Source organism: Dermacentor silvarum, chromosome 9 (genome assembly GCF_013339745.2).
Source record: "Dermacentor silvarum isolate Dsil-2018 chromosome 9, BIME_Dsil_1.4, whole genome shotgun sequence".
NCBI classification, from domain to species: Eukaryota; Metazoa; Arthropoda; class Arachnida; order Ixodida; family Ixodidae; genus Dermacentor; species Dermacentor silvarum.
Window position 1 is genome coordinate 136,589,457 of NC_051162.1, and position 283,038 is coordinate 136,872,494.

At 47.7% G+C, this 283,038-nt stretch overlaps 4 protein-coding genes across 5 annotated transcripts in view; 2 read left to right on the plus strand and 2 right to left on the minus strand.

Annotated features, from left to right (window-relative positions):
• The window catches only part of LOC119464424 (aldehyde dehydrogenase, mitochondrial-like), a 126,656-nt gene extending 121,565 nt beyond the window's left edge, over positions 1–5,091 (plus strand). For both annotated transcript variants that reach the window (XM_049656425.1, XM_049656426.1), the window contains exon 13: positions 4,859–5,091. In XM_049656425.1, the coding sequence (XP_049512382.1) occupies positions 4,859–4,891 (33 nt within the window). In that variant the 3' untranslated portion in view covers positions 4,892–5,091. The remainder of the gene's footprint in view (positions 1–4,858) is intronic.
• Positions 5,092–17,169: 12,078 nt separating this feature from the next.
• LOC119464427 (translation factor GUF1 homolog, mitochondrial) lies at positions 17,170–19,372 on the minus strand. The gene has a single exon (XM_037725387.2). It carries the CDS (start codon positions 19,250–19,252, stop codon positions 17,264–17,266), a length of 1,989 nt encoding a protein of 662 aa, XP_037581315.1. The 5' UTR covers positions 19,253–19,372; the 3' UTR covers positions 17,170–17,263.
• A 718-nt stretch (positions 19,373–20,090) lies between these two features.
• On the plus strand, positions 20,091–243,099 carry LOC119464428 (exocyst complex component 5-like). The gene is made up of 16 exons (XM_037725388.2): positions 20,091–20,249; positions 30,298–30,534; positions 32,132–32,332; positions 58,966–59,030; positions 81,526–81,664; positions 110,216–110,260; positions 110,945–111,085; positions 111,302–111,378; positions 136,450–136,656; positions 145,712–145,874; positions 157,879–157,987; positions 169,104–169,227; positions 180,158–180,347; positions 202,305–202,461; positions 215,677–215,837; positions 242,878–243,099. The coding sequence occupies exons 1-16, from the start codon at positions 20,220–20,222 to the stop codon at positions 242,962–242,964; spliced, it is 2,133 nt and encodes a 710-aa protein (XP_037581316.1). The 5' UTR covers positions 20,091–20,219; the 3' UTR covers positions 242,965–243,099.
• A 31,471-nt stretch (positions 243,100–274,570) lies between these two features.
• Positions 274,571–282,834, minus strand: LOC119464429 (protein inscuteable homolog). Its single transcript, XM_037725390.2, has 7 exons — positions 282,378–282,834; positions 280,163–280,962; positions 279,928–280,076; positions 279,381–279,727; positions 277,639–278,232; positions 276,043–276,268; positions 274,571–275,544 (listed from the first exon to the last, which is right to left on the minus strand). The coding sequence occupies exons 1-7, from the start codon at positions 282,402–282,404 to the stop codon at positions 275,336–275,338; spliced, it is 2,352 nt and encodes a 783-aa protein (XP_037581318.1). The 5' UTR covers positions 282,405–282,834; the 3' UTR covers positions 274,571–275,335.
• Positions 282,835–283,038: the final 204 nt, after the last annotated feature.

The window sequence follows — 283,038 nt, forward strand, 5'->3', positions numbered from 1 at the left end:
TACATCTCTTCACCGGAGCGGTCTCATCCCCCTTCCGATTCCCGCACGGGGCTTTTATAGCGTCCACAGGCGTTCTCGAACCTTCCTATTGGAGTGGTGATCTCGTAGCATGGCCAAAGCCTGGGAGTCTTCTAGTCAATTCTCGCACCTTCGACCACCGCCGTCGGAGCGTCGTCGAGAGGAGGGGGGTGAGTGATCCTGTTGGCGCACGCTCACGCTGTAGTAATCTCTCTCTCGACTCGCCGGGTAAGAGGGTGCCTCGGCGCCCGCTCTCTCTCTCTCTGGTTACCGTCGCCTCGTCTATGCTTCTAGACGTCTAGACTCCGTTGGTCGCGTCGGATGTTTGATGCGTATGCGCTCTCCCCCTCTGTTGAAGCTGTCGTGGGGCGGGCGTGCTTCTTTCGCTGGCTTGCACGACACGCGGCGCGCGCTTTGATTACGCGCTCTTTTGTGACAGATGAAAACATGTGCATGGCTTACCTGCTTCCCACAATCAGCGCCCTGCAGCTACGCCTCGATCACCTGAACATGGCAAGCTTCCAGATTTGCATACTTCTCTTGGAAGTCCGACATCCGAGTTTTCCTTTCATAATAAATTTCTATCCCTCTCAGCTAAAAGCGCTTATAGGTTGTCTTCATGGGTGACAAGAGCTACTGCTCAATTCTCCTTCGCTTAGTGCAGTCTAGGATTTCTCTGATAGACAAGCTTTTGGACCTTAAATACTTATGCTTCTATCTGTTTGATATTGTTACGTTGCGGAAGTCACATATAAAGATGTATTTACAATATTTACAAGAAAGGCAACGATGTACAAACAATATGGCTGTCCAGACCGATTGCACCTAAAGCCCCTAATTTACATGGAAATGTAAATTAGGGGCACCTCAACACGTCAAATCGCCTTCTTCTGACTTTGGCGCCACTCTTGGTTGCGCCGTAAGATAACCTCCGCCTGTAAAGGCGCCGTCTCGGCGCTAGCTATAATGGAGGTGAACTGGTGGCAAAGTAAGGCTTCAGCCGAGACACATGCACAACGTCAGTGGGGACATGTGAGTCAAGTCCAGCGGAGCGATCTCGTAGTTAACATCGCCAAGCTGTCGCAATATCGTGTAGGGAGGGCCCTGTGTAGCGTGTCAGCAGCCTTTAAGACAAGCCGATGCGGCGACGTGGAGTCTATAGGAGGACAATGAAGCCAGGGTGTCACAGCTGTCCCCGATTCGTCGTCAGCGCGAAGTCGATCGACGGGGTAGACAAGCTGGTTGGTCGTTCCGTACGCAAGCGAGCACAGTGAAAAGAGTCGGAGTCGGGAGTAAACAAAAAAAAACAAGATATTTATCGACTGATAAATATACACAAGTTAATAAAATAACATAATAAGAAAAACACAAGACAGACTAACACACCCGAACTTAATATCACACAACGATGAAGACCAATAAATACGAGTAATTAACAGAACATATACATATGAAACAGTGCGAGGATCAAATACACAAGAATGCACTTAACAGCATTTCACTAAAACAAAGATCAAAATAAATCAAAGTTCAAAAGAAAACAAATGGTGTCATACGCATGGCCGGGCAGCAGCAGCAAGTCCATAAACCGTGGAAGTCGGTGCACAAAGCTTTCCCGAAGAATGCTGGCGGTCCGATCTTGTCGAGGTGGATGCGAATTGCTGGGCTGGGGTTCCCGGGAGTCTAGATCTGACGACTTCTCTCAAGCAGGTTGAGCTAACTTGAGGTGAACTACCGTGAGCTTCGTTGCAGACGCTGGTTTGACGTCTCGTACGTCAACAAGTTCCTCGGAGTTCCGACGTGGCCAGGCGGCCCAGGCGATACTGGACGGCACTAGCCCCCCAACGGCTTCTCAGCAGCGCATAGGTTCAGCTTCTAGACTAATCAGCAGGGCCCAAAACATGCGCTTAAATAGCCTGTCCTTTCCCTAGTTCCCTAGGTAGGGAAACTGCCGCTATGTAGCGTTCTCCGAATTCAGCGCTCTTAGCTCTCAACAATCTTGGCCGCACTCCCACTATGGACGAAGCACCGCAGATCAGCCTCTCTCCCACTGTCAAGGGCCAAGGTTGATCCCGGCACTACCACGTGGCCGTACGCGCACACTTCGGGGTCCGTAATCGGCGTGACGCGTCTGGAATCGAGATGGCAGCCCGAGCGGCCACGACGCTTTTGACGCCCGTAATTCGGCGTGTCGATGTCGAATGCATTGTACGCTGCACAGTCAGGAGCCCACGTGTTTGCCGCTCGTAATTCGGCGTGTCGATGTCGAATGCATTGTACGCTGCACAGTCAGGAGCCCACGTGTTTGACGCTCGTAATTCGGCGTGTCGATGTCGAATGCATTATACGCTGCACAGTCAGGAGCCCACGTGTTTGACGCTCGTACTTCGGCGTGTCGTTAATCAGCGTCCAAACCATTCGAAAATATGCCGCTCCGTGACACAGGGGAAAACTGAACGCCCCGATGTCGGCTGTCGTACCGGATCTTCTGCGCGGCCTGAGACTCGGTGAGCCTAAAGCCCCTTGAAAATTTGAAAGTAGCGACACTCTCCTCCCCATCGCGCTTTCCTCCTCGATTCTCCTCGCCCGCCGGCGGCGCGCGCTGCTCACGGCACGCTATTCCGCCTCGGCTCCCGCGGACGGGCCGCAGAATTCGATGGAGGCGCAAGATTTTGGGCCAGTTGCGCGCCCCAGTGGCGTAGAAAATTTTGAAAAATGGTGATAACAGCATGGAGAATGCTGAAGACAACGTTTTTGAGGAGGTTCGTTTCATCTTAAAGCCGTATGAATGACACACACTGATGTAAAAGGAGCTTTGAGGCGGGTTCTGTACTCCAGATATTTTTTCTGCCACATGATACGCTGCGTTACTTTGTGCATCTGATCTAGTATTGCTTGTGGCACATCGCTGTGTTTGGCAGTTTTTTCTTGCATGTGCGCGCATGGGCACCGCAGGTATTATATTCAGCGTGCCTACTTATAATGAATTACTGCCGAGTGCATCGTCCGTCCATGCATGTGTTCGTCTCAACGTCAAAGTAGCTTTTGCGATATGGTTTCTGCATTTAATGGGACGGTTGCGCAATTTCAGTGCGATGAAGCGGTGCCGCCAACCACTCATCGCCCACAATAACAGAAGCTGAGGAAAGGTATTTACAGATTATTCTTTAGGCGTCGGTGTCAATGAAGCTTTAAAAAATACTCGGTATGCCTATGGGAGAAGGCATTCTATATTTTTAGGCAAAAGAAACACCTCTGGATAAAATATTTTGATAGTTCACACCGACATACCCTTAAATTATGTAGTAGGTTAGCTAAAATTGTGATTTTGATTAGACATCAGAAAAACATTTATCGCACAAAAATCAAAAAGAATGGTCAACAAGATTCTTTATTTTTATGCACGCGCAAAAACGTTATTTGACATGATACAGATACCGTAGAAGAATATCATATAATATTCAGAATGAGAAACAATGCTAGTGTAGAAATATGCCATGCATTACGGATGGCAGCTGAGAAAAATACATGCTCAAGAAAACGTCCTTAAATTAATACACCTTAATAGACCTTAATCCACCCTAATCCATCTTAAACCTTCTAGCACATTAATCGACGTTAATCCACCCTAATCCTCCTTATTACATCTTGATCCACCCTAATCCAATTTAATCCGCCTTAATCGGCCCTAGCCCTCCTTACTTAACCTTAATCGACCTTAAGCCACCTTAATCGAACATTAATCAGTCTTGACTTTACTTTGCTAATCATTAATAATCTATTATACACGGCTGGACATGATTTGGCTCGCTTCTGGACTTCATTAGGTCACGTTACTTTCTGTACCTCAAATGCTCACCTTGACACATGTCCAACTAAGGGTCTCGCCTTAATAAAATGTGGACTAGCTGGCGCTCATCTCCTGCAATACCACGGGTATACTTGCCACTAATTTTTTAGGCCCTGCATTCATTGTATTTAAGTGACTGACAAACACATCGAAGTAACCTGTAAATAGCTCCTCTACAAGCTGCTATTTCAATTTTCAGTAAAACAAGCAACGGATCCTAACAATCACGAAAAGTGCGATCGAGAGGCTGCATCTTCGGGTATATTTGTTCAGTGGAAAGCAGAATCTATAGCTCTGCATTTCCGATTGAATAACAGCTGACGACGTGCGAGGTTATGGAGTCCCAGCATAATATTCAGCATTCTGAGGAGAACCCCATTTTTATGCAACGTACAAATTGCCGCAGCAAAAACGCTAATGAGCAGGCCGGAGGAATTGAAAAAAAAACGCAGCATTAGGGGATGCTTCGATACGAGCAATAAGAAATACGCCTTACCTCGAAAACAACACTGTTCTTTGTCGGAACAAGGTTCTTTCGGCCAATGTTATACAGCCACTGCTTCTTGCGCAAGCCATCACGCTTTCCTTGCGGTATCGTAAAAACTGCATAACCATCATCACGCTTCTTGCTGCAGTTATATGCGCAGCAGCACGGCATAGCGCTAGCAGACAGTGCACGAAACAGCGTGCAATGTTAGCGTGCGACGTTCTCTATACGCCGAGCCAGCCGAGGACGCGGCAGGACGCACTTTTTTTTTTTTTATCCAGCGGCCGTGATTATACTCTCCCATCTCAGGCCCTGTTGCAAAGTTTGGCACTTCTGTCGAACTCACTATCATCAGCCGCGATGCCCTGCAAGTAAAACACATGGGTAATACAAGAACAATTGCGTCAAGCTCAAGCGAATTGTACGGTTTCGATTCGTCACTTGAAAATTATGTTTAGCTTTGTCTTCGTGTTTGTTTTGTGTAATTTTTTTTTCTTTTTCAGGTTGTGACAAGAATTCCCGTGAAGAATTCTTAAGCAAACGTTCTGGCCATGCACAGCTGCACAACGCAAAGCTGCAACTATGGGGAACTTTTGCACGAGGATATTGCATTCGACGATAAAAAAATCGCAGTCTTGCACATTTGCTATCCACAAATTTAGCACTGCTTTAGTATCTGTGGTGGAGTGACCCATGTCATGGTCTCTAAATAAAACATTACGAAGAACTCACGCAATGTCGGAATCTATGTCAATGTGGAGCATTCAGTCGCACAAAGCATGTTAATAAAGTATTTAATGATTTTGCAAGCACACATTCAAGTCAAGGCGTGATCTATCAGAATAATCAGGCGACACAAGAAAGGTCCGGTCAACGTCAAAGCCGAGCTGTGCGAGCACCAACAACACTCTTCGTCCATGTCTTTTGCTTGCGTCCGTGTTTGTCACAACTATCAACCCCCCCCCCCCCCCCCCCCCCCCCCGGTGAAAAGGAAGCCAGCCTGGCAACCTAAGAAAACGGCTATACTAGCGGGTCGTAGTGCGGTTTCAGTCGTTCAACCTTTTGCGGCCGCGGCGCCCTTGGTCTGTAGATGGCTGAAGGAGCTCAATGACTTAGTGGACAGGAGACGTACGTCTGACGTAGAACCCGTTAAGGACCGCCATACTTAAGCAGCAGCTTTGTGTAAAGACCGGGAGGGGAGAAGGGAACGCGGAGCCACGCCAATGTACCAGGCAAATTTCACGGCGAAGAGGAGCTACGGTCATGACAATCTTTCTGGTGGGCCTGGTCTTGCGAGGTAAGTGAGCGCGAGAGCTGGTGACATTCCTCGACATAGGTGGCGACTTCAGATAAAATCGTGGATTCAGAGGCATCGGGGCGATATGTGAGTATAGTGTCCATGAAGGAGGAAGGCTCACGACCGTAAAGAAGGAAGAACGGGGAGAATCCTGTGGTAGACTGAGTGGCGCTGTTGTAAGCATAGGTAACGGAGGCTAGTCATCATCATCATCAGTGTATATTTATTCCCACTGCAGGACGAAGGCCTCTCCCGGTGATCTACAATTATCCCTGTCTTCCGCTAGCTGATTCCAACTTGCGCCTGCAAATTTCCTAACTTCATTACCCCACCTAGTTTTCCACGGTCCTCGACTGCGCTTCCCTTCTCTTGGTATCCATTCTGTAACTCTAATGGTCCACCGGTTATCCATCTGTGATGGGAAAACAACGACAAACTCGCCGGTTTCGGTGCCCAGGATCCTTTTAATAATGACACGGCAGACGGGAGCTTGCTACACGAAACACAGACTTTAACAGACACGCTAGCACGATACAGATTATTTACATACATATGTACGTGGACTAGAGTCCGCGAATCGTTTGTCCTATATAACCATGTGCCTAGCACTCACGCGCCACCACTCGCCCGTGTGCCTCGTCGTTGCGGTGCCCGTGACGGTGGTTGTGACGGTGGAGCGTCGTTGTGGCTACGTCGCTGCTGTCGCGCCGCACCTTGTCGCGACGTGGAAGCAAGAGGAAAACAGCAGGCCGGTAGAATACCAGGCCACTGCTGTAGCTGGCCAGTAACGCCTGGCCTGTCACGCCTCGGCCACTATAACGTCGGGCTCGGTCGGCGGACAGGTAGCTCAGGCGCCCCGGTGGCCAGCAGGAAGCACTGCACCAGGCCGCTGTCACAGCAGGCCGCTGGTACACAAGAGAGCAGAGCCACGGGCGGGATCCACGACCAGGTCCGCACGGTAGCAGGACGCCCGGTCGCCAGTCCTCGGGCTCGCTCAGCAGGCTGGTAGCTGGTAGCTCAGACGTCCCGGTCCAAGCAGGAAGCACTGCACCAGGCCGCTATCACAGCAGGCCGCTGGCGCGCAGGAAGGCCCAGCCACGAACTGGATCCCCGACCAGGTCCGCACGGTAGCTGGACACCCGGTCGCCGGTACCCGAGCCTGGAGCCGCCGTTTTGCGAGCTTGCGTTCGAAGCTGCCGCTCGCTCTCACGCTCTGCGCGCTCTCGTCGCTTCTTTGTTCATGGCACGTGGTCATCATCCATTATCACCATCATCAATCCTCTTCTTGGTGCTGCCATACAATCATTCCAAGCTGGTCTTCTCTCCACCGCACACCACTATCCACATCATCACAAGGGCCTCCCACTTAAGATAGTTGCCCGCAACTATTCTAAACAACACAGGAGGAGGGGTGCATGAGTGCAGGCACGTGCGAATAGTTTAAGAAAAGTTCGTGGTCCACAGAAACAATTCATGTATACACACTGATCACAAACGCGTCGAGACTTTGGAACACAAGCCAAAGTTCCAACAAGTGCCGTCCCAAGAGGTGACACAGTTCAGATACGGCTTAAGTAATCTGCGCCTACATTGTTCGACCCTTTGATGTATTCCACAGTAAACGAATACTCCTGCATTAATAAGCTCCACCGTAAAACACGATTGTTTACGTGTTTGGCCGACTGCAAGTACTGCAATGGCTGATGGTCGCACTGAATAACGAAAGGTTTCCCGCAAAGGTAAATGTGGAATTTCTGCACAGCCCAGACAAGCGCTAAACACTCACGTTCAATGGTGGAATAACGGGTTTCTCTAGGCAGCAGGTTGCGACTAGCATAAGCAACAGGGTGTAACACACTGTCTTCGCTGGTCTGTAGGAGTACTGCGCCTAGACTCGTATTCGAGGCATCCGTGCGGAGCACGAAAGGCTTCGTGAGGTCCGGAGCTTGAAGTATTGGACTTGCGGTGAGCTTGTCCTTGAGGACGGCGAAGGCGTTTTCTTGTGTTGGTCCCCAAGATACAATATGGCTTTGACCTTTTTTTGTGAGGTCAGTCAGGGGCTTAGCGATCTCGGCGTAGTTGGGGATAAACTTTCTGTAGTAGCCGGTTAAGCCGAGAAATGACTGCACGGCTTTCTTCGTGGTTGGCCTCTTAGAGGCTAAGATCTTGTCCAGTGTTTTTAGCATTGGTTCCACTTTCGCATCTCCAATGCGGTGTCCGAGGAAGGTAATATTATTTTGCCCGATCTCACACTTGCTAGGTTTGATCGTGAGGTTCGCATTGCGTATCCTTTGGAAAACACGTCGCAGGGCATCGACGTGTTCTTGCCAGGTAGTGGTGGCGATTACCACGTCGTCAAAGTAGTGATAGACGTTGGGTAGGTCTCCTAAAACTGTCCTCATTAGGCGCGCAAAGACAGCTGAGGCAGTCTTGATCCCAAAAGGCATATATTTGAAGTGGTAGAGCCCCGACATGCTTGAAAAGGCCGTTTTTTCGCGGCTCTCTGCAGCCATGGGTACTTGCCAGTAGCCCTTTGTAAAGTCAAATTTCGAAAAATACTTTTGTTTCCCTGCCAGCGCAAGGACAATGTCAATCCTTGGAATCGGTTCACTGTCGAAAACCAACTTTTTGTTCAGTTCGCGGAAATCGATGCACAAACGAATAGTGTTGTCGGGTTTCTTAACGACAACGATCGGTGCGTGATATGGGGACATGGACTTCTCAATTATGCCCAATCGCAGCATCTCTTGTACCTCGCTCTCCACCTTCTCACGCAGAGCCAGGGGAATAGAGTACCGGGGTACGTGAACAGGTTGCTCGGATATCATCTCCAGCGAACATTCAACGAGTTTTGTTTTGCCAGGGAGATCAGAAAATATATCTGCGAACTCATTGCACAATTCTTGAACTTGTTCGTGTTGTTCGAGATGTAAGCTTGGTGATACCTTGACGTCCGCGGTGGTCTGAGTTTGGCGTAGGTTTAGAGAAGGGATACTGTCTTCCGAATCATTGTCGTCAGTAACTTCTGACTCCGTGTTTTTGTCGTTGACAACGGTGGCTGTTGACACTTGGGTGTTTGGTACTTCCCGCTCTTCGTACTTCTTTAGCATGTTAACATGGAAGACCTTTGTCTTTCCACCTATGTCAATGGCATAGTCGACGTCATTCCTGACTTCAGAGACCGTAAATGGGCCTTTCCATTTCATGAGTAGCTTGTTCGAATCAGTCGGTAATAGGATCAAGACCTTGTCCCCGGGTCGTAGTCTGCGTTGTCTGCTCTTGCGATCATAATAAAACTTATTTTTTTTTATGGGCCTTACTAAGCTCTTCGTGGGCAAGGTGACATGTCTCCTCGAGTCGGTTCTTGAGGTCCACAAGATAGGTGTAGGTTGTGCGCACCTCATCGTCGATGTCATCTTTTGTCCACAGCTCTTTCAAAACGCTTAAAGGTCCGCGTACGTGCCTGCCGTATATTAATTCAAACGGCGAAAAGCCCAAACTGGCTTGCGACACCTCTCGATACGCGAAAAGAAGAGGAGATAGGTATCGATCCCAAGAACGTGGCTTTTCTTGGCACATTCTTTTGAGCATGGCCTTCAGAGTGCCGTTGAACTTTTCAACCAAACCGTTGGCCATGGCGTGGTACGGAGTGGTCCGGAAAAACTTGACCGAAAGCAGTCGACCGACTTCCTGCATGAGCTCAGAAGTGAAACTTGTACCTTGATCGGTGACTACCTCTCGTGGCAAGCCCACTCTGGAAAACATTTCAAGTAGTGCTTCGGCGACACTAACAGAATCGATATTAGCGAGCGCTATGGCATCAGGATAGCGTGTCGCAAAGTCAATAAGGGTCAGGACATAGCGATTTCCTTTATCTGACCTTGGTGATAGTGGACCGATCAGATCAACCGCGACTCTTTGAAATGGTGTCCGTATAAGAGGCATGTTGCCCAAAGGGGCGACACCAACTTTTCCTTTCGGCGTTGTCCTCTGGCACACATCGCAAGATCGGACAAAACGCTTGATGTCTTCATGCATCCCAGGCCAGTAGAAATCTCCGAGGATACGGTCGGTAGTACGTCGAACACCCTGGTGACCAGCCATGATGCTTTCATGAGCAACTTTCAGAATATGAAGCCGAAACCTTGTTGGGACTATTTGTTTAAAAGTTCTTCCCGTAGATATACGGTATAGTGATGGTACAAAAGACCTGCCTCTTCAGAAAAATAATACTCCGTGTCTTTCTTGGAATAAAATCGCTTGCCAATCTTACGGAAGCTACTCTTAAGACTTGGGTCCTTTTTCTGTTCCTCGGCAAGTTTTGCTGGAGTAACTTCTAACGAATCTGTGATTGGCGCATTGATCACGGAGTTCGTTTTCTTCTGCGTCCATGCGACGGCAGAAGTCATGTCCGACATTCCTCCAGATGCCGGTGGTTGACTTGAATCATTTGCTTCGGGAGGAACGTGTCCACATTCCCAATCAGGATCTGGCTCGTGTGGTTCCTTGACTCCCGGAATATTGCCAAGCACGAGATCATATAGAGGATTACTCATGCATAGTGCATTTACGTCCCCAGTGAAGTATGGTGTATGAATTCGAATGTGTGCCTCGGGCAAGTCCTTGCCATTGCCATCCAACAGTACAACTTTCCTGGTTTTACCAGTTAGGCACTCATCCGGAACCAAATCCCGTCGGACAATGGTTGTGTTGCTGCCCGTATCTCGCAGAACGTGTGCTGCTTGTCCTAGTACTCGTCCCTCTACAACTGGCATATTATCCACTACGAACATGGACGGCTTCTCGATCGTTTCGCGGCAGTGAATTGTCGCGCATGTTTTTTTCGTGGATTCAGCTAGCGGACCAGAATCTAGATTTTCCGCATTGTCTGCTATGACGCAAGATGCGTGCTTCTCCTTAGGCTTAGACTTGCAGTCAGCTGTTTTGTGCCCAAGCCGCCCGCATGAGTTGCATTTATCAGCCTCTCTTGAAGCGCTTCGACAATCAGGCGCCATATGTCCTTTGCGGTTGCAAAGAAAACAAGTTTGCTGTTGCTTGTTCTGGGGTACAACACTGGGTTGATTGACCCTCTTGGCGTCGTCTGCTACTCTCCCAATATTGTTGATGCCCTGGGCTTCGAGGAAACAGTCTGTTGTGTCCGCAAGAGATGTAAGGGCTTTGCATTCCCTTTCCTTGAGGAAGATGGCAAGCTTGGGGTGGCAGCAACGCAAGAACTGCTCAGCGAATAACGTGATCCCGGAGGCCTTCAAACGTTTTAGAAACCTCAGACATCGCGATCCAGTTATCAATATCAAAGTAGCTTGAGATCCGTGCGGCAAACTGTTTTCCTGTTTCGCCATCTTCTGGTCGAACTTTACGAAATTTCTCTTTGTACCCTTGGGCTGTGAATCTGAAGCGTTGAAGAAGCGCCCTCTTCACCTTCTCGTAATCCAGGGAGTCAGCAGCAGTCATACGCCCAATCACAGTTAATGCCTCACCAGTCAGGCACATGCTTATGGCGACAGCCCATTTATCACTGGGCCAGTCCTGTCCAGTGGCTACGCGTTCAAACCTCTGCAGATACGCGTGGAGGTCGTCGCGTCGTTCGTCGAACAGCGGCAGTAGATTCTGGGGATTGAAGTAGGGTAGGTTTGGTGACGTTACAGGCGCGGTTGGGGCAGATGTCTGGCTCTGCGCTCCTTCTTGCAGCTTGAGCTTCAGCTGCAAGATTTGTAGCTGTCTTTCGTCGGCTAACCGCTGACTTTCTGCTGCTTCTTTTGCTGCTTCGCGCTCAGCTGCTCGTTCGTCCCGCTGCCTAGCCTGTTCTCTTTCCATCTATTCGCGCAGTTCAGCGCCAGACAAGCCTAACTGTGCTGCAGTGGCGGCTAACTTGTCTAAATCCATATCGCTCTAGTGCTGCGTGTATACACCCGAATGCCGGTCTCCGCGTTTGGGATGTTACTGGCGGATCCTGGCAGGCTCGCCAGATTGTGATGGGAAAACACAACGACAAACTCGCCGGTTTCCAGTTGGGCCCAGGATTCCTTTTAATAATGACACGGCAGACGGGAGCTTGCTACACGAAACACAGACTAACAGACACGCTAGCACGATACAGATTATTTACATACATATGTACGTGGACTAGAGTCCGCGAATCGTTTGTCCTATATAACCATGTGCCTAGCACTCACGCGCCACCACTCGCCCGTGTGCCTCGTCGTTGCGGTGCCCGTGACGGTGGTTGTGACGGTGGAGCGTCGTTGTGGCTACGTCGCTGCTGTCGCGCCGCACCTTGTCGCGACGTGGAAGCAAGAGGAAAACAGCAGGCCGGTAGAATACCAGGCCACTGCTGTAGCTGGCCAGTAACGCCTGGCCTGTCACGCCTCGGCCACTATAACGTCGGGCTCGGTCGGCGGACAGGTAGCTCAGGCGCCCCGGTGGCCAGCAGGAAGCACTGCACCAGGCCGCTGTCACAGCAGGCCGCTGGTACACAAGAGAGCAGAGCCACGGGCGGGATCCACGACCAGGTCCGCACGGTAGCAGGACGCCCGGTCGCCAGTCCTCGGGCTCGCTCAGCAGGCTGGTAGCTGGTAGCTCAGACGTCCCGGTCCAAGCAGGAAGCACTGCACCAGGCCGCTATCACAGCAGGCCGCTGGCGCGCAGGAAGGCCCAGCCACGAACTGGATCCCCGACCAGGTCCGCACGGTAGCTGGACACCCGGTCGCCGGTACCCGAGCCTGGAGCCGCCGTTTTGCGAGCTTGCGTTCGAAGCTGCCGCTCGCTCTCACGCTCTGCGCGCTCTCGTCGCTTCTTTGTTCATGGCACGTGGTCATCATCCATTATCACCATCATCAATTCTCTTCTTGGTGCTGCCATACAATCATCATTCCAAGCTGGTCTTCTCTCCACCGCACGCCACTGTCCACATCATCACACCATCCTACGGATTACATGGCTTGCCCCATCTCCATTTTTTTTATCTTAGTAATTTCAACTAGAATATTGGCTATCCCCGTTTTCTCTCTGATCCACATCGCTCTCTTCCTGTCTCTCTGTACGGTTCTTAACCTGTTCTCGAGATTCTTTGTTAACCTGCAAGTTCCTGCCCCTTATGTTAGCAGTCAGGATTTGGCAATGCCTGCCATATGTACTCCGACCCAATTTTGTTCTTCTGTAAATTTCTTTCTCATGATCAGGGTTCCCTGTGAGTAATTGACCTAGATAAATGTACTCCTTTACAAACTCTAGAGGCTGACTGGCGATCCTGAATTATTGTTCCCTTGCCAGGCTATTGAACATTATGTTTGTCTTCTGCGTATTGTACATTCCCTTGCCAGGCTATTGAACACTATGTTTGTCTACTGCATTATGTTTGTCTGCTGCACACCGCGACAGCCAGTGCCGCGACCCGTGCACATGCACTCAGAGCTGTGGTCCTGCTCCCATGTGTTTGTGCGGCATGACGCAGTGCAGCGACCTCTTCAACCACCGTATCACGGTCCTTTCAAAGTCCTTCATCGTACAAACACGAAATTTACTGTGGACATTCGTGGTCGACGTGAGGTAGTCTCTACTGACCGCGTGAAACCGGCTCATATGGAGAACGCTGAAGGTGCCGCGGTTGTCGCGACTCTTGTCAGAGCAACGAAAGAATCAACTGCGACTTCCTCCCAAACAACAGTGCAGCGCACACGCAGTGGGACGCGAACTACTACTCCCGTTGTATTGAACCTTACACTAACACCAACATCCGAGTTTCTGAAGCAACACGTGTTTCACAGGATACATCCAATATCTTAGATCTAATACTAACCAACAACCCCGAAAGCCTATCATACATTCATTATCTCAACGAGCTCAGCGATCATAAAGTAATTCATGCCGGTTTTTCTTTTCGACCAACAAAGCGCGAGATGTACAATAAAACGATACAGCTCTACGACAAAGGTGATTATGAAGCAATAAATGTAGGCCTTAGCACATTTTATCCCACATTTCAGACAACTTTTCACCACCATAATGTTGATACCAATTGGACACGCTTTAAGAAAAAGCTAAATGAATTAACAGCTAAGTTTGTACCTAAAGTTAGTTTCAGAGCCAGTCGTCACAAACCATGGTTTACGAAAACATTAAAACAGCTTGAAAATAAAAAGAAACGCCTATTCCGGATTGCAAAGCTTAGAGGTCGTCCAAATGCATGGGAGAAATATTACGAAGCAGATAAAAACTACCTTTCTGCTCTGCATCAAGCAAAGCACTCATTTTACCACTTAGAATTGCTCAAGCTACTAAAAACTAATCCCAAACAGTTTTGGAAAACACTAAAAGCCGACGAACCGCGAGAAATCGTACTCACCAGTGATGTGAATGAAGCGATTAGTGACGTGGATTGTGCCAACTTGTTCAACACCACGTTCGCTACAGTATTTTCCGATGAACTGACCGCACCCTCCCGTTTACCTTTACTTAACTTTGATTACGGCATGTCAGTGATCACTTTCTGTGAAAATAGAATTTCATCCATAATAGAAAATATTAAATTGTCATCCTCAGCTGGAATGGACGAAATTAATTCCAAAATCTTGAAAAACACCAAACACAATGTCTCACTTTATCTCACCCTAATTTTTTCACAGTCACTTTCTTCAGGAGTCATTCCAGATGACTGGAGGACAGGGAAGGTCGTTCCGGTCTTCAAGTCAGGTAGCAGAAATTGCCCACTTAATTACCGCCCTATATCTCTAACAAGCGTCCCCTGTAAAATCATGGAGCATGTGATCTACTCCCACATAATTAATTTCCTTGACAGCAATCACTTTTTTCATCCTTCACAACATGGCTTCCGCAGGGGGTTGTCATGTGAAACACAGCTTGCCGTTTTTCTACATGACATCCACACTAACCTGGATGGTAACGTACAGACTGATGTGATCTTTCTTGATTATGCGAAAGCGTTTGATAAAGTTCCTCACCAACGATTGCTTGCGAAGCTCTCGATCCCAGCTAAATTTACATCCTACTGTCTTAACATGGATTACAGAATTTCTTACTAATCAATCGTAATATGTTGTTATAAATAACCACCTCTCCACTCCGGTTTCAGTCCCCCAGGGATTGGTTCTTGGCCCGCTCCTATTCCTAATCTATATGAACGACTTACCTTTGCATGTATCCTGTAATATACGCATGTTCGCCGATGACTGTGTTATCTACCGCGCCGTAATAAACACTCCGGATCAGCTAACCCTACAAAGTGACCTTGCTAACATTTCAGAATGGTGTACCACTTGGTTAATGACATTAAACGTTAACAAATGCAAAAGCATGTCGTTCACCCGCAGCCATAGCCCTCGGAGGTTTGCGTACACAATTAATAATTTGGTTCTAGAATCAACTAACACTTATAAATACCTCGGTGTCACTGTGTCAAACGATCTGATTTGGCGTACGCATGTGCATAACATCATTTCAGCTTCTAACAAAACTTTAGGTTTTTTAAAACGTCATTTGTGGAACGCTCCAAATCACGTAAGATTACTTGCTTATACATCACTTGTGCGACCGAAACTTGATTATGCCTCCGCAGTCTGGAATCCGCATCAAGCATATCTCATCGATGCTCTTGAAGCTGTACAAAACCACGCCGCTCGATTCATCCATTCTTCATATTCATATGACATCAGCGTCACGTCACTGAAATTACTATCTGGGCTTCCAGACCTCGCTTTACGTCGGCGCATCGCTTCCCTCTGTCTTTACCACAAATTCTTTTACAGTCCTACCCTTCACCAAGCACCTTATATCACGTCCGCATCATGCATATCATACCAAACCAGCCACTCGAAACAGGTTTCACGACCACGTTCACGAACATCAACATTTTTAGCCTCGTTTTTTCTCCGCATGGCGGCAGACTGGAACGGCCTCCCTCCTGCCATTGTCGAAATAATCTGCCCATCCGTATTTTTACAAGAGGTCACCGACCATCTGCAACTACGTTGTACTTGAATTTTCATTTTATATGTTGTATGTATTTACATGCGTGTATGTATATGTACATATATAAGCGTTAATATGTGTATACATGTGTGCATGTACTTGAATATGTATATGTGTACACATTTGTGTGTGCATATGTTACTTGAACAAGTGTAAAGTCAAATGTTGTACCCACCCCTTATGTAATACCTCTGAAGTCAGGGGTCTTTAAGGTAAATAAACTGAACTGAACTGAACTAAGCATGCAGTGAATAGCGTCGGAGAGATTGCGTCTCCTTGCCTGACCCCTTTCAGTGGTTTGCCTTTTGGGCATTCCTCGTGGTTATGTGGTTAAATGTATACACGCAGCTTCGGCAGTGGTCAAAACATCGTAGGAGCTCCATTTGTAGTCATACCTCTCAGTCGATAAATTATACTGAAACGAAGGTTGTTGTTTTTTTCATGTTTTTTTTTCTGCACACAGCGTGGATGGCCCCAAAATACATGCGCCCGCTAATCATCGCATCTCATTCATTCTCACCTGTTCAATAATTACGCGTCCTCACTATGACAGGTTTTATTATACGCAACACGTGTCCACCGCCTCGTAAGCGAGATGTAGTGCTGACAGCGTAGCACGCCACGCACACATAATGTGGCCCACTTCCCTATGCAAAGATAAGCCGGCAACGTGGGTGTTTTCGCCGCACACTTTACTGCAATAAACGTGGCACACTTCCATGGAAAAGCCGATATTCTTCATTGCACAATCCATCACAGACCACCACCACGTGGTTCCCGTTCGCAAGTAAAAAAGGCCCAGCGTCGCCACATTTTCCTCACGCAGTTCACCACACGCCGATGTTCTCTGACACACATTACTGCTAATCTGGCTGGCAAGAGAATTGTGGAGGTTCACGTAAAAAAAAAAAAAAAATAACCCACGCGTCAACATGGCGCCCACCTGCACCAGCTAGTGCGCGACTGCACCATGCAGAAAGCCGGCGGCGGCGGCTGTGTTTTGCCATCCAGGGTCACCACACGTGTGCTGGTGACGTCTCCAAGGGAGGTCTATTATTGTTATTGTGTTTTCACCTGAAAATGGCTAATACGACTGCAGAAGTGGGCCTTTTACTGGTATTTCTAAAAACACCAATTGGTGGTGTGCCGCTGCTCAACTGAGTGAGGAAACGGTGGCTTTATTTTTTAACTTCCAGAACTTTTTTGCAGACATTGAAAAGAAAGTTCAGCACAAACTGACAAGCTGTTTCAATGCTGCTTAATAAAAGTGTGTTGGCTGTGGCTCGTGTAGCGTTGAGTGATGCTGCTCCACATTACGTGTTATGGGGACCAATATCACTTGATGCCACACGAACCTTTGCTACTGAGTTTGTCACCGAGTACACCCATTTTCATATTGTTTGGAGCTTGCTTTAAATAATACGGATGTTTGAATGATACATTTTATTTTTTGGTTTCAATGAAGATCGTATCAACGAAATTCCACTGTAAATGACATTATGTTAAGCCCAGCAAGGAGTGCATAATAAACTTTAATGTTCCAAATACATTTATAACATTATAACAAAGAACACAGTCAGTCATACTTTTCTCTTCGAAAAACAAATCATGTCCGCTTCAAAACATTAATAAAGGCATCACGAGGAACCTGGATGTTCCCGATGGTCCTAAGTTTTTTTTGTTTCTCAGAATGTTTCTTCAGGAGTTTTAACTTCCGTGTAATATCACCTCCGTAACACTTTGCAAGGACATTCTTTTTAAGGGCTTTGATATCTTCACGAGCCAAAATTTTGCCACCAACTGCTGCCTGAAGTGCTACAGCGTAAATTTGCTGAGGAATGCTTTCCTTTAATCTTAGAAGCATCGAACGGCCTACCTGTCGAGCGCGGGTGGCATGCACGATCGTTGTTAGCTCTTCAACAACTTTTCCATTCAGAATGATATTCAACTTCACTAAGTCGGTGAGCTCATAGCCAACTTCCTCATAGTCGAAGCTGGCATACCCTGAGGTAATGGACTTGAGTGCATCATAAAAGTCAACAATAATCTCACTTAGAGGAAGCTTGTACTGGAGAAGGATGGTGGTGTTATCTACATTTTGTGTAGTCTTGGCAACACCTCGATTATCAGCACACAGGCCCATCACTTCACTGAGGTATGTGTCCGGAGTGATGATTGTAGCCATGACCATGGGTTCATAATATTCTTTGATGATTGCTGGGTCAGGCATGTTGAGTGGATTGTTGATGGTGACGATTTCACCTCCATAATGCTTAATCTGTTTTGCTCCATGCACCTTGATTTGGTAACTCACGCTGGGAGCTGTTACAACTACTTGTGCATCAAACTCTTGGTCTAGCCTCTGACAGAAAACATCCATGTGCAGAAGCCCGAGAAATCCCAAGCGCCATCCCTGGCCCAGTGCAGGGCTAGATTCAATAGAAACTTGTACGCTTGGATCATTAAGCAGAAGGCGGTCAATTGCACTTCGCATTTCATTGTTTTTAGACTGGTCTTCAGGATAAACACCTGCAAACACCATGGGCTTTGACTCTTGAAACTTTGGAAGTGGCTTAACATAATCGCACTTGTGCGATAATGTGTCACCAGTATGGGCTTCCTTTGGAGACCTCATGTTTGCAACCACATATCCAGTTTGACCGGCACACAAGAGTGCCGTAGAAGTTTCAAGAGGCTTCATAAAACCCAAGTCTCGTACAGTGTATGTTGTTCCAGTCGCATGAGATATTATTTCATCCCCTGGTCGCAGCGTGCCATCAATTGCTATAACGAGTGCAATAACGCCGCGGTATCGGTCATACCACGAATCAAGCAATATGCCGCGAAATGGTGCGTCAGGGTTTCCACTGGGTGGTGGTATTTTTTCTATAATGGCATTCACAAGTTTTTCAATGCCAATGCCTTCTTTAGCTGACACCTTGAGCACATCTTTCTTGTCAATACCAAAGAGATTTTCCATTTGTGTCGTCACGCCATCGACATCAGCGTTCTTTAGGTCTATCTTGTTCAGGACAGGTATAATCACAAGATCAGAACAGAAGGCGATGTTGAAGTTGGCCACTGTTTGGGCCTGAATTCCTTGATTGGCGTCGACTAAGAGAATGACACCTTGGCACACTGACACGGACCGAAGTACCTCGTAGCTGAAATCGACATGGCCAGGAGTATCGATAAGGTTCAGAAGATACGGCTCAGGGTGACCAGGTTTCTCGAAGACCATCGATGCTGTCTGCGCCTTGACTGTGATGCCCCGCTCTCGTTCAACAGGGAGCCGATCCAGCACTTGCTTGTTATCCCGAGAAGGCTTTATCGTCCCCGTGAACTCTAGGAGGCGGTCAGAAAGCGTGCTCTTTCCGTGGTCTACGTGGGCTACGATGCAGAAGTTCCGCACAACCTTCTGGGGAAACTGGCTCGGGTCAATGTCATACTTGCGTTCTTTGATGTTGGTCGCAACCGAATTCGTAGAACAGAACCCCTGCAGCGCACGCTGCCGACACGTCCACTTGTGGACACAATCGTTCCAGACTGTCCTTCGGTTGCACCAACGGGAGGAAACCAACAGAGAAGACCGCATTGCACAAACAATGCATCGAGCACCCACAGAAGGCAACGAGTTCCGATGGCGTGGTCAGCAAACGCCTACGCAGAAGAGAAACTGTACCTTCGACAGTGCACCGGAAATACAAATAGCGGCGGTGGCGTTGTGAACTAAACTATGCGACCGAAGAGTGGGACGAGCGGCGGCACCCCGTACATTCGAGCATACGGGTGCGGGTGTTGCGCTGTACCTCGGGCTTTCGAAGCCCTAGGTGCAGTGCACCGTTAATATATGCAGAGAAACTTGGCTGAATCGAATAAATCTTATAACTGGCACCACCTGCACCTTTTCGTTTGTGGTGCCGTACACCTTTTCTGAATCGAACAAGTGGAAACCTCCGCCTCCACTCTCATGAGCAGATCTTGAAGGCTTCGCTTTCACTACTATCACTAGCTGCAGGAGCTGAAAGCCATAGAGTTTCCTACAATAATGTATGAAATCATGGAAGAAGGAAAAAAAATACACGCTTTTTTCTTCCTCCATGCATTAAACTTTATGCCAAAACCACCTGCAGCAGCATTAAAAAAAAAAAAAAATGCTTTAGGTTGGCGTCGCTAGGGGGTTACTCATCGGTTACTATATTACTCCATCGTACAGTGTACTAGAACAACTCTTCTAGTACACTGTACTCCATCGTTACGTACGTTGGTTCTTTATTCATAGCCTCCTATATAATATATATAATTATATATATAATAATAATATATATAATATATATATAATATATATAATACATATAATTATATAGGAGGCTATGCTTTATTCTATGATCATTATACTATGGATAACTTGTTTTACCCCATGTTGTGCCCTGTCGAGCCTTGGCAATGCCTCCTTTTTTACTGGCCTTGGCATAGCCTTGGGGTGTGTCGTTTTCTCGTGTGTGAAGTTTACGCCGCATAGCTCGTTTTTGGATGTCAGGGACATCAATACGCCGGAAAACATGTCGCACTTCTTGCCGGAACTCGAACAGGTCGGTACACTTCGGAGACGAGGGCGCATCTGCTGTGGCGGGCATGCAGGCTCCCAGCAGTGATGTCATTTGGCACGCAGTTCTTCCTCGCTGTGCAGGTTATGTTTATGCGAATGGTTTCGATCGTTTTAGATATTTCACTCCAAAATGGTAGTCGTTGTTGTCTTTAACACTGCAGCCGGCTGTAATCTATCTGCAACAGTAGAGGCATCTATTTTAGTTATGCGCAGTAATGTAGCTGGATAAGTTTGTCCAATAAATATACCCTAACGAAAAGTAAGTTCACTGCATTCGGTACTTCACTTACTGAAATCTTTGCGTTGCTGTCAGCGCTTTTAACGTCATGAAGATCATTTGAAGTCCTATATAATGCCTGAGCGGGTCGTGACGTATATTTTCACTGGGGCGCCTTGACGGTGCACGAAAACACGGGCTTGTACGTGACACATATTTCCCTCCGCGTAAACAATAGGGACTACACTTTTAAACACAGTGGCAGAGCAGAGTCAGTGCGTCTACTAGACAAAAATTCACAAACCTTGCATTGTAGTGCACGTTAAAGAGACCAAGGTGGTCAAAATTAATTCGGAGCCCACCACTACGGCGTGCCTCATAATCTGAACTGGTTTTGGCACGTAAAACCTCAGAATGAAGAAAATTCACATTTCAGGCTGCAGCACTTTTTGCTGAAACCACTTAAAGGTTTTTGGATGGTTTGGGTATGCGTGCTCTTAAAGCTGCAGTGTTAAAACTGCCTTCCGCATGAAAAGTTACACAACACAATGCTCACGTTAGTGGTGAGGAATGCTCTCCTATTCAATATTTTTTTTTCTTTTCAACCTGTTGTATTCTTGCTACCTGGGTTGTAATAAGAAACCAAGCAAGATACAATGACTTGTGTTTTTATTCTAACAAATTTAAAATATGTTACACTCGCAGCAGCTTTGTTATTACTCAGATTTTTCAACAAGATCAAATTTCTTGTTTGGCCTACGCTCTTCATTAAAGAGCTTGGCATCTTTCCTTGCCTGCTCTGTGTGAAAAAGATTAACTTGAAACCTTTGTCATGTTGGAGGCCATGAAGAGTTGTCTGCATTCAATTGGCAAGCATTTCACTTCGCACGTAGTATGCTTTCTACAGTGATGCAGTTGAAGTGAAACACTGGCAGGATCCATCATGACACAGGGAGCCGGAATGCACCTGCCAGCTCTGTGTGCACACAAGCCATCGGCTAAGGAGTGCTTGTAGGCTGATCAAGAGAGTAGTAAAGAAAAGTGGGTAGTGAGCTAATTGGACGGCCAATGGAAGACTTTTGTTAAGCTAGGAATAGGAAGTGAGTTGTGGGCACAGGCCTGTCCTTAATAAACAGCTTTGTTTCATTCACCCGTGTTGCTCAAGACTCCCAACTTGGGCCACTAGGCACTGCGCACCTGTGTGCAGTTCTTCAACGAATGTCTTTGCCCAGCTGCCGCATGACAGTGTTAGCAGAGTGTTCACAGGGTGGCACAAAATAGGGGCGCGATCTTGTACGCGTTCCAAAATGGAACGGAGGCGTTCCGTTCCATCGAGCCGCACACGATTGGTCAATTTCAACCGCGACGTTCAAATTGACCAATCGTGTGCGGCTCGATGGAACGAAACGCCTCCGTTCCATTTTGGAACGCGTACAAGATCGCGCCCTATGAGTCCTGCTGCACTACACGCCTTACAGGTTATGATGGTGGCAATACACTGTGTCGCTAGAGTTCTTCTAGGCTAAACGCATTGCGGTTGACAGTCGTAGTTGCTGAGAAAACTTATTTTTCAAGGTGATGCGGACATATGATTTGAACGTACAACCTGTGCGCACACAGCACAATTAAGACAAAAAATGCAATGTTGTTGCTAACTACGAGTGAGAACGACAGCAGACAGCAGTCTGTGTTCAATCTTTTAAGGTTGCTAGAATAAGAAATACGTGGATCCCACATACTCTTGGGATCAGCTTAAGTGATGCTTTTAGTGACGTTTGCGATGAATGCTGTTCCTTCTTAGCGACCGCATGACCCTGTTGGACACATTTTCACTGGGAACTGCCTTGCTCGTCATGAACTTGTGCTTGATCATGCATATACTACACATGATGACAAAGGAACGATGACGAGGGAATGACCATCACGGCAGGAAGATGACTGTATGGCGACAATTGCATGATGACATTGTAAACACTGCAGCAAAATGAAGACGATGAAATGATCATGACAACCATGCAGTAATGACGATGGCATGACGACGACTCTGGAGCAATGACTATGGTATGGTGACGACGGTGTGACAAAGGTTATTATGAAGCTGGAATGACGAAGATAAAATTATTACAGTGGTAGCAGCATGAGGATGCTGAAACGATGCAAAGGCATGGCGAAAATGGGAATCGCTGCAGCAAAGTGACGACAATGGAATGACCATTATGGCATGATGATGACTGCATGACAGTGATGCAGTGGTGACAATCGCATGACGACGGCATGGTGACAATAGGATGATGCTTAAATTATAACATTGGCATGATGACAACAGGATAACAAAGGTAGGGTGGCTACAATGATATGTCGACAGTGGAATCACTATGACAAAATTACGACCATGGAACGACCACGGCAGCACGCTGGTTTTGGAGCTCATGTCCGCACTGACGTGCATCAACAGCTGTCGCAGATATTCAGCAAGACATTAACAGCAACAGTGGTGGAGTTGGTGGAAGAGGGAAAGAAAGCTTTGCTTTAAAACATTTTGTGTGCAACTCTACTGTGTCCAACACATGCAGCGTAATAAAATTGTAATTTACCTGAGAGTAGCATGACACTACATAACATAATACTATAAAATACCCATATAAGTACAGCTATCGATGAAACCCTCTCTATCTATAAATTGTAAACAACAAAGTATAATTGAAAAGTCCCCAAAGAAGTCGCAGAAAAAAAAAGTCTCAATATTGCTACACGCGTGTGGTATTTGGTTGTTTGAACGAGGCGCGCGGGCGCCTAGACGAAGAAGACGAACTGCTCTGGGCTCTCGAGCTATCGGCTGATCTGGCCAGCGTTGCAGCTATCTTTTGTAAATATACTTGTAAATAGTCTCCTGTACTTAATTCTTCGTTCGCGTAACATTTTTGGTGGAGCGTGCCGTTCCCCGTCCTCACCACGGAGCTCCGCAGCATCCGCACCGTCCAGCTTTCCGCCATGGCTCCCGGTGACGACAACTCATCTGCTGCTACTACTGCAACTCCAACCACCACGTACGTCACGGTTGCCACTCCCCGCGATCCTGGCATATTCTCCGGCCACGATAATGTTGACGTTGATGACTGGCTACGCATGTATGAGCTTGTTAGCCGCAACAACCACTGGGACCCTACCATAATGCTAGCTAATGTCCTCTTCTACTTGGGCGGAACACCTCGTGTCTGGTTCCGGACACACGAGGAGGAGATCTCTAGCTGGGACGCTTTCAAGGAGAAGCTCCGCGACCTCTTTGGAAATCCGACCGGTCGGCAGCAGGCTGCAAGAAAAGAGCTTGCTACACGAGTACAGTCTTCCACTGAATCGTATGTCTCGTACATACAAGACGTGCTAGCTCTTTGCCGGAAAGTCGACGAGAACATGGTCGAAGTTGACAAGGTTGGCCACGTTCTCAAGGGGTTCGCGGACGACGCGTTCAACTTGTTGATCTTCAACAATGTGTCTACCATTGACGTCATTGTCAAGGAATGCCACCGCTTTGAGCTCGCCAAAAGCCGCCGCCTCATTCCACAGTTCTCCCGGCTCCCTAGCATGGCTGCGACGTCGTCCTGCGTCGTCCTTGCCGCTTCACCCCCCTCCATTGAGACCGTCACGCGTATTGTTCGCCGCGAGCTCGAGGCTGCCAGTCCTGCCACGTTCCTTCAGCGCCCACTTGACCCCACCATTGACCAACCAGCCCCAGCGATCTCCCTCATTCAGGAGGTTGTGCGGCAAGAGTTTGCCAACCTCAGTTTTCCTGCTGCCTGCTCCATCTCCGGAGCTGACGCCCGACTGGTGCCGACAGCTGCACCTCGCAGCGATCTGTATTCCCGTCCCAGATACCACAACCCTACAGAGTGGAGAACTCCGGACGACAAGCCCATTTGCTTTCGTTGCCACCGCATTGGCCACGTCGCTCGCCACTGCCGCACCTCCTGGACATCGCCGTATTCGAGCTACTTTTCCCCGTCTCCTCGCCCGTATGCCGACCCTCGCCCCTACTCGCCTCGCCGTATGCCTTCTAGCTCTCACGTATCCGTCGATGACAGTCGTCCCACTCGCTCGCCGTCACCTCAGCGCCGTCGGTCCCCGTCGCCCCAGCCACGCCGCTATTCGTCGCCGACCAATTATGGACCCTCCCGGACGGAAAACTTGGCCATGCAGCTCTTGGAGGTAGTGCTGCATCACGTTCGTCCTGTCCAAATCCTCCGTTGACGCTCCTCACGAACACGAACCTAATTTGAAGTAGATGTAGATGGTGTCCCGTTGACGGCATTGATTGATACTGGAGCCCAAGTGTCCATAATGAGCGCTAACCTATGTCGTCGCCTCAAAAAAGTTCTTACGCCTGCCGTCACTCGAGCCGTACGCATCGCCAATGGCGCCACTGTTTCCGTCTGTGGTATGTGCACTGCTCGCGTAGGAATTGCTGGCCGCCAAGTTCCTGTCCTGTTCTCCGTGCTGATCAGTTGCCCTCATGACCTAATCTTCGGGCTCGACTTTCTGACGACGCATTCTGGGCCCTCATCGACTGTTCCACCGGTACGCTGTGCCTCGAGCTTCCTCTTGTTTCCGACGTTCGCCCCGAACAACCGCACACCCTATGCACTACAGCGTTTGTTCGGTTACCTCCAAAAGCCCTAACCTTTGTCGAATTGGCTTCAACGGCAACCGTGCCTGATGGCGACTATGTCGTCGCCCCTATTCGTGATGTCCTCCTGGCGCGCGACATCTCTGTGCCACACTCCGTCGTTACCCTTGCCGCTAATAGGATGTGTCTCCCCGTTGTCAATTTTGGCTTGACGAAGCAAGTGTTACCTGAAGGCATAGCGGTGGCCACGCTCCGGTCAGTGACAGACGACCACGTCACTGCTTTTGCAGCCGACGCATCTCCAGATCCTCCTGATTACCCGCAGGATGCCTTGAACCTCGACGGCCCATTACGTCCCATGGTCGCTCCGAACCTCGCCCCTGGCCAAGCAACTGCCCTATATCGCCTTTTGCTTTCCTATCGCGACATATTTGACACTGACAATCGCCCACTTGGTCAGACGTCCCTTGTTAAGCATCGGATAAACACTGGTGATGCTGTTCCCATTCATCGCCGACCGTATCGCGTGTCCACGGCAGAGCGGCAAGTTATTCAGCAGGAAGTCAACAAAATGCTCGCCAAAGGCATTGTTGAGCCCTCGTCGAGCCCTTGGGCGTCGCCGGTGGTGCTCGTCAAAAAGAAAGATGGCACGTGGCGTTTCTGTGTTGATTACCGCCACCTAAACCGAATCACTAAAAAGGACGTTTACCCGTTACCACGAATTGACGACGCTCTTGATTGTCTTCATGGTGCCAAATACTTTTCGTCCATTGACCTTCGATCTGGTTATTGGCAGATTTCCGTCGATGAGCAAGACCAAGAAAAGACCGCTTTCGTCACTCCAGTTGGCCTCTACCAATTTAAGGTTATGCCGTTTGGTTTATGCAATGCCCCCGCCATGTTCGAACGGATGATGGACTCTCTGCTTCAAGGTTTCAAATGGTCAACTTGCCTTTGTTACCTCGACGACGTCCTTGTGTTTTCTCCTACGTTTGAGACGCACCTTGAGCGCGTCGCAGCTATCCTTGACGTCTTCCGCAAGGCTGGGCTCCAATTAAACTCATCGAAGTGCCACTTCGGGCGCCGACAGATTACAGTGCTCGGCCATCTCGTCGATGCTTCCGGAGTACAACCCGACCCAGAGAAGGTTCGAGCAGTAACAGCTTTTCCTGTACCTCAGTCTGTCAAAGACGTCCGGAGTTTTGTGGGGCTCTGCTCTTATTTCAGACGGTTTGTGAAAGATTTCGCAGCAATCGCTCGACCACGCACTGAACTTCTGAAGAAAGACGTGCCTTTTACGTGGGGTTCCCCTCAGGCTACCGCATTTTCATGCCTTATCACGACAGTATTTCTTACAGTATTGAAACTTAGAGCGCAGCAAAAGATGATAGACAAAAAAAGCGACACACAACACAAGTGCTTGTGTTGTGTGTATCTTTCTTTTCTTCATCTATCGTCTTTTGCTGCGCTCTGAGTTTTGATACTCTAATGCAATACCAACTACCCCCCTTTCCATCCTATTGCTGTCTTTTGCTGCGCTCTGAGTTTTGATACTCTAATGCAATACCAACTAGCCCACCTATCCATCCTATTGCTGTCTTTTCTTTTACAACTTCTTTGAGGCGTTTTGCATCGATTGGTGTACTCAAATCCGTGTGGTCTTGCTTCATTCACTACTTGATGTCATGGTGATTATTTTTTCTCCCTTCCTCTTGTTTGTTCCTCATTTAGCCCTTGCCACATTCATTCTACGTAGATGACATCCGTAGATGACATTCTACGTAGATGACACTTTGACCCGTCCGCACCTACAGAGGTCCGAACCGATGCCAGTGGTTATGGGATCAGCGCAGTCTTAGCGCAACGACAACATGGACACGATCGCGTTATAGCCTACGCTAGCCGGCTCCTGACCACTGCAGAGCGCAACTATTCGATTACTGAGCGCGAATGTCTTGCTCTCGTCTGGGCTGTTTCAAAGTTCCGCCCATATTTATATGGCAAGCCCTTCTCAGTAATCACAGACCATCATGCGCTGTGTTGGCTTTCGTCGCTCAAGGATCCGGCTCGGTCGTTGGGCTCTCCGATTACAAGAATATCCCTACGCAGGTGACGTGCAAGTCGGGACGCCAACACCAGGATGCAGATTGCCTCTCTCGCTACCCAGTCCAAGACCCGACCTCTACGTCTGATACTGACACCGACGCCTGCGTTCTCTCTGTTTTTCCACTAGTCCATGTCGCCGACGAGCAGCGCCGTGACCCGTCCTTGCGTGTCATCATTGACCGCCTGGAATCGTCACTTGCTGACAGCTCCCTTCGCTTATTCACACTTCAAGATGGCGTACTCTACCGCCACAACGTTCACCCCGACGGCCCAGCATTACTCCTTGTGATCCCTAAACACCTTCACTCGGCTGTTCTCCACGAACTTCACGACCTCCCCACTGCCGGTCACCTCGGTGTGTCACGTACCTACGACCGGACCCGCCGACGCTTCTTTTGGCCAGGGCTTGCTCGCTCCGTTCGAAGATACGTAGCTGCGTGTGAGAAGTGCCAGCGACGCAAGACACCGTCGACGCTCCCTGCTGGGTACCTTCAACCAATTGACATTCCCGCGGAACCATTCTTTCGGGTTGGTTTAGATTTACTTGGTCCTTTTCCTCTTTCTACCTCTGGGAACAGGTGGATCGCTGTGGCCACAGATTACGACACGCGCTACGCCATCACCCGAGCGCTCCCTACAAGCTGCGCCACAGATGTTGCCAATTTTCTTCTACGCGACGTGATTTTATTACATGGAGCTCCGCGACAACTTCTCACAGACCGTGGCCGGACATTCCCGTCAAAAGTTATCGCAGACATCCTGCAGTCCTGTGCCTCGTCTATCCACGTCATACTATCCGCAAACGAATGGCCTCATGGAGCGCCTTAATCGCACTCTCACAGACATGCTCGCGAAGTATGTGTCTTCCGACCACACTGACTGGGACCTCGCTCTGCCGTTTGTCACCTTTGCGTATAATTCCTCGCGCCACGACACAGCCGGTTATTCGCCATTTTTCCTTCTGTTCGGCCGAGAACCAGCACTGCCCCTCGACACAAGCCTCCCTGCTCACGCAGCACCCACCAGTGAATATGCACTGGACGCCGTCACCTGCGCTGCCCACACAAGGGAAATTGCCCGTGGCCGCCTTCTGCACTCCCAAGAGAGTCACCGGCGTTTGTACGACCAGTGACACCGCGACGTCCGTCGCGTCAGGTCGGCCTGTCAGAAAAACTGCTGTCTCGTTACACAGGCCCCTACCGAGTGATTCGTGCCGTGACTCCCGTCACCTACGAGCTCGCCCCTGACGCCCCATCTGCTTCCCAGTCCAGTGATATCGTGCACGTTACACAACTGAAGCAGTGTCACCCTCCCAGTGATGACATTTAGACGCTCCGGGACGTCGCTTCTGCCGCCGGGGAATTATGCTACACGCGTGTGGTATTTGGTTGTTTGAACGAGGCGCACGGGCGCCTAGACGAATAAGACAAACTGCTCTGGGCTCTCGAGCTATCGGCTGATCTGGCCAGCGCTGCAGCTATCTTTTGTAAATATACTTGTAAATAGTCTCCTGTACCTAATTCTTCGTTCGCGTAACAATATATTTACAAACAGTTCATCAAAGTCATAGTGTGGACTGGGTGCCACTGATTCTAACGTTGCATAACACGGCATGACGCTGTGATGAGAAAGATGGCATTGCTGTTGTGGTGTCAGTGTGGCCTGCCACAAAGGTGATGTCAGGCTTGCAAGGCTGGACAGCTTAGACCTGTCCACTGAGCCTACAGAGCGTAGCCGCGAAAGCTGGGGTGCGTCCTCATCGTGAAGCTGCCGTCAGATAGATAGTTGCCGCAGATGCTCTCGGTTGTGCCCGCTCAGCCCAAGGAGCATAGCTGCAGGAGATGGGGCATAGCTTCCAACAGACTGTTGCCGACTGCGTCTCCGAACTCTCACACTGTCCAAGTTCATAGCTTTATTCGTCCCTTCTGCTGTGTGTCCTTCTTTCTCTCCTTCTCCACGTGTTGTCTTTTCTTACAGTATTGAAACTTAGAGCGCAGCAAAAGATGATAGACAAAAAAAGCGACACACAACACAAGTGCTTGTGTTGTGTGTATCTTTCTTTTCTTCATCTATCGTCTTTTGCTGCGCTCTGAGTTTTGATACTCTAATGCAATACCAACTAGCCCACCTATCCATCCTATTGCTGTCTTTTCTTTTACAACTTCTTTGAGGCGTTTTGCATCGATTGGTGTACTCAAATCCGTGTGGTCTTGCTTCATTCACTACTTGATGTCACGGTGATTATTTTTTCTCCCTTCCTCTTGTTTGTTCCTCATTTAGCCCTTGCCACATTCATTCTACGTAGATGACATCCGTAAATGATAACTTTTTTCCCCTTTCAGGAAACTTCCTTCACCTATTCTACACAACTGATTTGCCATGTTTGGCGTCATTACTTTTTGACTGGTCGATTAATTTGGCCTCGCTCTGCAATCTGCTAGCCCCTTAGTTAGCTCAGATAGTAGCATTGGTGTAAGCAGGAGGGGGGGGGGGGATTGGGGGTCAAAACTCCTCCCCCTTTCTGTCGAGGGCTAGTGGCAGTTCAAAGGGAGGGGGGTTGACATGGGGGAGATCATCCCCTCTCCCATGCACATGCACAAAACGTCTTCGCCATCGCGCCAAGCGCAAATAAGCGAAACGTCTGTCCAAGTCAGCTTGCGTCTGACTGGAAAAAGCAACTACATTCGTGCTTGTTGAAAGAAAGAAAGAACTTTGCTGGCCACACTGGCGATGGTTGACACCCACACATTGGCCAGATAGGGGGATGGTGCAATAAAGCGGGAACTGAATGAGAAAACAGAGAGTGAGCTATTACATGCTATACACAAGCCAAAGGCTGAGCAGCCGAGTGTGGCCTGCTAAGGTCCTTTTCAGCTGAATAACTAAACAAAGACAGAACCACTCGTTTCACATGACACATACAAACTTGCTCAGTTTACCCAAGTTGCATTTCTGGCATAAACTAGTATGAGGAGTACAACGCATCTGGATGTAAACATGCACTAGTATATTCTTCACTTGAGCTTCACAGTCGAGTCTTTCAGAGATGACGGTTGCAAAGTAGCTGCCATTTGCCTTTGCACGCAGGAGTCATTCAGCCCTGAAGACTTCGTTGAGCGCCTCGCCTGGCGCAGCCTGGGAGGCAACATGGACCCTGAGACCTTTGACCCCAGTGTGCTGCAGGAGGCGTTCAAGCAGGGCATTCGGGACCTGCAGGTCCTCTTTGAGATGACCCAGAAGAAGTGCGAACGCCTCGAGATGATTTGCCGTGAAGAAGAAGCGCGTCATTGTCACAAGGTTTCCGAGCTGCAGGACAAGAACAAGGTGGGCCATCTCCATTTGGCCTTGAAGAGCAGTTTGCCCTAACTGGCTGTTCAGCCAGTAAAGTAATGCTGGTAGTGCATGCATTTGCCAATACTTCATCCTTGTGGCTTGAGAAAAAGGTTCTGATATTAACCTCCTCCAAGCTGGTTTTTCCACGAAAATTTATTATTCTCATTTGACTACTAGTTCCTACCATTGAATTATTTTCAGAATATAAGAAATTATAATGCTTGGTGAGTCTTACCGTACATTTGTATTCAGTAACATGCACACTTGAAAGTCTAGGGGTTTATTTGTGCACTGAAAATTTGGTAATAAAGTGAATTAATTAGCTGTGCATGTAAAACACTTAAGGGCTCTGATAAAACGTTGTGAGGCTGGCAAACAAGTAAGCTACAATGTGCTTGTTAACAAGTCAATGCCAAATTGTATGTCCAAAGAGTACCCATAATCCTTGCAGTAACTGCTGAACCTTTGCAGTGGCAGATTTCCCTCTAGTAATCTTTGTATGAAACTGTGTATGCTAGCTACATTGGGCCCTAAACAGGTGTAATTGCCTGTTGCACAAAGCTGCGCAACATGTCTTGAACACCAGTTGACAAGTGTATGAAGCTGTGTGCCAGTTGATCTCTGCTGCAATGTTGTTATCACCTAAAAGACAAAAACAGCACAGTAATGACAGGCACAAAGCTGCAGGCAGCTGTCACTTGATGCCAGGCACACGTTTTACTGGATACCATTAACAGGTTTCATTTGTGTCAAAAAAACTGTACGATTCTTACCTCTATATTCTCAAACGATCCTTTACTCGAAGCTCTTCCTCCACTTCATCGAGTTGACCACAGGGCCGCCCCTCGATTGCAGAAGACATTACGCGTTGCAAGGACTGCTATGGAGTGTCAGTGATGAGCAGTGATAATTTCTGTTGAGAGGCAGCGCGGCCATCGGCTTTCTTCAGTCGAGGGAGTTGAGTTGAATGGAGGGATGTTCAAGAACACGGAGTTAATGTCTCCTGCTTGAAAAAGCACTGATCAGCTGGCATTGTACTGAGAAACCAATCTATCAGCTTTGGTGCTGTAAGTAACACGAGCATATTTACACAATAGTACTTTTGATTTGTGCAGTGGCTTGTGCAATTAGCTTGCCTATAAAATCGGTTTATGGTGTATTGAAAGTGGTAAGTTTGTGTTTATTACCATATCTGTTCATGCTCCATGTTTGGGGAAAGTACCCGAAGAAAGGAGGAATAGGATGACGTTTTTCTTAATGTGCCATCATTTTGTTGAACGTGGATGTCATCAACCTGCAGCAGTTCAGTTATCTACCATGTAAAATCAAATCTGTGAAAATGTTCCCTTATGCATTATGTATGCTCTGAGTGGTCCCCAGTACAATAATACTGGTACCAGCACGTGCTTGCTACTGCACATTGTTAAGTGATGTGCCTAAAATATTGCATTAAACACTGAACAAGGCTGCATGTTCCTCAAAATTAATTGTAGCAATTACAAAAGTGTATAGGAGGAAATTGTGCTGTCTGTCCGTTGCTCTTCCAATTATTGGATTGGTGATGCAACCACTTTTTTTTTTATCACAGTCCTCATATGCCACATACAAGGAGCTGGATTCGCAGATTGGTTATGTGGCAATGAAGGTGGTGCACTTGGGAGACCTTCTGGAAAGTGTCAACACACCCCGTTCACGGGCTGTGGAGGCTCAGAAGCTGATGAAGCACTTTGCTGAGTTTCTTGGACCAGAACATGGGTCACACACTGGTATCTTCCATGACCCAGCCAAGGTAATACACTTGTTCTACTGTAAAATACCGAACAAGCGCCCCCCCCCCCCCCCTCGACGCGAGGATAATGCAGGGAATGTTGGGGAGGGGGCCCTTGTTCGGTACTGCCACAAAATTCAAGATGGCGGCCCAAAATGTACCCCCCCCCCCCCCCCCCCCGCCCTAGAAAAAGAAAATGCATAGTCGAAAAAAACGGAACCGAAAGAAAAGGAAGACACACACAAAGTGCACTAGAACTAAAGCTCTTTATTATTCATTCATTTAATCGCTTTCGAAGCCGTCAAATGAGTCTTCAGAGTCCGATCCGAAAATGAGGCCTAGGCACTCTGTCTGCAAGCCCTCGCGAAGTTCTGGGGCCACGGCGCCGATGTCACAAAGCTGGTCATGCAGCTGACCATCCTCGGCACCGTCGAGCACGTTAGCAATGCCGCACCCTTTGAAGGAGTGCGCGACTGTCTCTTCCGTGACAGCGGCCCATGCCTCTGACACAAAGTCAAGGGCATCCTGTCGCGACGGCTTCCTTAAATTGCCTTTCGGCGTTCTTTCCTCTTTTCTAATAAAGCTTTCCCACGTATGGCGAAGGTTGGCCTTAAATGGCCTATTCCAGAACACGTCAGCTGGCTGCAGTAGGCTTGTGCACCCTGCAGGCACGTACACGACGTCTGTGTCGCGCTGCTCTAAGGCGTCCTTTGTTGCCTGCGTTTTCTGGATGGGTGCCTGATCGAGCACAAGTAGTCGCCGCACGTCATCGCTGTTCGGCCCCCACACCCTGGTCAGCCACTCCTGCAGCTTGTCCATCCATCCATTTTTTGATGCGGTGATGGGGACTTTGCTACAAAAAGAAAAATAAATAAATTAGCGGAAATCACTGTGATCGAGCATCTCCGTTATCTCTCCGCTTTGAAAGCAAGCAGAAAAGAACTTGGTGCAGAACGGTCGTCACTCACCTGGTATGCGAAGACTCATGAATGCCTTGGGTGGAATTCTTCCTCTTGGTTCCTTAAGAATTACAAAAGCTGGGAGCTTGTCTCCACTTACGCATGCTGCCAATGCAACCGTGAAGCCCCTCTGTGCGCAACCAGTGTTTGCTATTCGCACAGTGCTCTCGCTGGAGAGTCCATTCTGACCATCGTCTGGTCCATATTTGAAATGTTGAAGAGGGTGTAGTCGTGGCGTATCCGGAGAGCGTTCACGGCAGATCGAAAAGCCTTTGCTGCCTCTGTGAAATCTTCTTCGGGTGTCTTTTGGCTTTCGTTGGTGGCATGGCGCATTGTAACGCCGAACCGCTGTTTCCATCTCTTGATTTATTGGCTGGATGCAACAAAATTTTCCAACTGCAAGCTCTGCGCTAATTTAACAGCTTCTTCAGAAAGAAGTCTGTTACTACACAGCACGCCCTGCACTTCTTTCTTGCTCGAGAAATTCAAAAAAAGCGTCATCCACTTCTTCCCTGAACACCGGCACTCCATTGCTCAACTTCCGCCGAAGCTTGGCCTTGCCAAAGTTCTGCTGCAGCAAAGTCTTATACTTCTTCTCCCACTCAAGGATCCTCTTTCTATCTAGACTGAAGTGGCAAGCTGTTGCGTGCACATTCTTTCCGTTGTGGCGATGCCATTCCACGACTTCGATTTTCTTTTTCACTGTGTATGAATGCATGTCGCGAAGTCACAGCCACATTTGGCACTGTAAAACAACAATGATAAAATGGCGAGCATCGCCAGTGTCAAGGTTGCCAGCGTCAGTGTAGGTAGCCCGTTCTTGGATTGGATTTTGGATTAGACAATAACGTAGCCAGAAGCACAGTTTTTGGCACGGTTTCGGTTTTGAAAGTTCCGGGGCGAGTCACCAGAGAATTGGGGGGGGGCGCTTGTTCAGTAGTACACGATAACTCGAAATTCTCAGATTATGGGAGGGGGGCGCTTGCACAGGTGGGGGCATTTGATCGGTATTTTATGGTAGTACCAAAATATTGTAGCTGGCTTAAAATCTTCATGTAGGTGAATGAGGACATGTGAAGAAAATGTTTCCTAATTAGTCGATTATAGTGTGACGATGGATAGCGTTTATTTACAAGATGAAGAATGCAAAGGTATTGCTCATGAAAGCAATTCACGGCGCCACATGCAAGCCAGTCCTGCTTCGTATTCCTCTTCATCTAAACTCTGCTCGCATGTTTCACTTCCTCATTTGCGGACGATGCCCACTGGGCGAATAATTCAGAAGATCGACTGTAGAATGGCTTAAGGCGCACGACATGTGTCAGCTGTGTCTTCCTAGAGCGGCGACCATTGCTTGTGACGCTGGAGATTACATACGTAACGTCACTGAGGCGGTCGACAATGACGAGTAGACCGGAGTAGCTGGCCAAGAACATCCGACATAGACCACGTTCACGGACCAGTGTCCACAACTACACAAGGCCACCTTTAATATAAGAGATGGAATGATGGCGGGCATCGTACCGAATCTTTGAATGCTGTTGAGATGCCCGAGTTTGGAGACATGCAATGCGACGGGCTTCTTCTGCTGGGTACAACATCTCGGTGAGCGACGTTTTCACGTCCAGTGTAAAAGAAATAGTGTCGAGACAGCTGCGAGGAGAGCAAGCATAGAGCAGATAAAATGGAGGGTACTCTGTGGTCTCATGCTTCCTGGTATGGTAAGCGTAGTGATATGAGGTAGTACTTCGTCCCAGTGTTTGTGCTTGGAATCGACTAAATGGATAGCATGTTTGCATGAGTCTTGTTTGTGGGCTCTATGAGGCCATTGATTTGCGGGTGATATGAAGTGGCATGGTGGAACTGGCAGGCAGACAGACGTAGGATCTCCTCAGCGACGTTGGCTATGAACTGATGCCCCCGGTCACTCATGATTACTCATGGAGGACCGTGGCTTAGAATTATAAAAGCAAAGCATAAACTGCGACACATGGAAGGCCGTTGCTGCAGGTATTGCCGCAGTTTCTGCGTAGCACGTCAGATGGTCAACACAGACGACTACCCATCGATTGGCATTGTCTGATCGTGGAAATGGGCCTATGAGATCGACACCAACAGTCTCGAAGGGAGAGTTAGGAGGCGGTACAGGATGAAGAAGTCTGGGCGGCATAGTCGTGGGATGCTTGTTACGTGGAATTGTTTGCAACCTGCGACATATATTCCCGTGTCGTGTTGCATCTTAGGCTAGTAGAACCTTAGCTGGATGTGGTGAAACGTTCTGGCAAAGCCAATATGGCCGCAGGTTGCATCGTCGTGTGCGATGTGAAGAACGTAGGAACGTAGAGTGCATGGAACGACGAGAAGCAGGCGGGCTCCTTGGCCTGAATAATTTTTCTTGTAGAGGAGTCGTCGTGGACCACAAAACAGCATGGGTTGGCGTGCTCATTCACAGAGGCAAACAGAGGATCTAAGCCACGGTCGTCATGTTGTGCTTTCCGGAATGTTGCGAGATCAGGGAACAGGGTGTTGATATACTGATTGAAGTTGCGAGCGTCGCACTCAATCGTAGGTAGAGGTAGGCGCGATAGGCAGTAAGCGTCTACGTGGCGGCTACCACTTTTGTAACATACTACAAAGTCATTCTTGTAAGCGCGGGGCCCATCGCGCAAGTCGCCCAGAGGGGTCACGTAGGCCTACCAACCAACGAAGGTAATGATGGTTGGTGATGACTAAGATATGGCGGCCATAGACGTATGGGCGAAACTTGTGAACGACAAAAATGACTGCCAGGCACTCCTGTTCTGTCGCTGTGTAGTTGCACTCTGCCTTGCTCAATGAATGGCTTGAATAGGCAACCACATGTTCAGCATTGTCATGGTGTAGGACAAGCACTGCGCCGAGGCTGATTCCACTGGCATCGGTATGAATTTCTGTAGGAGCAAAAGAATCAAAGTGGCGCAGCACCGGCCCCGATATCAGCATGAACTTTAGCTGCGTAAATGCAGTCACAATCCTGTGTCCAGTGGAAAGGCATATCTTTTTGCAACAAGTCAGTCGGTGGTTGTGCTCTATCAGAAAAATTTGGAATAAAATGGCGGAAGTTGTGGGGATCGAGGTGCCTTCCCGCGCCTCGTCCCCCAGCTCGCGCGTAGCGCTTAGCTCGATCCCCGGGAACCGCCGCCGTAACGGCAACATGGCGGACACGGCTAGCGCGCCGGACTTACTTTCCCGCGCAAACCGTGCTTCTCCCCCCCGGAATTGGACTTGCCCCGCGAGACACGTCACCGGGACGCGCCCTGATTGGCCTCCCGCGCGGCGACCCCCGGGCACCCTCTCCACCCGAGCTCTCGTCCGCTGAGCGCTTCCTCGCCGCGGGAGAGGCTCACAGGGCACGTCCCGGTGACGTGTCTCGCGGGGCAAGTCCAATTCCGGGGGGGGAGAAGCACGGTTTGCGCGGGAAAGTAAGTCCGGCACGCTAGCCGTGTCCGCCATGTTGCCGTTACGGCGGCGGTTCCCGGGGATCGAGCTAAGCGCCACGCGCGAAGCTGGGGGACGAGGCGCGGGAAGGCACCTCGATCCCCACAAAGTATGAGCACAGGCCTAGAGAATTTAGTAGGTCTCGGAGGGATTGAGGCTTCTTGAAGTTGCTCACAGCGGCGACTTTCTGTGGACTTTTGTCCACAAGGTGTCCCAGAACCAGTGTTTCGCGTTCTACAAAACGACATTTCTTGGAGTTCAGTGTCAGTGCAGCTTTCTCCAGACAGGTTAGAACAAGGTCAAGGCGATGGTTATGTTCTTCAATTGTTCCACCAAAGATCACCACATCGTCCAGGTAACATAAACAGATTTCCCATTAGAGGTCCCGCAAAACTGTGTCCATATGCAGTGTAGACCGCTTATAACGTAAGTCGCCGGAGTCACAAATATCCGCACTATAAGTGGTACTGCACTATAACCAAAGCAACAATTTTCAAGGCTTGCACATATGCAAAACATGTGCACCGAGCCGCCACGCGTATGCGACAGTTGAGGAATGCGGCTAGCACGTTTGCATTCAATGTACAGTCGAATCTCGTTAATTCTAAATAATTCACACGGCGGCGCCTCCGACCGACATTGCTCCGGCACCGTGCACCATAGAGTAAAAGCTTAGGAGAGACCCCTAAATGGCGTGCGCGAACAAAACAAAAAAAGAAAGAAAAAAACAACGCGGCGTAAATTTCACCCTCTCTCAATGGCAAGGTCACCGATTCTGCGTTGCGCCGGAAGATGCGTGTACGTGCCGACGTCTAAGCCATGCTACCGTAGCCACACGTAGAAAATGGCAGTGAACCCTTCTTTCTCCTTTATGCTTCCTCTACTTTCTAGTCACGTGTTGACCTTGCATGCTGCGGCTACGGCGTAGAGGGAAGCAGCAGCGCTCTCCCAGGCCGGCCAACGAAACTGCCCACGCCGGCAAATGCCCGCTTCCCGATAACGGCAGAAAATGAAACTTTGGGGAGCTGGTGCCGGGCCGGCTGGAGCGGCGGCGCCTGCACGACGGCGTGCGTGCACGGGGACAGTCAAAAGGGAGGGAGGGCGAGGGGAGCCACTGAAGCGGCGGAGTTGCCGAGGCGAAATCCGCTTCCCTGCCGCCCTCCTCCCTCACATTCCACGGTCTCCGCGTGCGCCCTTCACCGTGCCATGCCGGTGCCGCACGCTGCCTGAAGTTTTGTTTGCTGCCGTCATCGTGAAGCGAGCGTTGGCCGGCGTTGGCAGTATTGTGGCCCTCGTTCGCTATGCACGCCGTGATATTTCACGACTCGCACTCAAGATTCTGGTTTCAGCCTCACTGGCTGTTCGTTCGCACTATGTGCCCTTCTCCTCCACTTCGTCTCTTTCTTCCTCGAGCACTCCTTGGGGCGCCCGTTTGAGGGGAGCGTTCGCCGCCTCCGCTGACTTCCGTACTCCCAGGCAGCCGCACTGTGACCGGTATTTCATTTCCCGCAACTGCACTATAAGCGTTACGTGTATACATGGAGTGCTATGGGAAAATTAACGGGACTCTGAAAAGACCGCACTATATCCAGTCTTGCACTATAAGTAGTTACGTTATAAGTGGTCTATAATGTATCTTTCAAACCTTGCAGGGGCATTACACAAACCGGACGGCATAACATTAAATTCAAACAAACTGTCTGGCATTACAAAAGCAGTGTTTTCTTTGTCAGTCGGATCCATAGGAATTTGCCAATACCCGGATCGCAAGTCTACCGAGGAAAATTAAGATGCCGAATGCAGGCAATCGATAACGTCATCTATGTGAGGAAATTGGTAGACGTCCTTCTTGGTTATGGAGTTGAGACGTCGATAGTCAACACAGAACCTCCATGACCCATCCTTTTTCTTAGCCAAGATAACAGGCGCAGCCCGGGGACTCGACGATTCTTGAATAACACCGGTAGTGAGCATCTCACTCACTTGCTTTGAAATGACTTTGTGCTTTGACGCGGAAACTCAGTAAGGCTTCTGTCAGAGAGGATGTGCAGATCCGGTGTCAACCTTGTTGAGTTCTGTGCACCTTCTGTGCAAAATCAAATACTTTAGCATGTTTGGCCAACAATGTAACTAAGGCTCTTCACTTCTGCGAGGGAAGAAACTTGCTAATGATTTTTAAATACCCAGATTCTGTAACAGAGAAATCAGCAAGGCCAGACTTAGCGCAGTCGCTTAGCGCTGCAATGCAGATGGCACACTCCTTTTCAAACAGGGCAAGGCACATACTCTCCGGGAGAATAACTGACTCAGATGTACAGTTCACCACCCAGTTTCCGCCAGTAAGCGATACAAGGTGGCGTGGCACAAACATGTTTTTCTTCACACAGGGCAAGAGCAACGGCTCAATCACAATGGCAAATGAACCTGCACTCGGGTTGGTTGTCAAAGCATTAACTAGCATGCTGGACGTGGACCAAGCCGGAAGTACAGATTCTCTTACTACAACGAGATGGTCGCTTTGACAGGGAGGCAGCTGGATGAGAGTGGACAACAGAACCTAGCCTGCTCCACAGTCCACAGTCGCACGACACTCTTGGAAAAAGTCAATGCCAACTATAACGTCGTGCATGGAATGAGCAAGTACTGCAAATTTGGCCCTAAACGCCGTGCCAGTGACACAAACAGACACGGTGCATACACCAACTGGACACAAAGATGCGCCACTCACTGCCTGAAAGGTAGTAGGTTTGTCCCAATAAAACATAACTTTACGGCCAAGTCGTTTCTTGAAAACTAAACTCACTACAAAACAGTTGCTCCGGTGTCTATCAAAGCTATTGTGGGAACATTGTCAGCAAGCACATCAACCTTGTTTTGAAGCATCGAAACTGGTGGAGGCATACTTGTGTGCAATGCGGTACCGCATTGGCCACCGGGTAAACCTGTCGTTGGATGTGAGCAGGTACTGAAAGCCTTGGCATGGTGGTAATGGTCCTACGAAGTTGATGTGGTCAGTCTCTCGGATCCGTACTCAACAAAACCTGTAGTCACGTGTGGCATATGTAAACAAATGCCCGCACACATGTGTCCGCGGGTTAAGGATTTTGCGCGATGCGTGCTTTTGCTGAACCTTTACTTGAACTTGCTTTTTGCACCGGATATCGGTAAAAAAAAAATAGCAGGGCTGACGTTTTGGCATCGCGTCTGGCCGCAGCTTCAGCTTCTTCACGGGTATCCCAAACTCGGTGAGCAGGCTCAAATCGTTGTTGTAGCTGTCTGGCGTAAAGTGTTCCAAGAACAAAACAAAAGCGTCAGTTGAGTGCCATTCCTTCCTGCCAACATTCATCTTCCAAGCCTTATGCTTGACGGGCTCCATGGGGAACCTGAAAAAAGATACGGAGCCCTCCTTGCTCCGTTCGCTCTGGCACCCACAGCGCTACATAGGTGCTGCGGTGGCAGTGTTTCAGCCGCAGCAAGTTGAACAATTTCAATAGCAAGCTGAACAAAGCAGAAGTTTCCCACATACGCGCACAGCTGAAACACAGATTCTTCGTCAGAATATACATGCTTGCTCGGCAAGCATGCAGCTTGTTACGTCACGGCTCGTGAGCGGGTCAGTGTTGCTGGACTGTTATGGCGTTCAAGTGTAATATAAAAAATTCTATTACAAATTACGTGATGGCTCAAATGCGCTAAAATTTTGCCAACGTGTTCTTGAGCGCACAAGGATAACCTCACACAATACAGATTATGATCGAAAATTGGGTGTCATGCTTTAGGCAATTCACGTTTGAATGATAGACCGAAGGCATTTTCTTTAAAAATCTTCATCATGCCACTAAGATGGGAAGTACAAGGATTGCTAGAGAAGATGATGAGGAAATCAGCAATGTAACGAAAAATCGTTTTCACCACTCCTTGCACTTTACGTTCTATAGTGCAATCGATGGCAGACAGGAATATATCACTTAGGACAGCCGCCACCTTGAAACCAATGCAGATGCTCGACTTTTGAATATGTAGGGCACCATCCCATGTAACAAACATGGAATATAGAAGTTCCAAGAAAGCCTCCACTGTGACATCACACTTGTTCCTAAAAGCAAGTTCGTTACATTCGGTTATGCAATGTTTTACGGACGTTATAAGTTTGTCATCAGGTAGAGTAAAAGAGGTCCTCTACGTCAAAGCTTACCGTAGAACAAGAGCCAGAGTTCAGAAAAAACAGGTATAATCAATTACGTGGCTAGAACTAGGGATACGAAAGAGTTCTTCTATGCGTAGTGAGGAAAGATGCTTTTGGAGGTAACCGGAAACTACATGTTGCCAGGTGTGGCATTCAGTGACAATGGAGTGGAAAGTGATGTTCAATTTGTGCGTTTTCTCAGCAAAGAAAATGCCGAGTCAATCATCTTTGGCCTTTTCAGCGGACGAGGCGAGATGCTCAAGGCCAACCTCTAGCAGGAGAACTAAAGCCCGTTTTTTTAACACGAACAGGATTGAGTGAAACTGGATTCAAATTCTTTTTAAAAGCACTCGCAGCTTTTTCAGCAGTTTGCATGTAGGACAGGATGACAAAGAAACCTTTCTTGTCATACTGTAAGAGTCCAAGATCGTTCTGCGCAAAATCCAGTCTTTATCAACGAACACTTGACTGCCGACATTAAGCGCCTTTTTGCCCAGGCATTGGCTCTGAAGAGAGAAAAAAAATGGAAATTTCTTTGGACCGATGGTTGTTGCATCAAGGCGAGAGAAACGGAGGTTAGCCGGGTGTGTGTCATTGGAAGCGCAAGGGACCTGTCTAAAATTTGTTAATTGGGTCTAACCATGTTTCACTTGGCTTGAAAATGGGCTATGTTCCATCTGAAATAAAACCATTAGTGCCAGCTAAAAAGCCGGAATTGACGTTTTTTTCATCAAAATGTTCGATCACTTTCAAATAAAATAGACGACTTGACCTTGCTAATCGACACTTTCGGAGTACCGTTTACAGCAATAATGTTAACTGAAACTTGGTTGACGTCCACATCGCACATGTTTCAGCCTCCTGGCTATCAATCGTTTTTCCGAAGTCGTCAGGATAAGCGTGGGGGTGGTGTTGCGCTTTTGCTCAGGGACGATATTGTGGCTAAGCCCGTAGATGAATTCACTGATATAACTTCCGACTACAAGGTGTTAACAATGCAGAGTCATAATAATACGTTTTCCGTTGTGTACAGACCACCATCCGGTGACACAATCCGATTTCTTGTGTTTCTTGAAAAACTTTTCAGGTATACATTAGAAGAGAAAATAAATCTAATCTTAGGCGGTGACGTCAATATAAGCATGCTTTCGTCTTCCCCGCTACAAAAGGATTTACAGTCTCTCATCACAACTTATGGTTTTTCCAACTCAATATCTACTGCAACGCGCGTGACTATTGAAGGCGCATCCCTATTAGATGTACGTATTCATTTCAAACATTCATACTGATTCATTAGAGGCCGACGTGGTGTACACTGATATTAGTGACCATCTGGGTATTATATTATTAGTAAATAGAATTCACTGCCTGGCTACTAAAACTAAAAAGCCAGTCTTTATTCAGTCCATTACTTCATCAAATCTTGAAGCATTTCGCCAAGCTATTACTCGTGAAGCTTGGAACAGCGTTTACTGGGCAGAAGATAGTGACTTCTGCACATACTGCTTTTATAACCACTTTCAAAGCTCTTTACCACGAACACTTCCCTATGAAAAAAATGACACGGCCATCCAAAGCACGAAAACCTTGGCTAACACCTGAGCTTCTTGATATGGTTAAACACAAACATGCCTTGTATGCTCGATTTGTGAAATATAGAGATTCAGCCCTGGGCTCAAGGATTTTAAGAAATATAGAAATAGACTCACCATTCAGCTTAGGGCTGCTAAAGATGCTTATTCCATGGGAATTTTTAGTGACCCGGCCAATCAAAAAATTGATGTAATCTGGCACAAATTGAATGCTTTGTTAAAGCCTAATTCAATTTCAGCTATTCCAGATGTTTTGTGTCATAACGGGCAGAAACTTTCCGGAAATGCTATACCAGATGCGTTTAATGAAATCTTCTCATTAAAACCACTGTTAAATGACGTTGATGGTCTCAACAGCTATGCTCAGTCCCTGCCTGTAAGCGTGTTTAGTAACACTTTATTTCTTGCCCCAACTAGCCCCTCAGAAGTCTTTTCTTGCTTCAGTGATTTAAGTAACAGCCGGTCCCTGGATGCCGATGGTATCCAGATTCGCCCCATAAAGTATGTGCTTGATATTATATGCCCTGTTCTTACCCATATTTATAACTTAATATTATCTACAGGCATATTTCCTAAACAAATGCAGACTTCACGTGTTGTTCCAGTCTTCAAGCTCGGTGATAAGGGGGAACTAAACAACTATCGACCTATTTCAATAATTCCAGTGTTTTTGAAAGGTATTGAGATATTAATGCATATAAGATTGCTATCATTTTTTAATTACCACAATTTGTTTCAAGATTTTCAACATGGGTTTAGGAAGCATCGCTCTACCGAAACAGCCCTCTTGACTCAAAAAGAAATAATTATAGGTGCATTCAGTCGTAATCAAATGCTATATGGCGTATACGTCGATTTTTCCAAGGCATTTGACCTAATTGATCATACCATCCTTCTTCGCAAATTAGAAAACTATGGTGTGCGTGGAACAGCGCATGCGCTTCTAGAATCCTATCTTTCAAATAGGACACAATACGTAGATACAAACAATGAAACATCTGCGAGGAAGCCGGTAGTTGTTGGTGTGCCACAGGGAAGCTAGAATGGGCCACTCTTATTTTTGATTTACGTAAATGACATTGTACACTGCACAGACAACGCAACATTCGTTTTGTATGCTGATGACACGACAGTTTTTATTACAGGGAATTTGGAAACAGAGATAGAAGCGATGGCTAACAAAACGCTATCTGACTTAGCTGCCTGGGCCTCAGTAAATTCTTTAAAAATAAACCCTTCAAAAACACAAGTTATTTTGTACACGCCTAAAGGAAAAACGCTGACAAAGAAGCTGAATTTATTTCTGGGTTCTCAGCAGGTAGAGATGGTGGATTCTGTTAAAACCCTTGGAGTACATTTCTCAAAGCACCTTGCATGGAATATACATGTTGAAAACCTCCATTCAAAGATGTAATCTGCCATTGGTGTCCTTGCACGTACGCGATGTATTCTTCCTACAAAAGTGAAGATTATCATCTACAATGCATTAGTGTCCTCTCTGTTGCAGTACTGCAGCATAGTGCAGTGTACTATAGGTGTAACAAATTTGCGCAAGCTGTATTTGCTGCAGAAAAGAGCCATACGACATATTGCTGCTGTGCATTATGCTTCTTCTACAAAACTTCTTTTTGCAAAGTTCGAAATTCTTCCAGTGTTCGGTTTATATAATTATAGGCTGATGTTGTGTTATAAAGCTTTTGTTAAGTATGGTACCGATACCATAATTAATCTTGCTAAGTTAAAAGTAAACAAAAGTGCTCGTCTAACCAGGCACAAAGAAATGTGGACTGTACCCACCCCTAGAACTACTTATGATGAACAATCTTTGTCCTACAAGCTACCTTCCCTGTTAAACTTATTAAGCCATAAAGATTTTGATCCTTCGTGTAATCAAAATCGTTTCATTAAACACTTCGCCCAGTCCATTTGTTCGCAGGAATAGCACATCCTTTCGAATTTTTGTCCCTGTTCTTGTCGATCGCTGCTTTTTATGTTAATGCCATTTCAAGCCTATGAAAATGAGCTCTATTGTTTCGGGCTTTGTTATAAAATTTTTTGTTATGCAAAGTTATGTAATATTTGTCGATTTGTGTGAACTCTTCGTGCATGACTGACCATCATCCTGCTGTTTTGACAACTGTAACAGGGTCGAGACCTCGTCAAGCTGTTCAAGCTTTTAGTCCCGTACTCCTCCTATCCAAAGGAAATAAAAGTTGATTGATTGATTGATTGAATAGTCCACCAGAGGGCTCAAATGGCCAGACGACCACGGCCTACCTGGGCACTGGGTCAAGGCTGAAACAAGTGTCTTTTGGCATAATGGGCTCTGCTGGTTGGGGACTAGGTGCGAGATGCTGCGAGACAGGGCCAGCTTATCGAGCACAGAAAGCTGGGGCTCGAAACAGAATTTTGGTCCAAGTTCGAGGGCACCACAATGCCTGTCGGGTAGATCGTGGTCGCTAAGGGCCATCACGTCGTTCTTCTGGGCGAAGTGCTTCTTTTTGGGAGGCAAAGTCGGGCCGAACACTGTTCCATAGGAATTCCACAAAGGAATCTGTCGCCCTGCCCCACTCAGCGTGAACACAGCGGTGCCCACCCTGGAAGGACAGGCAAATGAAGTGAAGACCGTCATCGAAAAAGGTGGCCGTCCGAACAAAGCATGCACAAGTGCTTAGGATGCTCACTGTGATCATAATGCTGGTGCGATGAGTGCTAAGCAGCGGTGATTGCATGTGCATTTCCTAAAGTGCTACCGCTTCATTTACCATTTCACTGTATCGTGGCTCTGAAACTCAAATGACGTGATCTCCAGTACCTTCCAGCAGGTGCACGCACCATCGCACCATCGCACCTGCGACAGCACGGCAAGTGCGCCGGATGTGTGCGTAATTTCTATCTCAATAAAACAGCCTAACCACACATACTATGCTCTCTGTTTTGTAGGGGTATGCAAATAGTCATTTTTGAGACCAAATCAAATAATGCGAAACACAAATCAAATCGTATAGGACAGTTTAAATTGTTTTTTCCACTGTGCAGCATGCGAGGTAAAGGCAGTTGGTCTAGGTTCTGAATACCGCTTGCCACTTCTACAATTTTCCGCTTCTTTACCATGTTTCTTTAGCTAGGATGCACGACTGCATGAGTGTATTGTGTTCAGCAAACATGCAACAGCTTCTGTGAAGACGTTTCACTTTTGTGTTTTACAGATTCCTATGAAAGAGGGATCAAGCATAAGTATTTTTAAGTGTGAGGGTATCGCCTCGCATTGTATCTAAAGGGCCTTAACTCACGCTGTGTTTTATCAGAAGGACTACATACAAGTGCTCCTTTAAAAGCTTAAATTTTTTCGCCCAAGGCACGGAGAAAGAATACAGGAGGCGCAACTCGGCTCCTTCCCGCGTCGTCATAATGTCACACAGGAGCACAGGACGTACCACGGCGGCGGACGTCGTGACAGCGCCCCCTACAGAACGCCGGACGCATAACGTATGGTCACGTGATGGTTTGTCGAAGCGATGCAGCGGATCCGTGGCGCGGCGAGCGCGCTCTTGCAACGCGTCCGTTGGCTCTTGTCGTCTGCTCGCACGCGACGGCTTGATGCCAGTGCGCCGCCTTGGCTACTATCGCAGATCGTCTGATCTTTCAAGTTTCTTGGTCTTATTGCCACATAAATAGCATGTGATCCTAAATAATAATCTATAAAAAATATCCTACTAACACGGTCTACAGGTCTTCTATCCCCGGATTGCAAACCGCGCTGGAGCAAAACGTTTTGGGCGGTATCCGACAGTAGCAGATGACGCCGGGCGCCGTCGGAGACCGCGGCCACGCTCGCGCCGCTGCGACCGCGAGGGAAGTAGTTCCTTCCGTCGCCGCAAGGGGCGCTGCGCCGACGTTCACCACCAGCGCGTCTCCTCCTCTCCCAGCGTGACATTATCACGACCAGTGCTCGCGCTGGCACCGGCCCCGAGTTTCGCCTCCTGTTATTCTTTCTCCATGGCCCAAGGACATCTTCAATATTGTGGTTTCTTGGGAAATGTGTTAGAAAAAGGTAGTTCAGGGTGCAGATTGCTGTTAGCTGCTGCATATTGTATGCTGTTCGATTTCCGCTGAAAAGTTCGCGTCCTGCTTGGGAAATCTTTACGCTTATCATGCAGAGTGCTTTGTTTGTTTCACAGCGAAGTCCCTTTTTGCGCGTGCATTTTGTACTCAATTTAATTCTTTCTCTTTATCTTTCGCGGCGTAAAAGTGCAATGCCTACGCTGCATAGGACTAAACCCAGTCTTGCCACCAGCGCTCATCTTCCTTGGCCGGCCCTGCTCTGTCTTTAAACATATTGTGTGGCATCTCTGCTGTAACATAAAGAAAAAAAAAAGTACTGAGAAGTTGGTAAGACTTTAGCTTTGTATATTTCCAGGCAGGTCACTAAGAAAATTTCAAATTGCAAAAACAGCAGTAGGAAGGGCAGTTCGTCGACGTATTCAGCAATATTACATCAGTGGTGCAGCGCTAATTTGCACTTTTATTGACCCATGCATTTGGTAACTTCATTGATTAGAGTATGCATTTTCGTGAACCAATTTGCAATTAGTCTTCTTGAGGCGACTTTGACGGCACTTTTTCGGCGATGTCACATGTTTTCATTGGCAGAAAGCTCACTGCAATGTGTGCAGGCACTTCCCCGTGAGGAGTAAGCTTGAGATATGTCTCCACCAGTGACGTGTGCCTATTACTGAGGTACAGAAACAGTATTATGGCAAGAATAAATTAAAATAAAAAAGAAATGGTCGAGACACCGTATTAGTAAAAAAATAGACCAAGCAGCAACTTAACATGAGCTCCACTTCATATAACTGGGCTTCATTGCGCGGACTGGGTTGTCCCATACTCCGATTACATCGGGTACTTCTGCACTCTCATAGAGGCCCGCGCATTTCCTGCAGTTGTCACCGCAGAAGAATCAGTCTGGTACCCAAACAAAGGAGAAATCGCCGCCGCGAACTTCAGCCATCCTTGCTGCAAAGGGTTGTCGTGTGCTACTGCTCCCGAGTGTACTTTCAAATGTGCCCACTAGGTGGCCATCAGTGGTGCCTCTATAGGCGGTGCACTACGCGATACGTCCTGCAATGGCTTTATGGAGGCACGGCAACGCCATCTACATTTCGTAGAGCCAACTCCTCGGCCAAAAAAAAAAAAAAAATCAGCATTTGCCGTTCGAGGCTTGTTGTGCAAGTAGTATGCTGCGCCAGGTCACATAGCATCACTATGACATCACATATGCTGAGCACACAACGATACAAATGAAGCGTAGTGAGAACGTCACAATCTGACGTGAATCATCATCATCAGCCTATATTTATGTCTATTGCAGCATAAATGCCTCTCCCTGAAATCTCCAATTATCCCTGTCTTGCGCTAGCTCCCATCTGTATTTATAGACCTCATTCTATAACAGCACACATTACACTGGTGAGCGTTGAAAGTTTTGCATGAATTCAGAGCAATCTATTCACGCAGATTTTGAACGAAGTAGCAAATCCATGTGTAATTAGTACCAACACACATCTGTTATTTCGGTATTAAGATAAAATCAACATTACATTAAAATGATTCACAAAAACCACACTTTATTCTTCACTAACACAGCACACATGCCACCTGTAGTTTTTCTCTGGTACTGAAGACATAGCTAAAACGTAATATTTAGTGAAAAGGCTATTCAAAAATAAGTTTACTGATCAAATATTATAAGGTTCTAAACTAAAACTGTCTATCAGACAGTTTTAGTTTAATGCACGCATCGGCCTTACGTACATAAGACGCTAGTGAGAGCGAGACTGCGTGTGTACTGAACGTATTGGATATGCGTATGGCTTTGCACGCGAGCGATGCGCAATCAAGATCCCTGCACTTGCGTTGTGCGCACTGCAGCCATTGCGTGCCCAAGAAGGTTTAAATAAAACTGCTGGAGCGGAGATTGCCTATACCTTCCAATGGGCCATGAAGCCGCGCCGTGCGCGCAGCGGACATCTCGCCATAGGCAATAAACGGGAGCCGCAGCGTCCCCGCTGCGCTGACTGCGTCTCCCCGTCATAGTTTCACAGCGAAGCTGTAAATCGCTAGGCGAAACCAAAATCCATCCGTCCAATGTGCGCAGAAACTATCATTATCAGCAATGGCTCGAGTGTTGTCATCTTCTTCCACAGCTGGCTCCATTGCCGCTCATCATTCCAGCGTAGAATTTCACTTCTCTTCTGTCGTAATGGGGACGCTGCATTTACGGGGGTATGAGCCATTGCTTAAAAGGATCCTTACACGGTGAAATTGACCTGAAAATAAATATGCTTAAATCAAGACAACAAAATCACCAGCTGCCAGAGGCAAGGGGTGCTTATTTGGCGGCTCGAAACTACTGTGCCGAGGTGACCTCCATTCATTCACTAAGGAATTGGTTCATCTGTGCAACCACCACGGTTCACCTGCAGTAATATCATTTGGAACAGTCTGCACTTATATCATTCATTTTTCCTGTAGACTGCAATAACTGTTGCCATCGAGTATAATCAGACGGATTTGAATATTCAACCATTTCGAATAGTGAATTTTGGAATGGATAAGCAAAGGCTATTCTATTCATATTTTGTATTTTTAATGCAATCAAGCTTCAATATAATGAAGACGAAAACAACAATTTATCAAATTTAAAGTCTCTTTCATAGTTCAAAGTCTCTTTCAAGCTTTATTCTTTCAGCTCCATGCTTGAAAATGCCAGGAAAAATGAGAGTTCTTGATCATGTCAGTGTGGAGGATGCCATGTCTCAAGAAATGGATTGACTTAGCAAAGGTGTTTTTGAGGTGCCATGCTCACTTATGTAGGCATTAACTTTTGGCGGTGCCTGCGACATTGTTACGTTCATGACAGAGAAGAAAGCATTAATATCTTGCATTCACAGCACCTTATTAAGGCGAAAGCCTTAGATGGCTCATGGGTCGAAACATCCGACATCTGGCATTATGGCACCAAAATTCATAGTGCCACCAACAAAGGTTGTTGGTTCGAGTGCCCTAACTCTACCTTAATTAAGATATAGTTAATTAAGGCAACCGAACCTACAACCTTTGGTTGGAGTCGCACCCACGGCCTTTGGTGTTAATTAAGGTGAAGTTAATGAAGGCACAATTAAGAGGTAATTAAGGCACTTGAACCCACGACCTTTGGTGGGACTCACACCTACAACTTGTAGGGTTAATTAAGGTAGAGTTAATTAAGACACTCGAACACATTACCTTTAGTGGGAGTCGAACCCACGATCTTTGGTGCTAATTAGGGTGAAGTTAATTAAGGTACATTTAATTTAGACTTAATTAAGACACTCGAACCCACAACCTTAGGTATGAGTCGCATCCTTGACCTTTTGTGGGAGAAAAGAAGTAATAGGAAGTAACAACACATTCGAATGAGAATGTCAAGTAATTTAATTAATGTCTTGTGAGTGCTCAGGCTTTCACCTTCATCCTCTTTAGCATATGCTAAAGTGACTGTCAACTTTTTTGATATTGTCACATGCTAAGGTAAGATCAAGCAACAGTACCAGCAGCCAGACACGAAGGAACGGTTCTCCAGCTGGCGCAAGATCTTTGACTTCTTCGCCGTATTTGCTGGGCACGCAATGCTGACTGTTTGCTGGCTCAAAACACCAGGTTGCAGTATTCCCCCTCCCAATGAAGCATTGACCAGATGCTCAAACACAAGACGTACACGGAAAGTGCACAAATTGGGTAACACACACAAAAAAATAAACACGTTAGCACACATACGGACATGCACACTAGGCAAAAAAAATGTGTTCTGTGGTCGGTAACAAAAAAAAGAAAAAATCAGTTCGCAGTTCTTTTGAGTACGCCGAGACTAGAGCAAAAAAGTTTGTTTCACCAGTACACTAGCTGTTTTAACATCACCGGGTAAAATACGGCTTTAGGCGGACGACAAGTACAATCTCTGCGTGTGGTATTCAGCGCTTGGGCGATGGCACATCTACGTCTGGAATTACTTCATAGTTCACGTCGTTTACACGCCTTAGTACTGTGTATGGTCCGAAGTGCTTGCTCAGGAGTTTCTCGCTGAGGCCTTGCCGTCTAATGGGGGTCCAAACCCAAACTTGGTCACCAGGCTCATAGGTAACTTGTCGATGTCGGAGATTGTACCTTATTGCATCTGTACACAGCTGCTGTCTTATGTGCACACGGGCCAGTTGACGTGCTTGCTCGGCGCGTTGAATGTACTCCTCGACATCAGGAGCTAACTGGTCGAGCTGATCGATGTCTTCATACGGAATCATGGCGTCTAGCACAGTTTGAACATCTCGACCATAAACGAAGCGAAACGGCATGAATCGTGTAGTTTTCTGCGTGGCGATGTTGTACACAAACGTTACGTACGGCAGGATTTCATCCCACGTTTTATGCTGCACATCTACGTACATAGAGATCATGTCTGCCAGCGTTTTGTTTAGTCTTTCTGTCAAGCCGTTAGTCTGAGTGTAGTATGCAGTGGCCTTTCGCTGACACGTGTAACTAAACTTGAAGATGTCGTCCAGAAGCTTCGCCGTAAATGCCGTCCTCGGTCAGTGATGATGAATGACGGTGCGCCATGCCGAAGCACATTGTTATGCATAAAAAACTGGGCGACTTCAGATGCTGTCCCGCATGGTAGTGCCTTCGTCTCAGCGTAACGCGTCAAGTAATCTGTTGCGACAATGATCCACTTATTGCCGGAGGAAGACAAGGGAAATGGTCCAAGAAGGTTCATTCCAATTTGATCAGACGGCGTACGTGGAGGGTCGATGGGTTGTAGAATGCTTGCAGCCTTGAAGGGTTGTGACTTGCGGCGCTGGCATTCATGGAAACCTTTCACGTAGCGTTTGACGCAAGCAGCCAATCTAGGCCAGTAGTACAGTTGTCATACCCTGTCCAGAGTCCTTGAGTTGCCCAAGTGGCCAGATGTCGGCTCGTCGTGGCAGTCTAATAAGATGTCGTTGCGAAGGGCTTGAGGCACTACTAGAAGATGGGGTTTGTCACCGTCACCTGTGTTTTCTTTTGTATAAGATGCCCCCTCCTAAGTAAAATGACAACCGTCGCGAAATGGGGCGAGGAATGGATGCGATGCCAACTTCTAAGTGATCGATTACGGGCCTTACCTCAGATCCGATTGCTGTATAGCGAGCAGATCCGGCCCACTGAGGGCTCCCTGGAAGGCACTGTCGTTTTCCTCGTTAGGATGCTGAGATTCAACAGGTGCTCCTGATAGCGTGTCAGCATCTTCATGTTTTCTGCCTGACTTGTACACGATGGTTGTCATGGAGCGGCATATTTTCGAATGGTTTGGACGCTGATTAACGACACGCCGAATTACGAGCGTCAAAAACGTGGGCTCCTGACTGTGCAGCGTATAATTTATTCGACATCGACACGCCGAATTACGGGCGTCAAAAGCGTCGTGGCCGCTCGGGCTGCCATCTCGATTCCAGACGCGACACGCCGATTACGGACCCAGAAGTGTGCGTGTACGTCTGCGTGGTATGCCGGGTTCGACCTTGGCCCGTGACATTGGGAGAGAGGAGAATCTGCGGTTCTTTGTCCATGGTGAAAGGGACGCGGCCAAGATTGTTGAGAGCAAAGAGCCGTGAATTCGGAGAACTCTACATAGCGGCAGTTTCCATACATAGGGAACTAGGGAAAGTAGAGGCTATTTAAGCGCAGGTTTTGGACCCTGCTTATTAGTCTAGAAGCTGAACCTATGCGCTGCTGAGAAGCCGTTGGGGGGCTAGTGCCGTCCAGTATCGCCTGGGCCGCCTGGCCACGTCGGAACTCCGAGGAACTTGTTGACGTACGAGACGTCAAACCAGCGTCTGCAACGAAGCTCACGGTAGTTCGCCTCAAGTTAGCTCAACCTGCTTGAGAGAAGACGTCAAATCTAGACTCCCGGGAAACCCAGCTCAGCAATTCGCATCCACGTCGACAAGATCGGACCGCCAGCCTTCTTCGGGAAAGCTTTGTGCACCGACTTCACGGTTTATGGACTTGCTGCTGCTGCCCGGCCACGCGTATGACATCGTTTGTTTCTTTTGAACTTTGTTTTCATTGGAACTTTGCTTTAGTCAATTACTATTAAGTGTATTCTTGTATATTTGATCCGCGCCATGTTTCATTTGTATATCTACTGTTAATTGCTCGTAGTTATTTGCCGTCATGATTGTGTTATATTAAGTTCAGGTGTATTAGTCTGTATTGTGTTTTTTTTATTATTTGATTTTCTTAATTTGTGTATATTTATCAGCCGATAAATATCTTGTTTTTTTGTTTACTCCCGACTCTGACTCTTTTCACTGTGCTCGCTTGCGTACGGAACGACCAACCAGCTTGTCTACCCCGTCGATCGACTTCGCGCCGACGACGAATCAGGGACAGCTGCGACAATGGTGATATTAAATTCCTGGAGTCGCGGACTCCAATGTGCCAATTGTCCAGAAGGGTCTCGGAGGTTGGCAAACCAGCACAAAGCGTGATGATGAGTCTCAATTTTAAATGGCCGCCCGTAGAGATACGGCCTAAATTTTGTAGTTGCCCAAATGTGACCGCGAGGCACTCCTTCTCTGTGGTGAAATAATTGGACTCGGCGCGTGACAGAGTGCGGCTCGCGTAGGCTATAACTCGTTCAGTCCCGTCTTGCCTTTGCAACAGGATAGCTCCGAGACTGATATTGCTGGCGTCAGTGCGTACTTCTGTGTTAGCGTCCTCATCGAAATGACCGAGCATGGGAAGAGAAGACAATCGACGTTGTAGCTCTGCAAGTGCGGCCTGTTGTTCATCAGTTAAGAGGAATCGCGCGTCGTCACGCATAAGGCGAAATAGCGGCTCTGTAATCTTCGAAAAATTTTCAATAAAACATCAATAATATGCGCACAAGCCCAAAAATAGTCGGACACCTTTCTTGTCGGTTGGAGCTGGAAAAGCAGCTACGGCAGAAGTGTTGTCTGGATCGGGCCGAACACCTGCGGCGCTCATGACATGACCGAGGAACTTCAGTTTCTCGTAGCCGAAATGACATTTCTCTGGCTTGAGTGTAAGGTCAACCGATCGAATGGCTTCAAATACATTCCAAAGGCGACGAAGGTGCTCGCCAAAACTTTCCGAAAAGTTAACGACTTCATCGAGATAGACTTTTCCATTTGAGGTCAGCGAGAATGGTATCCATCATTCGCTGGAATGTGGCTGGCGCGGAACAAAGACCGAAAGGGAGTACTCTAAATTTGTAAAGGCCATCTGGAGTTACAAAAGCAGTTTTCTCACGGTCCCGCTCATCTACTTCAATTTGCAAGTAGCCACTTTTGAGATCGATAGAGAAGTACTTTGCACGTCTCAGCCTCTCCAGAGAATCGTCGACACGAGACAACAGGTACACGTCTTTCGTTGTGACATTGTTTAGCTTCTGGTAGTCAACACAAAACTTAAGCGTGCCATCTTTCTTTTTAACAAGAACAACTGGCGATGACCAGGGACTGCATGAAGGCTGTATTACGCTGTCTTGAAGCATTTCCTTCACCTGCGTTTGAATGGCATGGCGTTCAGGCGGGGAAGCACGATAAGGCTGTTGCCGTATAGGGTGCGCATCGTCATAGGTGATGATACGGTGTTTCGTAATTGATGTTTGACATATCTTCGACGACCGTGCAAAGCAGGAGTGGAACTCGAGCAACAGCTCACGCAGGGGTTGTTTGTTCTCTTCAGAAAGCGTTGACTGATGTTGACGTGGCGTAGTGGTGCTTCAGCAGTGCCGATTGCCTCGGAAACAAAACACTCAATGACATCGGCGATCAGGTCAGCCTAGGCGATGACAGTACTGGGGAAAAGGTGCCGGTGTTCGTAGCTGAAGTTCGTGACAAGAACCTCACAGTGGTCATCATGGAGGTCAATAGGGCTTCTTGCTACGCAAACACCTTGAGAAAGCAGGAGAGAGCGATTGCTTTCTGTGAGCGCTTCACCATGTAAGAGGCCGTCACTTGCACCCGGTGGTAACGTGACAGCGTCGTCGATGACACGAAGAGATGCTCGAGGGTGGATGGTGTTGGTCGTCGCTGCGGCGCTCTTTGTCGAGAAAGTGACGAGGCGTTGTCAAATGTCGATGATAGCTCCATGCTCCCTGAGAAAGCCCATGCCGATGATTAGGTCTCGAGAACACTGAGGGAGAATGCTCAAGCTGACAACAAACGTAGAGCCGCGAATCTGTATTCGTGCCGTGCACATGCCGAATGGTGTGACGATGTGCCCGCCAGCTGTACAAACTGGCGTTTGATTCCAAGGTGTCGTCACTTCCTTCAGAAGGATCGCCACTTTTTCGCTAATTATTGAATAATCCGCTCCAGTGTCCACTAAAGCAGTCACTTGGCGACCGTCGAGCAGTACAGGAATGTCCAACGAAATTCTTCTTCCGGAATTAGCAGGTACTGTCGTCGCCGGTGTATCGTCGGTCCACGTACGCGTTAGTAAGGGTCCTTGAGCTCGTCCAGATTGAGCGACCTCGCCCCCGAAGGCCGCTGTGGTTAGTTTTTCCGGCGAGGGCTGGGCGATCGACCCTGCACCACGCTCGAATACGTACGGCGAGTCGGAGCAAACTGCCGCGACGATGGGGAGCGTGACCGGTGTCGAGCTGATGAGGATCAGCACTGCTGGGCAGCGTATTCTTCAATTTCAGGAGGACGCTAGCCGAACCTAGGTCATAGCGAGTTTGCTGATAATCCACGTAGTCCGAGCTCTCGATATGAGCACTGTCGGTAAACATGCCCAGCTTCGCCACAGTGAAAGCAAAAGGGTCGGCGATGAGGCGCCTGCCACACATCTGATTTCCTTGGGGCCTGTCAGTGGTCGTAGTAATACGAGGCCGCTTGAACGGGCTGTAGCATGGCTGGGGACGCGGTGCGAGGCGGGGAGGAAGGTGGGGCAGGTTGCCTCAAAGCTTGCGAATACGATATACCGGGGCTGTCAGATCATAGCGGCTGAGCTTCTGTGTTGAAGGGTGGTTCTCTTAGCGCGTGCTGGACTTCATCACGGACAACACTGGACAAAGAGCTGAGCATCGGCTGTGAGGGTACCGACAGTTTCTGGAGTTCTTCGCGGATTACGGTACGGATGAGCTCTCGAAAGACATCTACGTGGCCCCCGTGAGCTCCGAAAAAGTCCATGGGTGAGGCAGCGTTCACTTGGCGTTCGTATGATGGTGCCCGCTGCCGAAGAGTGTTCCATGGTGATGGCCTCGGAAAGAAATTCTGACACAGTCTTTGGAGGACTGTGCACAAGACCGCCAAACAGCTGCTCTTTCACTCCGCGCATCAGATACCGCACCTTCTTCTCTTCCGTCATGCTGGGGTCAGTTCGTCGAAAGAGACGCGTCATGTCCTCGACATACATTTCGAGACCTTCATTCGGCATTTGTATACGGGACTGGAGATCACGCTCAGCTCGCTCTCGGCGGTAAGGGCTCGCATACGTTTCAAGAAGCCGGCGTTTGAATTCGTCCCATGAAGTTAGGGCATCTGCACGGTTCTCATACCAAACACGTGCGCCATCGTTAAGGCTGAAATATACGTTTTTCAGTTTGTCTGTGTCGTCCCACTTGTTGAACGCGGCAACATGTTCATAGTTCACCAGTCAATCTTCAACATCCTCATGTATTGTGCCGTGGAAGAGATTCGGCGTTTGCGGATTGAGTAGCGTACAATGAATCAGCGTAGTGCCTTCCATACCGGTTAGGGTGGTCGGAGCTGCCATTTTCTCTGGGAGGAGTCCAAACTCAGGGGCTTGTCCATGGATCCTTCTGCTGGCGCGGTGTACAGGCGTAACCACCGGTACGGGACTAGAGCTCCTGCTGCTCGGAGGGGTTTGGTGCATAGATTAGATTACCCAGCACCTCCACCAGTTTTTCATGTGCTAAGGTAAGAGCAAGCAACAGTACCAGAAGCCAGACACGAAGGAACGGTTCTCCAGCTGACGTGGGATCTTTGACTTCGTCGTCTTCTTCGCCGTTTTTGCTGGGCACGCAATGCTGACTGTTTGCTGGCTCAAAACACCAGGTTGCAATATATAAATGGCAAATTTTGCTTTGCATGTTTTGCTGCAAGAGAAACCTTTAAAAAAAATAAAAATTCTGCCTCCATTCTACCTTGTGAAAGTGAAGGTACAGCGAAGTTGCTGCCTACATTAGACTAGCACAACCAAAGTTAGACGACTTTACACAAGCACCACCAGCACAAATGACGTACACCACGCGTGCATGCATGTGGACAGAAGGGCCGCATACATCCTCATTCTTCTAGGCCCTCCACCAAGCGCAAGTGCCTTATTGAACTAAATAAATCTTTAAAAGTAAATTTCATCAGAAAAATGCGACTTACACACAAGCTGCAGACATGATTGATAGCTTCGGATTGTGATTTGAATATGCGAGAAAACATAAATCTGTTACGCGGAAACTGAAATACAAAGCCCTTTTCCAGCTGCCGTTTGAGGTCTGTCCGTATGCTCACAGCCGCTAGGTGGCAGTACGGTTGTAGCACATGCTGTGCGACAGATGCAACGGGCAGAGTGCCCATGCATCAAGGACAGATACATTGTCACGCATGTGCAAGTGCAGCATACATCCTCATTCTTGTAGGACCTCCGCCTAGCGCAAGTGCATTATTGAACCAATTGTATTTCTACAAGTAAAATGCGTCAGAAGATTCCTAAAGTACGACTTGCACACGAGCTGCAGACATGATAGTTTTGTATTGTTATTTGAATATGTGAGAATACATAATTTTGTTACGCAGAAACTCGATGACAAAGCCCTTTTCCATAAGCCGTTGTTTTGGTGACCACAGACCGAAAAATCCTGACCAACTTAGAGACTAACAGCTTCACTGTAAAACAAGAGGTGCTCACTGTATAGACAGACCATTGCACGATCCATTTTCCCACGATTTTTCAAAAACCATTTCGTTGAGCTTCATAAAAATTTGAGATACTCAAGGGCTTTTCTTAAAGCCCCCAAATGTGTTTTTGTGTTGCTTTTTATATCGGAGGCACCTGAAGGGTATATTTGTAATGAACACATTGGTTTTAACCTGATTTTTTTCTTTTCTTCGACCACCTACTACAAAACCAGAGGCAGGTGCTACAAATTGCCATTTTGCTTGCTGCAAGGTTTTCTTCAAAATGCTCTTGGCCATTCCCACCACATTCAGGTAGACAATGTATGGTGTACTGGAACTGGGCAGTGTGTCGTCCATACAGCAAAACAATGGGAGGAAAACTGGGGACACTTCTGCGATGGCACCGCCAGATGGGCACTGCGATCGACCGGTGTGCCTGGCGCGCAAAATTTAAATATGATGTGCAAAACTTTCTGGATTTATAAGCTAAAACACTCTCAAAACAAATTTGAAATTTTTATAATTTGCAAAAAAATAATACTAACTTTGGGATACATCAATAATGCCAGCTAAGCTTGCACGGTTCCAATCACATATCTTGTAGTGTTCCTGGTTGTCTGCTCAGCGCTTCGATTGCAGAAGATAAACACTCGCCTGCTCATTCCGTTTGGGAAACATGCATGTGTTTTAGTTATCAAAGTATTTCGAAACAAACGAGGATGAGAAACCCGGAAGGAGCACCTGCTCTGTGCCTGGTGGGTTGCACGCGATTCCTTTCATGCTACATCAGCCAGAAAAGCGGTTGCCAGGTTTCATTGAAGAAAAAAAAAATACTCTGTGATGAGTGCAGCCACCACCGTTTGGACAAACTTGATCCGCAGAAAAAGCCGAAGGGCAAGAATACAGCCTATGTTCCCAGTTTGCCCGATCTGAAGTAGCCCACAGTTCTGATCATTGTGCAGGAACCACACTGCACACACATAAAAATACTTTTACAAACCCAGCGCTTGCTGTGCACATAAAAAATTTGCAAACGCTGCAGGAAAAACTGCAGCAACAATGGGCAAGCTGCGCACAGACATGCATGACCTCTGCTACAACCATTACTGCTGATCCGAGAGGCCCTGTGTTGCACCATTATGGCCCTGCTTTCCAGCAATGACTTCAGGCTGTAGCGGCAGAGGACACTGCTGTAGACTGGAGGGCTCCAGCCCCCCAGGCCGTCATCACATGAAGAGCCACATTTTCGCCTCTGGACGACACACTGCCCTATTCCAGTACACCTTAGACAATGTCAGCTTTCAAGTGCAACTTGTTCTGTTCATCTGCAAGACATATTGGGTCACTTGTATCATAATGAATGGAAAATACATAGTTGTGTCTAAGCCATAGCAAAAGCTGGTACCTATGTTTACTTTTCACATAGTATGTGCTTATATGGACAACTTTTCTGTTTCTTTCTTTTTTGCAGCTTCATGAAGCAGCTGACATTATTCAAAAACTCCATCTGATAGCCCAAGAGTTGCCTTATGGAAAGTATGCCCCTTCCTAATTGGTGTGCTTTGTTTCGTGTCACTTACAGAGTATTCATTTGGCTCCCTGCAAGTTTGTTTTCATTTTTTATGTCAACAGCAGAGTAAAAGTACACTTAGAAAATCTTTGTGCAACATGCTATCTGTGGAGCTTCCGGAATATTATGTACTTTAATTAGTAGCTTTGAAGCAGCATTTGAACAGACGATTACAGAAGAAATACAAACTGAAACGTCCTTGCAAAAAGTTGTAGTCTCCCACCCTCCTGTTCGTGTCCGCCCAGAGTTCAAGAACCCCACCCTTGCGGTTGTTTTGTAAATTTGCAAGGCAGCATGAATGTTGCTATCAAGAGGCTGATATAGTGAAATCGCAATAATTTGAAATCTCTTCATTTAAATTGACATTAATTGGAACTGCTCTCCCAGCCAAGTCCTATGTATTTGAATAGAGAAAAACTCCCGCGAATTCGAACACCTAATAGCCATGCAACGGTTATTTGGAACAAAGTCTCTCACTCCCATGCACCAGTTTTTTTGCCAAACCCGAAGCAAAGGCAAAGGTTCAGTGTGTCACTAGCTACTGTCATGTCACGTGCTGTAAAAATGACGAGGAAAGACATGCGGAAAGCTTAAACCGACCTAGAGCAGTGCATCCCCTCCTTTACCATCCGACTTAAAGGGACTGACAACCAATTCTTTATGGTACTCGTTTTTTTAGTGCATTAGGAAGCTTACTGGTCTGAGTGTCCAATTATACATTGGTAACACAAAAAACACCATGGAACATTTTTGAGAATTTTCCAATCTGCATTAAGGATGTACTCGTGCTCAAGAAACATGCTGGTAACAGTGATAGGTGAGTGCGATATTGATTATGCGCTGGCATTGGTGGGAATCGGACAACAAGTGTGACTTTAGTTGTCAGAAAGTAATATTTCATTTATCAAGTTGATGTACTTGCGGTTCAAGTTTTATTAAGTGTTGAATTACATGTACAATAATAGATTGTCTGAATCTACGTCCCAGCGACGGCTCCCTCCAAGTAACACAAATTGATCTCGAAGACCATGCTTTTCCTGGCTGCATGTGCCAGGCTTTCTTTTTTTTTTTATCCAAGCGAAGCTAAGTGCAGGAGCACTGAATTTTGGGCGAGTTGGTTTTGCATAGCAGAAGACAGTCAAGCGCGCACAAAGCGCTTGTGTTGTCTACACCTCCCTCTGTCCTTGTTTGTGCACGCTTGACCGTCTTCTGCAAGCTAAGTGGTAGGATATGACAGTAGTGCTATTATGGCAGTGCTGGCACCCATTCACGGCACAAGTCGTTGATGGCATTTTGTATCTCACCGAGACCACAGAAATCGAGGCACTAACTCGCAAGCTTGCGCACGTACAATAGCCCTCATGTGCGCCTGCAATGCATTGAACAGCTCTGCCGCTCCACTCGTTACCGTGATGGCAGTGTACATCGCTCATTAGCATGCAGTTTTTTTACTTCGTAATACACATAGAATAAAGTGCAGAGGCCTAATAATATACTTCAGAAGGACCGCGTGTTGGGCTAGTTGGGTCTGGCATAGTTACTTTCAGATATAGTGCAAATAAGTACACATACACATGAAGACACGACAGACGCGGACGAGCACTTTTCTGCGCCTTCAGCGCTCATCCGCGTCTGTCGTGTCTTCTTTGTGTATATGGGTACTCATTTGCACTATATCTGAAAGTAACTTAAACTAATAATATACGAACTGCAGTTTTAAGCGCTAAGTATGCTGTGCTTAATAATAGCCGACTTAGGTACAGTAATCTCATGTACTACATCCAAAGTGCCACGACTTCTCTGCCAGGCCGCGCGGCTTACTGGTTTTTGAGACTTTCATTACCAATTTAAAATTATAATTCCTTCATAAATCGCGAGTAGCGTACTGGATTCTATCACTATAGCTCATGGTCATTTAATTTCCTTCAATGTCTCACAACACATTCTGGCCAGTTATCAGTCCCTTTAAACGCAACAGGAAGGAAACGCAACAGGAAGGAGCCCCCAGCACGTGCTTGATCGCATTACTGCACGCTCACCTAGGCCCCCCCTCCTAGCGCATGCTCGATCACGTCATCTCCAACATTGGACATGCGGGAGTACAGCAAGTGTCAAGCCACCATCCTTCTCGACTCACCTTAGCATGTTTTCCCTCGCAGGCAAAGCAAATGGCGCACGAGGCGCAGTCTTGTCACACTTGAACTTTATATGGAACCTAGGCTTCTTCCGACATGTCGTGCACTAATGGAAGAAAGATAAGACTTTTTAAAAATGAGAGCCCAGTGATGGTTTCTGTTTTGCACACTGAACTGCACAATTGATCAGACGCTATATTTAAAGGAGCTCTCCTTAGTTTGAACTCTGCGTTAATTGAATAAATTTCCGGTCCCCTTGGAGTTCGAAATAACGAGATTCTACTGTTCAAGTGTATTGAAAGCTCCAAAAAGACCCAGGACTGGTTCCTATTTAAAAATACAATAAAATCATGAATTGATTAATACATCCCCACCATCATCGTAAGGGGACGACCAGCATCGCCGCAGTTTTAACATCTTAAAGCGACTAAAAAAACAAACATAAGAGGCTACTTAGCTTGGCAAAACGATCTTGCACCCCTTCTGCATGGAGTACGCACTGGAGCATTGAAAAGAAGTTTTAATCTCTTGTAGCCAAAAATGAACATTTCTTCTTTTCATCCACCCTACGGGCTATTCTACATAGCCTAATTATGCAATTAAGCAGAATACAAAAACTACTGGGACCTGCTCCATAAAATAGCCAGCAACATGCATTTGATCGTGTCCTCCTAGAGTGCTTTGGCATAATTTTAATCTTTGGCTTATATTAACTCTGACATCTTGCATACAAACAGAACGGATGCACTGTATCCTGTCATCTTCATTGTTTTCCTTGCTGAATTAACACTCTGTAGCCCAGCTTTGAACTCCCACTCTGTGCCTAATTGCTGACAAGTTCGTTATAGAGGTGGCTATACATATACAGTATAGACCACTTATAACGTAACCGCTTATAGTGCAGGACCGGATATAGTGCGGTCTTTTCATACTCCCGTTAATTTTCCCATAGTACTCCATGTATACACGTATCACTTATAGTGCAGTTGCGGGAAACGAAATACCGGTTACAGTGCGGCTGCCTGGGAGTACGGAAGTCAGCGGAGGCGGCGAACGCTCCCCTCAAACGGGCGCCCCAAGGAGTGCTCGACGAAGAAACAGAGACGAAGTGGAGGAGAAGGGCACGTGGTGCGAACGAACAGCCAGTGAGGCTGAAACCAGAATCTTGAGTGCGAGTCGTGAAATATCGTGGTGCGCATGGCGAGCGAAGGCCACGAAACTGCCAACGCCGGCCAACGCTCGCTTCACGATAACGGTAGTAAACGAAACTTCAGGGATAGATAGATAGATAAACTTTAATGCAAAGATAGTTTTGTCTTGCCCCAATGGGGCATCGCTAATGAGAGCGAGCCCCATTAGCGAGCGAGCGGTGCCAGCACAGCACGGCGAAGGGCGCACGTGGAGACCGTGGAATGTGAGGGAGGAGGGCAGCAGGTAAGCGGATTTCGCCTCGGCAACACCGCCGCTTTGGTGGCTCCCCTCGCCCTCCCTTGTAGCTCCCTCACTTCCAACTGTCAACGTGCGCGCCCCCGCCGCTCCAGCCGGCCCGGCGCCAGCTCCCCGAAGTTACATTTTCTGCCGTTATTGGGAAGCGGGCGTTTGCCGGCGTGGGGCAGTTTCGTTGGCCTGCCTGGGACAGCGCCGCTGCTTCCCTCTGTGCCGTAGCCGCACTGTGCAAAGTCAACACGTGACTAGAAAGAGGAAGCATAAAGGAGAAAGAAGGGTTCACTGCTATTTTCTACGCGTGGCTTCGGTAGCGTGGCTGAGACATCGACGCGTACACGCATGTTCCGGCACAACGCAGAATCGGCGACCTTGCCATTTGAGAGAGGGTGAAATTTCTGCCACGTTTTTTTCTTTCTTTTTTTTTTTTTTTTTGTTCGCACGCGACATTGAGGGGTCTCTCCTAAGCTTTTACTTTATGGTGGTGCCGGAGCAATACTAAAGCCCCTTGATAATTCTAAAGTACCGCCACTCTTTGTACTCTGCCGCCCGCGCGCGACCTCCTCGCCCCTCGTGAGTCCCCTCCACGGCAGACGTTCTTGCGCCCGTTTTCCTGCACGATGATTGGTCTCCCTGCTCTTGCCCTTCGAAACAAGCGGAGCTTGCGTTTTGCTGGTGTTTTGCTTTTTCGTTTGCGCCATTTTGCGCCTTAGCTCGGTTGGCTTGGCGTATAGAGAATGGCGCACTAACATTGCACGCTGTTTCGTGCATTGTCTGCTAGCACTATGCCGTGCTGCTGCGCATATAACTGCAGCAAGAAGCGTGATGGCTTGCGCAAGAAGCAGTGGCTGCACAACATTGGCCGAAAGAACTTTGTTCCGACAAGGAACAGTATTGTTTGCGAGGTAAGGCACCTTTCTTATTGCTCATATCAAAGCATCCCCTAATGCTGCATTTTTTCAATTCTTCCGGCCTGCTCATTAGCGTTTTTGTTGTGGCAATTTGTACGTTGCATAAAAGTGGGGTTCTCCTCAGAATGCTGAATATTCTGCTGGAACTCCATCACCTCGCACGTCGTCAACTGTTATTCAATCGGAAATGCAGCATTATAGATTCTGCTTTCCACTTAACAAATATACCTGAAAATACAGCCTCTCGATCAGACTTTTCGCGATTGTTAGGATCTGTTGCCTGTTTTACTCAAAATCGGAATAGCAGCTTGTAGAGGAGCTATTTACAGCTTCGATGTGTGTGTCAGTCACTTAAAAACAATGAATGCAGGGCCTGAAAAAAATTAGTGGGAAGTATACCCGTGGTATCGCACGTGATGAGCACCAGCTAGTCCACATTTTAAGGCGAGACCCTTAGTTGGATATGTTTCAAGGTGAGCGTTTGAGGTATAGAAAGTAACGTGACCTAATGAAGGCCACAAGCGAGCCAAATCATGTCCAGCCGTGTATAATAGATTATAATGATTATCAAAGTAAATTCATGACTGATTAGTGATTGGATTAAGGTGGATTAAGGTCAAATAAGGAGAGCTAGGGTCGATTAAGGAGGATTCAGTTGGATTAGAGTGGTTTAGGATGGATCAAGATGTAATAAAGAGGATTAGGGTGGATTAACGTTGAATAAGATGCATGAAGGAGGATTAAGATGGATTAAGGTCTATTAAAGTGTATTAAGGAGGATTAAGGTCAATTAAGGAGGATTAGGGTGCATTGTGGTGGATTAAGATCTATTAAGATGTATTAAGGAGTATTAGAGTGGATCAAGGTTGAATAAGGTGCGTGAAAGTGGATTGAGGTGAATTACAGTAGATTTTACAAGACTCGCATTCGCGTCTGTTAGGCGATAGCTAAGGACACCTGGTAATCTTTTTCAGTTCTTGAATTTGCTTTGAACTGGTTTGCCATGCACGTGTGAGTGGGTGACGATTATTATTTGGTTTTCTCACGGATACGGGCAATGTGCAGGAGGCAATTGCGCACCCTTGTTGTTGACTTCTAGACTGAAGCCGGGAATCTTCGCTTTAATAGCGAATGCGTTACAATCGCCTTTCTTCCGTTTTGTTCTGTGGGTAAACCTTTTCTATCCATGTAACACGAGCCGATGTCATTGTATCAATGCGCTTTGATTACGAAGGTTGAGCAATAAATAATGATAATGGTTATGATGTAGCAATGCAGGGAATATTATGCACACAATAATGTTTAGCACTGCAGTGTATTAGCCACTTGTACTTGTATACAGGACGTTTTATTCAACCTGCCTGAGTGATTAACTCTTCGATAAATGTTCTAGCTACATTTCACTAAAGACCAATTTGAGCTGTGCATATCACAAGAACTTGGGAAAAAAAAGCTGACAGTTCTGACAATTTTCTCCCACCGACCTGTCGTGAAGTACAGGAAGCCCCTTCGACAGCGGCATGAACCTTGAACTGACAGTAGTAAGTGATTGCTGCTGCTTGCTCCTTGTCCCGCCTCTGATAATTTCAGCAATAATGATCTCGGTCACTTAACGACGCAGCGAACGACACTATGATCCTTTATGCAGAGCCTGTCGCCACCGCATGCTTGCCCGCAATCTACAGTGCGTCGGCAATAGGGCCCCCCACTAATCAAAATCACAATTTTATCTATCCTACTACATAATTTAACGGTATGTCGGTGTGAACTATCAAAATACCTTATCCAGAGGCGTTTCTTTTGCCTAAAAATATAGAATGCCTTCTCCCATAGGTATACCCAGTATATTTTTAAGCTTCATTGACATCGACGCCTAAAGAATAATCTGTAAATACCTTTCCTCAGCTTCTGTTATTGTGGGCGATGAGTGGTTGCCGGCACCGCTTCATCGTACTGAAATTGCGCAACCGTCCTATTCAATGCAGAAACCACAGCACAAAAGCTACTTTGACATTGAGACAAACACATGGACGGACGATGCACTCGCCAGTAATTCATTATAAAAAGGCACGCTGAATATAATAGCTGTTGTGCAGATGCGCGCACATGCAAGAGAAAACTGCCAAACACAGAGCGATTTGCCACAAGCAATACTAAATCAGATGCACAAAGTAAAGCAGCGTATCATGTGGCTGAAAAAAATAACTGGACTGTAGAACTCGCCTCAAAGCTCCTTTTACATCAATGTGTGTCATTCATACGGCTTTAAGATGAAACCAACCTCCTTATAAACGTTGCCTTCAGCATTCTCCGTGGTGTTATCATCATCATCATCATCATGATCATCATCATCAGCCTATATTTTATGTCCACTGCAGGACGAAGGCCTCTCCTTGCGATCTCCAATTACCCCTGTCTCGCGCTAGCGTATTCCAACTTGCGCCTGCAAATTTCCTAACTTCATCATCCCATCTGGTTTTCTGCCGACCTCGACTGCGCTTCCCTTCTCTTAGTATCCATTCTGTAACCCTAATGGTCCACCGGTTATCCATCCTACGCATTACATGGCCTGCCCAGCTCCATTTCTTCCGCTTAATGTCAACTAGAATATCGGCTATCCCCGTTTGTTCTCTGATCCACACCGCTCTCTTCCTGTCTCTTAACGTTAGTTCTAAGATTTTTCGTTCCATCGCTCTTTGTGCGGTCCTTAACTTGTTCTCGAGCTTCTTCGTTAACCTCCAAGTTTCTGCCCCATATGTTAGCACTGGTAGAATGCAATGATTGTACACTTTTCTTTTCAACGACAGTGGTAAGCTCCCAGTCAGAATTTGGTAATGCCTGCCGTATGCACTCCAACCCAATTTTATTCTTCTGTAAATTTCTTTCTCGTGATCAGGGTCCCCTGTGAGTAATTGACCTAGATAAACGTACTCCTTTACAGACTCTAGAGGCTGACTGGCGATCCTGAATTCTTGTTTTCTTGCCAGGCTATTGAACATTATCTTTGTCTTCTGCACATATTCATCTTCAACCCAATTCTTACACTTTCTCGATTAAGGTCCTCAATCATTTGTTGCAATTCGTCTCCATTGTTGCTGAATAGGACAATGTCATCTGCAAATCGAAGGTTGCTGAGATATTCGCCGTTGATCCTCACTCCTAAGCCTTCCCAGTCTAAGAGCTTGAATACTTCTTCTAAGCATGCAGTGAATAGCATTGGAGAGATTGTGTCTCCTTGCCTGACCCCTTTCTTGATAGGTAACTTTCTACTTTTCTTGTGGAGAACCAAGGTAGCTGTGGAATCCTTGTAGATGTTTGCTAAGATATTCACGTATGCCTCCTGTACTCCTTGATTACGCAATGCATCTATGACTGCTGGAATCTCCAGTGAATCAAATGCCTTTTCATAATCTATGAAAGCCTTATGGAGAGGTTTATTGTACTCCGCATATTTCTTGATTACCTGATTTATGACATGGATATGATCCATCGTAGAATATCCCTTCCTGAAGCCAGCCTGTTCTCTTGGTTGGATGAAGTCAAGTGTTGCCCTGATTCTATTGGAAATTATTTTGGTGAATATTTTATACAATACTGTAAGCAAGCTAATGGGTCTATAATTCTTCAGTTCTTTGCCTCCCTTGTTATGGATTAGTATAATGTTGGAGTTCTTCCAGCTCTCTGGTACACATGAAGTTGTGAGGCATTGCTTATAAAGGGCCGCAAGCTTTTCAAGCATGATATCTCCTCCATCTTTGATTAAATCTACTGTTATTCCATCTTCTCCAGCAGCTTTTCCCCTGGTCATGTCTTTCAAGGCCCTTCTAACTTCAGCGCTAGTTATAGAAGGAGCCTCTATATCCGGTTCATCACTATTTTGATGAAAGTAGCTTGGCTGTTTTGGGCACTGTACAGGTCAGTATAGAATTCTTCCGCTGCTTTTACTATGTCATCGAAATTGCTGATGATATTACCATGCTTATCTTTATTTATTTATTTTTTATTTACCAGAGTACCCACAGCGCCTTCAATATGCATTACAGTGGGGGGGATTTCAGTGCATACATCTTGCGTTGTCCTATGCCAAGCTTTCTTCTTACTGATTTAATGCTGCGTCCATATTTTACGGCTTCCTCAATCTTTCCCACGTTATAATTTCGAATATCCCTTACTTTTTTCTTGTTGATTAGTTTTGACAGTTCAGCGAATTCTATCTGATCTCTTTAGTTGGACCATTTGTTATCTTGAGTTGGACCTTGAGTTGTTATCACCATTTTTCAAAATTTTCTAGGCGCGCAACTGGCCTAAAATCATGGGCCTTTATTGAATTCTGCAGCCCTTCCGCAGGATCCCAGGCGCAATAGCGTGCCGTGCGCAGCGCGAGCAGCCGGCGGGCGAGGAGAATCGAGGAGGAAAGCGCGGCGGGGAGGAGAGTGTCGCTACTTTCAAATTATCAAGGGGCTTTAAGCAATACCGGTCGGAGGCGCCGCCACGTGATTTGGTTCGAATTAACGAAATTCGACTGTAAATTGAATACAAACGTTCTAGCCGCATTCCTCGACTGTTGCATACGCGTGGAGGCTCGGTGCATATGTTTTGCATATGTGCGGGCCTTGAAAATTGTTGCTTTAGTTATAGTGGCGGTACCGCTTATAGTGCGGATGTTCGCGACTCCGGTGACTTGCGTTATAAGCGGTCTACACTGTAGTACTTTTCAGAGCACTAGAGTTTTACTTATTTATTATATATAGATAACACCAGAGATAACTGGTGTAATTGAACAACAAAAGTACTAAAGGGCAGAACCTGCAAGAGATGAAATAGGAGATATGCAAGAGACCCACCATGCTCCTGTACAAATGCACATACACAGGTCATAAATGCAATATGGCACAAAGCGAGTGCTTTCTGACAAACGACCACCAAAAGAAGCCAATGGTTGCAACGCACACCTACGCGGTGGCAAATGGCGGACAGCATTTGGAAGTGACAAAACATATCCGATGAAAGAAGCAGTGTGATGATTGCGCACACAATCCACTATCTTTAATGAAAAGCAGGAAGGGATGGGGTAAGCTGGGTGGAACAATGCTCGCTCTTTGCGAAATTAAGGAAAGGCCTATGATGTGACAGTCTGAGATGGGTGGGCCAAGCAAGATGTGCACAGACTGAATAAATTCAGCACGGTAAAAAAGAAAAAGAAATCAAAGATGAAAGAATCAAACTGTGATTGCCCATCCATACAGCTGGTAACTGGCCACGTTGTCTTGATATGCCAAGCCCCTTTTAGCCAGTTGCGTGCATCGCTCATTTTGTTGTCTGCTAGCAGCCAGTCAGCTCTTGGTGAGTTGCCAGTCGCAAATTATCCTGGCTGCTCTAGCAGCCCATCAGTAGCCAGAGACCATCTAGACTGATAAACATGAATGTTTTTCTATGCTCTAGCATCCCGCAGGTAGCCAGAAGCGTAAGATAGAAGAGGACCAGGGATCATATGGTAAACAGTACAGGGAAATTTTGATAAGAGCTTTATTTTTTTTTTTAATCTGTAGTCGGCAGTCATATTTATGCAGCCCTACACTGGAAACAATCGCAAATGATGAGTGTGGTAGCAGTTGTATACCAGCATGTTAGAGAAGCCAACATGTGCAGGTCCGGCTGTAAAAATTTAATCTGTTGCTTATCAAGGCGATAGTCATGTGGTTCATGCTTTCAGAATTGATTATTTCTTAAGTAACATATACTTTTTTTTGCTATTTCTTGTCAGACTGTTTTTATGCTTTAGTAGCTCCAAGATCTGCCAGTAGTGTTTGTCTGGACAGCACTGACAGCCTGTACACACAGAGCCTTTACGACCCAATGAGTTGTTACGTGTCTGGAAACCACATATCACCACCAAGAATACTGGGAGACTCCCAAACTCACGCGCTTACAAAAGCACTTATTTATTTATTTATTTTGTTTATTTATTTATTTTTTTTTGCAATACCCTCAGGGCCCATGCGGCATTACAGAGGGGGTGGGTGCATTCAGATTATAGAAGCGCAATAATGTAAACAACAACAAAGCTATGTATGAAAAAACCAAAACAAAACAAGAAAAATAACAATGATTAACAGAGCAGGTTATTCTAACAGGTCAATACCAAACGCCTTGAATGACAATACCGTTAGCAACATTATTGTACATGTAAGATACAAAACTTATTGAATTAACAAATAGCTGCACAGGTTATTCTGTGAAGTGGTGAACAACTGCGGCCTTGAATGACTGTACTTCTGCAATGCTGGCGATGGCACTGGGAAGGTGGTTGGTTCCATTCTGAGCTAGTCTGGTATAAATGAATCATGAAACAGGTTAGTATGGCAAAAAGGTATAGCGACCTTAATGCTGGTGATCAATATGGGCTGATAAATACGATGGTTGTGATAAAAGTTTGCATTTCAGTGACTGGTTCAAGAAAAAAATTTTATGAAAGAGACAAAGATGTGAAATTTTTCTTCTTAAGTGCAAGTTCGGAAGGCCAAGATTAGATTTCATCAGCGAAACACTGGCAGTATGGGAGTAGTTTGATACGATAAAGCGAGCTGAGCGGCTGCCGCAGCGAGTGAAGGTTCGTGCGGTCAATCGCTTCAACGGAAACTGAGCGGCGTAAGCACATCGCTTACAAAGCTCAGAGCCGTGTGGAGATCGCTTTCAAGATACGGTGCGCGCGACAACACCGACAGCCGGCACAGGCGCGAACGCATTCGTTGGCAGAGTAGAAGCTGCCCTCCCTCCTGTGCTGCCTTCCCGCTTTGCTCCTTTCACATGGGAGATTGCGTCGCCAGTTCCACTTGCGCCCAGTTGCAAGATATGCATTTGGTGCCGCGGCACAGCGTTGTCTACCCTCCCTCCATCCCATACCCCCATGGCCTTCCGCGCGATGGAAGTCGCGTTTGCTCTCCGCTGTGCGTTCGCTCTCCGCTGTGCGTTCGCTCTCCGTGAAGGCCCGCGTCCCCCGCAGCCTTTCACTCGCACATACGGCACGCGACGACGATATTATCGCCCTTGGACTTGTGCTCCACGTCTCATGCTCCTCCTCCGTATCGCCCTCGTTGATCTCCCCCATTGGTTTGCGCACCTCGTTGAGAAGCGTGCTCGCTACCGCCCTTGTCAGCGCGATTTTCCCACGGAAGTCGCATTATAACCGGTATTTCGTCTCACGCGGCTACACTGTAAGCGGTATGCGTATACATGGAGTGCTATGGGAAAATTAACGGGAGTCTGAAAAAACCATGCTATATCCGGTCCTGCACTATAAGCGGTTACGTTATAAGTGGTCTATACTGTACTTACGAAAGCCGTGCTGAGATTCGCTGAAAAAAGGAGTTATATTTCAAAAATGACACAAGATGAGAATAGATGATGTGTTCCAGAGGTTTACAGGGAATGCTCGTTAAAGAAATAGGTCTGTAATTGGGAGGTGACTGAGGGTTACCAGAGTTGGAAACAGGAACCACCTTTCCCACTTTCCAATTGTCTGGAATTTCACAGCACTGTAGAGATTGTGTGAAAAGGTGCGACAGAAAGATAGCGGAATATGCTTTACTATTTTTGAGACTCTTTGAGTTGATGTTATCAATACCACAGCTAGATGAATGAATGAATTCTTTTAAGAAAAGGGAGGACTGAAGGTCGCTGGTGGGGGAGGAGGGACATACGAGGAGAGGCAGACACCCACTAAATCGCGCGAGCCAGGCCGCTAGCAACGCCGAAGTGGGCTAACTTTACTGGGTGATCGGGGTTTTCGAGAATGTCGTTTTGTAAAGCTTCAATGTGGAAATGCAGAAATATATTGTTGTCGTCCCGATAAATATTTCACGTGGGACAGTGTAAAATGAGATGCTGCAAGTTGGCTTCGCAGACGGAGTGGCAGAAAGTGCATTTTGTGGGGCAGAGGCGTCAATGCCCTTCTTTTGGTCAGCCAACGTCTGCCATTTGTGAATTCTGTCAAGAATAGTAGCCGTGTTGGCAAGTACTTTATTTATGAATATTTCCTGGGATCGGCTGAGGGCGAGGTCCTTAAACATGTGAGGAGGAGTGAGATGTTTGAGTCTCTCCCTCTTAGCGTACGTAAGGAAGCGACGTATTCGTGCCATTTCGAAATGAGAGTTCGGGGGCAAATCCGCATAGGGGTGGTCACCAAGGTTGGGAAACCCGCGTACGAGAGGTTGGAGACGAAAAGGTAAAACTCCAGATTGTGAGGTGGCAAGACCATGCGCCACCTCGTTACCTCCCCCCTGGGCCCCCACGTGTCCCGGCGTCCAGGCGACCCTAACGTCAATGTCATTCTTCTGCTTGTGCTGTAGAATATTGCGGGTGCATAGAGCAGTGATATCTTCCATCTTCCACACTGTGGTCCTCAATGTCTTTTAATGCTTCGAATGAGTCGGTGTAGATGGTGGATGGCACTGCATTGTCTTGTAAGGCGGTCCAGATGGCCAAAAGTTCTGCCTACGCAGGCGTCGCATAGTTTAGTGTATAAATATAGCGCCTGGCCTCACCGGTCGAGGGTTTGTACCAGGCCAAAGCCATGCGGCAGCCATCGAGTGCGGCGTCAGTAAATATCGCGTTGGCGTCGTACTGATTGTGCCGGTGAGAGAGGCGCTTGTCTGGCCGTAGTGGCCCCTGTTGCGAGTGGCGTAGACATCTTGGAGGGGTAAAGGGTAGGAAAAGCAAGGGTGGTTTCTTCGCCTGCAGTGTTCCGCGGTTCTACGCGGACGCGTCGGGTGTCCCACAGCAGTGTGTCCTGGCCCTGTGTCGTGAGATGCAGTCGATTATTCAGTGATGTCTCAGCATGTTTGATGATGTCGTCGATGGGTGACAGGGGCGTAAGTTAAGTCTTGCAGTTTGCATATATTCGTGAACTTCGGGAGACCTGTAATTGTCCGAAGGATTTGTCAGTAGAGTACTTGAATGTTTTTTTCGGCAGTTTTTGATGGTGTTACGACTGTGCTTCCATAGGTGATTTTACCAATTGAGGGTAGTGCAGGCTGCCTGCCGTTCCCCGCCGAACTTGTTGGAGACGTGCTTTATAGTGTGCAAGAGCCTGGGCCATTGCTTTTGCGAGCTCAGTCGTCCAAAATTGCCCCGTATTGCAACTGTGGATGGGAATCCCAAGAATTTTAATTTGACCGTGGGTGGCCCTGAGTTCATGCTGACCCAATGTCAACATTATTGCCTGTTGTGGTAGGAGGATGCTTCGTCTGCCATTGACACATAGAAGTTGCATTTTCTCAGGTGCTAACGTGAGTCCCAGTTTAGGAAGGGTGTCTTGACAATTTGAATCTGCAAATTAACTTGGCAACACCTGAAAAATCAATAATTACAGGATCCATTGGAAAAAAATTGCAACGGTGAAGTGGTGGTACAACAGTAGATCACTCTGAAAATGATTTAGCAAACACTTCATTTAATACATTGCAACAATCTTCTCTGCGTATAGCTTCATCATCAAAATTTGTAAGAGATATTGCATTCTTTTTTCTGGGCTTAACGCTATGCCAAAATCTTGATGGGTTAGTGGTCAAGAGGGACAGGAGTGTATCATTAAAGGGACACTAAAGGCAAATACTAAGTCGACGTGGACTGTTTAAATACCTTTCCAGAAACCTCAAAACGCTTGTTTCGTGCAAAGAAAAGACTTAGCTTATGAAAAAATTCGATCTGAAAGGTCCAAATACCTTTATTGCAATTCAAATCACCCGCCACGCCAACCGAGGAGTGGTGACGTTGCATACGCCATTTTCTGCCGTTGGTGAGTGTAACGGCGCCCGAAAGATGGCGGTACGGTGCGCCGCTGCAGCTGATTTTGGTAAAGTGGCGTAGACCGTTCGGGCATTCCGCGACATCGCATGGAAGTGGAATTCTCTGTTACTTGCAGTTAGTGCGAGGTTCGCGAGCCAGAAAAACAAGCGCAACCCTACACGATAACAGAAAAACTGAAACGCGAAAGTGCGGGCGGCGCAGAGTCGAGCGAACACGAAACCTTTTGACCGCCCGCCTTGTTGTCAACAGTGTAATGTCAGTTAGTTCTTTTTTGTAAAAGTGTAATAGAACTGGTGAAGTAGTATTTTCTTTCTTCTTATAATACAGTACAATGATGTTTTATAACGAGTGGTTCAGTACTAGTGACAGAATTTAAATGAGGAGTGCCTTCGTCATCGGGCGAGTACTTGAATGTCCCGGGGGAGTCGCTAACACTATAGGTGCGCCAACGTGCGGGGTTGTTGGCACGTTTTGCTAGGCGAAACTGTCTTTTCTTCTTTTTAGCAGCCTTTTTAATGTGGTAAACCAAGGCGAGCACTTCCTTTCGGAAATTATACATGTTGGTACATATTGTTACGCCCACAAAAGGCATTTATTGAACAGCCAGGCAGGCAGAGTTAGTCGCGACGGCTTTGATCAGCTGAGTGCCTGTCGAGATTCAGCGAGCCAGCCGCACGTAGTCTCTTCACCCATCTTGGATGCCCCTCATCCTGTTAAGGCGTAAACCTGGAACGCACGTAAGAGTGTCACAATATTTATTAATCAGTGATACCAATTTGTTTTTGAAAAGCTTCCAGTTATGTTCAACAGTACGATCAAAGAAACCAGGCATACAATCCTCTAAAAGTTCTCTGTTAATTGAAGTATAATCTGCTTTCGTGTAATCACGTATTGTTTTAGGGGCACTTACTCTGTGTGTGACAGGAGCTCTTATAAAAAAATGAATGAAAGAGTGGTCGCTTAAACTGGGGAACAGACTGAGTGACTCTATAATATCTGGGACAGTCGTAAGAACTAGGTCGAGTGTATTAGCTGATGTGGGGCCAATTCTAGTTGGTTGGGAAACGAGCTGTGTGAGGTTAAAATCTAGGCATAAACTAGGCTAAATCTAGGCTGCGCTTTCAGGTGACGATTCTGTAACAACGGGACGAGAGATGGACCAATTAATTTTAGGGAAATTGAAATCACCTAAGAGTAATAAGGAAGCACAGGGAAAATGTAATACTAGGTTTTTTAGTACGTCGTGCAACTGTTCACAAAAACCTTAGCTTGCACTTGGAGGGCGGTAACATGCACAGAGTATCATATTTTGATGATTCACACAAACGAGCTCCAATGGAGTATTGAGTACAAGCAAGATTGTCTGCCACAGCGATGAGTGCCCCGCCACAAGATCTGACATTTTGATTATAGCGATAAATGGCGTATCTTTTGTCACAGTTAAACAGTTTGTCATCCCCGATTTCGGCAGAGAGCCAGGTTTCCGTGAGTATAACGACATCCACCAAGCATGTGTCAACAACAGAAGATAAAACGTCACGTTTGCTTAGCATACTCCTAATGTTAGTAAAAAAGACAAGCTAGTGTAAGGTGTATCATGCTGCGCAATGTTAGTTAGGATACCAACGTGTCACTACTGGCAAACGACGAGCTTAACGCGCCGTTGTCTGTACTTGGGTCGCGGCTCTGACGAAGTTCACAGACGTGGTCAGTAGATGGGGAGTAAACATAGCATTTCTTATTTATGTACAGTTTATTATATCGCACGGAGAACTGCTGACCACTGGCTTTACCGTAATCAAAAAGCTTTTTGCACAACTTTCTGGTTGTCCAGCAGAAATCTTCATTGACGAATATTCTAGAAGTTTTTAGCTTGCTGTGTGATGAAAATATGCTATCTCTGAATTTGAAAGATTGAAACTTAACAATAACTGGCTGAGATTTTCCAGGAACAAACTTTCCCAATCGATGTGCGCGAGATATGCGGTCATCGCTACTGCCCAGATTTAGGTCTAGTGTGATGTTATGGGCTGTGCATATTTTCTGCTCAGATTGCGTCCAAGTTTCTGAAAGACTGTCAGGGATGCCCTGAAAGATTAAGTTTTCTCTGCGCGATCGGTCTTCGATATCGTCGGGACGGTGGTTAAGATTAGTAACCTGAGGGACGAGGCTTTCGCATGTTTTCCCTTCAGACGGCTGGATAGTGCTTTCAACTGTGGATAGCCTATTGTCAATTTCAGCAATCTGTTGCTCGAGCGCAGTTTGGGCATCCTTGACCTCGTTAAGAGAAGTCATGATTTCCTCATGTTTCGCATCAACCTTGGCATGTAGTCCCTTTAGCAGTGATAACAGCTCTTTATATTGTTTCCCGGTGTCGTCATTAGCGGGATCAGGGCCGGGATTCAGCTCTACATCACCTGATAGTAGCAACATTTTAGATACATGAATACATTCGCAAGCAGGGCGAAATAACACTTGTGGGCATGGAAGTGACAGCAAAAAAGCATTATTATTTTTTTCCAGAAGAGTTGAGTAGCCGAACCCATCTGCACCTAGAAGTGAAAAGGCACGTCAGGGGTCTGCATTATTGCTGCTCTTCCATGCCCACTGGACGGGCGCAAGGACAGCCAACTGCTTATAAAGCGCGCTGGGGATGCATCTGTCGATGCCGATGGCATTGTCCAAGTTAGTTCAAGATGGCGCTCCAGGAAATGCTGCGATGCGTGGGACTGATGTTGGCCATCCAGTAGTGACGCCTGGCAACTTATGCTGTCGGTCTCCGTCGATGCAAGCTGGAACAGCTGTACAGAGGCAGCACCGGATGATTCATCCCACGTGGCAATGATAATCAGTATCTGCATCAAGAAGCGAAAAGGCGTGTCAGAGGTCTGCATTGTTGCTGCTCTTCCATGCCCATTCTGAGAGTGCTTGCCATGTGCACTGCCACACAAGGAGGGTGTCACCAGATGCTCATATTCTGGACTCATTCGTGGGATGGCTGTGCCACTTGTCAATCATGAACTTTTTTACAGCGAAGCTGTCATGGACTAAGTTCTAGCAGATCGCGTCCGTGTCACCGGAAGTAGGCAACAATTTTGTGGCGTCTCATTCACTTGCGAATGGAAGGGTACGAATGTATGACTAACGTGACTGATAGGTCATGACATCAATAACATAACATGCTTGTCAGTTACGTCACGATTAACGATAATAAAATCACGTGTGGCGCATACCCGCATTGGATATGGCGGTATGAGCCAGGGACTGGACAAGAAAGAAAGAAAGAAGGTAAGAAAGAAATCACGCGTGGCTCATACCCACGTTGGATATGTGGGTATGAGCCGCCGAGAAAGGAGAGGGAGAGGTCTTATCGGCATTGCGCCAACGCCTCAGCAGAAGGTCGAGCCCGTGATGCAGAGCGCATTGCGGACGGACTTGGCGCAGCAAACGCACTACTTTGTCATCGCGCCGGGCGAAAACAAGACGCCGGTGTCCTTTCTCTTTGACAAACATGCCGAAGACACCCAATATAGTCAATAATGATAATATATGAATTCACTATATTCACTACAGCAGACCCACCATAGTCACAGCTTTGCTGGCTTCCATCTTCACAGTAGTGAAAGGGCTCTGAATTTTCTTTTTTTACATTATAATATTGTTACGCGAAGGACGAGTCAGTAAGACGAGCAACTATTTACAGGTTATATTTCCAACAGCGGTTCCAGCGCTGACCAGTTAGATTCACCGCGCGAGCCCAGCTCGCTCTTCTTCCTCTTTTCTCGAGTGATGGCGCCGGCGCGCCTCGTTGAAACAATCAAATACCACACGAGTGTAGCATAATCCCCCGGCGGCAGAAGCGACGTCTTGGAGCGTCTAAATGTCATCACTGGGAGGGTGATACTGCTTCAGTCGTGTAACGTGCACGATATCACTGGACTGGGAAGCAGATGGGGCGTCAGGGGCTATCTCGTAGGCGATGGGAGTCACGGCACGAAGCACTCGGTATGGGCCTCTGTAACGAGACAGCAGTTTTTCCGACAGGCCGACCTGATGCGACGGAGGCCATAGAAGCACCAAAGAACCAGGTGGGAAGCGCACGTCTCGGTGTCTCCAGTCGTACAAATGCCTTTGACTCTCTTGGGAGTTCAGAAGGCAGTCACGGGCAATTTTCCTTGCGTGGGCAGCATGGGCGATGGCGCCAAGTGCATATTCACTGGTCGGTGCTGCGTGAACAGGGAGGGTTGTGTCGAGGGGCAGTGCTGGTTCTCGGCCAAACAGAAGGAAAAATGGGGAATAACCGACTGTGTCGTGGCGCGAGGAATTATACGCAAACGTGACAAACGGTAGAGCGAGGTCCCAGTCTGTGTGGTCTGAAGAGACATACTTCGCGAGCATGGTCTGTGAGAGTGCGATTGAGACGCTCCGTGAGGCCATTTGTTTGTGGATGGTATGACGTGGACAGCTTGTGCCTCGTGGCACAGGACTGCAGGATGTCCGCGATAACTTTTGATAGGAATGTCCGGCCACGGTCTCTGAGAAGTTGTCGCGCAGCTCCATGTAATAAAATCACGTCGCGAAGAAGAAAATCGGCGACATCTGTGGCGCAGCTTGTAGGGAGCGCTCGGGTGATGGCGTAGCGCGTGGCGTAATCTGTGGCCATGGCGATCCACCTGTTCCCAGAGGTTGAAAGAGGAAAAGGACCAAGCAAGTCTAAACCATCCCGAAAGAATGGCTCCGCGGGAATGTCGAGCGGTTGAAGGTACCCAGCAGGGAGCGCTCCGTCAATGGTGTCTTGTGTCGCTGGCATTTCTCACACGCAGCTACGTATCTTCAAACAGAGCGAGCAAGCCCTGGCCAAAAGAAGCGTCGGCGGATCCGGTCGTAGGTACGTGACACACCGAGGTGACCGGCAGGGGGGAGGTCGTGAAGTTCGTGGAGAACAGCCGAGCGAAGGTGTTTAGGGATCACAAGGAGTAATGCTGGGCCGTCGGGGTGAATGTTGTGGCAGTAGAGTACACCATCTTGAAGTGTGAATAAGCGAAGGGAGCTGTCGGCAAGTGACGATTCCAGGCGGTCAATGATGACACGTAAGGACGGGTCACGGCGCTGCTCGTCGGCGACATGGACTAGTGGAAAAACAGAGAGAACGCAGGCGTCGGTGTCAGTATCAGACGTAGAGGTCGGGTCTTGGACTGGGTAGCGAGAGAGGCAATCTGCGTCCTGGTGTTGGCGTCCCGACTTGCACGTCACTGCGTAGGGATATTCTTGTAATCGGAGAGCCCAACAACCGAGCCTACCAGTAGGATCCTTGAGCGATGAAAGCCAACACAGCGCATGATGGTCTGTGATTACTGAGAAGGGCTTGCCATATAAATATGGGCGGAACTTTGAAACAGCCCAGACGAGAGCAAGACATTCGCGCACGGTAATCGAATAGTTGCGCTCTGCAGTTGTCAGGAGCAGGCTAGCGTAGGCTATAACGCGGTCGTGTCCGTGTTGTCGTTGCGCTAAGACTGCGCCGATCCCATAAGCACTGGCATCGGTTCGGACCTCTGTAGGTGCAGACGGGTCAAAGTGGGCCAAGATCGGTGGATTGGTCAGAATCGTGATAAGGCGTGAAAATGCGGCAGCCTGAGGGGAACCCCACGTAAAAGGCACGTCTTTCTTCAGAATTCAGTGCGTGGTCGAGAGATTGCTGCGAAATCTTTCACAAACCGTCTGAAATAAGAGCAGAGCCCCACAAAACTCCGGACGTCTTTGACAGACTGAGGTACAGGAAAATCTGTTACTGCTCGAACCTTCTCTGGGTCGGGTTGTACTCCGGAAGCATCGACGAGATGGCCGAGCACTGTAATCTGTCGGCGCCCGAAGTGGCACTTCGATGAGTTTAATTGGAGCCCAGCCTTGCGGAAGACGTCAAGGATAGCTGCGACGCGCTCAAGGTGCGTCTTAAACGTAGGAGAAAACACAAGGACGTCGTCGAGGTAACAAAGGCAAGTTGACCATTTGAAACCTTGAAGCAGAGAGTCCATCATCCGTTCGAACGTGGCGGGGGCATTGCATAAACCGAACGGCATAACCTTAAATTGGTAGAGGCCATCTAGACTGACGAAAGCGGTCTTTTCTTGGCCTTGCTCATCGACAGAAATCTGCCAATAACCAGATCGAAGGTCGATGGCCGAAAAGTATTCGGAACCGTGAAGACAATCAAGGGCGTCATCGATTCGTGGTAAAGGGTAAACGTCTTTTTTAGGGATTCAGTTTAGGGGGTGGTAATCAACGCAGAAATGCCATGTGCCATCTTTCTTTTTGACGAGCACAACCGGCGACGCCCAAGGACTCGACGAGGGCTCAACAATGCCTTTGGCGAGCATCTTGTTTACTTCCTGCCGCTCTGCCATGGACACGCGATACGGTCGGCGGTGAATGGGAACAGCATCACCTGTGTTTATCCGATGCTTAACAGGGGACGTCTGACCAAGTGGTCGATTGTCAGTGTCAAATATGTCATGGTAGGAAAGCAAAAGGCAATGTAAGACGGCTGCTTGGTCAGGTGCGAGGTCCGGAGCAATCATGGGATGTAATGGGCCGTCGAGGTTCAAGGCATCCTGTGGGTAATCAGGAGGATCTGGAGACGTGTCGGCTGCAAAAGCAGTGACGTGGTCGTCTGTCGCTGACCGAAGTGTGGCCACCGCTGCGCCTTCAGGTAACACTTGCTTCGTCAAGCCAAAATTGATAATGGGGAGACACATCCGATTAGCGGCAAGGGTAACGATGGAGCGTGGCACAGAGATGTCGCGCGCCAGGAGGACATCACGAATAGGTGCGACAACATAGTCGCCATCAGGCACGGTTGCCGTTGAGGCCAATTCGACGAAGGTTAGGGCTTTTGGAGGTAAACGAACAAATGCTGTAGAGCAGAGGGTGTTCAGTTGTTCGGGGCGAACGTCGGAAAGAAGTGGAAGCTCGAGGCACAGCGTACCAGTGGAACACTCGATGAGGGCAGAATGCGTCGTCAGAAAGTCTAGCCCGAAGATTAGGTCATGAGCGCAAGTGGTCAGCACGGTGAACAGGACGGGAACTTGGCGGCCAGCAATTTCTACGCGAGCAGTGCACATACCCCTGACGGCAACAGTGGCGCCATTGGCGATGCGTACAGCTCGAGTGACGGCAGGCGTAAGAACTTTTTTGAGGCGACGACATAGGTTAGCACTAATTATGGACACTTGGGCTCTAGTATCAATCAATGCCGTCAACGGGACACCATCTACGTCTACTTCAATTAGGTTTGTATTCGGGAGGAGCGTCAACCGAGGATTTGGACAGGACGAACGTGATGCAGCACTACCTCCAAGAGATGCATGGCCTAGTTTTCCGTCCGGCGGTTTGGCGAGGAAAAGCGGCGAGGTTGGGGTGACGGTGTTAAGGCGATGGCGATCGCCCGGAGGTGCGGCTGTCAGGGGCATCAGCAGTAGGGTAGAGACGGCGAGGTGAGTAACAGCGAGCGTCAGCGTATGGGCGAGGAGCAGGGAATGAGCTGCAGTACAGCGGCATCCAGGTGGTGTGGCAGTGGCGGGATACATGACCAACTCGGTGGCAGCGGAAGCAGATCGGTTTGATTCACCGCGCTAGCCCAGCTCGCTCTTCTTCCTCTTTTCTCGAGTGATGGTGCCCGCGCGCCTCGTTCAAACAATCAAATACCACACGCGTGTAGCAATATGCATCGAAAAGTATGCAAAGGCATATAAATTATAATGATTGCTTTATTAAGCAAAAATCATGGTACTCCTTAATATACCTAACTTGCTTACTGTTTATGATCAGATGGGTAGATCCAACTGTTAGTACTAGTTTCACAGTAAAGTGCTTGCAGCACACGGTTTTACATACTTTTCTAATTTAAATTATTCTGCCTCTTTCAAGTATTGATGTCCTGTTTGATTCTGCCAATATAAAGTGTGTTCTTTTATTTGCCATAGAATCTCACAACAAATTTTGGTGAGTTGTCGGTCCCTTTAATGATTGTATATGTGTTTGAAAGCAATGATGTGGCAGCTGCTTCTGAGATTGCTTGCCACTTTGCATGCACTTGCGTGTAGGTGAGTGCTGTTTCCTGTTATCTTCTATGGCTGGTGACGCTCAGACAGTGTCCTTTGTTCCAGGTTTGAGAAGGCACGTTCGAGGATTGCTCAGAAGTACAATGAGATTGAGAAGGCCCTAATTGCCGAATTTGTCCGAGCACATCATGAAGGTGACAAGGAGACCATGAGGCAAGTTGCGGCTGTTCTGTCACACTTCAGGGTGGGTGCCTTTGGTTATTATGTCTTCCATTTAGTTTCTTTGCACCAGCAGTTCTGAACTTATAATGTGCAAAATAATTCTGGTCCACCAGTACAGGACCTGGGGCAGAGGGAACACATTCTTAAGGTACAGTGAAACCACATTAATTAAAAAATATTGATAATTCCTACTCATAGTATGGTCTCATCAGTCATTATACTGGGTGTTTCTGGGAAGACCTTAAGCAATTTTTAAGATCGCCTGTGGCAGATAGCACAATTATAGTCCTTGAGCTGGTTTTCATGCGAGGCAGACATTACTTGCACGAGAAATTGAAATGCATAATAGACTAATTAACAAAAGTTCACTAATCAAGTTTTTAACTAATTATCTTAAGGCACATATTGCAATTTACAAATTGCAGCCGGTGAGACTGCACGGCACATCCACTTAAAAATAATTTTGTGGGTGAAACCATTTTTGAGATAAGCACCATCAAACTTCTGGTAAGTATGCACTGTCGTTCTGCTTATGTTTTTAACACCATGTCCTTTTATGCATTGAAGCACAAAATTAAACTGCCCATGTACATCTTAGCAAAGTTTAGGAATTACTATCGCGAAACTGGTGTCATCCTGAGAATTTGTTCCAAGTGGATCTGCCTTGTGAACTCCCCGACTACGATTTGTAAATTGCAATATGGGCCATGAGATAACTAGTTAAAAGCTTAATTTGTGAATGTTTGTTAATTAGTTGATTATGCATTTCGATTTCTTGTGCAAATAATGTCTACCTCTTTGAGCAGACCAGCTGAAAGACTAAAATTGTGCTGTCTGCCACAGACTACTTTTAAAAATTGCTTAATGCCTTCGTAGAAACACCTGGTATAAATGTATGGCATAAAATATTAGCACAAATTTGGTGTACATTATGTAATTAATCGTGGGGCACACTGTGCATGCCATGTGTGGTGTTCCAGTGAATGACGAGGAGAGCACACAAAGCACAAAAGCACGCATTGATGTCACTGTCAGCAACATTGTGACGCGTGACCACTGCAATACTGAGAGAATCCAAAGCAGTTCAGTCAAGAAAATTTCACATTCCAGAATTAGTCATTGTAGCAGAATTGCAGGTGGTGGATCTGGTGTAAGACGTGGGTGGTGGCTCGAACACAGAATGTGTACACTCATGAATGATTCCCAAGCTGTTTGCACTGATTACTGCATTGGTTAAGGTTAATCTATACTCTGACGTTTGGCGCATTCAGCACCTTTTGTCAAAGAACATGGATTGCTATGTAATGTTTTATGGCATGCAACAGCCACGCAGAGAAGCCGGACTACCGGAGACATGAGGGGAAAACATCAGGGGACGCGTGAGAGTCGCGCATCCCCACAAACTGCATGCCGTATCGACATGTGATAAGCTTCGAGCCAGAGCATGGTGTGTCTTTGTCACAAATTTCAACGCTCAAGAGACGAACAGGATAAAAGGCGGACATAATAGAGCACATTTACATCAGGGTGCGTACAGGTCCTTGAAATCCTTGAAAACCCTTGAAATTGAAAAATGCGTTTTCAAGGCCCTTGAAAGTCCTGGAATTTTTTTCCTTCCTTGAAAATCCTTGAATTTCGTGAGCAATGCACTCTTTTTAGAGACATTGCGGCCTCCTTTCTGTGGTAGGTCGGCGTCGTTCCGTTTTGCTGAACTGCGCGGAAAAAATAAAAGGCTTCACCGCGTCAAACCGCGAACGGAGCGAGAGACTCTTGCCGCGCTTCGGTGCTGGCTCGGTTGGCAGTTTCACTGCTTTCCTCACCCTATCGTTCGTTTCACTCCTCGCCCGTCGGTCTGCCTTGTGCCGCGAGGGGAAGCTATATAAAGAGAACTATAGTAGAGCAACTTTACACTGTGCTTAGTGCCTTTGGGTGGAGGTTTGTTATATTATTTATGATAATATAAGTGCAATAACATTACCGTATTTTCCGTTCTATAAGTCGCACATTTGTATATAAGACGCACTCCCCTCAAAACGGCAGTTTTTCCGAAAAACAAAAACAAAACGTGTATAAGTCACACGGGTGTATAAACGCACCTGTTCTTTCGGTAAGCGATTTAAAAAAGTCATAGTGACGTTTCACTCCGTGAACGCGGGTTATACGCGAGCGTATCGGTGCCATATATTTCCACTCCAGGCGCATTTCTGCCGTTGTGGTTGCCGCGATGTTCCGTATAAAGTCGAAGGGCGATAACATCGTCCCCGCGCGCCGTTCTGTATTATGTGCGAATGAAAGCGTGCGACGGTGAACCGAATCGCGCGCAAGGGAGGAAATCGGGAAGGCAGCCCGGGAGGAAGGTCGGAGGGGGGGGGGGGGGGGGGGCTGCTTGTACTCTCGGAGCAACTGCGTAGTTTGCGCAGGGGCGCGCGCCGTATCTTGACAGCGATCTGCAGATGCGGCGACTTCGCGGTCGATTGACTCGCGGTCGGCCTGCCGCCGCTTGCGTTGCTGCACCATCCTTCTCGCACGGCGCTGGGGCCCGAACTTGATGACGAGAGCCCGGCACCTCGATAGCGCGCACAGAACCGGTAGCAATTATGTCAACCAGCGCGCTTCGCGTGGCCATAACATCGGATCCGATTTTGCCGGCAGTCTTTCCGAAAAAAAAAAAGTGAATAGGACGCACCGTTCTGAGACGCACCGACGAAAAATTAAGAAAAAAAAACCGCGTCTTATACACCGGAAAATGTGGTATGCTGAATGTTTTGGAAATGTTTGATGAACCAACCCAGCTAATGCCGCAGAAGCCTGAGCAGCTGTTGTGGATTTTCGTTGTGTTAACTTTTAATATTGCGGACTTGAGAAATGATCAAGACAAGGCATGTTTTACAAAATTGCAGTATACATCTATTTGTTATAATATAATGAATGTGTAGGAAGACTACGCCGAATGGTTTGGAAATGTGCGGAAACTTACCCAGTTAATACTGGAGAAGTCAGAGTAGCTGTTGGGGACATTCGTTGTGTTTTGTAAACTTTTTTGTTTTTTGGTATTGTGAACTTGCAAAGTGATCAAGGCTAGATATTATTAGCATCATTGTAATCTACAGTTATTTATTTTTAGTGCAATAACCCTATGCTGAATGTTTTGAATATTTTTGGTGAACTTTACCCAGCCTATATCGGAGAAATCTCAGTCGCTGTGGTAAGCGTTCATTTTGTGTTGTGATATTGAGAAATTATCAAGGCTAGCCATTTTTATTACAGTTGTGACATACATATATTTTTATTGTAAGTGCAATAAAACTGGTCATTTTTGGAAATGTTAGAGCAAAGAAATCTTACTTTGGATGCCGCTTTGAGTCCTTGAAAAACCTGTGACAGGTGCTGGAAAGTCCTGGAATATCCTTGAATTTTTGCCTCAGAAACCTGTACGAACCCTGTTACATGTAATGAGTAAGGACAAATGTCTTTAGGAATACTGTAAACTATAACCCTATGCACACACGAGATCACTATCGTGGCTAGCATATGGAACAAAATAACACTAAAGCTATAACATCTCAGTTCTCAATACTGCAAAGAACTAAAGCAGTCTGACCATCACATAGTGGCGCAAAACGCAGCCATTGTAGCACCTGTGTGGTGCAAATGTTGACCTCTGTCGCTGTCGCTTGACGGGGCTGCTCTCTGCTGAGCAAAACCTTGACCCACGTGGCACAACACGTGGTCAGTAGTGCACCAGACCGCTGACACGGCTGGGCACTTACCTCCGTGGCGCTGGATGGTGGGGTGGTCGTACAGGGCTAGACTGTGGAGCACTGCCACAGCACTGTAGCTGGCACTCGGGAGCTGGAGGCATAGCCGGCCATCTCTGAAGTTACACTGATTCTTCATGCATTACCTAATTTACGTCTCTCTCCATTGTTTAGTCTGTACAGCAGTGGTGTTGCCATCAGTATATCTTTACCAATTCACCTGAACCTCATATTTTATTTATCGAACTTTATTAATCCTCTGGGTTGTCGTACCGACTTTTCTTTGTGCATTGTCTTTGAGATTTCCTAGGGTGTCTACTTTCCCTCTTATTCTTTCCTGTGCCTGTACGATTCCTACCTGGCTTTGAAGGTCTCCTGTGAAGTTCAAGCTTAGCATTCATTTTTTGTTGACGGACAAGGCTTCCAAGTCTCATGCTTCTTCATGCATCATCTCTCTCTCGGTAATCTCTTCATCATCCATCAGTACTTTCGGGATGCATACCTTTTTGAACGTTTAGTAGGGGCAGTGCGAAGACTCGAATATTCACTGAATTGAATCGAATAGTGAACATAAGAATAATTCGATTTGCGAATCGAATCTCTACTAGTATTCAATTTTTCAACATATTCGGTATATTTGGTGAAACATGTGGAGTGGTCGGTGCCTTAACACGTGCAGCCTTTTCACGGCACACTGTCTCAGTCGGCACAAGGTTCGTCGGTCGGCAGGACCTGATTGAAATGATAGCACGACACATGCAGAAGGAACGGGACAAAAGCAGCACTTATCTTGACAAGTGCGAAAGCACGTGCAATGATAGGGCCCATTAGTCACTGGAATACACGCAGATCGTATAGGATACACGTGTTCGCCTGCACATATTCATGTAGTTTGAAGCTTTCTGTCCACATGCAAGTTTAAGCGGACAGACAAACTTGGTACAAATGCCTGTGGACCCAAAACTGCTTCAACATACATCTGGCAGGCTATTTGGCCTAATCGACGCTGCTTCGTAGGGCATTGGCAACTACAGTGAAATCTCGATACGAATCTCACGCGGGTCACGAAAAATATTCGTATTAGCCGAAATTCGTATCATCGAAACACAATTAAAACTAGCTAAATTAAAGAGTCGGAGGTGAACTCACTCAGGCACGCGCACGTAAAAAGCATTTACAGTATAGATCACTTATAACGTAACTCTTTATAGCGCAGAACTGGCTAAAACGCGGCCTTTTCCGACTCCCGTTTACCCTCCCATAGAACTCCATGTATACGCATACCGCTTACAGTGCAGCCGCGTGAGACGAAATACCGGTTATAATGCGGCTTCCGCTGGAAAATCTCCCCGACAAGGGCGGTAGCGAGCACGCTTCTCAACGAGGTGAGCCCACCGACGCGACTTCCGTCACGGCCGGGCGTGCCAGTCGAGCCCGGCCCTGCTTCCGTCGTGCGAAAGGCTGGGGGGTATGGGAGGGAGGGGGGGGGGAGGGCCAACGCTGTGCTGCGGGGCACCGAATGCGGATCTTGCAACCGGGTGCAAGGGTAACTGGCGACGCAATTTCCCACCGCAAGGAGCAAAGCGGGAAGGCAGCACAGGAGGGAGGGAAGGAGGGAGGGGGGGGGGGGCGGCTTCTACTCTGCCAACAAATGCGTTCTTGTACTTTGTACTCTGCCAACAAATACGTTCTTGACAACCCCGGCTGTCGGGGTTGTCGCGCGCACCGTATCTTGAAAGCGATCTCCACACGGCTCTGACCTTTGTATGCGTTGTGCTTACGCCGCTCAGTTTCCGTTGAAGCGATAGATCGCACGAACCTTCGCTCGCTGCGGCGGCCGCGCGTGAAAGCGCCACCACGTCAAACTCTTCGCGCCCAGTCGCGGCCTCCGCGCTGTCCGGCGCCGCATCCGCGCCTCCGCACCAAAAGAGAAAGGGAGAAAGCGCGTGACTGCGCACTGTTCTTTTTCGCGGCCGTCGGTAGGGCGGCGTTTATTCGTATCAACCGACGCGGGTCGAAAATCGATTTGTAACAACCGTTCTCTAGCACGTTGCAAAGTAATGGGGCTCAGCCGGGACCACAGAAAAATTTGTATCATCTGGAAATTCGTATTATCCGTGATGGTATCATCGAGATTACACTGTAAAGTTATGGCTTGGTGCCGAATCAATGCAGGTTTTTCCCAGAAGTTGCATGATACTCAGAAAGCCCAAAAAATGCCTTGCCAAAAAAGTGAGTGTATCGGATGGCACCAACGTTGTTCATGTCCACCATCTTTGGAACAGACCGTACAGTGGCCTCTCATACAGGTAAACCTGGATATAACGAAATTGACAAATTCCCGAAAAACTTCGTTATAAAGAGGATTTCGTTATATGCAGGTTCGGCACAATAATTCGAAAAACTAATGCTTACCGTATTTACTCGATTCTTACCGCTTACCGATGGCGTCGTATAAGGCCCGTTTATAGTTCGACGTTATCGGCGCGCGGGCCAGCGTAGTTTGCGGCCAGTCACCCTACGCCGGTTGCGCTGCACCAGCCGAAACGCCATCCTATATATACTCCGACGCGCACGCCGTCGGCTGTTATCTTCAGAGCATGCGCAGAACGATCCCAAGCCCGCGCGGCGCTTTGAACGGCTGTCTGCGACCGTTGACGAAGCGGCGTGGGCGCCTTATTTCATCGCGCGAAATGGCATTGTGGGTCAGCACGGTCGGCGCAACCAACACGTGAATGGGTCAGGAGCTAATTCAGCGCCAGGCCCGTAGGGACGCGTCGGAAGCCGCCGGTTATGTTGGCTGCGCCGGTGCTGACGTAGCGTGCGCGCGCGCACTCGCCTTACGCCGGACTATAAACGGCCCTTAAATAGCATCAGGTTAGTGAAGTAAAGCGCAGAGACTTGCGCAGTAAGCAAAGAGTAGCGCTGCCAGCGCGTTGAAAAAAAAAAAAAGAATGTTTTTTTTTTTCTTTGGCAACATCAACTGGAAAAGGAGAGTGCCGCCTTGGCGGGCTAGGCCAGCTGCAGCAAGCGGCGGGATCAGGTTTGAATGAAGGGAGGGGGAAAGGTCACGCCTGCGGCGGCAAGATGACCGGGTCGAGGGATGCAGGCCCGCCTCGCGCACGCTCGCATGCACGCACACGTGCGCTCACTCTCACCTCGCAGTCGCCGTGAATTCGAGCGCGCCAAGCGCCACGCCACCGCTTCGCATTCCGTCGCGGCGGAGAAGGTGCTTCCGGTTGCTGCTCACGCAAAAATGACAAAATTTGGGGCGAAATCTCTACGTTGTCGGTGGGGCAAATTCGTTATTTTGAGGGGGTCTCCCGCTGCCACTTCATTACGTAGAGGTCTCAAATATATGTGCTTCTATGGAGTAACGGCGGGGAATAGAAAAACTTCGTTATATCCAGGAATTCGTTATATGGAGGTTCGTTATAAGCAGGTTTAACTGTATATGCACATTGGTCTTTTTTTGTAGCTTTGAGCAACCCTCACAAGACTAGCTGTAAGTTTACCCAATGGCCATGAATCTGTCATGGGGCTAGTGCACTGACTGCTCGGCTGCAGACAGCTACAAGGATGGCGGATGGACACGAAGAGAGAAGGGGGGTTGACTTGTGTGAATTTGCCATGGCCCTCCCAATTTCATAACCTTTAGACGCTGAGCCTCACAGTGAAAAGCCCCCTGCTCTTTACCGTCGATGCGACTGTAGTCAACCCACGCAGCACCAACGGTGACAATGAGTGAAAGTGTGCTCGGATCACAATGCGTGGGCTGCGCTTTTGTCCATCACGCAGATTGACCTTTACGAGCTGACAATAATTCACAAAACCCACTTGCCCCTAAAGCTAGCACCTTTTGTATTTGCAGCAGAACTGGAAAGGAAAACTTTCTGTGCAATAAAAGAATGCCATGAAACAAAGGTTCACTAATAAACTGAAATTCCCATAAGTAGGGATGGGCAAATAGTGAATTTGAGGTTCGAAGCGAATTCGAAGCGAATATTGATTTGGTCGAATAATTTCGAATCGAACAGTTTGAATAGTATATATTGACGCATGTGCTCTAGGCAGATGACAACGACGATGGGGGGCTTTAACGGACTCCGTCAAGTGGGTCAGTGGGATTCTCTTGGCGTTGTACCGCGACACTGGTGGAGGTGCTGGGTATTGACCACGCCTGATGCTTCGGACTCCTTCTGGGAGTCGTTCATCTAGCCCGGACGCATTGTCACCAGTTACGACACCTGTGCATCGCTTCAGTCGTCTACTGCTAGGCCTTGCCCCGGAGTTCTCCCCTCTTCAACCACCTCTTTCTAGGAGCTCCACACATCTGGCAATGGCCGAAACCAGCCCACCACAAGCACCCCAATTCAGCTGGTCTCCCAGTCAACAACAGGTAACCATTCTTCATCTGCTGGTTTCCGATTGCTATCGCGGTGTAGCCTTTGAAGACATTGAAGACTGGCTTGACAAGTACGAGTGCGTCGCACAGATTAACCAGTGGACCGAACAGCAAAAGCTCTCCCACGTCTATTTCGCCCTTGACGACAGTGGCCGTACTTGGTATGAGAACCGCGAAGCTAGCCTAACCACATGGAATAACTTTCGGCAGAAAATCACCGATACTTTTGCAAGTGTCGACCGACGCGACCGCGCCCAGCAGTTGATGGAGCTACGGGTGCAACAACCCAATGAGTCGGTCACAATGTTTGCCGAAGACATGGCCCGACCCTTTTGTAGAGCCGACCCGAACATGACCGAGGATAGGAAGTTGCATTACCTCATGCGAGGTGTAAAAGAGCAGTTGTTCGCGGGGCTTGTGTGGAATCCACCAGTCACCATCGCTGATTTTATCAAGGAGCCTACGGCTATTGAGCGGGCCCTTCATCAACGATGCAGGCAGTACGATCGACTGTCCACCAGCACCGCGATCAATGCCGCCGCATTGAGTATCAGAGTATCCAGAGTATCAGAGCCCCTTGCGTGAATTGATCAGAGAGCTCGTCAGAGAAGAAATTCACAGGATTCTGACACCGACACTGGATAGCCCCGTCGCGTCAATCGCCGAAGTGGTACGCGACGAAATCAGGCAGGCGTTACCGGCAGCCGATTGTCCAGACCACCAGCGTCCCATGAGTTACGCCGCCACTGTATGATGTCCCCCACCCGTTACTACCCCACCCCCGTACCATCAGCCTCCGACAGCCGCTGCTTGGTCCCCGCCGCAAGAGGAGGCTTTGAGGCGCGCACCCGTGATGCTGCCAATGCAGTCATACCGCCAGCCGTCATTCGCCGTGCCTTGATCCATGCCGCAAGACGACCCTACAAGACGGCCACAATTTCGGAGATCCGATGCGTGGCACACCGCCGATAACCGCCCTCTCTGTTTTAACTGCAGGGGTGCCGGCCATATTTCGCGCCATTGCTGGCATCGTGACACATCATTTCGACCTCTTCGTCTCCGGTCTGATGGTCGACGTGCAAATGGCGACTCCATGCTACGCCGCGATGATGCTGCTTTTAAGGGACCTCCCATAGTGCAGGCATACGACAACGACGATGGGAGGCATTAACGGACTCCGTCTAGTGGGTCAGTCACATTTTGCCGACAACGAAGAAGACGTGTCTCTTATCTGTTTTGCTTGAACAGGTTGTCCTCTTGTTCTTGAAGAACATCTCCCTGTCTTCTCTGGGCGTTGTACCGCGACAATATCACATATTACAGTAAAACCTAGTTATTCGAATTTCACGAGACTGCAAGAAAAAAAAAATGTCCGAATGCCGAATTATCAGGGTATCAATAAGCAAATAGTACTTACTACGTCAACACGCTTTTATTAGTATAATGGATGAGCAAATCCTTTTGCTATTTTGCACAAAAGCAGCGCGGAAGCTGCAATTATCTCGTGACTGATTGGCTCTCGCAGCGGCGATCGAGGCCTTGCGACTTCCTTCACAGCACTACCGCACGCACATCCCGATTATTTTTTCGCCAGTAAACTGATCGCCAGCAGATCGCACATCCTAGCTGGTGCTCTTCATTCTCAAACAGCTTTGCACCGAGTCAAACCGAAACAACTGTTTGTCACAACCGCTGCAGAGGAAACTGTGGCTGCTATGGGCGTGATCATGAACAGTGACATTGTAAAGGGACACTAAAGCAAAACAATATGTCAACTTAGACTGGAAAAGTTTTCTTGTAGATCTCTGCTGTCGTTAATTACACTGCAATTGGTCAATTATTGGAAGAGAAAATGGAGCTTAAAGCTAAAGTTTTTGAATTTCGCGTGGTAACCCCCGACATCAGCACTTCAGTGTGATGTCATGACATTTAAAGTTGTTTTTCCTATTTGGGCCACGTTGACTCAGTAAAAGTTCGCGAAACTTGCCATATTCAGTCTTCGGCTCCTTTAGAACACAATGTGGTCAATCTTTACCACTAAAGAATTAACTGAGACCTAGATGATGCTGTTGAAATTTATGACGTCACAGTGAGCTGGTGCAGGAACTTCAAGGTGGCGTCGCCACTCGCCTTCTGTGTTGTTTTCGTTTCTTTTTGACTTACCAAGCGGCTCTTTACGGTAAGAGTGGTGTTTTTGGTATTGTGTAAGGGTAATCTACTGATACAGAAGAAATCATTTTTCTCTTTAGTGTCCCTTTAAGGCATAAGGCACACGGCCGATGCACGCACCGAGTCAGAACGAAACTACCGTTCGCTGCAATAACTGCAGATGAAATCGCGGTCGCTATCTATGCGATCATGGATGGCGACTACGAAGCATTTTAGGCACACGGCCGACGTGTGTATTGACTCAAAACGAAACTACTTTTTGCCGCAACTGCTTCGGAAGAAACTGCTGCTGTTATGCGTGGCGGTAAATGCAATAAAGGCACAAATAAGCACGAAGCGTTCTGTCGTTGCTGTCATTCATGTACGATTTCCACTGATGACTATGACGATGAGGACTCTGCCGCTTCGTTTCGGTTGGACACTAACACCGTTTCTGCTCTTTTGCGTTGCACATTTCTGTCTATTTAATGCAAAAATGTATAGTCTTCTATATTTATGGTTGATGTATGGCAGCCATGCCTCCGAGATGTGTTTTTGTACCGGCCATCTGTGGCTTCTGGCTGCCTATTCGGGAGCACCGAATAATTAGAAAATATTGAATACCTGAATTTGAATCGAAGTGAATAGAGAATAATTCAATCTAATATTCGACAATACCGAATATTCGCCCATCCCTACCCATAAGATATTCAGTACAGCATAACTTCACTACTTCAGCTTTAGAGGGCAAAAAGAACTTGATTCTGTTCAACAAAAGTTTGATTGGTAATAAAAAATACTTTCCAGACCTTCATATATAGCTAAGCTGTAATCACTGCCGGCATATTAATTTAATGTTCTCTTTAATAAGTGCAGACCATAGTGTATCTTGATCCCTAGGTATACCTAAGTTACTGATAGCTTGCAGCATGCTATACAATTCTGTTGACTGCCAGGCATGTGCAGCAGCATGTTTTCTTGCACAATGTTTGTAAGCATTACACTTTGTCCTAATTTTTTTTTATTCGATGCAAAATCTACTATTCAGCATTCGCACACACCTAGCGATTCCTTTCTGTTATGGGGGCATGCTTCAGATCTGCAGTTTAGTACTTGCAGCTTTAGCTCTGGACCTTTGTGATCATCTTCATTGTCTTGAAATTGAGGTCTTCCACCACTTATCCCAAATTTAAATGCCTCTTTTGTAGTCACTTTGCAATGAACACCATAAGGTGCCACCCATCTGTGTTTTCTTTTGGTCTTCCTCTTGGGTGGTGGTTTTCTATCTTGCTCTTCCTTTAAGAATTTCTTCGATCCTTTCTTCTTCTCCCACTTGTTTCTTTTCCCCTTGTGTGCTTTTTCTGTGAGCTCTAACTCTTTGGGTGCTGCTATTTCTTGTATGCAGTCCACTTCTTCCACACAATGTTTGCACGGTTTTATAAAAACCCACCCCTTATGTAATGCCGATACGGGGGACATTTAAGGTAATAAACTGAACTGAACTGAACTTCAGTTTCAATTTGTGCACCTTTGCACGTATGGTCCTGATCTTGCATGTCTCCAGCTTCTGTTCACAGAAGTTGCTGCTGCGAAGACTCGCTATCTCCTCGAAAGTCTTGCAGTAGTAGTCTAGTAGCCTTTCTGCATGACGTTTTCATTTGATCTCCCCTCAACAAGCGTAGTGTGCAGTGATGAGCTCTCTCATCGGTGCCATTTCTGGTGATTGATCACCTTCATGAGGATGATCTTCCTTTGGGTACACCATATTACTGAAAATACTCATCCTTTTCTGAATCTCAAACTTTACTCAAACCAAGTGTGCTGGTTATTCTTTTCTACCTTTTGATCTCTCATCCTATAGAATTCGGCTGCGTGGTCCTCCGTAGGCCGCTCAGTAGTAATTCTTCTTAAGCAACAGCTCACATGTCTCGGGCTTCCATTCAGGTATGCTCTGAATGCTGTTTGTCATGTTGACTCTTTCTGATGTCTTTACGCTAACGTGCTGCTCACCGACACCAACAGAACTACCACTTAGCTCAACATCACTTACTTGCGGACCACCACAAGTGCCACGATCTGCACTCATATCATGTTTCTGTCTCGTCCCTTGTTTATTTGCGCTATTTTTTTGTCAGTATCACTTCCTTCCTTTGATTGCAAAGCGTACAAGCGTTCTTGCATCATCATTATTTCTTGTGGTTGATACTGTTTACGCTTTTCATTAGCTTTGCAAAGGGCCTTGCATTCGGCTGCTCTAGCCTCATGGACACGTTTTCTATCATCTTCTATTACTGTAGTTGTAGTCCCTGCTCCTTACTGAGCTTCTGCTCTCTAACTGTAGCTTTTGTCCTGTCCCATCCATCTCTAGATTGCAAAAATCCATGATGGGTAGGAAAAACGAATCCTGGCAGGCTCGCCAATTGTCACGAATTTCAGCGCTCTAGAGACAGACAGGACATAGCGGTCATAATAGAAAACAAACCTAGTGGTGAGCAATGAAGTTGGCTGGGTAGTACAGACTGATGCGTGGCACATTGAATCATGTTGTTACTGTGGTAAAACCCATCTCACTTGCTTTGTTTTTGCATTCAGGCTTCATTTCTGTTCTTAATTAGGTCTTTGATGACTGGAAACACATTGAATCATGTTGTTACTGTAGTAAAACCCATCTCACTTGCTTTGTTTTTGCATTCAAGCTTCATTTCTGTTCGTAATTAGGTCTTTAGTGACTGGAAAAGGTATGTGCATTAGCTGTGAGTTGCCATCCTATTGAAAGGGCACCCAATTCTTGGCCTAACCATGTGCAGTCAATGTCTACTTACTGAAACCATCGACGGTGTGGTTTTAAATTCAAAACTACTGTCCATAAGAACTTACACAAGTCTTGGAGTGAGCTTCTGAGGACTGGTGAAGCGGCATAGGGCCATAGGCAATTAAGTGAAAGCCCTTTGGCTGCCACACACCACTTACAGATGTCAGCTGACAAAATGACTAGTGAAACAAGATCATCTGACCAAACGAGGCAAAGGAGGATAGAAGCTTCAAACGATCAGCAGTGGTCAAACAAGGGAGGTCAACGTGTCTTTGTCAGAAAAACTACTGCTTGGCAGCAGCTCTTTCTCTGTCTCCTGTGGCAAGGAGGAGAAAAAGCATAGATGAGGGAAGCGAGAAAAAGAAAGAGACTCGCTCTTTTGAACATATCTGCTTCCCTGTCTTTCTAACCAACATGAAGCAGCCAGAACGAGTAACAAAGATAAAAACACACAAACCAATTTTGTCACACACAGCGTAAAAAAATGTTGCAATGTTGCAGAAGAGGCTGGAGTCGATGTTGTTTTTGCCACCAAATAAACTGGCTGTTCTTTACCAGAAACTTAACAAAGTTCCGGACACTCACAGAAGTGAGAAAAGGCATGCAAACAAGTTTGTTGATTCTTGTAGTGTTGTCGTGTATAGCATTCCTCTTTCTTGCTGACAATGCTACATTGAACAAACAGGCAGATGTATCAGTGACCACCTCTGGAAACCTGCTAACTGCCCAAAAGGGTTGCATTGTACCCTGCTCGCTGTTCAATTTGAAGCTGTGCTCCTTTATTCAAAGCGGATTATCTTGAAAAGCTGTCAGGACCAGACAGTGCAGGAAATATATACAGGGTGTTTCACGTAACTTGAACCAAGGATTTAAAGAAAGTGGTTAACCGCCACTGAATGAAACCAGCGACATATGATTTGCCGTCATGTGGCACTCTTTAGGGTATTTTTATATTGTGCTTAATTAGTTAATTAACTAAGATCAATTATGCGAAATTTTTAATATTCACTTTAAGGCCTAGTGCGTTTCGTTACGTTGTAGAGGGCATTCCAAAACGGCTGATCTAGCTTTTTGTGGCAACGTGCATGCTGCGTGGGGATTTTTTCCGCTGTTTGAAGAAAGTTCGCGAAATATGAAAAAAAGCATGTGACTTCGCTCATGCGCTGTCGTATTGCAGCGCTGTCAACTGTGCTTTGAGCGAAGCAACCATGTGCACGATCTGTGGCAAAGTGAGCGGCCTCGACTATAGGAGCGGCCTTGACTATAGGCGCGCGTCGGCTTCCACACGCGACGGCGTTCCAAGCACGTTCCTGGCACATTTTCTATGCCAATCCCAGACAACACTCCCCCGGCTGGTGGTGGCCTGGCGGATGACACCGTTTTCGATGCATGCGACAGGCCGCACCTTTTTTTTTATCCAGTGGCCATGCTATAAGCAGCGGCTTCACAGTGCGTCAGCACCTTCCATGGCGGCACGCGGAAAAGACGGGTAGCCATCTTTGATAAGCAGTTCTTTTGCTCGAAGCATGACTGAGAGCGCTGCAATACGATAGCGCATGAGTGTGAAGTCACGTGCTTTTATTTCATATTTCGCGGACTTCCTTCAAACAACAGAAAAAATCCCCTCCCCGCAGGGGCGTCTGCGCAAGCAGGCGTTTGGTGAGTTGCGCCACCCGAGCACACGAGGGTTAGACCCTCCCGCGTCTAACCGTGCCCGGCTTAGCCGTGTCCGGGGAAAAGGGGATCCTTGGGGTTGAGTCAACGCTGAGTGTTTGGACCTTTAAGGCCCCTCGGCGGAGGCAACACACCCCTTTGGCCTCGGCTTCACGTAGACGGCACCCCCGGACTGACCCACCCGGGGGAAATCTGTAGTTGCCCTTTCCTAACCTCCTCTCCAATCTTTGTCTTTCTCTCTCACTTTTATTCTTTCCTGTCCTCTTTTTGCTTCTTTTTACTTCCTATCTTCCCGGCAGCAAGGGTTAACCTTGTGTGGTACAACCAACCTTGGCTGTACATATTTGGTTATAGTGGTGATGTACAGTTGGCGTGTACAGAACCAAACAAGTCCTGCACGCCCCCTTGTTGGGCTCGATGGTGGGTGACTGGCATCGCTGCCGAACATTGAACAATATAGTATGGCAACACCTGCCCCCTCTACTCTTAATTGCCCTTCGAAACGAGGGCGCACCGATGAAGTCTTTAAGTTTTTTGGAAAGAGCCACGAGAACTTCCCGAAGTTCCATATCATTCACTGCGAGAAAGCGGACGTAACGGCTAGAGTAATCTCACCATTCTTAGTTGCAAGGTGCCTCGCCGACACCATCGGACCGGGGTACAAAATAACTAAGATGGCAAGTGGTGATCTGCTTGTAGAACTCCAAGAAAAAGTGCAGTACAATAAGCTAGATAGCCTAGTTGCATTTGGGGATATTCCCATCACTGTAAGCCCACACCGCTCGCTAAACAAAGTCCGTGGAGTGATCTCTGAAAATGACCTTATGTACTTAAGTGAAACGGAACCACTTGAAGAATGGAAAGAACAAAATGTAATTGACGTCCAGAGAATTAAGATTCGATGTGACAATAAGGAGATACCAACAAAGCATATAATCCTTACTTTTGATTCAAGTACTCTGCCTGAGTCTATCGAAGCAGGATATGTAAAAATATGGGTGAGGCCGTATGTCCCAAACCCTCTTCGTTGTTTCAAATGCCAAAGATTTGGCCACAGCTCGAAAAACTGCCAAGGCAGGCTAACCTCTGCCAAATGCAGTGCTAATGACCATCCTGCTGAAAGCTGCCAGTGCCAGAATACTCTACACTGTGTAAACTGCAATGGCGAGCACCCCGCGTACTCGCGGTCGTGCCCTACCTGGAAAAAAGAGAAAGAAATAGTCACTGTTAAGGTCAAAGAAAACGTATAATTCAAGGAAGCACGAAGGCGGGTGTCGTGCCTGCCCAATGTCACCTATGCCGAAGTGGCGCGCCTGAGGGGAGCGCCACAACGGCCTCCTGTGCCCCTCCGGCTCACACATGGTGCGCCGGTGATCGTGCAATCTGTCCCCCCTGCGGTAGCAGCCCCAACTGCTCCGCTCAACTCAAAGGACCAGCAGGTCGCCAAGCTTGCGGCCTTGAAGGCCCCTGCTTCTGCAGCACGGCCTGACGCATGTGCTAACGTGCCCCGAGGGCGAGCTTCCAGCGCCTCTGACGAGGCCATGGATACAAAAGCTAGCACTTCGGTGGCATTGTCACCAAGAGCACGGCGCGATTCTTCTGATCGTGCCAAAAAAGAAAAACAAAAAAATTACAGGTCCAGGGAAGGATTCTACAGCCTAGGTGGCTAGGTTAGAAGTCCTTGCTTCACACATACGTTATTTCTCGCTAGTAAACAGACCTTTATTTTTCTACCACTTCCACTTAAGATGGCGTCAAGTGGGATTATGTCTTGGAATTGTAGAGGACTCATAAAAAACCTGGATGATGTCTACGAACTACTAGATGAGCACAGGCCAACAGTCCTGTGCCTACAAGAGACCCACCTGGGCTCCAAACATTCAAATATCCTAACCCGGTTCAATGTATTCAGAAAGGATAGAAATACAGGAAGCCACAATGCGGGAGGAGTGGCAATAATTGTGCAAAAATCTGTTGCATCTAAGCATATAAAACTGATGTCTGATCTCGAAGTCGTAGCGGCTAGAGTGATGATGATGCAGAGGCTGATTACTGTATGCTCCATTTACATTCCTCTTGACTACTGCCTGAATAGTGCTGATTTTATAGCAATGATAAACCAACTACCTGAATGGGAGATTTTAATGCACATCATCCGCTTTGGGGTTCATCATACCATAATGCTCGTGGATGTCTCATTGAGAAATTTTTACTGACCTCTGCAGATTGCCTTTTAAACAAAAAGAAGCCCACATATTTTAGCCAAGCTCACAGAAGCTTTCATCTATTGATTTAGCGATATGCTCCCCGACTTTATTTTCTTCTTTTACGTGGACGGTCATTGAAAACCCGTACGGAAGTGACCACTTCCCTGTTGTGCTGCAAGAAGACGATTCCTCGCAACCACCCTTGGCCTAGTATCCTACGATGGAAACTGGCATCGGCCAACTGGGAATAATTTCGCAATCTCACAAAAATATCACGCAATTATCTAGATAGTTTAAGCATTGATGACGCTGCAGCGTACTTTACTGACCTTATAATAGAAGCTGCCTCACAGAGCATACCACAGACGAGTGGCGGTGTAAACAAAAGACACGTACCATGGTGGAACGAGGAGTGTAGTCGAGCGCGGAAAAACCAGAACAAGGCGTGGGGACTGTACCGCTGGCATCCAACTGCTGAATATCTTATCAACTTCAAGCAGATAAAGTCGCGTGGTAGACGCACTAGACGAACGGCAAAAAGAGAAAGCTGGGAGAGTTTTTTGAGTGGCATAAATTCATATACCTATGAAGCAAAGGTTTGGAATAGGTTTAGAAGAATAAAAGGTCAGAATATAGGTTCACTGCCCTTGGTCAACGACCAGGGGAAAAGCTTGGAAGACCAGGCAAACGCTCTTGGCGCACACTTCCCAACACATCTCAAGTTCCGCACATTACTCAAAGGAGTTCTTAAGGTATAAAGAAAATGCTGAGAAGAAACCACTGGACCGCAAATGCAGCCTTAGTGAACCATATAACCTTCCATTCACCGTTGCTAAATTCAGAGCCGCATTAAACTCGTGTACTAAGTCTGCACCTGGAGCTGACAGAATCCATTATGAAATGATAAAGAACATGCACCTGGAGGCACAATTCATTCTTCTTTCTCTCTTCAATAGTATCTGGGCTACAGGAAACCTACCTTGTAGCTGGAAGCAAGCAATCAATACCACCAGCAATATCATATTCAGTATATGTAGATGATATACAGATTGGCTACATCTCATGTAGCTTAGGGATCTGTGTCCATGGGCCGATCACAATGAATTTAAATTTAATGCACAAAAGAGTACATGCATGTTATTCTCTAGGAAAAGAGGCATAGCTGTTGATCCAAGTATACATCTAAGTGGACAGCAACTTGCAGTTAGTACGGAACACAAATTTTTAGGCATTATACTTGATACAAAATTAACATTCATTCCACATCTGAAGTATCTTAAAGGAAAATGCCTCAAACCAATGAAGATAATAAAGATTTTATCCCATACCACTTGGGGAAGCGACAGAAAGTGTCTTATGAACTTGTACAGAAGTCTCGTGAGATCTCGGCTAGATTATGACGCGCCAATATACCAGTCGGCTACACGCAGCGCGCTTAGAACCCTTGACTCGGTACATCACTTGGGCATCCGTCTGGCAACTGGCGCATTTAGAACCAGTCCAGTGGAGAGCCTTTACGTCGAGGCAAATGAATGGTCACTACACCTGCAGAGGTCATACATTAGCTTTATCTACTTCTTAAAGACACAAGCTGATCCGGAACACCCTTGTAACCGTGTAGTAAATGACACGTCAACCGAAACCTTATTTGCACATAAGCCAACAGTGCAAAAGCCATTTTCTCTGCGAATAAGGCAACTGTTTAAAGACTAGGATATCCCCTTACTGACCACCACAGTAAATCTGCAGAATAGACTACCACCACCATGGGAGTGGCGATGCATAAACTGCGATACATCGTTCATGGATGTAACTAAACAAGGCCCACAACTACTTGTACACAGCCACTTCCTTGAATTACAGGCGGAGTACTCTTGCGCGGAATACTATACAGATGTGTCAAAGTCCATAGCCGGTGTATCCTATGCAGCCTTAGGCCCATCCTGCTCAATATCTGGAGTGTTAAACAGGAACACAAGCATCTTTACAGCTGAAGCGCACGCAATCATGTCAGCAGTCAAGCAAATTAGACAGATAAGCCTCAACAAGGCAATAATCTATACCGACTCTTTGAGTGTTGTCAAAGCCCTAAGGTCTCCAGAAACACAAAAATCCAGTTCTCACAAATCTATACTCGTTATGTGCAGCTTATGCATCCGGTCAGCACATTACCATATGTTGGGTGCCCGGCCATAGAGGCATCGAAGGCAATGAACTAGCTGACAAAAGCGCTGCCTCTGCTATCACCGAAAAACAGCAAACTACAAGCACCCCATATACTGACCTGAAACCTATGTTACACACGAAATTGAGAATGCACTGGCAGAAGGGATGGGACGAAGAAATATCCAACAAGCTTCATGTGATTCAGCCGCAAATAAGTACTTCATTTGGTAAGAGAAAAGTAAGATGGAAAGATGTATTACTATGCAGATTGAGAATAGGGCACAAGTACGCAACCCACTCCTACCTCCTCACGGATGGTGATCCCCCTGTTTGTGAGAGGTGTGGCAAGACGTACACAGTACTTCACGTACTCATAGAGTGTAAACAAATGGAATGTGAAAGAATGAAGCATTTTAAGGAAATATATAAATACTGCGTACCGATGCACCCATCCCTGTTTCTCGGTATCAAACCTCTTTTTACAACAGATAGAGTTATCGCGTTCCTAAAAGATATTATCTTCACCGGCGTGGTATACCGAAAAGAATAGAAGATTATATATAAGCCACCCTGCAGGTTCACACTTCATGTGAGTGTGGATGCTGGGAATAAGTGTCTTGGAATGTTGGCAATCTCAGCTCCTGCTGAAGCAGGAGTCATGGACTGAGGCTGCATGGCAGGAATTAATTTTCTTCCTCTGAGCACCTAGCCGCAATCATATTTTAACTGAACTTTATTTATGCACCACTCTTTAAATACTGTACTACATACCGGATGTATTTACTTAACTTCTTCGCACAACCATCATGCATTGACAATACCCACATGTCTACCATTATCATTTACAGCGTTCTCTAGTACAGCTTATGCAGGTATGCCTTCCCAAAGTATATTGCAAATAATTGTACACTGGGTTGTATTTTTTTAACACTTTAAAGTAGTTAGATTCGTCATGGCGCTCTTTGGCCAAACTTGGCCCTTGCGCCAGAAAAACCTACAAATCATCATCATCATCATCAAAAAATCCCCACGCAGCATGTATGTTGCCACAAAAAGTTGGATTGGCCGTTTTAGAATGCTCTCTACAACGTAATGAAACACACTTGGCCCTAAATTAAATATTAAAAATTTTGCGTAACTGATCTTAGTTAATGAACTAATTAAGCACAATATAAAAAATACTCTAAGGAGCGCCACATGACGGCAAATCATATATCTCTGGTTTCATTCAATTGCGGTTAACCAGTTTCTTTAAGTCCTTGGTTCAAGTTACCTGTATATTGAAAGACGGAAGACGACCAGGACAGGCAGCACTTGCAGACCCGTTTATTCCGCAGGCAGGCTCAAACACGAAGAAGAAGACAAACATGGATGAGGATGGCTATATACAAATGAGAACGATGAAGTACGTTAAATGTGGCTTACAATATATTTTTTTCAAACATTTTGCATTGAACAGAAAGATGACACAACATGCAAGATTGATATCTCTATTATGGCAAGGAAATAGAATTCTTGACAAACAAGGACTTGATAGCTCCTAAGTTTTATCTTGTTTTACAGCAGGGGGTAGGGGGGGGGGGGGGGGTGAGCTGAGCTGGTAGTGTCACTTGGAGCACTCAAAAATGTTATGTGGATGCTTCCACAGTGTCCTGGGGCAACTAGATCTTTCATCAATATTATACCTTGGGAAAATGGGGCGCATGTTGCGGGCATCTGCAGGCAAATTTTGAAGGGATGGTAGTCGCTAAATGACTAAATTCTTGTTTTCTGCCTGTTTAAAGGCATTATGTATAGGAAATGCTTACAAGGTTTTCCCACTGCGAAATTTCAACTATTGTAGCTCTCCGAGATGCAAGTGCAGTCGCGCAAGAGCCTTCGGGTGTCGGAAGGTTTAGATTCTCTGGTGGAGCGCTTGGGTAAGAAAGCCCTCCTCTCCCACTGCCCTCTCCTCTGTGGTGGCTGCAGGAAAGGAGGATGGCAGTAACATTCTACTCTGCTGTCTTCCAACAGCAAAGCGCCAGACGAATCATATATTACAAATCGGCTTTGTATGTGCAGATGTGTTACAGATGCGCTGGTTAATGACCCTGTTCTCTACAGAATTACAATGAAGTATGAAACTGCCTAAATGTCCTCGCTACAGCAAATAAATGCCTTCAAACACATCATTCCCTTAATAAAGCGAAATGCCTTCTAAATGCGTTCAGCTACTTGCCTTACATTGACAATCGCCGTTGACAGTTTTGCATAATCTTTTTTTTCATAACGTGTCGCATTGAGGGGCTGATCCCAGCAAAAACAATACAGCAGGCTTAGTCTAAGCCATGTCCTAACCAATAATGAAGGACAAGAACAAAGAAAAACCAAGTGTGTCATCATCATCAGCCTATTTTTGTCCACAGCAGGACGAAGGCCTCTCCTGTGATCTCCAATTATCCCTGTCTTGCGCTAGCTGATTACAACTTGCGCCTGCAAATTTCCTAACTTCATCACCTCACGTAGTTTTCTGCCATCCTCAACTGTGCTTCCCTGAACGGTGAACGAGATCATTCAATCCGGACAATTCGACCTTTCTGCCCTTCATGTTGTCGGGATATGGGGGGATTGCCTACGGCGCTCTGCCTCGGCACACCGAGCCCCGCGGTTGGCGCATGCCTACGCATCAACCGTGGTCCGGTGCAAGCTCAAGGAAACAATAGACGACAACCACGTGTACACTCGGAAAGCATTTATTACGACTGCAACTAACACTTCGAGCAGGCCAGCTAGCTATAGTTGACATTGCTGAGGGTTCCCTTGAAGAGAATAATACACTAGGTAAAGAAGGGCTTCCGACTTACCAACTGGGGAATACGGGCAGCCGCGGCGATTGCCGGGGCCAGAACGCGGTTGACTAACCACGTGCGGGAATACGGGTGCGGCAGCGGAGGCTTCCACTATCGGCGCTTGCTGGGGACCGAAAGAGACCCGGGCGATGTCAGCGGGATCTCACGTGACCCACCTGGTCGCGCTGATAGCGCTTACGATTCCCATGCGCCGCCCGCGGAAGGAAAGTTTCTCCTCTCCCAACTCTCCCTGGCGTGCATGCGCCTGACGCGACATTCGCTGCGCGTGCGGCGGTCATGGGACCCGAGGATTCCCACAATGTCCTGCATAACCAGTTAAAGGTGACGAAGTCAGAGTTGTCCATACTCAACGCCGAGTTGGAAACATTCATGACCTACGAGCAAGTCACAGCAGATTATGATTCTGTCATGGAATATGAAGACGCTGCTACCAGTGCTTCAGCCTTGCTTGAGCACAATACTCACCGGAGCAGGAGTTAGAGCGCCTGCTGAAATTTCTTCAGCTAGAAGTCGAATGTGGAGAGAAATGCGCTCAGACTAGGACACCAAAGCTGAACGAACCACGTCCTAAACACAGTGTGAGCTTCAGTATGTCGTTGACTCCTGCTGCAAGGGTTCTTTACAACAAGTCGGAAGTAATAACAGAACCATGCTTCTTTTGTGCTGCCAAGGACCACAGGACCGAACGATGCACAAGTGACGTTAGCCTCGAAGACAAACGCCGCATGCTCAGGAAAGATGGTCGATGCTTCAAGTGCACGATGAAGGGATATCTTGTGCGCGACTGCCGTCGTAGGATCCAGTGTACCGCATGCAAGCGTCGTCGTACTTCCACAATGTGCAACGTTGAGGTTAACGAAAGCTCGCCTTCTTCCGCACCGGAAAAGATGCCGGATGTTGCCATACACATTGCAATGAACGGCGCAACGCGTCAAATTGCTGATGAGATTCTCCTCCAGACGTTCTGTGCATGGCTGACAACTTCGACGCACTGTTGTTACGTCCGTGGTGTTTTTGATAATGGTAGCCAGAGAACTTTCCTGCGATAAGACGTCTGCACGAAGCTTAAGCTTCCTTCGATTAGGGAGATAGATTTGGTCATCAGCACGTTTGGACGAGCTTGATCCCAACACACTCGTCGTGCAAAGGTCGTCAGTGTTACGCTTCGGAGCTAATACGACAATGCGTTGGTCCAAGTTGAAGCCGTTGTCGTTCCGTTTATCTGCGATGAGATGATAGAAGCCCCGAAAACGAACAAGTTTCTGCAAACCATTGTTGCAGAGGGCAAACCATTGGCAGGGACGGTTGTATTCTCAAGCATCACCTGCGAGCCAGGAGTGAGCCTCCTGATCGGATCCAATCAACTATGGAAAATGATACCAGATTCGTGTGAGATCAGATGGGATCCTGACAACTAAGCGTTAATCGCAACCAATACAAAAATCGGCTGGACTCTTCAAGGATCATCGTCTTCTGAGGCCCAAGTCAGCTATCACACAAGCACGCATATCTGCGTTCTGCAAACGGACACCCGTGAGAATGAAGAACTTGTCTTACCGATACAGCGAGTTTGGGAGCTTGATGCCATTGGTTGTGTGGACAAGTCTCCATCCAGCACCATTACGCCTCCAGAAACGTGGCCAAAACAAGAAGCGAGCAGTGCGAACTCATCTGATCTGTTAGTTGATGAAAGAACACCGGTGGATGAGTCTATTCTGGTGGTTCAGAGTAGTAAGCCTGAACCTATTTCCGCTCAGGAGATATCAAAAGGCGAAGACACATGGCTCAGGACTCTACAAGCGCAAAGCTTTGGAAATGACATTGCTGCACTAACCACGGACAAAGCTCTCAACAAGATGTCAACCGTACGAGACCTTCACCCGTTCATGGATACCAAGGGCATTGTCAGGATCAAGACTCGCGTTGACAACATAGCTGCTTCGGACAACGTGAAATTTCCTGTACTCCTTCCCGCAGATCATCGCTGTACGCACCTCATCGTGGACAGCGAACATCGACGCCTTCTTCACAGTGGTGTCGGTCATACACTCACCGAGTGGCGTGAGAAGTTTTGGGTAGGTGCGCGGTCGCCAGTGCGTAAAAAGGTGCTTGGTCAGTGTGGTGTCTGTGCGAGGTTTCCTCTTAAAGCGGCTTCAGCTCCTACAGCCCCGCTTCCGATCGACAAAGTATCGAGGTCTTATCCATTTCAAGTCACGGGCTTTGACTTCGCTGGTCCAGTGTTTGTGAAGGGAAACGGATCTGTGAGAACATTCATTGTAGTATTTACCTGTGCTGTAGGGCATGCTGTTTACTTAGAACTTTCCGGTGACATGACTGTGAATTCTTTTTTTATTGGCATTTCGTGGTTTTATTTCACGCCGTGGTTTGCCGTGTGTAATTTATTCTGGCAATGCTTTAACGTTTAAGGCAGCCAACTTAGCTGACATTTGGACTTCTACGTGATGTCCAGGTACAGAACGTTTGTGCATCTAGTAACATCACATGGAAGTTCATTGGTGAGCGCGTTTCATGGTGGGGAGGATTTTGGGAAAGAATGATTCGAACAGTTAAGAACTGCCTCAGGCAAGCACTAGGAAAAGGACGCTCCAGCTTCGAACAGCTCCACACTTTACTAACAGAGATTGAGGCAGTGATAAATTCTAAACCACTCACATACATTTCTGATGATGCTGCCGAAGCAAAAGTACTAACTCCTTCGCACTTTTTGTCAGGTAGACGTCTCACTGCCCTTCCTCAAGCGCAAGTTAGCTAGAACTCGGGAGGTCGCACAGACTCACTGTGCGCCTGGAGATGTAGATGTAGAGAACAAAAATAGCTAAAATCACTTCCCTTAACCTAGACTCATCAACAACCTTATGGATAAGGAATTTCCTGTCATCTCGCAAACAATTCACAGTTGTTAACGATCACTCATCTCCATTTAGCGATGTACTATCTGGTGTACCTCAAGGTAGCGTCCTGGGCCCGTTGCTGTTCCTCATTTACATTAATGACTTGCCATCTAACATTACATCAACCATTCGTTTGTTTGCCGATGACTGCATCATTTATCGCAAAATTCTTTCATCTTCAGATCACCTAGCACTTCAAAGTAACCTCGATCACATAACCGCTTGGTGCACATCATGGCAAATGTCACTTAACACCGAAAAATGCAAGCTCATGACATTCAGCCGAAAAAAATCAGTCTCTTCTGCCAATTACTTACTGAATAATACTTTAGTGTCCCGCACGCTTTCATATAAATACCTAGGCGTTCATTTCACGAGTAACCTCTGCTGGTCCACCCACATACAGAAAGTAACAGCCAAAGCATCGTGCACATTAGGATATCTTAAACGTAATCTTCATGGAACTCCTGCCACTACGCGTAAGCTCGCCTATCAAACATTTGTTCGTCCGCAACTCGAGTACGCATCACCCATTTGGTCACCTCATCAGGCTTATTTAATTAATTTCCTCGAATTGGTTCAAAATCGAGCCGCACGTTTAATTTCCAGGAACTACAACCGTCACTCAAGCGTAACAAACAGTAAATCATCGCTCTCCCTTTCCACATTGCAATCAAGGAGAATAATCCCCCTAATCTGTCTATTCCAAAAGATAGTCTATAGCATCAATCATTCAACGCTGCCTCTTGCGCAACCTTACCGCACCTCACGTCGTTTAAACAACCCTTTATGCTTCCAACGCATTTCTGGTAGAACCGTTGTATTTAATTCATCGGCTTTGCCGCAGGCTATCATTCACTGGAATGGTCTTCCTGAGCACATTGTGAATATCCGTAATCCAGCTAGTCTTAGGGCCGAAGTAACGGCCATTTTTTCTAAATACTGATGCATTGTTAACTATTGTATAATGTTGTGTTTACTTATCAGTGATGGGTACTGACAGTCAATAACCATTGTTTTGCATTGTCATGCTACTTATGCTCCTGACATTACCCCTATCTATGTAATCCCCCCCCCCCCCCTCACATAATGCTCCGATGCTGGAGCCTGTGAGGCAACGTGAATAAATGAATAAATAAATAAATAAAAACTAAATGACTTTTGGCAGCGCTGGTATAAAGAATAAATCTTGACACTGAGAAGCGCGCACAGCAGGTCACAGAAGCTCGACAACTGTTTAAAGAATGATGACCTTGTCATTATTAGAGATAACAAAGTACCTATTACGTTTTGGAAATTAGGTGAAGTTGTTAAAATCTTTAAGGGGAGCGATGGGTACGTCAGAGCATGCAAAGTCCGACTAGCAGACGACACGGAGTTCATGAGACCGGTTCAACTTCTTTGTCCTCTGGCACTGTGCAAGTGACATTGTTGGCTGCAGTGGATGTTGGAAATCATGCTCGCGCGGCGCACCGAAGAAGATGAAAGGAGAGATGAGCTCGCGACCGAGAGAATGCGGATGTTAGGCTTGTTACCTTGAGTTCACCATGTTAGGACGGCTTAGTGCTCTGCGCCAATAAACCCGGCGAAGTCTCTTTTCCCATAGTATCCATTTTGTAACTCTAATGGTCCTCCGGTTATCCATCCTACGCATTACATGCCCTGCTCAGCTCCATTTCTTCCACTTAATTTCAACTAGAATGTCGGCTGTCCCCGTCTGTTCTCTGATCCACACCGCTCTCATCCTGTCTCTTATCGTTAGACCTAACATTTTTCATTCCATAGCTCTTTGTGCGGTCTTTAACTTGTTCTCGAGATTCTTTGTTAACCTCCAAGTTTCTGCCCCTTATGTTAGCACCGGTACAATGCAGTGATTGATCACTTTTCAACGACAGTGGTAAGCTCCCCGTCAGGATTTGGCAATGCCTGCCGTATGCAACTCCCGTACGTGTAGCCATAGGGACAGCAAACCTCGTTCATATGTCTTGGAAGAAAACACGAGAAAACCGTACCAACCGGGAAAAAGTACGATCCACAGTCACTAAAAATTTGTCAGACAGAACTGTACTTGACATCGATGTAATGCGAAGCCTTTTCTGCCTTTTTCACTGTGTGACAACGCAAGAGCCCTGTCCTAGTGGATTAGTTGCAAAACGTTTTGGAAGGGTCGCTTGCTTCGGCCTGATCTGGGAAGCAAGTCCCCTGAAAATAAAAAATTAAAAAATGCGCAAGAACGTGCACTGCTGCAAAACACTCGTGCTGTGTACCGCGTTGCAACTCCAGTGGTAGCTCTGCGTTGGTTCGGTGCCAAAAACGTGTGTAGCGTATGACTGCAACTCCACGTTTAAAACAGAAAGTGGCCAGGGCTTAGTCCGGACTCAGGTGATCCACAAGGTAGCCACCTTTCATTGATGGTGAGCAAATTTATCGAAAAGCCCCTTCGTGGGGCGACACTTCAAAAACGTCACGTAGCTGACAAAATCCTTTTGCAGCGTCTGCCCTCTCTTGCTGGTGGTGGCAGCACGTGCCTGACTTCACGTACCTGTTTAACCCTTTGCGGTCCGAAACTTTTACCCACTTTCCGGCTGTTCTGGTCCGAGACTATTTTGCCAGTTTGTGGCGCCGCTAAGAAAACCACCTGGAAGAAAAACTCACAGGATATTTATTTTTTGTCTTGCATTCTGCAGGCAACTCTTCTACCGATATTTGAGCAGCGTGTGATACGGCTCGAATCATTCTCCTGGGTGCAGGCCAGGGTTGTTACTGCAGGTTTTGCAGAAAAACACAGTTTCCCTCCTCACTCCGTTTATTTTTTGATCGCTACAAGCGGCACAGTCCTTGCTATTCTGGCCTGGGAGCTTGTAGATGAAATAGCTCTTCCCATCTAGCCTTTCCTCGCACTCCTTCCACGCAGACGGGCCTCGCTTTTTGGCTCTAGCCCTCACGTCACCCACCAGCTGTAGGATGAGGTTGCGGCGGTACTGCAGGTGTCGCTCTTCTTTCTCACCATGATTCTGCAGCTGTGTGCGCCTCAAAATAAAGCTATTGACAATGGAAACCCCTAGAAGCTTTCACTAAATGCACCAACGTAAAACGCACGCAATGAAAAAGTGGTCATGCTTCTCAGCGAACCGCGCGAACGTGCTGTTCCGCGCACAAGTGAGAACACTCTGGTGTCCAGAAGCCGTGCTGAACATTGTGCTGCACTCTAATGCAAAGAGAAGTAAACTTCAACAAACAAAGTTTATTTATCCCTCAAGAGATGGCGCATCGTGTATACAAAGAATGCAAATTTAACTCCCGAACCCCCTTGTCGGGCGGTGCCCGACAGCGGACCGCTATGGCCATGTTTCGTTGTCGGGCCCTGCCCGACAACAGATCGCGAAGGGTTGAAGAGACACTAAATGCAAATAATAGGTCTAAATAAAGTGATAGATTAATGCTCAAGATTGTCAAAGGCATCAATATTGTCGCAATTAAAGGAACCTTATCTGCAATTTGTATAGAAGTGCTAAGGTTGCTTCTAATAGTTCCATGTGAGAATCACTAGTCTGCAAGTGATAATTTTGTGTGGAAAATTTGAATGAAGTGTATCACTTGAATGTGCATCACATGGTTACAGGAAGTGCCTCTCTTTTTTAGGGCTATGCAAACTGCATTGACACATTCATTGACGAGAGCCAAATGGTAAGGAGAACAGCCAAATGTTTCGGTGACATGTTTTATTGTGATAGCAATTATATGGACACTCTAAAGCAGATTTCTGCCGTCGTCGTCGCCGTTGCCATCTCCGTGAGGTTCCGTATGACGTCAGTGGAGATGAAATCGTCGCCGCGCGCCGCCGAACGCTGTATGTGCGAGTGAAAGGGCGCGAGGGACGCGCGCTTTCACGGGGAGTGAACCCACGGCGGAGAATAAACGCGCGTTCTGCGCCGTGCTCCCTTAAGGGCTGCAGAAGTAGGCGTCTCTTTCCTCCTTTACAATCACCATATATGTAGAGCAAACGCGCCTTCTTCCGACACGCGAAAGGTCGTGGGCGGGAGGGGGAGGGAAGGGAGGCGACGTTTAGCTGTGGCACCAAGTGCCTATTTATATCAGAGGCTCTGGCAAACGGCGTTGCATGTAGGCTCCCTAGCTCCGGCAACACAACGCCGCACGCATTTTGTGCGAACGCGGGCAAAACGCCGACGGCGTCGACAACAGTTCTGCGTGTTGCCGGTGCTGCTGCATGTCCAAGTTTATACAGCTGATAAAGCTACTATCATTACTCCGTATAGCTCTCTACAAATTTGCTATCGCAATTGATGGTTCGCCTTTCAGGTGAAACTGCGACAACTTTTTAACCATGCTGCGTCTTTGTTAATCCCGCAGGGTGCATTCATGAAGAAGGATATGTTCTCTGACATAGTGCCACTTTGCGAGCGCAGTGAGCAAGTGATTGAAGAGGTCTTTACAAATCCGGAACAAGTGATGTGCAAGTTTGTGTCGAACATCTACAATGGGAAGCTGCAGGTTGTGTGAAGAGTCTTGCATGTTCTGAGCTATATCTTGCCTCCCATTGCATTTCACACTGTTGACACTTGGGCTTTTATAAAGAAGCCATGCACAGTTACGCATGCTTTAGTGTGTTGCAGTGCTGCATAAACGTGTGTGAGCATGTGTGTGCATGGGTGTCCAAAAACGTTTGGGAGGCAGTAAGAGAAGCTCTTCTGGTTTTCTTTTTTCCAGGAGTACATTCAGTCGAACCTGAGTGACCGCACTGACCCAGAGAGATACCTTAGGACTCTGTACGAGCTTTACTCAAAGTACGTAATATTCACTTTCTCTCATACTAATCTCACTCATTGGATGGTGCCTCTTGAGTACATGCTGGACTGTGCACAGAGCAACTGTTGGTGCTTCTCTTACATATATGTACTTGTCAGTCTAGCTCACAAGGGTCATTCTAGTTTTGCAGTCTACCTTGAACATGCTATTCAGCACAACTTCCACTTCTTGTTTCAGGGCATAATGTGCTTACTGTTAGCATAAAAATTTTACTTGCAGTCTGATATATATACAGTAGACTCCTGTTAAGACAAACTCAAAAGGTTTGTGAGAATGTGTTCATTGTATCAGGAGCTTGTCTTACCAGAAGTAATCCACAAAACTTTAAATGTGTTATTCATGAGACGTCCAAATATCCACAACGCAGAATTATAATTAAGACAGCCTTAATACTAAAACACAGATGTGAAAAGAGACATTTGTTGGATTTATATAGTATAAGGCTTTGCTTTTGCACTCTTGAGTAATTGTTGCTTGCCAGCACTGTCACCAGTGCCAACTGTGCAAGCACACTGTGACAAAAACTTGCATTTCACTTAGCTTTCTAATAAAATTCTTCAGTGTCCGTATAGTATCTAAAATAAAAATAGATTCAGGGCATCGTCAATGGCATCATATGAGAACACCTCTGGGTGGTGTCCTCACAATAATTATCAGCCTTGCAGACGCACCTCGAGAACGTCCTCGGTTTTTGGTGTCAGCTCTGCAGGTTTCCACTTCATCGTCAACGCTGGTGTAGCTGTTAAAGTCAAGTCCACAGAAACACCATTCGCTTCTCATTAGCAGAGTCACCTTATAAGTCTGCCCATCCGGGCTAATGGGAAACTAATGATATGTTCAAACACCATTCTTCATATGCAAAAAGTCAGGTTGGCCGAGTTTTTCTTAAACCTTTTGAGTTTTGCTTTTTCCTCAGATATTATAAAACGAGCACAGTGACTTATTTTCGGTTATTCAGAAGTGAAAAAATGGTATGAATAGTGGCAAATGCACTCTTAGTGTGGGCCTCACATTCTTATCCTTGTTTTCCAACTCCTACCTAGTTTGGTTCTGATGTGCACGCTTCTGCGATAGTGCCACTTCTGTCCGGGTAAAAAAAAAAAAAAAAAAAACGCGGCACACCTTGCTTTAAATGTACAATAGATGGCAGAAACACGCTAGAGTGGTCGTTGCACTACGGCGTGAATATTTGAACGGAGGCTGCGGTAGGAGGGCATAAAGTCCTGGAGCCACTCTCCGATCAGCGGATGCGTGCTCCGCACAGCGCAGCAATGCCCATGAAGGGGCATGTTCCACAGCGCACTAACAAGAAACCAGACTGAGCAAACCCACATTGATGAGAAAATATGCTTCTAGAACTGTAACTGTTAATGGAACTACCTCAGAGCATGCCAACTTCGTGTTTATGCGCACATCCAATTGGAGAGAGTGGAGGACCTACCAGTGGCGTCAGTGGCAATAAAAGAGGTAATGGGAGTCTACTGTACCTGTCATCACCAGTTATAATGTATTTGCATACAACATACTTTTGGGCATAACACATCATACTTCTCACTTAGTCTGGTCTGCAATAAATTCCACTTGTAACAGACCGGGCTGTAACAAACAAAATTTTGGGGAAATTTTGTCTAGATGAGGCTTATGGGCAACAAGCACTGAAACTTCTCGTGCCAACAGCAGTGCCTTGCTACACAGCCTAGCGGGCTCAGGGCACTGTTTCCAGTAAGACATGCTGCGATTTCACGTTACCAAATTCAGCGCTCATTTTGAGGCCCAAGTGTCCAGTGTCTAGTCTGATTGGGCACAGGCACGCTAGAATGTAGGTGCACTTGTATTCCTTGGAAGGTGCAGGGCCATGGACAGAGCTTAGCTGGAAGCTGCTGATACAGGCGCACATCTGTCATGGGGCAAGATGTTCCATCATTTTTTTGGCTTCTCTAGCGAATAGTGCCAGCATATTTTAATAGTTACACACTCACAGCGTTGTTGCGCCTCCTGGCCAGCAATGGCTTCTTATACAGTCAACTCTCGTTGCAACGGACCCTCATAATCCGGCAGAAAATGTCCGTTTTATCCGAAGTCTGTAATATCTGAAATGCCTCACTTCCGAAACTTTGGTCACAATGTCTAACAAAATTATTGCAAAGAGTGAATGACGAATGTCCAAAGTAAAAAAATGCAGTTTCGCCCGAAAGGTGCAGCATCGAAAGGCGAAGCATCGATTGCAATAGCAAATTAATGGACAGTTATATAAAGTAAGGATAGTAGTTTTATCAGTAGTATAAAATTGTAAACATTCACTTATTAACTAAATTAGCCAGCACGGTGTCACGCGCACAGGTAAACATGAATACATCTCGCTCGATTACCGCGGAAATTCGCTGTTAAAACGCTGCAATCAGGAAGCGTGGCAGCAGCAGCGAGCGAACTGACTTATGTGCTATCTTTCACTTCAACACAAACTAACCATCGAAAGCCTAACCATCGAAAGCACAGCTCGTATGAAGCTACTATCTCCACACTGAGCGCACTTTGTCCTTTGAAGATAAGATCGCTTTCAAGATACGGCACCTGCGCGGCTGCGCCGTAAGCAGCAGCTGCTGGAGTAGAACCCCCCTCCCTCTTCCCCCCCCCCCCCCCCCCCCGTTCCTCGCGCGTGAAAGAGTGAAAGAGACGACACGCTTCCTCCCCGCGATCGTCGGCTGACCCTCTCAAGTCTGTTGTCAGCTCGTGTTAACACAGCAAAGTAAGCTTTATACGCCTGAGCTTGAAAAAAATTGTCGCTAATTTCGTCCGCTGTAATCAATAGTCCGTTGTAGCGCGGTCCATTAAAAGTGAACTTCCTTGCATTAATAAAATTGGTAGAGCAAACTAAGATTGAAATATGGTTCGTTATATCCGAAAGTCTGTTGTACGTGGGTCCGTTGTAACAAGCATACTTTGATGTACAACATACTTTGATGTGGTGATGTGCTGCATGCAAATTTTTCTGCCCACTTGCAGAACGTGCTGAAATACACTTTCTGTTTTGGAATGAACGCACCACTGGCAAGCTTCCCGTAACAGCTTGTCATGCAGTGCCCTGACTACTGACAGTGACTTTTAGGCATGACCACGCAATCAGCTTCCCACCGCCCACTGCTGTAGGCTTAGTACCGAGCAGTTAATGAGGGCGCCACTAGGCCTAGCCTGCATTGCTTCAAAACCTTTGCAGATGGCACTTAAGAGCAACTGCTGGCAGTCGCAAAATGTATAATTTTAAGAACACTTCACCTTCTCATGGCAACAGACTGCTATTCACAACAGATAGACTACAAAACGTGTGATGTGGTTGAACCGTCTCTCAGTGCAGCAGTGTTATGAATGAACTTCGAAATGAGCTTAACTGCCTCACATCACAGCTCCCATTCGTGCTATAGCTTTGACAGTGGTAGCCACTGATGCTTAGTATACTACTTGAGGTCACATAGCTGCTGGGTACCGCATGAAGCCTACATGTGCTGAACTATCTTCCAGCTGCATATACTCCTGCATTTTAACCACCACAGGAATAAAAAGCCACAGTACTACTGAACAAATGTTCTTTCATGTCCATCATGCGGCCGAGTTGTGCACTCAATACTACGTCAGTTTCTTCAGTGGCAACGAGGATGGGACTTCCCTGTTGATAGAGAATGTTGGGTAGTGGAGCGCAAGGAAGGAAATATGACATCCCACCCACTGTCATTTGATGAAACAGTAAGCAGCTGAAGCACATACTGAGTTCATTTAGAAGTCTATTTTAAGCGGCATAAGGTCGCAGACATAAGTAAGTGTCAGGCTTCAACGGTGTCTTCACCGAGCGATGGTGTTGTGAGCCTGCTTGAAAGACTCTGCAAGTCAACTGCTATCAACAGTTTGCCGTCGACTACTTTGAAGAGCACTTTAAACCATAAGCCAATGGAATTTCTTCAAGGTGCACATTTTTCATGCTCAAGCAAAATGATGGTTGTGGTTGTGGCAAAATTGCTGTTTTTCATGAGATGTCTTCAACATCTCTCAAGAAACTGAAATTTTATAGATATGCTAGATGACATGCTGCAGGACCTCATCATTTGCAGCTTCAAGGATGAGGAAGCTTGCCGTTTGTTGCTGGTGCACCAGGAGCTCATTTGAAAGAACCTGAAGAATTCTGTGGTGTCCAAGAATGCAAACCGAAGTGTCAGGGAGATGCAGAAAGTTGAGAAAACGTATCCACCGGATGGAAGCACCGATGGAATCTGGAAGCTCTTCAAGAACTGGGGATCTTGTGGTCAAAGCTAGGGTAAGATAAGACAGGAGCGCTGACTCCGCTCGTCTGGAAGGGACACATTCTGAAACGCTGGTTCCTGCTTCACAGCGTGTTCGCCAGATGGCACTATGGATGAGGAAAAACTGTGGAGCGGTGAGGCGGGCCCAGCAAACCAAAGCAGCAGAGGCGCGGGCAGGTCAAGCAAAAAAAAAAAAAAAAAATCAGGTCTGTAGGTCTCTTCGTCATTGCTGCAGTTGCTATAGCAACGGCACCTGCTTGCCTATCCATTTTGTCGTCTGCTCCACTCATGCCCTGATGCCTGTAGCGCGCATAGCTTGCATTGCTCTTGTGGTTCACGGAGTGACGTTAGCAGGAGAAACTAGTCATGTATCATTTTATTTCATTTATTTTGTACAAGCCAAATGCAGGGCATTTGTCAGGTGGGCCACATGGAACTATACAAGGCACAGGAACAGAACATAAACAAATGACGGAATCTAAGACTGAAAGAAAACTAGGCAAATGGTAAAGAGATATAACGGCAGCTCGTGCGGTCTCAAGCAATGACAGATGAAAGCGAAAAGAAGCTTTTAATGCAAAGGTGACGTTTATCACTCTTTTTATCTGAGCACGCACCAAGTGCTAAGATGCTTCGCTTGCTTCTTTTTTTCTCGCGATGCTTTTCGTGTCGCCCGGTTCTCATGCGAGTAAAATTGCCGCATTCTCATTAAAACATAATAATTGGGAATTCCTGCCAGTGTTTCCCACTTATGGATTTCACAAGGGAAGCTCAGATTATGTGTCTCCATAACTGGGGGATCTTCTCTAAGAAAAGGCTGAGAACTTACATTACGGCACGTCTTTGGACAAGGAAAGGCACCTGCACTGTGTGTAGTTATAAACAAATTGAGCTCCTGCCGTCCTTCTGCATTGGTGTCTTCTGGTTCCTCCTGGCATTCAGCATCATTGAGCTACGCCAGGCTTCCCTAAAAAAAAATTGAAGGAACGGCTCCGCTTCGAAGTCAAGGCACTTTCTTTACATCCTAGTAGGACATCACCTTTGTGCTCGCTGAAGTAACTATCAAAAATAAGGTGCTTCTCAAAGTGTCGCGCACATATTTTGTCCATTGCTTTAAGCGCTCGCTTACTTTCAGGAATTTTTTTGTCGCCACTGGTGCAGTAGCTGAATATCAGATGGCGCCGTCTCGAGTACTTTGCCATGCCCAGATTTACAGCCAGGAACACAACACTGTCCTGTTGCTCAGTCTCTTCACGCACAAGTATTAAGATACCTTGTTCCGTCAGGCATGAATAAACATACTGCAGACATGGTAAACAAAGCGAGGAAGACGAAAACTTCGCACCTTCGCTTCCGCGCAGACGTTGAGGAGTGAAAAACAAGTACTTCTGTCGTGTCTTTTTGTACAGCATCATTTATCATCTGTTTCCTCTAAAGACATGTAAAAATGTTTCGCATACGTGCATAAAAGCGGTGCCGTGCGTTTATTTGCACCTTCATTATTTCTGCGCACATATTTCTTTTTGTTTGATTGCTGTCACATTGAGACAGCCGAGGGCCCACATTTCTAGCAGACGACAAGCTCTGCACATGCCGCCCTGCCCGTTCCATGCAGCAGGCGCCGCCGGTCTCCGCCAATCAGCGCATGCATGGAAGCGAGCGCCTCGACAGATGGTGCTATGCGATAACATTAGTTGGCTGGCAGCAGAAGGGAAGGAGAAAGCACTCGCGAAATCGTTAAGAGGAGAGGAGAGAGAGAGCAAAGGCATGAGCTAGACCATAGCCTCCTATATACAGTAAAAGCTCGATGATACGATCACGGCTAATACGAATTTCCGGATGATACGAATTTTTCTGTGGTCCCGGCCGAGCCCCATTACTTTGCAACGTGCTAGAGAACGGTTGTTACGAATCGATTTTCAGCCTGCGTTGGTTGATACAAATGAACGCCGCCCCACCGACGGCCGCGAAAGAGAACAGCGCGCAGTCAAGCGCTTTCTCTCCTTCTCTTTTGGTGCGAAGGCGCGGCGCCGGACAGCGCGGACTCCGCGACTGGGCGCGAAGTGACCGGACCCGCGGCCATAGCGTACGGCAATGAAGACACAGTAGCCGCTGTGAGGGGCGTAAGCATACTGGCCGCACAGGTCATGCGCTCTGCTTTTTATCGTACCTCGCGCGCCCCCTGGTGGTGTCAGTTACCACACTTCCTCCCCCCTTAACACAACAGGTTAACAGCATGTAAGTAGTTACAGTTCAAGGAGAAAACCGCAACACCAGACGGCGTTCCCTAGTGCTCCGATGAAGCAGAGGTGTGGAAGGAGGCGGGGAGCAATCGTTGCGTGTTGATGTTGTGGTGTCACTGGCCTCCAGTTGACGGGGTTCGCCAGATGGTAGCAGTTGACCCTCCAAGCTTGTCGATGCTTCGGGTAACCCACTGTCAGTTGGACCTTCGGTCAACTGTGGTTCCGAGCGTGCGGTAGAGGGGCTGGAGCACCGACGGTTGTGCTGGTCGGGCATCGACTGTGGCCTTACATGGTCGAGATGCCGGGTCCATTGTCGCCCATCATCCAATTGTAGCTCCACCTGTGAATTGTGTTGCCTGGTGACTACAGCGGGAATCCAGCTCGGACCTGGCCGAAAATTTCTGGTGAATACTCTGTCTCCTGGTTGTGCTGGCACCCTCGGTTTCGCTCTTTGATCGTACTCCATCTTCTGAGCGAGTTGTTTTTGGATGACTGTTTTCCTCAGGTCCGGCCGCAGCAGATCCAATGCAGTCCTGAGCCTCCATCCCATCAACAGCTCGGATGGGCAACACCCGGTGACCTCGTGGGGTGTCGATCTATATGATAACAGTATTCGTGCAATTTGTGCACGAAGGTCCCCTGGGCCAACTTTCTGTAGTTTTACTTTCATAGTTTGAACGGCTCTCTCCGCCGCACCATTAGAAGCAGGGTGATAGGGCAGTACTAGCATTCTCTTCACGCCGTTCTTCTTCAAGAATGTCTCGTACGCTTCACTCGCGAATGCGGGTCCATTGTCCGATACCACCATGTCTGGGAGGCCCTGATTCGCAAACATGACCCGCATGCACGCAATTGTACATTCCGCCGAGGGTGATGAAACGGGAAAAACTTCAATCCATTTTGAGAATGCATCAATTGCAATAAAAATAGGAATTCCGGTAAGGTCCCGCATAGTCCACGTGGATCCTTGACCAGGCCCTGTCTGGGAACGGCCACGGCATCATAGGCACTGGTCTCAATGGTCTCTGCTGTTGTTGGCAAGCGAAGCACTCTTGAACCGTGGTTACGATGTCGCTGTCTAACGACGGCCATCACACATGACTTCGGGCGATGGCTTTCATTTTCGTGACCCCAGGGTGGCTCTCGTGTAGCAACTTGAGGACTTCTCTTTGGAGGCTGGAGGGTACCACAACACGGTTTCCCCAGAGCACACAGTTCTGATGCACACTCAACTCATTGAATCGGGACACGTATGGCCCCCCCTCTGCTGACAAGTCTTGAACATGGCCCGACCATAAATCCTGTAGCACTCTTGACAACAGCGGATCTCTTGCAGTGGCTTCTGCAACCACCTTTGATGAAAGGACACGGGGATAGGCACCTTCAAGCATGAATACCTCCGCAGGCGCCCCTGGAGAGCATTCAGTTGTTGGCAAGGGAAGTCTACTCAACCCATCTGCATGGGCTATCAGGCCTCCAGGCCTATAGCTCTTCTCCAGTAGGCTCTCTCTGTGCCAGGACTGCCCCCAGGCCATGAGGGGAAGCATCAGTGATCAACACCGTAGGTTTGGAAGGGTCATAATGGGCCAAGACACTGGCGGATGCGAGCAGCTCCTTGCTTTTCATGAATGCACATTGCTTAACTGCCGTCCAGCGCCACCTTGCTCCAGTGGTAAGCAAGCTGTTCAATGGCTGCAGTACATCTGACAGGTTGGGGAGAAACTTTCTATAGAAATTCACCAAACCCAAATAGCTTTGCAATTCTTTTACATCTCGGGGTTTGGGAGCATTCCCTACTGCTTCAGTCTTGGCGGGATCTGGATGTAGCCCAGCAGCACTTATTATGTGGCCTAAGTACTGGACCTTAGGTAACAAAAACTTGCATTTTGCAAGTTTCAGCTTCAAGCCCACCTCTTGCAAGCGCTCCAGTACCTTGCAGACGTTTGCCCAATGTTAATCGTCATTAGCGCCTGTTACCAAGATGTCATCGAAGTTAACTGCGATATGATCAAGACCTCCCAGGAGGTTTTCCATTTCTCGTTGAAATATAGCCGGGGCGGAAGCAACCCCGAATGGCAGCCTCGTGTATTGAAACAAGCCCTTGGGGGTATTGACAGTGACGAACTCCTGTGACTGTTCTTCCAGCTCGATCTGCTGGTAGGCATCCTTTAGGTCTAGCTTTGTGAACCTTACTCCTCCCTGGAGCTTTGTGAACAATTCCTCTGTGCGTGGCACCGGATACGTTTCCACAAGTGCTATGGGATTTACAGTCAACTTGAAATCGCCGCATATACGCAACTGCCCATCTTGTTTTAGCACTGGAACGACAGGTGCTGCCCATCTAGCAGTCTTCACTGGTTGGACCACGCCTTGGTGGAGCAGTCTCTGCAACGACTCCTCAAACTTGTCTTTCAAAGCAAAGGGCATCCGCCGGGGCTTCAAGAATCTGGGTTTGGCGTCTGGCGGCACCAAGATGCGAGCCTTAACTCCACGGAACGTGCCTAAACCATCTGAAAACACCTCTTGAAAACGGTCCACAGCTTCTTCTGCAGACGACACGGACAAAATAAATTCCGGCTTGCTGATTCCCAACTGGAATTCCTTCATCCAGCTCCTACCAAACAATGCTGGGCACTGCCCCTTTACCACAAACAGAGGTAGCTGTCTCTCCTCCTCCCCAAGCTTTACAGCGTCCGCAAACTTCCCGGCGACTGGTCGCGTGTCTCCGCAAAAACTCCTCAGCTGTACGTCGGATCGTTCCAAGGCGGCCGATGGGAACAGTTGCGTGAACTTTGTTTCGCTTATGGTTGAGACACTGGCGCCCGTATCAAGTTCCATCTCTAGTGGCACGCCGTTAATGATAACCGCAATGCGCATAGGTGCCGGCCCGGCCGCCTCAAGTGCCCAAAGGTCGTACGCTTCCGGCGTTTCACTCGCTCCGGTTGCCCCAAGCACTTCATCCACGGTGTTCACGCGCCTCGAATCTGCGCGCCGCGCCTGTCTGTTTACTAGCTCGCTATCACTTTTGCACACTCTTGCCAGATGCCCTTGCCGCCCGCATTTGTAGCAAACTGAGTTGACGTGTTGGCACTGGCGCGCTTGATGGTTACCGCCGCAGCGGAAACACCCGCGTTCACGACGGCCAGGGTGCACTACGTTTGTTGCCACCATGGCAGTTTCGACTGTACATTGGGCTGGCTCCGACTGTAGCGTTGGGTGAGCGCTTAGCGTATGGGAATCCTTGCGAGCAGCCTCGATGGCCCGTACCATACTCATTGCGGTTTCCAGGTTTAAATCGGCTGTTTCCAGTAACCGCGTTTGCATTGACACATCGCCAATGCCACTGACGATTTGATCTCGTAGCATGCGTTCTCGGAATGACTCAAATTTGCAGTCGTCGGCCAGTCGCTTTAACGATGCGAAGTACTCGTTCACCGCCTCTCCGTCCCGCCTATGTCGTGAGAAGAACTTGAAACTTGCTACCACTTCCGACACCTTTGGCGCGAAGTGGTTGTTGAGGGCTTCAAAAATTGCCGCTAAGTTCACTGCGGCAGGTTTCTTAGGGGCCAGTAGGCTTCGCAGCAAGGAATACGTCGCGGCCCCGCAACACGTTAGAAATACGGCCGTCTTCTTACCGTCTGGCACGTCGTTCACCGTTAGGAATAGTTCCACCCGCTCTCGGTACTCGGTCCAGTCCGCAGTGTCCGCGTTGAACTCGTCTACCTTCCCGATGACCGGCATGCTTGTTCTTGCGTCACCGTTGTCGTTTACTTGAAGCATTTTCCCTCGTCGCCAGTTGTAGTGACCGGACCCGCGGCCATAGCGCACGGCAATGAAGGCACAGTAGCCGCTGTGAGGGGCGTAGGCATACTGGCCGCACAGGTCATGCGCTCTGCTTTTTATTGTACCTCGCGCGCCCCCTGGTGGTGTCAGTTACCACAGACCGTTAGCCGGCGTGGGCAGTTTCGTGGCCCGCGCTTGCTATGTGCTTGCGCGCCGCGATATTTCACGACTCGCACCATTCGTAAATCGTGCTATGGTGCACAAATACTTCAAAAATACGTCCTTTTAATTCGAACAAATTTTCGGGCCCCTTCGAGTTCGAATTATCGAGATTCGACAGTAGTTTTAATTGTTTCGATGATACGAATTTCGGCTAATACGAATATTTTTCGTGACCCCGTGAGATTCGTATCATCGAGCTTTTACTGTACTTTCTGTGCCCTCGCAATCACTCCGGGAGTGCCGTTCAACCTCCTTGCTGGACCTCCTCGCAGGTTGCCCGCTAGGGGCGCTGCTACCCCAGAACTACCAGAATAGTTCGCTAGCCGCCGTGCATGGTTAAAGGCGGGCGACGACTGCCAGCACTGTTGTTTTGTGTGTCGTCTATATGGCTGCAAAGTACACATTGCACGTGTCTGTGCATGCGTGGCTTAGAGTTGCTGTTTTTTATGTGATTCCTTTAAAAACACTTCGCTGGGCTGCTTATGCAAAACAAAAATATTGGGGGGAGCAGAGATTACAAGTCCAATACTCACTGGTCGTGCACTTTTATGAAGAAACGAGGTTGACAATCAAATGTATAATTTCTTTCTATTTGCTCACTCTGTCGCTAAAAAATGCACACAGATGCTCATTGGTGTGCTGTCGTTTGCAGAGATGGCTTGAAGCCAAGAAAGCTCGAATGTTGCGTTCATTACTAAAACTTTGGAAAATGGCTACTCCATTCAAAAAGATATGAATGACAGGCCATTTAATGTATTACTTCAGACTAGGAAAAATCTTTTTTAGTGTGCTAAATGGTAGGAAGGAAGAAGGCAATGGGATTATGTAGGCTAATGTATGTATGCTAATATATTGTTACAACGCTGGGAACAAGGTGGAAGAAGAAGGGCACGAGCTGGTGTCGGAAGACAACGTTAGGGACTTGCCTGCACTGCCTGTCTCTTGTAATATCAGCTGTAATTTCACTGTTACTTTAATCCTTGTGTCACATTTTGGTGGAGGTGCGGGGTACATCTCATGCGAGGCGGAGCTCCGAAGCGGACGTAACCTGGCCGTTACCACCATGCCGACTGATGAAGCGGCTACAACAACAGCGACCACAACGGTGCCCACCATGCCAGCTGTCATCTTGGCTCAGCCCCGTGACCCTGGCATGTTTACGGGGACCGACAACCTGGACGTTGAAGATTGGCTCCGGCTGTACGAGCGTGTCAGCGAAAGTAACAGGTGGGATCAGAAAGTTATGTTAGCCAATCTGATCTACTACTTGAAAGGCATGGCAAGGGTCTGGTTTCAGACGCACGAAGAGGAGCTAACGAGTCGGGAGCAATGCAAGAAAAAGCTCTGCGACCTTTTCCGGAGGACAGTTGGGCGACAACGAGCCGCGAAGAGGGAACTCTGAACTCGCTCCCAGACGTCAACCGTGTCATACGTGACGTATATTCAGGATGTTCTTGCCCTTTGCCGCAAGGTGGACGAGCAAATGCCGGAAGATGAAAAGGTGAACCATGTGCTGAAGGGCATAGCTGACGATGCCTTTAACCTGCTCGTGTACAAGAACTGCACCAGCATCGACGACATCATAAGTGAATGCAGACATTTCGAAGAAGCTAAAGGCCGTCGAATTGTCCATCAGTATACCCGTCTTCCAAATACAGCCGCTACATCATCGTGCGAAGACCATTCCGAGCCTCAGCCAACCACATCCGAAAGCATTGTGCGCATTGTTCACCGAGAGATAGAGGCCGCATCGCCGGTGAACTCCCAGACGTATGCCCCGAACGATTTTCGACCGACGGTTTCCCTAATCCAGTCTGTCGTTTGCGAAGAACTGGCGAACCTTGGTGTTCCCTCCATTTGCCCCATCAACCGATCCGACGCCTTTAGTTACTACTGTTCTGGCTCTGCGGAACCAGTACCTCTCGCGGCCCTATCGTAACCCAATGGAATGGCGAACACCAGATGACAGGCCTATTTGCTTCAACTGCCGATGTATTGGCCATATTTCTCGTCACTGCCACAACACCTGGACACGCTCATTTCGAGCTGCATTCCAACCAGACCATCGCTCACCAGGTAGTCGCCCTCCGCCGGAAGAACCCACAGAGCCTTACCACCGTGCTGAGGCGTCGCCACCTACACGGCAGAATCGTTCGCCTTCTCCTCGACGGCCCCTGCCTCGTCCAGCTACTCTTCGCCATTCTCCGTCGCCCATGTATCGGCGCAGATCAGAAAACTGACCGGTGCAGCTTCGAGGGGTGACGCTGCTACATCGACCCGGACTGAAATTCCGCTGCTGACCCTGCCGACGGATAGAAATTTACTTCAGGTGTATGTGGATGGTGTCCTTGTAACGGCTTTAATTGATACTGGCGCGCACATCTCTGTCATGAGTGACCATCTTCGTTGACGCCTTACTAAAGTCATAACACCTGCTGCGTCCTGTGTTGTGCAGGTCGCCGACGGCAGAATGCCGGCCATCATAGGAATGTGCGCTGCTCGTGTCAGTGTCGCCGGCCGTCAGACCTCTGTTCCTTTCACTATTCTGGAAGACTGTCCCCACGACGTTATTTTGGGTCTCGATTTTCTATCAGCGCATTCGGCGTTGATTGATTGCTCCACGGGACTTGTTCAGCTCGATTTTCCCTGCTCTTCTGACCCTGAATAGTTTCCAGCAGATTGTGTTCAACCGAGCACATTCGTCTTGCCCCCCAAGCTACGCTGTGCATCGTTCTTTCTCCCTCCCCACCTGTGCCTGACAGCGATTACATCGTCTCTCCTATTTCGGACGTCCCCCTGACCCATAACATTGTGCTTCCTCACACTGTCATCAATGTTACGAACAATTCTACGTGCCTGCCTATTCTAAACTTCCGACCATACAGCCACGTTCTACCGCAAGACATCGCTTTAGGCACGCTGTCATCTTGCGAAGACTACCACCTCTCGGCCTTGACGACTGAAATGTCGTCTCAAGGTGCTTCATCGCCTTCTTCACTAACTACCTTACCCGACGTCTCCAACATGATTTCTCCTGATCTTGCGCCTCAGCACGCTGACCAGTTACGTCGTTTGCTCGCCTCATTCAGCGACATTTTTTACTTGGATGGTCACCCTTTAGGTCAGACTTCCATTGCGAAACACATCATTGACACTGGCGACACCCATCCGATACACTGGAGACCATATCGGGTGTCCTTGCATGAGCGACAAGATGTTCAAACGGAAGTCGAAAAGATGCTTTCTCGGGGAATAATTGAGCCGTTTTCAAGCCCGTGGGCGTCCCCTGTAGTCCCTAGTTAAAAAGAAGGACACCACCTGGCGTTTCTGCGTGGACTACCGGCACTTGAACAATATAACAAAAAAAGATGTTTATCCTCTCCTCCGCATCGATGACGCGCTGGACTGCCTTCACGGTGCGAAATATTTTCCTTCCATCGACCTTTGGTCCGGCTACTGGCAGATTGCTGTAGACGACATGGACCGCGAGAAGACAGCGTTTGTAATACCGGATGGCCTATACCAGTTCAAAGTCGTGCCTTTCGGCTTGTGTAATGCCCCAGCCACGTTCGAACGTATGATGGACGCACTTCTGCATGGACTCAAGTGGTCCATCTGTCTTTGTTACCTAGATAACGTCATCGTTTTCGCTCCTACGTTTGCCACACACCTCGAGCGCCTTTCATTAGTTGTTTCTGTATTTCAAAATGCTGGCCTCCAGCTTAATTCATCTAAGTGTCACTTCGGTCACCACCAAATCACAATCCTTGGCCATCTTATCTTGTTGACTCATCTGGCATGCGCCCAGACCCAGATAAAGTGCGGGCTGTGCAGAATTTTTCCGTACCGACCAGCGCCAAGGATGTACGGAGCTTTGTAGGCCTGTGTTCTTACTTCCGCCGCTTTGTTTGCAACTTTGCGGAAATCGCCCGATCTTTTACTGCGCTTGTGAAAGCTGATGCTTCATTTTCCTGGGGCCCTGAAGAAGTGACCGCCTTCTCGAAGCTCATCTCCCTGTTGACATCTCCACCTATTATGGCGCACTCTGACTCGTCTGCGCCTACGGAAGTCCGCAATGACGCCAGTGGTCATGGAATCGGCGCCATTTTGTCTCAGCGTCAGCGAGGGAATGACCGTGTGATTGCATACGCAAGTCGTTTGCTTTCTGCTGCTGAACGCAACTATTCTATCACCGAGCGAGAGTGCCTTGCACTTGTCTGGGCCGTCGCGAAATTTCGTCTATACTTATACGGTCGGCCATTTACAGTTGCTACCGACCACCACGCGCTGTGCTGGCTCTCTTCCCTGAAGGACCCTACAGGACGCCTCGGTTGCTGGGCATTGCGACTTCAGGAGTACCCGTACACCGTGGCCTACAAGTCGGGTCGTTTACACAAAGATGCAGACTGTCTGTCACGTCATCCTGTTGACCTTCCGGATATTTTTGCGACTGACACTCCTGCTCCTGTTCCCTCACTCTCTGCATTCGCTGACCTCGCCATGGAGCAGCGCCGTGACCCCTGCATACGTGACGTCATGGACAAGCTCGCGTCTGCGCCGTCCGACCCCTCCCTTCGATTGTTTCTCCTCTAGGACGGCACGTTGTATCGGCGCAGCATGCACCCTAGTGGTCCTGAGCTGCTGTTTGTCGTTCCCCGCCATCTGCGTGCCACCACTCTCTCAGTTACATGATGTACCCACGGCTGGTCACATTGGCGTCTCTCGCACATATGATCGTGTACGACGCCAGTTCTTTTGGCCCGGTCTATACCGATCCGTCAACCGCTACGTTGCTTCTTGTGAGTAATGTCAGCGCTGGAAAAAGCCACCTCTACTCCCTGCTGGTCGCCTTCAACCTATCGACGTGCCATCCGATCCGTTCTTTCGTGTTGGGTTAGACCTGCTTGGACCTTTCCCTATATCTGCTTCCGGCAACAAGTGGATTGCTGTCGCTACCGACTATGCAACTCGGTACGCGATCACCAAAGCTCTTCCAACATCCTGCGCGACCGATGTCGCTGAGTTTCTTTTGCACGATATCATCCTTCATCACGGCACTCCTCGTCAACTTCTTACAGACCGCGGCCGGTATTTCCTCTCCCGAGTTGTGGACGACCTACTCCGTTCCTGCGCCACCAAGCACAAGCTCACTACTGCCTACCATCCGCAGACGAACGGCCTTACTGAGCGCCTTAATCGCACCATCACCGACATGCTATTAATGTACGTTTCCAATGACCACCATGACTGGGACAATGCTCTCCCCTTCGTCACATTCGCGTACAATTCGTCGCGTCACGACACAGCTGGTTACTCACCACTTTATCTATTATACGGCCGCGACCCCGTATTGCCTTTCGACACTGTCCTGCCCATCGCTCAGGATTCTATGTTGGAATACGCCCGAGACGTCATTGCCACAGCCGAACAGGCACGTCAAGTTGCTCATCGTCGCCTTTCTATTTCCCAGAACAAGCAGAAGAGCACATATGACAGCCGCCACCGTGACGCTAATTTCCTTCCCGGGGACCATGTCCTTCTATGGTCTCCTAGCCGCCGCGTTGTCCTATCAGAAAAGCTAATGTCGCGGTACGCTGGTCCTTACCGGGTCCTCCGCCAGGTGACAGCTGTAACATACGAAATCTCCCCGGTCACGACTCCCGCTTGCCCTGCCCAGCCTTACCGTAATGTCGTGCATGTTGGCCGCCTCAAACGCTACCACTCTTCGTCTACATAAGGTGCACCGGGACGGTGCTTCCACGCCAGAGGGCCATATGTTACAATGCTGGGAACAAGGTGGAAGAAGAAGGGCACGAGCTGGTGTCGGAAGACAACAACGTTAGGGACTTGCCTGCGGTGCCTCTCTCTTGTAATATCAGCTGTAAATAGATTTCACTGTTACTTTAATCCTTGTGTCACAATATAAAGGAAAAATTTCAACGTAATTAGCGAAGCCTGCAGGGTCAACAACTGAATATAATTTATCAGTTGTTTCATGCAACAAGTGCAATAAATGCTGGGATTTATTGGACAGATCGTTGAAGCACAGGCTCCCGATTATTTAATTCCTACCGAAGTGTACGAAGCTAGATGTTCATGCAGCAGTACTAATAAGTGCTGCATTCAATACCTGATACTGCAGCAAACGCTAAATTCAGCAATAAAGTTCCGAAGCAAGCAGCAAATTGAATTGTTTGTAGTGCATAAAAGACTACCCAAGAGTGTGTCACCGATGCACCGAAGAACACGGAAGCATGACACTATTTTTGCCATCATTGTCTGCCTTTGTTCATTTTGTTTTTTGGTACTTGTGAACAGACATTCCATTTACCTTGTGCTGAAAGGCAGCTGCGTGAAATCAGAGCTGAAAACTGTGGCGTGGATGTAAAAGCTGCAGCCTGAAGGCAGAGTAGCTGCGACTGAAAGCAGAGCTTTCTCCCTCCTGCAAGCCAGCATACTGTATGTGCCACCTAGACCATGCACTAGCTCATGGCGTTGGTGACACCGCAGTAATGGGGTGTTACGTGGCTCAGCGCTGCACACCAAGCCCTTCTTGTCTTGTGATGCCAACAGTGCCTTGAGGAGAGAGAAAAAAGCACGGCGCGCTTGTCCCCATGCCAGTGTGTAGTTACGGCAGTTCGTACCTTCCTGGTGCTGTCCACAGCCCGTTTAATCTGCAATATGTGCTTGGAGGCCCATCAGGCTACCGTACTGAAGAGCAAGCAAGTGGAAGAAGAGAGCCCTGTTCCCCGCCGGCGCCTCCACTATATCCGCAACACGATGCCAATGTGTTTAGGTAAAACGCCCCATTGCTTTTGGCGGGGTATACATCATCGGCACATCCCAGAGAAGTGAAAGTTGATGCGCCGCAAAAAGAAGGACTTGCCCTTTGTGTATTCTTTCTTGTATTTTGACTTTTCTAAATGTGTACTGTGCCGACATCTTACATCTCCTGCAGAATAAACATTAAGACTTGAAGCGAGAGTTGCGAAGGCTTCAACCCCTTCGAGTAAGCATCTTTCATTCGATGTTCCTGCGTGCACAGCTACACCACACTATTTCACATTCTGTATAGAAAATATGCATTAGAAGATAGGAAGGAGTGGCAAGACAAAGAGAAGGGGGGGGGGGGGGGGGGGTTGAGATGCTGAGCAGCCGCACCGGGTGTCGGGAAGCCAAGTGACGCCACTGCAGACTGGTACATTAAAGGGCAGCTGAATCACTTTTAGATAAAAGTAAGCTTTGAACGAATTATTATAGTTTTTCACCCCCTGAATACGAAAATGATAGTTTAAGAGGCCAGAAGTCGCCGCAAGTTGCTATTTAGCAAAACCAAGCCACAGCGTCTGCGTGAGACGCCGCGGTTGTTTAACGGGCTATGATGGCGAACACGATCGTGACGTCATCTTAGGTGTCCGCGAGAAGCGTGATTCGAATTGAGCGTGCACGTGACCCCTGTATTGACGTCATCCTCGCGCCCGGTTTTCCGCTGCTACGCTCGGCGTGTGAAGGGGGCGGAGCTTAAACGGAAATTTAAAGCGCGATTGCGGTGCTGCTACGCGTATCGAGAAATTAACTGCAGGAGTTGAGTTATACTGTGTCAGCCTTCTAAACCCACATAAATCTTCGAATTCTAAAACCTCTTCAGCTTCCCTTTACATGCTAATGCTAACACATTGTCATTTGCCATTGCTAGGAGTAAATCAAGGCATCAAAGAGCTGGCGGAATATGTACTGTTCACTCAGGAACTAGGCAATGGAACTCTTTCCACACAAGAGTTGACAACCCTGATTTATGATGACGGGATAATCGAGCAACTGCAGAAGGGAATTCAGAGCAGCTGGTTGTTGGATCTGGGTGCTCAACATTAGCATTTTTGACTGTTTAAAAGACGAAATAAGCTCTCGGTGAGTCTAGTTTACTGGGGACACAGGATGGTGTTACCAAAGGCAGCTCGTCCCTTCATGTTAAAGGAGCTTCATAGCACCTAGCTGGGAATGACAGCAGAGCATGCAACTTTTTCTGGTACCCAACCAAGTCGTAGAAACATTGGTAGAAAGTTGCCCACAATATGCACAAAGCTGGGCTGTGCCCAAAGCACAGGTTTCTGCAAACTGGCCCAGGACTCGCAAACCTTGGTGCTGCCTACATGTGGACTTTGTGGGTTCAGTTGAGGGGCATGTGAGTCTTGTTTGATGCAGAAACATAATCGGCAGAGGCGATGCACCTAAAGACCACAAGTGCAGAGGCAACAATGGAGGTTCTCCGAGGAACCCTTGTGTATTTTGGCCTGCCTGAGTTGCTGGTGTCAGACAATGGTCCACAATTTTCAATTGTGACAACGGAATGCTTCCTCTGAGGAAACTGGAAATGTCACTTCACTACAGTGCCGTATCACCTTTGGTCCAGCAGCTTTGCAGAGTGAGCCATTCACATCATTAAGAAAGCACCTGAGAACAATACTGGAGGCACTTTGCAAAGCTGGATTGCAAAGTTTTTGCCTCGTTATAGATGTAGTACTTCAACCTGCAGGCGCCAATCACTGGTGGAGATGCTACTTGGCATCTTCTCAAACAAGAATAAGCTGTTGCTTTCTGGACAAGACCGAGCTAAGCAAGGAGGTATGAATAGTTTACTGGTGTGCAGCCTTTCATACGTAATCTGGTCATCACAGTATCGCCCCAAGAAAAGATGGTTGCCAGGCACAGTGACCACTACAGAGGGAACACAGATGGTGATGTTGGACATGCAAATACGGTGGCGTCATGTGGATCAAGTTTGATTTTGGGATGCGGCATTAGGTACTATTAAAGAAAACCATAGTGAACCCATGCAAAACTATGGCAGCAGTAATGGCTGTGGGGTCTCACACATGCTCTTGGGACAAAGGAACGACAACACAGTAGTGCAAACAATCAAAAGGGCATTTATTGCACCTTTCATACACTAATACATACTAGCCGAATTACAACCAATAGAACATTGTTACAACCAATTACAACCAATAGAACAGCGAAGAGCCGCCGATCTCGAGTTGCGGAAGTGCGATGTTGAGGCCAAACGTCAGTATCGTCAGGGTCCTTCAATACTTTCTTCTGGTCATGAAACTCCCGCCGAAGTTTCATATAGGGACAAAAGCTGCCGCCAGAGGCGCCACCGTGAGTAGAAGGGCACCGATCTGATGCGCTTGGAAGGGCAGTCGCGCGTTCGCGTGGATGTTTGCCGTGAAAAACACCTCGTCCACATTTTTATTTCACTGTGTCCGCTAACTGAACATAGCAGTGCTTACTACTGACCAAATAAGATAGCATGCGAGTTGTTTATTACTTCAAGTCATTGATTGTTAGTAATGGTTCACCCAATGCTGCCCGCCAAGTGTTGCAATTTCGCTTGTGCTCGTAAATATACCTACGTTTCTTGATTCCTGTGTAGGTGATCAAAATCGTGTTTAAATTATACAGTGCGCCATGACTAAGCCTAGCTGACCCACAGATTAACGTTGCTTGCGCAAGAAGTTATGTTGCGCCCTACTGCGCGCTGGTGGGCCGCAGCGCCTATTCTCATGTTAATTGTCTGTTTATTCTGGGGCATCGCGAAGCTGCCAGTGGGAATTTCGTGCGCAGAACAGGCACGTCTGAATAAAGCCATCTTGGCACTAATTGCAGCAGCAGCAGCTGTGAACTGCGCATGCTAGATATAGGCACTATGTGTGGTTTCTAAGCGAAAGTTCTTGCATTTACGCATACAAATTTAAACATGATCAGTTGAAACCTGCGCGAGTGTATATTTTTTTTTTCATCCATTCACATTTAATGTCGCAGTGACCATCAGTTCTAGGTTGGCGTTTCACTTAGTCGCCCTAAAACACCATCCGAGTCTTTTTATAAATATACCAGCGCAGATTGAAACCAGCTCGGGGCTTCGATCGTCACTAGGTCATTCAAGACTACATTTACCGATCAAACTGAATGGCTATATTATTTTTTGCATGTTTCTCTTGTTTTGTCTTTATACTCAGTTTTCTTAATCCAACTAGAGCCAAATTTTTTGTATTATTTTTTCTGCCTAACAGAAAACAAGTTTGCGCAGGTTTTGTGGATAGCATTTTCACTTGTGCTAACCACGCTAGCCCTTGCAGGACAGTGTCTACTTAGTAAAAGGGCGGAATGGAGGGCATGGTATACGATTATTAGGGAGTAATTACTAGCAAGCGTCAAGAATGCAAAAGTGCCGCAGGCACTAGTACACATATGGTTGCAATTAAGATTGCGTTTGATAGACTGGCAGAAAAGTTGGCCGATAGAGGGAACGGGACAAAACACCTGGAAAAATAATTTGTCACTGCTTTCCTCTCTCCTGTGGCTGGACACGATGAACCAGCGCCAGCACGAAATAGTCTGTTCCTTTCGCGTGGAAAAAATGCAAACAGCACTTAATAAGAAAACTGCACAACTTCAGCCGTAGTGCGTACAAAATGTGTTGCGCAGCCAACACTGGCCGAGGAAGTACGGTCGTCAAGCAGGATGTCTTAAACAATGTTCATGTAGACATTGGCACAGGCTATATTGGCCACGGTGCACACTTCTTGGTGCTCGTCTACAATTTGCAGAAAGCAAAGCAGCTGGTCTGATTGCACTGGCAAAAATCCCCTAGCCAGTGCACTTGGCTCTCGGGCGGTTCTCCTCAGTGTTTGGAGGCAGTCCTTGCAGTTTATTTTAGCAAAATTTCTTGCAATCTAGCCACCAAGGTAGTCCAAAACGCAGTCCTTCGTTTACTCCGGACGATTGATATCTTGCATGCACTCACCAGGCTCCAGAAGTATATCGTCCAAAAGCACTGCCAGGGTATCAATCTGAAACACAAATATCTTGCTCTATCACTCAGTGAATGACATAAGTGAGAAATTTTACAGAAAGCATAATAGATCTTCACTACATATGAAACGAGACGTGTATGCCATTAATAGCATCAAATTGCTAGTCAATCATTATCACATTTCTATACAGTGTACAGCTACTCTGCAAGTTGGTTTGCTGTGTGTTATTAAAAAGTTTACCTGGTTAGCAGTAGGTTCTTTATGCTGAAAGAGATCTTGCATGTTTAAGAGTAGGCGTGGCCCATCTTCATTTTAGTCATCGTTATCACTTTTTCGTTTGGATCACTAAGCAAAATGTAAGCACGTTCATTGCAAATGCCGCGCTTCAAGTAAACCTCTAAAACACAGACACTGTCGCGGTTTATACAAAAAAAAAAAAAAGTCAGGAATGGGGGCTTACGTACCGCACAGAATTCGTGGACTTCATGTTTGCCTTCACGATGCACTTATCTATAATGAGCTTCTCGCGGCCCGATAGCTTCTGAATGGTTTCCTGCATGCCACGTTTTTCATTTGCCTGCGCCTCCGCTTTTGCGAGCTTCCGCTGACACGAATGAAGTTGTTGCTTCACACTGCGAAGTTGGGCCTTCACCCTTTGCAGCTCTGAGGCAAAGCAAACGGCGTGCTCTGTTAGGCACTCTGCATCAGCACCGCCAAGGCGATTCACAGTTCGTACTTCATCTGCAAAGAGTGACCAAGAACGAATTTCGTAATGAGAGTGATGCCAGTTTGCCTGCATAGTGAGCAAGTAGCATACTCCAAAGGTGTGTACGAGACTTACCGTGAATTTCTTCTTCGACTGCATCGGTGACGTCTGCAGTTGCGATGGCCGCAACTTCGGCTGTAGCGTAGTTTGAAGATACCTCTCAGCGCATTTCGCGTGTGCGAACTGTACACACGTTCGCACGAATAATGTCTCCGGCATCAAAATGTTTTTCGCACACGCGAAAGTACTTCGATTCAAACGAGAACCCGGCAGTTTCTTGTCGCAGGACTGCTAGCTTCCACCTGTCGCGTAGTTCCGGGTTGGCTGGTAAACAGAATGAGACTTTTTTGTCGACGCCCTTGTATCCGCAGCGGCAGCTTGGCGCACAGCAAGTGTTAGGCATCACAGACATGGTGAATTACGAAGTGTCATGTCACTACATGGTGAGACACGTTCAGACGAAACAAAGAACAACCACGCACAATAGCACGCCGCGCCGACACTCCGCCATAGACTCCGCTTTCCGTCGGCAGCGGCCGCCTTCCCCGTCGCCCTTCTAGCGACGCCAGCGCCGCGGCGCCGCAACTTCGGGCGCTATATGAAGCTCTCCCATAGCGTTACGCGGGAGTTTCATGACCAGGAGAAAAGTATTGAAGGACCCTGGTATCGTCTTGCCCTCTAGGAACCCAACAACGGTGATGCACACCTCCGCAAAGCTAGTGCCAACTTCCCCGGTGTGATGGCCAGGTTTCAACGCGATTTTCTCAACCGGAACTTCAGAGCAAGCTGCGGTGCGTGTGACTGGTTGTGGTTCGAGCATAACATGGTACTCGTCAGTGGAATTCATTCGGAGCAACACCGAAAAAACACACAACAAGCTTCGCTTACAACCTCATTTCCTCGACAGGGGAGAGGCTACTGATTTTTTATTATTACTTTACTCACTCTCTTTTCATTGTTTTTGCAATTGCCTCTGGGTCTCTATAATCAAACACTAGATGACAATGATATTTGCGAAGTTCTGTCATTCCAAAACATATCATGGCCCTCATTTTGGATACAACGGACTTGGGATATATCAGACCTTCTCGTTGGATTATTATGGTTCATCGTAATGACTGTGTGTGTGTGCGTGCGTATGATGCAATCAAGCATAAAACGAGTAAAAGTGCAATAAAATGCGGCCATATAGTAAAGATAAAGCACAAGAAGTTTCATTGCGGAGTATGTTATGTTGCTCAGGGGAGCCAGACATTGCAGGCTAAACCACTGTCGTTTGCTTTCATCAATGAGTCCCAAGTTTGCATGTAAACTGCTTATTTGCTCTTAGCTCCATTTGTGCTTTTAATAAATGCCTCTTCATAATGTGTGGTGTAAATTATAGAAGCTTAGTAATCTTTTGAATATGCTAGGATGTGAAGATCATTCTATACGTATAAAGGGCTGTTAATTATTGAAAAACTTTGAAAAGTACTCAGTGCACCCATAGCTGTTCTGCATTGTGTCTGGACAAAATTTGTCTGTCTGCCAGATAGCTTGTCGGTGTGAAGTTGTCGGCTGGATACCACACTTTAGAAACCAGCTGTAGGTGTTTTCCTTATTTATTTAGCATAAGTGTTTGTGTAAGCAGCCTTATGCCGCACTTTGTCTTGAGTTTTTTACTAGAGGGCCACAGGTATTCACAGTAGGCACCGCCGTACTTCTCGAGGGAGTTTCGATAGTCATCAAGAACAAAGGGAAATCTTGTCAATTGGAAAGTAATTTTTTATAAACTAGTTTTTAAAGCTGTATAATTTAACCATCATCTTTCTGGTTAAGATTACATGCTCACACGTGCTAGTGAAAGGGAATAAATATGTGTGCTGCCAACATGAACATGGGTATCACAATGTGCCAGCTAAAAATTGTTTCGGTCATCTTGGTGTAATTTTCCAGGTGCTTTTATGAGTGCTTTTATGCTTGCCCCTCTAGCTAAAATTTTATGCCATTGCACAGTGCCCTAGGTAGTGTCAAAATCACTTTTGTGAGAGCCTATTTGTTTTGAAAAGGTGTCCGCACTTAGTTTGTATTGTTGGTTTCAGCAGTTTGTGCTGTAAGCATGCGGTATTGTACGGGGTTGATTCTCACAAGCTTTTGTCATGTATGCTCACAGCATTTATTTTAAGTAGAAAACCTACAAACAGAAAAATCAAATGCTTCATCTCAATATTTTGGTGAGTGATGGAATTTTCGAAAGGACATCTCGTCTTACTCAGTCCAACACTGCACCATAAAACTCGTGTACTTTTTTACCTGCCACGGTGGCTCAGTGGTGGTGGTGTTTGATTCCCAGCCGTGGTGGTTTCATTTTGAACTTGGGTGAAGAAGGCAGGCAGAGTTAATTTGGAGCTCTCTTCTACGGCATCTCTTATAGCCCCAGTGTCGCTTTTTGGGTTGTCAGATCCCATGACATACAGAGCTCGCCTATTTTTTGTGATGGCAGGTATAGACACACAGCGAAGGAGATGCTAGTGTGGTTCATTCTCACGAACAGCAACAGTGGTGAAATAGTTGCTCTGAGTCAAAGATACTTGTAGCTGTGCCACACAATCCATCTGGTTGAAAACCACACACACATCTTAGTTGGGGAAGTAGAATAGTCACCATGATGGATACTTTGATGCCCTGCCTGGTTTTTTTATGCTGTCCCTCTATCTTAGATTTGCAACTTTCTTGAAAGTGTGTTCAAGGTGGCCGAGGATATCTTGCCCAATTTTTACTTGTGGCTTAGACAAGTTCATTTTTATATTCAGAGTGATGGCATTAACAATAACATAGGGGAAATCACTAATGAGTGACTGAATTGGAAAGGTGCAAACCATATCATGCTTCAACATGGTCTTGCTTTGTGGAGGAGGTGATCCACGGTGTTTGCCTCCTCTTGTGGTAGGACGATGCAGCTGTCTTCAAACCTGTCCCAGTTCAAGATGGGAAATGACCCTGCTTTCTTGAAGAAGTTGACGCGCCAGATTTTCTCCAAGCATTTGGACCCATACCTGTCAATTGAAACGCACTACCTGAGGGACAAATGCTGCTCTGTGCTCAACAGGTACTACGAGTCCAAGAACCACCACAAGCGGCAGTTCCAGTTTGGCGGGTAAGAGCCTTTGTGTCTTGCTGAGAGGGTGCATGCATTCGCTCTGCTGAGAACAAAACCACGCGTACATTTACAGCTACTGATGTATTCTCAGACACGAGGGGCACTACAGAAGTGTCTGGATAATTGGGGCAGTACAAAGTAAAAGCAAACTTCAAGAGAAAAAAGATTTTGCCAGGCAGCAGAGAAGGCTTTTGCTGACCTTGCGGTTCAGCACAGTACAGCTGTGCCATGATAAAACAAACACAGATGTGACAAATTATTAAATATACAAAGTAACTTGAAAGAGTGTAAGATTGGGTGAGTTGGTATTCCATGTTTTATATTTAATAGCGCATGAAAAGGAACGACGCACGGATGGACGACACGTAGCGCTGTGTCCGCGTCGTCCATCCGTGCCTCGTCCCTTTTCATGCGCTATTAGATATAATACAAAGTAAATCTAAAATATTTATCACCAATATCAGCATGTAAACAGAAGCTTATGAAGAATATAGGATATAACAAACTTATTTTCATGTCGGATGCAACTTTATTACAATTAAGTTCAACTGTAACGAAAATTTCGTGACACTAGTGTGTTTTACATTTACCTGACATGCAGTTGTACATGCACTGCACATGGCTTTGATGGGCAAAAGTGCACGAGTTGTGCTACCAGCGCACTTGGTTGTGTTCCATGCATTGTTGCTCTTCTTTCAATGTATTCTTTTTTTCTTCTTGCATGGATAAGAGCAGCACAGAGCGGGATGCATTTCCTTATTATCCCTGTGTGGGAAAAACATTTTTGAGAAACGCGACCCCCAGGGTCACATTTTTTTGTATTTCTTAATGGATTTAATTTCATCACAGTGACTTATTTCAAGAAAATACCAGAAAATAAGCTTTTAGGTAACATTAAAGTGACCAAAATATTTTAAATATGTGCAGTGGTATACATGGTTTATTGTTAAATACATGGATAAGCTAACATAAATATTTTGTTATGATTGTAATAAAGTTCACACTTATGCTTTGTATAGGTCCAACGTAACTAGAGCCTGTATTTTGTAACATTCTAGTTAATATTAATTTTTATCTTGTTTCACCGAGGGCATGATCCCAGCAATGACGGTAGTGTGGAGGCCTCCGGATCATGTTCGAACCAATGCATAAAGGGCCATAAGAGTGGAAAATTAAGTGGATTGTCATAAAATATGGCCCCAGGGACGTGCAGCCATAGCGATAGCAAGGTGTGCCACGTAAGAGCCCACAACCCAAGTCGGTGTGTGCACCCATTATAAAAACAAAGGGGGCAAGAAACTTGCAGTAATCAATTCTTTGAGAATTTATCAGTTCTTGGCACGACTCACAAAAAGAGACGCACGCATGGCAGTATCACTGTTTTGCAAGTGCCCGCATGTAGACAAAGTAATTGCACCCCTACTGGAGAGCCACGCGGCTGAGCATCTCATAGTGATGCTTTGAGTGAAAAGACAGTCTCGACAGTCCCAACTGAAAATGACATGTGTGAGAATACCGAATATAAACTGGACAGATTTGAAATCGATTAAATTTTCGTTGTTGATCAGTTCAGGCCACTCCACACCACTTATTAGCAGGATACTGAGCATGGTTTAAAGGGACCGACAACTGTACAGAATGTGTCTTGAGATTAACACGCTGATGGAAAGATTGTGACTCATAATAATATGAACAAGCATAATTTTATCCCTTAAATTATGAATTATAGTTTTAAATTGGCACTGAAACTTGCACAATGATGACGGGGGGCATCACTCTGCGGCAAAACATGTGATTAAGCCCTTGAAAACCGTGTCCATTTATAAATAAATGTATAGGCCTCAGTTCGTTTCAAATGCTATAACTAAAAAGTTACAAAAATGTTTATTTCCTAATATTGCAAATTATCTCTATTTATCTGTCTGGTATTTGTAATCTGCAAATACGTTTATAGGTCGCTGCCTGCACGCAAGGAAGTACAAAGCACCACCGTCTCGAAAGCTTTGTGCAAGTATAAAACCAACCTCTGTACTGTAGCGCAGCAGCGTGCAGGCGTCTGCATGCCAGTCGACAGTGAGTTTTTGGGGGAGTGCACTAATGGGAGCAGAGCAACGTGTACAGCCAGTCGACTCGGTCAACTCGGTGCTCGCCTACCCGGTTTCGTGGACAGCACATCAAAAATAACCACTGACGCTCACAGAATGCATGAGCTTGAGATCGCCTAACTTTCTTCTCTTCATAATTTTACAGAAGAGAAAAAAAGGAAGATATGCTGATGTCTGTGGCGTTATAGGTGGCGAGTTGTCCTTCAGTGCGCGAACAGATGCTGGTTCTGAATTGAAAATGTCTTGTATTGGCAGCTCATGTTTATGCCAGAAGGGTTGAGTGGTTGTTGCTAGACACAAAATATCCGCTTAAACTTCACCTAACTTCAGCTGCAATTATTTTTTATGGAAAACACTGAGCAGCCGGCTGGCGAGGAGCTGAGTGCACTTCTGCACTGACGTCACACAATTTCGCTATGGTGTACTGGAATAGGGCAGTGTCTGGGGGTGAAAACAGGACTCTTTTTGCGATGACTACCTGGGGTGCTGGAGCAACTCTGGTCTGCTGCAGCGCCATCTGTTGCTGCAGCCTGAAGTCATTGCTGGCAAGCGGAAAAATAATGGTTCAACACACGCAAGGCCTCTGGGATCAGCAGTTCAGGTTGTCGCGGAGGTCATGCATGCCCGTGTGGAGCTTGCCGATTGCTTTCTGCGGCTTCTCCGGACGCGTTTGCACATTTTCTATGTGTACAGCAAGCGCGAGGCTTGTAAAAGTCTTTTGTGCATTGATGTTCCTGCACAACGATTAGAAGATTTCCGAGCTTCTTCAGATCGGGCACATTGAGATTATTGGCTGTATTGCTGCCCTTTGGCGCCCTTTTGTGGAGCAAAATGTCCGAACGATGGTGGCTGCATTCGTCATAGAGCCCTATCTTTTTTTCTTCAGTGAAACCGGGCGAATGCTTTTCTGGCTGATGCAACATGAAAGGAATCCCGTGCAACCCACCAGGCACAGTGCAGGTGCTCATTCTGGCCCTTCTCATCCTCGTGTGTCTCAAAATAATTTGATTGCAAGAACATATGCGTGCTTACCAAATGGAACGAGCAGACAAGTGTTTGTTTGTCTTCTGCAACCAAAACGCTGAACAGACGATAGGAACACTGCATGATATGTGATAGGAAACGTGCAAGCTTAGACGGCGTTATTGATGTATCCGAACAGTTTGTTGGATTTTCTTTTTTTTTTTTTTTTTTGCAGATTATAATAACTTCTATTGGGTGTTGAGAGCATTTTAGTTTCTAAATGCGGAAAGTTTTGAAGAACATATTTCAATTTTGCACGCTAGCCACACTGGTCGATCGCAGTGCCTGTCTGATGGCGTCATCGCAGAAGCGTCCTTGGTTCTCCCATTGTTTTGCTATACAGATGACACACTGACCCATTCCAGTACACCATAGTGTCGCCGTCGTCCATTCGTCCATTGATCGAACACATAGGTAGCAATGGTTGTGCCTCCAAGGTGCCCTCCGAGGAACAGAAACACATCTTGAAGGCTATGCTTTTGCTCGTTGCATGCAGCTTAAATGATTGTGGACCTGTAATAACATCAAGGCTGCCATGTTTTATTGTTGTTGGCATCCTGGCTACGGTGGCTAGATGGGTAGGTGTGCCGACCGGCGCCTCTGGAGCGTAGTTCACCGCTTCTCCGTGTCATGACGCAAAACTGGCGCTGCGGTCAGTAGAACGGTTCCGCAGCGCGCGTCGTCTGCTACAGGGGGCTGGCGGACTGGCGACGAGCAAATAAAAAATAAAGCCCGTATTGGAATAGTTGTATGTCATCTGTTCGTGTCAGTTTCAAAGGTGAAGAGCTCCGCATCTCTTGTACTGTTTGTAAGTTCCTAAGCGATGTGGAATGTTCCAGGTCGGAAAAATGACCGGCGAGATTAGCGGCGGTGTTGCTCCACCAATCAAGACCACCAAGGAGACCTACTGCTTCGCTCCGAACTGCAAGTCGGGCTCTAAATTTGTGACAAAGACAGCGGAATTGTTCCACTGTCTGACAGCGGAAATGTTCACCCCGAGCTGCTCAGTAGCTTGCTCAGTATCGGTACGGTGGCTAGATTGTATCGGCGACGTTTATGAGCAAGCGGTACACCTAAAAGCGTACGTCCATGAGCTCCTCGACGTTGGAAATTTTCAAGCCGCACATGAGGTGCTCAGCGCCTGCGACATCGAGCACCGCTGCGCTGCTACAGGGAAAAGAAAAGTGATTCTAGGCTGATATTCTATATAGCAGGCTATGTAGCAAGGAAGTTCCTGCAAAGAACCAAGTGCTCCGATTGCTCAGGGACATTACTAAATTCAACAGAATGAGTAGGTCAGGGCTGTTGCTCCCTTCTGAAGCACTAAAAAACTGGTAGCATCGCTCGAAGACGCCTTCAAGCTGTGCTTCAGTTTAAATGAGTTACGAAGGAACAGTGTATCGCCGACTTTGCATCCTTTATGCAGCTGAATCCCCCGAATTTGATCGGCTGTAAGCGGCACAAGAAAGAGCTCACAAATGACGTTGTGAAGTTCTATTCAATTATACGCGTTTACTTTCTTGTCAAGGGCAATAACATGGCGCACGAAAGCAACAGGGAGAAGAAGAGTCACCTGAAGTGGAGGCGTGTGCCCTGAATAATGTTATGATGTGGTGGACCAACGTTGCGGCCTTGCTGGTGCTAGGCTACAGTAAAACCTCGATAATTCGAAATCGGTTAATTCGAAATTTCGGTTAATTCGAAGAATTTGAGCGGTCCCGTCATTCTCAATGCTAATTCTACCGGATAATTTGAATGGCCCGCGCGGCTCTATTCGGATAATTCGAAGTTTCCGGCTAGTAGCAACGTGCGGCGGTTAGGTTAGGGCGCTCCGTACAGTCGCCAACCGATTTTCCGAGCTCGTGGGGACTGAAAAATAGTCTGGAAAACTCGTTCGGTCGAAAAAAAAAGGTCATTAGTGCGGCTTAAAAAAAATCTTTAATAGTGCCCTGCCTCATACTACGCTTGGAGAGGATCGACTTGCTTGGATTTGCGCAGCAATGACGTCGTCTCCGTGTACAGTCGACACGAACGCCACCGCGTTGGCGATCTCCGCCAACGGAGTTCGCCATGGAGATCCAAGAAACGAGCTTCGCACCGCTTAGCTCTCACGAAGGCACAGGAGTTAGCGCCGATCACTGAGACATGGGTCTCCGAGACACCTGCTCGGTGTACACGCCACGTTCAAAATAGCAACCGAAACTTGAGGGGAAAAAAAAAAAAACTGAATTAACACGCGTGGTGTCAGCGCGCACGAGCGAGCGCGGCCGCCGCAGCCCACAGCGAGCGAAGGTTCGTGCGGTCTATTGCTGCGAGCGGCGAGAGCACAGCCCATACGAAAGGTCAGAGCCGTCTGGAGATCGCTTTCAAGATACGCTGCGCGCGAGAAACCGCTCCGGCACTAAGTACGCAGTTGTTAGAAGAGTAGAAGTCGCCCGAGGGAGGAAGTCGCCTCCGCCGTGCGTTCGCTCTCCATGAAAGCGCGCGTCCCCCGCGCGCTGTCACTCGCACATACGGCGGGCGCGCGGCGATGATATTATCGCCCTTGGACTTTGTATGGATCCTCAGGGCGGCGACGCCGACGGCGAAAATCCGCTTGAAGTGTCCATATAATTGCTGTCGCAATAAAAAAAAAAAGAAAAAAAAATCCCACAATAAATGGTTACAACGATGGCATGGCCTCCGAGACTGGAGGATTGCGCGAGCTCTCTATTGATAGCGCGCGTTCTAATCTTGGAGGCTATACAGCGAGTCACTGGAATTCAAGCCAGTGCAAAATCCAACATGGCGGCCTCCAAGATTGGGTAGCGCGGCTAGGAAAGAGCGATTTAGTCCGCAAAATCGAACTTTGGGGTCTCAATTCGTCCGAAAAATTGGGTGCGAAAATGCATGAACTCAATGGGAACCCTGATGGTGCATTTTTGAAGTCCGGAATATCCAGCAAGTCCAAATTTTTGGAGTCAAGCACCACCACGCCCGCTTTCGCGGCAGTTATCGATTCCGTAAACATCGTCCGCAACTTTGTTGAGTGCAGTGCGGGTGATATTTGTATGCTACGTTTTTTGAGCCAGCTGGAGAGCATGGCACTAGGGGCGGCGAACCAGCGCGCCAAGTAATCCCGCATCGGTGGTTATTACTTTGAGTAATTTTTCTCGGACATGGAAAATAAAGGTGATTTCTTTTTGCGGCAAGTTCTTGCTTGTTTTTTTTTAACACGAAAGTGTTTTATGCCGGGGTCCACCAAGACTTCACTGACGTATTTCCGTCACGGACGTGACGTATTTCCGTCACGTGACGTATTTCCGTCACGGAAATACGTCAGCTTACAATGTACACGAAGATAATACAAAGAAAGAAACCAGAAGAAAAAGTTCCACAAACATGCAAAATCTGGAAATCGAACCCACGACCTCTCGGTCCGCGACGATAGATCGCCGAGCGTTTAACCCATTGCGCCACAAACGCATTTGCGGAGAGCTACACAGACGCGCCTTATATATCTAACACTCCTCCGTGTACCCGCGCTCTTGCTCGGGGCGGTGCCGCCGCCTACGAGCAGAAAAGAGAAGTACTGCATTATGACACTAACGCGCACCGACAGTGAACGCTTCGGTGGCCTCAGCACTACGACGCCTCGATGCCAGCATTCGAAGGGACGCTGGCATCAAGAAGCACTACCAACGCCAGGTGGCGTTCACCGTACTCAGCACAGCGGAGCGTGGCCTCCGCAATTAGCTCTGAAAATGTTTCTGAAGTTGATCGCGGAGGCTGCAATTACGACGCGCTGTACGCGCTGATTTAACTCGGTGACGATTCAGTTACGTGCTTTGTCTTGCGCGTTGTATTAGTGTGTCAGTTACGTGCTTCGTCCTTCGCGTTGTGCTAGCGTGTGCAGCGTAGTGCAGCTTCCATATGCACGACGGTTGCTCATGGTCATCGACGTTGATAGTCGTGATGGAGGAGACGTGCCACCAGGCGTCAGCGTGGGTGCATCAACGCCTAAGGGCGCTTTAGCCACAAAACACCAATAGACATTATATATCAATGTGCAATAAACATTACACTATTTCTGTGAAGACACGTTTCACTTTCGTGTTCTATACCGATTCCTATATAAGAGGGATCAACCACATTTTTTTATTCATTTCGGTTAATTCGAAAATCCGCTTAATTCGAAGAATTTTCGCGGTCCGGCGACCTTCGAATTATCGAGGTTTTACTGTATTTATGTTGGTGCGTTTGCTGACTCAAGTTACGAGAGCGTTTCTTGTATTTTAAATATATTCACGAGTTTAGCCCAAGACGTATTACTCTATTTTATTACAATGAAACTGAACCATATGCACTTACCAACACAATTCTTCTCGCACCAATTTAGATACCGTAACTGACGCAGCAATAAAACAATAGCTGGATTTCTCGAAATTGAAACATTAGAACTCGCTAAATATCATGTAAACACGGTTCCACATACCGTATAAAACCATTGCAATATTGTTTTATGCATGGAAAAAATGCATTTACGTCTTTAATGCAATGGGCTGAAGCGCCGCGTTTAAATCAATAAATGATACCGATTGCCAAGCTAGAAAATTTACTTCAGCATTTCGTTTTTTCTGACTAGACGACAACAACAAGTTCCTCATTCTGGCTTGGCCTACACTGCTCAGAACCATATTATAACGCGCACTTCGAAGATACAATCAGAGGCAAGCGATACTATCAGACACGCAGCTCGTCTACACAGCGCAGCCGCTGTTGCGCGCCGCTGAACCGTTCTACTGTCCGCAGCGCCAATTTTGCGTCATGATGCGGAGAAGTGGTGAACTACGCTCAGTCGGCACACCTACCCATCTAGCCACCATATCCTGGCTGGCACGAAGTTTTGCAAAATAGAAAAGCTTCCATGGCCTCTCTACAGTAATAAAAAAGTTGTTGTGACTGTTTTTAGGCTCAAATCTCAGCATTTGATACAACAGCTATTCTACCAGCTAATCTGCATGTGTTTTGAATTGCTCAGTTTCTGTTGCCATCACTGTCAGTTATCACTGTTGCTACCATCCATTCACAGTAAATAGAAGATGCTTTGCTGATCAAAAAATTTTTGGTTAAAAAATTTGCAGATGTTTCCTGGATGAACTGTTGTGGGTTAGATACTTCAGATAGTAGTGTTTTCATCGCGACAAGAAAAGGGGAATGCGTGAAAATAGGTTATTAGGCCCTTTAAGGCTTGCTGTTGGAACACACCAGTAGCAGCCTGGTTCAGCTACCTCTCATTGGTTAACTCTTTTGCATTTTGCCAATCTCTCTAAAAAACGCTGTTGTGTGTAAATCTGGATTACTTTTTCATGTGTACACATACGGGTGCGTAGCGCCTTGTAGCGTGCTCATGCATGTATTCCGTGCATGCAAGGCTGAGCACACATTTAGTCTGTGCCGTCGAGTAAGAGAGACAGGAGCGCTACTATCTTGCAGTGCATTTGGCGCAGGAATGTGCTGAGTGTTCCATCGTGCCCTCTGCTTCCGTTTACGTCCTCTATTCTTAGTGGCTTTCCAAGGCACTCTGCTTCTTTTTCTTTCTTCCCTAGCGGTTAGTGCCAAATGTGCGCACCGCGCAGCGGTCAAGTCAAGAAAAGACTCGGACAGTCTATTTCCAAAAGTGAAAAGGTCTTGTGTTGCCAGATTTACTCATCACAGCTCTACTAGCAGAGGTACATGCCATAATATTGCACTGTCTGAGTGGAGCAGCAGTGGCATACTTGGCTTGGGATGGTGCCAGCGAAGAGTAAGCTTATCTGTGTAGGAAGCAAAGTGAAATGCTTAGTGTGTGAGTGCTAATCTGGCTACTACATTCGCGACCATCGGTTGCCTGTGTTATTGTTATTACATAACATTATTATTTCTGTTGCTTCCCGTGTGTGTAGAATTCATGACCTCCGCCGTGACCTTCAAGCGAAACTTGGTGCCCGCTCCAACATCAACATTGCACCAACAGTGGAAAATTTTGGTGGAGAGACCTTTCTCTCTGAAGAAGTGGCCATCAATCTCTTGCAGGAGAGCAAGCTTGCCTTTCAGCGCTGCCAACTGGTGTGCTTGTTTTTCTTCTCCCAGTGATTTTGTACCTTTGTGCAGCAAATGAAATGCCTAACACTACTGCCCCCCAAAAATGCCTTGAAACTTGAGGAATTTTTTTTCAAAGTGAGCCAAATCCCAAACTGAAACCAAACCGAGATTGCTTGTACTTGAAACTGCATCTTCATACTCTAGTTTGGACACTCCGATATTAAAATAAGCCAGTTTAAGCTGCAAAACATATTACAAAAAACTCGTTTTCAATGAAAAATGAGCCAAGTTCATCGTCTGTGCCAGTCAATATAAGAGCAATTCACTAATCCAGCTGCAGCACTCCTATGACACCACATGTCTACACGGGTGCAGTGTCTACCATGAGAGTTCCCAAGGAGTTCTCACATGAGCACGTTGTCTAGTTCTGTTTGTTTTTGCTGACAAAACAGCCCCCTGGCTGTGGGTTCCGACGGCTGTGAAGGAGTTGGTGACATGTTGGCATCTAGACAGGGCTGGCACACAGACAGGGTTCCTTCGCAGGTACACTCATCCAAAAAGCATCGCAGATTACACAAGCGTGAGGTCGTGCTTCGAAGTAAGCCTGCGCAGGTCCATTGGTGGCTTGAAGCATGGCTTCATATCATCGGCAGCCAGGGGCGGATCCAGGTTTTTTCTGAGGGGGGGGTCAGCCTCTGTCAATGGTGATGATGATGATGATAGTAGCCTTTATCATTTATCGAAATTCACCGTTTCTGCTCACGATAAACCCGCGTTTTATACGGCTAGAGCAACACCTGTAGCCCGCCGTGGTGGCTTAGTCAGTTCAGGCGTTGCTCTGCTGAGCACGAGATCGCATCCCGGCCGCGGCGGCCGCATTTCGATGTAGGCGAAATGCAAAAACGCCCGTGTGCTTGCGTTGTAGTGCACGTTAAAGAACCCCAGGTGGTCAAAGTTAATCCGAAGTCTTCCACTACGGCGTGCCTCATAATCAGAACTGGTTTTGGCACATAAAACCCCAGAAAGAGGAAGAAGCCCTATAGCGAAGCCAGGTATCGGTTTCTCTTATAGGAACTTATAGGAAAAGGACGTTACCCAATACAGTCATGTGCTTGGCGGCTGTGCCTGATAATACAGGTTGTTCAAAACTAAGCTTTATGGTTTTCTTAAAATTAGGCACTGGGAGGCACGCGAAGACCACCTGTGCAAATAAGTTATGTGGCCAGGGGGGCACAAAGTGAGATGATAATTATCGCTGTGAGCAGCCCAATTAACTAAAATTGAACAATTATTTTTTGTCGACTGCAGTAAGTGGGTATGTTTGTATTGAAAACTTAGAGGCAGTCGTGTTTCTACACAGTATCAGTCGGAAGAATTATTCTAGCGTGTTCGTGCTCCGAGATATCCGACTCCGAATTTCTATTGTACTGCGCAGAGTTATCGACTCGACGCGAGAGCGGTTTATGCTTTGCGTTGCTATGGAAGGGAGGCATTTTGAACATTTTTAGGGCATTGACATTTTGATGGGTGAAGTTTTGTCATGAGATTTGTGCATGACAACACCAAAGTTAAAGCGGCAGTATGAAATATTCGTTAGCATAGCTAAAAAGGTTTCTGCTGTTGATGGTGCAGTTGTTGCTTTTGATTTCAATAAAACTTACAATACTTGGAAATCAGCAGTCACTTTATTTGCGTAGCCCAAACAAGGACCATTTCCGGTCGTCTAGTCACCATTACGCGCGCGCACTGCCCTCCGGCTTCTCCGCTCGCGCCATTATCTCGGCATGGCAGCTGCCGCCATCTTTACAGGCTGCGCGGTCGCGTGTTACGACAGCGGTTACGGGTTCTTCGATGTTTTTTTATTTCGCCAGCCGTGAGGGGAAGGGGGGCAGTTATTATTTTTGCCAATGCCTCCGCCGCGTTGTCAGGCTAAACGCTGCACCCAACAGCCGCGTCACATCAGGGAGGAGCTTTGCGCCGATCCTCATTCTCTTGCATGCGTAATCATGCGAACGACAAATAAAATTTGGAGTTGGATGTCTCGGAGCATAGACATGCTAGAAGAATTCTTCCAAGTGAAACTGTGCAGAAACACGACTGCCTCTAACTTTTGAATACATACACACTTACTTAGTTAATTATTCAATTTTAGTTAATTCGGTTGCTGACAGCGATAATTATCTCACTTTGTGTCCTCCTGGCCACAAAACTGATTTGCGCAGGTGGTCTTCACGTGCCTCCCAGTGCCTAATTTTAAGAAAACCATAAAGCTTAATTTTGAACACCAGGTATATCAGCCTGTATTGTTTCTTAAAAAAATTTGGGAGGGTCTGTCGCAGGTTCGTTATCCATGCGTAACCACGGGTCCGTCTTTGGAGTTCTGTTGGGACACCTTGATTTCCTGAAGAAGAGTCTTTGTGTTCGGCTGAGACACCTTCGTTTCAACGCGGCAACCGCTACGCTGGTTGTTTACGATATGCGAATCACCGCGTATGAAGACTCACGACGCCACGTACAAGAAGAACGATGTGGCGTAGTAGCCGTGAGCGCGAGCCAGCGTCTTCATGTTTTGTTTCCCACGCGACGTCATCCTTTTACACAAGGCGCGCTTCTGCTCCCGTTTCTCTAACCACGCGACGCCATCCTAGGCCCGTGCGCTGGCGTTGGCCGCTGACGTCACGCTCCCCCACTTCGCAGCCGCTGCTCGAGGCTTCACCCCGCTCCGCGAGAATGCCCACTCAGATAAACGGATTCGGTGGCTTTGAGCATCCTATGCTTAATATACGACAATAAAACTGCGAAGTTACAATGAAAAACTTGTAGCGTACGAACGGTACTGTGCTCGTACTGGATATTGTCAACGTGTAACTGTGATCACAATGAGTGCTACAGTTAAAAAAAAAAGTTGCCTATGCGTAGTTCTTAGTTTAGCTGTTAGTTATTATTTATATATGAACACTTCAGCGAGAGATCTCTTTCATTAAGCAGGTTGGTCGCGGAACCGATGACAGCAAATGAGGCAACCGATGACACCCCAATGCGGAACTAAGTTGATCAGGCGCGAAGGCGCTCGCGCGGACATCGGCGTGCTTGGAAAAAGTCCGTCCCCTCATTCATTCGACGCCACCGACGGGACGAGTAAGGCACGGCCGGCGCCAGGAGGTCCAAGGTGTTCATGAGAAAAATTAACTATGGCAACTTCGCGACACCACACCCCTACGGAGTACAACTAAGCTTGTGAGCGAGCTACCTTTACTTCTACATGACTGATACCACTGGCACTCACGAAAAATAATTTTGAAGAATGGTGGTGGCCATATTTATTTTGACAGGGCCATCCGCCTATCAGCGAGGAGGTGATACAGAAATCTGAGGGGGGGGGGGGGGGTCAGGACATCCGGACATCCCCCCTGGATCCGCGCCTGTCGGCAGCATTGTTTGAGCTTGCCGTTGGAGTCAGTAAGACAGTGTACTGGGCTCGATGTGGTGAAACTGCCACCTTTGTGCATCCAGCACACAAACGCAAGGCTGGCTTATTACGAAAGCAATATTTAAAGAAAACCTTGCTTCAATGCAGGCTTGGAGGGCTGGTATAACATAGCAGACAACGTGAAGTCATGCATCTAGTCACCACTGCGCATGCACAGGCACAGGCTTGCATTAATGCGCGGCTGCACTGGCACTCCACAATACGTGGCTAGGCGCTCGCATGTCCTGCCATATATGGTGGGTGAGTGTGCTTCTGTCAAGAACTCTAAAAGCTGCATCTCTGCTGAAGTGTAAGCACACAGAAAATATTGAAATACAAGCTTGTACCAGAGGTGACAGTGGAAAGCTTCAGAGCAAAGTTTAATGGACTGCATAGTTCATTAGAGCGGCAGACTTCATTGCAATGGCTTGTGAAACGTGTGGAATGAAGTGCCAGTGGTCCAGCAAAAACCAAACGTCTCTTCGAAGCTTAGTAGCGCACTACAAGATATGCCTCGAGAACAAGAGGTCTAGAGAATTAGAGGTGACTGTTGCAGCCACATGTTTTGTGCTGTGCTTGTGGTTAGCCATAGTGCTGCTACACGACTTCTCAAGCACAGACACAACAAAGGCAAAATGAAAGCAAGAAATCAAGAGCCCTAAAAGCACCTCAAATAAAGATTTGCACCCAGCTATTAGAGCCAAATCCAAAATTTGGTGTCAAATAGTACTTGAACTGCGTTAGGTACAAATAAAGATTTACATTCAAAGTGGGACAATTAATTCTGACCCAGCTATTAGAGCCAAACCCAAATTTGGTGTCAAATAGTACTTGAACTGCATTAGGTAGATTTATTGTACAAGTCCTAGTTGCTTACTTCGTTGCTGTCAGTGAGTCCAGAAAAAATTATTTGCTGTTGACACTTAGCAGCTTCACTGTGAAACATTCACATATTTCTCGACTTCACTTCTGATCGATTTGGCCACTATGAAAAAACACTCCACGCTTGTTTTTTACTTCCCTGGCTGAGCCTTCTTGGGCACCTTCTCCCATAATTTCGTGGGGCCATGCATGAACAACACACTTGTAGGTATTTGTGTCATAAAGGGAACACTTGTGCTTAATTAAGGCCACGGGCTCAATGTCGGTCGCAGTGGCTGCATCTTGATGAGGCTGAATGCAAAAATGCTCGGGTATTTAAGTTTAGGCGCACGATAAGGAAACTCAGATTGTAATCCGGAGTCCTCCACTCTGCCTTATAATCATTTTGTGGTTCTGGCTTGTAAAACCCCAGAGTTTAATTTTAAGACGAAGAGAACACCCATTTCACTAGGTTTGGCAGACATATACTAGCATATGCTAATATATTTTTGGGCTTCAGATTGGTTGCAAGAGGACTTATCCCCCTATTTCTCAACGATCCTCTATTTGACACTCCATCTCTACTCTATAAAGGGAAAGACATTGCCAACCCTCGGCTGTGACTGCATTTCGTTAGTGCTCCTTGATAATTTCTGAGCTCAAATACTAGGAGCATTATTATTTGAAAAAGGGCAACATCTTTCACAAAGTGATTAGAGCTGACGCCTGTTTCTGTACGTAGGGTTTGTGCATGTCGTTTGTGCACGCCAAAAAATAACCAGGGACAGCAATACCCAAATGGTCCTTGCTGTCATGCGGTGTCAAGCATGCTTTGCAATTAGGTGGGAAAGTGCACTGGAAGTTTCACCTGGCTTTATGAACATAAGGAGCTTCATTGTAAGTCGTTCCCAGATATATTGAACTCGAAGGGGATTGTGAAATAGTTCCATATATCAATAATACAAACTATAATACATGCATATCTGAAGCTTATCTAAAACCTTCGCACGTCTCTTGACAGATTTCAGAGATCGGGAAAAAGAGGAATCTGCCAATTGCCCTTTCCAAGGCTGTGTTGATCGTACAAAAGTTTATGTATTTTGCACACGAATGTCGCAAGTCACTATCGCTGCGGACTAGAATGCTAACCCTAAAAGCCCGAGTTGACTGAATGCAAGAACGTGGTGCACCTTCTGTGTCGAAGTGGTTGTTGCGCATTATTATTTAGGGTAATGTAGAAATGAATGCAGCACAGCAACAAACAAGCCTGTAAAAAGGAACTGCGCTGTGCTGACAGTAATGCACTTGTACAAATTAACATGCGTGGCTGTGTGTCCATTACAATACGCTATTTTAATGTCCGATCGTCATAGTCATTTGTAGGCAACGAGTGAACTAGGCAGTCTGTTGTTTTGGGTTTCTGTTTCAGTACAGACTTCCGGTTGGAAGCAGCTGTCTTCGCTTCTCATCTGCCCTAAGTCCGCCTGTCTCTTGCGTGCCACTCTGACGCCTTGCATTCCCTTTGTTCTCGGCCCTTCCCCTCCTGCCACTGTGTCAGTGACTGCTGGAAGTGCACAGACGCTGATAGATTTAAAAGACTTTCAGCTTGCAGAACGTCCGAGTCCCTTCAAGCATGAATGTAATGCATTCAGCGCAGACTGTAGGCCCTCAAATTGCACAGTGATCTTTCCGCAAAGTGCAGATGTGGCTTGTGGTGGTTTTGTTAAATCCAAATTGTAATGTAAAAATCCGTCTATGTTGGGGTTGGGGTCGGATTCATTTTAGGTGCTCGCGGAACCTTAAATTACATTTGTGGAAAGCGCTCGTTCACAATGGCACAGACATCTCTGGTTTGGCATCCCATGTCTGGAACCCCTCATTGAAAAGATTGAATGTTATCCATGCTTTCTTGTGGAACATCCGTGTTGGACCGGGAGGCTTTTCGCGTTTTATTGCGATAGCAATTATATGGACACTCCCAAGCAGATTTCTGCCGTCGTCGTCGCCGTCGCCGTGAGGTTCCGTATGACGTCAATGGAAATGAAATCGTCGCCGCGCGCCGAACGCTGTATATGCGAGTGAAAGGGCGCGAGGGACGCGCTCTTTCACGGGGAGTGAACGCACGGCCGAGAACAAACGCGCGTTCTGTGCCATGCTCCCTTAAGGGCTGCAGAAGTAGGCGTCTCTTTCCTCCTTTACAATCACCATATATGTAGAACAAACGCGCCTTCTTCGGACGCGCGATAGGCCATGGGGGGGCGGGGGGGGGGGGGGGGGGAAGGGAGGCGACGTTTAGCTGCGGCACCAAGTGCCTATTTATATCAGAGGCTCCGGCAACAGTCACCAATGCCGCACGCATTTTGTGCGAACGCGGGCAAAACGCAGACGGCGTCGACAACAGTTCTGCGTGTTGCCGGTGCTGCTGCATGTCCAAGTTTATACAACTGATAAAGCTACTATCATTACTCCGTATAGCTCTCTACAAATTTGCTATCGCAATTGATGCTTCGCCTTTAAGGTGAAACTGCGACAACTTTTTTTGAAGCAGTGGATGATCTGCTTTTGTTGATAATGAATGGCCGCAGTTTACACGAACGTCCTCATTTGCAGCAAGCACGACTGAGACATGCACTTTGCTTATTCTCCCTCCATGGCATTACTGCCCTTCAGATTCAGTGCCTTATTTGACAGCATCTGCTGAAACAGTGACGTTTCAAATGCATCGCCTTCAATTATTTTTGACAGTGTGTGGGTTCTTGGTGTCTCACAGGAGACCAACCACCACGGGTTCGAGCTTAGCGAGTCACAGGGCCGCGTCAGCTGTCGCCTCCAGCACCGCTCGCGCGCGAGCTCAGAGGCCGCAAGGGGCTACCGAGCGACGCACGCAAAAACACAGTAAAGCCCTGAGTTGACGGAAACCGTTTACTGAAACCGTCGGCACCAGCACTGCACAAACGCCCGCGCGGCGGGGAGCCAAAGGGGTCCCGCACCAGGGCGAAAATACAATAACAGGCGCCTATAGCACGTCGCGGCAAGAGCACAGGCTCAAGCTGGGACACGCCGCTAGGAAAAGTCCCGGCGGCTATGCTACTTGCTCTGGCGATAACCAATGGGTCAACTCGCGAGAGCACGGGCAATATCCTTCAGCTTAGGCTTTCGGCAAGTGCGGCTCGGCGAGGTACGACCTCGCGCGAGCACTAATGGCACCGCTCGTCGGCTTAGCGTCGGGAAAGGATCAGCACACAGTACGCGCTCCCCGCACGGGCAAAGGCACCGTGCGCGAGCTCCAGTCCTAGTCGCAAAGGTGTCGGCGGACGAGAGGAAAGCATGAACGTACCATGCGCTGGTCCCGGAGAGAAGTCCCGAGGCACGCTCTACCGCTAGCAGCCGACAACCGGCCGCATAGTGACGTCAGCGCCCCGCCCTCACCGCCAACCGCCGTGTGCGCAGCGCCACCGCGGGAACCGGTTAGGCGGCGCGGGCGGAGAAGGAGGCCAGCGGGGAACGATGGCGAGGGATGGCAGAGCCCGCGCAATGGCACCGGCGCCTCCCTCAATCCCCACAAGTGTGAGAGGAGAAGCCTACTTGTTAAGAAAAGTGCACTTGTTACAACAAGCACACTTGCAGGGGTGTGACACAGTGTTCAATACAGTGAATGTAATGGTAAATGGGAACTCCATACTCGCACAATCAACCGCTATACTTTTGCATGGGATTTCCAAAGGCAGGTTTGCAGCTGTTCGATATAGACAATAATTTGATATTTCCGGAATCGACTTATTTTCCTGTTATTTACAAGAAGGATGACATGCCCTTACTGGCACGCCCTAATTACGCATCACAAGCTTTTTCTGGATATCAACGATTTTGCCTTACTGGGCCCCTGCCTTGGCTGAAAAGGATGCAAGACAGGCCTCAGTGGACAGTCAAATAAATTTTAACGGGCCATGATATGGTTGGCCGTCATATTGTAGTTTTAAAGTGGGTTTCCATATTGTAGTTTAAGTGGGCCACCATTTAAAGTGGGTCAATGCGCCATAAATGTAACACTCATCAGAGCGAATGTCACATTTATGGCGCATTGTTAGATGAGAATAGAAACTGTCATTTGGAATTGATGGTAGTGCCGACTGGTAAGTCAGCCAGCACATTATATTAGGCATGAACAGCACCACTGGAACCGCAGGCGCTGCCATTGTAGTTGCCCCGAAAGATGGACCACGTGGCCCCACTTTACCTCAGTAGCACTCGTACTGCTAGCAGTGAGCCATCTTTTTGTGTGGTGTAGGAGGCATGTTTTAGCATTTTTTATCCAGGAACATTGTCCTTTGTTGCGAACAGTCGCTGACTATTGTATTAGCAGCAAAAAAAAATCAGTTTCTTTGGAACCCTCGGAATGCTGTAATTTATTGCTCATATTAACCCTTTGTGGTCCGTTGTCGGGCAGGGCGACAACGCAACACAGCCGTAGCGGTCGTGTTGCGGGCACACGACAATTTTGTCGGGCACTGCCCGACAAAATTTCTGTTTTTCTCACTGTGATTCGTGCGCATTCTTTGTATACATGATGTGCCATCTCTTGAGGGATAAATAAACTTTGTTTTTTGCGAAGTTTACTTCTTGTTGCACTAGGGTGCAGCACAATGTTCAGCACGACTTCTGGATACCAGAGCGTTCTCACTTGCGCACGGAACCGCACGTTCGCGTGTTTCCCTGAGAAGCATGACCACTTTTTCACCACATGCGTTTTGCGGTGGTGCATTTAGTGAAAGCTCCTAGAGGTTTCCATTGTCAATAGCTTTATTTTGAGGCGCATACAGCTGCAGAATCACGGTGAGAAAGAACAGCGACACCTGCAGTACGGCCGCAACCTCATCCAACAGCTGGTGGGTGACGTGAGGGCTAGAGACAATAAGTGGGGCCCGTCTGCGCAGAAGCAGTGCAAGGAAAGGCTAGATTGGAAGAGCCATTTCATCTACAAGCTCCCAGGTCGAAGCAGCAAGGATTGTGCTGCTTGTAGCGATCAAAAAATTAACGGAGTCGGGAGGGAAACTGTGTTTTTCTGCAAAACCTGCAGTAACAACCCTGGCCTGCACCCAGGACACGGAGCAAGAAACCTTTAGGAGTGGAAACTCCGACAGTTGCAGCGACCAGAAAATGTCACAGGCCAGCGGAGCCACTATCACGCTGGCGGCCGAGAAAACAATTATCGCCGTCTTGGTTGCCAAGGCAACTGGTCACATGTGTTGCTCCCGTTCGGCCGCGCGCCCCACAAGTTCTACTGAGGGCACTTACGCGTCCCACCTGCGTCCCATCTTAGGCTAGCAAATTCCGAACAAGAGTACACTGCACGTATCAGCGCTGTTAGTATTATGGCTATCTAACAGACACCGACAAGAACACTTGTTGTTTGACTTAAAGGCCCACAAAAACGTTACGGCGTGCATGCTGAAGCAAATGCCAAACGCCCGCGTCGTCTGCTTGGCGTCTGCTTTAAGCGGAAGACACGGGCGCCACCAAAGAGAACGCGCACCCGAGCAGCCCGCCGGGCTTCTGCTTTTTTTTTTTTTTTTTTGCTGCTGCTTGCATGACGCGCCACAAGGCGCCGCCACTGCATGCGCCTCCGTCGGCGCATAGTAATGTGACGCTATCTGGTCGCACGCGAGCGCCCGCACTGACGGGAGTTTCTACTCCTAAATAATCTTCCTCCGTGACCCAGGAGAATGCTTCGAGCGGTATCACACGTTGCTCAAATATCGGTAGAGGAGTTGCCTGCAGAATGCAAAAGATAAAATAAATATCCTGGGGGTTTTTCTTCCACAGTATGTGGTTTTCTTCGCGGCACCACAAACTGGCAAAATAGTTTCGGACCAGGACAGCCAGAAAGTGGGTAAAAGTTTCGGACCGCAAAGGGTTAGAATACCCCTCACCGGTTGGACACTGCGAACAGGCAAGCACAATGCGTAGATCGTGCACTTACGATCCTTTCTGCAATGTTTCAAAATGATGGGCAATGAGAAAACAACTGATATTTCATAGAAAAGCCCATGTGTCCTTCCTCTCTAGGGAGGCCCGCTTCAGGTCAGGAAGTCAAGGTCACATGCACAAATGCCTCTACATAAGATGTATTGCCTTGAATTCCTGTTACCGGCTCTGGCTATGGCATGTGACTTCGCTAAATCATCCGATGTGGACTATGCCATTTCGCCACTGGAAGTTCACTGCGCAGCAAAAATGGAAGAGAAGAAAACATTGTCCCTCACCTCCAGCATGGGAGGACGTAGGTAAGGAATGGTGCTTGCGGAAGCTAGTCGAGGCAGAGGAAGACCGTGTCGCTGTTAGCAGTGAAGCTCGCCTACGTGAAAAATGTGATTACCTGCAGAACTGTGGCATGACAAATTTTGGCTGCTCGTGAAACGGAAGCTGGTAGGCTAAAGTGAGTGCAAAGACGCGCCGGTCTGCTTATGTCACCCAGCAGCAGGCAGCCAGCGCACTGTGGCTCCATGCTCGCAGAGCACGCTGGCAGCCCGTTGCTCGGTAATGTAAGCATAACGTCGCTTCGAGGGGCACGGCTTTGCACTCGCTGCAACCTCCCAGTTTTGGTTTCGCGTGCTCTGATAGCCGAAATTCGTCGTGCCACAGTTCCGCGGGTAATCGTATTTTTCCAGATCCAAAGGTTAGTATGGTATGGCTTGCACGGAAAGTTTGCTTTAATTTCCCAATTAAAATGAGCCTGCTGAAACTAAAGGTAGAAGAGATAATGAATGAATTTGTGTTAATTAGTGACTAATCACCACATATCACACAGTCACCCTGTGGTCCGCACTGCTGAAGGCTTGTATCTGAAGAAACTGTCTGTTTATTTCAAAACGGCTATATTTAAATGTTACTTAATGTCTTCATAGAAACACCCTGTATTTGAAAGCACTGCCGTCAAGCCTGCGCACTTTGATGCAGTCAAGTGAGTTCGACGATCACACTCGTGGGCAAGTATGTTCTATAGCAAGTGGTTTTAAACATTTTCATGTGAAAGTCTGTGAATGACACTATCGGGGAGATGCATTCTCTCAAAGTGACACAAAATTTTCCCATCTGACAACGGCGTTACATTGCAGTACAGGAGCCCATTCACCCCATCCAGAAGTTTCACGGCTCTGCAGGCACTAATTAATCTAAAATCGGTGGCTCAAATTATGAGCTCTTCTCACCGGCGGGAACCACTATGTTGACATCATGTAGTGTGTGACATAACGAGCCCACTGGTGAGGACTAGTTATGTCTAACCTATCCCCCCCGTGTTATGTGCCTGGTCGCTCCACTCCCCTTGGCGGGAGGAGCATAGGAAAAAAGAACATGTACTGCAGAACAGGTGTACAGCAAAGGTGTGTCTCCGTTGCTAGGTGACACCTGGCTGGGCGGAGCATATGCAGAGCGGACCCATCTGGAACGTACTGCAACAATAATTCCTCTGCTGACACAGAATGTAAACATTTATTGCAAGAGCTGAAGCTATAATGGTTGGGCTGTCTTTTGAGATTCTCTCTTCTCTGTCTGTTTTTCTTTCTCGTTTTTTAAACATTGAAAGAATAATGCTTTGAAATCACATTTTCATGTGTTGCACAGTTCATGCGGAAAAGAACAGTCCTACTTTTTTTGTGGATAAGAGTGATTAATTCAGTTCTGTGCAAATCTCTACAGTTGTCCAAGCCCACAGAGCTGCCAAAAAGTGTGGCGCAGATCTTCGACATACTGCTAAATGGCCTGTGCATTGAGCACATCCACTATGCCCTGGACATCGGCCTGCGGGGTGAGTCTTTTCCACTTGCCCAAGTGGTCTGCTGAAGTAGCTTGTCACATTCTGCAGCCATACCCTCCAGCTTCTACGGTAAAAGCTCATTAATTTGCACCTCAATAATTCAAACTTTTAGATAATTCGAACTGACTGTCGCGGTCCGGCCACGCAGCATAGGCGTCTATGGGTAAACCAACTCGTTATTTCGCACGCGCATTGGCTCCTCCATCAAACTGCACGCTGCCACATGGTGATAAAAAAAAGTAACCCGCAATACGTGATTATCTGGTGCGTGCTTTATTGATAGCATGCGCTTCCAATCTTGGAGGCTATAGAGCGGGCCACCGGAAGCCAAGCCTGGCCAATCCAGCAGAAAATCCAACATGGCGGCCCATAAGATAGGGTAGTGTGGCTCAGAACGAGCGTTTTAGTCCATAAATCGAACTTTGGGGCCTAAGTTTGTACGAAAAATCGATTGAAAAATTTCATTACAGTAAAAGCTCGTCAATTCGAACTTACAGTTAATTCGAACTGATGTCCTGGTCCTGGCACAGCCCTGTGTATTTCAATGGCGAATAACTCCCGATTATTCGAACACGTCGGTATCTACAATGGTTAATTCGAACTGGGAGCCCCTGGTTTACATCGCTTCTCGCAGAATAAGTCTGCCCAGAGTGATTACAGTGTGTTGCAAAACCAAACCAAACCAAGTTTACTAGAGATGCAAAACAATGAAACAGACAAACAAGCCAGCGCGCGAGGCAAAGCCGGCGCACTGCCACTGCTATGTGCACTCTGTCTTGCATGTGCCCGCGCCATTCAGATAGCATGCTGCTGCGACAGCTATGCTGGTTTCGCAGCGGGCGCCGCTGGCACCACTGCTCCGGCGCAAGCCATTGCAGGTTTTCGTCGTACCGTGGTCACTGGGCTAGGCCTGCGATCACCTGGCGTGCACAACAAGCGACCAAGGTAACCAAGAAGACAGTTGTAGGGAAGCTGCCGAGGTCGACCAAGAAACATGTTGTAGTATATCAGTTTCAGTTTCTGTTTGCCCTTACACGCCGCCAGTGGCGCCAGTGTTGTCGCCTGTATATATACATGCCTCTGAATAAACAGGGGGTCTTGTTCCGTTGCGGCTGTGACTGTCTTCATGGTTCTTCTGCGGCTTCCGCTGAAATACAACAATGGCGACGAAGATGGGATCTTTTCGAAGGGTGTAACCGTGCCTGGAATTTTTTTTTATGCCATGAGCTGTATTGGGCTCGCTCCGCCGCCCCCATTCCTGCCTGTACCCGGCCGCCCTCCTGTTCCCTGGCCGCAATGGCAACAGATGTTAGAGAACTTCCTACTGGCATCAGGAGCGTCTGGCTTCAAGCCGGAACGTCGCAAGGCCCTGCTGATACACAGCCTCGGCGTTGAGGGACAAGTGTTTTCTCCAGTCTACTGCTTACATTGGCACCTTCGCGAATGCCTTCTTCTTGAGGGCTCGACCCTCTTGTTCTCCTGAGCAGTGGCATTAGCTTCACGAGTCGAACAGGCCAATGAGGACATTCGAGAATTTGCTTCCGGCAACATGCAGCGCATATCAGGGCACTCTCGCTTGACGCTAAACGACCATAGAGGCACTGGAACCCGCCACCCTTCTTCGCGTAACGACACGCCCCTGCGTGCACCTCATACCGAAGCGAGCCTGCAGTACGACAGCCGCCAACCTGCCACGTACCTGCGCCCATACAACTCATCCTCCAACTGCTATCGTTGTGGTTCGCGCCAGCACCGTGCCACATCGCCCCGCTGCCCAGCCCAAGGTCAACGTTGCTATCATTGTGGTCTCATTGGTCACTTCAGCGCGGTTGCTGTTCGTGAGCTTAGCGACCAGACATTACCCGACAATGAAGCTGTGAACATTCTATGTGTGACCGCGTCCGGCCGCGCCGGAATTCTAGTCGAGGTAGCAGTCGGTCACGCCGCTTTAACATTCCTTATCGACTCGGGATCTTCAGTCTCAATTCTAGCAGGTGATCTTTTTGATAGGCATTTTGCTGGACAGGTGCTGCTGTCCGCGCCCCGTGTGAAGCTGTTAGATTATTCGAAAAAGCCTATCCCAGTGTGAGGATGCTTTCTTTCGAAAGTCGCATACAAGGAACGCGAAGCGTCGATTCTGTTCTACGTTATCTCGTAAGGCTCGTCGCTTCTGGGTGTCGACGCCATTATGGCTCTTGACTTCCAGATTGATGCCTTGAGACTACTACGTCAACTAACAGTGCTACCAACGTACAGGTTCCAGATAAAGAACCAGTTTCATCTGCACTTCTTCCAGCACAGTTGCGCAATGAATTTGCATGTCTTTTCGACTCAACCCTCGGCTTAGCCAATGGGTTTGTGCATCGTGTCAAAGTACGGCTCTTGATTCCGCCTGTTGTAGCAAAACTTCGCCGCCTTCTTCTTTCACTCCGAGCTCAGGTATCTGAAGAACTTCGTCGGCTAGAGCAGTTGGGCGTGATAGAGCTCAATAACGCTTCAGAATGGGTGTCTTCGATTGTTGCTGTTCAAAATAAGGATGGAGGCATTTGTGTTTGTGTTGACTTACGAGAGCCTAACAAAGCTGTCGTGACGGCTAGCTTCCCTCTTCCACACACCGAAGAACTCCTCCACAGTCTTGTTGGGGCAACGCATTTTTCGAAGTTAGATCTCGCATCGGCCTACTACCAGGTTTCGCTCGATCCTGAAAGCCGTGACTTGACCGCTTTCATAACTCACGATGGCCTCTTCGGCTTCAAACGTGTGTGCTTCGGGCTGGCATCCGTCCCCGCTGCATTTCAACAAATGATGTCGAAAATCCTTCAAGGATGCTCTGGTGTTTTGTTCTATATCGACGACATCATTGTTTTTGGGAAGAGCGAACAGGAGCACTCGACCAACCTGACCGCTGTACTGCGAGGCATTAAGGAAGCAGGGCTCAAGAATAACAAGTGCGTATTTGGCGTACAAGAACTTTTTTTCATAGGACACAGGATCAAACCGCAAGGCATCTCTCCTTTGCCAGAGAAAATTGCTTCTATTATGAATACTCCAGCGCCCACTGATATTACTAGTCTGCGCTCTTTCCTTGGACTGATCGAGTATTATGCCAAGTTCGTTCCCAGGCTTGCTAACGTGGTAGAACCAATGCGAGCTCTTCTCCGGAAGAACCAGCCATTCATTTGGAATGATGCTGTAGACGCCAGTTTCACCCAGGTGAAGTTTCTGCTCTCTTCCAGCAAAGTTCTGCACATGTTTGGTGCGTCCCTTCCGGTTGTAGTATCCACTGACACGTCCGACTGCGGACTGGGTGCCGTTCTCCAGCAGGTGGATGGCCATAGGCTGCGAACTATTGCCTTTGCTTCACGCACACTTTCACCAGCAGAGAAGAAATACAGAGTAGGAGAGCATGAAGCGCTGGCATGTGTTTGGGCCTGTGAGCATTGGCATACGTACTTGTGGGGACGGCATTTCACGTTGCGCACGGACCACCAAGCTTTAGTCTCGCTACTCTCTTCTCAAGGCACTGGGTGCTGCCCCCTTCGCATTGCACGCTGGTCGGAAAGGCTGCTTCACTACAATTATACTATAGAGTATCGGAAGGGGTCTGAAAACCAGGTGGCGGATGCCCTTTCCCGCCTTCCAGTTCCATCTCCACAGGAAAATGTCTCATTTGATGAGGTTGTGTCCTTTGTTGAGTTACCGTGCCTCACTAAAAAGCAGTTTCAACAGGCCCTTCGTGAAGACTGCATGCTAGAACAAGTCAAGACCTATGTCGCCACATCTTGGCCTGCACATAAGACGCTCTCGGGCGAACTTCAACCTTTCTTCTTGGTACGTGAAGAATTGTCTGTCATTGACAACCTGCTCCTGCGCGGCGAACGAATCGTCGTTCCCTTGTCTCTCACACCACAGGTAATCGCTGCTGCCCATGAAGCTCACCCTGGTATAGTTCGTACTAAGGCTCAGCTACGAGAACGGTTCTGGTGGCCAGGCATGGACAGGCAAGTGGAGCTTTCCATCCAGAACTACAGCATATGCCAGATGGCCGACAAAAGTGCGAAGACTGCTGCTACTCCCTTGCAGCCAGTACCCCTGCCAGAGCGTCCGTGGCAAAAGCTTGCCGTTGACATCGTCGGCCCTATGGAGAGAGCACCACATGACTGCAGATACGCCATTACGCTCACCGACTATTTTTCCAAATTGCAAGAGGTTCGATTCTGCTGTGACATATCATCCCGCACCGTCATACACTTTTTGCTTTCTGTGTTCTCCCATGAAGGCTATCCGGACGTGGTAGTATGCGACAACGGGCCCCAGTTCTCATCTGTGGAGTTTATTGAGTTCCTCAGAGATCGCGCCATCCGCATTGTGCACTCTTCCATTTACTACCCGCAAGCGAACGGACTTGTCGAGCGGTTTAACCGGGTCTTCAAGAATTTTGTGCAGGTCACCATGCTGCAACAGCATCCGCTTCGCCAAGCAGTAACAGAGTATTTGGGCATATATCGCTGCACGCCACATGCCACTACGGGAGTTTCACCATCTGTTCTCCTATACGGACGGCGGCCGAGAACACGCCTTGACGTTGTGGTTCACCCGTCACCAGTTTTCTTCAGTGAACCTGTTTCCAAACTTCATTGTCTGCGCCAACGAGTTTAGAGCAAGCAAGACTACAGCAGAGAGTACACAGACCGTCGCAGGGTCGCGAACAAGACAACAGTGTCTATTGGTGATTATGTTAGAATGAAGAAACCTAGAATATCGGTTAAGGGAGACCTCACGTTTAGCCACCCGTGGAAGGTAGTCCGCCAGCAAGGTCCATCATCGTTGCAGCTTAATGATGGACAAACCTGGAACGCGTCGAAGCTATCCAGGGTACCTGCAGCTTCAGCCACATGCAATCTGCAGCATAATGCTGTGTCTGAACCCGCGACTCCGTTGTCGGCATCTCAGCAATCCAATGACTACGCCTCAACAGCTACGCCCACGCTACGAGCTCCAGCGCTTGCCATGTTGGAGGACTGTGTCCTTCAATGTCGGGTCCAACCACCGAGGAACAGAAGGCCTCCAGATCGATACCGGGACCACATGTAGCTTGTGTGCTGGGTACAGACGGGTGCAGTGCTAGAGAACTTCAAGTACATGTAGCTTGCTGATAAAATGTTTAAGTTGCCGGAATGCAGCGCCCCCAAGCAGCGCTGCCCTTTTGTGTTGCTACTGCGCCATGCCTAGCGGGCAACTGATAAGTGGCCGCGGTAGTCAGCGTTCTGGTCCAGACGCAATAAACATGTGAATTAAATCAAGACTAGGCGTGCTTGGCCTGCTTCTTCAGTGGCTGCGCTTAGCGAGCGAACTACTAGGCTTGCTTTGCCTGTTTCTTTGGTGGCTGCACTTTGCGGGCCAACATGGTTCTTCACATTCAATGAGCCATATGCAATTGTATCACTTGTGTGCTAGGTGCAGGCGGGTGCAGTGCCGGAGAACTTGCAGTGCTGCATGAACTGTGTGCGGACGGTTGCGTGTCTCTGCGAGCGTTTATTTGTTGTTGCTTTTGTTGTTGTATTGCTTGTTCTAGGCCTTCTTGTTGTTCCATACAGTATTATAGTGAAGAGCACGTGCCATGTATGGTTGCAGATATTTGTAAAATTTTGTAAACACTATATATCTATCTATCAATACTAATCTACTAACTATTACTTACCTTGTTCTTGTAAGGAGGGGATTATGTAGTATATCAGTTTCTGTTTGCCCTTACACGCCGCCAGTGGCACCAGTGTTGTCGCCTGCATATATACATGCCTCTGAATAAACAGGGGGTCTTGTTCCGTTGCGGCCGTGACTGTCTTCGTGGTTCTTCTGCGGCTTCCGCCGAAATACAACACATGTGAACAGTGGGTCTCCGGCAAACTTAAGCAGCGCATTGCTGGTTACTCTCTCAAAGATGTGTTTATTACCTACAAGTACTTCAAGCTGCTTCCGAACAAGACCATAACTTACAAAGGCGATGCTTCTGCAGCCGGTAAGAGGAGTCGAGAAAGAATCACTGTGATGATGAGTGCAAATGCGACTGGCAGTGATTGGAGCCACTTGATCATAATAGGCAAGGCAGCGAAGCCTCGCTGCTTTAAAGGCATCAAGATGCTCCCTGTCGATTATACTTCAAACAAGAAGTCGCGGGAGATCTTCCCTGACTGGTTGAACGTGCTTGACAGGAATTTCGCAGCACAGAAGAGGAATGTTCTCATGTTCGTAGACAACTGTTCAGCACACTGGGATGTCAGTGGGCTGAAGGCAATCCGCTTGGCATTTTTGCCAAAAAACACGACTGCTGTGCTCCAGCGCATGGATCTTGGAGTAATACAAAACTGGAAGACTCTGTACAGACGCCACCTCCTAGGGAGAATTCTTCTTTATATGGACAGTGGTAAGTCTTACGATGTTGATCTGCTCGGGGCTGTTCACATGCTGGCCACATCATGGAATTCCATCAAGCAGGAGGCTGTCGCGAATTGTTTCCGCAAGTGTGGCTTTGGCGAAGCTCCAGAAGCCTGCAACTTACAGGCGTCGTGTGAAGATGACTCAGTCATGCTCGACCCTGGCTATGCTGCTCTCTCGGAGGGCATTGATTTTAAGAGTTATGTGAACGTGGACAGCGGTGTAGTGACGTTGGGGCCTTTGAGTTACGCTGACATAATAGAGGCTGCGTGCTGTGAGCAGACATTGCAGGGCTCACGTGCGCTGAACACGGCTGACAGCGGTGACGAGTCCGACGAAGGCAACGAGTCAGTGCCACCCCCAAGTGCATGTGAAGCAACGTCGACGCTGGATGTTGCAGCACGTTATTTCTCAGCAGATGAGAATTCGGACGCTGCGCTGAAGCTCTTGGGCAAGCTGCAAGCGATGCTCATGGAGTTGCGACAGAAGAAACGCAAGCAATTGCATATTACCGATTACTTTTAATTTTGATTGCGTTAACTCTGCCCTGTAAATAAACGCGTTTTCGAGCATAAATAGCGTCATATATTTCGACATTAAGGCTCGCTGCTTACATGAATGTATGTCGGTGCTTGTTTCTGGCGTATAACTGACTGATTGAATTTCATTTGCTGTTCGAGCTCCATAAACTCATTTTACAAAATCGCCTGCCACAAATGTGTAGTAGCGTATAATTCACGATAACGAGTCCAGAGGTGGCTTCTTTGGGTTCTGCCCGCGCAGCGTAGCGTGATGGCCATTCATTCTAGCGCCCGCCCGCTAATTCGAACTCTGCTTAATTCGAACAATTTTATGGTCCCCTTCGAGTTCAAATTAACGAGCTTTTACTGTATCTCTATGGTAACCCTGACCACGGCTGCTGGATAAAAAAAAAAAAAAAAAAGGTGCGGCCAGCCGTGTCGAGCGCACTGCTATGGGAGCGAACGTGACGGCCGTAGTTGCATTGTTGGCCGCTTGGCTGGGCCAGAGGGTGCTAGCTGGCAGGGTTGGAACGTGTCAGCTTGCACGCGTGACGGCGTTCCAATCGCATTCCTGATGCATTTGCTATGCCGATGCCAGACAACAGCCCCTGGCGTGTGGCGCCGCGGCGGATCACACTGTTTTCGAGTCACGCGGCAGGCTGCACCTTCTTTTTATCCAGCGGCCGTGCCCTGACGGTGCATATATGAAATCCGGAATATCCATCAAGTCCGAAAAATCCCTTGGCAACTGTAATGGAGGTGCTCGGTGTCACGTGCCTGTTTTTCAACTTCAAGGAGGATGAAGATGAAGCTCTGTGTCACTTTCGCGCTTTGGAAGACAAACTGATGACGACCACTTTCAGAAAAGAAGCAAAAAGTGATCACAGATTATTTTGGTCAATAAATATTGTGAGTTTAGTACATGTGCTTTCTAGCAACCTGGTCTCAGTTCTGGCTGTTTTTCATGACTTTCTTTTGTTCGAATTCGGTCTAATTTGAACTCATATTGGAAAGATTTTAACTGCGCTATAAACAGGGACAAAGGAGGGTGAAAAAGACAACACGTGCGCTTTTTCGTTCTCCTTTGTCCCTGTTTATAGCGCAGTTAAAATCTTTCCAATATGAACTTCAACCAACTAGCCCAACTTGGTGCGCTAATTTGAACTCCTTAAGCGTCCCTGTGAAATTCTAATGAACGAGCTTTTACTGTATTAGGGTTGCATATTGTAACAACACAAATAGACAACACACTGAGACGAAGAAGGAATACCACGGAGCAAGCACTGCCTCGTGACTAAGTTTTATTCATAAAGAACAATATATGTACACACACAAAATAAAATCAAGATGCATAAACAGATGCATGTGCCTGTATCAGAATTCTTCCTAAAACAGACGTATCAAGGTACGGAAGTTCCTTCTTTGATAGGTGATAGTGTAATCGAAGGCTGGCTAATGCAGTTAGCACCTTTGCATTCAATGTGAGCAGCTTCAACTACTACCCTCGTTAAGTGATTTCTATGTAAGCAGAATACAAGTTGCGGTGAACAAAAGTAAGCGCTTGCAAACATGGTAATGTGTGGACCTATGTGCATAATCATTTTTGTTAAAGGGACACTGTAGAGAAAAATGATGTCACCTGTGTTACCCAGCATAGACAATATCAAAGACAATACTACTACCGCCGCGAGAAGACTCCTGGTGAGCCAGAAAAGGCACAAGAATGAAAGACGGGCAGCGACATCACCTTGAAGTTCACACACCAGCTCGCTGTGGCGTCATGGATTTTGATGGCATCTGGTCTGACCTAGTTAATTCCTTATCTGCAAGAATAGACTACATTGTGTTCTAAAAGAGCCCAGGACTGAACATAAGCAAGTTTTGGGAACTTTTACTGAGCCAACACAGTCGAAATACGAAAAAATACTGTGGCGTGAAATTAAAGAAATGAAATTTTGACCTTCATTTTTTCTTTTAATAACCAACCTATTATAGCAAGATGAACAGCAGTAGAGTTTTCAAATAACACTTCATCAGTCTAACCTGGCAATTAGTGTTTTTCTTATAGAATCCCTTCAATTCACAGGGGTTGCCAGCTTGCCAGATTAGAGTTGCCACCTTGTCAATTTTTCGCCTACAGAAATGGTTTTTCCCTTGCAGTGCTGGCTGTTGGTTCAACCCATACACAGGCACACCATTTGCCAGTTTTTAAAATTCTCTTTAAATTGGCACATTATAAGCTGCATTGCAAGCGCTCTGTCGGGTGTTCATACTTAGTAAAACAACTAAATTGTCACGAACAAATTTACTCTTAATTCTGTAAACTTCCCTCAATTCCTCACAACATCTTGAACAAGCAGAAGGGGAATCGAGGGTCCCGATTCTCGTTAATTACAGCTGTATGAAGCCAACAGATAAAAAATTCAAGGAAAGTTTTTTATGGCTTCATTCATGCAGTAAAGCTTCATTTTATTTGCATCATTTATGCCTTAGCATTATGAAAATGAAATGGAGCTCTTGTACAGTGTCATGGCAAGGCAGTGTTGTTTTGAAATGGCTGTCGCTTGATGCATTCATTAAAGGGCGCACGTTGGCAAGCGTGCATGGAGCCTGGCCTTAAGTTTCACGTGGTTCGAGGCAAGGTCAGCGTTCAAAACTAGTCGAAATTCGCAAGACCTGACGGCTACGACACCGATAAGCAGGGTGGCCAAAGTTTAACTCCTATGCGGGCGGCCGAGCGTGATCAGATGATAGTCGGCTTCTTCCAGAAGTACGTAATTATTATTGAAATTTGAAAGCACATTTTTGCTTACTTCAGCCTTTTTATTAAACTTCCTCAGTAAATATACACAGTAACAGTAGGAAGAAACGCACTGATCTAAACACCCTTCTTGATTAACGTCATCTATTGGCCAATAGGAGCCACATATGGGAATTCGCTTTATTATGAAATAAAGCATGCAGAAAAGAGGGAGGAGCAGGCTTCTGTTGAAAAGAGAGCGTTTGAGCTCTTGAGAGAGCTTGCGAGCTCCACGTGCCACGCACGACTGCAAAACTTGGCTGAAATGTTCACAGCAACGTATGCTATCCACGGACTATGTTTTTTCACCAAGCCTGTGGGGTGGTTCAGGACCCCTTTAAGAAGCAACTTGCAGCGGTGCAATATTGAAGGAAATGTGTTTAAGAATATTTAAAGGTAATGATGTGGCTAATAGTCACAATGCATTACCGCAAATGTCTAACAACACCAGCTGACTTAAGATGCATGGAATCCATATTGGTCATTGCACAACCCTGCCTAATGCTAGATTAAAAAGTCTCAAAGTATATTCACTTTTAATTTCTGTGGTGTTGCATTGTTCACATTTGGATTTATGCTGATACTAGTACATTTGCGAAAAAATCAATATTTTCAACAAGCGGGTGGGTGTTCTGAATGTATGTGTTCAGTGAAGAAAACTTTTGAAGAAATTGAACTTTCCTAGATGTGTTGGCAATTCTAGAGGTACACCTGCTGACTAGTCTGATATAATGATAATTTATTCAAGCTGCAGTTTAAGGTGCATGCGGTAGCTTGCATGCCTGTCAATTCTCCTGGATTAACTGTACAATGTATGGAGTTTGGTCATTTTCTGTGATTGTATAGCTGAGGAAAATATCTCCCAGAAATCAGACTTTCAGATTCTCTTGCTTAAAGATTGCACTTAATCTAGCCGCTTAAAAAAGAGCCCATTCGTGCAACTGAACCAAGTAAATGTTGTCATTATTTAGTCATATTACTATTATATTGCTGTAATTTCACCCACAAAGCTAAGATAATTTTAGTGCATCATGTTTTCCACCACTGAATTGCTTGTGGCATGTTGCAAAACATGGTGATGTAGATAGGTGGCCTAATACATAGTCTTTGAAATTTTTGGCACTGTGCTTGCGCCACACTGACGGGTTTGAAGGCCATGCTACCGCATATTTTTGCAGCATCTCTGTGTAAACAGCAGCAGTGGCATCTTAGCACCTTTTGTGCTTGTGTGATCGCTACCATTCTCAATCTTACAAAAAATCATAAATGTTTTGTGAAGGTCGTACATCCACTGTGATAAATGTTATGTAATTTGAATGTATAAGTGAATGGTGTTTTCTTTCCCCACCAGCAATACCTGTGTCCGAGCCAAAGAGTGAGCCAGAGATTTATTTCTTTGACACAGTCAGGCAGTGCAACTCCATTTACCAGCTGCTTGAGAAGCTCTTCAATAACAATGTTGCCCCTCTCCTCCTGTGAGTATGCATGTTGGCACGAAATTTGTATGTAGGAATAGAAACTGGAGCTAAATAAAAAGGCTTAGTAGCCTGACAAAGGCCTTTGCTTCTAATACAGTGCGACATGCAGGCTAGTGTGCACACTTTGGTAACAAAGTCACATCTATTAGCACATTTGAATGCAGGAAGAAATAACAAAAGAAAAATATAAAACAAAATAATTGAATTGTTTGATAAGTTCAGTACGTATTTACAAAACATGATATTCATGAAATGCATGCATGTTTGTGACCTTATTTACAGGTATACACACTTTTACAATACAATAAAGCTTTGTTAATTTGGCCCCCGTTAATTCGAATTTTTCGCCGTCCCCGCTCCTTCTCATCAAAGAATGCAGATAGCCCCATGGCAGCAGACCTTCGTTAATTCAGAATAAAACTGCTCGCGCACCAGTTAATTCGGACTGGAAGCAAACCAAGGTCGGCAGGGGTCCATAATCGCCATCCATGATCACGTCAATACCGGCCGCAGTTTTGTATGCAGCGGTTGCGGCAAACAGTAGTTTCGTTTTGACATAGTACGCGCATCTGTCATGTGCCTTCATAACTGCGTAGTCGTCATTCATGATTGCGTCGACAGCGATCCGCGGTTTCGTCCGCAGCGGTTGCCGCAGGCAGTAGTTCCATTTTGAATCGATGCGTGCGTCGACTGCGTTGTCATTCATGATTGCGTCGATAGCGACCGCGGTTTCATCCGCAGCGGTTGCAGGCAAACAGTAGAGAGGTTTGCTTGTCTGGTAATCGGGTAAATGCAGGCGGACCGCAAGCGTTGGGGCGGAGGCGTAAACGTGAGTGGCCTAAAGGGCTTTAGAGCGGCCTGTATGGTGCTGCCACCTAGTGGCGCAGAGCTCAAACAGGCAAGAACAGGTAATATTGCAGTAACCAAGTGTATTCAACTTCGCTGCTGGTGTAAATTTTCGGCAGTGGTGTAATCATGTTGCTGCTGAAAATTTATACCAGAAGCGAAGTAGAATACACTTGGCTACTGAAATATTACCTGTTCTTGTCTATTTGAGCTCTGCATCACCAAGTGCAGCACCATTTTTTTATGTGTTTATTTTTTTAAAGTGTTTTCGCTCTGCGCCGTCGGCATTTTTTGGTACCATCATTTGGTCATGCTGCTGACTATGATGGATTTTCGTAATGGGGTATATAATGCTTTCGCATTAAAGAGAAAAAGTGCCGGGACAATCGGAGCGGCGAGGAATTTGCTCGCCCCACCGGGTCTGCTACAGGGCCAATATGCACACACAAGTGGCGCTGTCATTGGCTGCGGCCATCTGACCGACGCGGCAGTTGTGCGACCCGGCACAACAACATCCAGCGAGATGGTCGTGCGTGCAGCGTGCGATCTGACGCCACATGATGTTGGAACCTGTTGAGTGTCTGTTGAGTACGGCTGTTGGTGCGAGTGGTCACATGATGGATCGCGCTCAAAATCGCACCACATGTCTCGTACTTATCGCAGGGAAAATTATGCATCACTATACCTAACCCTGAATGTGTTGGGCACAAGTCAACGACACAGTATACACACTGCATTGTGTTGCACTCACGCCTCATGCGTGGTCATTGCAGTATAGTCAAGCAGATAGGGTGGGAAATCTTCCGATGGGCACAACAAAACTGTTGCAGCGACATGGAGAGCATCCCACTACGAGCAACAACTGACAAGGAGAGCACATGCAAGAAGCATGGTAGCCAACACAAACTCGTGACGTAGCATTTTTTGGGTTGTTCACAGACCCAGTCTGTGGATGTCAATGTCATGAGACACAGTGATTTGCGGTTGGCTGAGCGCACAGACATTAAAATTGATTTTGAATATTTTCTAAGCTGTATTCACCGTTGGTATTTTGTAGACGACGTCTGTGTGTCCACATAAATCGATCTCACAAATTATCTCGACTTCGAAATTTTCACGAGGGTTGCAATGTGGGCTTGTTGGTAACGCATCTAGAATAGGTTTACCGTAGCGCGATTAAAAGATATGACAAAAGAAGACACACATGATGCCTTATAATTGTGCTACGGTAAACCTATTCAAAATTTTGTGTCAGTACTGCTCTAAGTTCTGCGCCACCAGCTGGCTGCACAGTGCAGGCTGTTCAGGCCGCTCACGTTTACACTAAAGTCTCTTCATCACAGCAGTCGTAGTATGGAGGGGCTTTAGCTTATGCCTCTGCCCATTTGTCAAAACGCCCAGCTTGCCTGCAGTTACCCGAATACCGGACATGCTCAGCGCAGCACTGTGAGATAACGCTCGCAATACACGTTGTTTGGATAGCTCTTGCTGGGGATCGACGGTGCGGCAGCTAGCGGAGAGATTGGAGAGGCTTCGCACGCTGGCTCCAAGACAACCATAAATAGACAACATCTCGCATCATGACGCAGAGCCAGTGAAAGCGGAGCTTAGCCCCGATTGCTCGGCGAATGAGTTGAGGAGAAAAAGCATGGCTAGGGGAGGAGGGCAACTTAAAATCGTTCATAACTTTTCTAATATGAGACGCTTCACTTCAGTTGTGGCGCGAATGTTTTACTGTAACTGTACCCTACGAGTCTGCAAAATTTGTTCAAACCATTTCAGGCACCCTTTAATCAACTTAATTTATACAGCACCCAATGCTTCTGCTTCATTCTGTCGTTAACCTTGCTATGTGTTCAAGATAATTCTTCCTGAAACCCCACTACCAGGAATTCTTTAGTATTAGCCTGCTCTAATATGGGGCCTTGGTACAAAATGCACCTGTTGAAATTTTGTGGCTTGCTCACGTGGCAAATAACGTCTATTTTTTTTTATTAGCATTCTAGCATAACCTGTTAGTCTTTAACCAAAAAGAAAACTGATTTAAATACAGTAGTTTTCCATTAACTTGACTCCGGTTAATTCGATTCCTCAGTTAGTTCGGTCCCGACTGAAGGTCGCATTTCTGTGGGCGCAAACCTTTGTTATTGCAGTCCTAAAATCACCCTTAGCTGGGTAATTCGAACTTCTCTGGTAACCCCAACAGCGATCCCTTTTGTAGGAGTGTCTCCCATGACGGCTTAGAGGACAGTGATTGCGTCTCCCATTGAAAACAGCCATTTTCGGCTTGCCCTCGGAAGACTTTCAATCAATAACCGTAGCTCACAATGTCTGATGACATTATTTACCCCATTATAACATGCACCTTGGTTTTTTCTTTGTCAAGAAAATTTGCGGGAAATTGCCTGAGTGGTGAAATCAGATACGAAACCCAAATCTTAGAGGACGCTTAAGCTTCGCCTTTAAGATTGGAATGCGATAGCATTCAAAGATCTCTGACGGCTTCTCACGCTTCCCAGCAACTGCAGCTTACGTAACCGTAATGTTTACCAGGAAAAATTGGTGGCGAATCCTATGCGCGAAGGTGAGCTTTCTGTTAGAAATGCAGCTTTTTGCATGGGCCGATCCCTAAGGGAGTGCACAGCCGCGTCAAGGAAATTGCATCCTTTTCAGGTTTCTTCAAATGTTTCGCACTTTAATATTTCAGTCTGGGAAGATGTCACATAAAAGGCATGTGCTGCCGGTGTTTGGTTTCATGACTTTTGTTTGTGGGCTGTATTTTTCAAAATTCCGAGGAATAACTTTATCAAGAATGTAAGACAAGGCATGAGCAATTTTAGTGATAGAATGGTGTGGCAATTTAACCCATATATACCGCATGTCATATGGCGAGGCGTGGCATAGATGTATACCTAAATATACACGAAAATTTTCGCTCACGAAAAACTCCGCCGACGCCGGATTACCTGCATCATGTGTCCCTTAATGTTATTGCGTTAATAGACAGTTTTAGTTAGTATAGTGTAAAATGCTTGCGTTAGCCTGTCACGCTAAACCTTTGCGGAATGTTATTCGATAGAGTTTTAGTAAAGCATAAACAATGATGCGCTGCAAAATGCAAAAATTCACCATGCCCTCTGAGTGGGAATAGTCGAATCTCCAAAGCTGATGGGCTCGCCATTTAGTTAAGAGAAGTTAAAGCAGCATCTTTAGACAGTAGACAGTTTTAGAATAGAGTTTGTCGCCTTACGTACGTCCCTTCAAGACCTTTAGTTTAGCATACAGGAACGCAAATGTAAGGAAGAAGTTCAAAGAAAGGGCACCGTCTGGTGCGTTGTGACGAGATGATTTTCCCTAACAGACAACGCTGCTAATGCCAACATCGAATTTTCTGCGACACGGGGCCCTTAACGCTGTCGTGTTAAAACGGCCTTTGCGGTGTTTGTATGTTTTACTGCATAACACAGATGTATTGCAGCGAAGCTGGCATTAGTAAACCGGCCATCATCATTGTGCATCACTAATTAGACTCTTGTCCATTTTTCTTGCTAAAAAATCGGTTGCACATTCGATTTCTACTTTGTTTAGGAGCTTGAATGACAGTTCTGCGTTAGTTTTCAATGTTGGGCATGCAGAAAGTGTTTGTGTGTTTGATCCGGGGGTGCCTGTTAGAATCGGGCAAACACTGCCAAATGAATCAGCGATGTGCTTAGTTTTTTTTTCTACATCTTGTTTAATTAGACCTGCCAGATAATTTGATCCAATTCATCGGTCTCGTCAGGGTAGAATTCATGGAAATCAACTTTACACTTCCTTCAAGATCGACTAGCAATATACCTGCAAGAAAGGTATTGGTGTCTACTGCATGCATTATTAGTTTTGGACCACCTGGAATGTAGCATAGGCCGTTTATGTAAACTATATATAGTAGAGGGCCTAATAAGGAGCCCTGTGGCACCCATTTGTTCAATGTACGTTGGTGACTCATTGATAACCACATATTCGTACTGACTGGTTAAGTAGCTTTGTTATAAGTGACAGCAACGTCTCATATAACACATGTGCTTAGTTTATCTAAAAGGACATCGTGACTGGAGACTGGACCTTTAAGCAAAATACCGATTTTTTCTTTGCAATCCAATCGTGTGTATTTAACATATAAGGCGGCTTATAAAATATCCACGCACTTTTGAAAGTGACCGCTGGAGGTGTAAACACTACCAAGTATGAGCTTTTCGTTGCGCCATAAGAAACTGGGTCCTTAAAAATCAGTTGTCAGTCCCTTTAAGGTGTCTACTGGGAAGTAAGTAGTGCTCACGGCCCTTCATTTTCATCTTCCTTTTGTTTTTAATACAATAAACTACTAATACTGCTGCTACTGTTCTTCTTAATAAAAATATTACTTAATACCTGACTGTGTAATTTCGACTCGTAAGTATCCATGACCTCCTCGGTACTCAATTGGGTACCTTGCCTTTAATCCTTTTTCAAATAAAATTGGAAGCAATTATGTAACTATTCATCCCTTATACAAGGTAAGATGCATGTGGAACTGTATGAAAGAAGTGCATTATTGTTGTCAGCTTTTGTAAATGTTCCTACCATTTGGTCTAGACCACTGCTGTCACAGATGATGAAAAGCACCCATGAAGTTCCTTTTATTTACCGCGAGTTCACGTGATTATGTGGCATCGACATGCCAACTAACCGCACAATGTTACATCTTCATCTTTGTGTCCAGGCCAATAAAAATGGTTCTTACCACAAGGATCACAAGGAGACAGTTACTTTCCCAACTTAATATGGAGGCCAAAGCACACGAACCTCTTAAGAGAGTAGCTTAATATATTTAATGAATTATTTCATTTACTTGATTTTCTTTGATTTACCCATCAACTCCTCCATTTAGACGCTCATTCACTCCGCAACGCACCAGGGCGCTACGGCAGAGTTCGTCGACTCTCTGACACGGCGCAGAGAAGGCTCCGGAGTCAGATCGCCAACAAACACGGGTTTATTCACCCAAGATGCAGCACAGTGCGACAATCGCAGCGCTTCCTCTCACAGCAATATAACATGATATTGCTGTGAGAAGAGAGAGTTTAATTCTAAATCTCAATGGCAAATCCAAGTGCCATCTTCTGACAAAGAGCACTCGCTCCGTATATGTGGTTTTTGTATTTATTTATTTATTTATTTATTTATTTATTTATTTATTTATTTATTTATTTATTTATTTATTTATTTATTTATACAGTTTCCTACAGCGCCCTTCTGGGCATTAGTGTAGGGGGAAGGTATGAAAGATGGACTGTGACATGCGGTGCAATGTATAAAATGCATCCAGAATGCAAATTAAAAACAAACACTGCAACAGTTCAATGATAATACAATGATGAACAGAACACAATACACAAATACAACATCCACAATAAAACTGACAAACAATTCAGCAATTCAGTAATGTCAAGATATAAAAATGTGGTCATGTAACAATGTAAAAAAGGATTGAGGAGGCACAGTAGCAGTTAGATCCAGCAAACAGTTCTAATCATGTATAGTACAGGGGAAAAGGAAAATTTGAAAGTATTTAGTCGGCAATTATACTCTCGTATTTTCATACTGTTGTCCACGGACACGTAAGCAGGTTTCCTTATTCTGGTCTTGTATTCTTTAGAATGTTAAAAAGCAATGTTAGTCGTAAATACTTGCGCCTCTCAGAGAGCAAGGGGCACCCCAAACGTTTCACTATATTAGATGACCGGTTTGTGAAATCATAGTCTCCTGTTGCAAATCGGGCTGCACGCTTCTGTATATGCTCTAGTATATTTGTATTCTTTTTTGTTGTCAGGTCCCATACCACGCACACATACTCTAGGATCGGGCGTACAATTTACAAGGTTTGTTTTAACTGCAGCAGAGCTTGTCTAAAATTGTGTCGCAAGAAGTTCAGCACCCTGCTCGCCTTTGCTATTGAATACTCTAAATGAGCGTTCCAGGGCACCGTTTCTGAAAAAATAATGTCTGGGTATTTAAACTGTGTCGCAAGAGACAAGGTAATCTCATTGATGAGATAATCTTTCATGAAAGGCTGTTTTTTTTTTTTTATTGTGAACCTAATGAGTTTGCACTTTGAAATAGCAAGTGTCATGTTCCACCTGCCGCACCAAGATAAAGCAGAGTTAAGGTCATCCTGCAAGGAGTTGTAATCAGTTTCACAGCCAACGTAATTATCAGCGTATCGGTTAACTCGGCTAGAAACAGGTTCAGCAAGATCATTGATGAACACCAGAAAAGGAAGCGGGCCCATGACAGATCCTTGTGGAACGCCAGATAATACATTCGCGTAAGATGACGTTACACCATCAAGAACCACTCGCTGTCTTCTATGAAGTAGATAAGCTTCCATCCAGATCGTAAGTTTAGCAGGTATGTTAAGAACAGACAGCTTCTGCGACAGCAATATGTGCGAGACCAAGTCAAATGCCCTACAGAAATAAAAAGAAATATGCAATCTACTTGCTTACCAGAGTTAACTGAAGCGGGTATGTTGTGTGTAAATTCTATTAACTGTGTGTCGTATGAAAGTCCGGCTCTGAAACCATGTTCTTTTGGGTAGAAAAAGTTGTTACTGTTAAGATGGCTCATCAGATTGGTCTAAAGATCTACAACACACGCTAGTCAGAGAAATGGGTCTATAGTTGGCAGTTATTGTTACTTCGCTGCTTTTAAATGTGTATAACATTTGCGCACTTCGAGTCAGAAAGCAATGCACCTTGCTCAATAGATGTTGCAAATACAGTTAAACCTGCTTATAACAAACCTCCATATACCAAATTCCGGGTATAACGAAGTTTTTCTAATCCCCGCCATTACTCCACAGAAGCACATGTATTTGAGACCTCTACGTAATGAAGTGGCAGTGGGAGACCGCCTTGAAATAACGAATTTCTCCGCCGACAACCTAGTGCTTTTGCCCCAAATTTTGTCATTTTTGCGCAAGCAGCAACCGGAAGCACCTTCTCCGCCGCGACAGAATGTGAAGCGGCGGCGGCGCGCTTGGTGCGCTCAAATTCACGACGACTGCGAGGCGTGAGCGAGCGCATGAGCATGCGCGAGGCAAGCCTGCATCCCTCGACCCGGCAATCTTGCCGCCGCGCGCGTGACCTTTCCCTCTCTCTTCATTCATACCTGATCCCGCTGCTTGCTGCAGCTGGCCTAGCCCGCCAAGACGGCACTCTCCTTTTCCAGTTGATGTTGCCAAAGGAAAAAAAAAAAACTTTTTTTTTTCAACGCACTGGCAGCGCCATTCTTTGGTTACTGCGCTTCACTAACCTGACACTAGGTGACACTATACGATGCTACGACGCCATCATGTCGCTCGCTCTTCGTTTCCGACGCCTCGAGCTTGTGCGAAATGACACGGGTCCACGCATCCATACCTGGTGCGACATTCCAAGGATGAGTGATTCCAAAGCATGAGGTGCGCGGCACTGTAAAGGATTTTTTTTCCCTCTCGTTTGGTCACGGAAAATGGGTGCGCGTTACAATCGAGGGCACGTTAGAATCGAGTAAATACGGTAACCGTTTCTTTTTCGAATTTTTGTGCTGAACCTGCATATAACGAAATCCTCTTTATAATGAAGTTTTTTGGGAATTTGTCAATTTCGTTATATCCAGGTTTAATTGTAGCGTAGTTAAAAAGGGGGCAATAGAGGTAGTGCAGCTCTTTAGGACGAAGTTGGAGATACGATCTGGACCAGAGGCTGAGTGGATTGAACGTTTTTGCGTCATTCAGAGCAAGTAGAGGAGCACGGTCATATATGAAAGCACCAGCATTCCACATGCTGAAGTGGCTTAAGTGGTGCTTGTGTGCTTTTTGAAGCGACAATTTTGGATGCAAACCTAACCTGGCTATCAGCTCACACCACACCACACTCCTGTGGTGTGATGAATCACATGCTAGTACTTTTTTTGAAAACTTACCAGATGAAAAAGAAAAAAACAAAATGAAAGACTTGATGAATGCTCAAAAATATGGCTGTGGGGAGAACTGCAGCATACGACTTTTCTGCAGCTGGACTAAAAGCCAGCAGGCAGTTTTCATTGAAACTGTTATATTGGCATGTTAATTTGCTGTCGTAACTGTTACTGTCTTGTCACTGTGTTTGCCACATCGCTGGAACTTAGTACAGCAGAAACAGTATTGAAGCACAGCCAGTGAGTAGAGGTTTATATAGGGAAAACGAAAACAATGTATTCTTAATATTGCCTGAGTAGAAGTGCCATGCGTACATGACTTGTCCAGCTAAACTGCTGGCTGATTCCCACTCGGATTTTGCTTTTTGCAGTGGATTCAGTTTAATACCACATTTGCAAGCAATGCTTGCATGTGTATGTTGTGTACCACATAAATATATATTTTTTTGGTGCAATAGAACAATGGTGCCATTCGTTACTGCTATACTAGTGAAAAGCAGATTTAACCATAGCCGTGACAGATGGTACCACTGCTGTAGCAAAATCATTTTTCAGGGTCATCGCCACAGACATCATGCACTTTGGCTTTACTGTGAATGAAGCTGGCATTGAAAGGGAAAATTGTCATCCACCCGAATGTAGCACAAAGCTACAAAGGAAACCCATATAGATTTTTCAGAAAGGAAGCTTTGCAATTAAAGAAAAATTCGTCCTGGTCCGGGAATCGAACCCAGGACTGCCGCCTTTTTGGGGTGGTCCCTCTTTCTGTTAAATCCCGTGACCAGTGCAAATATTTCTCTAACTGCGAAGCTTTCTTTTTAAGAAACCAGTATCCATTGTGTGCCACAGTGACAATTTGCCCTTTCATGAACCTTCTTCCACATTGGGGCCTTATACAGAACTGATTTGCCAGATTCAGTGCTAGCATTTGTGGTATTAAAGTTAGCCCACTGCAACATGCTACCTGTGTGCAAAATTTGAGTGAAAATGAGCCAGTGGTTCTGCTAGGAAAGTCATGTATGCCTGGTGCTGCTATTTCTGCAAAACTTGGCAGATGCGGCATCAGAAATGGTACAACCCCTTGTGATACACGGCATATTCTCTTCAGGTACCAGTGAAGTCAGCAAAATTTTATAACTTACATGCTTCCACTATCATTGAGAACAGACAGAAGCAGAACAGTTTAGAAATGCTATATTTTTGGTGAGCTTTAAGTTTGTCTTCAAACATGAACTCCATGCCTCAACTCCCAAAATATTTGCGATACGAAACAAAAGTTGACTATTTGATGTGCAGTGTACTTAGTAAATTGGCAGCTGTTTTAGACATTTGGCTGATGTAAATTAACACCAAAAAGCATGAAAGAAAAAACCTTCCCCCTGTCCACGTAGTGACACGCCACTAGTTAACACTCAGATCAGAAGCATTTTTTTTAAGAGCACCTCAAGTATGCATGGCTAATTATTTGTCATAGCCTTTATCAAATTAAGCTGATTATATATTCAGCAGATATTAAAGGTCATTATTTTCTTAGTGCTTGACATTTTAATGTTATCTTGGCATATGCAATCGTAAATGCGGCGCCTAAAGTCGATAACTGAGCTTGTTGTCTGCCAATATGCGTGTTTGACTCTCAGTGATGATATGAAACACAGAAGTCCTTGTTCACCTGTATGTTACAGACAGTAATCAGTGGCATGTAGGCTAGCTGGTTCTTGACCATGGATGCAAAGTTGTGCTGCATAGTTCTAACAAGACACAAAGAAAGCATGATCACTCGCACAGGATGATCCATATGTGATCTTTAATGTGTGATGATGCTCTCTTCGTGTGGGTACTTCTTGTTGGGCTAGTTAGTGATGCATAGCTATTAGAACAGGGGCAAAAATTAACGCATACACAGACGAAGGAGACAGAACATTCGTGTATGTTTCTTGTTAGAACTATACAACATAATATGACATCCATGTTCCAGCCAGTTTGACCTTTCCCTGCACTTGGGACATTGCAGCTGTCCCAGCTGTCCACTACAGTTGAGTGCAGCAACAACAGGCTCTGAATTGTGCGAAGATGTCTTGACAAACACTTTCATTTAAAACAGGTCTACTCCAGAACATAGTGTGTGCCTGCAGAAGAAGCGAGAACTGACAGAACAGATGGAGATCAAAATGGACACTGGTTTGGATCGTTCACTGGCAGCCATTATCGGCTGGGTGCGCTGCATCCTCCAAACTGAACAGAAGAAAACGGACTTCAAGCCAGAAGTGGAGGATGTCATTGAGACAACCAAGGTTAGATGGCTCAACACTTTCATGTCTTAACAGTAAAAACTTGCATGACATGTAACAAGCTCGTAAGGCAAATAAATGTTAATTTTGGCAAAAAAAAAAAATGGTAATCGTGCGGGCTAGACTGAGGACCTCAATAGAGACGAGTGGGCCTACCAAGCTTGTCTGTGCCCTTACAGAACAGTACGGGTTAAATTCAGGTGTAGATGGAAAGCATCAAGCTGAATTTGCGCAACACAACATAAACTGCAGACGTCACACAGTCAAAGTCGCACTTCACAGTGTTGTGACAATGCTTGTTGGACGAATGCGAAGTGCTCCCGCAGCCTCAACCACCACAAAATTTTAGGTAAAATGAAGCACAACAGTAAGAAAAAGCCTGTAAACAAATTTCCTGTACTGCTGGAGTTGGAACAAATGTTGAACTTGCATTCTTTATTTATTTATTTATTTATTTATTTATTTATTTATTTATTTATTTATTTATTTATTTACTTATTTATTTATTTATTTATTTATTTATTTATTTATTTATTTAATATACCTTACAGGCCCATTTAAGGGCACAGGGTAATGGGGGACACAGAGTAAGTGGTTCAACAGGAGTAAACAATATAAATGGTAATACAGGCCGTCACAAGATGGGTAAAGCAAAGTCCAAAAGTTTGTCTAGGCTAAGCTTTAGACAGCGTAAACACATTAATATACTCTTAAACACAAAAAATACAAAAATACAAGTATGAAATACAGGGAAGGAAAGCAGGTCAATAACATCCTTGTACAATGTTTCTACAGGAAACTTTGCAATTCTTCGCGAAAGGCTTCCCGATTTGTTAGGCACACAACGTTATCAGGAAGCCTGTTCCATACGGTTATGACACGTGGCGGTGCTGATGCGTTAAATGACAGTGTATTGCCAAATAAGCGCATGGAACTATGGCTATTGTTAAGGTGACGTGACATGCGTGCTGGTACTTCAAGGGGCAACACATGAGGTCGATTACCATGAACGTATCTATGGAAAAGGCAAAGAAGACTAATCGTGCGACGAGTTTCAAGTGGCTGGAGCGCAATATCTGCTTTAATCTTAATTACGCTGCAAGTTCTGTCGTAGTTACTTGTGATGAAGCGCGATGCTCTGTTTTGAATTGATTCTAGCATATCAACTAAATAATTTTGATGTGGTGACCATACTGATTAGGCAAATTCTTATTGTGGGCGAACAAAAGTCTGATATGCTAATTTAGGAACTGTAGCACGGGATTTACGCAAGTTCCGTCGGAGATAACCCAAAGTTTTTGAAGCTTTTGCGCAGATAGCTGTTATGTGTGTATTCCAGGAAAGATTAGTTGTAAGTTCAATGCCAAGGTACTTATAGGACGATGTCAGAGGTACGGCGGTGTTATTTAGGACGTAAGAAAAGCTAAAATTTGAATGTTTTCGCGAGAAGGACAAAACTTTACATTTGTCTGAGTTCAGGGTCATCTGCCATGTACTGCACCAGAAACTGACAAGGTTAAGGTCATTCTGCAATAATAAATGGTCATCAGGTGTTATTATCGTATGGTGTAAGATGCAATCGTCTGCGAAAAGCCTTAACTGCGATGATATATTTTGTGGAAGGTCATTAATGAAAATTAAGAAAAGAAGAGGACCAAGGACACTGCCTTGCGGTACGCCAGAAGTAACGTCAGAAATAAGCGATGAGTGGTTATTAACAACAGTGAACTGCTGCCGCAAGGAGAGAAAGTTTCGGAGCCAAGATAAAGTTAATGAATCCAGTCAGAGCGCGGATAATTTTGAGATGAGGCGACAGTGAGCGACACGATCAAATGCTTTCGAAAAATCTAAGAATACACAGTCAGTCTGTTGTTTGTTATTCATGCTGGAATGTAATTCTGTTGTAAATTCGAGCAACTGGGTTTCACAAGATAACCCTTTTCTGAATCCATGCTGGTTAAAATAAAAAAAGTCGTTTGATTCTAAATGGCAGTAGATATGCGATGCTATGATATGTTCCAGTAGTTTACAGCAGATGCATGGTAATGAGATAGGACGGTAATTTCGTGGAGAGTACTTGTTATCACCCTTGAATACAGGGATAACCTTTGCAATTTTCCAGTCCAGGGGTAGTTCGCCAGATGTTAAGGATTGCCTAAAAATATGACACAAAATTTGGCTTGAAATTGTTATGGTATTTTTTAGTATTTTTGAGTTGATATTGTCTATACCGGAGGATGGGGATAATTTCAGATTATTTATTAAGGATGTAATGCCATCTGCTGTAATATCTATTGGTTCCATAAAAGGATATTCAAAGTCGGGAATTAAGGGAACAGTGGAACAGTCTTTCTGCGTAAAAACAGATGTGAAAAAATTGTTAAACGCTACTGGACAATCAGCGTCAAAGGGCTTTCACTATTATCATGTAGCACAATATTGCGGACAGTGTTGCCTGGTGATATAACTTGCCAGAATTTTCTGGGGTTATTTATTAGAAGAGATGGCAGGTCACATGAGAAATATTTGTCTTTTGCTGCGCATAGCTCTTTGCAGTAAGATTTTAGAAAATCACTGTATGCCGCCCAAGATGAGGCTTGATTGTCCCTTCTGGCTGCCCGATGTAGACGCTTCTTTTTGTTTCTCAATCTTCGAAGGTGCTTTGTAAACCAAGGATTAGACCTGTCGTTTGCTATAACGATTTTCGGCACGTAATTTTCTACCAGTGCTGTTAATTTTTGTTTAAAATGTTCCCAGCTGTCGTTTACCAATCTTGAATTAAAGAATGGCAGAAATTCTTCACTAAGAAAGATAGCCAATTCAGCATTAATATTTTTATAGTCGGCCCTATTGTAATCTCTAATGCTTTTAGTGTGAACCCGATAGAAAGTTTGTGGAATATTTATGTCTAATTGAAGAAGTTTGTGATCGCTCAAGCCATCAATGTAAGCAATAGGCCCGGCGGTATCAGGTGCGGTAGTTAATACTAAACTAAGATGTTGGGACCGCGGGTGTGTTGATCGACTATCTGGGTTAGATTGTAATCTAGTGTTAAGCTAATAAATTCAGCAGAGGAGCGGCAGGATGATGACAGATTTGGCCAATCAATAAGTGGAAAATTAAAGTCGCCCAGGAGATAAACAACAGCCGTGGAACATTGTTGAGTAGCACATGTAATGCTTTCACGCAGTACATCGAGAAACGAGTGGTCAGCGTTGGGCGGCCGATAACATGTACCCACAAGAACATGGGTAGAGGCTGTTGCGCATGCGACCCAAACTATTTCAGCAGGGGAATTTGTTTCTACGAGAAAGGATGAAATGCAGGTTTTTATAGCAATCAGGACACCACCACCCCTCTTCCCACTACTGGTCATGCCTGTAAATGTTATATTTGTTACTGTTGGGAAGAAGTTCTGCATTAGTGATGTCAGTGCGCAACCAAGTCTCAGTTAAAGCTACAATATCGGATTGCCATCTTCCAAATAGGCACTCAGTACAGCGCGTTTGTTTAGTAGGCTGCGAATGTTCATGTAAGATAACGACAGCGGTGACGTTAAGGAAGATTGCGATTTCTTAGCTATACCAGCAGATGTTGCCTTTTTTAGCTACGGGATTGACAGCACAACTGTGTCAGTAGCGCGGTCGTAAACATAAGTGGTGTTATTAATACGAACCTTATCAAATGTAAGTTTGAAAGGCTGTTTTCTTGTTTTGGCAAATTCAATTAATTTTTTTTCTAACTTGCCTTGTGGATAAAGAAAAATCTTCACATATCGAATACTCAGTAGCTTTTAGCTTGTGCGCAAGTGCGAGGATATTCTGCTTGTCTTTAAAAAGGGCTGATCGTGCTATGATGGGCCTACGTTTCTCAGAAGAAAAGCGTCCCAATCTATGCACGCGCTCAAACTGTGTGTTCGCCATGATAAGGCCAAGCTGGTCAGAGCAAAACTTGATTATTTTTTGTTCAGATGCAGCCCAGTTTTCGCCTTGCTCATCCCTAATACCGAAAAACAGTAAATTACATTGTCGCATTCTGTTTTCTGTATCATCACATCTTGAAGTGAGGGAGTGAAGTTGATCACTTAAGCTGCGTAGCTCGTTATTTGGCTCCGAGTTTTGAACACTATCGAGAGATGCAACCGTGTTTTCGAGTGCATCTATTCTTCCAGCTAAGCAATTTACTCTGGCATCTGTGGCTTCTTGCCGTTCCCTGACACCTTTCAGCTCATTTAGGATAGTTGACTGTCCCGCTTCAAGTCTGCGTACAGTCTCAAGAACGGAAGCAAGCGTTTGTGCGATGGCATTAGTGTCAGGGCCCGGGTTTTGTTCAACATCCCCAGAAAGTAGAATCAACCAGCTACTTATGGAAGAACATACGCTCGACCAGAGCGATGACACCAGGCACAATTTATCTGAAAGCACTTCGGGGCACGACACCGCAATGAGGCAATAGTTATCAGTTTTAATACATGAAGCGCCAAGGCGGTAACTGACTTGTAAATACAGCAGCGGTAAGTGCCCCATTTCGACATAGGTGTCGTGCCCAAAGCGAGCCGTGACCAGACGCTGCTTACAGAAAAAGCTCGATGATACGATCACGGCTAATACGAATTTCCGGATGATACAAATTTTTCTGTGGTCCCGGCCGAGCCCCAATACTTTGCAACGTGCTAGAGAACGGTTGTTACGAATCGATTTTCGGGCTGCGTCGGTTGATACGAATAAACGCCGCCCCACCGACGGCCGCGAAAGAGAACAGCGCGCAGTCACGCGCTTTCTCCCGTTCTCTTTTGGTGCAGAGGCGCGGACTCCGCGACTGGGCGCGAAGAGTTTGAAGCGGTGGCGCTTTTGTACTTTTCCTCCTTTTCGGCGGCCGCCCATCGGACGGAGTGGCTTCTGTGCTTCGGGCCGCGTTCTTTGTGTTTGCGCCATTTTACCTAGTCGCAGCGAGCTATGTCTACCGAGATAGGATTGTCTACCGAGATAGAAGGACATTAGAGACTTTTTCTTCAAGAAATAAATGCTGTTTACGTACATGTGCCTGAGTGAGTTCACCTCTGACTCTTTAATTTAGCTACAGTCGAATCTCGTTAATTCGAACACACTTATTTCGAACATACCGCACACCGACAATGCTCTTAGCAGCGCACCAAATCACGCGGCGGCGCCTCCAACCGGCATTGCTCAGACACCGCCGTAGAGCAAAAGCTCAGGAGAGACCCCTCAATGCCACGCGCGAAGAAACGGGAAAAAAAAAAAAAAAACCCGCGGCGGAAATTTCACCCTCTCTCAAATTTCAAGGTCGCCGTTTCTGCATCGCGCCGGAACAAGCGTGTACGTGCCGACTAGTGTGTTCTAGACAACCGTATTCTAGCACACACTAGTGCCGACGCCTCAGCCACGCGGATAAAATGGCAGTGAACCCTTCTCCTCTATGCTTCCTCTATTTTCTAGTCACATGTTGACCTTGCACGCTGCGGCAGAAGCGCAGAGGGAAGCAGCGGCGGAGGCGCAGTCAGGCCAACGAAACTGCCCACGCCCGCAAACGCTCGCTTCCCGATAACGGCAGAAAACGAAACTTCAGGGAGCGGCTAAAATAAGCTGGCGCCAGCACGGCGGCGGGCGCGCACGGAGATGTGCGCACGGAGTCGAAGGTGAGAAAGCTACGAGGGAGTTGAGAGGGAGGGAGGGAGGGTGAGGGGAGCCACAGAAGCGACGGAGTTGACGTGGCCAAATCCGCTTCCCTGCCGCCCTCCTCCCTCACCTTCGACGGCCTCCGCGTGCACCCGTGTGCCGGCGCCGCCCGCTCCCTGAAGCTTCGTTTTCTGCCGTTATCAGGAAGCGACCGTTAGCCGGCCTGGGCAGTTTCGTGGCCCGCGCTTGCTATGCGCTTGCTCGCCGCGATATTTCACGACTCGCACCGTTCGTGTATCGTGCTATGGTGCACGAATACTTCAAAAATATGTCCTTTTAATTCAAACAAATTTTCGGGCCCCTTCGAGTTCGAATTATCGAGATTCGACTGTAGCTTTAATTGTTTCGATGATACGAATTTCGGCTAATACAAATATTTTTCGTGACCCTGTGGGATTCGTATCATCGAGCTTTCACTGTATATCCCTTGTCGGGCTCTGCGATGATAGCGGTGCAGGATCCAGGTTGCCAGCCCATTCCATGGAAGCGTTCCGAGTCTAGCGGGTTGAATGGGGATTCAGGCGGCGATAAGAGTAGAGCACTTGAAGGCGGCAACCAACATCCAGTGGACGAAGCACAGACATCACATAAAATGGCAGCCTGTAAATACAGCAGCGGTAAGTGCCCCATTTCGACGTAGGTGTCGTGCCCAAAGCGAGCCGTGACCAGACGCTGCTTATATCCCTTGTCGGGCTCTGCGATGATAGCGGTGCAGGATCCAGGTTGCCAGCCCATTCCATGGAAGTGTTCCGAGTCTAGCGGGTTGAACGGGGATTCAGGCGGCGATAAGAGTAGAGCACTTGAAGGCGGCAACCAACATCCAGTGGACGAAGCACGAACGCCACATAAAATGGCAGCCTGTAAATACAGCAGCGGTAAGTGCCCCATTTCGACGTAGGTGTCGTGCCAGCGGTCGCGCCCCATTCTTGCATGAAAATATCTTAATAATGGCACTTTGAAAATAAACTGGCTCCAGAGATGAACCTGTTTTCTTTTTCTGTAAGTAAAGAATGAACTTTTCTTAGATTTCTCAACATCTGGCTCTTATGTCAGTCTTATGCAAATCTCAACTATTCGAACTATTCACTTCAAAATTATTAGACACTATTTACTATTCGCTGCAACTTCACTTTAAAGCAAAATAATGATATTTGCACAAGCCTAGCAAATAGGTGAATACTTGAGAAACAGAAGAAGGTAATTTGTTTATATAAATCAGAAGGAGGGGAGAACCAAGCACTGAACATGTACACCGGAATATACAGCGCTGGAGTGGGAATTAGGGTGAATTCTACTGGTCGATCTGGAGTGGTGTGTTAAGTCCTCGAGAAATGAACCATATCTGGCACGGGGCAACCCAATCCAGATCGACCAGTGAAAAATAAATGTGCTCTGACAGAGAGCGCAGCGGAAGTTGGGCGCCCGCCATATTCGCCAGCCATATCGCGATTTCATCTTTGCACCTCAAGCCTTCAGCAGCACTTCTAGAATGGGGAAGTGGGTCCAGCAGATGCCTTAGAAAGCACCAAGGGTGAAGCAAAAGATGGTGAAATAGCAGCGGCGACGCCATCGCCTTATCTTGAAGCTCCGGCTGTTTCGGCAGCGCCCAGTGGCTGAGGCTAGCTCACGGGCTGAGCAGCTGTCGTCTTCTCGACGCACCATCGTTTGCGTCGTTTCCTGTTGCTATTTCTCCATTTTATTGACCCATTTTATTGTCGGTGGGGAATAAAATCACCGTTTCCACCACCGCATATCAAAACTAAATGCAGCAGAGAGAAACGTCTGTCAAAGCTCCATGCAGATGCGGTAGGGTGTCCGATGCTACCAGCATCCAGCTGGCGCTCGGGGCCACTCATTCAGGTGAAAGTGATGGTGGCGCCACCAACTTTTCAATAAAATAAGCCTCAGCGGGAAGCTCACGCTGGACCCACTCCCCCTATCTAGTGCACTCTAGCAGCGCGGTAATTACAATGGGCGCCTCAAAAAAGAGCTTCATTCTAGCCACCCGACCAGTCTGGAGGTGACGCCAATGCATCGTTGAATTTCCGGTGAAATCCGTCTCTGCTCGACGGATCAACGAGGAGCACTCCGTCACAAAGCGGGTTGATCACAGTCAACCAGTGGAAAACGCAAGCTTGCTCTAGATCGATCAGTGGAATTCAATTTCTTTGCTAAGGAGCAAGAAAACGTACTCCAGATCGACCAGTAAAATTCACCATTAGCATTGTTAGCTGAGACAGACTTGGAGCGATTAAGAAGAAAACATTCCATTAATCTAATTCAAAAGTTTATGACCAATGTTAAGTTGATGAAATTTGTACAGAAGCAGTTTGGGGCACTTTGTCGAACACCTTGGACAAGTCAAGAAAAATGCAGTTGGCTAAGGAAACATTGTCCAGAATAAAATTTTAATTATACTCGAAGGTTACTAGTTGTATTTCACATGAGTGCGCTTTACGGAAGCCGTGTCGTGATTATAAACAAATCAAGTTAGATTCAAGGAATCTTATAATATGCAAAAACAAGATATGCTCGAGGTACACTGTTACTCATGTTGTGCTTTCAGAAAGATCAGTGTGTTGTCAAAATTACCATGAACCAACTACCACCACTTACTTCTCTTCAAAGAAAATGCTAATTTGTATAAGTGGGTTTCTAATATGGCAGTGTTCATGTTTAGCAAAAATTTGTGCTTAGTTGTATTTATACATACTTTAAAAAGCCTTTGTGTTTTGGTAGTGTTCTGTGCAGAAATTTTAAGAAACACTGGCTATCGGCAGAAGGAAGAAATGCCAGTAGCATGCTTCATATTCAGGAGCCACAGCGCAGTGTGGTCGTTTTTATTTTAGGGTCTACTGGGGTGGAAGGGCCAGAGTATAGGGCAAGATGAAGTCTTGCTAAAGAAGGAGGTTGCACAGTTGATTAGGGTTGTCTGCAGTCTCCACCAATCAGACTTTCTGCTGCCCATTCCATGTGGAACGGGTGACTGATGTCACTCAGGCAAGTGATCCTCATGTCATGTCAGTGGGAATACTTTAGTTAGGTTCTGTGAATGCACATTAATTTCTTTATCTGCAAAAATAACTAAAGTGCATTTAAATTATTCTTGATAGCAGTAGTGTGCCTGAAAGTGCAGACGACAGTCTGCTGCAGCTTGCATTTGTGTGCAAGAAAAGGAGTGGCATTTACTTTAGCTCATGTCCTCTTGCTTGGTATTGATGCAAGACAAAACCGTCTTTAAATAACGCGCGCAGGTTTGTGCGCCCTCCAAGAGGACAACGGCGTATTAGTAAGAACAAAAAAGACGAAGACGTAATGGCACGTGCATTGGCCGCACGCACTCGGGCCGCACGCACTCGCACTCGTTGTCAAAAAGAAGAGGAAGTGAAGCGCCGCTCGTGAAAAAGAAGGCTTCTTGATCTCCTGCTTGGAACGCTGCAGCTATTTAATTTATTTACTTGCCGGGCACAAGTTCGCCCCCAATAAATAGTTATCTCAGAAGTCCTTGTATCATTCGTTACAATTCTGGTGGAGGTGCGGGGTATGATTTCCAGCCCCATTCGAGTTCAAGAAAGCAGCCCGGAGCCACGCCAACTCGGACCCAACGAGCTCACGCCTGTCCACCAGCGCACGAGCCGTCGCCTACGTGGTGAGCGACCCGAGTTTTCTCTTTTGCCGGAGCCAACTAGAATAGCAGCAGCAGCCAATACCGAAATGACATCCCAGACCGCCTCAACCCACGTTGTCGTTGATCAGCCAATGACGCCTAAGCCTTTCCACGGCGACACTTTTGAAGACGCCGAGGACTGGTTAGAAGGCTTTGAGCGTGTGGCGGACTACAATGGATGGAACGAAGACCGGAAGCGCCGCAACGTTTATTTCGCGTTGCAAGACTCTGCACGAACGTGGTTTGAAAACCATGAAGCTGCCCTCCGGTCGTGGGATCACTTCCGACGGGAGCTGCTGGCTACGTATTCGAGCACAGACCGCAGAGAAAGAGCTGAAGCCGCTTTGCAAGCAAGAAGCCAACGAAACAACGAAAGCGTGGCAATGTATGTTGAAGATATGTCCCGCTTATTTCGCCGGGCCGATCCGAGCATGAGCGAGGACAAGAAGCTTCGGCATCTGATGCGCGGTGTGAAGCAGGAGCTTTTTGCCGGTTTGGTTCGAAGCCCTCCACGCACCGTTGCCGAATTCCGCGCCGAGGCGACAACTATGGAGAGGACACTCCAACAGCGAGCGAGGCTCTACAACCGCGATATGAATGTCGCATCTGTGGACGCCATATCAACGGTGTTCGGGAACGGCGTCGATGTCTTACGAGAACTCGTAAGGTCTGTGGTTCGAGAAGAGCTCCAGAGGCAACAGCTGAACAATGGCCCTACAGCGGTCTCTTCATTGGCAGAAGTGGTTCGTGAAGAAGTGAGACAAGCAGTCCGCGAACAGCACCCACAAGCACAGCCACAAGCGTCACCAATGGTACGGCCGACAGTATCGTACGCCGAGGTACTCAGAGGAATGCCTGGACGTACTTTCGTCAAGGCACCTACCCATGTACCCGAACCTCAGTTCACGCCACCTCCGCCTGAGACGAGATTGCAGAAGGCTGACATATGGCGCACTCCTGATCGAATCCCACTGTGCTACCACTGCGGCGAAGCTGGTCATCTCTACCGGATGTGCGAGTACCGCAGAGCGGGACTTCGGGGTTTTTCCGTAAACGCTCCTTGCCCAAGAAACGGCGAGCGCCCTTTTGAAATCCGGGAGTATTTGTCGACGCGCCAAAGCCCTCATACTTCACAGCAACACCAACCTCGGTCAACAGTACCACTGCGGTATCGATCACCGAGTCCGCGTCCATCCTCCAGCTCCCCGAGGCGAAGTTCCCAAAGCCCGCGTCGGGAAAACTAATACCAGCGACCTGTGGAGGTAAGGCCGCTGTCGACGCAAGAACAGAGCCTCCAGCGCTGACTCCGAAATCTAACGACAGACGCGAGAGCAGTTGCGGAAACAGTGACATTACTTCTGATTTGTGTGTGGTTGTAGACGGCTACGAAATTACTGCTTTAATAGACACAGGCGCAGACCATTCAGTTATGAGTAAAGAACTTGTCAGAAGACTAAAGAAAGTGCTGACTGCTTGGAGAGGACCGCAAATTCGAACAGCCGCAGGACACCTTATCGACCTGGTGGGCAGGTGCACTTCTAGAATTGGCATACGTGGCTTCACATACGTCACTACTTTCATTGTCCTGTCAGAATGCTCGAGGGATTTAATTATTGGAATGGACTTTTTGCAGGCGAACGGTGCAGTAATCAACTTGCAGGAATCTTGTGTGTCGTTCTCAACGAAGCACGCCATCGCTACGTTCGAGTGTGAAGAACAATTTGATGCGCTCGAGATTATAGACGACGACGTCACGATACCCCCAAGATCCAGCATAGCTGTCGCTGTAAGAAGCAACGTATTCAGCGACTATGAAGGAATTGCAGACAGTAACATTGGCCTCTTACTCGAAAAAGGGATCTGTATGGCCAGAGGTCTTGTTCAGCTGCGTGGTGGGTGTTCGAATGTCTTTGTGACTAATTTTGGAAATGAAGTCCAGCACATTGCAAAGGGAACTGTCATTGCCCGCCTTAATGATTATGTCCAGATTATGGATTTGAACCCTTCCGAGGCTGCACCACTCAAGTCTGACAGCGTAGACTCCATACTCGCATCCATCAAGATCGAGGCAGCACTATCACCGACCCAGAAGCAGCAAATAGAAAGCCTTATACGAGAATTCGCCACGTGTTTCTCAACGTCATCCAAAGTCCAGAGAACATCCATCGCCAAACACCGTATCATTGTTGACGAAGCTGTCAGGCCTGTTTGCCAGCATCCCTACCGAGTGGCACCAAAGGAGAGAGAGATCATCAGAAACCAAGTTGAAGAAATGCTGAGAGACGACGTAATTCAACCGTCGACCAGCCCGTGGGCTTCGCCGGTGGTGCTGGTAAAGAAAAAGGATCAGACCTTGCGTTTCTGCGTAGATTACCGAAAGTTGAACGTCGTCACAAAGCGGGATGTTTATCCACTTCCGAAGATCGATGACACCCTTGATAGACTACGGGATGCGAAATTCTTTTCCTCTCTCGACCTCAAAAGTGGATACTGGCAGATAGAAGTGGACGAAAGAGATCGTGAGAAGACAGCGTTCGTCACACCAGGTGAGCTATACGAATTCAAGGTACTTCCGTTCGGCCTCTGTTCCGCACCTGCCACATTTCAGCGGATGATGGATACTGTACTATCCGGATTAAAATGGCAGTCCTGTCTTGTTTATCTTGACGATGTCGTGATTTTTTCTACCACCTTTGATCAGCATGTGGAACGACTACGGACTCTGCTCAACGCTATTAGTTCAGCAGGGCTGACGATAAAGCCACAAAAATGTCACTTCGGCTTCCATGAGCTCCTTTTCCTCGGCCATGTGATTAGTTCTGAAGGCATCCGTCCTGACCCTGAGAAGACCACAGCAGTACAAAAGTTTCCTAGACCAACGGATAAAAAAGGCATCAGGCGATTTTTAGGACTTTGTGCCTATTATACACGTTTCGTCAAAAAATTTTCAAAGATTGCCGAGCCGTTAACGCGATTGACAAAAGAAGATGTACCTTTCATTTAGCTAAGTGAACAAGAAGATGCATTCAATGAGCTACGACGCCGACTTCAAGACCACCCGGTTCTTGCGCACTTTGATGACGAAGCGGAAACAGACATCCACACGGACGCAAGCAATTTCGGGCTTGGTGCCGTCCTTGTTTAGTGGCAAAACGGAGAGGAAAGAGTGATTGCATACGCTAGCCGCACTCTTTCGAGGGCTGAAACTAAGTACTCTGCAACGGAAAAGGAATGTCTTGCAGTAATATGGGCCATAGGAAAATTCCGACCATACTTATACGGTAGGCCGTTCCGAGCAATCAGCGACCATCACTCGTTGTGCTGGCTTGCAAACCTCAAGGATCCTTCTGGTCGACTTGCTAGATGGAGTCTGAGGCTGCAGGAATACGACATAACGGTCGTGTATAGATCTGGTCGCAAGCACAGTGATGCTGATTGCTTGTCACGTGCTCTGATCGAGTCTGGTGCTGTGGAAGATGGACACAACTTTCCGTTTCTTGGAGCCGTGACCACGTCTGAGATGGCCAAACATCAACAGTCTGACGTCGAGATGCTTCTACTCATCAGGCACCTGGAAGGACACCCCGTCCATGTTCCGCGAGTTTTCAAACGGGGATTATCATTGTATGTGATGAGAAATAACGTCCTCTACAAAAGAAATTTTGAGCACAGCACAGAGAAATTCTTACTCGTCGTTCCTTCATCTTTGCAATCCGAAATCTTGGAAGCCTGTCACGATGACCCATCCACAGGACACCTCGGAGTGAGTAGAACATTCGCTCGAATTCATACCAAGTACTACTGGCCAAAGCTATTGAGTTCGGTGCAGCATTATGTGAGAACATGTCGGGATTGCCGAAGACGCAAAACGCCTCCATTAAAGCCCGCAGGCCTCCTTCAACCAATAGAACCCCCAGAAGCCCCGTTCGAACAAGTAGGAATGGACTTGCTTGGTCCATTTCCGACATCGTCATCAGGGAAACGATGGATTGTAGTAGCGACTGATTACCTAACCCGATATGCCGAGACAGCCTCTCTAATCAGTGCTACAGCCATTGAAGTGGCTGAATTCTTTGTCACCAACGTGGTACTACGACATGGTGCCCCGGCAGTTATTATCACGGACCGAGGAACTGCATTTACAGCGGATTTGACGCAGTCCATTATGCAACTAACTCATACGAGCCACAGGAAAACAACTGCCTATCACCCTCAAACAAATGGGCTGACCGAGCGACTGAACAGGACGCTGACCGATATGTTGTCAATTTACGTAGACTTAGAGCACCGTACATGGGACAAGATACTACCATATGCAACATTCGCTTACAATACCGCATTGCAAGAGACCACTCAAGTGACGCCATTTCAGCTTGTTTTTGGCCGAACAGTTACCACACCTTTAGATGCAATGTTACCAGTAAACGACAGTGCAGAACAAACCCCTGAAATCAGCGAATTTATACAGAGGGCCGAAGAAGCACGTCAGCTGGCGCGACACCGCATTCAACAAAGACAGCGCATTGACGCCGACCGGTACAACTTGCGGCGAAGAGAAGTCGAGTATGCACCAGGTGACAGAGTATGGGTGTGGACTCCTGTACGGACGCGTGGCCTGTCCGAAAAGCTTCTGCGCCGTTATTTCGGCCCATACCGAGTACTTCGCCGCATTAGTCCCTTAAACTACGAAGTTACGCCGGAAGGACAAGTGACCTCATCACGATGCCGACGTCGCACAGAAATTGTGCATGTGGTCAGAATGAAGCCATATTATGACAGGCAGTGAATGTTCTAGGAAACACCTCTACTCAGTGCCATTTACCACTTTAGTATGGACAACAACTTGTCAACAGTTTCGCCACTTTACGCATCGGGACGATGCGTTCTTGGAGGGGGAATAATGACGCAAGACAAAAACCGTCTTTAAATAACGCGCGCAGGTTCGTGCGCCCTCCAAGAGGACAACGGCGTATTAGTAAGAACAAAAAAGACGAAGACGTAATGGCACGTGCATTGGCCGCACGCACTCTGGCTGCACGCACTCGCACTCGTCAAAAAGAAGAGGAAGTGAAGCGCCGCTCGTGAAAAAGAAGGCTTCTTGATCTCCTGCTTGGAACGCTGCAGCTATTTAATTTATTTACTTGCCGGGCACATGTTCGCCCCCAATAAATAGTTATCTCAGAAGTCCTTGTATCATTCGTTACAGTATCATTCTGTGAGGCAACCTTAATCTTGCTGCACAGCTGCCATCAACATGAACATCTTGTACTGCGCTCCTTAAAGCAAATGAATGAGAGCAGTTGGTTCCCTCTCTGCTTTGAAATTCGTGATCCCCACAGCGGCAATGTTTCAAACATCCACTGATGTGGATGTTTCCACAGTCCATAGAAGCACAAGGGCACCCGGAGTGTAGATAACGTCGCGATGACGAGAGTCATAGCGGTGCTTCTGGTGGCTTTGCGATGTAGTAAGGCGATGGCGAGCTATTTGGCATGCCTCATCAGCTTTGGAAATGGCATCGCGGGCGTACTCAGTGGGTAAATGGACGGCATCGGGGATGATAGTGTCAAAAGGTAACTTTGGGTCGCGGCCAAACAGAAGATAAAAGGGTGAAAAACCAGCAGTATCATGACGGGAAGAATTGAGGCAAATGTAACGAAGGGCAACGCAACATCCCAGTCTTGATGGTCAGATGAGACATACATAGAAAGCATGTCAGTAAGCGTCCGGTTGAAGCGCTCAGTCAAGCCGTTAGTTTGCGGGTGGTAAGCCGTCGTAAATTTGTGTTTTGTCGCGCAGGAGCGAAGCAGGTCATCGATAACTCTGGAGAGAAAGTAACGGCCACGGTCAGTGAGGAGTTGAGAAGGGGCTCCGTGATGTAAGATGACATTGTGTAGGAGGATATCAGCGACGTCCGTAGCACAACTGGTAGGGAGGGCGCGTCTAATTGCATATCAGTTGGTGTGGTTCGTAGCAACGGCAATCCATCAGTTTCCAGAAGTAGAGACAGCGAAAGAACCGAGGAGGTCAAGGCCAACTCGGAAGAAGGGGTCAGATGGGACGTCAAGGGGCTGAAGGAGGCCAGCAGGAGGCATTGGTGGTTTCTTTCGGCGTTGTCATGGTTCACAAGCAGCAACATAGCGACAAACAGTGCACTAAAGACCGGGCCAGAAGAAGCGACGCCGAACACGGTCATAGGTCCGGAAAACTCCAAGGTGACCAGCGGTGGGGACGTCATGGAGCTGGCCGAGAACGCTCAAGTGCAGATGCGTAGGGAACTCGCGTCCCTCCTAGAGGACGTTGTGGCGATATAATATAGTTGTACAGTACCAGCGGAACAGTCGATGAGGGCGGAGTGGGCAGATAAGCAAGACTGAGTATGACGTCATTGGAACAGTGGGCAAGGATGGTGAACAAAACGTAAGTTTGATGGCCGGCAACACTGACACGTGCGGTACAGAGGCCAGCTACAGGAGACGTACCACCATCGGCCACACGTACAACAGGTGATGGGGCAGGGATCATAACTTTCTTCAACTACTGACGAAGGTGAGTGCTCATAACATAAATATGGGCGCCAGTGTCAATCAAAGCTGCAACAGATACGCCATCCACTTCAACGTCGATCAGGTTCTGATTGGTAGGGAGCGTCAACAGAGGAATTTGAGGGCAGGTCGTAACAGCAGCGTCACCTCCAGGAGCTGCAGCTGTCAGTTTTCTGAAGGAAAACGCTGGGCATAGGAAGGGGACGGGGAACGGCGTGGTGGAGGTGAATGAGAAGGTTGGCATCTTGGTGAGGGCGAGCGGCTGTACTGGGCGGCGTTCCTGGTGTTTTCAGCAAATGTTTATTTATTTATTTATTTATTATTTATTTATTTATTTATTTATTTATTTATTTATTAATACCCTCAGGGCTTACAAGAAGCTTTATAGAGAGGAGGAACTTTAGTATATCAGTTCATATAAAATAAATACAAGAAGTGAAGAACATAGTTATATCGCAAAGAAAATACAGCAACTACAGGTAAATAAGCACAACAGTAACAACGCAAAAACAAACACTTCAAAATCAAGTAACAAGAATAGAAAAATGAAAACACGGAATAAAAGCAATGAAAGGTCGCAGTTCAGCTGGTTCTGGTTCAGCTTGGGATGGTACCTGGTGTTGACTTCGGGGGGGATAGTGGAAGCTAGAGAAGCTTGGTCGATGAGATGGCGAGGGCCAAGGACTTCGGCAGTACCGTGAAATGTGTCCAACTCGCCCACATTGGAAGCAAACTTACTTATCGTCCGGTGTCCTCCACCCATTCGGATCGCGATAATTCGCAGTAGGACAATGACGTTGGATAGGGTTGAAGGTGGCCGAAGAGTAAGTGTCAGGACAGTTGATAGAGCAGGCCTACGTTTGCCAGTTCTTGACGAACAACGGATTGTATAAGTGAAATCGTCGGTTGGGTATCACTGGGCTCCCCTCGCTTGAAATGTGTGGACGATGCGGCTTCGATTTCGCATCGAACGATTTGGGTGATAGTCTCCAACGTGGAAGGCTGAAGTCGTCATGCGAACGTCCTCACACGTTGATGTGGCTGCCGTGATCGGGAGGCGGGTGAAATGGTGGGCAATATGTCGGCTTTTAGCATCTTCGAAGTAAGATTCTCGGTGACTGTCGAAGAGTTTTTAAACACGATCAGCTGAAATGCATCGTCCGCGATCCCTTTCAGCACGTGCGCGACCTTATCGGCTTCTGTCATCTTGGCGTCAACTTTTCGGCAAAAGGTCAGCAGATCCTGAATGTACGTCAGGTACAACTCGGTAGAGGTCTGCACACGCGACGCAAATTCTTTCTTGGCGGCATGCTGGCAGCCTGCAGGTTGGCCAAACAACTCGCGAAGTTTAGTGTTACATATGCTTCAGCTTGTGATGGCCTCTTCGTTGTTATCGAACCAGGCCTTCGCAGTTTCCTTCAGATAAAATAAGACGTTCACCAGCATCAAGGTCGGGTCCCACCTGTAATGTGCGCTGATTCATAGAGGCGAATCCACTCGTCAACGTCGTCGCCATCAGAGCTGGAAAAGGTCCCAGGATAACGGGGTGGAGCCAGAATGACAGCTGGCATGGCGGCTGCTGGTGAAGCAGTTTCACCGTCTGTAGACATGCCGAGCGTGGCGACTTGGTGGCCGCTGCATAGCTCCGTCTTGCATTAGACCCCCAGCACCTCCACCAAGATGTTACGGGGAGGCAGACACAACAGGAAAACGTATTTACAATATATTTACAAGGCGATGAAGCGCTGAATTTATATGGTCGAGAGTGCGCCAGATCAAAAACGTCTTCATCGATGCTCCTCTTGAGGAATAGTACCATGACAATACAACGCGACATTCTTACAGCAAATGCTCTGAACATTCCTAATGTACAGTCAAAGGAGCACAAAATGCAGTTTCTGTTCCGGTACATGCATGGTGCTTTTTGTTCTTGTTGGGCTTGCATTCAGCCTATTATATTGGCATTGCTGTTGTGCAACTCAACTTGCTGCTATTCTTGCACTGGCTATAAATATGCCTGTATTCCTGCGATTGTGTCTTTACTTCACCACTTGTCTGCATACATTAGTAGCTTTTACTTCTTCGTCGATCCTGTCAAATACAAGATAGTTGATAAGTTTACTTAAACAAGTTACACCACTATGAGTGGCAGTGCAGTGGCAGGATTACCATGTGGCTTCACACATGTTTCTGTTATTTTTTAATTTTTATTCGGTAACTCTAAAAACATAGCATTTTAGCACAAGGATCCATTCTTTGGCAGCGCACATAAAAACAACACACTAGAAACAAAAAAGGATAAGCTTGTTTTTATGTGCGCTGCCCAAGAATGGACAGGTTCCAACTCAGCCGCATTTCAATCCTTTTGCAACAAAAGGATATTTTTGCATGAGTACGTGCATGAGAATGGTGCAAATACTTTTCAGTTATGTTAAGAGCCAGCCTTATTATTTTGTGAAAATAATGGCCGCTATCTTCCGTCAAGCTAACAACACCACACTAAAGAGCGCATTTATTAGCTGCCAGCAACTCAGCTTTACGATGTACTGCACCTAGTGACTGAAATGTTGCACGTGATCCTCTTGTAATACTCAATTGCCGCTTTCCTTTTATAGCAGATAATCAAAGCATGAATTCGCGAAAATTTACTTACGAGGCAAAATAATTTCTGTGTAGTGGGATATCCACATAATCGAAGGGCACCTCAAGAACAGCTAAGGATGGTAGCATAACTACTAAGCGACAGTCATGCAACTATACGATAAGATTAATTGTATCTTGCAACATCATATGAGCGCTTAATATTTTCTTTCCTACTGCTGAGTGATCTCGCGCCACCTCGTTCATGTTTCGTGGTTGTGGGGGTCTTCCCCAACCCGTAGCGCGTGCAATCACAGCTACGTAGGGTTCGGGCGAATAAGGCAACAAGCGAGTCAACTCAACAATGTTTATTGCTGCGGGCAATAAAGCACACTTGCAGAGAGAATTCCGCTCTGTCTAATAAGCAATAAATAGGCCTGCTTCGTTGCGTGTAGAAGTCACACAAGCGAGGTCACTCACAGGTTGCAGCAGGTATATGCGTGGCAGCAGGTCAGGTGTAGTGAGGTCAGAGCGCCCCAGGTGTCTCTCGGTCGCGCTCTTTTATACCTTTTTACCTTTTCGTGAGGGGAAAAGCAGGAAGCATCGCACCGAATGTCGGAAAAGCTAAGCCTAATCACAGCACAAAACGACTACTGCGGCTGCCAGCGGATTGGTATGTGAGAGTGCTGGTTTAGGAGCTGCAATTTAATCCAAATGGTGGTGGTGATGACTTCGATTAGCACCGTTTTGAACCTGCGTTTCACAGCAGAAAGTTGGACAAATAGGATGGCGAAGTGTTTCAGTGCACAAAATTTCAGACGTCCTTATTTCAGACTCCATTGGGTACGTTGCAGTGTCATGAAGGTGTCCAAATTATCAGGAATGTCCAATAAATCGGATCGTTGACTTTATTTGGGCAGATTTGAATACTTAACAGCTTCTTTTTCTTTTTTTTTTTCGAGCATTATGCAATGGTTTTGCAGCAGGGGAATTAAAACATGGATGTAAACAAGTCTTCATTATGAGAGTGCACTTCAGGCAGCTTATTCCATTTCTCCCAACAAAGAAGGAGTTAGCAAATAGTAGTCACATCCTGGGCTGGTATTTCCATATTTCTAACACATAGTCATCGCACTTCGAAATGTACATAGAATGGTTCCTTGATGTTTTCTTAGGAATTTCAGTTTTATTGTTGAATACTGTATTTAAAGAAACAGCTACTACACCCTTAATTTTGAATAGTTGATTTTTCATTGAATGTGAATAAAATAGCAGACTATTCAATTTTATGTGAAATTCCAAAAATTTGCTTGGTCATATTTACTGCTGAAAATTACAAAGCTTATTTAACTTTACTAAATACCGCACACTTCAATTGACAAGGATGGAAATATGTAAAAGCAGTGCAGCAGAGATAATATTGTCCTTTGTGCAGCAATTCACCACTCTACTCCATCTCACAAGTTGTTAGCAGCACTGCCGAAGGTACGAGGCATACACTCTCAATATCCTTGCTCTGCGGAATATAGTTCGCGGTGTAACTGCCTGATGAATGGCAGGATTAGAGAGTTTTGTTTTAGAGCACAGTTCTTAGGTGCCCGTTCCTGCTGCGAGCATCAGCGTCCTACCTCGTAACCTAGTGAACGAGCACAGTGGAAGATGAGAGCAAATGTGGAGCACAGCGGGAGATGGAAAAAGCGGTGAGAGCGAAGAGAGTGCATGGAGGAGGGTGCAGCGGAACCATGAGGCGGAAAGCGGAGAAGGGTATGGTGAAAGGGTGAGAAGAAAAACGTAGTGCCGTGCACGAGGGGCTTTGCAGTGATGGATACGAGATGGTGCCAGAGTAGTCTGCGTCGTCTGTATGGAAACAAAGCACTGCATGAGCAGAGGTTGTCTGCGGCGGCTGCTGTGAATCGCGACCACGCGTCACCCACACGCTTCCTCTCGCGATCTCCCGATTAGTGAGGCCATCGCGCCACACTTCGCTCCGTTTGCAATGTGCCGCACGAGACAGATTGTCTGCGTCAGCCATTAGATCGCGAACTGAAAGCACGTATGCAGCTATGCTCAAAATTCGCATTAAGGAATATCGTAATCGTTGGAGAATTTTTTGCTTGGTACATGATATGTTACAGTAATACGTGACATGTTAGGACCTCTGGGCCTGCACATCATATACTGCAAGTTACCAGGGTGGGTACCGCCATTAGCTGTAGTAGCCACCGTAACTGTGATTAGGTAGCAACATGGCAGCGCCCATACGGTGCAGGCAACCTGCTTCAATCTGCATTTGCGTTTGTTGCTGGCTCTCCACCTAACACCAAGAAGTAACTGGTAAATTATGTCATCACTCATTCTCATTTCATGCTGAGGGCAAAGCATTAGGTATGGTTTGTAATAATTATTTAGATCAGCTTTTTGTTTTGATGCTGCTAGGACTACAGAGGCATCGCCAAGGTGCAGATGGTTTGATTTCCACTTAGCAGATGGCAACGCAGCATTAGCAGTAGCAATGCATTGACATTTCAGAACTCTATAAAGGCTTAATTGTTCACTGCATCATTATTTTACTTCTCCGCTTTAGTATGGTATGTGATGACAGTAGCGAGCAAATGCCAAATGGACGCCGAGCAGAGGATGTTGCGCGGGTGAACATTTATAAGGGTGGTCACCTGTACTACTGGCTAAGGAGGTGGCAAAGAACTGCTGGGAAAGTTCATAGATGAAGCAAATCCCCTCTGTCACATTCATATAAACACAGCTTATGGTTACAATGCCAACACATTTGTTGGGTCATTCTATCAACCGTGGAGCATGTATCTACAGGATAGCAAGCAGTTGTGGAGCAGACGACGGGGTGTGGATGAATACATCATATTCTGTTGGACAGATGAGTGTGATACTGCCCACAAACACCAGGTTCAAGTTATATCCTCTGACCTTGTCTTTTGCCTTCCCAACATTGCCCTTTCTTTCAAACTTTATGCAGATGTTTCTCATTAGGGAACCAGAGCACTTCTGTACCTGCCAGACTGCATTCAAGCAAGAAATCGGCAATTTCTTGTTGTTGGCCACTACAGTTACACATTCATGAAAGCAGAAGTGCAATTCACCACAACAGAGGAGGAAGCACTGGTTGTTTTAAAATACATTTGATAGTTTCAATAATACTTGGAAGGCACACATGGTAATGTTTCAGTGATCACAAATCACTTGTGTATAAGTTAACCATAGGTCAAGATTGCACACTGGGTAAGCAAATTTCAGCAGTTCAACTTCAATATCGATGACAGTTCAGGCGCCTCAATGAAAGACGAGGATGCTATGTTCAGGTTGGTGGTCATACCTGAGGAAGCTCACGAGTAGCAGCCTTCCTAGCAGCATTTTGTATTGCATTTGCTGCACAGTTAAGTTTACGTGTTGTATTTTGTTGCAAATCAGCCGACATCTGCTCACAGTGTCACTCTTGCAGGTTGCTCAAAAGGTTGTCAAGTATGTGACCAAGTGCATTGAAAAGCTTAGGGACTCTCTCGATGGCACTAATGTGGATGCTGTGCTTTTGGAGTTGGGCGTCAGGTTCCACAGAACAATCTACGAGCACATCCAGACTTTTCAGTACAGTACTGTAGGTAAGTTCGCGAATACATAGATGGCAGAAGGTATGCATTGCATGTCACTCCCATCAACTTATTCCCATGCAAGAAGACAAATGCAGCATTACTTGGTAGTTCCATAAAAAATTTTTACTTTGTTGTGAATGCTGCCCAGTGTCACTTTGTTGAATGCCTGAAAAATGAAATTTCCCATCAATCCAGAATATTGTTTCACCACACTGGTCTTCGAACTCATTACCTTTTGTTTCCCGTAGCTGTGAACCTTCAGCATGCAGTTCTGCAAAATTAAAATGGGCTCTGAGAACTGTATATCCTGATCAAAGTGAGCATATCTTTTGGTTCACAAAGTAGTATGCAAAGCTGGTAGTTCCTAGCAGGTGATTTTTGGTTCAACTTTGTGCTTGAGTTCTCTATATGTTAATTTGGTAGGCCAGATTCAGGGTAGAGGAAAATTATGCGTACGGTAGTTTAGAAATATTTGTTTGTCTGTAGATGCCACAAAGGGAAGTACACTGTATTCCCTCTTCGCTTTTAACCCTTTGAGGGTGACATTTTTTAGAGAAATGCGTTGTTTGAAGTTTCACAATTTTTTTAAACTCTTGAGAGACTTATGTTGATAAAAAAACAAGTTTTTTAAAGTCATAGCTTTCTTTGGCTCTTCTCCTCACTTTGTGATTTGTCAGTTTCTGGCCGTTTACTGCCAGTTTTGGACACTGGATGTCACTAGGTGCTACTAGGTGCCGAATTAAAGTGCCAGCAAACGAGCTTAGTATGTCCACCTCTGAACTGCATAACAAAAAAAAAAATAATAACTTCCTATATAAAACCTGAACATTAAGTATAATTCCCATAATTCTAAATCTCGTAATTCGAATTGATGGATAATTAAAACTGCTCTGTTGGTCCCGGCAAAGTCCTGGGTACTTGAATAGAGAAAAACTCCTGAGAATTTGAACTCCAAGAACCACAGAACGGTTATTTAGAACAAAATCTCTCACTCCCATGCACCGCTTTTCTACCAAACCTGAGCCAAAGACGAATATTCGATGTGTTGCTAGCTATTGTAATGTTGTGTGCCGTAAAAAATTACAAGGAAAGACGAGCAGGAAGCCGAGACCGAATGGGAGCAAGCTGAGCAGTGTGTGCCCTCCTTTCCTATCTGGCTTGAAAGGAGCGGGACGGAGCCCCCCAGAGCACACTTAATCACGTTACTTTATCTACACCTCCCTCCTAGTGCACATTTGATCATACCATCTACAACATTGAGCATGCAAGAGAATGGCGCATGTCATGCACCATTCTTCTTAGTTCACCCTTGCACGTTTTATTGCGATAGCAATTATATGGACACTTAAACTGGATTTCTGCCGTCGGCGTCGCCGTCAGGTTTCGTATAGATAACATCATCGCCGCGCGCTGTAGCGTGCGGGGGACGCGCGCTATCACGGAGAGCGAACGCACGGCGGAAAGCAAACGCGACCGTCGCGCGTGGGGGTATGGGATGGTATGGGATGGTATGGGATGGTGTAAATTTTCGCTGCTGGTGTAAATTTTCGGCAGTGGCGTAATCGTGTTGCTGCCGAAAATTTACATCAGCAGCGAAGTAGAATACACTTGGTTACTGCAATATTAGCTGTTTTTGTCAGTTTGAGCTCTGCGCCACCAGGTGACAGCACCATACAGGCCGCTCACTTTTACGGTTCCGCTAACACGCCCCAACGCCCCGACCGCCCGCTTCTACCCGATTACCGGACAAGCTAAAACTCTCTAGTATCGCAGCCGCTACTAGCCGCGCCAGTAGCCAACTGAAGTACACGAGCGACGTCGCCATTTTGACCTGCTTCGTATCAGTAGTATCGGTATGGTGCAGCATCGGCGCGCGGTGTGGCGTTATCGTGATGGCACCAAATGGGCGATGCCACTATAGTGCCGCTTTCTAAACGAATACTGTATTTACTCGAATCTAACGCGCACTTTCAACACGACCCTAAATCTGCATCGGCATTTCAGAATGGCCGCCTCGCACGCGCGTCGAGCCTAGCTACCGTAGCATGCGGAAGCTTCCTCCGTGTGCTGCAGTACACGTGCTTAGGCAATAGTCTGCCGTCTGTCTTCACGTTCTCAGCGTCTGCTCTATCTATCAGCATGAAGTACCGAGTTCATCATGATGCCGCATAAAAGGAAAGTGATCATCTGTGCGGAGACGGACGGAAATCGGGCCGCATCACGGGCGTTCGGAGAATCCGAAACTTGCGAGCGGGACTGGCGCAAACGGAAGGAGAGGATTTTTGCCAGCAAAGCAATGCGGAACGGTTTCAGTGGACCGAAGCAGGACGTAATCTGCGACGATCCACTCCGGCGATACGATCAGGCTTGGCCCTATCTTGAAAGCAATCTGCAACGGGTAAAGTCCGCCGCGCGCCATGTTTTCGCCGCGTTGAAGCGAGAGGCATGCTAGCACGAAGGCGCGCTTCGTCTCCAGCGTTTTGACAGTTCGTTTCCGCGGTCAACGAGCGAGTGTTCATGTTTGCTTGAGCGCGCGTGACACCGTGCTTGTTAATAGCGGTCTACTAATTTGCTACCGCATTCGATGCATCGCCTTTCGGGCGAAACTGCGACTTTTTTTTTTATTCATCAGTGCATCGGGAGGAAATTATTTTTCCAAATGACAGAAAGTTGTATTTCAATTTGAAAGCATGAGGTGCGCGGTACTGGTAAAGGACTTTTTCCTCACGGAAAACGGGTGCACGTTACAATCGAGGAAGCGTGAGAATCGAGTAAATACAGTAGTTGTGCTAGCCGTAGAGGCATCGTCAAACGTTCAAGCCGGGCGGAACTTCGGCATCGGTCTGTCGTTGGAGGGGGCCACGGGAGATGGTTTTTGCGTGCGCCGCAACGTGCGCTCCTTCCAAAAATGCAGCATCTCTAATGCGCTTGATGGTACTGAATATAGCGCACTGTTTGAAGATGTCAGCAGTAAGGAAGATAGCGACGAGACTAGCAGCGACGGTGACATAGAATGAGCTCGGCATGTTCATATTTAATAAATGCTGTTTCATTTTGCGAATGCTGTCCTTGCTTTTTCGTTCGGCCTACATTCGAGGTTTTTTTTTTTTTTTCTGACTTCGAACTTTTGGGGGGTCGGCTTAGAATCGGAGTCGGCCTAGATTCGAGTAAATACGGTACTTGCTTGTGGCCAAAAGATGTTCAGATCTACAAGCGTCTTGTGCAGTGGAATTTCGTTGATGCAATCTTCACAGAAACCAGAAAATAAAACGTATCGTCCGAAAAAGCGTATTATCCGAATATAATCATATATAAGAAAAAAAACTGTATATAAGGAAAAAAAATGTATTATCCAGAAAAATGTATCATGCAGAACCATATCAATGAGATTCCACTGTATATAGGTCTGCCACTAAGTTCCCATGCAAAATCTGCTAAAAGTTTTAATTACGAGTATAGAAGTGAAACAGTGAGAAAACTCTAAGTGGTGGCACAAGGGGCACGTGCCTGGTGTGCCACCCCGTGGCTATGCCACTGCATATAGTCTTGTAAAGACTGTATGAAGCCAAGGTAACCATAGGGGAAATTTAACAGCTTTCTAAAATGAAAATTTAGAATTATGAGCAAGGGCTAAATTTGCAATAAGTTACATATTTTTTATAGAGAAATAGGAAAACTTGAAAAAAAAAAAAGACAACTTATCACTGGTGGTAGCCGAATCTGCAACCTCCACATATTCATGTGATGCTGTACCAATTTATCTAAGGCAGCAGGTGCCTCTTCATCCACTTTCTTGGGTATTTGTCGTGCACAATAGGCAATAACTGATACAGTTAAACCTGCTTATAACGAACCTCCATATAACGAATTCCTGGATATAACAGTTTTTCTATTCCCCGCGTATACTCCATAGAAGAACATGTATTTGACACCTCCATGTAACGAAGTGGCAGCGGGAGACCCCCTCGAAGTAACGAAGATTTCGCCCCAAATTTTGTCATTTTTGCGCGAGCAGCAACCGGAAGCACCTTCTCCGCTGCAACAGAATGCGAAGCGGCGGCGGCGCACTTGGCGGGCATAAATTCACTGCGACTGCGAGGCGAGATCGAGCGCACATGTGCGTGCGTGCGAGCGTGTGCGAGGCGGGCCTGCATCCCTCGACCCGGCGATCTTGCCGCCACGGGAGTGACCCTTGATTCGAACCGGATCCCGCCGCTTGCTGCAGCTGGCCTAGCCCACCAAGCTGGCACTCTCCTTTTCCTGTTGATGTTGCCGAAAAAAAAGGTTATTTTTTTCAACGTGCTGGCAGCCACTCTTTGGTTACTGCACAAGTCTCTTCGCTTCACTTCACTAACCTGACACTAGGCGACACTATACAACGCTACGACGCCATCGTGTCGCTCGCTCTTCGTTTCAGACGCCTCGCGCTTGTGCGGAACGACACGCGTCCACGCATCCAGTACCTGGTGTGACATTCCCAAGGATGAGTGCTTCGACGAAGAAACGCAAGATATTGACTCTTGAGGACAAAATGGCCAACTTGGACGCCGTTTCTGGAGGCCAAAAAAAGAAGGATGTAGCTGCCAAATTTGGTACCCCAACTAGTTCTTTGTCCACAATCCTAAACGCGAAAGATGGAATTCGCGGCGCAGTGGAGCGTGGCACGGACGGCAAGAAGTTGAAGTCATCAACATATGCCGACGTCGACAAAGCTGTGTTCACATGGTTTATGGACATTCAGACACGAAACGTACCCATCAGCGGCGCTGTTTTGCAGCAAAAAGCAAGGAATTATGCTTACATCCTGGGCTGCGATGATTTAAAAGGCAGTAACGGGTGGCTCGAAGGTTTTAAATGCAGGTACGGGATTGTCGGCAAAGTGATCAGTTTCTTTTTCGAATTTTCGTGCCGAACCTGCATATAACGAAATCCTCTTCATAACGAAGTTTTTCGGGAATTTGTCAATTTCGTTATATCCAGGTTTAACTGTAGATTAGGCGGCTGTTGAAGCACATAATCGACGGCATCTTAAGGAGTCACAAGTTTTGAGACTGTCGATGGTGTAACATGTGAAATCTTGAGAGTGACGTAGCTTAATGGGACAGTCACACCTCTTGTAGAGCTTTTGGAATTGGTGGAACCATCCATGTAAATATGTGTGCAGTCAAAGTAGGACGTCAAAAGCCAAGAGGAGTTCGACAAAGGCGCAAGCAATTTCCTTGCACCCAAGTTAACATACGCTATACGGTTACATACATACTTTGCACGGTTACATCAATATATGCAGCTTTGCAGAAACTGAAAGAGGACGATGATTGCTCTAAAAGAGGCTGTTATATCCAAGATTTGACCCAAGCATTAGATGGAAATCACAAGCTTCACCTAATATGATCCACGGCTACGACCAAATGCTACCCAGTAATTTTGAAATATTGAAAAATTGTAGCAAGCTAAAAAGTAGCAGCTATAGCATCTGTGAATGTTTCTCACCACCCATCCAGGCAAATACAAAAGAAAACAGAGATGTGAGTGACAAGGTTGTGTTGACTAAAATCAATGGAAAGCTATTTGTATGGGATGATGCACGCGGCACGAAGGTGCTATTAGCCCCCAATGACCGGTGTTTCCCCATAGTTGTAATGAGATGTCTCGTCAATCGATTCGGTACCTCTTATGTTACACGTTACCCTGAAAATGTTTTCTGTGATGCGTGTTAGCATTTTACATAAAACCAGTGGTCTCGAGGATCTTCTTCATGCATATAACCTCGACATAACTGCTCTTTACGAAACATGGCTTCATGATGGCATTCTCAATCAAGATGTTGTGCCTGTTTTGCAAGATCTAGTTCATCATGACCGTAACTAAAGGGGTGGTGGCGTCACATTTGTACTGAAGAGGGTCATTGAGTACACGGTGATGCCTCACCGTACGAAAGCTGAAATATTGTGGATCACCTGTGCCAATTTAATGCTTTAATAGGTGCATTTTACAGATCCCCCAAATGCCGACCTTTCAGTTCTAGAAGCATTACACAATTTTTTGCATGAATACTGTAAGCGAGATGCTTATGTCATAATCTACGGTGATTAAATGCGACCTGCCCAAAATAAATTCTGACCGGCTTAGTGTAAAATCGCCTTGCCAGCATTCAGAGCAGCTGCTTAACACTGCTTTTTCTTTTCATTTGATACAGCTGGTGAGCAAACCGAAACAAGTCCCGTCCACTTTCTTTACCGGGTCTTGTTTTTGTTTCTGCAAACATTCGGGAACTTGGTTACTCGATAGTTACATTCCTAGAGATGTCGGACTACGAAGCAGTCCTTTTCACGAGCCATCTGGCGAAAAAAAGATTCGGAAAGTTGTAAAATGATTTCTTGACTTTAATTGCACCCAAGATGAGAGAATATTACACACTAGAGCAAGACTAACATTTTCACACGACAATATGCTGCCAGATTCTCAACAAATGAAGATTTGTGAATTCACTTCAAGGCAACTGTCAGTGATTGCATTCACAAAGCTAATGGAGGATAACAAAAGAAACATAACCCCTGGATTTCGTGCGAGATACTGAATTTGAAATGTCAGATAAAAAGCTTGTCGTGTTCTTCTAGCCACAAGGGTTCTGTTTCACTGCAAGCACATTGTGATAAATTGCACTTAAAAATAGTCTTCTAAGCAGTGCTGAGCAGTATCGAAGATACGTGTATCTTAGATACTATCTTAGATACTATCTTAGATACTATCTTAGATATTCTTTCGGTATCTTGTATCTGTATCATGATACGTCTGGCAAGACGCGTATCAGTATCTGTATCTCTGATACATGAAAGAATGTATAGTGTAATACAAGATACTGCTATCGCAACATCACCGTGCAAAACTATAAACGTTGACTGAACTCCGCTTCTCAAGCTGATACTGCTGCCACAAAGCCACCTTAATAAAACTAAAAGCAGTGACGTTTTTTTATCTTTCTGCCAGAGCCGTCCAGCGAGGGCTGGCGATATGGTCTGCGCATTCCTATTAGTGGAGCAGAGTCACGTGGTGGTGCTCACGCCGTCCCAACAAAAACAAGCACGCGAACGTCTGCGGCAGCCAACCTTTTGTTTTCTTTATTTTTTGTTTTTACTTGCGTCGGTGCCATGACACTTAATCATAGCCACCGTACTGTGCTGCATGCGGCATCTTTCGTGCAAATTCTGATGCTGCTATAGTGTCGTTATTGAAGTTTCTCTTGCATGGTGCTTTGTTACGAAGTCTGAAAAATGCAAGAATGGGGTTGCCTTGCGTCTAGTGGCTTTCACACATCAGTGATTTGAAGGATTTCTTGGATGGAAGTTTGACTATGTGAACCAAAGTGTGGATGGCGATGCTTCCGGGAGACTTGTGCATAAGGCGGCTATTTTGTGTACGTGATTGTTGCTCGCAAGCACCACAAGTAATTTTGGGCTACGTTACATGATAAAAATTCTCTGAAATATGAATAAGTTACGAAAGCTACACATTACGTATGGACTAGTGTTTGTTTATACATTTACTGCTACATTGTGTAGATCTATAATAAGAAATTTGCGAATGTATTGAAGCATCTTAAGATACAGATGGAAAGTATCGTATCGGATACAATAATTGTGGTAGTATCTTGAATCGTATCATGATACAATTTCAAAGTATCTTTGCCCAGCCCTGCTTCTAAGTTTGCTTTCTTCAGCGTCAGGATGCATAATTTTCTGATGAATGGGCCCAAAAATCTTTGGATACATATAACGCAGAAAAAAAGGTACCTTTAACTAACTAAAGATCAAGGATGCTATTGTTTACTGATAGCAACCATATATTCGATGCATTTAATGACCATTTTTCGTCAGTATTTCTTAGCTCCAGCAGTCACTTCACATCCTTTCAGCAAAGCTGTCTTGAAATCATACATAAAAAAGGCATCTTTTTTGGCTTTGCTTGATTTATACACTTAAGAAATCGACTGGTCTTGATGGCATATCGAATATCGAGCGGCGTTCTCGTATTTTCGCCTACATTTGAGACACACCTTGAGCGCTTATCAGCTGTTCTTCAAATCTTCCATGAGGCTGGCCTCCAACTAAATTCATTGAAGTGTCACCTAGGTCGTCGGCAGTACACAGTGCTGGGCCACCTCATCGACGCTTCCGGTATTCAACCAGACCCGAAGAAAATTCGTGCTGTCAGGTCTTTTCCTGTACCTCAGTCTGTAAAAGACGTCCGAAGTTTTGTAGGACTCTGCTCCTACTTCCGACGGTTCGTTAAAGACTTCGCAGCGATTGCCCGTCCACTTACTGATCTTCTGAAGAAGGGCATGCTGTTTACGTGGGGTGCTGCTCAAACTGCCACATTTGCCCACCTGGCCAACATTCTCACCACGCCACCTATACTGGCCCACTTTGACCCGTCCTCTCCTACAGGGGTCCGTACCGATGCCAGCGGTCACGGTATCAAAGCCGTCTTAGCCCAATGCCAACAGGGACAAGATCGTGTTATCGCCTACGCTAGCCCCCTCTTCACAGCAGCGGAGCACTACTATTCGATTACAGATTGTAAATGTCTGGCTCTCGTCTGGGTGGTTTCCAAATTCCGCCCATACTTGTATGGCACGCACTTCTCTGTAATCACGGACCACCACGCACTCTGCTGGCTTTCCTCACTCAAGGATACAAACCGGCCCGCTTGGTCGCTGGGCTCTGCAGCTACAAGAATATTCCTATGCAGTAGTGTACAAGTCGGGCCGTCTACATCAAGATGCAGACTGTTTATCACGCTATTCAGTGGACGAACCACCCGCCAACACTGACACTGATGCAGACGCTTGCGTTTTCTCAGTTTCTCAGCTGCTACACGTCGCCGACAAGCAACGCCGTGATGTCACCTTGCACGCCATCATTGATCGCTTGGAATCTTCGCCTTCTGATTCGTCCCTTCACTTGTTTGTTCTCCGGGATGGTGTATTATACTGCCACAACATACGCCCCGACAGTCCTGCCATACTCGTCATTCCTAAGCACCTCCAGTCGGCTGTTCTCCAAGAACTTCACGACTTACCAACAGCAGGTCACTTTGGCGGCTCCCGCACCTACGACCAGATTCGCCGACGCTTCTTTTGGCCAGGCCTTGCCTACTCCGTCCAGATATACGTTGGGGCGTGTGAGAAATGCCAGCGCCGAAAAACACCATCGACGCTCCCTGCCGGGTGTCTTCAAGCACTCGACATTCCTTCGGAGCCGTTCTTTTGCGTTGGCTTGGACTTACTTGGCCCTTTCCCTCTATCACGTCTGGCAACAATTGGGTCGCTGTTGTGACAGATTACACCACGCGCTATGCCATCACCAGAGCGCTTCCAACAAGCTACGCCACAGATGTTGCCGATTTTCTTTTACGCGACGTGATTCTGCAGCATGGAGCTCCACACCAACTGCTCACTGACCGTGGTCGGACATTCCTTTCTAAAGTCATCACTGACATCCTGCAGTCGTGCTCCACCAAACACAAGCTAACTATGTCTTACCATCCACAGACTAATGGTCTCACGGAGCGCCTAAATTGAACACTGACAGAAATGCTTGCAAAGTATGTCTCGGCCGACCATACTGATTGGGACCTTGCCCTACCCTATGTCACATTTGCATACCATTCTTCACGTCCTGACACGGCCGGTTATTCCCCGTTCTTTCTGTTGTTCGGCCGAGAACCCACATTGCCACTGGACACATTCCTTCCATCCTCCGCAGCAGAGACCAGCAAATATACACTTTACGCCATCACCAGGGCAGCCCAAGCATGCGAAATTGCCCACTCTCACCTCCTGACCTCCCAAGAGAACCAATGGTGTTTTTCGTATTTTTGCGTTGCGTTTATGTACCAACTCCTTCCATTGGCTGCCAAAAGGTAGCCGGCAGTATCTAACAAATAAATAAATAACAGTCGCACAAACTGCCAGGCACCCACCGTTGTAACTTAGCGGTTGCCGGTTCGATCCTGGCAGCCGCATTCCGATGAGAGTGGAATGCTTGTGTACACTGCATTGGGTGCAGGTTAAATATAAATAGCTCCAGGTATTCAAAATTAGTTCACAGTCCCCCGCTATAGTGTGCCTCGTAAATATATCTGTTTCGGCTCATAGAAATTACTTTATCGAACTGCCAAGCAGCGATAAGCTTTACTTAGCTGGTTTTCAACAGTTTGCTGGCTTTCTATGGTGATGCAGGTCCTTTTTTAGTTTTATGTATTTGTTGAATATGTGACCACAAACAGCTTGGTGCCTCACTACAGTACAAATTGAATGGTGTATGTAGCAGCAAAAAAGCTTAAAAAAGGTTAACTTCACTGCCCTGGCTAGGCCCATTGTCGAGCTGTGGCCGAGGTGTGGTTTCGCAGTGATATACAGACATGTTTGGAATGTATACAGTGTTCATCATTTTTTTTTTATGCCTATGAAGACACTGCAGTGATCAGTAAAGTAGTGAGATTTGGTTGCAATTCGCCGCCGGGCCCAACTGTACTCAGGCAGCGGTGGCAGTGTCTCCTTTCAGGGCTCCGTAAAGGCCTAAATATAGTCCGACGTAGCGTGAACGCGTGCACACATTATGTCACGTTGGCGAGAACAACAGTGGCTATAGTTTGACCGATGGTTCAAGGTACTGGCACCGCCAACGTAACCGGACGCGTGGCCAATGCGCTCCGACGCGCCCGGTAACTACGTAACCGGAAGCGCGGCCAATGCGCTCCGATGCTCGCGGCGTGTGATGATGCTCGCCCACGTGCCGATGGACTATAAACGCGCCTTAATGCTCTCTTGTGGTTTGACCTCTAGCTCTCAAGGTGAAAACTGTTCGAGTCGCCAACAGCTGCCCGAGGTAGGGTAATGAAGCGTTCGCTTCAAAATAAAGTGATAAACAATGACAGCACTTAAAGGGACACTAAAGGCAAATACTAAGTCGACGTGGACTGTTTAAATACCTTTCCAGAAACCTCAAAACGCTTGTCTTGTGCAAAGAAAAGACTTAGTTTACGAAAAAAATTGGATCTGAAGGGTCCAAATACCTTTATTGCAATTCAAATCACCCGCCATGCCAACTGAGGAGTGGTGACGTTGCATACGCCATTTTCTGCCGTTGGTGAGTGTACGGCGCCCGACAGATGGCGGTACGGTGCGCCGCTGCAACTGATTTTGGTAAAGTGGCGTAGACCGTTCGGGCATTCCGCGACGTTGCATGGAAGTGGAATTCTCTGCTACTTGCAGTTAGTGCGAGGTACGCGAGCCAGAAAAACAAGCGCAACACTACATGATAACAGAAAAACTGAAACGCGAAAGTGCGGGCGGCGCAGAGTCGAGCGAACGCGAAACCTTTTGACCGCCCGCGTTGTTGTCAACGGTGTAATGTCAGTTAGTTCTTTTTTGTAAAAGTGTAATAGAACTGGTGAAGTAGTATTTTATTTCTTCTTATAATACAGTACAATTATGGTTTATAACGAGTGGTTCAGTACTAGTGACAGAATTTAAATGTGGAGTGCCTTCGTCATCGGGCGAGTACTTGAATCTCCCGGGGGAGTCGCTAATCATGTCCTGCATTTACCTTAATTTCTCTATTACTAAGGCTCTGCTCGCGATAATATTGACGCTTTAGAGATACTCGTGCACTAATGCATCACTTTAGCTTGACTTAGTATTTGCCTTTAGTGTCCCTTTAAATGGCACATGCAGAACCTTGGAGCACCCAATTAAGGAAAAAGCCATTCTTACCAGGAAAACACACAATATATTTAATGCGGGAAAATAGGTAATACATAAACACTTAATGAAATATTAGCCAGAGGCAGTTACAGCACGTTATTCCAAAACTAGCAAACGAACAGGCAGCATAGCACGTTGCAAGTGGTAACATTGCACTCATCACACTAGTCAACCTGAGATAAAGCTTTGTGTGAGAGTAGCTTTTTACCTCACCTGTATTTATGCCACGAGCGTTATCGGATGTTAAGTTTTCCTGGATTATGAGTTCCTTGGTTTTTGGTCCCCTAAGAGATGTATAAACAGGTTTGTACTGCACTGTGAATTGGCACATGTTCACTGACAGGGCTTTGACCTTGTTAAAGGGACACTAAAGGCAAATACTAAGTCGACGTGGACTATTTAAATACCTTTCCAGAAACATCAAAACGCTTGTCTCGTGCAAATAAAAGACTTAGTTTACGAGAAAATTGGATCTCAAGGGTCCAAATACCTTTATTGCAATTCAAATCACTCGCCACACCAACCGAGGAGTGGTGACGTTGCATACGCCATTTTCTGCCGTTGGTGAGTGTAACGGCGCCCGACAGATGGCGGTACGGTGCGCCGCTGCAACTGATTTTGGTAAAGTGGCGTAGACCGTTCGGGCATTCTGCGACGTCGCATGGAAGTGGAATTCTCTGCTACTTGCAGTTAGTGCGAGGTTTGCGAGCCAGAAAAACAAGCGCAACACTACACGATAACAGAAAAACTGAAACGCGAAAGTGCGGTCGGCGCAGAGTCGAGCGAACACGAAACCTTTTGATCGCCCGCGTCGTTGTGAACGACGTAATGTCAGTTAGTTCTTTTTTGTAAAAGTGTAATAGAACTGGTGAAGTAGTATTTTCTTTCTTCTTATAATACAGTACAATGATGTTTTTATAACGAGTGGTTCAATACTAGTGACAGAATTTAAATGAGTGCCTTCGTCATCGGGCGAGTACTTGAATGTCCCGGGGGAGTCGCTAATCATGTCCTGCATTTACCTTAATTTCTCTATTACTAAGGCTCTGCTCGCGATAATATTGACGCTTTAGAGATGCTCGTGCACTAATACATCACTTTAGCTTGACTTAGTATTTGCCTTTAGTGTCCCTTTAAGGGCCTTGCATACTACGAAGTTGTGCACAGCGCCACAACTGCGAAGTTTATTGTTTTCTATCAGCAATGTAATGAAGCTGCTGTTTGGTCGTCATTGTAAAAAATAATCAAACTTGCAGAGGTCTTAGAATTTACACCAGCTTTCCATAAATCAAAATATTGGACAAACCCCTTGGGACTTTGTATGTGGCATTGCTTAGTCTCTCACTTGCAAGTATAACTTGCCTTGCTCTGTGGATTACCTTACCTTACCTAGTGGGTACGTGGTTGTTTGTGCATATTAGCATTTCTGTGCAAATCTGGTCATCTTACTGATGCAGGTGGCATGATCCTCATCTGTGACCACAACGAGTACCGCAAATGTGCCAAGCAGTTCAAGATCCCTGCTCTGGACAAGATGTTCGATGTTCTGCATGCCCTCTGCAACCTGCTGGTGGTGGCACCGGAAAACCTAAAGGATGTTTGTCGGGACGACCAACTGGTAATGGTGGCACAATTTACCATTGCTTCTTGCCTACTACCTAGAAGCCATGAATACAGCATACGCTCATTTGCAGTATGAGCACATGGTTCAAAACGAGGTCTAGAGAATGTTGAGACACTTTGCAGGGTTGCTGACATCGCAAGGCTTACTCTGCCTACTTGTTTGCTTTTTCCCAAGGGCATGAACGGCATTCAGCTTTAGCCTGATCAGAGAGCAGCACAAGTGTTATGCATTGTCGCATAAAAGTTGTGCATGTGGCATACCTGCCCTTAAGTCAATAAGTGATGTGTTTTGTTTGGGCATTAAAATAGTACCATACATAAGTCAGTAAACTTACTCATGAGTCAACTCATTCAGACTCGTATCGACCCATGAGTCTGAGTGAGCTTGAGGAAGGCCTAGTCTGAATAAGAATGGAGTACACTGGCAAGGTGGAACAGGTTCATGATTCATGTTCATGAACTGAAGGTTTATTAACAACATGTGCCATTCAAGTACATAGTCACAAAGAAAAAAAAATGACAATGTCAAAAGTGGGGTGACAAAATCAGCAGTCACATGGGCGAGGTGCAGTTATGTGTTAGCTAGAAAGGCAAACTGCTGCTTAGCTTTAGCGATAGATGGCTGGCTCACACAAGACTGTGCACACTGCCAACCTGGAAAACTTGGGAATTTCACGGGTGTGCTTATCTATGTGCCTCATAAGTACGGAAGTGTTATTGAAATCTGGAGAGCCGACACAAGGCCGACACTGACTTGATAAATGAAAGCTGGGTGCACCTTTTAGTGAATTGAAATGCTCTCTCAAGTGAAAATAATATGACGGCCAGTTTGGACTATGTAAGCCTTGCCACAAGACCGTGGAACTTTGTAAACAACACCCTTATAACTGTGTAAAGCTGTCGATGTGTTTAATTGTACACTCGCTACTCTGATGAGCCGCCCCATCCCCCACTTTCGTCTGAATGGCCTCACAAGCGCTGCCGAGCTGATTTTCTGAAGAGAAAAACGACGTCGAAATCATAGCTACTACTAACCTTCTTGAGCCGATGCAACACCAAGTGCAGGTACAGAGTAATGACTATCTTGTGCTTTTCCGAAGTAAGGGCAGGATTCTCAAGTAGTCTAGTTGCTACTTTCATTCTAGGGAACAGCCATTTATAAGTACAGTATAGACCACTTATAACGTAACCGCTTATAGTGCAAGACCGGATATAGTGCGGTCTTTTCAGACACCCGTTAATTTTCCCATAGCACTCCATGTATACACGTATCGCTTATAGTGCAGTTGCGGGAAACGAAATACCGGTTACAGTGCGGCTGCCTGGGAGTACGGAAGTCAGCGGAGACGGCGAACGCTCCCCTCAAACGGGCGCCCCAAGGAGTGCTCGAGGAAGAAAGAGAGACGAAGTGGAGGAGAAGGGCACGTGGTGCGAACAAACAGCCAGTGAGGCTGAAACCAGAATCTTGAGTGCGAGTCGTTAAATGTCACGGCGCGCATAGCGAGCGAGGGCCACGAAACTGCCAGCGCCGGCCAACGCTCGCTTCACGATAACGGCAGTGAACGAAACTTCAGGGAGCGGGCGGCGCCGGCACGGCACGGCGAAGGGCGCACGCGGAGACCATAGAATGTGAGGGAGGAGGGCGGCAGGGAAGCGAATTTCGCCTCGGCAACTCCGCCGCTTCAGTGGCTCCCTCGCCCTCCCTCGTAGCTCCCTCACTTTCGACTGTCACCGTGCGCGCCCGCCGCTGCTACAGACGGCCCGGCGCCAGCTCCTCGAAGTTTCGTTTTCTGCCGTTATCGGGAAGCGGGCGTTTGCCGGCGTGGACAGTTTCGTTGGCCGGCCTGGGACAGCGCCGCTGCTTCCCTCTGCACCGTAGCCGCAGCGTGCAAGGTCAATACGTGACTAGAAAGTAGAGGAAGCATAAAGGAGAAAGAAGGGTTCACTGCCATTTCCTACGCGTGGCTACGGTAGCGTGGCTGAGACGTCGGCACGTACACACTTCCGGCGCAACGCAGAATCGGCGACCTTGCCATTTGAGAGAGGGTGAAATTTCCGCCGCATTTTTTTTTTTTTTTCCGCACGCGTTTGAGGGGTCTCTCCTAAGCTTTTACTCTATGGCGGTGCCGGAGCAATGCTGGTCGGAGGCGCCGCTGCATGATTTGGTTCGAATTAACGAGATTCGACTGTAAATTGAATGAAAATGTTCTAGCCGCATTCCTCGACTGTCGCATACGCGAGGCGGCTCGGTGCACATGTTTTGCATATGTGCAGGCCTTGAAAATTGTTGCTTTGGTTGTAGTGCGGTACCGCTTATAGTGCGGATATTCGTGACTCCGGCGACTTACGTTATAAGCGGTCTACACTGTACATGCTAATGAACTGGAAGAATACCCAACCGATAGAAGACTGTCAACTGGCACCCCCAAAACTAGCCTGCATGAACACATGACTAATACAAGGCTGATTTCAAGCATGATGTGATCAAACAATTTTTTACAATTTTGTAATGTGCTGAGCCAGCATTCAAAGAAGCTTGATGGTTTAGGGGAGTACGTCCATCACATGTGACTGTCGTGAAAACCTAAAGAAGTGTCTAATAGCTGCACCTTGTTGTCCTTGCCAACCTCACACGTGATATCGATGCTATGACCCCTATACCTAAACACTTTAAGTATGTTGACCAAGACGCTAGTACAATATTTTTTGTCCACAAAAACCATGTAATCATCCATGTAATGAAAAACACAAGTGGCCAGGCCCTAAGTATGACTTGAGGAATCTTTTAGAAAAGTGACTGCTTGATGGGAATCAGAAATTAAGAAACGATCCACCTTGGACTTGTGCAAGTGCCCTAGCAGAAATCTAGATACCGCATGCTACCACGACTCACGTTCCGTAACAATATCTCTGATAGGGGGATGTCCAGTTTGCGAGTGTTAGCATTGAAAATCTCAAGTTGATTGGCCTCTGCTGCCTTGATGGCCGCTGCAAGCCACTCCAACCCAAGATCAGACAACATGGTGTGTGCATGCTTTTTTACTCATAATCCGACAAAAAATCTGTTTTATCCAAAGTCCGTAATATCCAAAATGCCTTACTTCCGAAACTTTGGTCGCGATGTCTTACATTACTGCAAAGAGTGAGTGACAAACATCCAAAGTACAAAAAAAAGGTCGCAGTTTTGCCTGAAAGGCGAAGCATTGATTGCGATATTGTCACGTACGAGTTTGTACCGCTGTGGACAAAATGACGTTGGTTGGGGAAGAAGAGGCTGAAGTGTCTCAGAGCTTGGTAGATGCTGTCACCCTGGCCACAGAGCTACAACCCTCTAACTGTATATATTGTAAATACATACATTTTCTCCCTGTAACATTTTGGTGGAAGTGCGGGGTAATCTCGCCACAAGCCGGCTCTGGATCTCCGCAGCGGGCGTCACATTGGTTCCGCTGTTATGGCTACTGACGCTGCCTCCGACGCTGACGCTGCCTCCGCCGCTCAGACACTGGCGGAAGTGGTACTAACCCAGCTACGTCACCCGGGAATCTTCACTGGCACTGGCAAGGTCGACGTCGAAGACTGGCTGACGTCGTATGAGCGCGTCGGTAAGCACAACAAGTGGAATGCCACACATTTGCTGGCCAACGTGATCTTTTACTTGGAAGGAACCGCGAAGGTATGGTTCGAGACGCATGAAACCGAAATTACAAGCTGGGACTCCTGCAAGGAAAAGCTACGCGATCTTTTCGGAAGGCCTGTGGGACGTCAAATGGAGGCCAAGCAAGAGCTAGCGTCTCGTGTCCAGACACCAACCGAATCGTACGTCGCGTATATTCAAGACGTTCTGGCTCTCTGCCGTAAAGCGGACGTGGACATGCTAGAGGCCGATAGGGTTGGACACATCTTGAAGGGCATCGCGGACGATGCGTTCAACCTCCTGATTTGCAGGAACTGCTCAACGGTTGAATCCGTCATAAAGGAATGCCGGAATTTTGAGCAAGCAAAGAGCAAACGCATCGTACAACGCTTCGACCGACTTCCCAATACGGCTGCCACTTCCTCCTGCAACGACCCTTCGGCATCACATCCGCCTGCCATGCCAAGCTTGACACAGGTCATCCGCCGCGAACTTGAGGCTATGGCTCCAAGTTCTCACTGTCCCCATACGCACGACAACCTGACCATCTCGCTCGATCAAGCTGTTGTCCGCCAAGAAATTGCCAACATGGACATCCAGTCTGCCGTCCGCCCACGTCCCACCCCAACCACTCCTGTCATTGCCTCTGCTGCACCTCGCCAGTCGTTCCCGAGTCGATATCGGAACCCATCTGATTGGCGAACACCGGATGACAGGCCGATTTGCTTTGCTTGCTCCCGGGTCGGTCACATCTCCCGCCACTGCCGTAGTAGCCGCTGGTACTCCTCGCCTCGACCATACGCTGATCGCCGCTTCGACCGAGACCCTCGGTCTCTGTCGCCCCTTTCTGAACCATACCATGCCGGCCTTCCCTCTCGGGGACACACCACTAGCCGCTCGCCCTCGCCGCGACGCCGTCAGTCCCGCTCGCCTACACCTCGACGTCCCTCGTCCCCGTCCTACGCGGGCCGCTTCTCGGGAAACTAAGCAATGCAGCCCCCGGAGGTGAGGCTGCGTTGACGACTCGGACTGCAAAACCTCTGCTGACCCCTGCTGCTCGACCGAACCTTGTCGAAATTTTTGTTGATGATGTACCCGTTCAAGCCCTCATCGATACTGGCGCTCAGGTGTCGGTTATGCGATCAGATCTTCGTAGCCGTCTCCGTAAAGTCCTGACACCTGCCAAGTCGCCTGCTGTCCGAGTGGCTAATGGCAGTACAACAGCCGTGATGGGTATGTGCGCCGCCCGTGTTACCATTGCCGGTCGTCCAGTGTTAGTCCTGTTCACTGTACTGGCCGAGTGTCCCCACGAAGTGATTCTTGGAATCGACTTCCTGACTGCTCATTCAGCACTTATTGATTGTGCAACCGGCACCCTTCGCTTTGAACTGCCCCATTACTTTGCCGACCCGACCGAAGACCACAAGTCCCGACTTCGTTCTGCTGAATTTGTTCGCCTGCAACCTGATGCTGCGACCTACGTCCTCATGTCGCCTTCTCCTCCACTTCGAGATGGTCCTTACGTGGTGTCCCCACTTTGCGACGTTCTCCTGGCACACCAAATCGCACTACCCAGCTCTATTGTCACTCTTGTTAACAATCGAGCGTGGCTTCCCCTTCTGAACTTTGGTTCTTGTCTGCAAGTGCTTCCTGAGGGTGTATCTCTCGCTTTGCTGTCCCCTTTGGAGGAGTGTGGAGTGGCTGCTCTTACGCCCGAACCACGATTCGACACTGCTGCAGCTTCCGACCGTCCTACTTCAAGCAACGACAAGTTTACGCCCATGATAGCTACTGACCTACGGCCTGCTTACGCTGACGCCCTTCGCCATATTCTGATGTCCTATGAAGACATCTTTGATTTTGGAAATCGCCCGCTAGGTCGCACCCGTGTCGTCACCCATCCCATCCTCACTGGTGACGCTCCTCCTATACACCGGAGGCCCTACCGTGTGTCAGCGGCTGAACGCCAGGTGATCCAAACGGAGTTGGACAAAATGCTCTCCAAAGATATTATCGAGCCTTCCTGCAGTCCGTGGGCGTCACCTGTCGTTTTGGTTAAAAAGAAGGACAATACCTGGAGATTTTGTATCGATTACCGTCACCTGAATAAGATTACGAAAAAGGACGTGTATCCGCTTCCGCGTATTGATGACGCGCTGGACTGCTTACACGGTGCCAGTTATTTTTCATCGATTGATTTGCGCTCGGGCTACTGGCAAATCGCAGTGGATGAACGAGATCGCGAAAAGACCGCCTTCGTCACCCCAGATGGTCTCTACCAATTTAAAGTGATGCCTTTCAGACTGTGTAATGCCCCTGCTACCTTCGAGCGCATGATGGGCTCTCTTCTGCGCGGATTCAAATGGACCACATGCCTCTGCTACCTTGATGACGTCATAGTTTTTTCACCGACGTTTGAGAGCCACCTTCACCGACTCTCAGCTATCCTTGATGTTTTTCGACGTGCCGGCCTACAACTCAATTCTGCAAAATGCCATTTCGTCCGCCGCCAAATACGAGTACTTGGTCACTTGGTTGACGCTTCTGGCGTCCAGCCTGATCCTGAAAAAGTTCGTGCCGTTGGGGAGTTTCCCCTTCCGCGTTCTCCTACCGATGTCCACAGTTTTCTAGGGCTGTGTTCCTATTTCCGGCGATTTATCCAGAACTTTGCCGAAATCGCTCGTCCTCTCACAGACCTTCTGAAAAAGGACACCACTTTTCGTTGGGGACCCGACCAGGCTGAAGCATTTTCAACACTTATCAGTCGCCTTACCAATCCACTCGTGTTGGGTCATTTTGATCCGCATGCCTACACAGAAGTTCGCACTGATGCAAGCGGCCATGGCATTGGCGCTATCTTGTCCCAACGACAGCAGGACACCAATCGCGTCATCGCGTATGCTAGCTGTCTTCTTTCTGCACCAGAGCGAAACTACTCGATAACAGAATGTGAATGCTTGGCCCTTGTTTGGTCCATTGCTAAGTTCCGCCCTTACCTGTTCGGTCGACATTTCACCATCGTGACAGATCATCATGCCTTATGTTGGCTATCCTCACTCAGAGACCCGACAGGCCGTCTTGGCCGCTGGGCTTTGCGCCTGCAAGAGTACACGTTTTCCGTGTCCTACAAATCTGGGCGGTTACATAAGGACGCCGACTGCCTCCCCCGCTACCCTGTCGACCCATCCGATGGCACCGAAACCGATACAGATACCTGCGTTTTGTCGATCTCCGACTTCTCACGCATCGCCGACAAGCAGCGTCGTGACCCATATTCGCGATCCATCATCGAACGCATTACCTCGAAGCAACAGGACGCTTCTCTCCGTATGTTTGTTCTCCAGGACGGGACCTTATATCAACGCAATATGAATCCACATGGTGCTGAACTGCTCCTCGTTGTTCCCCAGCATCTGCCTCGACAATTCTCTCGCAGTTACACGATGCGCCTACCACTGGTCATTTGGGTGTCTCCCGTACATACTACCGTGTGCGCAGACGATTTTTCTGGCCTGGGCTATATCGCTCTGTTCGAAGCTACGTCGCTGCCTGCGAACTTTGCCAACGCCGCAAGAAGCCTCCATTGTCTCCCGCTGGCCACCTTCAGCCTATAGATATCCCCAGTGAGCCATTTTTCCGTGTCGGCTTGGACCTCCTTGGCCCATTTCCTACCTCATCCTCGGGCAACAAGTGGGTGGCTGTTGCGACGGACTATACCACGCGTTATGCCATAACTTGGGCCCTCCCTACAAGCTGCGCAACTGATGTGGCCGATGTTCTCCTCCATGAAGTGATCCTACATCATGGTGCCCCACGTCAGCTACTCACCGATAGAGGCCCCTGTTTTCTTTCTAAGGTTGTCGACGACCTTCTTCGCTCTTGCTCAACGTCCCACAAGTTCACGACGGCTTACCACCCACAGACAAACGGACTTACCGAGCGTCTCAACCGTACACTTATGGACATGCTCTCCATGTACGTGTGTGATGATCACCGGGATTGGGACTGCACCTTACCTTTCGTGACGTTTGCATACAATTCGTCGCGTCACGATATTACTGGTTATTCCCCGTTCTACCTACTATATGGCCGTCACCCTCTCCTGCCTCTTGACTCACTGCTCCCTTCTGACGCCACCACTACCACGTTCTATGCTCACGACGCCATTGTTCGCGCGGCCGCAGCACGTCGTATTGCCCGTGACCGTCTTCTGGCATCTCAGACTATCCAGAAGCACCGTTACGACAGTCGTTGTCGGGACGCTCATTTCAGCCCTGGGTCCCTTGTTCTGCTTTGGCTACCCTCCCGTCGCGTCGGCCTTTGCGAAAAACTGCTGCCACGATACGTCGGGCCATACCGAGTTCTTCGCCAAGTCACCAGCCTCACATATGAGATCTCACCTGTGAATTCGAAGTCTTCTACCACCCCAGGAACTGATATCGTGCACGTTTCGCGACTAAAGCCCTATAACTCGCACGCGGATTCGACACCCTAAGAAGCATTGAGACGATGCTTCTGCCGCCGGGGGGTTAATGTCACGTACGAGTTTGTACCGCTGTGGACAAAATGACGTTGGTTGGGGAAGAAGAGGCTGAAGTGTCTCGGAGCTCGGTAGATGCTATCACCCTGGCCACAGAGCTACAACCCTCTAACTGTATATATTGTAAATACATACATTTTCTCCCCGTAACAATATCAAATTAGTAGACGGCTATACGAAGTAAGGACAGTAGTTTTATCGGCCGTATAAAGTTGTAAACATTCACTTACGAACTAAATTAACAAGCGCAGTGTCACGCACACAGGTAAACATGAGCACGTCCCACTCGATGACCGCGGAAAGTCACTGTCAAAACACTTCACTCAGGAAGTGCGGCAGCAGCAGCAAGCGAACTAGATGTCGAAAGCGCAGCGCATACGAAGCTACCGGCACTGTGTGTCCTTTGTCCTTTCAGGGTAAGATCGCTTTCAAGATACGGCACCCGCGCAGCCGCCGGAGGTGAACGCCCCCTTCCCCCCCCCTTGCTCCCCGTGCCTTGTGCTCGAAAGAGACGTGCGCTTCCGCCCGGCCTTCCTCCCTCTCTCGCACGCGCGCGAGATTGAGGCCGCGATAGTCTGCTGACCCTCCCAAGTCTGTTGTCAACCCGTGTCGACACAGCAAAAATACGCTTTATACTGTCACAGTACAGTATAGACCACTTATAACGTAACCGCTTGTAGTAAAGGACCGGATATAGTACGGTCTTTTCAGACTCCCGTTAATTTTCCCATACCACTCCATGTATACACGTATCGCTTATAGTGCAGTTGCGGGAGACGAAATACCAGTTACAGTGCAGCAGCCTGGAAGTTTGACAGTCAACTGAGACGGCGAACGCTCCCCTCAAGCCGCAGATATACTCCAACGTAACGCTAGTGCGCACGTCGAGCTCCGCGACGTCATGGAGGCGAACAACCGGTGCGTCTCGCGCCATTGGGCGTGTTCCAACGTTTCTGGCGCGTGAATAGCTCCGTTCATATTTTTGGCCCTCACGAGCATTGTCATGAGTAAGACGCCGGCGGCGACATAAAAGAAGAAAAGGACGAAGTAAACGGACTGTTCTGAACGGCGCGAGCGCGCGACATGTCATGAGTAAGACGCCGGCGGCGACATAAAAGAAGAAAAATGTCACAGTTTCGCCCTAAGGGCGAAGCAATGAATGCGATAGCAACACAGCAATGCCATACGAAGTAAGGTGAGCGGCTTTGGTAGCAATATGAATTGTAGTAAACATGACCTGATTAAGTAAGCAGGTGTGCTGCGCCGTAAGTAGACCGACATGAAGAGAGACTCGATGACCACGAGAAGGCGCCTGTGAAACGGTGGTGTTGATGAGAAGCGCTTCCCGTGGGCAGCGCGTGCGAAGGGACACACCTGTAGCGCTGCACTGCCGATCCGGGCAGCATTGCATGTGTAGCGTGCGTTGGAAAATGTGGCCCGACTATTACTAACTGAATGAACAAGCGTGGTGTGAGCGCGCACAAACAAACATGAATAGATCACACTGAATGACTGCAGACAACGACTGTCAAAACGCTGGCAGCAAGCAGCGGGCGAAGGTACGTGCGGTCTATCGCTTCAACGGAAACTGAGCGGCGAATGCACGGCGCATAAAGGTCAGAGCCGTGTGGAGATAAGCGACGGTGCGAGCGAGCGACGAGTGCGGTTGCTGGCAGAGTAGAAGTGCGCCCCCCTCCCCCCAGCTCCCTCCGGCGCTGGCTTCCCGCTTCCTTGCTTGCGCGTGGGAGATTGAGTGCGTTCGCTCTCCGTGATAGCGCGCGTCCCCGCACGCTTCCGCTCGGGCATACGGCGCGCGGCGAAGATTTTATCTATAGGGAACCTGACGGCGACGGCAAAGACGACGGCGACGCCGACGGCAGAAATCCGGTTGAAGTGTCCATATAATTGCTATCGCAATAAAAGGACGAAGTAAATGGAGCGTTGCGAGCGCGCGAGGCGCGTGACCCGAGGTATGGTCGAGGGAGAAACGGCACTGAGCGAGCATTATCGACGTGGCTCCGGGCCAGGAAGGTCGCATCGCCAGCTCCGCTCTGGCGACGGGAGACTTGGGGGTCTGGCCCAGTCCGTGACGCGGGCGGTCCAAGGTGTGGCCGTCGACCTCGGCAAGCTCGAGTGAGGCTCCTGGACTGGCTGCAGCCTCTCACGGCAGGACCGGGCACCCCAGAGAGGACCCCTCTTCCACGGCAGACCGGCACGTTCGATGATCCCCGGAACGCCACGTCGGCACTCGGGAAAGAAGCTGGACGGAAGCGGCGACCGAGCACGTCGCTAGGCCTAACCCGTCACCTCTCCCGGCCACGTCAGCAACAGCGACCGGGTCAAACAGGCTCCGAAGATGAGCGTGTGAACGGACCGGTCCGACTTCAATGCAGCAAGGTTTATGCGACGGTCGGTGAAAAGACAACGACATTGAGAAAGGATCAACGAGATTGCCGCCGGGAGAATACGAGCGACGAGGGCGAACTGAGTAAGGACGATACATTCTTGTAGTAGGCCAGAGTTGCCAGACATTCGCGTAGGAAACGCCCAGAATTAGTGTAGGCGTAGTTAAGGACATGTTTAGTGTGTATTAGTTCATTAGGTTGTATTTTTGTTAGCATTTATTTATTCATTGTCTTTTAGTTCAGTGTGTATTTGAGTTTTTGGTTTGAGGTTTTTTTGGTTAGAGTGTGATTACATATCTGCTTGCTGTGTTGCCATGAGTCTTCCCTCTCCATCTCTCATAACACCCGCACGCTCCCGAGATCGGTGACAAAAAAAACATCACAAGCATTCCTCACGAAGTGTGGGTAGAATGACGTAATGGCGGGAGCACTCGAAAGCACATCCGTCGCCGCGGCTCTCTGTGCATTAACAAGCATGGTGTCATGCGCGCACAAGCACAGTGCACGGCGAACTCTGTCCTCGTCGCGGATGGCTTTCAAGATACAGCGGCCCCTGCGGGCAGGCGTGTATGCTCAGAGTAAACGCCCTCCTCCCTCCCCCCCCCCCCCCCCCGGGAAGGAAGACGGCGCGCTTCCTTCCCGCTTTCCTCCCTTGCGTGTGCGAGATTGAGATGCGATCACAGGCTCATCCTCGCACGCTTTCAGTCACACATAGAGCATACGGCGGTGATTTTATCACCCTTTGACTTTATACGGAACCTCGCGGCGACAGCTACGGCAGCTAGAAATGCACCTGGAGTGTCCATATTATTGCTATCGCAATAAAATTGTTGTTTTGGTTATAGTGTGGTACCACTTATAATGCGGATATTCGCGACTCTTTATAAGCGGTCTACACTGTATGTAATGTGGAAAGAAGAGGACATGGTTGATGCTCTGGGAGACGATGAAGATGATTTTGGTTTTCGGTTCTCTTCACAGCCATTAATACCCATCTGTAAATACTAGTATACTTCTTCCTTCCCGTAACGTTATTGGTGGAGGTGCAGGGTAGTCACTTGTGCAAGACAGAGCTCCGCAGCAGACGTAACCTGGCCGCCATGTCATCCGAAGGGGAGTCTTCAAACGCGGCCCCGTCAATGCCATTGACGGTCGTCTTATTCCAGCCTCGCGACCCTAGTATGTTTTCTGGGATTGACAATGTTGATCGATGACTGGTTGGTAAATTACGAACGGGTCTGCACCCACAACAGGTGGGATAACACGCTTATGCTGGCCAACATAATATACTACCTCAAAAAAACGTCACGGGTCTGGTTCGAGACACATGAAGAAGAGATTACAAGTTAAGAGTAGTGCAAACAGGAGCTTCGTGATTTGTTCGGCCAGCCCATTGGCCGCCAATGTGCTGCTCAGAAGGACCTTGGGACCCGTGCACAGATGTCCACTGAATCTTACGTGGAGTACATCCAGGACGTCTTGGCTCTTTGCCGCAAGGTGGATAAAAATATGTCAGAAGTAGACAAGGTCAGTCACGTTTTAAAAGCCATAGCGGACGACGCGTTTAACCTACTCATGTATAAGAACATCACAACAGTCAATGAGATCATTAACGAATGTCGGCAATTTGAAGAAAATCTGCCCCGCCCAACAACATTGCAAAGATGATTGCGCCGGACCTAGCACCCCAATCCACCGCAAAGCTCCGTGACCTCCTCGAGTCCTACGCCGACATTTTCGACCTGAATGATCGCCCTTTGGGTCAAACTACGGTTGTGAAGCATTGTTTAAAATACCGGCGATGCGGCACCTGTTCACCAATGCCCATACCGGGTGTCACCCTCTGCGCGACAAGTTATCCAGAGCCAAGTTGGACAAAATGCTTGCCAAAGGGATGATTGAACACTCTTCTAGCCCGTGGGCTTCCCCTGTTGTTCTCATCAAAATTAAGGACAACAGCTGGCGATTCTACGTGGACTATCGTCATCTAAGCCAGATCACCAAGAAATATGTCTACCGACTTCCATGGATCAACGATGCTCTGGATTGTCTCCACGGTGCCACTTATTTTTCATCAATCGACCTTCGCTCCAGATATTGGCAAATTGCCTTGGATGAAATGGACCGTAAGAAGACCGCATTCGTCACATCTGACGGCCTCTATCAGTTTAGGGTAATGCCTTTCGGCTTGTGCAATGCCCCGGTGACCTTTGAACGTATGATGGGCATACTCTTGCTTGGCTTGAAATGGTCCATCTGTTTGTGCTACTTGGATGACGTCATCGTATTATCTCCAACTTTTGCGGCCTATCTTGAACGACTTTCACCTGTTCTTTCTGTTTTTCGTGCCGCTGGCCTGCAGCTCAACTCGTCCCCACTTTGGTCATCGCCAAATAACCATGCTCAGACATCTCGTCGATTCGTCAGGCATTCGCCTCAACCCGCTAAAGTTCGTGCAGTGCAGAATTTTCCTGTACCAACCTCTGCCAAAGATGTTCGCAGCTTTATCGGTCTTTGCTCTGTAGGAAAATGCCTTGGCCCCGCGGTCCATGGCCACAGCTCCAGTCCTGGCCGGCCGTGCCCTTGGCGCAGCTCCTGCGTTCCTCGCGCCACTGCTCACGTGTTCGTCATCTTCCTCATCCACAGTTGGCTCCTATCCACTATTCACGTCAGCGTTCCCACACGGCCCCTCCCTCTGCGAGGGCGTTGACGGCACTGGCTGGCAACACGGCAGTCAAACCCGGTGGCACGGATGACGAGAGATGCCGAGTCGCCATGGGCGACGACGCTACGTGCTCGCTGAGCACGGCCACGAACGCAACGAAAGACACACGCACCACTGCTCCCCGTTGCAAAATCACTCGCTCACTCCGCCACGTCATCACAGCAAGCACATCGCAAGGCACAAAACGAGGAGAAGTGACGAGTCGGCAGTGGTTGGTGCGGTTGGTCGTCGGCCCAACAGGCACCATTCCTTCCTCCATGGCCAGCACTTTTCCCCGCATCTGCGCTGTGAAAGCGTTGACGGCACTGGCCCATGGTGGCTGGCAGCGACGGCATGATGCTCCTACCAGCAGGCGAACCTTGGAGACTGATAAAGCACCGAACAAGGATCAGCGGAGCCGTCAAAGCCTAGTCACCGAGGTCTTCCAGGAACTCGCAGGCCCTAAACCTGACTGGCTTCCATGATGGACTCCTCGCGAAGATTGAGCAGACCCAGGTGGTGCAGCTTCGGGGTTGAGGTCTTGCAGGAACCAAAGGCCCTAAACCATGTTGAGGTTTTGCAGGAACCGATAGGCCCTAAACAGTCCCCTGGCGCACACCTGGTCTGGTTTTCTTCTCCGACCTCGTTTGCCGAGTGCACGCAGCAGGTCGCCAGAAAGAGCCGCCACCCGCTCAATGCCTTGCCACCAGTGACCGCACCGCACCACAGCAGAGAACCAGGGAACCACGCACCGAGAGACGGAGCCGCTCTCGAAGAGGTGTTGGCGCGATCGCGCGCATGATGTCAACTGCGCTGGCGATGCCCTTCTCGAACGGCTGCGCCGGGAGCTGCAGCAGCGCGTAGAAGACCACGCCACCACCAAGACCCACGCCAGGCTCGATGACTGCGACGGAGGAGGAACCAGTGCAGTTCGCACCGCGAAAATGGTTATGCACCATGGCTGGGTAGGAGCCGCCACTAGCCGTGGAACGGGTACCTTCAGCACTCCCCACGACCATGGTCTGTCCCGGAACGCAGCCGGGGCCCCACGTTACGGGCGCCAAAGTGTGAAAACGCCTCGGCCTCGCGGTCCGCGGCCACAACTCCAGTCCCTGCCGGCCGCGCCCAAGGGCGTCCAGCTACAGCTTGCGGGTTTCTCGCGCCATTGCTCGTGCATCCGTCATCTTCTTCATCCACAGTTGGCTCCTATCCACTATTCACGTCAGCATTCTCACAGCTCTTACTTCCGCCGGCTTGTGAAAAATTTCGCGCATGTTGCTCGTCCCCTGACTAACCTCCTCAAGAAAGAGGTTCTTTTCTGCTGGGGCTCTGAACAAGCGACTTCTTTCTCGCGCCTCATCATTCTACACACCACACCTCCTTTGTTATTCCAATGACGACTATGCCAGGTGTCCCACTCGGCGATGGCCTGCATGGCCTCCCGATGCAATGTACACTATCACACTCGGGAACACAACCATAAACAGCATGCACCAAGGTAATTTTCTCCACAAGTTTCAACTTCAGCTCAAAGCAAAATTTTGGTTCACACTGTTGAATGCGTTTGTAACACTCAAGTAATTGTTTGTCGCCAAGAATGATGGCACTTCCCTTAGATATTCCAGACTTTTGCCTTCTAGGCAGTGCTGGCAGCTTGTTCCTTTCTGGATCTGCCAGTGGTGCATAATACATCAGTTTTGTCCACTTCAGATATACAGTCGATTCCTGTTAATTCACCTTGCAGGACTGCAAGATTTGGTCGAATTATCCAAAAGGTCAAATTAACAAGCAGTGGGGAAATGAACAAATTAACGTCTTTTTCATTGCTTGAAGTTGTGGAGATGGGTTTACTCAAGGCTTACCCTACGAGCGACGGTCAGGAAAGGGCACGACGCTCCTCCACTCTGCAACGCACAAAGGCACTACAGCAGGGTTCGTCGACTCTCCGACACGGCGCAGAGAAGGCTCCGGAGTCAGATCGCCAACAAACACAGGTTTATTCACCCAAGATGCAGCACAGTGCGACAGTCACAGCGCTTACGGGCCAAGGCTCACCACAAGACCAATCGAGCATGCGCGCCTGCTGCACTAGGGCCAAGCGCGAGAACAAGGAATCACGAGAACAAAAGTCACATGTAACCACCTTGTTGCAGGCCTGTGAGCATCTGCCGCGGCGAGGAAGCGCTCAGCGGAGGAGAGCTCGGGTGGAGAGGGTGCCCGGGGGCTGCTGCGCGGGAGCCCAATCAGGGCACATCCCGGTGACGTGTTCTTGTGGGGCAAGTCCAATCCCGGGGGTGGAGAAGCACGGTTTGTGCGGGAAAGTAGTTCCAGCACGCTAGCCATGTCAGCCATGTTGCCGTTACGGCAGCAGTTCCCGGAGATCGAGCTAAGCGCCACGCGCGAGCTGCGGGACGAGGCATGAGAAGGCACCTCGATCCCCACATTCCCCCCTCCTAAAGACCGAGGCCAGCCTTCAAAGGTGGCTGACCGAGGCCAAGTGGCAAGGTTGACTCGGCCAAAGAGGGCTAAGCCAACAGGGCAAAGTCCAAGAGGGTGTCGTCGTCTTCATCAGGACCAGGGCAGGGAGAAGGGGTCCCAGCACTCCAAAAAAGGTGAAGACGTCGCTTCTCTTGATGCCTTGGCTACCAAAGTTCCGCGCACCAAGACGGGCTCACTGCCAGGAGGAAGGGTTGGCAGCCCAGAAAGGACGGGGCGGGGCAACACCATGGGACAGCCAGCAACGCTTGAGGTCCGCCGACCAGGAGCTGCCAGGAATGCGCGTGGCGTGGCTGCCCTTTTGGCGCAGCAGCCACCGCGGAGGTCCCAGCACCCTCCGGATTGCGCACTGACAGGAACAGCAGGCCAGGATGAGCAGCAGCCAGGTCAGCAGCAGAAGCCGTAGTGACCATCCTCGGCCAGGTGTCAGCGCCTGATTGGGCGGACCAGCCACAGTTAGCGGCAGCCTAGGCAGCAGGCGGCAAGGCTGGCACAAGTTCGTGGCCCCTGAGGCGGGAGTTAGTCATGTAGGAAGAACCAGGAGCAGCAGGCCTTGAGGTCAGCAGCAGACTGGCATGGTAGGACCAGGGACAGCTGGCTTCATGGTCATGAAGACTGGAAGCACAGTGGAGCCAGGCGCAGGGAGAAGACATGACGACACAATGGAAAGGACAGGAAAGCCGCCCGGCATAGCCGGCATGCCAAGAAAGCAGCCCGCCTGGCCGACTGCCCAAGAAGGGCGTTTGCCAGGATGAGGCTTGGGCAAGACAATAGAAGGCATACTAGGCCACATGGGCCTGTCGGGAACCAAGGGGTCGCAGCGGAGCGCCAGAACAAGAGGACCAGCTCAGCAGGCTTTCAGAACGGACTAGCGCGTGCCGTGCTTGCGCCGCTGGCACGTGCCACCCAACTTTATTTTTCTCGTCAGTCGCAGCCGGCCCCAAGGCGCCGGCCGAGAGCGCTGACCTTAGCGTTCGCGCTTAGCAGCGTCGGTGGGCGCTACAGGGCCCCCCGCCTAGACGGAACGGCGAAATGTACTCGTCGACGAGGCAGAGATGGGGCTGTCTTGGTGTCGAGCATATCGACGGGTGCGCCAGCGACATCCGCGGTGAGCTCCTTGGGAGGCGTTTCGACGTAGGCTGGTTTGAGGCGGTCTTCTTCGCGGCCATTCAATAGGATGGTGGCGGACTTCTGCGTCTTGTGGAGGACACGGTATGGTCCGTCGTAGGAGGGTGTAAGAGACGCCTTGATAGCGTCTCGTCGGAGGAAGACATGGGACGAGGACTCAAGGTCCGGGTGCACAAAGATGCTGTGGTCCGATGACCGAGGTGGTACGGGGCGCAGGTGCTGAATGCAGTCCTGTAGGCGTTGGAGGTACTGTAGCAGCTGGGGCGAGGGGGCCGAAGAAACGAACAAGTCTCCAGGAAGTCGCAGGGGTGCACCGTAGACGAGTTCGGCCGCTGAACAGCCAAGGTCGCGACGAAGGACGGCACGTAGGCCGAGAAGCACCATGGGAAGGTGGTCGACCCAGTGCTCTCGATCCAGGCGCGCAGTGAGTGCAGCCTTGAGCTGGCGATGGAGCCGCTCAATCATGCCGTTGGCACAGGGATGATATGCAGTGGTACGGCAGTGCTTAGTGCCAAGCAGGCGGTTGAGTGAAGTGAAAAGTGTGCAGTCAAATTGCCAGCCGTGATCAGTTGTCACGATGCTGGGGCAGCCGAAGCGGAAAACCCATGCTGAAACGAAGGCTTTGGCGACCGTTTCCGCAGTGATGTCCGGAATGGGCACGGCTTCGGGCCAACGGGTGAAGCGGTCGATCATTGTGAGAATGTAGCGACAGTCGTGAGAGTGAGGAAGTGGTCCCACCAAATCGAGATGGACGTGGTCAAAACGGCAGCCAGGGGGCAAGAACGACTGTGTGGGAGTCTTTGTGTGGCGGTCACTTTGGCGGTCTGGCATGCGAGGCACGAGCGGGCCCACTGGCGAACATCGGTGTTGATGCTTGGCCAGACATACCGCTGTGTAACGAGGCGCTGCGTGGCTCGGACGCTGGGATGGCAGATGTCATGAAGTAATTTGAACACCGCACGACGGAAGGCAGTCGGAATAAAGGGGCGAGGTGTAGCCACTGACATGTCGCACCAGAGGGAGCCAGGCACAAACGGGTGAGGAACGAGTTGTAGACGGAGGGAACGGGGATGGTCACGCAGCGCTTGCAGCTCGGGGTCTTCCATCTGCGCACGAGCTAGACCCTCCCAATCCACAGTTGATGTAGAAGTGCCGAGGGAGGTGATGCGTGAAAGTGCGTCAGCTGCCTCGTTGTCGGTGCCTTTGATGTGCCGGATATCCGTGGTTAACTCCGATATATAGGCTAGTTGACGAACTTCACGTGCGACGTACTTGGAAGAGTTTGTACGGAAGACATACACCAGAGGCTTATGATCGGTTAGAATATAAAATGGCTGGCCCTCCAAGAAGGGCTGAAAGTGCTGGATGGTGGAGTAGATGGCGAGCAGCTCGCGGCCAAAAACGCTGTAGCGAGTCTCAGCAGGTTGGAGCTTCCGAGAGAAGAAACCCAGTGGGCGCCACTCGGAGTTGATTTTCTGCTGGAGAACAGCGCCGATGGCCACACTGGAAGCATCCACCATGATGCGGGTTGGCACGTTAGTTCTCGGGTGTACGAGAAGTACCGCATCGGCAACAGCTTGTTTAGCAGCCCTGAAAGCAGCGTCAGCTTCGGGAGACCAGGAAATCGCAGATGAGGAGCCCTTGGTCGTGCGAAGAAGGTTAGTCAGTGGGTGTGGAAGCTCAGCGCAGTGCGGAATGAAACGTTGGAGAAATTCACTAGGCCGAGGAACTCATGCAGCTGGCGTAGGGTAGTGGGTGCTGGGAAGTCTTTCACGGCCTGGACGTGAGAGGGCAACGGACGAATTCCCAGCTCCGAGATGTGGTGGCCCAGAAACTTGAGCTCGGAAGATCCAAATACGCATTTCTGGGGGTTGACATCCAGGCAAAATTGTTGAAGGCGTTGAAAGAGTTCCCGGAGGTGCCGCTCATGATCTTGTGGATTGGGACTCGCGACGAGGATGTCGTCGATGTAGGCAAATACAGCCAGGAGGCCGCGCTTTACCTCGGCAATGAATCGTTGGAACGTTTGAGCTGCGTTGCGTAACCCAAAGGGCATGCGCACATACTCAAACAGGCCGAAGGGTGTAGTGATGGCTGTCTTCGGGATATCGGCCGGCTCAACAGGAATTTGGTGTTAGGCCTTGACAAGGACCACCTTACTAAAGATTTTGCATCCCTCCAAATGGCCTGTAAAATCTTGGATGTGTGGAAGGGGGTAGCTATCGTTGACCGTGTGAGCGTTGAGCGCCCGGTAGTCACCGCACGGACGCCAGTCACCCGGTTCTTTCTTGCGCACCAGATGAAGCGGGGAGGCCCAACTGCTGGACGACGGGCGAATAATACCTAGCTGGAGCATGTGCTCAAATTCCCATTTAGCAATGTCCAGACGCTCGCCGAAGAGGCGGCGCGGACGGGCTCACAGGTGGACCACGCATGACAATGTGGTGGGTGACGCTGTGCTTGGGAGGCTGATTTAAATTGCAGGGCCTTGTCACCTCAGGGAAGTCTTCGAGGATACGAGCATACGGGCATGTTGGTATCAGCGTGCGGATGCCGGTGGGAGTGACAGCCGACATAACGCCAGGGATCGAGAGGCGCGTCTTGCTGTCAATCAGGCGATGGCGGCGCATGCTGACGTCAAGGTCGAAATGAGTCAGGAAGTCGGAACCGAGGATAGGCTGATGGACGTCGGCTACGATGAAGACCCACCGGAATGTGCACCGCAGGCCTAGGTCGAGAGTGAGGGACCGCAGACCATACGTGGCGATGGAAGTAGAGTTTGCCGCACGGAGTGTAGGTCCAGGTGACTTAGAAGCGCGGTCACGCTTGGAGGACGGCAGTACACTGACCTCGGCACCCGTGTCTACAAGGAACCGCAGGCCGGAAATGCGATCCATGACTATGAAAAGGCGGCCGGGTTGTAAGGCGAGGTCACATGCCGCCGTCAGTGATCTCGCGGTGCGTTTCCCGACCATTCGCATGGGGACTTGCACTGACGGGCGCGGTGCTGGAAAGTGCGATGGTACCACCAGATAGGCGAGCGTCGAGGACTGCGCGAGCGGCGACTGGTCGGGGAAGAAGGACGGCGGCTGGGACATGAGGTGGAGCCGCGCTGGTCATGGGAGGACGTCCGAAGGGCGTCGATGGAAACGGCGAGCTGGTAGATCCGGGACTCTAAGCGGGCCATGGTTGAGGACTGTGGCGTTGAAGAGAGGGCGGCGACTGAAGGAGAAGTCGCGTCGTGGATTCGATCAGCGAGCTGGGCGAGGCGGTCGAGGGTCAAGTCCTCTGTAGCAGCCAAGACAAGGCGGGTGGACTGTGGTAAGCGCTGTAGAAAGAGCTCCCTCAACAGCGCACTGTTCGAGTCGACGTTGCTTGTGCCCAGGAGCTGTTGCATGCTGTTGAGCAGCTGGGAAGGGTGGCGATCTCCAAGGCCCTCGGAGGTAAGCAGCTGCTGGATGCGCGCGCTCTCAGACGCCGTGGTACATTCTAAAATGCTCTGCTTCAGTTGCTGGTATGGGGCATCACTCAAAGGTGCAGCGATAACGTCCGCCACTTCCTGAGCCACCTCAGGAGACAGGTTGCAAAGTAAGTGGCGAAACCGCGAAGTCTCCGAGGTGATGTGGTGCAGATCGAAGGTGGCTTCGACCTGGGCGAACCAAACCTGCGGGTTGTGGCGCCAGAACGTGGGCAGGCGGAGCTGTAGAGCTGCGACGTCCCGTGGGCGCGCGGTAGCGTCAGGCGGAAGGTTACCTGAGAGCGGGAGGTTGCTGGGGTCGGTCATCTCTTAGACCGGAGTCACCACTGTCGGGAACCGAGGGGTCGCAGCGGAGCGCCTGAACAAGAGGACCAGCTCAGCAGGCTTTCAGAACGGACTAGCGCGTGCCGTGCTTGCGCCGCTGGCACGCGCCGCCCAACTTTATTTTTCTCGTGAGTCGCAGCCGGCCCCAAGGCGCCGGCCGAGAGCGCTGACTTTAGCGTTCGCGCTTAGCAGCGTCAGTGGGCGCTACAGGCCTGTCACCGCTTCGATGTGCATCCTTGCACCGTAGCTACATTTCTCCATTCACCGGCATGGTAGGGAATGAAGTCCAGCTACCTGCTAGTGGGAGAAAGCTGACTAGGCGTGTGAGAAGCCGGATGAGCACAAGAGGGTATATTAGGCCAAAAGGGCTTGTCACCGCTTCAATGTGCGCCCTCGCACCGTAGCTGTGTCTCTCCGTTCACCGGCGTGGTAGGGAATAAAGTCCGGCTACCAGCTGGTGGGAGAAAGCCTGCCTAGGTGCGTTTCCGCAGGTTTTACCGGTGGCGTGGCCTGGGGCCAGCCGTGTCACGGTTTGCCTGCAGTTCGTTGAACACCTCCCCCTCTCCCCAGTCATTGCGACGGGCAACGAAAGGTTTGAGGTCCAAGATGTGAACTGGACCGCCGACTGGTCTCCCTTGGGAGTCAGCCAGCTTGCATACCAGAGGGGACATTCCGGTCTCGACTTGGTACGCGCCCAACCATTCGGCCGACAGGGAGGCAAAGCTGCCTTTGGTGGCGTCACTCAAGACATGGTTGCGTCTGAGGACGAGATCGCCGACACCGTAGTGCAGCGGTCCCGATGTGACCAGTCTTATTGGGCCTTTTGTCCAGCTCGCGCTTTTGCCAGGTTGGAACGGGCCAGGTCAAGGGCCGCGTCCATCCGGGAGCGCAGTTTCATCGCGTAGCCGGAAAAGCCGGCTGTCGTGACGCACGCCCTGCTGCCAGGCCGCAGAATGCGGTCCATGGGGTTTGGCAACTCTCTCCAGAAGTTAAGGAAAGCGGACGTGTACCCGGTCGAACGGTTCATCGTAGACCGCAAGGAGAAGCCTATCTAGTTACGACAGACATCCCAATCCCTGTCTTGCTGGGCAGAAGCCGTGAGCAAGGTCTTGAGGTTCCGGTTAATTCGCTCTGTGGGGTTGGCCTGTGGGCACACGCATCCACGAACACCTTGGCCGTGAAGTAGGATGTGTTGTCCATTATCAGCTCCGCCGGAAAGCCGAAGCAGTTAAAGACCTCGGTCAACTTGTCCCAGATTGCATGTGCCGTTAACTTACGAAGGGGAAAAAGTGCAACCCATTTCGTGGAGTGATCTGTGACAGCCAGGAGAAAAATGTAGCCGCGACTTGCCAGGGTAACTGGCTGTCGATTGGCAGCATGAGCCCGGGGTGTTTGCCGGGGCGAGGCTTCACACATTGGCACACGCGGCACGAGCGGCCGTAGTGAAGAGCGTCACGCTTCATGCCTGGCCAGATAGCGGAGCGGCACAACTTTTGGAAAGCTTTAAGGCCACTCGCATGTCCGGCCACCTGCGAGTCGTGGAAATAGCTCAGGGTGACTTTCCTTTGACTGCGGGGTATCACCACCTTGAAAGACTCCTGGGGAGCCTCCTCAGATGGGATATAGCGCAGAACTTCATCGGCGTCAACCAGATACGGATCCCACGTGCCCGCAACAATACAAGCTGCGTGGCACTCGGCGCCAACAGCAATACCAGCTGTCCGTGTGTGCCCGACGGCTTTGCCACCCCGCTTCTCTTGGGAGCTCAGCTCTTTGAGCCTGTCAATGATTTCTATTTACAAAATGGATCGCTCTGCTGAGCCTTTAGCAGCTCCTGCCTGCTGAAGACGATACCAGCGAGAGTAATGGGGTTCACCGGGTATATACGTCCTCTCCCGAGGCTGGCAATCCGGGGATCGCTTCGCCGTCGGGGGTCACGCCTTTCAAGCCATTAGAGACACAGGCTCTGGTCTCTACTAAGTGCGTGAGGTTCGCGCCTTTTGAGCCTTTGGAGACTCAGGCTCCGGCTTCTACTTGGTGCGAATGCTCACGGGAGTGGTGGACCAAATAAGGATCAGACGCCGAAACAGGGGCTTGCGACAAGGCGTCCGCCACCACGTTTGAACTCCCTTTCCGGTAGCGCATAACAAGGTACCGCTGCCATGTCAACGCCCAGCGCATGAGGCGGCCCGATGGCTCGCACGAGCGCTTGAGCCAGATTGTACGTCTCCACGGCAAACGGCACGTACGCTAACGTGAACTTCCGGAGAGCAGAAAAAGACCAACGGTCAGATGGTCCGCTCAATGCGCGACCGACCCAATGGGGCCAGTAAACGGCAATGAGCAGAGCTGGGTTGCCGCTTCGACAGGCGCATAAGGCCTGACGCGCCGGCAGACGGATCGACGGCGAAGCGGGGTGGCTCGTGCACGTCGAAAATGTCGCTCAGATGCACATGAGGCAAGCGGTAGTCAGAAAACGCGGCGACATTGTCGGCTGAGCGGGGTGGCTCGCGCTAGACATTACATCCCAGCTGCGCTCGGGACAAGGAGAGGCCAGCGAGCGGTTTTGCACCAACAGCGAGACAGGGAGGCTCAGCTGCGGCGAATGGGACACCGAACTGCACTTGAGACAAAGAGAGGCCGGTGAGCGAGCTCACGCCTATGGTGGAGCGGGAAAGCTGCACGCCGGCATATTCGTCCGAGAAAGGCGCTCGGGACAAAGGTAAGCCAGCGAGCATATGCTTGCGAGCGTCTAAGTGGGGTGGCTCCGATGCGGCACGTGGGGAACTAAACTGCGCTCGGGACAAAGGGAGGCCGGCCAGTGTATTCGTGCCGACATCTAAACAGGGTGGCTCCGATGCGGCACATTGGGCACAACTGCACTCGGGACAAAGGCCAGCGAGCGGAGACAGCACGCCAGAGGGGCTAGTAGGCACCTGCTCCCCGCGTGTCTCAAGCAGTTGAGAAAACCCGTAACTGGCGTGACTGTAGGGTTAGCGTACACATCCGAAAGGTCGACATCACCTAGGGCGCATCTCAAACAGTTGAGGAAACCCGTAACTGGCGTGGCTGTAGGACTAGCGTACACGTCCAAAAGGTCGACATCATCTAGGGCGCTCCAAGGAAGGGATCGCTCCTGGTGGCGGAAAGCAGAGGGTCGCGAAGGCAAACCTACCTCGTGCTATCATTGTCGTCTGCTTCGAAGGACATTAAGTCCGTAGCCAGGGGGTTAAGCAGGAACGAGGGCCGTGAAGGGGCCTGCTCTGATGCCATGCCAAAACTGCATTGGGCGCCAGTTATGTGGAGATGGGTTTGCACAAGGCTTACCATACGAGCGACGGTCAGAAAAGGGCATGACGCTCCTCCACTCTGCAATGCACAAAGGCGCTATGGCAGGGTTCGTCGACTCTACGACACAGTGCAGAGAAGGCTCCGGAGTCAGATCGCCAACAAAAACGGGTTTATTCACCCAAGATACAGCACAGTGCGACAGTCACGGTGCTTACGGGCCAAGGCTCACCACAAGACCGATCGAGTATGCGCTCCCGCTGCGCTACTTCGTAGTCGCCATCCATGATCGCGTTGATAACGACCGCAGTTTTATGCACAGTTGTTGCAGCAAACGGTAGTTTCGTTTTGACTTGGTGCATGCGTCAGCCGCCTGCCTTCTGAACCACAAGGTCGCCGTCACGTCCATAATGGCCGCGGTTTCGTCCGCAGCGGTTGCAGCAAGCAGTAGTTTCGCTTTGACTCAGTGCAAAGCTGTTGAAGATGAAGAGCACCGGCTACATCGCGATGGACGAACAATTTGTTGGCGACCAGCTCACTAGCGAAAAAATAATTGGGATGTGCGCGCAATAGTGAAAAGTGCGTCATTAGATGGAGACGCACGTCGCGGCCACGGTGCAAAGGATGTCGCGAGGCCTTCGCCGCTGCTAGCTATAATCAGTCATGAGATGACGAGAATTGCAGCTTCTGCACTGCTCTTGTGCAAAATAGAAACAATATTTGCTAATTCATTCAGTAAATAAAGGCGTGTTGATGTAGTAAGCATTCATTTAATGTTTGCTTGATAGGATGGATAATTTGACATTCGGTTAATAAAGACATTTTAATTCGTTTAATTCGGACGGAGGGGGGGGTTCCTTGACGCTTCATGGAGCTTAGCAGGGTTCCCTGGAACGAACATGCTTGAGAACCTCTGCCCTAGAAAGAATAGTGACAAGCCTCAGAGTGCCGTAAATAATTATAATAGCTCTTCTACAGCTAGTTTCAGTTTTGCTTCCAAGGAGGATACTGTATTATGACATCATGACACAATATGTGGTCACTTGAGAGCAGGACATTGCCAACATCTTTCTGACGTTTTGACACTTGCTCCAGCTTGCTCGGTCACCTCATATGCTGCTACTCGTTATGAGGCCCGAAGTAGCAGCATAGTGAACGACCGAGCATGCCGTAGCAAAAGTCATGACATTGCAGTGTCCTGCTCTCACGTGACCACATACTGCATCATGGCATCACAACACAGCAGAAACGAAACCGAAACTGTCTGTAGAAAAGCGATTATGTTCAAATATTTAGGGTGCTCTGAGGCTTGACAGTACTTTTTCAGGGGTTTAGAGGTACCATGCCTTCATTTAAAAAGCCCCACACCAGGCCCCATAGCAAAGTTTGGTTATACACTGGAAGTTCTTACGTGCCCTTTAGGGAGTGTTCATTGTAAGAATTTTTCAAATTGATTAATTAATAGCAGAGATAGAAATATTTGAAGTGCCGTGAACCTATATGGGGGGGGGGGCTTTCAGGAGGTGAGCTTCACTGTCAACATAAATACTCTAATCTCCACTTGCCCGTTTAACCTCCGCAAGCGAAATTTTTTCCCTGCTTTCTTCCATACCGGAGCCGGAGAATTGCGTCTTGTACACGTCACGGGTCCGGCCTTCATTATTGCCTTTTTCTTGTGCGGTGCACTTCCAGTGAGGGTCTCGTGCACTTCTGGTATCTCTCTCGTGTGTGAGCTGTTGCATTTGTCTCGTTTCGCACTGTGCACGGTTTTGCGCACTGTGCACAAGAACACCTGCATTGTTGTCTGGCTGCTTCTGCGCTACATTGAAATGGATTCCTCAGTGCACCTATGTTTGAAGATATCTTTGTTTTCTGTGCGGGCAGTGCATGACGTGGAAACAGAAGAAATGAAAATACGTCCCTTTGCTATGGCACCGAGTAAAACCAAAACTCACAAATATTCGATTTGTAGTTTTTTTTAATTCTTTAAACTCTAAGTTGTCTAGTGAAGCAGCAGATCAAACAAATAACTGATGTAGCCTCAAATAATTCTCAGTCACGTGTCACGGTGAGTGATGTTTCAACAATGTGAATTATGTGGGCACACTTGTGCGTCTGACTTCAACTCTCCGGCGGGGAGCAGGGCTCCCTCGAGAAAAAGGGCGCACAGCGTTTGGTGTGAAATTGCAGCTGTTCTTGCTGGCGTGCAGTGGTGCAATACTTTGCCAACATGGTCGTCAGCACGCATTGTATACACAGTGCTTGTCTGTTTAAAATGACCAAACCTGGTGAGGGGTCTTATAAACTCCTAAGGCCCCGCATACGAGGAGAAGGTCCTCGTATGCGGCTACGTATGCGGCCGTAGGCCGCATACGAGGACCTTCTCGTACCTTGTACAATACATTGTGTATGGCCTTCTACATTTTTTATAAGTTCACTCGGAATTGATTATGCAAAATATTCATGCTGGGTATAAAGTATGGTGCATGTGTAACTGTAAAGAAGTGGTTTACTCATATTCTTGTCATCCGTTTTCAAGGAACTTGCCACTCAATTGATCTAGACCTCTGTGTCATCCCAGATGGCCGAAAGCAACCTTGAGGTGTTTTTCGAAATCACTGAGATTGCATGAAAATACTGGACACGCCAGCAACATGACAATGTACTATACGTAGTTCCATCTTCATCTCTGTTTTTAGCAATGAAATGCAGTTTTTACTATAGCAAACATGAGGAGATGAGGAAATGTTCACATACATGGAGACACAGTTTTTGGCATCTAACTGTGGTATCTAAATTTTTTAAAGTTGTTTTTAAGGTTCATAACATAACAGTTGACAATAAAAACCACCTTGAGAAGTGATTATATCACATAGTTGTGTTCGGGTCTCAGGAGGATAAAGCAAAAAGGAGGACTCGAAAAAATTTGTGTCAGTATCGCTTTAGATGTCTGTGTAGATCTAGGAGGATAACTATAGGAACCCGAAGGAAATATTTGACTGTCAGCTTTGTGTATGCGTTACTTTGTCTTCCAGGCGAGTCTGGAGAGGAGTGTGCTGGTGAATTTCGTCCAGCTGAGGACAGACTGCAAGGTGCACAAGCTGGTGAACCAGTTCAAGTGAACCGCTGGGTGCTTTGTTACCCCATGCTTGGCCGACAGCTTGGAAGGGCTCCAAGGGCTTTGTTAAAGGGCTAGAATAAAATGTTGAGCCTGTCGGGACCCAAACGGAAAGACATCGAGACCTGACAACTTTGAATTCGAACTGTCTTCGTTTGTTCAAACTGCATAACACTACAAGCTGTCTTCCACCTCACTAGGAGGGCTGAGGTGGCACTCCAGACAGTGCTCTGGTGCGACGTCAGCTGAGGGACTCGATCGCCTTTGTCATCTGCTACACTCTTGCTAGAATATCTGCATTTTCATCATCGGCGTAGACAGAAAGGAAGCGACTAATGCAAGCAAGCAGATCACATTACACATCGGCCAAAGCAATATTACATATACTGTCGGACAAATCAGGATCCTCGGAGCACAGATTGCTAGGCGCAACACCCCCAAGCAATGGATCTGCACCCTGAAACGAAAATGGAGCAAGATTTCGCACATGCTCTGACAAATGTCAAACAAGCTTGCTTAGTATGGTGGAGCGCAGCAGAAAGCGTGCCAAACACTTGCAAAAGCAGTCGCGGTTGGAAAGATTCTTTATGGGGCACCCATATACAATTTCACTGATTGTGACCTCGGTGACAATCAAAAAGTTACACAGGGCGAGCCTTCGTACAATCACTGGGCTACCGAAGCACTTGAGAAATGAGGATCTACTCAAGCTGGCAACAATACCACTGGTATGGGACATGTTTCATGTGTGATCCTGGTTGGAAAACACGACACAAGGAAAACAGATCAAGGCATGGGGTAACCAATTAAGTCCACGCGAGGCTGAAGTCCGCCGAAGCGACCGCAACGCCGCCATGGGAAGCACTGTTGGTCATTCGGAAACAACAACACCCTATCGCCAGACAAAATATGGAAGCTAGAAAACTAATCAAAAAAAGACTGGAGCTAAGGAGGGCGCAGAACACCACTGACATCTACACGGACACTGTATTCAGAAATGAAAGTGCCAGCATAGACTGAGTTAGCACATCTGTTGTGGAGGTGGTTCATGCGCAAGGCTCATCCTATGCGCGACAGTCAGAAAAGGGCACGACGCTCCTCCACTACACAATGCACAAAGGCGCTATGGCAGCGTTCTTCGACTCTCTGACACAGCACAGTGAAAGCTCCAGAGTCAGATCGCCAACAAACACGGGTTTATTAACCCAAGATACAGCACAGTGCGACAGTCGCGGCACTTACGGACAAAGGCTCACTGCAAGACTGATCGAGTATGTGCGCCCGCTGCGCTTGGGCTAACCAGGTAAAGGGCTAACTGATCGAACGAGCACAGTGGGCTTCTTCGATTTTCCACTTCTGGCTACCCGCAGGCTGCCAGAGCCAGCCAGAGCGCCTTCGTTTTTCTCGGGTTGCTCCGTCCACCGCGTAACGCACTTCCGCCGCGCGTTCGTTTTACTCGGGCTGGAAGCTTCTGGGGACCTGCGGGCTGCCAGAACCAGCCAGGATGATTTTGGTCTGGCAGCTCTCTGGAAGTTCTCTGGCTAGCAGACGACAAAAAGAGGCTATGAGCGCTCGCCGCCATCTTTGTGGGGACTTGACGGATTCCAACGTGGGCGCTAGCGCGCGCCGCCCCCGGCTGGCGTGCTTTTGGACTCGCATACTTCTCGGAGCAATTCCCGATGTCGGCACGGATCGTTGATTGCATTACTTCCAGCATTATCTTACTAGGATTCTAACGCACTGTACCGCCTTGCGAGGCAGTGCCGTATGAGCAGCGGCGAACCATCTGAAGTTTTCTTTTGTTTGTGTCCCGTGAATGCTTCTTTTCGGACGTGAACAGCACGCTGCGCTCTCGATCATGCTTGCATGGGATCTTCATCGTGTTCCGCGCAAGTTGTCAAAGTTGTAGATGCTCATTCCCACACATTGCAGTGCCTTTTTGGTTCATGTAATTTTCTGGTGGTATCCCTTTTCACATTGCTCGCGTATATGCTGCGATATGTCACCCGCCGCAGTGGCTCAGTCGTCTAAGGAGTTGCGCTGCTGAGCACGAGATCACGGGATCGAATCCCGGCCGCAGCGGCCGCATTTCGATAAAGGCGAAATGCAAAAACGCCCGTGTGCTTGCGTTGTAGTGCACGTTAAAGAACCTCAGGTTGTCAAAATTAATCCAGAGCCCTCCACTACGCGCTGCCTCATAATCAGAACTGATTTTGGCACGTAAAACCCCAGAAAGAAGAATGCGGCGATATGCCTTTTTTCGGCAGTTAGCGTAGGCATCGCAGCTAACCCGTGTTTGCTCCGTCTCTCCGTCGTATCTTGGATGGCAGCTCGGAACCGATGCGTTCTAACTATATATATAGGCCATTGATGTTAAAGGAATGCACTGGTTGAGATGAGTAATGACCACACGTGCATTATCTTTATTATTGCTCTCATGATCGACCAATACTATTTTTCGTGTGAAGCTTTTCGCGAGTTACAGGCAGCGTGCATTTTCACACGCCAGCCGCAGTCCCAGCTCCTTCAGCACAGGAGCAGAATTAAGAGAAGCACCATCAGGCAAAACAAACTTCCTGAAATCGAATTTAAGCATGTCAGAATTTTATGCATATAAGACGCACCCGATATCCTGCTTTTCCGAGTCTTGTCAAACGTTGCCGGTGGTCGACGTGATCGCTGTATGAGCAGGCATCCTCGAGCGATCGCTTTAGCGATCCCTTAGGTGCGATTTCGCGTCTTGGAATCGGACGCGTCGCACGCCGTTTATTGCGCTGTGCTAAGCGAGCTGCACAGTGCACGTCCTGTGTCGAGACGCGCGAAATCTCGCAAAAGTGATCGTATTCCTGAATGCAACTATATATTTCCAAAGTGGCAACGCAGAAATGGGCCGACTACGCCGCGTGCGCGCCGGTCGCTGCCATGCTGGTAGCATGTTTACATTTCTCCCACGGCCAGCGCTGTCCCAGCGTTCGATTTTGCAAACTTCGCGCAGCTCCGGGTCGTTTTGGGCATGGAGGAAGCAGCTTTTTTCCTTCCTCTATGGTCTTGGGATCCCAGCCCACGTGACTTCCTATCAGAACCGGAACTAGCTGGCTGCCGTCTGGCTGCCAGCGGGCTGCCAGAACTCCGAAAATTGAAGAAGCCCAGTGAAGGATGAAAGAGCGAACGTGGAGCGCAGCAGGGGTTGGAAGATGGCGAGAGCGATGAGAGCATGAGGAGGAGAGTATGGCGAAAGGGTGAGGAGGAAAGCCGAGTGCTGCATAAGGCGGGCTCCACGACAGCTACCAGGCATGCGGCGAGCGCGTCCACTGATACCATATATGGAAACAAAGCACATGTGCGGGCTTTGGACCCACTGCGCATGCGCTACTTCGCCCGCGCCGCCGCTGCTAGAGAATGCGCATCGTTCCAGCCATGCGTTCCTGTGTTCATGCTTTCTTTCTGAACAATGAGTGACGCAACCGGTTGAAATGCTTCATCTGCCGCTGCTGCTAAACGAGCTGCCCAAGCAGAGGCTCAGCCTTGCTGCTGAGAGGACCCTGTCGTTCAGAATCAAATTCCTTGCTACAATATATCACATATTCAAAACACTTAAGCAGCCGCGCTCAAAATTCGCATTAGGCAGTATCCTTATTGCTGGCGAATTTTTTTTTTATTAACGAATAGCTTGTTAGGGAAGTATATGATCAATAAGATCAAGTTCGAGATTAATGTAACACCATTATGAACAATAATTAACATATGCTGCCATTCGGCCTTGTTGGTGTGACATAGTAACAAGGTGAAATGCTGCAGCAGACGAGGACAGTAGATTGTTCTGCTCCAGTACTTTACGTCGTTACAATAATTAACAATTTTGACTAATCTAATATTGTTTTAGGGAACATGTTGTGACTGCAGAACTGAAGCCAGCCAGCATTCGAAACATACCCTTTTGCTTGAAGTTTTGTGCGTGGAACCAGTTTCAAGAAACACGAACTGAAATTGTGTTGAGACTTATATTGCCGTTCCAAATAACAGCTTTCTATACGTACTTCATTTCCCACACCGCGGAAAGGTATTGCCTGGAAGAGCAAAACATTTTTGTTGAGTACTCCAAGTGAACTCAACGAACATAGATCCAATCACTGCTGATTACCCACACACACACTCTGTAATGGAATTTGAAGCCATGAATTCAGGTGCTAAACATGAGAACTATGTTTTATTGTACTTGTCACTTGCTGCGTTCACCACGTCACCCCTGTCACACATCTCTGTGCGTGCTGCCTTGTTTGAAATCACATGAACTAAATAGACATTTGTTGACCGATTATGCCACGATAGCTGCATAGAATCAATGATTTGCCACCTGGTTGATCTGGATACCCTGAGCAACAACAACGTGGCTGCTGTCACAATGATTTAGCAGCATGCGAGGGTGATAAGTAGAGTTTAAGTACAATCTAGTGACAAAGGAATGCGGAGCCCACTTTCACTATAGGGTCTGTGTACTGACTACAAGACTCCAGCCATTGGTTTTGATTTTCTCCAAAGTCTTTGGACATGGTGGCCATTATGCTCTCATTCGCATCTGAATGGATGCTTTGATATGCTAACAATCGTTTTGTGTTTTTTTGTCACAACAATGTAGGGACCCTTTAACAAATTTGTTGGGTCCCAAAAGTGTGTACTTTCTAATTGTATGGTTTACTTATGTTAAATAAACTTTCAAACTTTCAAACAAACTTTCTACACCAATCACTACCTTTATTATTACCTATGCACTCGCTAAAAGACAATTCCAGACAATATTCTATTTGAAGGTCATTTTGATCACTGTTTAGATGTTCAGAACACATCCTAGACAAAGAAACTTTATTTCCTAATGGCTTTTAGTGTGAATCGTCACTGTTTAAGTCCAGCTGGGCTTTGGCACTGAGTTCCTTTGTCTGCACCTACTGACACCTTTTCTGTGGGCCACCAGCAGTGGCCATAGTGAAACCTAACAAACTGCAGGTCATTAGGTGTTACATGGAAAAAATGTGTAGAAAAGTGGGTATCATAGAAAAGGATATTACCTTCCAGTACAGAAATTTCATTTCAGGATTTTTTTTGTTTTATCAAAGAAAAAATATTTGAAGTTAAGCACTACCATCGCATTGTTCACAGTTAAAATTCTCATGGCATCTGGAAAGGCCCAATAACGATACACTATATTAAAAGTTGCTTGATATAACAAACACAATAGCATCAAAATACAAATAAATATATCATTAGTGCCTATACATGATCAATATTTTTTGTGCTATTTTTACACGCTATAGATGAACAAACATCATTGGCAAATTTTCTTCTATAATATGTTCACAGAATCAAAAAACTTGATATTTCCTAGCACTATTTTTATGTTGGAAACGCAGCTGACCATACGTTATGGAAGAATAGGTATCATCAGTAAATTTCCTCCTATCATTACATGTTCTCAGGATCAGACACCCTCATCTGATGTGAACCACTAGTGGCCAGCACTATGAATTATCAAAAAGGTCATATGTTTTACTTTCACTCTTAATTACAAAGCTGGCTTCCTGTCCATCGCCTGTATCCAATATTCTATTTCTCCATCCCTGACTCTAGGTTTCCACATCATTAACATAATATTTACTGGTTAGCCCCATAGACTGATGCGGAATGGCGATACAGTGCTTTGTTAAAATGTCAAAAAATTATTTTGTGTAATGTTAACATGAAACTCGAAAAAAATTAAGTCTATTGGCAAAGGTTAGGAAGTCTGCAAGCCAACTGTAAACTTGCAGCGTCCCTACAGTGGAGCTATTATGCGAAATTAATGTATTGAAGTATCTTAAGATACAGATGGCAAACATTGTATCGATCAATACAATTAATCTGCTAGTATCTGTATCTCAAGCACACATTCCTTCAGTATCTTGTACCTGTATCGTAATGCAATTTTAATGTATTTTTGTCCAGCCCTGCTCGGCGGTGACGTGAGAAACCTAGCAAGTCTAATACAATCTAACTCTGAAGCACAGATAGCCACTGCGGCATACGGTAGTTGGCCTGTTTCAAGTAGGAGAGGTCGACCGGCTCATGAGCGTGACAGAATTGAACACAGGAAGAGGTGCAAGGTTCCACATAGGCCGGAAGAACACAGACTGAGTAGAAGATGCACCCCTTAACCCAGACCCTTTCCCATCTAATCCTCAACAGTGGCTAAGAGTGATACGTCCCCTTCTTTAAATGAAGGCTCTAATCATTCATTCGTTTGCTCGTGCTCTGACTGCATGCTCGAGTAGCAAAGTACTCGCCAATTCCTACCTATATCTTTTTCTAGTGTTAACTTTATAAATGCCAACGAACATTATATCTGTAATGCATCCTCCATATAACCACAGCTTTGGAAGCGAAGCACAATCTCGGGGCTCACTCGCAAAACTTGGCATCGACTAAGCGGCAGTCTAGGTGAACAAAAATTTTACATTTCACTCAAAATTCTAAACATTTGGTGTTACATATATAAAGCTCATGCTGACAATAATAATCTAGTAATTTCACTGACAAGCCGTTTATCTCAAACATTGCAATTGCACCACGCCCTATCATGTTTCGCAATCGTCGAGCATGTTATACACCATTTAAATAAATCTTTTTTCAGTGTGAAACATGTTTGTGTAGGTTAACATGATTAGAATATTACTGTTCAGCACACTTTCAAACGATCAGGAACATCACTATTGGCATAAAATTAAAATATTGTTATAATAAAACAATTTAAGAAAGAAACTCCTTAAGGCAGTCGTGGTGCGTAGAACATTTTATTGCACCTGTGTGTGTCCCCTTCTTTGTCCTTGTCTCTTTAGCGCCCTAAATACTCGTTCAATCAAGTGCCATCAAATGCCAACTTCTGAATTTTCTTGTCTTTCAAATATATATGACACGCTTACGGATAAAAATAAATTGAAATCGGCAATCTAAGCATGTTTTGCAAATGTTTTCGTCTGTTTTTCTTAGGTGATAGCACTAATTAGCATCGCTGGCCAAATGTTGCCAAGGAGCTGTGCCTGCTACACATGGCAGGAGCAAAAATTAAAAAAGAGGTGTAGCTAGTGTTACGCTGAGCAGACTAACATCACTAACATGCAGGGGTCGAGCTGAACCATGGTGCAATTAATCCAGTTTATCTTGTGGAGGTTAGCACTGCAGCACAAGAATACATTACTGTCTACTTTGCACAATAATTTTGTCCGCCCTTCGACCAGACATTGCAGACAAGCGCCACAAATCCATAGATGGGTGGTTGGCGGTATGCACAGCAACGCAGACCACATCGTTTTAGTAACCCTTTAAGTTCAGTGAAGTGATAATGATATGCTCCTTGTACATTACTTCTGATGAAAAGCGGAGAATCTTATTGTTGTAAGTGAAAGATGCACAAACTGTCAGGTAAACTTGGGATCAGCCCCCCAATTTCTCTCAAATATTTCTTCCTGCTTCCTGAGCAGGTTTGGCTTGAATCGTGCCTGACTGTTTAAAGCTGCTGATATAGCTACGACATTCCTAATATGCGACATTTTGTGCTAATGCGACATGCAGCTAAATAAAGCATTTTGCTGCTATGCCACTAAAGCACTACATACGTTAAAGAACCACAGGGACCATTTAAACCTTTCAGACGCCACTTAATCCCGTTGATTGAAAACTTGCTTTTACCACATTTCTTGCATCTTCAGAATCATAGAAAGTGTACAGCTGCAGAAAAGATTGAGAATTTTCAATTGTTTAGTGAGCTTTGTCAAGTTTACAGAATGTGAACTCCACACGAAAACTCGCTACAGGAACGTCAAATATAAGAACATAAACTGTTTCTTTGTGTTTTGAAAAGCCCTTATCCAGCCACTTGAGAATTATGCCTGGTGCATGACATTGTGAAAAACTATCAAAGAAGTGAACCCGCTACATACAACATAATGACACCGAGTAAAAACACCCAACCGTCTACCTTCCCACTCATTTTGCTAAAACATTCTGCACATGTTATTCGAAATTGCAGCACAATTCCAGTCATAAGTGTTTCAAGATGTATACAACGCATTTTAAATTTCATTACTTTCATCAGTGCTTTTGCTGTTGGTGCACTATCTTGCTGTACACAATTGTGTACACAGCGTCTGAAAGGGTTAATTTCTTGAGAATGGCATCAAGCGTATTTCGCAATATGCTTAAAGCGCTGGGCTGCAAAAACATTGAAATGTCTTTGGTCACACAATGGAGCGTGCAAGCGACTACGAAGGGCGCGCTGGACAAAAATATTGTATTGCAGCAAATACACGGCAGCCAAAGTCCAAATGCTGAAGTTAAAAAAATAAGAGGGCTAACAGGCCATTACAAGTGCGCCACAACTTTGGAGCAATCTTAACTAGAAACGCACGCTGTGCATGCACACCGATTGCTAGCACACATGAAGGAAACAAAATTACTGCAGAAACCTCCTAGTGGAACTTGTCAGATAAGCATTATTTCCAGCCTCTCAGCTTGCACTCGTGCAACGAATTTAGTGGCCGAATTACAGACACTGTGTGTAATTCAATGTGTTGCAAGTATGACCTGTTGCAATTACCTAATTTGTGAACCCATTTAGTTGTAATTAATCTTATTGGGCAAAACTAATGTAATTTGAATTAGGGTTAAGTAATTGAATACGAATTACATGTCATTACCGTTATTAATGTTGATTGGCCTTAATGTTATAATTTATCTTAATTAGACTTAGGGTCATCAAAATTACACAATAATTTGAAATTGAGCCTGATTAATTGAATAATTACTTTTGTCTAGGCTAATTATTCAATTCAATTAATCAGTCAATTGACCCCCATTAGGCTTCCTTACCCTTCATTAGTCCTGAGGAGTCGTATTTAGGCTTAATTACTTTCATCATAATTAATTTTGTTAGTAGCAACTAGCTCGTAGTCATCTAACTTCCAGCTTGATCTAGCTATGGCCACGGCAAGTAGCCGTCTTTTGTAATCTTGAACATTTAATATTCAGGCTTACAAAACTGAAACAAGCCTGAGCATTTAATGTTCAGGCTTGTTTCAGTTTTGCAGGTGCTATAGTTAGCTCTACTTACCATGTTTATGATTCTGGAAGGCTGAATTCTATTTTTACATATCACTAAAAAGAACAAGAAAGGCAACGACCACAGTAAAATTTGCACTTTGGCTGTGGTCAGTGTCTTATTGTGCCAAGTTCATTCCCAACCAGATAAGCTGTTGTCAAGCCCTTGATTTCATGCCACTGTAATATTGCACAAATGCCAGTTGATAATCATTTTAAAAAGTAATTGAAGAATACAGTGCAACAAAATAATTTTTTCAATACCAGTACCAAAATATAGCTATCCCAATGGGTTTTTATTTTTCTATCCCAAAGTTCAAAGAATTGCATTTATGCTCTACATATTGTTCTCCCGCACTTTCCTTTTAAACTGCAAGACAACAGTTTTTGCTTAAGCTCATGCTAGTATAAACATCTCTAGTGATCAAATGGTGTCAGCACTCACAAACTTTATTGTGTACCAAAAGTTGGTAATGAAACATTAGAGGTTTTCATACAAAGTCTGGTGTTTGGCACTACGTATATGTGGCAGAAAAGGGAACTTTTCATTATGCCGCTTTGTTTCTAAGAACTTAAGATACAGCTGAAACAGGCGTTGCAGTTCAGCGTAAGCACACACTAAGTGCACATGGTACATTGCAATCCACGCATTTTGTTGAGCCATTCTCAACGTTCGAGCACCATATGCCTTTAAATTGTTGTACACTTTCGCAGTCAGAAAAGACCATTGTTTTGTGACACTATAATGGATCAGTATTAGCATTCTATACCATGCATGCTGGCTGTATACATGCAAATATCAGTGCACTTTTAGGTTCTTAACAAAACATCGCTTTTTGCATTGAAACACAAAATTAACTGGAACACCAATGCATTTCTCCACAAAGTTCGGGAATTAATGTCTCGAAACTGGTGTCATCCTGAGAATTAATTCTAAGTGGATCCGCCTTGCGAACTCCACTGCTACAATTTGTAAATTGCAATATGGGCCATCAGGGAATTAGTTAAAAACTTAATTAGTAAATTTTTGTTAATTAGTCGATTATGCATTTCAATTTTTTGTGCAAGTGATGTCCGCCTGTTCGAGTAGACCAGCTCATCAACTAGAATGGGCTATCTGCCACAGGCAACCTTAAATAAATTTTGAAAGTGTTCGCTGAAAGACCCAGTATATAGGGTGAGCAGGCCTGGAGTGCGCTGTTTTGTTAACAGTGCGGCCGATAAAAGCACGCTGAGTTCCACTACAGTGTACTAGTAGTTCCACCTGCCATCGCGGCTGCTTTGGAGTTTGTTGTTGCTCACTTCTGCACTTGCACCTCGCTTTTTTTTTTACTTCTTTTTAACATTCTTTAGACATTTCACATAAATAAAAAGTCTTCAAGCCCACAGCCTTCCTCGTCGGATTTAGCAAAGCGGTGCACTTGTTTACATCGACATCTACAGCCACAGATCGTTGTTAGCGTCAAATATTGGGGAAAAGGTGCATCGCTGATATGAAATAATGTCAAAACGCAGAATAAAACACACATATCTGCGCATATGAGCCGCGTTGTTCCACCGTGAGACGAGTCAGTATGAGCGGCTGAGCCACTTAAACAACGGCGACTCACTGTGATCCAGTTACATACGTATATCTGGTAGTTAATTTATTACTGATTCTCGCTTTTCTCTAACTTCATCATACTTATAGTTCAACCGTGTCGGTTGGTTGTGCTGCTGTACCGAATGCACCGTCTCTTTGACGCAGAGGTAAACAGTTCATCACAGGAATTAAGAAATGTGTCAGCATGTCAACACGTACAGACCCACCCATCTACGTTGCGAATGCGACCGGCAGCATACGGGAACGGTGACGTACAGCGGTGAGCACTGTTAGGGTGAACACGCGAGCGCGTGGCCGACGGCACTGTCAGCGCCCCGTTACGGTCATCACTGGAAACATTGCGCATGCGCATCACGCCTTCCGCGAAATAAGTGTCCCACCGCGCGCATGACGTCATGAATGCACTTGTTCGTCGTCTGCTAGCCGCATTTTTGTTTTCTAAGCCCATGCATCCTGCATTTTAAGATTTCTTTAAACATCTGTGCTTGAAAAGAACAAGACAAAAAAACTTGTATATCTATGGGGGCGTGTCTATTCGTTCCCTTCAAAGTTGTTGTGCATGCAACGCCGTATATAAAACAACCAAACATCTTTCGCAGCCGTTCATTCTGTCGCCAGATCGTATTATGGCTAGGGTTCCCGATGATGAACGCCGCTCAATTGTCGATCTTTCCCTGAAAGGTTATTCCCAGCGGTATATTGGCGCTTTAGTTAATAGGCCCCTGAAGACTGTGAACAGGATAATTCAAGCCTACAAGTATGAAGGTCGCATTCAGGATGCATTCCGCGCGCCCCGCCCTAAAGCTACCACAGACGATGAAGACGCCCTCATAGTTGCAGCTGCTGTTCGTAACCCTTTCTTGCCAGCCCCAGCAATACGCGACTTGGATTTGGACGTTTCGGACACCACTGTTCGACGTCGCCTGCGTACTGCGGGCCTTCGCAGTCGCGTCGCAGCGCAGAAGCCACTACTAACGGCGGCAAACAAGGACGCACGACGGCAGTTCGCTGAGCTGCACGAAGCATGGACATCAGAAGAGTGGGGTCGCGTCATCTTTTCGGATGAGTCGACGTTTTCGACGCGACAAGACCAAAGATTGCGTGTTTGGAGACTACCAGGCACACGGTGAGGCAAACTTCCTGCTTTGAAAAGCAATTGTTTTAGTTAACGTCACAATGCCACGCAGGAACGACCCGGACAACGTGCAAGGTGTTTCTGCCAGTGGGAGATCGAGTGTGAACGTGTGGGGTGCTGTTTCAAGATATGGTTTAGGGCCCCTGCAACGTATACGTGGACAGTTATCGTCGGAACAATACTGCAACATTTTGAACAATGTGCTGTTGCCATATGCGAGCAGTTTATTCCCAGACGGTGATTACCTGTTCCAACAGGACCGGTCACCGATACACACGGCGCGGGCTGTCAAGGAGTTCCAGGCGGAGCAGCACATGCAGCTACTGGAATGGCCTCCGAAAGGAGCGGACCTGAATGTGATAGAAAACGTGTGGGGCCGTCTGAAAGCTTCTTTGGCAAGGAAGCCCCTTTATTCCGCGACTTCGGACCAGTTGTGGGCGCAAGTCAGCAACGAGTGGGAAAGGCTGAAAGCCGATCGGGAATATGTTCGATCACTTTACGACTCGTTACCGTCCAGAATAGCTGTAGTCGTTTTGTAAGTGGTCACATGACTCGCTATTAGATTTGCTCATGTTTTTATATTTGTTCTCATGGTCTTGTTTAACTTGAATTGCAAAAGTGCAATTTTCTTGAATAAAAAGTTTAATAATTATCCCTCTTACACTCACTTTTTTCCTTCACGCGCCAATCTTCAATCCAGATGGACCTTGAAATGCAGAAGGTATCAGCTCAGCGAACAAAAAATGCGGCTAGCAGACGACGAACAAGCGTATCGATGACGTGATGCGCGCGGTGGAAAGAGTGTTTCGCAAAGCACATGCTGCGCATGTGCAATGTTTCCAACGATGGCTGTTACGCGGCGCTGATAGTGCCGTCGGCCACGCGCTCGCGTGTTCACCCTAATGGCACGTACACACTAGCGGCAAAACGCGCGCGGCGCGCCGCCGGCGGCAAACCGCAGCAGCGGCAGGGCGGCCACACCAACCGGCGGCGCGCCGCTGCGGCAATCACGTGACAGACTAGACTCCTCTCCCCTTCTCGAACTATCCGCGAGCTCACGCGTGTAGATGATAGTGCGAAACGAGAAACAAGCGGTCGGGCGGGTCCGCATGGCACCAGTTTCCCGCGCGCACGTCACGGAAGCGGGCCGCTCTCATTGGTCTCCTTGATCCGCGGCACGCGGCAAACCGCAAGAAATCGGTCCAGGAGCGATCCCTGCCGCGGCAACAAAAACCCGTTTCGCGGCTGCTTTCGCGGCGCGCGTTTTGCCGCCGGCGGCGCGCCGCGCGCGTTTTTCCGCTAGTGTGTACGTGGCATAACAGTGCTCACCGCTGTACAGATGTTGGCACAGCCGTTGGGCACAGCGCTGTGTCCCCGCTTGCAGGTTATTGTATACCCGCCGTGCGAAGCGAAGAGTAGTTTATTTCAAATCGCTAAGGCCAGAATTGAACTATAAAAGCAGTTTTCTTTGCCCTAACTTGTTTACTTTTCCGTTCAGGCCCGCCGGTAGCGGGTGCACGAACTCGAGAGCGCCAGGCCTAACCTTCACTGAACAGGATCAACATTGGCTCAAACTTCATGTGCATGCACGGCTTGAGAGGGTTGAAGCGTGCATTTCAACTTCGTAGGCATCTCTTGACTCACTTTGAGTGCGATTAATTATATATACAAATGAAGGCGTTGCGACTATCGCGTATCAGTTCGACGACCGATCGCGCGGGGTTCGGTCGAACGATGGTCAGCACGCTGATTTAACGGTGCCGTCGACAAGAAAGCCCGTCGCAATACGATAACTCGCGTTCATCGGTTGTGTCGTTGTCGGTCTATTAATAATGATAAAATGGTTTTGTCGGCCAATCGTTGGCGTAAGCGTCTTGTCGGTCTCGTATCGACCCAGTGTTACCGCGTCTTAAACGAGTACGTACGTGAAGTCAGGCACACGCTGCCACTACCAGCAAGCGAGGACCGACGCTGCAAGAAGTCTTCGTCAGCAACGTGATCTTTTTAAGTGTCGTCCAAGTAAAGCGCAGGGGTTTATCGATAAATTTGCTATTATAGCCATCAATGAAAGGCGGCAACTACGTGGTTCCCTGTGCAGTCCGGACGAAGCCCTCGTCGCTTTATGTCACGTTTTCGGTACCCTTCCAAAACGTTTCGCGACTAATCCGCCAGGGCAGGGCGCATGCGCCGTCGGGCCGTGTTTTTAGGCGGATTTAAACTGTTTTCTCCAGCTTGCCTAAGAAGAGAGATAAATATTGGTCGACTGCTCGCTTGCACGTAGTCAGGCCACTTTCTTGCAGCTTTAGAAATTATTTCCTCGGGGCATTTGGTCGGCGGACAGCAAAGCAATTTGCAACTTGCAAACTATTGACATTGCTTTTTATTTGTGTCCTTGACTCCACACTCGGGACAAAGATTGCGAACAGTTACTTCACTTTACACAAGGACGAAAGTCTAATTTCTGAACAGACAAAATTAAAGAACGACTTCAGAAAAGGTCGAGAAACTACGCGGCAGTTCAGACTACTTGCAATAAAAACCTACAAAATCTAGCTGCTCAACCCCACTCGCGGAACGCAGACGGGAAAAAATGCTGTAAAACGCGCGCTTGTGCACTAGGCATAACATATTCTTACGGGGATGTTGACAGTGTGAACAATGTATTTACAATATATATTGTCACGAGCCTCTAGAAGTAGACTTGAAGGTTTAATAACCCGTAGAGCAGCTGGCTCTCGGAAGACGCGACCGTCGGGGCTGGCTCGAGCAGAGAAGGGGGCGCGCGGTCTTCTTTCTTCTCTTGGGCTCGACCCACTCTTGCCCTCGACCCACTACCTACAGGTGGCAATATCCCCCCTTTCGAACAAAAGCATCGCCTCGATGCTAAAAAAATAGGCGTAGAAGACAACGAAGAAGAAGACAGGCAAAGCGAAAGTACACAAAAAAAAGTAGCCGTCACGCCGGCACAGTCAATGAACGAAGAAGCAATCTCCCAAAGATAAATGAAAAGTAGAAACAAAGAAGGGAATGAGAGAACAAAAAAAAACGAAAACAAAAAAAGTTACGGACGCGCAATGTACGGCTTCATGCGCACAACATGAACTATGTCTGAGCTCGGTTGTCTTTGTGTCCTACTCCGTGTCTGCGATGATGTGTCCGGAACAACTTCGTAGTTTACGTCACTGACGCGGCGGAGCACTTTATACGGACCGAAATACCGGCTCAGCAGTTTTTCACAGAGACCACGACGGCGAACGGGGGTCCACACCCAAACTTGGTCCCCGGGGTTGTAGGACACGTCCCTGTGGCGGATGTTGTAGCGTCGGGCGTCTGCCTGCTGCTGCTGGCCGATATGCAGCCGCGCGAGCTGCCGGGCTTCCTCAGCACGCTCTGCAAATTCCTCGGCGTCAGTTGTCAATAGGTCAGCGTCTTGACACGGCAGCATAGCATCCAGCATCGTCTGGACTTCGCGACCGTAGAGAAGGCGAAAGGGCGTGAAGCGCGTCGTCTCTTGCACGGCGGTGTTATACGCGAAGGTCACGTAAGGCAAGATCCGATCCCATGTTTTGTGTTGAACGTCGATGTATGTACATTGCGAGCATGTCTGTGACCGTCTTATTCAGTCGCTCGGTAAGTCCGTTGGTCTGCGGATGGTACGCGGTCGTCTTGCGATGCCTGGTGTTGCTCAATTCAAAAACCTCGTCCATAAGCTGCGCTGTGAATGCTGTCCCTCTGTCAGTTATTACAGCGGAGGGAGCACCGTGACGCAAGACGATGTGGCGCATGAAGAAGTGCGCTACCTCTGAGGCCGTGGCTCGTGGGATCGCCTGCGTCTCAGCATAATGTGTTAAATAATCAGTCGCGACGATCACCCATTTGTTGCCGTCGGCAGAAAGAGGAAACGGTCCGAGAATGTCCATGCCGACTTGGTCGAAAGGCGTGTGAGGAGGTGCTTCAATTGGCTGAAGTAAGCCAGCCGGTTTAACGGATAGTGTCTTGCGGCGCTGGCATTCACGACAGCCTTTAACGTACTGTTTGACGCTTGCCGAAAGCCCGGGCCAATAGTACATTTCGCTTACTCTAGCGAGTGTTCGTGAAAAGCCTAAATGACCAGATGTCGGTTCGTCATGGCAAGCGAAGAGGACGTCGTCGCGCATGTCCCTTGGAACCACCAGGATTGGTAAGCACGGCTGGTCGAACGAGCATTCTTCTTATACAGCACGTTATCTCGCAGACAGAAGGACGTCAGCGAGCGGGACAGATGGCGTGGTATGGTTGTGTCGCGACCCTCTAAATGATCGATGATCGGTCGAATCTCAGCGTCGTCACGCTGCCGTCTGCTCAAGTCCGACGAACTAATGGCGCCCAGGAAGCCGTCATCATCCTCTGTTTCCTGACTGGCAGGATCAATGGGTGCGCGGGACAGCGTGTCAGCGTCTTCATGCTTACGGCCAGACTTATAAACGATGGTGATGTCAAATTCCTGTAGCCGCAAGCTCCACCGTGCCAGTCGTCCTGAAGGGTCGCGCATGCTTGCCAACCAACAGAGGGCATGGTGGTCCGTCACTACTTTGAAGGGACGACCATAGAGATAGGGGCGAAACTTGATGATCGCCCACACGACCGCGAGGCACTCCTCCGTAGTCGAATAATTCGCCTCGGCACGGGACAGGGAGCGGCTGGCATACGCTATAACTCTTTCCACTCCATCTTGAAGCTGGACGAGCACTGCGCCAAGGCCAATGCTACTGGCGTCGGTATGCACCTCAGTATCGGCATCATCGTCAAAATGTGCAAGAACGGGTGCTGACTGAAGGCGCTGTCGTAATTCAGCAAAAGCCGCCTGTTGCTCATTATGCCACACAAATGGCGTATCGTCTCTTGTAAGGCGTGTCAGGGGTTCCGCTATCTTCGAAAAGCCTTTAATAAACCGGCGATAGTTGGCGCACAAACCCAGAAAGCGCCGGATGGCCTTCTTATCGGCAGGAGCTGGAAACGCGGCCACAGCGGCAAGCTTGTCTGGATCGGGTCGGACCCCTTTGGCGCTTACTACATGACCGAGGAACTTGAGCTCTTCGTAACCAAAGTGGCACTTTTCGGGCTTAAGTGTGAGGTCTGCCGATCGGATGGCTTCTAGCACACTCCGTAGGCGGTGAAGATGCTGCTCGAACGTTTCAGAGAAGATGACCACATCATCCAGGTACACAAGACAGGCCTGCCACTTCAGTCCAGTAAGGACAGTGTCCATCATTCGCTGGAAAGTAGCCGGGGCTGAACACAAGCCAAAAGGAAGCACTCGAAATTCATAGAGCCCATCTGGAGTCACAAAGGCTGTTTTCTCGCGGTCGCATTCGTCTACCTCGATTTGCCAGTACCCGCTGTTTAAATCGAGAGAAGAAAAGTACTGGGCGCGCCGTAGTCGTTCTAACGAGTCGTCGATACGCGACAGCGGGTACACGTCCTTTTTAGTCACGTTGTTGAGCTTGCGGTAGTCGACACAGAAGCGTAGCGTTCCGTCTTTCTTTTTGACAAGAACGACCGGAGATGACCACGGGCTGTTGGAAGGTTCGATGACGCCATCGTCAAGCATCTCCTGGACTTGCGTACGTATGGCTTGGCGTTCTCTTGCCGACACGCGGTAAGGCTGCTGGTGTATCGGGCGTGCGTCCTCGTACTTGATGATCCTGTGTTTAGTGATGGAAGTCTGGCGTACCTTGGAAGAATGTGCGAAGCAGGTCCTGAATTCAAGCAAGAGCTTGCGCAGTGCTGTCTGGCTATCGGTGGACAGTTCAGAATTGATGTCAAGATGGCCCAGAGACGTGTCTGCTGTCTCCACTACTTCTGACGTGAAACAGTTGTTAACGTCTGCTATTGCGTCTGCAAACGCTAACGATCGAAGTGCCGCGGAACAGGTGTCGGTGCTCGTAGCTAAAGTTGGTAACAAGCAATTGCGAATGACCAGCGCGAATCTGTATAACACTGCGAGCCACACAAACACCTTGCTTCAGTAGGTGTTCCAAGTTACTTTCGGCCACCGCTTCGCCATCGCGTAAGCCACAGCATGTGACGTCGACGAGGACACTGGCACGTGGAGGAAGCGTTACACTGTCAGCAGAAACACGAAGTACGTCGTCGCGCCGGTTGCCGTCTTGCACGTCGATTGCTCGTTCGGCAGAGAAAGTGATACGACGCTCTTGCAGATTGATAATCGCGCCGTACTCCTGCAGGAAGTCAACCCCAAGGATAACGTCGCGGGAGCATTCGCGTAAGACAAGGCAGCTCGCTACGAATGTAGATCCTTGAATCTCAACTCTAGTCGTGCAGGCGCCCAGCGGAGTAACGATGTGGCCGCCAGCCGTCCGAATCTGCGAGTTATGCCAGGGCGTGATCACTTTTTTCAGCTGCGTTGCTATTTTGCCGCTTAGTATCGTGTAGTCTGCGCCGGTGTCCACTAAAGCACTAACGGCATAACCGTCAACAGTAACTGGTATATCGAGCGAAAGCCGGTCGTCCCGTTCAGTTGCAGGTGGTGTCGGGTCGGTATCTTTCCGTAACTGCGTCCGTCGGAGGTCTTCAGCGCTTCGACCGTCAGCGACCTCGCCCCCAAAGATCGCCTCAGTTAGTTTTCCCGGCGGGGACTGGTCGACCGCTCGGGAGAATACCGCTGGGCCGGAGCTGAAAATCGGCTCGGAGACGGCGAACGCGACTGCCGCCTGGCAGGCGGTGGCAAGCGCTGCTGGGACAGGTATTTCTGAATGTCCCGGGGTCGTTGGCCGTATCGGGGCGGCGGCGAGTATGCGGAAAAGCCGCGAATCCCAAGGCGCCGGTATGGGCACTGGCGGTACAAGTGGTCAGCTTCACCGCAGTGGAAGCACAGAGGCCGATAATCGGGTGTGCGCCAAACATCCGACTTCCGAGGGGGCGAGCGTCTATCGTCGACGTAGTGAACCGCTTGCTCCGTACGATGGGCAAATGGAGCGGCATGAACAACGGGCGGCGGCCTGTACCCAGCGTCGTAGTACGGTATCGGCTGCACCGACTGAACTGACACCGTAGGAGGAGCACGAACGAATAGCGGCGGAGAGGAAGCAGGGCGCTTCAGGGCTTCCGCGTAGGTCGCACGGGGGTATTCAGGAGGTACTGCCGCAGCGTTAGCAGGAGGCAAGGTATCACGAAGCGCCTGGTGCAGTTCGTCCTTGATAATGCTCGCTATGGAGCTTACCGTAGGTTGCGGTGTTACAGCGGCCTTTTGCAACTCTTCACGCACTACAGAGCGGATGAGTTCTCGCAGTGAGTCAAGCAGATCGAGTTAATGTGGTCAAGATGGCTGACTAGCAACAACACGCAACAGCCAGCATCTCGCGATTTTCTTCTTTTCTCTTCTTTTATCATTCCATAACAGGACCTCCGGGTGCTGAATAAGCGCCGTCTCGGCGCATGTCAGGCGAAGAACTGCAAGCGAAGTATGACTTCAGCCGCGAAACGTGCACGATGTCAACAGGCGTCGGACTTGAGGACGGATCAAACTGTACCGGCGAGATGTCGTAATTGCCGTCGTTAACTTGACGTAGGACTTCATAAGGCCCTGTGTAGCGGGAGAGAAGCTTCTGGGAGAGGCCGACACAACGACATGGTGACCAAAGGAGTACCCAGCACGTGGAGCAAACTTAACATCGCGATGGCGCCGATCGTAGCGCTCTTTTTGTATATCCTGCGATACCAATAGACGAGATCGGGCGACTTGACGCGCCATGTGAGCGCGATCGATGACTTCACGAGCGTACTCAGTTGCAACATGTGGCACAGAAGGTAGGATGGTGTCAAATGGCAATGTGGGGTCGCGACCATACAAAAGATAATTGAGTGAATATCCTGCAGTGTCATGTCGGGACGAGTTATACGCGAATGTCACATAGGCCAGCGTGGCGTACTCCCATTCGTGGTGGTCGTTGGAGACGTACATCGACAGCATCTCTGCGAGTGTTCGGTTGAGACGTTCCGTATGTCCGTTCGTTTGTTGGTGGTAGGCGGTGTCCACTTATGCTCTTGAAACTTTGGGTAACAGCGCAAACAGACGACCACAAGAAGGGAGACACGTACACACAGGCGCTGACTAACAACTGGTTTTATTGTGAAGGATAGCACACCTTATATATGCCAGAGTGAAGCAAGGGAAAGGGGAAAACATAACAAGGGTAAATTCGTGCCAACAACGCAAGCGCAATGCAGCCAACCAAGCGCAACAAGACGCAAACAATTATTTTTCTTTCTAATCTGAACCCCCGATAGCCGCATCTAGAAGGTAAAATTCAGCATCAAAGAGAGCAAAGGAAGGGGTGCTGAAGCACTTGCTACCGGACTTCCTAATGTGGTAGGCTTCCAAACAGATGCGCGCGGTCTTGTCACTACTCTTTCCTAGAATCGTCGTCTCTTTTAACCGGGCCATACAATCAGTGCACTTGCTAACGTGCGCAACTATATGTGCGTATTTGTCATCTCGTTTTTTTTTTTTAAGTTTTAGAGCGTGTTCCCCTAAACGGTCATTGACACAGCGACCAGTTTCGCCGACGTAAAACATCCCACAAGACATGGGAATGCAATACACCACTCCAGTGGAACATTTAACGAACGGCGGTTGGTGGTTCTGGCATCCATGTTTACTGGCGTTGCAGATACGTGGGCACAACTTTTCCAGCTTGTTTGGGGCAGAAAAACAAATTGGCACGCCGTGCCTACTTGTCACCTTCCTCAGATTGTGGGAGAGTTTATGAATGTAGGGGACCACCTCAGGTCTATGTGCCTTCCGGTGATCCTCCGCCGTTGTACCTCCCGTTCCACGCTTGAATTTTTGAAGGAGGGTTTCAGAAACAGCAGTCAAGACCGAGACGGGGAACCCTGCAGCCAAAAGACGGCTTACCTGATTGTTAAAACTGGGCGTCATCTGATGTGGGCACGATTTCTGGAGAGCCGATTCCATACACATCACCGCTATTCCTCTCTTAGTTGTCTTGGAATGTGCCGAGTCATAGGGCAGCAGCTCCTTCTTAGCCCGTGGGTAGTATCCCCAGCAAACGTGTCCATCACAGAACGTGATTTTAAGGTCTAAAAACTGTAAAATTGAAGAGTCCGGAAGTTCATGGGTGAAACGCAACCCACGTCCATGTTTGCTAAAAAAAGATAAAACTTCACCTACAATAGAGGAGTAGGTGGAGGCGGGCTGCTTTTTTAAAAGCACTAAAAATCGTCAACATTCCTAACGGTTTTTAAAACCGGCCCCCCATTAAACACCTGTTCTATTGTGTCGTCCACCTTGGCCAGAAAAATGCTTATGCTCTGCGGCACAAGAGCGGAGGAGGTCGTCGACAACTCGAGACAAGAACGAGCGGCCGCGGTCTGTAAGTAACTGTCGAGGTGCACCGTGGTAGAGGATGACGTCGTGGAGGAGAAAATCTGCGATGTTAGTTATGCAACTATTCGGCAACGCCTTTGTTATCGCGTAGCGTGTCGCGTAATCGGTAGCGACGGTGATCCACTTATTACCTCTAGTCGTCGTCTGAAAATGGCCAAGCAGGTCAAGGCCTACGCGATAGAAAGGTTCAGAGAGAACTTCAATTGGATGGAGTCGTCCGACAGCTAGGTGGCAGGGGAGGTTTCTTCTGGCGCTGACACAATTCGCAAGTTGCGACATAACGACGCACAGAGCGGTAGAGACCCGGCCAGAAGAACCGGCGTCGTACGTGGTCGTATGCACGCAGAACTCCAAGGTGTCCCGCCGTCGGTGCATCGTGAAGTTGTTAGAGAACGACAGATCGCAGAGGACGAGGAAGGACAAGGAGAAACTCGGGGCCCTCAGGGTTGATATTGCAACGGTAGAGGATGCCGTCGTGCAGCACGACCACGCGGCACGTGCCGCCGGTGCTGCCATATTGCACTCCGGCGATGATGCGCTGCAAGGATTCGTCGCGTTGTTGTTCAGCGCGCATGTCGGTCATGTCGGTGAAAGCCATCACGCAGGTTTCCGGATCATGCGCAACAGGGTCAGGAGGATCCTCGGGGTGACTAGAGAGGCAGTCAGCGTCCTTGTGCAGACGTCCAGATTTCTAGATGACAAGAAATGAAAATTCTTGGAGCCGCAAAGCCCAGCGACCAAGCCGTCCTGTCGGGTCCCAGAGGGAAGACAGCCAGCAGAGGGCATGATATATGGTTTGTAATGACCGAAAACGTGCGGCCATGCAAATATGGCCGGAACTTGGCGACAGCCCAAACTAAAGCCAGGCACTCCCACTCGGTGATGGAGTAGTTTCTCTCAGAAGGTGACAGTAGGCAGCTGCCGTAAGCTATCACGCACTCGGTACCATTCTGCTGCTGGGCGAGAACAGCGCCGATGCCGTGGCCGCTTGCGTCAGTGTGGACTTCGGTCGGTGCAGATGGATCAAAGTGGGCAAGTATGGGAGGGGTGGTCAGAAATTCGATGAGAGTGACGAATGCTGGGGAATTATGGAAACCGATAATTCCGCACGTCCAGAGGCGCGTCAGGAGACGCGAGTAGAGCAGACGCTCCTTGCATGGTTCTCCCGCGCGGGAAGGCCAGGCGGCTTCGCCCGGCGGCGACTATACAATTGCTAGTAGGTACAGCGGGGGCGTGGCACTGCGAATCACGTGACTTCCGCTTAACACGTGTCGTCATGGCAATCGTGGAGCTCCTAGGTGCCTAGGGACATAATCGCTTAGGGACTTTTGAGGCACTGGTCTGCGCGGCGGCTGCAAGAATTACTGATAGTGGCTCTCTTATCTCCGGGACGGGACGCAACACTCCAATTGCTGGTAGGTACAGCGTTTGACCGCTGGCGCCACGCTGTGCCGCTCGCTCGTACCGCGTTTCTAGGTGTACAGTGTACTAGAATACTCTTCTAGTACACTGTACTAGGTGGTTTCTTTCGCCGAGGGCGCTCGAACGCAATCATATGGTTCGCATGAATGCAATCCTTGGAAGCGTGGCTGAGTGGCTACGGCGCTCGCTTTGGGATCATGCGTACGTTGGTTCGAATCCCGCCCGGCCTAGAATTTTTTTTCTTAATATCACGCTTTTCTTTTTTTTCCCTCTCTGTTTGCCAGCGCGGTCGCTTGAACCCCGGTGCCACAGTGGCAGCCGTGGTGCCCGGCACCGACGCGAAGCGGCGGTCGTTGGGGTGTTGCCTAGCGCAGCGTAGCAACACCCCAAATAAAAAAATACTGCTCCAGTCAGGTAGACTGCTCCCTCCCTGATAGTGAGATTATATTTGGATCATCAAAACAGTGATGCGTTTATAATACTACCGATCCCAACAGCAGGCTAGTCACCACCAGCCCAGCGTTTTCTCCGTCAACGCCTCCTCCGTTCCAACGGCGGCGGCTTGAAACATGGTACGCGCGAGCGGCGCAGCGTGGCGCCAGCGGTCAAAACCGCCTTTTTCACGGCGCTACGGCGCATGCGCCCTGCCCTGGCGGATTAGTCGCGAAACGTTTTGGAAGGGTCGCGCGCGCGGCCGTGCGGCCCCGTCTCGGGGGAACGTCCCCCGAAAAAAAAAATGCGCTCGCACGCGCGCTACTGCAAGTGCAAACTCGTGCTGTGTACCTCGTTGAAACTTCACTGGTAGCTCGACGTCGGTGCGGTACTGAAAACGTGCGTAGCGTAAGACTGCAACTCCACTTTTAACAGAAAGCGGTGAGGGCTTCGTCTAGACTGCACAGGGAACCACGTAGTTGCCGCCTTGCATTGATGGCTGTAATAGCAAATTTATCGATAAACCCCTGCGTTACACTTGGACGACACTTAAAAACACGTTGCTGACGAATACTTCATGCAGCGTCGGTCCTCGCTTGCTGGTAGTGGCAGCGTGTGCCCGACTTCACGTACTCGTTCAAGGCGCGGTAACACTGGGTCGATACGAGACCGACAAGACGCGCACGCCTACGATTGGCCGACCATTCAGCAGTGTGTCGTTGAGACAATTTTATCATACCAGGCCTACAAGACGTAACCGACGAGCGCGAGTTGTCGTACTGCGATGGGCTTTCTTGTCGACGGCACCGATAAAATCAGCGTGCCGACCATCACTCGGCCGAACCCCGCGCGATCGGCCGTCGAACCGATGACGCGATAGCCGCAACGGCTTCGTTAGTATATATAAATAATCGCGCTCAAAGTGAGTCAAGACATGCCTACGAAGTTGAAATGCACAAGATTCGACCCTCTCAATCCGTGCACATAAGTTTGAGCCAATGTTGATCCTGTTCAGCGAAGGTTAGGCCTGGCGCCGTCGAGTTCGCGCACCCGCTACCGGCGGACCGGTACTGAAAAGTAAGCAAGTTATAATGAAGGAAACTGTTTTTATAGTCCAATTCTAGTCTTAGCGATTTGAAATAAACTACCCTTCGCTTCGATCGCCGCGTACACAATAAGCTGCAAGCGGGGACACAGCGCTGTGCCCAACGCCTGTGCCAACATCTGTACCCGTAGGCTGCCGGTCGTATTCACGACGTAGATGGGTGGGTTTTTACGTGTTGGCATGCTGACACATTGCTTAATTCCTGCGATGTACTCTTTATCTCTGCGTCAAACCCGAAACAAGAGACGGTATACATGCGGTACAGCAGCATAAACAGCCGCTTCGCTCAGTTATATACCAACGGTGCCAACGACGGCATCCGCGTTTTTGCAGGAGAACAACACGGCCTTTAAATGAGCGCTTATGCGAGCACAGTTTGCTCTAATAATGCTTAATGACACGCGCAAACTAACTATCGCGAAGTTAAAGAAAAGCGAGAATCAGTAATAAATTAACAGCGCAATATTTGTAACTGGATCACAAGTTCACAACCGCCATTGTTTAAGTGGCTCAGCCGCTCATACTGACTCGTTTCACGATGGAACGACGCGGCTCATATGAGCAGATATGTGTGTTTTATTCTACGTTTTGACATTCTTTCATATCAGCGCCTTTTCATTTATGCACCTTTCCCCCATTTTTTGACGCTAACAACGATCTGTGGCTGTAGATGCCGATGTAAACAAGTGCATGGCTTTGCTAAATTCGACACGGAAGGCTGCGCACTCGAAAACATCTTATTTATGCGAAATGTCTAAAGAACGTGTAAAAAGAATGTAAAAAAAAGCGAGGTGCGCAAGTGCAGGAGTTAGCGCCAACAAACTCCAAAGCAGCCGCTACGGCAGAGGGAACTCAGCGAGCTTTTATCGGTCGCACTGTAAAAAAAGAAAAGAAAAAAAAAAACAGCACACTCAGGCCTGCTCACCCTACATGTATATAGTTGGTGAGTGCTACATGGCTTCCAGGAACGACGTGCTGCCCCCCAGAAGCCATTAATAATTATTCGCGATCCACGAAACGCACAACCGATGCGCACTTAACATGGGCGCAGGTTCACAAATCAACCGGCGAAAGCCCCAGCACCCTACCAAAACGTTTCCAGCGGCGCGCTGCAGAGGGCAGCACAGGAAAATGAAAAAGGCGGAAGAAATACGCCGCGGGTCAGTGCCTTCGCCGCCGGGGGTCATGCTACGAGGCGCTACAGTAGCGAACGATGATGACTGGACTGACGAAGACGGCGATCGCCGTTAGTCGCGCGCACGGGCTTCCTCTTGTATGTCTGTCTTCTGCCCGTTGTGTGTCTCTTGTAAATACAGGGTGTTTTTTTTTTTTTTAGCTGCACAAAATTTTTAAAATTAGAAAAATGTACGTCTTGGTCACGTTATGTTTACCATTCGAGTGTACGGATTGGCGGCCTCTAGATACAGATCAATTTCCGCACTTACGTGCGTAATTAGCGAAGTTACGCTAATTAACTTTCTAATTATCAACAATAGGTGGCTAGAGCAAATGAGTACCTTGGGGCCCGTCCTCGACACTACCTAGCCCAGCGATCAAATTTTGAATAGCGGAGTTCATGTGGGAGCTACGCGAACAATTAGTTGCCCTTGACAGGCTGCTTGAAACCGAAACTGGCCGCAAAAAGAGCGTCTGTGTCGTCGATGTCGCCGCCCCCCTGCCTTTCGTCACGTCTCCGACGTCACCGCCGGTCCGGCCCAACGAGCAGCTTGCGTTAAAGGGCCGTTACTGTCTGCGGCGTCGCTTCAATGCCGGCGGGCCGCCAAATTTACTTCGTCATTCCGTCGAGCGCCACGTTGCGCTGCAGTGCCAACCCCGCTCCTTGTGCTTTTAGATACTACAGGCACGGCGTCATAACAGTCTGTAGCGTCGACTGCGAACGCTGCAGATAGCAAGGAGATAACGCAAGCTGCTCGCGGGCCGGACCGGCGCTTACCTCGAAGACGTGACGAAAAGCAGGGGGGCGGCCACATCGACGACACAGACGCTCTGTTTGCGGCCAGTTTCGGTTTTAAGGAGCCTGCCAAGGGGAACTAATTGGTCGCGTAGCTCCCACATGAACTCCGCTATTCAAAATTTGATCGTTGGGATAGGTAGTGTCGAGGACGGACCCCAAAGTACTCATTTGCTGTAGTCACCTATTGTTGATAATTAGAAAGTTAATAAGCGTAACTTCACTAATTACGCACGTAAGTGCGGAAATTGCTCTGTATCTAGAGGCCGCCAATAGGTGCACTCGAATGGTAAACATAACGTGACCAGGATATGTATTTTTCTCATTTTAAAAATTTGGTGCAGCTAAAAAAAAAAAAAAAGACACCCTGTATATTGTCAAGCCTCTTTTCTGCCCGTAACAATATTGCCCAATATACGACATATTGGGCAATTCGCGAATTATGAAACCATCGAATTATGCTTCAGTATCGTTCTGCAGTATTAATGTAGTTTTTGTTATATAAAGCCAGAAATCGAAATAAAGCAAGGAATGTTGCGTACGAAGGCGAGTGAACAAGAAGATTACCGTAATGTGGAAAATCTGTGGTCAGAAGTGAGTGGAAACAGCGAGTTCATCGAGTGGGGGACGTTTTGACTGCCACAGTCTGCCTGTGTCTGACCTAAAACCAAATTGCATCATGCGGCACGCTCCTTTATTGACCTTTTTCGCGGAGCAGTTTCTTCTAGAGAAACGAAATGGCGCTTTCGGCGGCGCGCCATGCGTTGCCTCAGCGAAAGCGCACGAATACGAAATCATCACCACTTCTGCCCTGTTTCTGTGCCATCAGCTGTCGGAAATGCAACTGGGTTTTCGCTCACGCACTGTTCTCCATTCATGCTGCAAAATGTGGAGCGGTGGATTGAAGACGTGTGCCGTAGTTCGCTGCAAAAATAGTGATTGGCATATTAAGTAATAGAATGATTATATGCGACCAAGTTCATGGACCGTTGCTACATACGGACAGCCTCTGTTGCCGGCCCTTCTCAATGTACAACTTTCCTCGTGTATAAAAAAAAATATTCACTTAACCGCTAGCGTTGTATCGCTATAACGGCCAATAATGTGAGAGTTCGACGGGAACCCGTCTGGCGAGGAATGATAATAGTGAAATAAAACGAACACTCGCCAATGGAAAGACATGTATTGGAAAATAAAACTTGACGTTTCGGGCCCCGTACGGGACCCTTGATCACAATGAAAGCAAACGCAGTGGCTCTTGTTTAAGTATGGGATAGATGGCGCAGTGCGCGTGTGTAGATTTCGGGCAGATTCCCACGTGTCCTGTTTATCGCATGTTGCGTCGTCTGAATGTGCAGCGATTCAAGTATTAGTCTTGCAGGCAGTTTCTTCTCTGTGGCGATAATGGATGCCGATTCCCAGTCTATGCAATGACCTGTGTTCTCGTGGTGTTCTGATAAAGCGTTTGAAGATGAATTGCCCTTGGCGACATCGTACTGATGCTGTTATATGCGTTTTTTTGAAATTGCCGGTCTCGCCAACATAGGTTGCGTCACAATCTCTGCACGGTATTTTATACACTACACTGGGGTACCTCGATCGTTCCAAGGGGTCTTTTACGCGCATCATTTGACCACGTAACTTGCTTGATGGGACATGCGCAACCCAAATGTCGTATACTCATTGAAAACTCTTGCCAAAGGCTCGCTTACCCCGCACGCATACGGAATGGCTGCGCGTTTGCACTTCTTTGTATACCGCTTGGCGGTTGGGCGCTGAGGCACGACGTTCCTGCTGTCTGAGCATTTGAGGCGGGTATCCGTTGTTCGACAAGTCCCTCCGTACCATGTCCAGTTCTCCTCTGCGTCTTGTAGGGCTCGAACAGAGACGGAAGGCGCGATCGAACAGGGACGACACGACCGAGCGATTATGGCCCTTTGGGTATAACGAAAGGAAATCGAGGTATTTTCCCGTGTTCGTGGGCTTTCGATATACCGTTGTGGCAAAACCTTTATCCATGCGTTCCACGAGAACATCAAGGAAAGCTATGCGGCTGCTCTCATCACATTCCACCGTAAACTGGATACTGGGCTTGAATGAGTTGAGGTGGGCAAGGAACTTTTGGACGTCACTGCGGCGAATAACACAGAAACAGTCGTCAACGTAACTACGGACAAAGAATTTTGGAGCAGGGGAGAAAGACGACAACGCGGCATCCTCGATGGCCTCCAGGGATAGATTAGCGCACACGACTGACACAGAAGTCCCCATGGCGGTCCCGAAGACTTGCCTGTATAAATGCTTATTGAATACAAAGTACGTATTTTTGAGGCAAAATATCCAACAGACGGCATAAGTCATCGACGTGAATAGGCGTGCGAGAGGGCAAAGAGGGATCCCGTTCCAGTGCTTCTCTGCAACATTGTATCGCAAAATCGACAGGCACGCACGTAAACATAGATTTTGCGTCAAATGAGATCATGCTATGGTCTTCGTTGATTGTACACTCTTTTAACCTTTCCACGAAATGTCTGGAGTCTTTCGCAACCGTAGAAGTTTTCCCACTAGCGGGCGTAGTACACTGTGAATTTAGCCGGATAGCCTGTGAAGATGTGAACGGGTAAAGTCGACAATCGGTCTCAGGGTCACGACAGGTTTGTGCACTTTCGACAGACCACAAATTGCCGGCGCAGACCCGTTATGACATAGCCGTTTGTAGTAAAGGTGCTTACTCTCAGGTGGCACGAACTGGAAGACATTGAAAAGAAGTTTCTGCAGCTCACCTGTTAGCCAGTTTCTCTTAAAGCATTTAAGTTCACCTAACATAGAAGATCCTTTCGAAACATTAAACTCCAATGATGTGGTAGGATTTTTGCAGTCCTGCGGTACCGTAAGTAATTTTTCCTCGGTCGATGTAGTTTCCTCCACATAACTTCCTACATCGACCGAGGAAAAATTACTTACTTACAGGGGTATCTCCGAACCCACAACTGTTGAGCAAATGGCATCCCTCGGTGTATAGCCCTCGGTGTACGCATTGTAATGGTATATCGGACTTAGTCCACATGGTTTGGACCTGTCCTAACTTTGATGAGCCAGATAGATGCAGAGAATCCTGGGAGTCCTTGCTACTCAACGAAGAAGAAAATGCACAACGGCAAGTCATCGGTCTCGCCCTGACCGCCGCCGGGTCCCAAGGGATCCCGGTCGACGGTTAGGGAGGATGAGTGTGGGTTTAGGCTGAAGCCTCTACCCCGTCATCTACTTGACGGGTGCAAATAAAGTCTCTTCTCTCTCTCTCTCTCTCTCTCTCTCGGTCGATGTAAAAGATCTTTTCTATTCTATCCCACACAAGGAGCTGTTTTTAGCTGTTCAGGCATGTATTGAAAAGAAAGGCAATGTACCATTTCAGAATTCTAGGGGCATGTCAGTTGAAAAGTTCATTAGGTTGTTGGAGTTTTCTCTTAGTGCCACGCTAGTTCAGTTTGAAGATCGGGTTTACGTTCAGAAGAAGGGCATCTGTATAGGGTCTTGTGTAGCCCCTATCTTAAGCAATATTTTTTCTCTCGGCCGTTGATAGCGTTTTGAACAGCATGATTGACAAATAGAAGGTATTGAGAGTATTTAGATACGTAGATGATTTCCTAATCGTGTTAAACAGACAGGATCCATCAGACCACCAAGAAACTGTCATAGAGATTCTAGAAGTTTTTAGAAAATATAGCCATGGTTTGGAATATACACCTGTGAACGACCAAAAAACAATAAGTTGCAGTTTTTAGACCTCGAGCTCAACCTGGGAGCATAAGTGCACTGGAAGTACCACCCCCGAGCGCAATAAGAGCTCTTGTCTTATGAGTCAGCCCACTCTAAGACCGTAAAAAGAGCGATAGCCACAGCGCCGTGGGAATCGGCTGTCAGGAAATCATGTAAGCACGGTATACGAAGCAGCTTCCAACTGCAGATTGAAAGGCTAAAAAAGGCGGGATTCCCACAGACAGTTTTTACTTCAGTAGTAGAGTCCCTGTTCCAGAAGATAAAAGGTAAAGTAAGAAGGAAATTAAGACTCGTAGTCATAGCATACTCTCACCGTGTAGCTCACAACCCGAAGAAGGTTGCAAGTAAATTCAAAGTCCCGGTAGTTTTTTCAGCCCCTTCAAAACTGGCTACATTGTGCGCTCGTGTCAACAACCAGAAAACAGAATGCGCGACCTGCGGAACCCAGCATACCGATCCACTTGTCAGTTGCAAGGAAGGGGCCATTTATCAAATTCCGCTCTCATGCAAAAAGGTTTACATTGGTCAAACGGGACGATGTTTAAATGAAACGCTAAAAGAATATAGATGCTCACGGGAAAAAGGGACTGGTTCCAATATGGCCATCCATTGCAAAGAGTGCGGGTGCGAGCATTGTTCTGGATAGAAGTCGGGAAAGCGTTGCGCGTGAGAAGTATTCCACATTAAAAGGAAGGGCCCGGAATGCGTCAGCGAATCGTCGAAAATGCTGTATAAAAGTGAAATGTCCTTTTTAGAAGCCTTTAGTTAGAACTTAGCACGTCGGTGCGTCGCCTGCGCTTGGTGATAAATCTTAATCTTTTAGTTTCTAATGGGGTACTCCCTTACAGCCGTGTTTTGTGTGTCGCGTTACTATTATCTGTTATGGTCCTTTGGCCCTATACACCACATGTCATAGTCGCGAACGTCATCTTTTATTTGAGATTCGTCATCTTTTATTCGAGATTCGTCATCTTTTACAATCGTTTTATCGGAGTGTGCCCCGTTACCTTGTGATCGTCGACCACGTGTGAGTTACGCTTCCAGATTTGCGCATATATTTTTTGTGTGTTCCTGACAATAACGAATCCGTTGTTAGTAAGCGCTCGTCCGTGTCTCTTCTTGGTGTCGTCGGTTTGGCGCTTTAGTACTTCGGTATCTTTGTTAACCTCCAAGTTTCTGCCCCACATGTTAGCACCGGTAGAATGTAACGATTGCACACTTTTCTTTTCAACAACAGCGGTAAGCTACCAGTCACGATTTGGTAATGCCTGTCATATGCACTCTGACCCATTTTTATCCTTCCGTAAATTTCCTTCTCATAATCGGGGTCCCCTGTGGGTAATTAACCTAGATACCTGCACAGACTATAGAGGCAGACTGGCGATCATTCTTTTTTCCTTGCCAGGCTATTTAACATTACCTTTGTCTTCTGCATATTAATCTGCAACCCTACTCTTACACTTTCTCTGTTAAGGTCCCCAATCATTTGTTGCAATTCGTCCCCAGTGTTGCTGAACAGGATAGTGTCATCTGCAAACCGAAGATTCTTGAGATATTTGCCGTTGATCCTCTCTCCTAAGCCTTTCCAGTCTAATATCTTGAGTACTTGAATAATAGAGTAATAGCTTGAACACTAAGGAAACCAAGCCATGGTTAAGTGCATGTCAGTTTATTTCTGAATACACAGAGCAAACGCTGTATTGTGAAGTAATTTACCGGTATACATAAAACGACTAAATCATGAATAACACTCGCAGGGATGCAGCGTTTTCACCGGAAAACAAAGAAAACAGAAGTAGATTCAAAACTGCGACGTACATTAGTCTTTGGCTACAAGCTGTACTTCAAAGAACGATACAAAATACAGTAAAATATCTACATAAAGCAACAATCTGCACACTCTCGACATCAAGAATATAAGTCATTTACTATGTGTACATTATTTAATGACACACTACTGTCACCATCAGAGTCCACAGAAAGCAGTGCTTGTATAATGTACACTATGTATAGAGTTTCGAAAGACTAGGTCCTTGACTAGATTTGTTGCGTAACGGGGACATCATTCTAGCACCAGTGCTGGATCAGCTGACAACTAGTCGACTCATCCATGAAGGAAACCGCGAACATGCAGGCCGTTCGTCTGTAGATTCGTCTAGATATATAATTCACAAATAAATATTTAAGGCGCACTATCACGGTATGGCTTCCTCTGCTTTTGACTGACCCATGTCCGAAGAGAGATGTTGCGCTGACTTAGAATATAGCCGCTTCTTTTTTCATGACTATACGTTAGTGCATTTTATGTAAATGCTCTGTGTTCCTTTTGATGAATTCTCGCATGCATTAACAGCCTCGGTGAACTAATAAATGCATGAGCGTTGTTGTAAGCCCTCATTAGACGTAACTTTCATGGGAAACCGAGTACTGCTTGAAAGAGTTCCATAAATCGTCCTTCACGAGCTCCGCGGCGCCGAGGTCCTTCAGATCCTTGTGACCGGACGAGGCGGCGATCTTGCGTAGCGCAGCCAGGCAGGCCACTAGGACAGAGTTGCTGCTGTTGCGTTCCTTTGGTTCCTTGCACAGCCGAACAAGTCTTTGTACACCTGAATGCAAGAAAAGTGTGCCTAGTTAAACGGCTGCGTACGTGAAAGATTTCTACTATTTCTTTTGCGCACACAATTTTTTTACACACAAGAACGGTTACTCGGGGCGAATACCAGAAGAAAAAAAAACTTGGTTTGATGTTCAGACTATAGTTGACTAGACTATATCGCGCAATGGTAATTCACCACTAAACGTGTTAAACATCCTAGCTACAGTTGATTTAAAAGTCAGATGGCTTTCTTTCCACCGGTCAACGAGACGACCTTTAACGTGCATGAATTCATACAATTCGACGAGAACGACATCATAAACTTTCCTGTCGCTAGTTTTATATTTTCTTTCCTTTCTCACTCTTTTTTTTTTTCTTTTTTTTTTTCGTGTACTTGCGTGCACGCCATGTTTTAACGTTATGGCTTCCTTACATTTCGTAAATTTACGTTCGTGAACGGTTGCCGTTTCGCAAATAAAGCAGCGCAACGTGCTTGAGGAATGCATACCTTGCATTTGCAAGACCATGTTGGCTGTGCTTGAGCATGAGCAGAGGCGCGCCAGAGCGATCGCAGATTTCTGCAAGACGCGTTCGCAGGCATCCACTTCTCCGCTGCTGTGCAGGCTGGAAGGGCGAACTTGCAGGTAACAGACGAGCTGAATCAGCGCGCCGGACTCGATGATATCGGCGTGGCAGTACTTCCCGGCGGACGCATTAGCCAGGATCGTCGCAACCTGTGATGGGCAAGGCGCGCTTGGTCAAGGCACTTAGTACTGGAGGGCGCAACGCTCAGGTGTCCCCCCGCCTCGCCTTGCTGCTTGTATAGGCTACACGCGATAGTATCTCCGGACAGCGAGAAATTGATAGCCAGAGCTATATCACCTAAATACCTTTGTTACCATGACCACTGTTAGGCGGAACACTTTATTCAAGCTATCATATAGCTGCTTTAATTTAAACAGGAGGTCTCAAGACTAAGCATTATCCTTCAGAGGTAATGTTTGGTCTAATTTCTCAAAGGTAATGTTTGGTTTGATTTATGCTCTAATTTACCACTTATCTGTTTAAGAACGTTATAAACAAAAAGTTACGTCAGAATTAAGAGCGCCCAAGACGAGTATTACTTGCCAAATATTACCTTAGCCACATACGTACACGTAGATATGCTTGCGCTTGAAATGATGTGATGAAATGTTATGACGGTGAACACAAAACTCATGTGCCCTAAAGAAATTTCGCAAGAGCAACATGTCATGCGTTTGAACCAGGAAACAACAACTTAAACCCAGTGTTTATTTCGAGTAAACAGAAATATCTACGTATCACCGATCGATGATTCCCACTCTAATTAACGTTTGCAGTTCAGATTTTCCTCTAAAATGTGAAATTCTAGGCCATGAGATTGTGGCATGCTTACGTGCAAAGTTATGCTGGTCGAGCCTGTCAATATGTACCAACCAGTCCAACAAATATTGTGCTAATGCGTACGAGGTTTTATAGACAAGCTCATTTCCCCGTTAGCGAGTGCTGGCACTGACTGATTTTTCTTTTTTCATACAGAATTACAGAAGCGGAAACATAAGATCGGACGGCCGAGCGTCCTATCCTATACATGTTCTTTGCCCACGTCTATTTTGCGCCCTTGATATCTTGAGCAATGACACATCAACTAGCCCAAAGCAAGATTCTGGTTGAGTTAACATGGATACTTCCGCTTTGATGATGCCGCTCATGCAGGCTCTTGGCGATCTTTTCCTACATCGCACGACCACTCCAGACAAGTGTGATCGCGAATGATTTTCTGGAAACTCTTAAATGCCGCATTCGATTAACTCACAGGAGGTGCAGGTACTGATTGGCTCAAAGGCACGCCAGAATTCGACATGTCAGACTTTGAAAGTGTCCAGAATAGAACCCCGGGTCAGGGCCCCAGTAGGGATTGTAGTTGATCGGCCTGAGCGACATCCTATCACGTGTCCATCGAATTACATTCACACCAAAATGCGAAACATGCGATACCCATAACGGCTTCGCAACGTGTTTGTGGACAAGATATAGGCCTTGTCGAAATTCACTAAGCCTGCCGCTGACACCCAGGTCTCACCTGATCCTTGGCGAAGATGGAACAGGCCAGGTCTTTCTGCCTGGTCGCCAGCATTAGAGCGCGCACAGATTTGTTCCTGTGGATGCACTCGAGAGCCACGTGATCCAAGAAGGAGAGGTTGGCGAGCGCAGCCGCGGACAGCAGAAACACGTCTCCGCTGTTGGCCCGCTCGATGATCCCGGTCAGGGATGAGACCAGCGAGTCCATGTGCTTCGACATGTGCCTCAACGTGCCGCCGGTACAGTCGACCCATGGGGCAGTGATTTGGGCCAGCAAGCCAACTGCCTCGCACTTCTCCTGTTGACTGGCGTCGGCGTCCCTCAGGGTTCTCTCGATGCATTCGATGCCGCCTGCCTGCTCCAGCTGCCGAATGGCCACCGAGTGGCCGCAGATGATGGTCAGCGCACGGACGGTGGCGCACTTTAGCGGCCGTAGACCGGCATCCTCGGCGATCGACAGGAGAGCGCTTACGCCGCCCACTCGCGTGATCAGGTCGCACATATCCGGACCAGCTTCGCCCAAGCTGCTCAGCGCGGCTACGCCTCGCCGTGCGCAACTCAGGGCCCGGTTCTCGCGGCTCATCTTCACTATTTTCTGCGAGAGAAAAAAGAAAGTAATAAGTAATCGCAATGATTTCGGCTTGTCCTGTCATGCTGTAATCACAAGTCTGTATGATACTACTTCGTTACTGTTTGGCCTCAATTCTGCACTTGTGACATGGACTCTAAAGTTATCAGTTCCAAATTTAATTAAAGGAACTTTGTTAATTAGCTAACATCATTACGTAATTTTCCTTGCAAGTATTGTCCACCTCAAGTAATGCTGATGATGCGACATAATTGCGACATCTAGCGCAGGAGATCGAGTAATACCCCTGTCACACGGTACATGTAATGTCATTTGCAGTAAATGACATTCCTACTGAATGTCATTGCGGTCTCGCGTTCCCAGTCTACACGGGTAAACAGAATGACATTCGCAATTGATGGCAATTTATCGGCAGGTTGGTATGATAACGAAACTTTACAAATCGTGCTTCTTGTTTACAAATTTTCACTATATTGTTAGCAATACAATGCTAAACATTGGATGGTTACTTGAAAATATATTACATTCCGTTTTGACTTATCGATTTTGTCATTTTTGCCAAGCCCCTGTCGTCGAGAGTACACAAGTCGTGCGTGAATGAGTTCGGGAAACTCATTCAATGGGCGAATGCCATTAGCTGTGAATCTCATTCACTATGCCCGTGTGGAAGCAACAAAAATGACATTAACCCGTAATCTCATTCACTGCGAATGACATTACACGTGCCGTGTGACAGGGGTATAAGTCTGTTTTTATGAACATATACATACGTAACCCGGCATATAACTTTGAAGGTGGTGCGGCAGTTGTCTTTTGCAACTTGCGTTCCATACTTGGTAGCATTCTACATAAGGCAGAATAATCAAGTTCCGTACGCTTTTTATTTATAAAAATAGACGTGCGCGGATCAGAGGGTGCAACAACGCTCGTGTACTGATAGCTTTAGGCACAAACTCATGAATCCCAGGCGGTCGAAATTGATACGGGAGCCCTACACTAGGGCGCGCCTGAGATCGTGGTTTTGGCTCGTAAAACCCCAGAATTTAATAGATGCGATTTTTCCATGTTTTCTTCAAAACATAAAAAAAAGGTATCCAAATTATGAAAGGTGCCTTCTTATTGCGTGCTGCGGCGCCAGAGTCGCAACAACTTACCTCCAGATCTTTCAAGATGAGGGAGTTGCTGAGCGTCTGCACGGTGTTCTTGATGTCAGCCATGAGCGATATTATGGACTCTAGATCGGCAGGCTTGTGGTTGGGCCTGGCTCCGATCTCTCGGAGGTTTTGCAGCAGTCGGTACAGGTGGCTCTCTACCTTGCGCGAATACGGCGAGGAGCCGTGGATCACAGTCTTGTAGTCTCGCAGCAAGTCGTTCACCTCCGAACTAAGACCGGGAGTGCTGCTGCAGAACTTGAGCCAGAGTCCCTGCTCGAGCCTCCTGGCCACGTGAGTTATGGTCGCCATAACCGAATCAACTCGGTCTTGCAGTGACGTGATGGCGTCTGTGAAGCAAGAGGCACCTTTCGTGAGAATAACGGCCTCGCCGATACAAGTCGCATTTGCGACGTGATAAAACGAAAGCGGTTAGAGTGAGCCTGCTAGCCCGTGTAATCAAGTTTTGCTGTCGCAGCGCTCACTCTATTCTACGGATGACGTAAGCACTGCACAGTGCTATAGGCTATAAATTCTGATGGTGACGTACCGTGCGCATCGCCGACGGCCAGCACGGCAGCGAGGGCTGGGTCCTTGGTGAGGGATTTGCTTTGCAGGGAGCTGAGGCACTCGTTCTCTACCGAGAGGCGCACCGCCTTGAGCCACTGCTGGACGCTGGGCACGGAGCTCAGCCCCGACCTGAAATAGTGGCAAGAATTAGTGAGACATCGTGCAGGCACTAACCACATGTCACCAGCGAGGAAATAGTTGGCGTTATTACTTACTGCTCAACGATCCATTGCAGGTAGTGTCCCAGGGGGCTGTTCTCGGGAAATACGGCAGGATTAAGGAAAGAGCATTCGGGAGTTTCCGGTTTCTTTACAGGCGTCATCGCGTCTTCATCAGCGAAAGGAAGCCTTCGACAGACATCCCTAAGGTCTCTCGGTACAATGGGACTGACAGTGGCATAGATGCTTTGTAGTGCTTCTTCCGCCTTGACTCTGTTCTCTGACGGTGGCACAAGGGAGCCGTTGGGCGAATCGCGTTCCTCGGCAGCCAGGTCCTCTGTGGAGGCAAACCGGACGTTCTTCTTCTCTGAAGATCGCAGCAGGCGAAACGAGCTGCCCCTCCGGCAACGCTTCATAAACGAGGACGCACTCTTTGGTGTGCTCGTCTTTGGCGTCTTCGACGGAGGAACCTTGACGTTCTCCGGCGTCTTCAGATCTGTCGCCTTGTTGTTCGGTGGCCTAGGAGCTGACTTGGCCGGCGTTGAATGGGGGGTGTCGATTTTTGGCTTTTCTGCAAGTTTATCTTTCTGAACATGGCATAAGTCCTCACTGCCAGCTTCGGAGGACATGTTTATGGTCCTGTATTGGACATTTTTGTAGAGGGCCTTGCGACAGACCTGCTCGATTGAGTGAGACAGCCAGTCCTCTTGCCCAACCTCTTCCCTTGGAGGTGTGCAGCCAATTCGGGGTGATACCTTGGAAATCTGATAGGGGAGGACGCTCTTGTGGAACAGGTCGAAGTTGTCAAGCGACGTGTCCAGGTTGAGCTTGAAGACCTCATGACTCCTTCCACTAGCCTGCAGTTAAAAAAATGCATGTAGGGCTCTGCATGTCACGTATATGTTCTCGTGTAACAATACCCAACTTGATATGCATGATTCTGGAGTACTTATAGATTAACACTGCTTACATTTTAGAGCTGCATCGTGTGGATTAACTTGCACTTATGAAGGCTGGCACGAGGAAGCCATATGTGTCAGCGATGTGGTTTTAGAGAGAGGTAATATTTGTTCCCAATGATCAGCTTGAAAATTAATACGAGCCCCTACGCTATTCGAAATTTTAAAAAAATGGTTTGTTGTTAAATAGCAAGTCTAGATTAAACGTAGTATATTTAGGAACACTGGCTTTGTTTAAAATGACTTTGGCTGATCTGTGTAAATTCTTACTAGGCGTACGTTGAAAAAAAATCTTCTGAGTGAATCCATACAGGCTAACAAGGATTCACAAATTTTATCCTTACTTTATGCTACCCAGAGGCTAGTCATGCACGTACATGTTTACATAAAGACCGTTTAAAATATTGAGAAGGTTGTCCGCTGCCTGCTGCGACGCCGACACGCCCTACTGTGGTTCAGTGCCGCTTCGTAAAATAATGGCTGGCCGGCTCAACATATAACCGACTCACTGTATTTATACACTGAGTCAACTCACTATCTGCAATTTTTCTCCTTGGTACCTGTAATCGGTACGAGCCTGACCGACACGACATGCTTTCACAATTTCCCTTCCTTAGATATTACTCCTCCCCCTTACACACACACACATTATACATACCCCTCTTTTTTTTTTTTTTTTCATTTCACCTTTTGTCATTTCACCCCAGCTGCTATAGTCCTCGCTCCCCACTTTCCCACAGCGCTTTTCATTCAGCGTCAACGGCTCGATGTATGCCAGGTGCGGCGTTGACTGCGTGCACTTTCAAGCTCAAACGGCTGTCGCAACGATATTTTCTGAGAATGGATATACCCAGCTTGTGAGTTTCCTTTTTCGGCCTAACCGTGAACGAATTTTAATACCATCAGACTTAACAATCACGCGCGTGAAACACATAACCGCAGCAGCACCGCTATTTTTCTCACTGTACTGTAATCCATTTAGATTAGGGTAGACGGATGAATTATTCACTGTCGCTAAATCCACATCCTGATCTCGCGTGCAGTGTTTATCGTGAAACGCGGGCAATTAACATTGTAAGCTTAACATAAAAGCACGTTTGCAGGCTATTGCGGACATACGATGTTGCTTTTAAATACTGCTGTTCAGTTATTCGATAGCACCACCACGCCGTTTCACTGCAGCGGCATGCACGGAAACGGAACTCATGCACACGTATCTCAGAACAATGGTTGGCTATGCCAGAAGCGGGCAGCCAACATTGAAAAAAAAAAAAAAAAGAGCAGCCGAACGAACGCGGCACCAGTAAACTCACCGACGTGTCAACGCCTCCACGTCCCATCTTGGTTGCTGAACGTCAAATCCTCCGCGAGTCGGGTATGAAATCCACAAATCTCCGCCTTGCACGAGACCTTCAGCAAAAGACCCGCATTGCGCAGTGACCGAGTCGAGACAGAGCAACGAAATGCGGGCGGCGAGGAGCGGCGGCACGTTTTATACGGTGCATGGGTGCGAGGAGGACGCCCCGCCTGTGCCAGATGGTCGCGTGCCGGCCGTCACCCCTCTTGCACTGCCGCAGCTGGCACGCGACGGCGCGTGACTCGCCTCCGGTTCCGACCCCCTTCTATCTATCCGCTCCATCAGCACACCTTCCAAACACGTTTCGTGCGTCTTTCCTTAGAAAATAATGATACTGCCGCCGTGTATTTTGTTCGCCGTGCCTCCCCTCCGCGACCAGCCAGCAGGCAGGCTTTCTCCGATGCAGCAAAAGCCTTGAACTACACGGGCCCTCACAACGCTGTGGCCTCCGTTGCTGACCCGGCGCGCCCGTCCACGCGCCCCTCCACTTCGTCAACCACCACAGGAGACCCCCCCTTCAGATGCCGGCCAAACAGCCGGCGTCTCGTGGTTCAAGCAAGGCCAGCTGCGCCCTTGGCGCGTGCCGGAAGAGCGCCCCAAAAGGTATAGCGTGTCTC

Excerpts from the sequence above, each read along its gene's own strand:
- LOC119464427 (XM_037725387.2), bottom strand. The coding sequence starts at position 19,252 with ATGCGGTCTTCTCTGTTGGTTTCCTCCCGTTGGTGCAACCGAAGGACA.
- LOC119464428 (XM_037725388.2), top strand. The coding sequence starts at position 20,220 with ATGTCGCACTTCTTGCCGGAACTCGAACAG. Across the intron at positions 111,379-136,449 it reads CTGTACGAGCTTTACTCAAA|GACGATGCAGCTGTCTTCAA; the intron begins GTACGTAATATT and ends CTCTTGTGGTAG. Across the intron at positions 169,228-180,157 it reads AATGTTGCCCCTCTCCTCCT|GTCTACTCCAGAACATAGTG; the intron begins GTGAGTATGCAT and ends CATTTAAAACAG.
- LOC119464429 (XM_037725390.2), bottom strand. The coding sequence starts at position 282,404 with ATGGGACGTGGAGGCGTTGACACGTCG. Across the intron at positions 278,233-279,380 it reads TCATCTTGAAAGATCTGGAG|AAAATAGTGAAGATGAGCCG; the intron begins GTAAGTTGTTGC and ends TTTCTCTCGCAG. Across the intron at positions 276,269-277,638 it reads CCATCTTCGCCAAGGATCAG|GTTGCGACGATCCTGGCTAA; the intron begins GTGAGACCTGGG and ends TGCCCATCACAG.